Here is a 263,556-nt window from a genome sequence, read left to right on the forward strand (position 1 = left end):
AGTTGACTGGTGGCAGTGTTCTGACTGTCTGTTCATGAAGGCATTACTAACTAAAGTCCAGCTGTGACAGTCCAGAGTCATTGTGCATTTGAAGGAAGGATGAGCACCCAGTTCCTGTGTGGTGAGGTTGAAGGGGGTTACAGGAAGCACAGTCACTGCCTGAGGGGCTGCTGAGGCTGTAAACACACTCCTGACTGCTTGCAACATAGCACCTGATCCTCAAGATCTCGGCCACAGGTAACCCTGAAAGCAGGCCACTAGTTTGAGGGAGGACACAGGTTTATTCAAGCTCTTTGACTGGAAAAGCATTCAAGTCAAAGGATGCACCTGGCAGCAGCAGCAGCACATTGGCTCACATACTGAATGGCAGTGTAGGTTATGTACTGCCTGTGGGCCTGGGCGCTCACCTGTCCTTGATTCACCTATGCCTCGTAATGCTGCCGTCCTCAGCTTTGAGGAATTTGCTTTAGTGATGTCAAGAATTATGTTAAACGATACAATACTGTCTCTAATTTTAAATTTACATCTTATTGTAAATAAGAGGAATCTGACTACTTGATTCAGAGGCGAACCTATCAAAACCACATTTGCTTACAATCGAAACAGAATTTAAAATTTTGTGTGCCCACAGGCATCCACAGAAATTTCAGAGGTGGAAAAGAAATGTGAAAAGAGATGAAGTTATGCAAGATTCTCTGGTGAATGTGGGTGGGGCTGTTTTGAGAGTTTTGTGACCTGAATTATCCTTTTTTTTTTTTTCCCCCTCAGGTAAGGACAACAGAACAGCACACACTCTTATTTTAAAATGGTAATTGGCAGTGTGAATAATTGACTTAAACCGGTAGTGAATGTACATGTGTGCCAAGATTATACTATGTAAGGCGGACCCAGGATGTTCATTTTAGGTGGGCGGTTGTCTGCAGCAAAAGGGCAGTATCAGGTGATTCAATAGCATCAGTGTTTTGAAGTGTCGCAGCCAAATCTGCCAAAGCTTGTCTGTCTGAGACCTAGGTCTCATAAAAATTACCCTTTGCATCCTGAACTGCATTTCTTTATAACAGTGTAAGTCACAAGAAGTCATTTTATACCTTACACTTTTTTTCCCCCGTACTTACAGCTAAAAACAGCTTGTTTTGCATAGCTCTGTACCTCAGAGAATGAGATTAAAATCCTCCCACTAATTCTAATATTAGTGGGTTTAGGCATACAGTATTTTGCTTCATTCTTGTGAATGTGAAAAGATGCACACTGCTGTTCAGCCAGGAGAAAAAGTTATGGTCCGTAGCTTCAGGCGCTTAGAGTCTTTGGGCCTCTTCCCTCCTGAAACAAAGAGGAATTCTACAGTTGTCTGTAAAAGATGCAGGACTAGATTCTAAATCATCCTACAAAGCATTAATGTTCTATTAGAGAAATGCACTTTCACTAAAGGGCTGAAGAAAAAGCTGCCAGTCTAACTTATTCCATATAACCAAGAGGGTGATTAAATGTTCCAAATATGCAGAAGTCAAATGTCCCATTTCTGCTTTAAATCTTTTCCTTTTATAGGCTGTGGGTTATACTCCCTGCTTTGAAAACCTGTGCTGTTTAGGAACAAGAATTTATTTACAGTTTTAAAAACTTGCAACTAATCTTGGATGAATAGTCTAAATTAACCTTTGGCAGAGAAGTTGTCATTTCTAAGCCAACACATAACTGCATTTTGCATTAGTTCAGGAATATTGGGTACTTTGAGGGGTTAAGAATGAAATATTTTCCATGATTCATATCTCTTTTAGCTTGAAAAGTCAACAACTCTATTCCAATGTAGCCAAAAGAGGTTTTCAGTCCAAAATGTCTCGTTGCTTGCAATTAATTTGGGTTCTTGCAGTTAGGGTTTTGTATCACAATGCATTAATGCATGAAAGCAGCTGCACAATGAGTAGTGCCACATGTTCGAGCTAAAAATAATCTGTGTATATTGTTGCTGCGCAAACAGTTGTACGGTTGGTCACTGAAGATAATCTCTTTGTTAGAATAGCAGAGACACATATGGCAGAATCAGATACATGGTGTAGAACTGTGAGGGGACGTTTGTGTGTGCCTGCTTGTGCCACTTAACCACACCCCCATCCTTTTCTGTCTCAGCACGGCTGCTGAGTCCTATTATTTAAACCCATGAAAAAGTCCAACAAAACTTTTAATGATAAATATACTTAGGCAAATGGAAACAACTTTTATTTTCCCCTGAAATTAAGATTTTGGAACTTGGACAACTGAGATGGTGCTCTAGGGAGGAGGAAAAAAAGCTATGTTAGTTTAGAATTAATGCTGTCTTGCCGACATATCTATGGGAGAAGGGAAAAAAAAACCAACTGAAAATGGTGTGCTTTCCAATTTACTGAGCTCAGTCCTTCTTTCACTTACAGGTCAGTGTTTTGTGGCCCCACTGAAGAGCCTGTGCCTTTCATGAAACTCCAGAAAATTAATTCTGATCCCCATCCTGCTAAGGTACGTAGAGTGGCTTGCCAACAGACGACTCCATCCAAATGTAGAGTAACCTTTGGGTCTCAAAAGCACTTGTTTCTACTTCCAGCCTTGCAGCTTAATCTCTGCTCTCCATTCCAAAGTAAATTACGCAGAGGAAGAGTTAAATAATATGTCTAAGCTTTTCTTTTGTTCCTTATGTGAAACCAGTTCTGCGGCCTACATCTCCTGCTACGCCTATCAGTAGTTCTCCAGTGCAGTACTGCACTACGCTAGAGCCTGGGTCTTTATATGTGCTGGAGGCTGCTGAAGTGCAGCAAAATGGAGGAGATAATACCAATTAACGTTAGAAGACAGCAGGACTGTCAACTATCACCGCTCAATAGGTGCTAACTTCTTAGGCAAGTTATATGTCTTCATTTTCCAAGTTTCAGTACTGTGCAAGGTGCTTAGCTGTCAATAGCCACAACTGACAGGCTTTGATTGCTGCCACTTGCTGCCTTTCAGCTGGGATGAGTGTCTCCAGTCAACCAGCTTGGATTATAGATGACCAATGGAAACGATGAGGCTCCATTCCTGCAAGTAAGTCTTGATCTCATCTGACAAGATACAGTTGTTGATTATCAAGTGAAACCTGTACTGTATGTGCCCTGTCTGAACAGAATGGGAATATGGTTGAAAAAATATACTCAGTCATAGTACTAGCAGATAATTTATAATTAGAGCATATTATAATTATGGTTTATAAATGAGGTGCTTATAACTTTTTACCTGTCAATAGGTAAATGTCTAATGTTTTCAATAGTTGCCCTCTCTTATGTCTGTTAAATTGTATATGTTAATGATAATATATTATCATGCTGATATATGTACTTGCTGGTTGTCTGTCTTCCAAAATGAAGCTGCAATTGCATACTGACAGTGGAGAAAGAGGCCGGCATCCTGCAGCTTGAGAGCACACAGAAAAGGCAGGAAAGAGTCAGAGAAGTGTTTAGTTCCACATTAGGAAGAAGCCAAGAGAGGGAGTTTTTATGTCCAAAGTATTAGCTATGCAGAGTTAATTTGATTTGTGATTAAAGAAACTGGCTGCTGTTGCATCTCTTTCTGAGAAAGTGGGAAACAAAAAGGCGTATATTCTCTCCAATTAGAATTACAGCTAAACTTGCTTATTAACTATTTCTAAATGTAAAGAACTTGTCTACTGACTAATTACTTGAGCCAGAAAGAGTGGTGGTAATTTGAGTACTATTTTTTCTTATTCCAAACACGGGTCTCTGCTTTTAACTGCATGCCTTTGTTCCTTTTTTTTTTTTTTTTTTTTTAAGAGAGAGAGAGAGAATAATAATATGTGCCCATGAAAGAACTTGCAATGTACAAGGACTTCCACACTTCCACTCTGTATTGGCAGACAAGTAGATGTAGTTCTGGCATCTCATTTGTGCTCACTAGACCTATACTGACAGTAAACAATCAAAAAAAAAAAAAAGCTGTGTGGTAGCAAATTTTTTATTCCTACTTTTGCCATGATGTGCTTGTTTATGCACTCTCTCTGTGCCCGGTTACAATGGCATTAACATGTACCCTCTTCTCCCTTCTAACTAGTAAGCTTATTTATTTTTCTTTAAATTAGCTGTTTTAGAAATGCTGCTATCATTGTAAACAGCTTCTCTTTTCTAGAATAATAACCTAGTTGTGTACGTAACCCAAAAGTTCAGACTGCAAAAAGCTCTTGTAATATGGAGCTAGAGAAAAAGATATGCTAATTTCATATTATATTACAGATTTCTCTGTTTCTACCTCTCTTTACCATAGTAATTTGTTTGGACTAATTTTAATGTGCTGTTCTGCCCTAGAAATTTCAAGTTTCTGAATTCTGGATTTTTTTTTGGAGAGGCTTAAAGACCCCCTCTAGCCAGCATCCCTGTACCTAAGATTTCATTCTTAAACTTCATTTTATAGCACATGAATAAGGGAATTAAAGTATTCATAAACACAGAAAAAGGATTAGGAATCTTCAAGATATCTAAACCTGCATGGTATGTGCCCTCCAAGAAAATAAGTGGTAACTATTAACTCTTCAGAACTTCTCTTGATTTGGGTAGAAATTTTGACAACTACCCCTAGGCTTCAAAGCCTTCCTTCAAGCACCTGTACACCATGGGGAGTACTGGCACCGTTTGGTGACTAAAATGGAATCCAAATGTTTAGGTTTCAAAACAAGTACCTAAATGCAGTCAGTTAATAAGCTATCATCATTATTTATTTGCATCTAATCTTGCCTTTCTCTTGGGCTTAGGCTTCTCTTTATTTCACTCAGAATCCACAGCCTAGAAACGTCTCTTTGTAGGTTATCCTCAAACTTGTTTTTGAAGGAAGAATGGAAATCTGCTTTTCATTTAAAAGCCCTTTTTGACGAGGCTGCCTGTCCAGCAGGTGGGGGAACTTCATCCTAAATCTGAAGAGAGACTAAACCAGAAGGATGCAGGCTGTCTTGGAAAGTGGGCACTCTGCCCTTTTTTTTTTTTTTTTTTTTGGAAGCTGCACCAGCTTGCAGGGTGGAAAAAAATGCATTGTTCAGTAAACCCAAGTGTGATCGTCAGAAGGTATGTAACAATTTACTAGCTTTTTGGTTGTCATCTGCCTGAAATGGAGAATATCCCAAACTATGTCAGCCTTTCATATTAAATAGTAGCTAATATAATATATTTAGTGTTGGGAGCAAGAACTGAAACCTAGAAGCTCGCACCACTACCATTCCTGGATGGCAATTCATCACTCCGTTTCCATTGCTTACTGTTTCTCAGGCTTATGCATCTACCACTCACTGTTGCAAAGAAACTCCATCTCAGTGGATTAAACAGGGAGTGTCCTCCCGCTCTGCTCATTTTTGCACAACAGTATCCATGGCCTGACCACAGACACCAAATCAAACTTTCAAGATCTTGGATTCAGGGAAAATTTGTGAATACCAAGCCACCCCACGCGTGGAAAAATCAGGAGAGCTTAGTCAGTATATCAATGCTTTTGTCTGTGCTCAATTATGGAATATTTTTAGTCATCCTTTTAGGTTTGCTGGTAAAAAATAGAGGTGGCTGTTGACTTCTGGTTGCTTAAACACATTAGTTATTGGGTTTAAATCTCTACTGTTTTTACTGCCTTGGACTTTGATGTCTATGTGCTATCACCTAATTTGCTCTTGTTCTTCTTCTTTCCCCTATCCTTGGGAAACTCAGCCCTTAGGAAAATGAGATGCATCTGGGAACATCCAAAAGCCAAGATTCAGACAAAAACTTTGAAGGGTAGTGCTAAGGACTGAGGCATTTCAGGTTCCAGGATAAAGCAGAGTAATACAATGCTTGGAAAAATTTCAGTTTTGGATTCAGAAACTTAAATTCTTTTTCATGCTCTCATTACGTACCCAAGTCTTGCTTTTTCCTTTTCTTTTAAACAAACAGAAGAGGTTTTTTTAGCAAGTATTTTTATATATACTCAAGTTCCTACTACTGCAATTATCTGTAAAACTGAACACATTTAATAATACTGTAAAGAAACTTTTAAGAAATGAAAAATCCCTTTTTAGACATAGCATCAGAGTGACACAACCAAGGGTAGATTACAGAAAAATCTTAATATCTATCGTTTCTGGTGCACAAAGAAATTATATCTTGAGAGCTCTCAGTGCTGTCTTTGTAGATGTTTAAGGTCCTACAGAGAAAGTTATCTTGCAGAACGAGAAAATAGATCTTCCCCATTAATTTCAGTATTCAGGACATCAGAGTAGTGGCTTCAGTGGTGGAAATGCCGTATTTCCTCCCTCAGGTTTTCTTTATAAAAGACTGAGCTGACCTTGATTCTTTTCTTCATTGGGGTTGGAGGTGGAACAAAACAGAAAAAGAAAAAAAACCAAACAAACCAACCAACCCAAAAACCTCTTTCCCCATTAGGAAGAGTTCAGTGCATTATTTTCTGAGAGTAAGAATTTAACCGTTGGCTATGTTGGGTATTTTACCTCCTCAACCTGATAATTTTGAAGTTCCCATTTTAACCAGCTTGCTGGCTTGGATGAGCATGATCTCAGTAAGGGATATGAAGTATTTATTAGGTAGCAGAATATAGAAAATACATGTGCTGCAGTGTGGAGCGTGGCTGTCTAAATCCTTTTCTCTTTTTAACCTCAAGTGTTTAGTCCCTGAAAATTGAGGATTACAGGGAACTGGGAGTATCTAATTTGGAACTTCATAAATATGTGATGTGTTGCATATAGTTTTCTAGGTTTTATTGAAAAGAAAGAAAAAGTTGCTTCTCTTGCATGGAGAAAGAAGTGTTTTTTTTTTTTTAATTTTAAATTGGTATTAAATTTCAAAACATAATAGGAAAACAGTTTTTCTTATTGATATCTTAATACTGGACTTCTTTTGAGTCCACACACTGTAATGCTAATGACTTTGTGTGTACTTGAGAATTCTCTAGGGATAGTTATCTTACACAGTTGAGATAAGGCTGAAATGCATTTCCTGCACAACTGGATGTGTTGTCCTTCTGTAGATGCACTCTGTAAAGTAGCATAAGCAAAAAGAATTAAGAAGATAGGAGAGCTGGGGCAGAAAAAGTTGTGAAAAGGGGGCTCTGGGCCTTTAATTTGTTTAAGGTGTCAGAAATAGCATGTGTCATTTATTTATCAAGATTAGGTTTGTTTTTCAGTTTTACAAATATCATCTAGTGCTCCTTGTAAAGAAAACAATCATTCCTTTTGTTACCACTCATGAAAAAATCAGTGACCACTGTGATATGTGGGAGGTAAGTAGTAGCCTATCAAACACAATTAAAAAAAAAAAAAAAAATGGAATCTGAGCTGGTGGTTCCTTTTCACTTTCACAAAGCTGTAGCTTTCTAGTAAAAATTTGCGTACTCTTCATACTAATCTGCACTGAAATGATGTTCCTGTAGCCCAACTGCTGCATAAGGCATTTCTCTCCCGTAAGAAAATGTAGATACCTAAATCCAGAACTGAGTCTGTAGCTTGGCTGCTACAGACTAGCGCTTACTCCCTTGTGAAATGGGGTAATGTGGCTGGGAAAATATTAGCTAATTTAGAGCTTTCTGAAAAAGGAGCTGTGAGAAATCACAAGACAGAAATGGAAGTCGTTGGCCAAAACCCATCAGAAGAGAGGAGACTGGGTGATCAAAGAGGAGCTCCCAGAAAACTGTGAGGAGAGTCCTGCATCCTGTGCTGGACGAGACCACTTCTGCAGTGCAGTGTGAGCTCCTGATGAATCAGAACAAGTAGTACTGGAACAAGAGAGACGAATAATGCAGCTATTAAAGTAAGCAGTTCTGCTGTATACTGGCACTATTAAAATATAATGCAAAGAATTAGAAATGGAAGACTGTTGAAACCAGTCTGTCAGTGCCAGAACTACCTGCTTTTATCCCACTTCAGGAACTTGGGAGAGCAAAGAATGGAAAGCAGCGCATATAAGGGAAGATTAAAAGGGGTGGGCTTGAAAAGCACAGAACTATTAAATATTTTTTATGTTGGAAAAGCTTAATAAACAATGTGATTAACCTATGAATCAGAGCTAAAGCTCCTATCTGCATTTAGATAAGGCATAATGAAAAAATGGACATGCAGTGTCTGAACCATATAGAAATGCTTCTTGGGAATATGAATTTGACCAAGAAGTAGGAAAACTAGGCTTCCAGAACATGAACAAGTCTGGCTAGGTAAAAGAGGGCTTGATTTCAAAATGGCAAGTAACTGTTTATTCAATAGAAGGAAGGCTATTTCTATTTCTTTTGTTTGTGCAAGTGAAAGAAATTATTTGCAAACAACAGGTTTGCAGTAAATGAGTTTGTTTCTATTTGTTTATAAGAGCATTCTTTGCAGCAGCTCTTCACAGAAGACAGTTTTATGGTTTGGTTTTTTTTTTTTCTGTTTTTTTTTTTCTTTTTGTTTTATTAGCTGAGAATCCCAAAGGAATCTAAATATAGATAGTGTAGATCTGAATCAAAAAATGTATTCCTATCAGTTTGTTGAATTGACAAGCTGCAAACAATTAAAAAAAAAAAGCAATTTAAATCTGTTAAATGTAAACTTGTCAATCTAGTGAAACCTGGTCCATGAAAAAGGGATGAAAACAAGCCTGGAGTTGCGTTAGGAACAGTGATGCATCTTTATATGGGGAATAACAGAATACTCTTAGGCTGATTAGAAAAAAGTAACTGCAAATGCATTATAGTAGAACTGGAGTATTAATGGGTTGTTCGCTTTAATGCTTTGTACAAAAAGCAGTAGTGTCTTTCTCCTGAGATACCTTATTGCCTGACCATGATTTCAGTGAGCCTAGACTGTGCAGGCCTGCAATCCCTTCCTGAGGGCTGGCAGCCTGTGCTGCTCTTTTCCTTCCTCATGTTCTCTACAGATTGCACTTCTGAACTCCGGACTGCTCGGTTCAAATGCTGTGTCACAGGGGTAGCAGGATAAAGGATCTGTTTGTTCCTTTTTGTATTTGGAAAGGCAGAACGAAGAAAATAGTTTTATTTAAAAGGCAAAAATAAATGACCCTTTCCCAGACAAGGCAAAGTAATGATAGCAAATTGGAGCCAACAGCAGGAGCTGGAAAAGAATCTTTTCCCTGTTTGGCTAGCCTTCTCACACATGAGTGCTTTCTGTAAAGAAACACTGCTGGATTTCTCCCATTTTTTCCATTCCTAGAGAATCTGATTTAGGGAGAGGGGTTCTACTCTATGCATTATAATTTCAGGACTCAAGTGCGTTTGTAGCTTATTCACACCTAGATTCAGGGTGTTCCAGTGCTATAAGGTACTGATGGAGAAAACCCTACCTAAATCGTCTTCTATACTTGGGAGACTTATTACCAGCTTCCTTATCAAATTCAGCCTCAGTAATGGGCCACACAAGAAAGGTACTCTCTGTGATTGTTTGCAATAGAAACTAGACTAGCCCATTTAAAAAAAAAGCAGCATTATTTTGAGGCAATCATTGCTTGTGCTTGAGCAGTAGTAGGTTGTCACCTATAGACTGTTTCGGCTTTATATTATTTCAGCTTTTTTGTTTGATCTCTGACCAGAAGAATAAGGGATAACCTATTGTCCGCAGAAATTATCTGGATGTGAATAGTGCCATATAGCCTACAGAAACCTGTGGACCATTCAAACGGTAATAAATAGCGTTTTTCAAACTTGTACTGGGGTTTTAGCAGGAGGGGGAGGTGGGGCAGGGAGTGCAGGGGAGAAGTACTTAAACATCAGCTTTCTAAAGAACACTTCTTCAGTGTTGGATTGTCACCACCCCCACCCCCCGATTTGTTAACTTTACTTCTGTCTTACTTTTGTTGCTGCTCTTCACTTACATGTTTCTTTCAGCCATGGACTAGCTGAGAAGTGTGTTAATGTGAATATTTACTTACGGCACTAAATATTCGGTAGTGTGCCAGCATTGTTTACTGTACTAGCTGTAGAGATAAAGAACAAGGTATATGCTAAGTAACTCCTCTCATTTTTGAAAGGTAACTAGGAAGACTTGGGCCTGTGGTTGGTTTTTCAAACAAAATTAATCCTCTTTTCTCTTTCAATAGCATGTAATAAAAAAAATAAAACAGGAAAGTCAAATTTTACCATGCTGCTATAATTACTACTGACCCAATTTCCTGGAAGATCATCACATAATGCAAAAATATCTGGAAAGACTATTTTATGTTTAATAAGGCTTCTGTCATTGTTAGAAGGTAAGTAGCCATATCTGATAAGAAAATTGCACTTAAAATGCAAGTAAGTTTGTCCTGGTTCTGAAGTTCTGTTTCTACCTAGTGTAGTCTGCAAAGCTAGGGAAAAAAAAAATAGGGCCAATTTAACATGAAAAAAAAAAAAATTACTTAGCTGATAGAAATGAAGATCTTGTAGTGGGTCGGGTCACCGTTGCTTTGAGCCATTACAGGAACTGGTGTTTTCAAAGATGATGTAAATTAGTCCTTCTCCGTATTTAGAAGTCAGTATGATGTAGGTCAGGTCCAGATTTCTTCTGCCCATTTCCTCACCACCCTACAAAGAGAAGGGAAGTGGCTTGAATAAGTCTGTAAAGGCAGCGTTCTTTTGGCCGCAACATTTCATACGATAGTATTCATTCCTCCAGATAAATGTACCTGACAAGTCAGTTACTTCTGAATAATAAAGTCAACATCTTCTGTACTTTTTGGGATATGCAGCTATGGTGAAAATGCTGCTACAAGTTTTAAAATTAATTTCCATTTTGATTAGGAAAAAGTATGTGGCTCAGAAATGCAGTTTTGGTGTCAAAAAGCTAGGTGAGCACAGAATAATTATTCTTCATCATACAAATAGCGTTTCTATTACGTATTACTATGTATTAAATTCTTAGTAAAATAAGTGGTAATTATATGTTAATATTCCAAATGCTAGTTGGCTTACAAATTTAGCTCTGGCAAATGGATTTGGAAGTGACAAGACAACACACACTTAAAGATGCCTGGGCACTGAATTTAGTAGTGGAGACTGTTGCAGCCCAGACTTCACTACAGTCCCCTGTGGCATGGTAAGGCTAATCTGTGTAGGTACTCTTTCTATTCTTATTTACTGTCCCCAAGAGAGTACAAAGGAACAGAACTCTATCATGTTATTCAATAGGAAGTACACTTCAACAGCTGGAGCTGTTTTACACAGGATTTGAACAACAGCAAACAAAGACAGTCTAGAGATGCTGTTGAAGCCTTATCTGCAACAGGAACTCAGTTTAGCACCAATTTTATGATCTGGCTGCCACTGTCCAATCTTCCAGAAGACCAGAAGGTGTAGGATTTTTGGATTGAAAAGCTGGATAGCTACAATGCCTGGAGAGTTTGGATATTTCCAAGTCATGGGGAAATATAATCCTTCCAGAAATCCTGTCCCCAAAATCATTTGAATTGAATACAGCTATCCGGTCCCCTAACTTGGGAATAGGGTCTTCTCTCCTTCCCCTTCCAAAAACACCTGAGCTACCTCCTTCTTGTCCGCTTTGGTGAGAGTCTTACATAGAACACCTGCACACAAGTAATTACTGAAGAGTTTAAGTCACAAAGAGCTAAGGTATCCACTAGAAACAAAACAAGACCCACGTACTAGTCTCAGGCTACTGAGGCCATATGGATTTGGCCTGAGAAATACGCACCTTTTTGCTGGTGGGTGGTAGAGGGCAGCTGAACAGGTTGGTGATGGACACAGGCAGGAACCTGGGCCCACTGACACTAGAAAGTAGCCAAGTGTAATTTCAGGCCCTGAATGTTTAGTGATACTTCTACATCCCTTTGTGTATGTAACTTTGTTCTGCAGACACAATAAGTTGCACATCAACATCCACTCAGATTTGTTTGCTGCACTGTGATTGAAGCATCAGCATTCTACTAGTACAATATGAAATCAAGTCTCATTTTCAAGTTTAAACACTGTAAATCCTCTCCTCTTTTTCCTAGTCGGAGAGTTACTGGAGCAATATTTTAGGAAACCACATTCATTCACATGCCCTAGTTCATCTTATTAAGCATTTGAGTATTATGGCTTAGAAACTTTAACAGTAGGAAAAAAATCAGGATAAAGGCATTTACCTTGCTTATTATAATGCATTTTGTTAATGGAGAGTTCCCGTATGCAGCTGAGAAGCTTGAAACATTTTTAATATAAGAAAAGTAGTGGAACTGCAAAATTAAGTAGAAAGTTACTTCAAAAAACAAAAAGAAAATATCTAACTGACCCAGTGTTATGAAACTCTAAGAAAAAAAATCTGCAGAAATACATACTGTAGACTTGGAATAATAATTACTATGCATCAACTAACACTGCATGTAACATTTCCTTCATCATTTAGTTATGGTTATTGTTACATGTACACACACAATTCTGAGCAATGCTACAAAACACAAACCTGATGTTACTTTTTCTTTTTTTTTAAATAAACAAAGCCAACTTAGTCAGCAGAACCTAAAAATAGTATTTTACACATTGATATAAAGGAAAATTATGGGCTTTGGCTCATGTATGCTTCTGTTCAAAAAGGATGTGACAAACAAGGAAAAAAAGAGAGGATGAACAACTTTGAGAGTGAAATACTCATTTGGGAGAATGAGTTTTATGGGAGAATTGATATTTAATCAATATGAATTTAGCAGGACTACTATCCATAATATCTTAGCTCCCACTTAGATCTTTCCTGGGGCTATATATTTGTGCGTATTTACTGTTGAATGCTCTGACTCTATATGGTATAACATCAACTTGGGGTCTACTCCTTTCTTTGGTTTTTCAGTAAAATGAGCTTTGCTTGTCCACTCTCTGTAGGGGGAGTAATGAAAAAGCTCCAGCCTTACTTTATTCATTGAAAGAATAGAACAGGAGCAGTTGCAAGTGATTAATTATTATAACTAACAATAGTTGCCTTTTTTTTTTTAAATACCCATACTTATGTTGAAATACAAAGCCCAGGTTATTCAAACAAGACTAAAGGTAGAGGAAGCTGACCCTTTCAGGGTGGTACTTAAAATGAAGTACCAAAAAAAAAAAAATTTTGCATAAAAAATTGATTTATAAGTCTTGCTACAGACTGATATTTCAATCTTTGGCGAGTCCCATCCTTTCAAACGATATTTGCGTTGGCACTTGGTTGTCCTTTTTGACTCAGCCTCACTAGGGTTGTTGGGAAGTGATGTTATTTTAAGAAACAAACCCTCCCAAATATCTCCCTCTGTAACAAAGCTTGTAACATGAGGGAAAGCCAAACCAAGAAAAGTAATATAGTTAGACTTTCCCTACCCTCCTTTCTTTTCTACAGCCAGTACTTGTGTACACACTGTCTGTAGTAAGTAGGAAACTTTTCCTTTGAGAGGTTTTTGTGGCTTTGAGCAAGTTAAGTGGAACACCTCTCTGTTATGGGACTATGAAAAAAATGTAGAAATCCATTCTGGTGCATTTTTCCTAATGCTAAGTGCTCTGCAGTCAAACAGGAAGTATACACAAGAGTTAGAAGAGATTTTTTTTTTTTTTTTTTGAATATACACATCACACAGGCAGGAGAATATTAACCTAAGCAAAAGCCAACCCATGGAAACCACTAAATTTTTTCCTTCAAGGCAAAATGTATTCTACTTACTGTTCTCCGCACCAGATCTTTTTTCAAATCAAATCACTTTTTCTTTACATCCAGAATAAAAGTGAAAGAATAAATAAATTAATATGGGAACATTTTTCTATCAAAATATTGCTAGTGACATCACTACTCTGTCATTCTCAACAGCATTATTTTCATGATATTCTTTCCAAGCATGGAGAACAAATTCATGAGAAAACCATCTGTTACCATGTAGTACTGCACTTGGTTAGCTGTCTTCTGCTGTACAATATAAAAAAATTAAATGTCATCATTGCTATTGCAACTGACAGTAAAAAGGGCAGAAAGGCACTGGAAGAAAATTTTGTACCAAAGCTTTAATCTACATATAAAACACAAAGTTTTCTTCTGGAAACTGATGGGGAGTGTTTCCCTCAGCTAAAGGCCTCAGACCTTGATCTAAAGACTCCAACCATTCAAGCAACTGTTGCTCTGGTGACCTCTGGCTTCTTTCATTGTAGTACTACAGAATAAATAGTTCAATTTCATTTTTGAAGTTGTGTGTTGTTAAAAATGGCGTTTATATAGAAAAAAACCCCAGCAGTAGTATTATTGAACATCTGCCATACCACAGCATATCATGTAAAAGATGTGGATCTCGGGACAGCTAACTTGCAAAGTGTTCTCATCACCTGTAGCTTCCCTCTACCCCAAAATTTATTTCAAATGGCTGAAAAGAGTCACTGTTCCTTCTAAGTTGAGTCAGAAAGCCACACAATCAGAAGGGGCTGGTCCCTGTCAAGCTAAGAACCACCTACATTGCATAACTACATTTAAACTAGAGTTGCCAGGGGAGGGGAACCTCAATCCTCCTCTCTCCCACCGGGAGATGCCACAAAATAATACTAAGATGTGATATATAAGAGAACAGAATTTCACCACAGGCTTTTTTTTTTCTACTATTGATATATATATGGATAGTGCTTCTCTCATTAGAATGTACCTAGACAGAACTGTTTCACATGCTAGCCAACAGATTAAAAAAATGCACCTATTTACCGATATACTTTTTACAAGTGTTACTCATTTCTGTCTCTCATCTTACATTCTTAGACAGAAAATACCTTCCCCGCTATGTGAACACGTGTCAGATAGGATTATAAATGTTTTGTTATTATTTTCTCATAGTGAATTTTTTCATTCAAATACATCAGCTTTAAAAAAAAAAAAAGTTCTCTTTTTCCTGTTCTTCTTTCTTTAGCTATTTCCTATCTGATTTGTTGGTTTTGGCTACAAATGCAAACTCTAAACTTTTACTTCACAGCGTATAATAGGACAGATTTTGGTGACAGAAGCCTGAGTGCTCAAACTGAAATTACAAACTGCATTTGGTGACAAGTATACAACTGTAAAGTCTTTGTTGTAGAGTTGGCTAAAGCTGCAACGCCCAAGGAAGGATGTCTATTTAGTGTCTTCCTTCCCAGTCCTCCTTGCTGGCAGAAAAGATTGCAGGATTTGCTACCAACAACCTCAGGGGCTTCCTCTTATACAGTGACCACTGGCCAGGCAGGCATGACCAGGCAAGTAACAGTGACTTTCAGGGGTGGAAAGACAGATTGAAGTGCGGCACAGAAAGTATATTCGGTGCCAGACACATCGAGGCAGGGAAGATCAAACGAAGCCTCATACCCCACCCACACAACCAGATTTTGTTCAGATCCTTATGATTTTTCATTACTGGATTGTTACTCAGTCTATGAATTCACGGTTAATTTTCTGAAAGACTGAATTTGTTCCGTGGGAAGTCATACTTTTCTGGAAGGTATAGGCATAGGCTAGAACAGGATAGTTCACTGCTCCCGAGGCATTAAGAATGTACTGGGTTGATAATCCCAAGATCCATTTCCCTCATCACTGAAAAAATAGTGAAAACCAAGGAGATACTAAAAAAAAAAGATCTGAAAAAAAAATACTGAAAAAGGGTTAGTCTCTAACAGCACAATCTGTCATATGAAAGATCTTGGGGAGAAGAGTACGTGAAGCTGCATGTACCACATTTTACAGAAGATCCTAAACATTGTGCACCTTGTTATAAACAGAGGAAGAAGAACAAGCATCCCTTTCAACACACACAAGACCTATTGCCATATACATTTTCTAAAACCTAGAATGGCAAGTTAGAAAATCCATTTGGATTTTATTCTGGTGCTTTTGAAAGTCTTTGTCAGCTCTCAGTTGAACTTCTGCACTCAATTGTGGCTCCAGCCAAAATGAACATCTAATTTTGCAAAAGTTTTGATTTTGGTATAATTTCTTCTTCCCTGTTAAGAAGTCAGTCAAACAACAGACAACTAAGACAATCTACTGCGTGTTGATGAGACACTCACAATATATTTTTGAACCCTGTTAAACTGTAATTTCAGATCCCACAATTAGGTAATTCTGGGAACCCAGTGAAGTGCATTACTGATATACTGATACAGTCTGGGAGTGCTACAGTTTCTTGCTCCATAGCCATGAAGGGCCTTTACACCATGAATGGAAAACAAAGTCATAGAACCCTTTGATATCATTCCAATAAAGCCTCACCACATTCAAAGCCTCATAAATTCTGTTACTTGAAAAGCAACAGAACAGACTCACATTGCTTTCAGTAGAGGAGGTGCTGGAAAGGGCTTTCGTGTTTCAAGAACTTTTGTAGAGGGAGTTATAAAAACAATGGTAAATCTTCCCTTTGCATCCATTAAATATCAGAGTACAAAACACTGTTATCTGATTTCTGTCCGTGCAATGGCATTGCTTTTCCAGCAAAGATGGTGAAAGAAACAAAGTGGTAGGGGGAAAAAAAAAATAAAATTAAAAATCAGCCTCTTGAACAGCTCTGAATGCAGAAACGCGCAAGAATTGAGGTTTCATCTCCTACGTTTAATGAAATGAGAAAAGTATTGCAGAGATTTTATTCTGAACAAAATACAATATGGAAGGCAAGAAGTGGTTGAGTTTAACATTCTGCTCACATCTCATTCCCTACTTTAGCAGGGAATTTAGTTCTAGTTTACTGTCCTTTTTTTCATTTAGTTATCTGAGAAATTGCTCTTTTCCTGCAACTACCTGAAAGTCTGTTGTTACTTGTGGATAACAGGAAGTGTATTACAATTTGGTTTTCCACCATCTTTTATACTTACTGAAAAAAATTGCAGCATCTTGTGGGGTCTAGAAAGCCTGTAAAAAATTGGGACAACTCCCCTAACTACTGAAAATAGCATTTGAAAAACAACAATCAACCAACCAAAAAACTTCACAAACCTAGAATAATTTGAATTTCCTTACAATTCAGAAAATGTCTTTTGCAGCTTCAAATATCAAACACACTACTAGGTAGATGGATTCACCTTCTGAACCAGTAAGCAAAAGAAACAGATATAACACACAACTGATAGCGGAAGGATCTTTAAGAAATCATAAATAGAAATTACTATTTTATCTACATCTTTCGCTGCTTTCTTTCCTGGACAGCCAGACTCCAAGACTTGGGGACTTGCTGGTGTACCATCCCTACAGTTGAGGCAGATCGAAAGCTTTAATTCAAGAAGAAATTAATGCATGGCCATACACATCAGCTTTTGCTAATGAACCCTATAAATCAAAGTTCATTTATATTCAGAAATAAATATCTTTGTAACATTACAGACTTCTATACTTGAAACATTTGTGCACATGCACATAGGCACAAGACAAAATGAAGTCTAGTGCTTTTTGCAATTTTCAGTTTTGGAATAGACACCAAGAGGTCTGTTCCCATAATTTATTTTGTAAAACATGTTACAAAATAGTAGCCACCTAATTCTTTTCAGAAGAAAACCAAAATTTTTCTGAGATTTATCTTACATTCACTCAGGGTAAGTTGGGGAAATATTTAGATTTATCATGTACAGGCAGTCTGTCTTTATACAGAAATATGTAGTAACATATCACACCTACAGCTGAGCATACCACCTACAGCTCAACAGCAGCACTTCCATGTTTAAAACCTACTTCTTATCTAATTTATACCACTGGAAATCTAAGACAAGCCTTTAAAATCCACATTTAAAAAAAAAAATAAAATGAGAAGTGCAAGACTAAAAAAAGGGAAGGGAGCTTAATCTAGGTTTTTTTGCTGTTTAGGGTGACTTGACTTGATTGCAATATTCACAAGTGACAAAGTAATGTCTGTAAGATGACAAAGCCTACATTTGAATTTTCTCAGCTCGACCATCATTTGGGGCTACAGCATACCAGAAACACAGACAGAATCGAAAGCTCCACTTCTGACATGGAATTTCACCCGATTGATGGCACCCTGATGGCTAACTTGATGCTTGTCCGAGGTAAAAATCATTTTTCAAGCCTGTCCTACTCTTTGAATTTGCATAACTTACATGTCCCTGCAGAGCATATTTTAGTCAGTGGGCCTTTATGTAGTTTTGTGTAAAGTTCCAAGGACGTAGTTGTATGGTTTTTTCTTTTCTTTTTAAATTTAGTTTGGTCAGGTTAATCTTTAAAAGTTTACTTGTTTCAAAGAGTCTATAAGGATGAATGATTATGTTTTAAAGCTCTTACCCATTTCCTTATTTGCACAGGGGAAAAAAAAAAGATTAAAAAAAAAAGATGTTTTTAATGAGACATTCCTCGCAATGAGACTATTTGGAAGAATTGTATACACTGCTGTAACAGTGGCATAAGTCAAACCATACACCAAATGTTTCACAATTTGTAGTTTCCATCGCTAAGCATAAGGATCATCTTTGAGCATAATACCTTGTTCTGTTTGGAGCTCAAAACGCTTTTCTAATATGTTAAGCCACTTCCCACAAACTTCACTCTCAGGAAGTTTGAATTGGCTGCATTTCCAAAGAGGTTTGAAGGATGCCAGTGTTCTCAGCTTTGTAAACTCAAAATGAACTTGTATTCATGTTTCAGATCAAATGAAGGGCTCGAGTTTTGTATTTTATTTTAATCACTGCGGTAGCACTTTGGAATCCAAATATCCAGTTCTTATTTTTTTCCTTTGTAAGTGCTCACTCTCGTGTTTTGCCTGGTCTGTCTGCCAGAACCATTAGCTTCAGACTTTTCACAGCAAAAAATAGACAAACCCAGATATTGCATTTCTAAATCAGAAGTTAGGGGGGAACTCAGAAAAGTTCCATAACAACTAATAAAGCAAATACCAATGATCAGCTAAAATAGCTGATATAGCTGAATAGTGGTCTCTCCAAACACCTGAACAGATCCACTGAAACATATATCAAATTTATTTTTCTTTTTAGATGGTGCTTATAAAATATATAAACCTCAACTTATTGATTCAACAATTTGTATTGTTGAATACAAAATGTATGCAACATTTTGTGTTCAACAATTTGTATTGTTGAATACAAAATGTATGCAACATTTTGAGTTGAATAGTGTAGTAGATAGTGGTAATAACAGCACTAGCAGCACCGATGTGTTTTTCTTAGCTCTGGAAGAAGACGAACCAATCCAAACAAACAAAAGAAAGAAACAAAAAAGTCTCCCAACCCACTTGGTATTCCTAGGAATTGTAGAGCAGTATCAGTTCAAAAGTAAATTTTGAAGTACAGCCTCTCACAGGTATAACACAATTTTTGCAAGTACCCTACACAAACAGTGAGCAAAAAGAAGCTAATAATACCAAAGAAAACACATTTGATGAGTAACTAAAAGTCTTAGGCCCAAATTATAGCACATCCCTACAGAGCACTACTCAGGCTGTAGATTTGAGGCGGGGGTGGGGAGAGAGCAGGTCTCAGGCCCATCCAAGGACAGCCTATTATAATCTGCAGGTGTGTTTTTCTTGAAGATATCACTGACATTTGCCTCCAAGCTTTTGGTCATCATCATCATATCAGATGCGTATTGGGCTATTTCCAGGAAGAAATCTTTTCAGTAGTCATTCAGAAAACCATAGGAGTCCACTGCTATCAAATAAGGGTCAGACCCTGTAGCTACATGGGCTTGGCAGCCAAGGAAGCCATCATCTATACAGAAATACTGTGAAGCAGCCAGAGTTCCTATTTTTAGCAATGAACTAACTGAAGACAAGGGTAGCTAACATCTATAACCATTTACTGAGTTGCATTACATCAGTTTTTTTTTCTTCTGCAAGAGGAGGGATTTCTGAATTTCACTCTCCTTTCAGATCTTCTCCTCTCCTACTCATGGGTGTTTTTATCTTCCAAAACAAAAGTCAGTATGACCCAACTGTCAGATGTGCATTTAAGAGAATAGAGGATTTCCGTTCAGTTGCTAGAAAGGCTTCCTTAAATAGGGGGTTGAGAATTATTCAGAATGAAAAAAGCAGACGGAGCCACTGCTGCTGCCTACTGATTGTCAGCTGGTGTACACAGCCTATTGTACCTTTGGAGGCAGCATAACAGTTTCCACTCAGTAACTGGAAGGATGAACAGCTAAACTGAATATATTGCTTTTTGCCTTCTTGCCTCACATGCACCAGACACCACCCTAACATAGTCAAAGACTCTGTTCTTTCTGAAACATATTAAGATTTAGCAAATTAATTACAGTATATAGCAACAAATCTCTGTACCTAGAAATCAAATGGAAATCAACCTTCACTTCAGAAGGTTGAAGTGTCTCCCAAATTACTACATTATTGAAAGAACTGTAGGGGATAATGTTTTACACGTTTTCTGTGTTTATTAATTTGAAGGGTTAGATGTACAGGTGCTTTAAAAAAATGCTTTAGAAGAAATGAAAAGGAAACTTTAGAAGTCTTCAAAGAAACACTGCTACTACCAAACGTAAAACAGCACTATAAAACAGTCACAGTCACATCATTTAAAAGTTGTTTTTCACATAACTGAGCTGCACTACAATAAATATTCTGGACAGTAGATGTCCTAATTGTAATTAGGCTGCACCAACCTAGTTAAATAAAGTGTCATACAGTTATTGAGTGAAATCTGCCTTAGAAGGCAAAGAAAATACTTGTTAGAGATGTGCAGTAAGCAACAAACATATACTATTAGGTTTTGCTTTTGAGACAAAATAAACATAATAAATGTGATTCTGCTAAAAGTTCCACAGTTGGTTTTTTTAAATAATATTTGTGAGGTTTTGCTTGGCTTAATGACATGGACAGTTAAAACAATCCCCAAACTGTGTTAATGCGATGTTCCCCATCAGGGAATTTATCGATAAAACTGGTGAATTCATTCACAAGGTAAAAATAACGATACAGTTAGGGAGATCAAAGATAACCTCCACTGCTGATCAGCGTTTGAAAAGCAAATCCATTATACTATGTAAACACAAAGGTCAGATAAGCATTTTCTATATAAACAATAGGCCAAAAGTGCTCTAAGAAACTGAGAGCCTATAAATTTGAGACAATATATATAAATGGATTTAAATTGTATCCATGTACATCCAGTCAATCAATCCTACTCTCCAGACTCAAGCTTTGTTGGCCAAATAAATGCAAAAAGTGTTTTTATTTACTCTATTGTAAGGGAGAAAAAGGTAAATCAGGAGCAAATGCTACAATTTAAAGTCCAAACTATAAATAGCTTTAGGTTTTAGAAAACAAAAACCAGGCAACTGATCATTTCTGGATAGCAAACAACAAGGACTGGTTTTAGACAGATGCATGCAGTAGGTCTTAAAATAACTGACAGTTTTACTTTGTAGTTTTACTAAGCTATTTTGGAAACTTTTGAAATCAGTCTTCTCTGTAGAGAATAAATTTTAGTCACAAGAAAAAAAACAAACCAAGAACTTATTCCACCACTGCATACGTGTTTTCAATATCAACAGACAAGCCACAGCGTATTCAAAGGATCAGCTCATCATTGTCTGAAATTATCAAACATAGCCAAGAGAATTTAAGTGGGTTAAAAATGTCATGGAAATGAACAATTGCTCAAAGTTTGAGAACTCCTTGCTCCAGGAAAATGCCAGAGATGCCAAAACAGCTTACACGAGTAAGAAGCAAAAATTCAATAAATTTATTCTCAATACAGAAACAATATAACAAAGGAAAAGACAGAGTTCTTGTCTGACAGATCCCAGAAATACAGGGAAACAAAGGTATTTGAATACACACCATCAAATTCTTTTTAAAAAAATCAATTAAAATATATGTCAGGGTTGGTACTAGATTTCAAACAAAGCTCTGGGAGCTCTGGAAGGTAGTGAGAGCAAGACATATCATGTGATTACCTGAACCAACTGTTCAGAACACATTAAATGTCTAAGTAGTTGTCTCCAGCTACTAACAAAACTTCAGCCTAAGGCTCACACCACATGCACAGTAGTCAGAATATGTTAAATGAAAAAGTTTCTGCTCTGTACCATTGAACTGTTTAGCTACATCCATCCACACAAATGTGAGTGTTGTTAACTAAAGCAAAGCATGGTCTGAAAGAGGAATTACTGTTATTAGATCTGAGCGAGGTCACTAGGATCTTTTATTTTGAATCTAGCCTTACTGAAACCTTTTAAGTGGGACATGTTACAATGTCTGTTTTGAATGCCTACAGATTCTGGGTGTTAATTCAGAAGACAACTCAAGAAAACAGCAAAACATCTGCTGCATCTTTTGGACCACACATGCTTTGCTTGTCAGATTATACTCAGTATTTCAGGCTGCTAAACCTGAAAACATCAGCTGAGATGAACAGATTCAGGGGGCCTGAGGGTGGTGGAAGAAAAGAAAAATGCACTACCATGAGCTTTCCCTTACTCTCCCCTCCGGTCGTGTCCTCGCAGCTAAACAGTTCTCTCTTTCAGTAAGTCACATGGCAGATGTTAGCTGTTAACCCAATTTAAACTATTTTTGTTTCTTTTCCAGTATGTTCCGATCAGCAGCATGAACCACAAATAGTGCACAGCAACTGGCAAGTGGCAGATGCCCAAATACCGTGCTTTTCATCTCCTTTCAGTATCCTTGACTCATGTATCCTGTCTGAGCTAACGTTAGTTGCCCGACTGCAGCATGTCTGCACCCTTGGACTTTCCACAATGGCCTGAGCCATCCCAGAAAGCTCACTTTTCCTCTCCAGACTTCAGCTTCACTGTGCTTTTGGTGACTGCCTCTTAAAGCTCCCTTGTTATGCCAATTTACATCTGGAATCTCTAGACTTACGCTGATATAGCAGTCCAGTGCTTTTCCTCTAATTTTAAAATAATTCTAGACTGTCACATTAAAATACCATTCAGTTCTGCCTTTATTTGACCTCTAAGAACAGTTATACTCATCATACTACCATTATTACATTATTGCATTCTCCCACTTGAATGAAATGCTCCCAAAACAGATCTGAACCAGAACAGACACAAGTACCTCACAAACAAGGAATGGGTCTTTATTTCTCCGATACTCTGAAATTCTCCTCTCCACATTACTGTCATGTTCTAGATACTATAGCAGTGATTTCACATTACTTAAGACCATTTACATTTCTACAAGTACGAAGATGAATTATGATGCGCAGTGAGGGCTACATCCAAGGTGCTTAGTTTTGAAAGCAAAAGGATGCCTGTTAGAACAGAAGGAAAAAGTAAAAAAAGGGGAAGTAGATTTATTTTTAGCTCTGATTCAAGAATATCAGCCAGGAACAGAAAGAAAAGAACACAGTTGCCAGGTAGCAAATTTTAATGAGCAAATACCCTAGCTGTGATTAAAGTACAAAGAGTTGCAGTTCTGTTGCAAACTCATTAATACCATTAACTAGGGATGCAAACCAGTCTTTCTTCCTTTTTTCCATACAGTTAATACAAAACTCAAATTAGGGTCATTGCTTTTATTTTTATATGCCCCAGCAACAGGCCAAGTAAAAATACACGACAGAGTTGGACAAATGCTTTACTAAACTGCTAATTTCAAAGTTCGGTTGTGTTCACTTCTGTGTTCAGTTATTTACCTTAGAGCCCTTTTTCCTTACCATTAAACCCACTATTTCCTTACCATCAAAAAATATTTCCCCCAGATCTTGTGACAGGGCAATATTCTTACCTCTGTTTTACAGAAGAGGGAACTAAGACACAAGGTCCATACAGGAAGCCTGTGGACCAGCCAAGACTCCAGGTCTCCTAAGACCCAGTCCAACACTTTCACCATGAAGTCAAGCATTTTCTCCTCTGTAGTCTTTTGATCTTTTCTTTCCATCATGAATGACTAAACTATAAGAAATCTTTGTCTAAAGAGCAGGCTTTAACAACAAATATACACTTAATATTATTTGCAAAAAACTAATCAAACAAGCGTTTTAAGCAAGACTTGAGTCTTACCCAATTCCAACTGGGTATTCAAAGCGGGCAAGCTTATATGAAACTATAGGCACCTAATGTTGTAAACATGTCCAAAAGTTAACAAATATGAACTTGGGGCCAATGAAGTGTGCTCTAACAGCCTACAAAGAAACATACCCCACAGTCATCTTTAGTTTTCAAAAGATCATGTTATGTTATTTGTGCAATGAAACAGAAGGTACAAGGCCAGAAGTCTACAGGGTCCCAATTCAAATTTATTTGCTTAAGTATTGCTTAGATGTATAGTTCATTAATTACCTCAAAAATTAAGTGGGTGGAAGACTGTCTCACCTTAAATCATGACAGCAAGAGAAGAAACAGTGACAGCAGCAGCTGCATACTCTAATACTCATACTCAAATTTCCTACTTCGAGTAGAAAATTTACTTAGCTTGAGGTGACAGGTACAGGTTTGTTTGGTTGGTTGTTTTTTTTAAAATCCTATTTTTAGGATTTAAAATCCTAACATGCTATTATCCCAAGGCGGTGTCTACCCAAAAGAAACAAACTCAAAAGATAAGGAACCTCAAGGGTAAATGTGAAGGCGGGAAGTAGTGAAGCAGGAAAAGGGATTTAAATGTGAAAGATCATGTTTAGCAAGATGCAAATCGTACCTTAGTGCATCATAAACTTCTGTTGTCCTGGTTGGGAAAGAAGGTTATCATATTTTCCTTCTTCCATGGGTGATTTCTGCTAATTACTCACAGTGTTTATTCTATCTACCAATGGGCTGTGAAGGCATTAGCCACTCTAACACCAGGCAGAGTGGTCATGCACAGAGTCCCAGTTGAACAAAACTTTCTCCTTTGCACTACTGTTGAGACATTCAAAACCAGTACTAGCCATCTTCTAGTGATGCTGTGATAACCACGATATGTAGCTCCTGCTCAGTTCTGCTTTTATGTGCTAGGCACTCCTTCATTTGTGAAAAATAAAATCAACTTTCAAGTAATACCATTTGTTTCTTATTTCACTCCTTTTAAAAAATAATACAAAGTTACTGATGAAGCCATTTGGTTTGCAATAATGCAGTTCAGTTTGTGATAATGCAGTTCAACAGCAAAGAAACACTGTCCAAAGTAAGATGATAAATATCCCAGCCCTCTTCACACCAAGAAATTACTTAGGGTGTGCAATGCACAGCTGATTTCTACTGTGATTTTCACACTCTGCTGTTGAAAAGTCACAGTGAAAAAAAAGAGAAATTAGCGTTCTGCATTCTGATTTGAAGTTGTTCAGAGAAAGTCTATACTGGAATCCATGCTACTCGTCTGAATTATTCAGATGGAGTTTAATTTCCCACTTACTTTGTGAAAGGAAAGGATAGCTCATAGCCCCCTTGATAGCTGAAAGGAAGCCATCAAAGATGTAGGAGAAAGAATTCATTATATTCCTCCAAGTATTTTTAAAATTCCCTATTCTTGAATCGAAGCATAGACTTCTTTTGATTGTCCTTTCAGACCATTTATAATGAATGTGTGCAGATTAAAACAAGAAATCTCTCTTCCCGGCTGTACAAGCACTGATCACAATAGCAGTCCCCAAGACTCATAATTTTCAGCTTCATTGTGAAAGTTTTGCAAAGCTGTATTTAACAGATCTCATGGTTCTGCACAGCAGAAGTTGATCCTCTCTTATCTAAAGTAAACACAGCACTAAAAGAAAAAAAAAACAAAACACAAAAACAAAACCAAAAGTCTTCCTGAAAAGAAACCCTTTTTAAAAAAAAAATCTGATTTCTTAGCTTAACTGAGAAGTAACTATAATGTCAAGGTTTTATATAAAACTGGTTTAACGTAGGTGTGACTATCTACATATCTCATTGTATAGGTTCAATGTGATAGGTGTGAAACCAAACTGGATAAGCAGCCCACAGAAATTAAATATCTTGCCTGTGATTTGTTGGTGGTTTGTTTTTTTTTTTCCCCCCTCTATTGACCATAGTCTTTGAAATCCACTGGCACACAACCTTAATAATTATTAGCCAAAGCTTTGCTGAAATATCTGTTAAAAAAATGCCCTTTGAATATAGAAGTGTTTTGAATTAAGCGCTTTGCGATTAAGGACATTTTAATTTTAGTTCTTGGCCATATTATGTATTCAATCATATTACATCTAATTAAGTGTCAATAGTTTCTCCTTGGAAACTATTCCTAGTCCATTGTAGAGTTTTCCAGGAACTGAGTTGCAATGTTTTTATATGGATATTTCTCCATATAAAATATGGTGGAAATATTCAAACTGACTAGGAACCCAATTCAAATCTTCTGCTGTTGCAAATGCAAAATGACAGAAATTGACAGCAGTGTCACATTTTACACCAGCTGAACTCACAAGTGAGCACAGAGCACATCTGAAATTATTCTGAAAGTCTGAATATTAGAACCAAATATAGCTATTTGTTTCACCACTAGCATTTACAGTTATATTTTACATTGCACTTACCAGAGAACACAACTTTTACAAAGATGCAGAATCTCCACAGTCATCCTATTCAAAGAGCTTTCCACATCTATTTCTGTGGGTGGTTATGAAGTATTTATGTATCGCTGCACACAGCTGATCTGATTGTTGTTAGCGAGTCACAGATAAAGTTATTATGGGAGACTGGTAGCTCTAGCCTATATAAGACTGAAAAAAGCTTACTGGTTTATGTGTTCACATGATACTGTATGCAACACCTGTTTAATCAGTAAAATACAAAACAGGCCTGAATACAAACTGCTGTTTTCAACTTAGTCCCAAGAATGTTAAGAATTTAATTTTTAAGATTTATACGTCTGTCTTGTCCACAGGGAGCAGGAGCCCTAGCAGTCTATTGCTCTGAATTCCAAGATTGCTCTCATATCATCTTATTAATAAAACTGTCAGTCACAACACTACAGCAAAAAACTCAAAGACCTACTGTACTAATTGATCACCTACTGTATTAAAAATGAAACAGTATCTAAGTAAAAAGTGTGTTTAAAATCAATATATATTTTAAAATAACGTTGAAGGGATAAAAATTAATGAGCTGTTTGAGACAACGCAAGTTGCTAGCAAACAGCAAGATCTATCAAAGACTAACCTATGGTTGGTATCTGATATACGTTCTCCATTGTTTATCACCAAGTTCAGAGGGACTCCCTGTAAAAACAAAGGTCTACATGTGAATGTCAATAAAGCCATACCAATAATTATCTTGTAGAGGAACAAAATAAAGTGTGTTCACCATTCTATAACAAATGGGACTTCCTTGTCAAATGCAGTAGGCAAATATTAAAAAAAGGAAAAATATTTATTTGCTGTTATATCTACATTTCAAACTAGACAAGGGAGGACTGTAAATTCAAGTGCCTTAGTCACACCACATTTTAGTAAAGCTATATCTGCGTTGATCAAGTATGAACACTTTGCACCAGTACTTAAAAGCCTGAACTGAATATCTCACGACAGCGCCTTGAATTTTATTCGCATAAGCAGAGTTTGGATATTCATTACCTCTCTGCACATTATGCCGCAGGACAATGATGATCTCTTCTGATCTGCTGAAAGGTTTTGTAACTCTGGTGGTGGATTCAGTTCAGGTTTATTTTCATCAGCATCATTCAGGACAGAGTATTTTCTGGTGGAGTCAAGTAGCTTCCCAGTAGTCTCGTTTTGAGCAGTCTTCCCACTAGTCTTGAGCATCTACTCCAGTAGAGCCCCAGTTCTGTACATTTTTTATATTGATATATCTGTATATATATTTATATATACACATCTATATTTATTTATATATCTTCCTTTTTTTATATTCTGCATAGTCTCACTGAATTTGAAGAATCCTAAATTTCTGTAGTTATTGCCATACCCTGTCACCTCAGATGTTTTACAACAAATTCACCTGTGATTTTATTTTCTTCAAAGCAACAGTCATAAACTTTTAATTAAGCTAAATAAAATGAATTGGTATAGACAACAGCAGAGAAAGCCTAAGATCTTTCCGATGGCAGGAAAAGTCTTAGAGAAAGCAGTAGTATGTATCTAATTTTAGGATGGTCCAAGAACCCCAACTAGGCCAAGCCAGCAAGGTATACAAAATTTAATGCAGGAACAAATGTATAGGCAAAAATAGATGAATGTTTGTTACATGCGTCCTCCCTTTTGCATGGCTGGCATATAGACTTAAACATGTAACAGCAGGTTTGAATCTAAATAGGACACCATTTGGTCTAGTTTCAATGCTCTGAGCTGTCTGATCTTTCAAGTCCTCTTCTCCCCACAAGATTTACAAATCTCTCCGTCAGAGCCTCCCTCATTTGGGGCAGAGTGTGGGGAGAAATAGAGGATAAGAAGTTGTCACTGTGCAAATTAGCTGTATTTCACATGATTTGACCATGAATTTGGCTTGTGAAACTGAAGAGACTCCAGCTACCGCTTCCCCACATAGTAACGACAGCCTGCTTTCCTTGGCATGTGTGTATATCTAAAGTTTCACAGCTCAAGCCCCAGCTGTTCTTTGTACACAACCAAGCCAAGGTTCATCACTTCGAGGCTTCAGTAACACCCACTGAATTGCCCAAAAGCCAGAAGTAAGTGCAATTATCATTCAGTTACTATGAGGGAGAGACAGAAAATTCAATTCACCACAGTCTGAGTTTTTCAAGACAGCGTGATGAAGTTACATAGACAACTTGGACTGCTTTTCAGCGGGGATGAATGCAGAACTTCCTTGGAAAGGACTAAACAAAATCTTGGGTTCTGGAAATTACCTGCTATATTAGCCCTATGCCTATTCTTTCAAGGAGAAAAGCATTACTTTTTTTTTTGCACAGGTAGATGAGCACAAAAACCTAAGCACATTTAGAAGCTTACCCGCAATGATCAAAATAATACTGAAGATGTTCTGAGCACTGCTTATCTACTGTTTCTGTATGAGTAGAAATAGCATCATTACACAGGATGGGGAAGGGAAATCTACCTCCCTTAGAAATAGCTCTTAACCAAATATGTATGTGAAAATTCTCTGTAGATGTGATTAGGAAACTTATGCTCTGACATGTTATTTATCATTACTGGAATTAAGGTATGCTTTTTCCTTTCAAGCCTCAAAGACATTGTCAACACCAAAATGTTTTTGTTGCTTAAGAAAGAATTTCACCATTTACTCAAGAATTCATTAGTACTATTTTGAAGAAATTTAATTTAAATTTGAAGCCGAGTGTGGAAGATATTTTTTTTTTTTTCAGTCTAGTGCTGACACAAGCAATTAATCTGTTTCTGTTCTTTCTTATTTCCATTCTCATCAAAGCTCCCTAGCTCCTGGCTGTGGACTCAGAGTAATTACTTATTGAAAGACTGTTCCTTGTGCCGTGCCTGTGACTTCTGTGAGGAAATCACATTAATAGCTTCTGGGCAAGAACTGACCCGAAATACAGTGCCTATTCTCATTCTTAAAGTCACTGCACTGGGCTGCATTATCAGAACCTGTCTAACAACGAGTCTAAACACGCCTTCAAGTGAATAATATAATTATACCAAAAATGTCCACAACATTTTCTGCGGAGTTAGATGAATTACAGTACTAGTATGACATGTCTACACAACTTGCTAAATCTTTGAAATATTATCATATTGGCGATTTTTTGGGGGTGGGTTTTTTTGGTTGGTGGTTTTTTTTTTTTTTGAATCATATGATTTTTATTTGCAAGTGAAACTGTAAAGTCATTTACATATAAAGTGCAGAATATCAGCAAATAGAAACCATGAATTTCAATAAAGAAATATCCATTATTATATATATCCATCCATATCTAGAGACAGAATCCTGTCTCTGTTTAATTCAGCCTGCATACTGTAAATAAACTTGGAGTGGAACACTTTTGAAGCAATGGAAGTTTTATATACTATCATCTCTTATAACACTGCCAGCTTCAAATGATCCTTACAACACATACAACAATTCCTATGCCATTTTCAGAAGCCTTTCTAAGTTTGTCTTTGAGCTCTAAGCACTATTGTTTTCAGCTGCTCTTCGCAAGTTCCTTACTGTTCTATTGCTGCATGCAACAGGCATCTTTAAAGCCTCAAGCCTTCAGCCACAACACATCATCCTACCTGGCAAGACAATTGTTGATCCCACACATCGGGAAACCAAAGCTCCAGAAAAAAAATAAAACAAAAAACCAACCAAAACCAACCTGAAATTCTCACTGCTAATTATTTCATCATACGTTTTATATGTTTAAAAGTAATTTTTTATATAAAAGATTACACTGGTAACTTTGCTGCTCATTCCCATTTTTATATACTATGCATAATACTGATTAAAACTCTCTCTTTTAAACAATCTGAAAAAACCCTCAATTTTCCATCAGAAAGAGAGTGTGTTTTCTGCAAGTAGTACAGACTTTAAATGATAATAATTTTTGTTCCTAGTGATTCTTTATAAAACAGCTTTTCATAAAAATAGCTGAAATTTAAAACGCTGGAAAGTCTTTATTTTCATCTAACTTATAAACAGCAGAGGGGATAGAAATCCAGAAAGTTCCTATATTCTTTTTTGTTACTGTTTCAGAGTATGTTATATTCCTAGACTGCAAGATGAGAATGGAAAGAACATTTTAATTTCCACTAGCAAACACTGTCACTGAGGAGGAGGAACACTGATCAGCCCATAAAAGACTTGCTCGTACTGCTGTAGCATTTTGTACCACAGATCCAGACATCACTCACTGGTCAAATGATATGGTATGGATTAGATTAAGTATGTTTCTGTGGAGCATTTTGATTGCTTCCTCTCACTGTGATGGGAGAGATCCTTCTGAAAGGTCTAACAAGTGCAATGCTTGTTATCTCCCATATGTTATGTAACTGACTAAAAACCCTAATTACTGAGTTCCGATAGGTGCTATACCCTGGTCTTTTCAGAAAATACACATGAGCAAATATTTCCATATTCTACACTGAATAAAGTAGCAGTTGATTAGCTTCTGACACCCTGATGTTTGGTAGAAGTACTTGCAGAAGTAGTATCTGCCACCAAAACCCATATAAAAGTCCATATATCCAAGATATAAGATAACAGATAGATGCATATAGATACATTCCCTGCTGGCTGTCATGCAGGGTTGTTATGTGGTACAGGAGCCAACCTCCAGAGTTGGCCAGCTTCCCTTCACTGTATTTATTCAGTAACATCAGTCTTGTGTTTGAGCTGGGAGCCTCTACTGTGGCAGCAACTGTGTCATTGTTAAATAAGTCAGGCAAGGTTAGTTACCAGTGTGTTAATGTATAAAGATTATCTGTGATGAGAAAGACAACTCAGGAGAAGTATAGTGGGACTAAATACAGGTAAAACACCAGGTTGGTTGTTTAAGCTTTCTATTACTGTAGAAATAATTTTCTATCTCACAAGCACAGCTATCAGAGCATAGCATTTCTTTTAGTTGAGAAACTGATTCATTCAACGTTATTTATTTAATCAAAAGCAGCATCCCTACAGCACATAGCCTATAATGGAAAAGTATCTATGTTGCTAGGTTGGGCAGCAGCTGAATAGCTCTCACATGCAGATGTATTACAGACCTATAAAACATTGCCACAATTTACTGAGCTTGGTAAGGATGCTTTTGTTACAGTTTTTGTTTTAAATCCAGTACTGTGTCTGCCTCCTAAGGCCATGAAATAAGTCTTTTTAAAAAGAGCTACAGATTTATTCTTCCACTTTGAATAAGTGAAAACGTGTTTTGTTGAAATCTCCTGAGAGTAAATGGATTTACTATAGAATCCCCTTTTGTTTATGAGTTTGATGAAAGCATTTGGCACTTAATGATTCCCAGACTATCGCCAGTTTAAAAAAGAAGAAATCAAGTGTGCCGAGTGTTATAATGCTTTCCACTAACCTCAAAGCAAACTTAATATAAAGACTTGTTTCAGGTGTCAACTTAGTATGGAAGTATAATGCTTACTTACTTGCCCCTTCAACATTTAGACTCAATATACTGTCACATTTTGTTCTTAAAACAGAGCTAAGGGCCAAGCCTATCCAGGTGGCCAGCTGGAATCCAAAACTTTTCCTCTCAGTTTTATCATCTACTACTCCTTCCATCTTCAATTTCTTCATAAAGCTTTGCAAAAATTATTGAGAATACAAGGACGTACTAAATCTCCACAACCAGCCCTATGACAGAAAGGATTGTGGACTGAAATTTATTTAAACACAATGAACTTCCATTAGATTATTAAACTCCTCACAAGAGGTTGTTAGACGTTCCTCTACCAAATTGGTTCAACGAATAAAATTTCTAACAGAAAGCTACTGACACTTCAAATACACAGAAGACTCAATAAATTGGCACTGCTAAAAGGCTTTATTTAAGGGTTAGTTAACAGCAGTGACAGCTTCTGGTGAGAAAACACTATTTACACTGAAGCAGAGAAATAGTAAACAAGTCTACATCAACTTTTAGGCCAACACTAATTATTCATAACAAGTTACCAGGAATTAGCAAACTCTTTAACACATAATACATCTCCTACAAATCTCAGAACTACCTATTCCCATTGGAACAGTCACAACTTTTCCAACATAGATATTTTAAAGGTAAAAAACAATTTTTCTCAGAAACTACTAGCCATCAGTGCCATCCCAGGCAATCAGTTTCTTTTTAAGAGAAGCTCAGGCATAACTTGCTCATCTTATCCTGTTCTCCAGCCAATATATTTGCCCTTTTCAGCACTTGCTCCTTCTTGTCAGCCTCTTAGGGTTCTGTTCTTAATATCAGTCAGATTGTTCATATTTGTTGAATTCAAAGCACTTACTTAAAGAAACTGCAAGACACGTCTATGAAGATTACAATATGTGATGTGCTAGTTCTTACTCTATTAGTTAGTCTATAAGGTCATCTACAGGAAAAAAAAAAATTCAACAGCGTATAGGCTTTTTACAAAGGATTTCAAAGTGCCTTCAGTTAGGCCCCTTCTGCATAAGAAAGCTACTTTATATCAGGGTAACAAACTTTGTACTGAAGACATTCATATAATTCTTGTTATTTTTGTACGGATCATTCAGCAGGAGGAAGACAGGCTCCATACAACACAACTGGGCATGCAGAATCACTCTGCCAAAAGAAGCTATTCTGTCTCCAAAAATATGAATAAATAAAACAAAAAGAAAAAGGATAGTCACTGTGTCCTAAGATCCTTTCTATCCTGCATAGCTTTAGCCTGTTCCCTATAATGAATTGTTGGCAGCTGACTATTAATAGAAACAATAAGCAATAAACAGATATACATTTATCTACTCCTATGATTTCATCACAGCTTTCTGCTCTAAAATCCAAGAGCTACTGAATATTGAATTTGCAGTAGATTTGACTATTCAAACACACTTCAGCTTGGCAGAAAGCTCCCCAGCTCTAAGGGGAAAAACTCCTACATTAAACTCTCAGGGTAATCATCCTCCGAAACATAAGATTCTTGCGATCTTGGCCTTTTTGCCTCTGTTTCACACACAAAAGAAGAGTTTATAATGAGAATACCTTTGAAGCACCTCAAGATATTTCCTAATGCAATCCATTAGTTATTTTGAGAAAACCAATCATAATTCTAACATTGAACTTGCCTCTTGCTTCATTGCATTTATTATTATTGTTCTTTTAAAAAGACTTGATGCACCCATGGCAAATCCATCCTAACTATCAGCCAGCCTCCTGATTCAATCACCTGTCACTGACCAGTCAGAGCAGCCTTGCTCGAAGTCACCAGTTTTAGAGCCATTTGCAGACATGCCACAGGGTTACAATCTCTTGCTTGGGAAAGGTTTCTAAACTGCCAGTTACCCAACTCCATATAAAATAACTTTTTCTTTCACGTACTTTGAAACATAGCAGCAAAGCTGAGGTCAGAACCATTTCCAAACTAAAAGAAAGAAGCAAAACAAACATATTTTTTTGGTCTGTTGTAAGATTTCACCCTTGTAACTGTCTCCTTTGATACAGTTTAAACCTGCTTCCTACAGACCACTGACAGTCCCCAACTTACTCCTAAGAGACATCCGAAAGATAATGATGGCTGCAGTTTTATAGGCGTGAGCCATTAGACTGGCCCAGTTTACAATCAAAAAGGACTTGCTCCCTCCCTTCAGACAGCTTTGGTTCCCACCACTCCCATCCATGATATTGCTAAGTCAAATATTGCCAAAAATTACTTCTCTATTTCTTCAGCTTAGTTTCCTATTGTACGAGAGAGTAAGAGCAGCTCACAGGAAGGGTCTAAGCCCACAGGCAAGCGATGCCACTTCTGATTTAGAGTGGCAGTGAAATTAATTCACGGTATAATTCTGTAAGATGCAGTAAGAGAAGAAAGGCAAGCCAGCATCTTAAGGGTACAGTAAATAATCCTATGAAGACGAAGACATCAGCTCAGTATAAAATAAGCCTACATTTTCATTTTGAAATGGGAATACAAGGGAAACACAAGAGTCCAAAGGGAATAATAGAATTAGTAAGAGAGAAAGTGAATGCAACAAGGATTATCAGAATTTATTTCCACACAAGAAACGACTAAAATAATTTTTTCCTGGCAAGGGTAAGATTGAAGGGTAATGCAACAGAGCTTCATATAATCCCCTGCAGTGTGAAAAAGTGGGTAGAAAGACCATTCACTACCTTTTTTAAAATATGAGTTAGAGACATCAGATGAAGCTACCGGGGTCAGACTAGTCAGAACAAACCAAATGGGATTCTTCACACAGTGTGATGGAGTTAAGCTTGATGTCAACAAACACTAACTTCTTACATACTCACATGTGTATTTATTGTTTTGGGGGTTTTTTTTTGGTTGCTTTTTTGTTTTGGCTGTTTTTTATTGTCAGGTTTTGTTGGGTTTGTTTTTTGTTGGTTGTTTTTTTGTGGGTGGTTTGTGGGGTTTTTTGTTTGTTTGGGGTTTTTTGTTTTGGTTTTGGGTTTTGTTTTTTTTTTTTAACATTTAGTTGGACAAACATGTGAAAAAAATAATTAAACACAAAAGCACTGCCTCAGCTTTGGGTAGTTCCTGAACCATGTGCTGTACAAATCTGGGGGAGTATTCAGAGAAATACCACCACCACCAATGTGCTCTGCCCTGACACTTTCCCACAGTGACATTATTGGGGACAGAATAACAAGCTTAACACTTTCACTGGAAGACAGCTGTGAATCTGAAAAATCAACAAGCTGAAAGCTACTGACTGAAGCAAAGCTGTTAAGGAACATTAATTATTTGCATCATCCTAGCAACCATTTATTACTAATGTCTCCTTTTGCCTCATTTGTTCTTACCATTCGCTCTTAACTGTCAAAAAAGATGGCTCATGCTACCGACAGTTGGATAACAGGCAACCACAATCCTTTCCCTTCCCCAGTGAGACAGAAGTATGCCAGCAATGTTTCTTCTTTTCTGTGGGTTTGTGCATCTCTTAACCATTGCACCTTCCAAATTATTAAAACAGTTACAAAATTTAGGATAACACACATCTTGGCAAATTGCATTCCAGGAAGCCTTACCTCGCAGGAGATTTCCTGAAGCTTTATCACAGACTGATGGTGCCTACTGAAGCATAAAAACATCTATGCCACAGACGACATATTTCCTTCCACTTAAAAATTTATCTGGAATATAATTCCTTGTAAGTAGCCGTCTCAGAACCAGTGATGTTTTCCTGAAAGTGACATGGTGTTCATCACTATACCCAAATAAACACAGTCCTTTGCTGGGTCTCCATCTCTGTTCCAGACTTTGAACCTCTCTACGGTCCTCTGGGTTACAAAAGGGTTGCAGGGTTTAAATTAAGATCATGTAAAATAAGACTCTTTTGTTTGGTATGTTAGTCACCATCTGCAGCAAGTGGGAAGAGGTCAATACAAAGTTTTTTTTTAAAAAAAAAAAAAATGCTGCCACCAGCCAACAAGCATTTAACAGATCTCCACGTAAGGCAGGGAAAGAAAAGCCAAGACACCCTATAGGACACTACACAACAGAAGTCAGTTTTCCCCAAAGTAAGGTAAGATATAGGGGAAGTGGCCATTACAGTTCCCCTTTCTTTTCCCACTACCAGATATGTGCTTCTACAACATCCCTGTGCTGGCTGTAGTACTTGCTGAAGTCAATCCAGAAGTTGGTGTAACTCACTAACCATGTGGAAAAAAAATGCTATTTCCAGTAAACATAACCCAGATTATAATTTGCTTCATATTATGAGTTAATTCAGTTAATTGAGGCTAGTAAGAAAAAAGTGCAAACTAGCAGGATGTGAGCAAAACAGTTGGTACTGAAACCCCAACAAGAACGTAATAGAGTTGTCAACATTTTACCTCACATCTACTTCAGTGCAACTCTGGTCCCAGCAATTGACTTCCCACTAACATTTGGACACAAATGAATGTGCCCTTCTAGATAGACTTTCTCACCTTAATTTGACATGATGGGAACATATTTTGTGTGCTTGCAGACCTCTCCATAATCCAGTCCAAAGAAAATGTGGACAATCTAATGATTTGCTTCGAAAAGCATATCCCTGATTCGAGCTGAAATGCTAATACAAAGGCAGTCCAATAGGTGCCACCAGCCCCAGAGCAATTATAAGACAAGACCATGAGAAAATAAGGAAAGGAGTTAGAAGGTGCAAAATCATACTCTTTAAATAACAGTGAACCAGCTCAAATACCCAAGGAACCATGGCCACTGCTGTTATGTTACCTAGTTCTTACATTTTATGTTCAACAAATCATGAAGCAAAAGTAGGAGTGGGAATATTCTGTGGTATGCATCAAAATAGCTCAGCAAACAAAGGCAGACATATAAGCATTGCCTGTTTAGGAATACTCTTATCTCTGGCAGGAAAGGGCTGAGAGGACGTTGCTGGCACTTGCTCACTCACTTGTCCCAATGCCACAGAAGAAAAAGACAAGCGGAAAAAGGGGAACATTTTAGTTAATCCTTTCTTTAATATCTTGCATTAAAGCAAATGTTTTAAAGGAAATTGAACAAGAATTATGTTCCTGCATGTTAAACTGGTATTGAGTAGTGTTTCAATCTCATTACCTGCTTAACCAGATTCTGAAAGTAGCTGGCAGTATAACTTCAGACAACATTTACCAAATATTACCTTCATGCGTCAGGCTAGTAGCCAGTATATTTTATCTACTGATGACTAAAATTGGACATTTCTGAAGAGGGTACAAACTGGATACTTACAGAATAGCATGTTCACAAGAGAATACTTTCTCTGGGCCCTATTAACATTTCAGCACTTAAAACCTAAATCATTTCTGTTCTGTGCCCCTTTGCCAAGTACCTCTGGCACTTTCATACCTGAGTATGAGCTAAAGCAAAGTTACTGGCTACTTTCCAGATGAATGAGTTTCCAGTATCTAATGAGAAGACTAGAGAGAAACCATAAGAAATGCTTGCATAGAACTCAAGTATTTTGTTGCACTAGCAGTGCATCTGCCTGGGGAGTAGCAGCCATCACATCACATTTCTCTTTTTTTGGCTTCCCATCTCTTCTGCCTCCTTTTTTCTATCACTTCTTCCCACCTTAAGAGAGTGCCAATATCAGCCTAACTTAAAAAAATTAACTCCCATAACATCATCTTGCTCTTCATGCCATTCTCATCTCCTCTTTCTCCATTTGGTTCTGGAGATCAACATGACAGCAGCAGCAGCAGCAGCTGCAGCTGCGTACATTAGCTGAAAACATTTCAGCTGTAACTGATCTAACTGAGACATCATAACTACACTAATGTTCTCATTGTTAATTTGTAGTGCTCTCATCAGTGCTTCAGACACAAAAAGGGATTTCTGCAATTTTACAGATGAATTCACTCCAATCTTGGTGTAACTTTCCAAGTGGTTTCCGAGAAGTCAGTCTGCAAATTCACTGAGGTAAATTCTAGTACACAGCATTAGTCATAAGGAGAGAAGAACCATCAAAACAAGTACAGGAGCAAAAGAAACACAAATATCCCATACAGAAGGAATTATTCTCCCTTCCAATACAGTCACAGAAACTTCAAGATCACCACAAGCTTTAACAGTCCTGAGGTATAAATTGCTCCTTGTAATCACCTTCCTGCTCACTGATATAAGCCTTTCCAGGCAGTTCTTGAGTTTTGGCTGTCACCCCAGGCCTGCTGCATGTATAAGACATATTAAAGCAATTTTCTCCTACAATCACTCCAGTGACTTAAATTAATGCATTTTCTATTTTGTTACTCCTACCGTTAAGCACAGATACTGCACATCCTGTATTGGTACCCGTCTTCTTAAAACATTATAACCACAGACCAATTACCAGACTATTTCTGGATCACTGAAGTCTGCAGTCACTACACAGAGTTGTCATGGCAGAACAAGTTCAAGGTATAATACCACAACCAAATATGCCGTGAAGGTAAGAAATTCAGACTGCCTATGAAAAAAAAGAATTTCTGGGAATGCTAGAAGATTATCACCAACATGAAAGCATGATTACTTTAGTCTTTAGAGGGGAAAAAACCCAACAACACTATACAGCACCCAGGAACTGTTCTCAGAATAAGTGGGAAGACAGAATACAATTCTACATAGTACAATTCCTGAACTTTCCTATGCAATTACCAAAAAACAGCAGTTACTTCTTCACATACTTCATAACAGTTCCAGGAGTTCTGGATAAGAACACTGCTACCATGTCTTGCTCACTCAAAATTTCTTAGAGGCAGTGGAGAGAGGGCATTCAGACTCTATGCCTCTACAACTAGCAACTGCAATAACAAAAGCTCCCGAGACTTTCCTTTTACAGGTCTGCATCAATCCCAGTGAACAAGACTTGTTGCATTTTCTCTCTCTATGCCAGCAGGCTCATACATTTGTTTTGAATTACAAGAAATGGTAAGCCAATGCTCATCTCCCTTAAATTGATGTAAAGAAGAAAAAACTCAAATTAAACAGCTTTATTGCCTTTTGCTTGTGGGTGCCTGTCTGCAAGTTTCAATGAATCCTAGGCTGGAATGTGTACGATTTTATCAGAAAGAAAGCACAATGGTATTTATATGCATCTCTACCAGGACACAGAGTCCAGCCAACAGGAATACCTGCAGGTTTTGGAAAACATAGGAAGTGAGTAGGAAAATCTCCCCTCTTGCTGCAGAGTGGCAGCAGAAGACCTATTTTCGCTATTTTAGAGGGCTCCCCTTTCTCCCTCCGCCCATGTCTGTCACTACCCTACCTGCACCCCACAGCCCAGTGGCCAGGGACAGCCCCATTGATGAAGACATCCACTTCAGCGCAACTGAATCAGTTCCACTGTCAGGGAAAATGGACCAGTTTCGCCCTCAGAAAACCTACACCAGTGCTTAGGCCTCCTCATCCAGACATGAAAGAGAAGTGCCACAGCTGGTTAAATAATTCTGCTCAGAAGATTAAGTACATTACACAGGCTTTTGAAGGGAAAAGCAAGAGTGGCTATTATGCTTTCCATTGTCCTGATACCCATGCACTTTACAAAAGATGCCAAGTGCTATTGCAAACACAGTTTGTACTTCCATGACAGTAAGTGCTTCTCTGCTCCTTTTCAGGGCCACAGACCAGAGCTTTTGATCCATCAGCACTGCTTGGCGCATATTCCCAAGGGAAATTCTTTGAAATGTACCTTCATCTCGATCACTGACCTCAAACTGGTCCATAACCGTAAACACTAGTCCAAAGGGCTGCAGTTGCTTTGTGCAGAACTTTATCTGATTACCAGATTTCAAAGCAGCTAAACCCGGGCTAATCTACCACATAAAAAGAGTCAAACTATTTTTAAAGCAGGTTCTTTCTTTTAAAACCTAACAAGGGGCCTAAAATTCAGATCAAAATTTAGCTTCGCTTTTTTCTGTCCCAGAGCCAGCCTGCTACAGTTTATCACGGAAGATTATATTGTATTAAGAATATTATTCTAGAAATAATAGAGCATTAGAAATACTTAGGAAAATCAAACATACATACAGATCCAAGAAAATGTTACAAATACAACACCCCCACCCCAAACAAATGCAGACCTGAAAATGGAACATCTTAATCTATTCATAAGTAATTACCAATTATTACTTTATTCTGACAGTACCAATATATCCTACAAGGACATCAATGTTTTATATTTTGCTCAAAATAATGACTAACAAAGAAGACTGCACATAAAGAGTAATTCATTTATTTACTCTATTTGACACAGAAGTTGCTTCATAGTAAGCTGTGTCAGTTCTCTTTAAAAACAGATAACATCTGCAACACTTAAAGAAAGATATATATAAATGCTTAGGGGACGAAGCTCCAGCTGCTGTGAGAATGAAGGAATCCTCATGACATCAGAAAGCAGGAATTATATTTCATTCACCCTTTTTGCCATGGTGAAAAAAAAGTCAACATGATCCAGATGTTTGTTCTGGATGTTAGAGAGTGTCTACTTGGTAATTATTGTCCGAGACACAAGATTTTTCTTTATAGTGCTGAAATAATTGATTTAATCCAGAGGTAAAGCGCTCTAAAGTATAGCAGCCTTCTTCCATTACTCTTTCAGGGTGGAGGACATGGTTTAACATTTTTTCACATTTTGGTACTTAACATGAAGTCACAGGTAGTTATCCAATGGCCAAACAAATCAGAAGAACATTATAATTCAATGAGTATGTAAGTATAATAATGATATAAGTAAATAGCAAAGTATTAGAATGGCAAGCTATGTTTCCTTCAAAATTGCATGAAATTCTGTTTTTTATAATATGTCATTTGTTTAAAAAGTTACAACAATTTGTTTGTAATTATTTTCAGTTCTATATGAGAATGATTCTGCTTTTCTTTCTAATGGGGAGAGAAACTGAAGTTTTGAGTGCAAGACATATAGCAACTAACCAAAATATATATTTTTTTAAAACCCTGTGCACTTACTTGCATCAAAGCCACTATCTCTGAGCTCATAACATTCCTGATTCCGCTCCCAGGAACATTTATGAATCCAGAGGAGCTGAGCATCCAGGGAGAAGAGAGCTGTTTCACCACAGGCCCAGCAGAACTCCACTGAGGTGACAAGCTGTGAAAGTGCTTGCTCCTTTAGACCAGCTCAGGCTTTTGGAAATGCACCGAGCAGTCAGAGGTTTAAATCAGTCATCAGCATAGACACTTAGGCCAACATCACAACAGAGCATTTACACCACTACTCTCAGAAGCATCAGATGAAATTACAAGTATTCCTGTGTAACAGAAACTTGCATACAAGTATCCATTATTAAATTATATGAGAATGATACTATGTATATTTAGAGCACATCCCCTTTCTTAATCTATTTTACAATACCAGCTGTAAGAAAACAAAAATAAATCAAATACCAGTTTTCCTCAACTTCCCTAACTGATGATCAGTGCTTCTCTGACACAGACAACTGTCATGCTGCACAATCCATGTAAATTCAACAGCAGCATAAAACCACTTATACTTGCAATCTTATTAGAGCTCTTAAAGCAAGAGAAAATAAAGTATTTTTGCAAGAGGGCTGCTTCCTCTTGAGCAGGATTAGAATAAAATGGAATTTATTCAACTGCAGAACCCAGACAGATCTTCTAAACAGAAGCACAGGGGGAATGCTCTGGCCTTGACTCTTTTTGCTTTAGGCTCCTTGCCATTACTTTAACAACACAGGCATCACAGTTATAAATTAAAAGTCTCACTAGTAACAATAACTGAACAATGCTCATCCCTATAGTGGACAATCCACTGTGACGTCTGTAAAGTCTTCTAAACTCCAGCATACTGATAGTACAGTGCAAATAATTAATGCAACCCATCAGGCTGATGCCAATGTGTAACACCTGACTTCAGAGACTCCATCAGTTGGAAAAAAATAATGCGAGCCATACAATGAAGAAACTTACATCTCCAGTTAACTGAGTCTTTATAGACAAATGGTATATGTTCCTTGTGTGCCTGCATTATGCACCAAATAGAAATTAGTCAGAAATGCTGGTCTTCAGATTCTGCTTAAGGGAACATGCTTGCGGTGGGCATTTATTTTACAAAGGATAATTTATTGCCAAATGATCCATACAAGCTGTGACAGTGTTTACCCACATCCGACTTGTAGTATTGGGATTAATCACGTGTTGCTGCAAACCCTGAAATATATCTGGATTCCTCTGTAAAGAGGTAGCATACATGGCACAAAACTTAAAAGCCTCTGGAACAGGTCCTACTGAAACTTCCCTGAGGTGATCAGGAAACTATAAACTACAGAAAGGCTTTAATCTGTATCACCCACCAGGCTCATGAATTAGCAATAAGAGGAGCTCCTCTAGGAAGACAGACAATGAGTGACATCTATTTTGGTACAGAATGTCTGTAACAGCATGCTGAAGTTTTGGGGAAGGGTAGGAATGAGTCCAAAATACTGGCAGCAGTTTTAGGAAGCTGGCTGGAGGTTCATAACTCAGCCAAGATACAGGACATTTTAGGAAAACGAACTAAATCATAGATGAAATTCAAATCATAATGTTCATGAAGACATTGCAACAAAGACACACTCTGCAAAAAAGTTAGGATTTTGAGCAAGTTCCTTAATAAACTTCCAAAAAGAAAAGACAAACAAACAAAACACCTTTATGTGAAATCCTATTAATTTTTAAGGGTTTCAAGAATGTCTTGAACTGTTTTGTTGATTAATGATTTCTCTCAGAGCTTTGTAGATGAGGAAAACTTTGGATTAAATCTCTTGTTATTCCCATTTACAAACAATAAAAAAGAGACCGAAATAAATTAAAATCCAGTCTACAGCAGCCTGTTCATATGTATAAAATAAAGAATGATGGGGAAAAAAACAACCAAACAAAACCCAATATCTAGAATGATTAAACAAAGTATTTAATTTCCCACCCAGATCATTCTAACCATTTCTAACATTTTTATGGAGAGTGGAGTGAGTAAATAACAAAAATACTCTAACTGGTTAGAAGACTGAAACTTCCAATTAAACTATTTATGTAAGCACCCTACTTCCAGTGGTAGCAGCTAACGTATCAAGATAAACTTTATTTTTAACCTGACTGGCTGTGTAAGGAACTTACTAGATAAACATTACCAAAGTTCCCCATTACCAATGATATGCATGTTTAGAAATCATTTGAAAAAAACCCACCCCATGTCTTTCCGTAGTCCTTCAAAATTTGTAGCTCTATTTGATGACATCTTCAGACACTGAAACAACTTGACTGAAAGTCAAGAAAGGTTTTGGTCTTAATTTTTCTGCATCTTAGATCTCCACTTGCAGCTAAGAGACCATAATGATACTTTGACTACTACCGTAATGTATTAACATGGAGTTAGCCTGCAACAGGTGTTTAATCAATTTATTATTTTTTTTAAGAATGAAGGGTTAAAATGACAGTGAAGAATGCTGGGTGGCTACCATTATGTCACTAAATGTACCTGTCTAGATTTTAAATAATCTCCTTTTACAGAAAATTGGAAGAAATATTTCTATGGAATAATTTTTTTTACCATGAAGAAGGCATGTGAAACAGGTCAGAAGAATCACACCCTAAAGTTTTCTCTTTCTCTCCAAAGATTTTAAAAGGAATTTGATGAGAAGCTAATAGGCAGGCACCTATACCAGGAAAGTCCCATGCCCAGTTCCTGGCAAAGCCTGTAGGGTTGGTGTCATCTTAGCACTTAGGTGCAAGAATCACACCATTATCATGTCAGTATTTATTTTTTTTTAAATATGCATACAAGCCATTTTAGTGCCACTACAAACACTTCATATCCTGTTTTTCTGCCCAGAAGTGAAAAAAAAAAACCAAAAAAAAAACCAACCTTCACAAATAGAGCATGAGAAGCATGTTCTATGCAGTGTTCTGAGCACGTTGCAACAGCATAAAAACTTCCCAGAAATATTGGACTCCCTCCTCTCTTTTCCTCCCATGTTAACAGGTCAATAGTAACCTCTGATTATTCTGTCACTAAAGTTATCCGGCAGTTTAGAGGACTGTATATGGTGCAAAATAGAGATTCTATTCCAACATACAAAATCTCCTCTGGAATGAAAGAGGTTAAAACATATTCATTTTGTGAATTTCATTAACATAAGCATATTTACACAAGTGAAGATAAGTCTTCATACATGTTTAGCTTTGCAGCAGCCTGGGGAGACAAAGAATAATATTTTGTGCCAAACTAAAGATACCTCATTGTGTTTTTGTGGAAATCATCACCCATATTCCCCATCCTGACTGCTAATATAAGGCCTACATATCTTAGCAGGAAGAAAGAGAAATCAAGGAAGGAAAACAAGTGGCATTTAGGCGCTATAAAAACAACAAGGTGCAGCAAGTTCCCTTTTCACTTCAATGGGACTGAAATTCATCAGGGTCATTATTCTTCTATCTCATGTAATTTAAGGTACCAACAGACTAACCACATTTTCCTTGTTTAGCCTAAACGTTCAACGTCTCCTATAGACCAGCAGGCATGTGAGCAAGCCAGGGAAACCACACGGTCATGCCAAGCTCAGTGCTTGTGAATCCATAACTGCAACTTTGTTTGTCATATCTGTGAAGGCCATGTACCACAGCCTCACAGTCCAGAGCATCAAAACCACCATCCTGGCCCTTCATTATAAATACCACAGTTATCAAATATAGCCAGCGTTAAAGTTCACAATAGACCACAAAATTATACTTGCTGCAAAAACCAGAGTGATCCTCCGTTTCCACTCACACCTGGTTTTGATCAGTATATTTGCATGAAGTTTTGGCTACTTGGAGCCACATACTGGAGATGATACTACACATGGGACACAGTCCTGGAACAGGGGACCACAGAAGCAGCAGCTCAATGTGCCAGCGCTGCACCCTCCACCTAGTTTACCACTCTGGTAGCTTTGTACCCAAACACAGGGGATTTTTTTCCCCTCCCATCATTCACACAGGTAAAGAACTGCAATTCTGTATTCAAAAGTCCAAGGAAAACACATGATAACTAGTCAACTATCAAAGACAGTATCATGCAGTTTATTATGAAAAAGCCAGCATCCAAACAAAAGAAACATTGTAGGCAGGGAAGAAATAACTGAACAATAAGAAAGTGAAGTAAGCCAGGGACAAATAACTCAATCTAATCACATTTGCTGCAAGATCATTTCAACATCACTTTTGCACCTTTATAATGTTATCCTGCAGAGACAGATTCTTCAGGGAGTTTCATTCAAACAAGGGGCATCTTAGTTCTTACAAAATGTAGATGTAAGACACACGGCAGCAGAAGTGGTGTGAGAAAAGGAGGAGGAGGAAGGAGGGAGGGAAATCTCCCAATTGTTTCTGTAGTCAGGAGAAGATGTTACAGTGTCTGCTGCCAGCATAACTTTGGGGTTAAACAGCAAGAGGTTCATCAGTTGCTGACATAGGAGGAGCCTGAGACCAAGGTGATAGAAACATCCAAGTTGCCCCAGTCCTGCAAGCACCTTATCTTGGCTGTGGACTATTTTGGGACCTTTAGCCTCTATCTTGCCAGGGCACACTTCTTTTCCCACCTAAAATCCCAGCAAGCCTAGAACTTTATGGGTGACCTTAGGTCTTGTTGCGACTTGCTCACAAAACCAAAAAAAAAAAAAAAAAAAAAATCTTATTTGTATTTTCAGCCAAGTTCATCCACTGTTTATTTGTTCTTTGAGTTTCTCAGGCCTATGGCACTGCCAAACACTTGCATTCGGGAAAGGACAGCATTAGACATATCAGTTGACCCCAACACTATTTTAAAAGTTAGAATATTAATAGTGCTTGCTCTCTTACGCATTTTGACACTTTCTAATCAAAGCAAGGTAAAATAAGTAAAAACTACTTCTGGTGGTTTTCAAACTCCATGTTTTTCTACTGTTGCAAAAGCATCTGAAGTTTGGTTATAAATAACATACATCACTGAACAGATACACTTTATTCACAGATTTTATGAAAGGCGGCAATAAATTACTCTTTTCCACCATAATAAAAATTGTAACAGCATCACATAAGATTGCAGACAACTTTTCATACATATTATTGTAATGTTGATGTTGGCTCTAAACAATATATAGCCATATTATTATGGTTTACTAGAGCATGGGGGTGGAGGGCAAATCACACCCCACTTCATCACCCTGCTGTTTCAAGGACTTAAACATTTATTTTTCAAACCCCTTTGCTTGGAAAAAAAAATAGAAGGCAAATATAAAAGCACCTATATAACAGAGGAGAGATGGTTGCTTAGGAAGCAGATTCAACAAGCACAGTCCTTATCTTTTTTTTAGTAAAATACAGATTTATGCACCTACTTTGCAGCTGATGTTGACAACAGGAACAAAAAAAACCAAACTATAGTATTGCACCTAATTTGACCATATTAAAAGGGAATAACATCCCAGGCAATTACAATCATACTAATGTACAGTTCAGTTGAAATGACTGCAAGTACTAATTCAGCAAAACTCATTTTTCTTTCCATTTACTTGGAAATAGGTCTTATCTTAATTATCCACCCAAATGTATCAATTGTATTTAGTAATTTGATTCTCAGATTTGAAGTGCTGCCTTTAAATATTTAAAATTAAATATTTTTCCAGATTTTGATATTAGAGAATCAATACATTTTCCTCTTTAGAGAAACAATTTTTGTGAAGTTATTTTTTCTCACTTAAATAGTATTAAAGTAATGCTTGTAAATAATTTTTCTTGGCACCCTTGTAATATTGCTATGATGTTCAAAACATAATAACATTTTGCACGTTTAAAAAATGGGGGTTTATTACGCCCCCCTTATTATTATGCCTAACATAACATATGAATCTGTAGATAAATCTGAAATGACTAAACTTGCAAGCACCCATTTGCAATTTCAGCTGGTGATTGATTACTTTATTCTGAAATACTGTCAGACAAATCGTGCCAAATATTCCATGCTGTATATAACATGGCACATCAAATCTGTTGAGGTAGAAGTACTTTACTTGCAGAATAGGAGCAGCTTAGAAATAACTATGCATTTATAGCCTCCAAACCACCACACTTGTTCTTATACTTCACCAGTAACTGACATGAAAAATCCCTATTGAGCTGTAAAAGGCTCCTGACAATACTGAAGGAGAAAATGTTTGCAGAAACAGTGTTTTGTTCATCCACTCTCACGTATTTATCCCATTTTAGAAAACCACAACTAGTGATGACAGTTTAGAGTTAGCATAAAGGTATTCAGGCAACTTGAACACATCAGTCTGAAAGTTTCAATCTCAGAAATCTTGTTTAGCTCCCACCTACCCTCTGCCATACTTATGTTTCTTGAAGGGGTTAAGCAGGTAGCTGAGATTCTTTCTACACAGAGGGAAAGATTTGCCTGTGGGCTTGCCCATAACTGCCCAAACCTTGGCAGAGCTAAACAAAGAACATAGACCCAAGCCATGCCAGGATCTGTGAAGGAGGTGATCCCCTTCCTTGCCAGGCTTTCTCAGCCTATGAAGTGTTCTTTTTCTCTTAGCATTCTTATCTGTGTTCTTCAAAAAAAAAAAAAAAAAAAAAAAAAAATCCACCAATCCCCACCCGAAATCCCACCTATCTGGGACAGAAGGGAGGGGTTTCTTCTACCCCAGTGGCACCATTACTGGAGCACCTGGCCAAGGAACAAAACATGGCTTTAAATTCCCATCTCTGCTGAAGACGATAGGACACAAAAAATAAACTTCTACAGGTTTACAGTGCTCTTTAGCATCTTTCTCCATAGAAATAACTGCCTGTGTAGAAAAATTACTTCTTAGGTCAATGACAACAAGAAAGAAAGAGATCATAAGCCATCTTATAGTTAGTGTTAGAAAATTGAGTCTGGAGAGTGCAAATGTAACTGCATAACTTAGAGTATTTATTCAGAATAGGGACTACTGACCACCCACGCTTTGTATTTTACATTAAACGTGCTGTCGTTTAAATGGCTAATTGAACAATTCCACAAGCAAAACAGAGCGCTCTATCATGGAACACTTTTCCGCTCCATGGCTTAAAGCATTCCCACTGGAGAAGGGACTTCAGCCTTAGTTTTCCAAAACCTGAGCAGATATTCTAACCTCTAACTAGATTTTTATTTTCCTTCTAATGTTTTCTTTCTGAGAAGCTTATGAGGGATACAAGCTACGGATAGGATGAATATATTGCAGCCACATTTTGTGCGAACAATTAGTTTGTTCTTTTAAAAGAAGCATCTGTAGTTTGTGTCTTGGGAACAGAATGGAATTTAAACACAGCTCAGGATCCCATTAAGTATCTGATTAGCTGTACTTGCCCGATTATCATATTCACCAACACTGGATTTATTAAATTTGATGAAACCAAATAAAGGAGGTTGGAAAAGGAGTGCCAGGAAACAGTACCTTTCTGTATCTTACAGTGCTTCTTCCTTAAGGGCAACCGGAGGCTGATACAGTTTCAAAATTGCCATTTCAAAACTTTCTGGATCTTGGCCACAGAACATTCTTTTCAAAATTGCCACAGACACAGATCACTCAGATATGGGACACACAGAGACAAAACAAAAAGCTAGAGAGATACATAGCTGTGCACAAGCGGTTGCTGACTTTTGATACAAGTTGTAAGTGTACTGTCTGAAGGCGGCACAATAATATCCTTTGTCCCTCAGCCCCCGTTAGACATAAAAATTACAAAAACATTAAATCATCTCTTAATTTTCTCAGAGGTTACATAAATACTTTAAAACATTGGTAGCCTACTGTGTTTTTTCCCTAGCCTTCTACACACTGCAGATTTTCTTACTTTAAAGTATACTCTTACCCTTTGTGACAATGAAGATCGCAGTTCAGCAGCTGACTTCTTTAAACAAGAACACCTTATTGCCACAGGAACACAAAAGAGAAGAGGAATGCAAAGTTCATAGCTCTGTACATGCTAGAAGACCTCTGTGTTACTGCAAGCACACCACGCTACACACTGAGGGCTCAGCTTGCAGAAATTGCACGAGCAGAAAGCACTACAGGTGTTTGCAATAGCTATCAGCTGAAGAGCAGCAGCAAAATATAATTGCACCCAACTGCTGAATAACTGCTGCAGAACTCCCACCTGCCCCTGTCTGCCTCCCTTCAAAAGAGCAGGCCTCTGAAAATATACTCCTGCAAAGAAGTGGGGGAGAGGATAGCATAGGGAGTGAGTATCAATACCTTTTTTTCTAGATTAGTATATTAACTACTATTATATCAGGTGGGCATCAGTTCTGGCACCATCTTTGTTTTAAAAAAATCCCAGACCAACCAAAATCGACACACACATCTCCCCTACAGTGATATGAATAATTTCATCAGAAACTTAGTCCTTTTGAGATTTTTTCAGTGCCTGCAGGCACACCCCATGTGTGTGCAACCAGTCAGTAGGACTGCCAGGAGCTGTGTGGTCAATGACCAGATTCCCAAGTTGCTGAAGAGGCCAGCTGCTCGCATCCCCCAGACAAGGACAGCCCAGCCCAGGTCAGCACAGAAGCAGACCTGCAGGGCCCGAAGAAACACCTGGGGGCAGCAGGCAGGTGTTGCAAATTCCAGTTTAGGTGTCACAGAAAGAGGATCTTTTACTTATTGATAAGTAGTTTGAACATCTTAAAGCATTCTAAGGCCTCCTCTGGAGTGAGTCACAGTTAGAAAACTTGATGTTACTTTGTTCTCCGATTAGTATGGGTAAAGGGAAATATGAACTGCGTAAAATAGACTGCTCTTACCTATCAGAGATGTGGTAAGATTTATCCGTGATGTATTTTTACTACACAGACAATGACGAGGTTTACATACTAGCTGCACTTTTTCATATCTTGCAAATCATGAAAATATGTAACAAGGAAGTCTTAAAATAAGAATTGTGGAAGGGGGATTTCTGTTTCACAAAAAATTATTAACAAATATTTCATATAATGCTGTTAACTTACATTAACTCTCTTAGCAAACAGTATTACTATATCCTTTCCCCATTTGCAGTTCACTTACGTGTTCCTTATGTCCTTGTGAATGGCTACTAGGAATGCCTGTTTTAAGAGTTTAATGCAATCTTGAGCCATTTACATGTCAGAAAATCCCAATACCAATCTGCCAACTTTTCATGAAATTGTAATGCAAATAGGTGGACTTTCAGCTTAGAAGTGGTGGAATTCATAACTATTAGTTTCATAGGTGTTAAGAAGTGCAGAAAATGCATATTTTTGTGACAAATTTTTGGCATTGATTGGCGGTTCAATTTTCTGTTCGAAATATATAGTTGTTTAAATATAGTTAAAATGACATTATTCTGTATATTCCAACTTTGGTAAATTAACCAGTTTTGGTATTCTTATGAGAGCTGTAAGGTCATACAATTTTACACAGTGAAACATCTGATACAGGAAAATTTCTGCTTCAGCGGGGTAAAACAGTAAAACAAAACAGTAAAACTGATTTTCAAGAAAAAAGAATCAGTTTGTATAAACATCAGTTGTAATAACTTAAAAAAGAACTGATATAAGAAACAAAATTAAAAACCAGAACTGATATTGCAAATTGTAACTGTATTTCACATTGTTACTGTTACTGCCAGAAAGAACAAGCAGATAGATTTGGATTTTTTCTTACAATCATTGCTATGATTTTAAGGACATGGGAATCTTTTAACTTTTACTTCAGGTTTTCAATGATTTTTTTTAAGCTTATTAGCAACAAATTTCTGTTTAGCACAAATAAGCAGCAGGATTTCATTTTGATCACAGGCTCTTGATCTTTTCTCAACTTTTAGTCAATAAGCCAAACTGGACATACAGAAAACCACGCACGAAACACAGTTATGCATTTCTGAAACCCTTCCCCTATAATCAAGTGGAATAAACCCATCCAGCAGAGTACCTATTTTCAAAGATGATGGGAAGAAATCTGGGGTCACTGAGCCAGTGGAAATTCCTTCGCATTTTCAATAGGCCAGTAACCAAATCAAAAAAGCCTTCTGAAAACAACACAAAATCTTGCAGAACCAAATAGAAGATCTGAGCAGTCTGTAAGGCACGGCGACAGCAGTGTCAAGCTTTATCAAGAAAAAATGCTGAGGTCAATATGTGATCCACAGCTTAGGGAGTGCTATATCTTGAGGAAAACATTGTTTAAAAAATCTCTATTGCCATCACACCTCTCTGAGCCACTCAATTAAAAATTGCATGCAGCATATGACCACAGGTGGCTTTGTATTGCATTCTCTGCTGCAAGAACAAGATACTAGTATTATTTTGAGTGTACACCTTGCCAACCTGTATCCTTTGCAAAAAGAATGCAAATTTATTCTAAATGCAATCTTAAAATCATACTACTATCTCTCAGATGAATAATTAGTTTGCTGAAAAACAGTATAAAAAAATCAAGTATATTCTTAGCTTTGTATTTTTTAATTTTTAAGTTTGTGTGATGTTCTGTTTTAATTTCAATCTTCCAATCTTCCAAAGTCAGATAAAAAGTTTAATTGTCGTTGCTCTTGGTGATAAATTGTTTATCTGGGTTTTTTTGAATTGCATTTTATTTATCCTGGAAGAGAAAGCTTACACTTCTAAAACATGCACAGAAAGCTACACACCATCCTTGAAAGCCAAGTGTAAAGTTTAGAGGTCTCTGAAAATGATTAACTGGTTTCCTGGAGAATTAAAAATACTATTCATTGAAATATTAGTTCACCACATCTCTTGTAGGAGAAAAAAGCATGAAGCAGCAGAAAAATCTAAATTACAATTTATGTGTTAATTCAAGAAAAAAAGAAAAATTCAATGACTATTTACATATAAACGAGAGGAGTATCTTAGTCCCAGAGACAGTGAGTGGCAGTGACTGGTACTTCTCCAGAGACTAAAATTGCTGGTGAAGCAAATAAAGACTGTTTTGAGTGACAGACAGACAGACAAATCCTGCAGATTAGGGTAGCAGAGGTAGAAACATGACCTGCCATGGTGGCACAGTGTGCCACACGGTCCTTTACACGTTTGCTCCCTTCTATCCTCCAGCTCCCTGTTGTGGTCAGTGAGTGACATAAAGGGACTAGTAAACTCACTCTTGCTGGCTCCTGTCTCAGTACACACACAGCACTGCTATTAGTGCACAGCACTGTTGTTTGTGCAATGGCACAAGCAGCATGCAAGGAGAAACCTCTTTCTCTGCAGGGATCAAATCATAGCCTGAAGCATGAAGTTCAGTTTCCCTTATCCAGTCACATCTTTTCTCTGCAAGATATTCTGTATTAATGAGGACAAAGAACTGAACAGTGAAATATCCTTCTGTGCCTCCACAAAAAATTTGAACAAGCTTTCCTCACAGGAAATCTGTTACCTGTACTGCAACTGATAAAAATCAAGCAATTTGGGGGCAGATTCTTAGTTGTGATATGGCTGCTTTTTGCCACCCTGTACTGCTGTACTTCTGGCCAATGACTGCAGTCAAAGAAAATTTTAAACAAGGCCTAAATTAGGGCATTCCTCAAGATGTTTTATGGCTTGTGGGAGGCAGCCCAGTCTGCAGGGGACCACACAGCTGCAGGGATACAGAAAGTGAAAAAAAATAGGTCACTTAAAAACTTGGTGATTCTGAGCATGCATGAGAGTAACTGCGAACTGGCTTAACCTGGAACCTTCTATCTTCACTTACCCGTTTGAAGAATCAAGGAATTTAAAGTGTCTTTGGAAGTAAGAATGAACTTGACTCTTTTCTCCCAGGAGCTTCATAGTGAGTAGCTCTGATGATGGGAGTAGTATTATTTCAAATTTACAGTGGTGCAAGTAAGAAAGCCATGGAGGCTGGCTTTCTGACCCTTTTTATTTGCATTCCAGAGCTCCCTGGGGACCTATTCCCAGATGTGACTGGGTCTCCTCCTTGCACAAGTAACCAGCTGACCAGCTGCTGTAAGGGCAGCTCCCCCAGTTCCTGGTCCCCACAGAACTGGAGGCAGCAGGGATGCAGTCATTCTCCCTACTGAGAGAGGAGCTGAAAGGGAGATTTTTATGGTCAGCCTTCTGTAATACATGAATATCCTTCCACACTCCCAGAAGAGAGATAAACTGGCTGTACAGCCACTTTGCACCAGACCAGAACAGCACCATAAATCAGCAATGCTTTGTCAGGGCTGGGGATGTGAACTGTGGTGCCTGGTTCAGGTGTTTTTCAGCGGCTTTTGATATAATATGTAAAGAAAATGCCTGCCTGAAGATGCATCTACAAATGGGCAGCAGACATCTCTCCTATCACCCTTCTTCCCCTCACAGTGCTTTGATTTTAGTAGTATGCCAAAACATCAGACCTTTATATATTCAGGCACAGCTTTTGCATGGAAATCTCTGTATAGTGGGCAGGTTTCTGGCTTGTTTTTCATCACAAACCTTACAGGGGAAGAGCAGCAGTTTCAAAGACTTTTACAAGGAAGCCTCAGGGCTTGTTTGCCAGACTTCAATTGATATGTTTGGAGCATGGTATACGGAGGTTGAACTGCCTGACTCCCATTAACATTAATAGAGTCAGGAGGCTAAATGCCTGCACACCATTCTGATGACGTACCCACAGCATCTGGCAAGTAGACTGATGCCATTTCTAAGTCCTTTTGCATACGATGCTTCCTTCACCTAAATCAGGGTGACAAAAATAAAAGAGACAGCCTAGTTTCCTCCAGCTAAGACATTCTGCAAAGTACAATAACTGTGGGGGTTTTGCCTCAATTTTAATAAAGAACCTTCCACTTGCATATAAACTTCCTGACATATAAGATATCTAACAGCATTACAAAACTGATTTAACAAAACCCATAGCAACCACAGACAACAAACTGCTAGCTACCTATTGGTTTAATATGAAAGAGCAGGCTAGCAGTTACACAGGATTCATGGTCCCACCAAAATTCTAGGATATTTGGATTATATGTGCTCCTTCAAATTTATAAATAAAGGAGATACTTGCACAGCTGAAGCAAGTAGCTAATTTAAAATTTAACCTGTATTTAAAAAAAAAAAAGTTTTGATCCTTCATTCTCTATGAACACCTGGAGTTTATATCACACACATTTTCATTGGAAACAATCTGTTAAATCTGTAAAATTATTATAGTGTAGTCCCACAGTATGTCACACTGTGGCAGTACCTTTGATCTCAGCCCCTGGGAAACATTTTTTCATGTGGGCAGCAGCAGCAGCTGTAAATACAATGTTAATACTTTTGGGGTATTAAATTTCCCTTTTATTTTGCTGGCTGAAGTCTGAGGGCTTATGCAGTACTACACTTCCCATATAACACACTTTCAAGTTTCTGAAGTTTCAAGATAATCTAGTAAATGGACTATCTTAGATACTTTTACAGTGATGTTACAAGGGAAAAAAAGGACCTCTCCGTTTCTTTTAAATCTGGGAAAATATACTTCATTGATAAATCTTAATCTTTCAACATCTTGATCCTCCCCTCAGTAGCCTCACAATTGACAGCTTTTCTGCTTTAACCTGATTAGAAACAACCTGCTAGCTAAATTACTCGGTTACAACCTACAGATATCCTATATGTTTGAGTTTTTTCACAGGTGTAGTCCTTATTTAATGTAAAAGGTCTCCTTCTAAAATGTTATCTCTGTCCCTGATGGTTCTCTCATCACAATACTAAAATTCTAGATCATCTACTGACTTTGCCATGCACAAACTCAACGAAAATCTGCCCTTAGCTTACCACCACGCTATGCAGCCTATCAGCCAACACACACCCATCACAGCTATACCTGAAGTCAATGGTACAAAGATTGGACAATGCTCTGAGTAGCGTAAGGAATAACTTGAGATAGTCCTTATTCAGAGACCTACATTAATGCTACTCTAAATCCTATATTTTTATTCGAAATTTTATTCTAAGTTGCTCTGCAGTAATATCTTACATGTTCAAGTTTTTATACTGGGAAAATTATACAGATTAGGCACTTCTTTTGTCTTCCATGTACAGATTGTACATCTTGACTAAGAATATGTATTAAAAAACATTTTAAAAAACCTAAAAAATACACATTCTGTTAAGCAAAAATTTACATTTATACACATATCAGTAATTTAAGTGTCTTTTGCCTCTCAAGAACACTGACGTTAAAAAGTCTTAAGAAAAGTGATTCTACCTAATGGTATGCAAACACTCTGAAGTGTCCAAATTATCTTGATTTAGCCTCTCCTATTCACTGCTTTGCATTCTGAAGGAGACAGACAAGCCACAAGACCTTTTCTTCTTTGCATTCTCTGTACACACTGCTGTCAAATGTGCATAATGACATCCATTTTTGCTTATTTTCAAATACCACTGTAATAGCCAGTTTTGTGCACACAAAGCTTTTTAAATGCATATGCTGGGTTCTGTGCCTTAGGGCAAATCTCATCCTGTGCTCTTTGGTATCAGCATAGTTTGGGAATGCAAGGACTGAAGCTTAAATTCAGGGTTTAAATCCAGAAAAAGACAAAAAAGACCTGTTAGAGGGAGGGTGGGGGAGAGGGAGGCAAGTAGGCAAGTACACTTCCTACCAAGTCAGGTACATCCCTTTCCTCTTCAACCTGAGTAGCATTAGGCATCCAGTTGAGATTTACAACAGCCAGAAGGCTAACGTTCATGAATTTTTTTGTTAATCAGTCATCAAGTAAAGTTTTTAAATAATAACTAGCAAGGACTAGAAGTCAGTCCTCTCCTTTTCCCGGGCAAGAGCTCTAACTGCCCCAGGACACCAAAATAACATGACTATTCTGGCACAAATTCTGTGCATGCTAGTCCCCACCTCTTCCCATTTACTTATGGAAATAAGTACATATTCCTTTAAAATGCAGAGCTGTTTCACAAAGGAAAGCCATATTAGAATAGGCTTAAGTGTAAGTTTGGGGTGAAAGGTGGGCATTAAGCTCCTTCTACCAGGCAAAGATTGAACTCAGGCTGCCCACATCACCTATTCATACTCCCATTGGAGGAATGAATGAGGACTCCCATCACCTCCTTCTGCTGCTGTACTTCATGCACAGCCTGCACCATTAGTCATGCTAAGAGCATGCCAGCTGGATAGAGCCCCTCAGGTGAAACAGACTGAGGAATGCCTTGCTTATGAATCCAAATTAGGCTTAAATGTAAATTGTGGCTGGGCCACTCCACACTAAGCTAGTTCTGAGATGCCCAGGAAAAAAGAATGTAAAGCCTTCAGGAAATACTGGGGTTTTACACGGACGGGTGGCTAAAGACAGCTGCAGGTTCAGTCTGCACTCCATCCAACCCAATTCCACCTAAGTCTGCTCCACTGGAGAAGCCAGACAGCCATGCCAGCATGGCAACATGCCGAGGGCTCAGAAAAATGCACAAAAACTAAAGAATTCAGGTGGCTCCAAAGCTACACAGCCACTTAGGAGAGTTATAAAGGCTGCGGTTTGGGACACAGAGCAAGTGTTAGGTACCTTTGTTCTTTACAGATTTGTCTTCTCTTGGCTTTCTTCAAATTATTTATATGTTGGAAATCCTGGTAAAATAAATTCAAAATTTTAGGGATGAAAATATCACATGACTTCAAATGACTCAGAAGAACGAATCACACAATCACACTGATCAAAAGATGATGGTGCAAAAGAGAATAACCTGTCAGAACTGAGCAAAACATGGAAAAGAAGGAGAAATATATGCTTCTGCAATGAAGAGACAATCCAAAGTCTATACAGACTCTGCCTAAAAATTTAAAGGAGGTGGCCTGAAACATTACAGAAGGCTCAGTGAAAATATTTATGTGGACGTTACTGTGAAAACGGTCAGTCCCAACATTTGGAAAGCTTTTTAAGAAAGTAAATATAAGATTAGTAGCGGTGTTAAAGAAGAATAATGAAGTGATTCTCTACATTAGAAAAGAAACACACACATAAATATTTGTGTGGTATGTAAATAGTAAATTGAAATTTTTCTTTTGATACAATTCTTAGGCTGCAAGTGAGAAATATTGTTTAGGGCTTTTCATATAAAGAAATTTTTACCTCAAACTGAGGATTTCTAAAATTGATATACCTATATTTCTCATGACATTTTGCATTCCTTCATTTGGACATAATCTGTTCCAGGTTCGATATGCTCTGCTCCCACAGTTGAAGTGTTTGGTTCTAAATGAAAAGCCATTTCAGGTAGCAACATATATCACGTGAAAGGAAAGAAAAGCTTTAAGGGGGAAACAGTGGTGCAAGCATAGAAAATATTCCTGAAACAAAGGACAATAAGAGACATATTAAAGCTTTTGACACTGTCTCCCATACCATCCTCATAGGTAAGCTTAGGAAGTGTGGGTTACTCATATCCGAGTTGGAACATTATGGGTGGTGGGTCCAGATGGGTGGTCTACTAGATGGGTGAAAACCTGTCTGGGCCCTGAGGCCCAACGGGTGGGTGGTTAATGGTGCCTGCTCTACCTGGAGGCCAGTTATGATTTTTTCAGGGGCTTACCCTGGCACCTCCCTTGTCTAATATCTTTTTCAGTGACATGGAGATCAGAGTTTACCTTCATTGAACTTGCAGATGACAACTAATCGGTGTGTGCAGTCAATCTGATTGAAGGCATGGCTGCCACCCAGAAGCACCTAGGCAGGCTGGAGGGATGGGCTGCAGGAATGATAAGAAACAAAGTAAGGACAAATGCAAAGTTGTGCATCTTGAATGGATGAAATCCTTGCACTGGTACAAGCTGGGGACTGACTGGCTGTGAAGCAGCTCTGTAGAGAAGACCCTAGAGGACCATAAGCTAAAGATGAACACATTCTGGCAGTAGTGAAGGGTAGCACTGTTTGGGGCTGTGTCATCAGGAAAATACATGCTGGCAAGGGAGTTGTCTATTCCCTTTACTGAGCACTTGTTAGACCATATCTAGGATGTGTGTCCAGTTTTGGTCCTCTTGAACAGGAAGGGAAGACATTGATAAACTGGACCAAGTTCAGTGGAGGGCTGCCAAGATGTTTGAGAGCTGGAGCAGGTGTGCAGCCTTCTCCCGTGAGGAGAAGCTGAGACTTGTGCAGCTGAGAGAAGGGGTGGCTTCAGGGGGACGCAACATCAGCCTTCCCAGTGCCCGTGGGAAGTTTAGCAAGAAGACACAATCACAACAGTCCATGAGAGGAGGGTGAGAGACAACAGACATAAACTGAAACAGGGGAGGCCCCATTGGAAATAGGAAAATACTCTTTTACTATGATGGGAGACGAGCAGTGGAACTGTCTGCCCAAAGAGGCAGTGCAGTGTCAGCCTTGGAGGCTTTCAAGACCTAACTGGATCAAGCCCTGAGCAGCCTGGGCTGACCTCAGGACTGACTCTGAGCAGTAGGTTGGACTAGAGATCTCCTGGGGCCATTTCCAACCTGAATTAATCTATGATTCATTATATGTTTTCAGATCTTTCCTGGAGCTCTCTAATCACTACCTTCTTTAACTTTCTTTTGCTTTAGCATGAAGATCTTTAAAATTATTTCTAAAAGTGCATCCCTCAAAATAACTCTTCTATTCTAGGTAAGTACTTTCATTATATATATATATTTAAATTCTGAATACTACAGCTTATTTTGAAGGCCTCTTCATAAAATAATGAAAGCAAATGCAAGCCTTTTAAAATGAAATCTAGATGAGCTATGTAGGAATTAATTAAAGCCTAAGGATATTCTGTCATATTTAAATGTAGGAAAGTATAATTACAAGTGCTACAAGTAGAAAACAGAGCTTCTTAGATAGAGAAATTAAGACTTATTTAAGCAATATGAAAGGAACTGCAAATGCCTGGGTGACTTAAGTTTCCTTCTTTTGTTACTATGGCTACAATAAAGAATTACCAAAGGAGAGAATTGGATTGGTACGGTATTAAAGATTTGGCATGCTAATTAGTATTCTCCTTTTATTACTCTGATAGCCACATAATCCAGAGCCATTTCTTCTAAATCACTTAACTTAGAATACTTTTTAGCATTGTTTTGCAAGTAAATGCCAACTCTATTTCTTACATGTTTGTCTGTATTTAAAAGAAAAAAAGACCTGTTTCAATTAACATATTTTTGAAGTCTAGACTTCAACTTTTTTTTAAATACTGCAGACAGCCATTTATTATCAGCTCTCTAGTGATAGTATTTTCTTTAGCATGAATATATTATATAGCATGTTTCCTTTGATACATAACCGTTTATGTGGTACCCCTACACTTTCGGCCACACAAAACTGTGTATATTTGAACATGTGTTTTCTCTATCCAAAAAATAGCCCTTTTAAACTGAAATACAATCAGTTTTTATACCATTTTAATTACATACTATTATCGTATTTTTCTAACATTATGAAAATATCTTTAAAGCCAAGCTGTCTATTGTGTGCTTGAAAACTTACACTGTATTTTTCATCTGAACACCTATATTCTTATCTTACTTTGTAATCTAAGTTTGCAAGATATACATACACAAACAAAAACAAAAGCATGCAAAGCTGTTTACAAATAAAAACAAAAGAGAGAAAGAAATAAGGTTCTTTTCTTGGGCACAGTTATATACTCAAATGTCAAACCAGTTAATGAAAAAGAACACTAAATGGATAAATCAAGAGGTGAGTTATTTCTATGTGTTATGCACTGGGCTTGGACTCAGATTTCGATTCATTCTTGGCTCTGTCACAGACCTGATAAGGGACAAGCTATCTAATCTCCTTTCTGCCTGAGGTGGTAGTTCCTAAAGCTGATCTGCCTGCTGGCTGCCTCAGTCCTGCCATCCTCCCTGTCTCAGCTCTCACTCTGGCTGAGCCATTTCAGTATGAAAAGCTATATGAAAGGGTTTTATTCTCTCCTCACTGCTTTTCAGGTTAGTTTTCTATAGCTTTAGGGCACTGAAACAGCCTAAAGCAAGGCTGGACAAACATTGGAGAGTGTAAAGAGAGGATTGCTGGTTTGCCAGCAAAGACAAACATGAACAGCAACAGTCCTAAGTGAGATTTAGTAACACTGCGTGGGACAGCAGCTTCAGTTTTTCAGCCTGTAACATTGGCCTAGTGTTGGTTTCCTCTTTCTTTCCTCCTTACATACCCTAACCTGTTACCTGTAGCTTTTATTTTCTTTAACATCTTAGGTTACGACTGAAAATATTTGTGGACACTTATTAGCTATACATAAAGAAAAAATGCGTAATAGCACTAAAGGAATGATATTAGAGGCAGCAAAAGGAGGCAACAAATGGATTCCTGCCAATAATGTGTTAAAATTAAAGGCTTCTGGGAATGTGTTTCAGCAGATGTGTAGGAGCATGATAAATATTTGAAAGCACTGGAGGACAGTTATACTCTCGCTCTTCATCGTTACTATTAATAGGTATTTCTATAGATGCATTAACAGCACAATCTGCAGTAATAGGACCAAGCAAACCACAGGGGCTCCCTTGAAAACCTTACTGACCCAAAGACAGAACTAGGGCTCACCAATCATTGGCCATATTTTTGTCACAAAGTGATTTGTTTGCTGTTATGTCTGGTCTGGAAAGAATACTCTGCTCCAGAAATGGTAAATTGGACAAGTTTATCCAATCCATTCTGCTTACTTTTTGAGCAGACAATAATTGAATTTGGCTGTGGCTAGGTGACATTAACATTTACTTCAAAAGCAAAAGGAACAATTGTGGATTTGACTGGAAGATGGGCCAAACTATCTTTAATAAGTTAAGGGTTACAAAAGTTTTGTAGGGGAAAGAATTGGAAAAGAATTAAATCTTAACAAAATCTCTCTTGTTCCTAAGAAATAATGGGACAGAAGATACTTATATTTCTCATTTTGCAAACCAGGAATGAGGTAGGATGGTGCAGCTGATTATGTGTGTTAGTAGAATGCTAGCTTTTTAACACCGGGTGAATAGGTGGAATTGCCTAGAAATCTTGCAAACCAGTAAGCATGGAGGTTCATAGTATGTGTGACCTGACAACAGTTCTTAACAGCGCTCATCCACCTTGCAGAACTCACTGAAATGTCTGAACAGCAAGGAGGCACACCTCACTTATCTGCATGGGTGGACAAGACAAAAATCTGTGTGAAAGAGCAAGCAGATAATGCGGGGGTCTGGGTATCTTCCATTAAGCAACATGAGCCAGATAAACTCCCTCCCAGCAGCAGTCCTTGCAAAGACAAGTGTTATGTATATTCATGTATATTCAGATTATTTCTTAAGTAACCTTCTTCAAATGCTTACACAGGCACTTCAGGTACATAAGAGGTCTCATTGACTATAGTAGGACTACTCATGTATGTTAAACTGAGCCCATTTGTAGGCCTTTGTGGAAGAAAGTTCTTGGCACATATGTGAAATGTGCCAGTGACAATGAGCTGCTGACAGTGAAGTTCCTTGAGAAACTCAGATCAGAGCTGAGCTTTAGGAGAGACTCACTGGGAAAAGGACTGGTGATCAAATGCTGTGCTACCCAGCCACTACCAACAGATGGGTACCAGTCCTCGCACATCGAGCAGTTTTTACAATGCTACAGTGAGAACTGAAGGCAGAAAAGGGGACACAGGTAGCAAAAACATGGAAGCAAAGTGGTAGGGGAAGTTTCTATGAACTTTTGCATAAACAGCAATGACCTCATACAAGAGGTTTTTTTCAGTCCTTCACAACTTGCTGGTAACTGACAAACACAGAAAAAGCCAACACTTGATACAAAAGACAGGTATTTGGCAGCTACTGCTGTAGCATCAATCACTTGGCACGCAGTCTGAAATATCAGAAGAGAAGGACACAGAGTAGACAACCTTGAAAATATATTCTTCCATTAATAATGGCTTTATAGAGCCAACAGAGCTGCAAGAATTCTGCAATATAAAGAGGTTCGCCAAAACCCATACATAATCCTCACAAGGAACTTAAAACAGACCTGGGAAGTTTGGTGTCAGTGGCCACCTTGAATCTCTTCCACCTCAGGATAAGCAGCTACAGAATCTTTGAAGAAAACAAATATATTAGTAAAGCACTAGAACTGTGATCCTTAGGGACACTATATGACAAATCTAGATGGATTCATTGTTGTTAGCACCATTATCAATACTCTTGTATGCAGGGAACAAAGTACAGCCTCTGTCAGAGACCAGACAGACCTGACCATCTTTAGAAAACATTGTACAGCCTTCTTTGACAAAGCCTTGCCGACATCAGTGATACTCACAATTTAAGTTCTACATTTATTACCACCATGTGACAACCCTGCCTCCCTATGAAAAAAAAGTGAAAACAGGTAAGTAGAGTTCTGGAACTGTGAAGAGCATTTGAATTATTTTAAGGTCCACGTAAGATTTTCCCATTAATTGTGTACTCAAGAGGCTCAAGTGCTACAGGGATGAGTTATAATAAAAAATTCAACAAACAGTTGCAGATAAACTTCATTTCAGTGACTTACAAAATAACAATACCACCACCCTGACACAAATAATTCTAATAATTTTCAATGTAGAAAGTAGATGTAAAAACACAAGTATTTTATGACTTACCAGATGACACTTCACATCTTAAAGGGATGTGAATAATCAAACATTCAGTCTTAAATTGATGCTATTTTGGGGCATGAAATGGCACACAAGCACAAACACGATAATTGTTATGTGGCACTAATTACTTATATTGTATATTGACATTCAGTAGAACATAAATTCAAGAAACTGCAGTACAGATCCTGTGCTTTTCATCCAATTTCCTCAAACCCATGTAAATCTGTAAATAGAACTGTGGAGGAAGTCTTCGCATTTAATGCCTGCTGTTCGTGGTTATGAATGAGTCAGGTATTCTATTAAGTCTTTGGTGTAGGTGGGATTTTCAGTGTCTGGGTTGCAGTTAGAAGAAATCAGTTGCCTTTGGTATAATCATTTGGATAGGAAAATGGCATTGCCATGGCACTCATGTATCATGTAGGCACAGCAGAATCTAATCATAACTCAGAACGGTTAAAGCATTTTTCACTACTGAAGCTAGAAGCTCTTATAATTAGATTTTTCTCTTCTCTAAATGTAATTTATCCTAAGGACTGACAAAAATAAGTGTGAGAAAAAGGGAAAAAATGCTTCATAAGTTCTTATCAAGTTCTTGTTTGCAAATAGAGTTTTCAGATCAAAGTCCATAATAATTCCAATCTCTTCACAACATAATTGAATGTGTATTGACTCATTTTAGAAAAAAAACATCTCCTCCATTTCTCTTAAGGCTTGTCCCTTATCTTATTTCTGACTAACTTTTCCATTTTAAATAGAGAAAAATATATTAGTTATATTAATAGGTAAATACATTTTAAATATAAATATACCAAATATAAATACTAAAACCTTTATTTCATTATCAAAATTACAACATAAATTATGTGTATGATTTTCAGTACTGGCCTATTCTGATTCCTTACAAATGGAATTTCACTTCTTTGGACATACGTTTATGAATGATAAAATCTTCTGCAAATCACATTCACGTGCATGCTTACCTAAATAATCTATTCAGCTATTAACATACTGAATGTCTCTTAAAAATTTCTAAGCATTCACTGGTGTTCACTAATCGTAACAATTATTAAAATACAATATACATGCGTAAAATATTTGTCCTATATATTTTACTGTCATTTAAGCTTTCTCTCAGTTGCATTAAGGTATCAATCAACCTACCCCATCCCCCTAAACTCATTATTTTCTCTTCAAAAAAGGCAAGCAAGTAAACAGAAAGAAAATCCTACATATGCATTATTCAGTCAGCTTCCTGTGTTATTTTTTCCTTGAAGTGGTTCGCTGAAATATTCACCACAGTGCATATCAAGGTTATAGGACCTAGTCAAAGAAAAGATGTTTCTTAACACCTATTTATTTCCCAAAATTTCCACTGAGGCCTTTCTTCACCTGAAATAGTTTGCATTTCTAGATTTTATCTTTTTAGTCTGATTACCTAGAAATTTCCTAAAATATAGGCAGATGAGAAATCAGTCTTAAGACATCTGTTTTACGTATAACATTCAGATGCAGCAATGACACAATACATCAATGACTCAGTCTCTGAAGAGACCTGCTTTTAAGTAGGCCTTGAAGGTTACAGTTAAAATATCCCTGTATTTATTAATAAACTGAATACATTGACTGAAAATACTGTGTGACATTCAAGCTTTAGCACATGTTAAACCAACAATCTACATATTTAACTTCTGTTCAGAAATTTCAGGACTATAATATTAGCAGTTGATAAAAAAACATTCTGAACATGCAGAAATGTCCATGGAAATATATTTGCTGGATGCTCTGTTGGTTATTATTTCTTTACAGTGCAATCACATCATGCATATTACTTATGGTGTACTTTCCTTGTTCAGTTAATGTGTCTGCACACGTAAATGGGCAAGGGATGTGTATTATGGAATGGTGAAAGGAATACTGAATTTGCCAAGATGAACAAATACAAGTGCTATTCAGTGAGCTAAAGATGGCCTGCATGTGCAGCTCACAAATTGTCAGCTGTCTGTCCCTAATTAAATTCAGCCAACTCTCACAACTTGGAAATGAAGGCTTGAACAACTCCAGTATTAGGCTAATCATCTAAACATCTAGTCCCTCTTCTCGTATCCTAAGTACAAAAGAACATTATTTATAGCCCAGTACTCCCTGAGTCATTTCTTGGAATAACTGCTAAAAAGGGAACTCTGGGAATTAAAAGCAGCAGGAAGGGACACTTCACCCATCTCCCCTTGTTGTACGTATTTAACCCTCCCACTTGTTTAACAGCCATAAAAAGCAGAATTCTCACTGAAGAGAGAAGCTTGACGTGGACTTCCTTAGGACAACAACTTGTTGCACTGTCACCCAATGCTGCATTTAGCATCAGTACCCTCCCCTTGTCTTCCGATAGGGTTGTCACCATGGCCACGCAGTACTTTTACGTCAATTAAAGAGCATCCAAACAGTTCCTTTGTTCTCATATCTTGTGTTCATCTGATTCCAGGTGGATGCTTGAGTTACTTCACAGAGTTACCCAATACTTACAGAAGAGTTGGAGTTACAGTTTTTGTAAAGCAAACATCTTAAATGTAGAGATTCTTACCAGAAATTTCATACATAACTATATACTCATACAAGAACAATAAAACCTGTCCACCTTGATCTTCCTGCTACTATTTGTGAGACACCTGAAGTTTTTTCTCATTTTCTGTGAGGATTCAGGCTTTCTATTCCTTACAATAAAGCTTCTCCTCTAGTCTGCTCTGGTCAGGCAATGAAAAAAAACCTACAAAAAATTATGGGACAATGAAATTATTCCGTTCAGCCTGTTTCCTGTAATGCCAAATAAAACACTTATTAATGAATGTCTTCTATGATTTTCCGCAACTGCTTTTAGACAAGATAAGAGACAGTTACTTCTAGCAGTGACTGATTCAAAACACACAGGGTTAAAGCTGTACACAGGGCTAATATATGGGAGTTGCTTTTACACATAGTGATATTCTTTGTGGATGAAAATGCATATAACCTCTTTGAGAATGTGGAACACCATGATTTACACAAGAAAGGGCTGACAGATTGCACTTACTGGAAACAGAAAATAATAAAATATCAGAAACATGGTTCAGGTCTGACACATTTGTGAAGTAGATCAAAAGCTACCACTCAGAGAAGCCTTTTGTATCTTCTTCCCCAAAAAACCTAAAAACAGAATTATATGAAATTTATATTCTTTTCCAAAAAAAAATCAAGTTATACTGAAGTCCCACCGTTAATTTCATTTAAAGTCAATGAACTTTAGGACATGCTTAAGATTTCAAAGCTTCCAAGAAACTTACAACAACAAACCTGCAGAGCACCATACAGATATACTCACTGAGGCTTGGATGCCATATGGGCATCACCATCTTGTTTCTGAGCCAAACAATTGAGAGATGGCACTCATTACTGCTCATGCAGCACTATGCAAATGTGCTCAAACTACATCTCCCATCAGCTGCAGTGTCTTCTGACAGCTTTCCCTAGCACTTTCATTTCCAGGTTTTAAGTGGCTTGATGGATCAGCTCAAAACTTTCTACCTCTACTGAGGTAGGCATGTCCTTAGACTTTGACACACTGAAGTCTCAGATATACAAAAGCATTTGGGTTCCTAAGTGCGTGGGCTGGGCAGAATGTCAGTACCTAATTACAAGTGAGAAATCCACACGAAAGAAATTTCCCTCCTACTTGGGCAGGGCAGACCCTGGAGAACCTGAATTTTGCAGCATCCCCACTGGGTACAAAAGCCCTAGGCTCAGCCTTCACAGCAGTCTGTGGGACATGCACAGTGGCAGTGCCTCAGGTGCCTCTCTCCCACAGACCGCACCAAAGTCACAAACAGGGGTTCTGGCTCCTCTGCTCTTTGGGAGACTTGGCCTAGCAGGGCTGATAGGTCCACAGCCTGCTTTGAGGTGAGAGTGATTTCACAAAAAACTAAAGAGAAAGGTCCCACCTTCCTAGCTAAATGTCACCAGCATTGCTCTTGTGTTTAGTTTTACCATGTAGCACATGAGCTTTTTTGTTAGTTGAATGGGAATATAGATTCAGCTAAAATAGCAGAGTGCAACTTCACCCTGCTTTTGACATGAGCCTGCGGGTTTAGGGCAGCACCAGAGAAGCAGGAAGGTAAGGAAGCTGAAACCATTCATGTTTAGGAAGATGTGGGATTTGGATGTGGGAAGATGTGGGCTCTTAAGATTTTGGTTGAATGACCTGTCTTTAGTCAAAAACAATACGACCATATCAGCATGGTCCTGTTCCTAGTTAATAAGCTCTATCTCTGGCCATATAAGATCAGATGTAGTGTCACATGAATGCAGTTACACTGTTTCAAGATCCAAACTGGTGACTGCACTGACATCACATGGCCAGTTAGGAGCTACATCAGACCTAACAAGCCTTTTTCCACCATGCTCCATCACAAAATGAATGGATAACGTCAAGTAACTAACAGTGGGGCCCTGATTCTGAATCCTTTTGTGGATGTGGCCTTATACAACTTATGAAAGTAGTCTGGTTCACTTCAGTCTTTAGAATTTACCGTTCATCAGCTTCCTGGTACAAGTGTGAGCCTCATCAGTCAAACAAGGGATAAAAAATATATGACTGGTACCATATTAACTTAGCAGACTCACTTGAATGTTCTTGAAATTTCTCCTTTTCTTGCAATGTAGTGAAATCACCTAGACAACTTCTTTATATATTTCTGTTTGACAATTAGTTCAAGTCAAAACAAGGAAGGGAAAAAAAAAATGTCTCCTGAGAAAAGGAGAAGATTCCTGGAAACAAAAATAACACACTCAAAACCAATGCCACTTTTAAGAAGTAATCACTGTGAAGAGTTTGTGTGATAGTCTAGTTCTTCTTTATTTCATTTGCTTTCCAGAGACTCCATAGTCTATAAAAGGACTGGAAATTCCTATAATGAATACTATAATGGAATTTATTAAGCCAGCAGAATTAAGCTTGTGTCAACACTTCCATTATAAAATCTTGGTTTTAAGAGTTCATAACGTCGCTATAAATACTCATGTCCCACTTTATTTCTGAATAAGTCAAAATATTATTGTCTCACAGCATAACATTGTCAGAGTGATATTACTAATTTTAAATGAACAGAGGTCTTGATTAACAAAGATGAGAGAGGGAGAATAACTTTACTGCTTTATCACTAATTTTTTTTATTTTTGCAACACTGCATTTGAATATTAAATCATACAACATTGGTTTGGGGTTTGTTTTGTTTCCTTTTATAATTTAATGGAGCACCACTCAGATTCGTTCTGTGAAAGAAAACTAGGTTGTTTTTTTGTTGGGGTTTAGGGGTTGTTTTTTTTCCCCAAATATATGTCTGTTACAAAATTATGGTTTGGTCCCATTTTGAAAAATGGGACTCTACATTTAGTGTGGGGGATGAAGGAGAAAACAGTCCTCATATGTCTGCAGTAACATATTAAAGGGCATAAATGGTACAAGAGCGGATGTACCATCCTTTCTTTGTTCTACCTTACGTGACTTCTATTCACTGTGACAACAGCAAATCTGATGTTGCACAGGAACAAAACAATGTTCAAAGCTTTTGAGTTAATACTTGCTGGATTTATGGATTTACTTCAGAAATATTAACTTTGAAAGAAGAGAAGAAACCAGGTGCTGTAAGAGCTATAAAGCCCATGGTAATTAGACTGGGGGCAGGGAGCAGCTTTCCTGTTGTCGCTGAGTGTAAGTGTAAAATACACAGCACTGAAGGCTTCTGTGTTGGAGATATTATGTTCCATGTAATTTGCACTCTACCACTCATTCTTTTGTTAATATTTATGTGCTTTTTGTTTTAATGAGACTAACAACATGATAGTAATGACAGAATAGCAAATTAATAAAACTACTGACTGCACAATGTACATTACACGCAAGAATATATGGTAGGAAGACAGACCTAATTTTGTGCAAAAGGTAACACATTCAACCAGGGATGTTTTCACATTAAATGAACACATTTTAGCCTATTAATGTACAAATAAGGAATGCACATATAAATAAAGAGGTATAAATTTTCATTTTCAAACATCAATACATCAAAAAACATCAAAACCCAAGAGGTTTTCAATAAGCCAGCGTCAACCTGGAGTTACATCAATAAGCCAGCGTCAACCTGGAGTTACATTACTAATTTCTTGTTACAATTAAACTCAGTAGGCCTTTTTTGAATTACACCAATTTAGATAATCAGCCTCAAATTTTATATTCTTATCGATAAGTTCTTACACTTGTAGCTGCCAAAGGGAGTATAAATTGGGATTTCTTGCAATATGATCAGTGAGGAAGAAGAAAAATACATTCTGAAAAACATTTGGTTAAGAAGTTTTAGGATAGAAAGAAACATTTTTCATGTCTATAAAGAGGAATAGGAAGTATAAAATTCTCCTAGTTACTTCAGAAGCAGTCCTTAAAACCAGAAATAAATACCATTAGCAAATTCAGGCAAAAATTAAAATGGCTTTAGTAAAATATTGAACATGGATATCTAATATATCAAAGACGTGATAAAGTGGAGGAAAGACATCTGACCTGGCTTCTTTCAGGATTGTGAGCAATGACCAGAAGCGATTAACAACTCGTTTCAATGCCATTAGCCCTCACATGTCTAAATAATCCGTAGTCAGTAAAATTATTTCCTTATTACACTTTCAGTTATAGGTGGCAAGAAACAACTACAAGGAAGACACAGCCACTGAAACAACAATTCTTTCTTAAGTCCTTGCTTCTTAGGAAATTAATGCTGTAAACCCCAATCTTTGCTGGGCTATATCATCTCTGAAGCAATGGAGACACAGTCAAAACCACAAATTGTGGAATCTATTGTAGTTTTTAAATGGCACAACACTAGTCCTGCTGATTGAGAAGGAAGTTGCATTAATGAAGATGTGTTAAAAAAAACCCAACTAAAACAACAAAATATTACATTTCTAGTTGAATGCATGCCTGGCTTACTATGAGAAAGCAGAAGCTTCACCATTATGAATGCTGTATGTATTATCCCAGCACTTTGTGGAATAATTACCTGGGTGAACCGCAGTCCTCCCCTTATGTGGCAGTGCAATTACATGCCAAAAACTTCTGCAATTCCATTTGTTTTTCACTCTGTATACCCTGGGTTCTTCTACATGGTATTATTCCAAACCATCTCATAACAAATAAAGTCATACTTAAAATTGCATTTTGTGTTTCATATTCAGAATTCAAAGTGCCTTGTAAAAAGAAAGTACCATCATCTACATCCAATAGGGTAAATTAAAAAAGGGAGAGTAACTTGCTCAGCATTACAACAGACATCAGTGGCAGCGCCAGGGGTATAATGGTGACTTCCAGTCCAATAGATTACCAGCTTGAAGGAAGGGGAGGAGATGATGTTGTTATGTTAAATCTAGAAGCATAGTCTCTGCTTATAAGAACAGACTCTGCAGTTCAGAATCACAGCCACAATTTCTCTGTTTTCTTGTAATGGGTGAAAACCTTAGGGCTCTGGTCTAAAAAAGGAAGAGACGATTTCCCATGCAAACTGAAAGGGAAATTTATTGCTATGCATTCTATTTATCTGTCAGTTCATTAAAGAGTTTCTGGAATATCACAAGATAAAAAATATGCACACATTTAAGTTCAGAATATGCCTCTATCATCAAAGAAAATTTGATTTTAAAATCACTTGGAGCTCATAATAATCTAACTGCAACCTTGACAGAGAGTACATTAAGCAAAGATCAGTATTAATTTGGACAATTCTTTCTAGTAAGAAAAGATTACCATTAAAAGAAGAGCTTTGTAACATATTCATACTGGTAGTCTTCCATCTTTTGTGCACATACATTTGTGAAGAAGCTATACAGGTGCAGCATGATGTGAACAGCATGATCTGTTGTACACAATCTCTTTATTTAAGTATTTACATACGTTCCTGCTTCAAAAGCACACTCCTGCTCTAGACTCTGTGCAGACACATCCATAGAAGACCCTGTGGGAAACCGAGCAGCTGACAGACTGTCTGAAGGGTCCCCATCCACTTCTTAAAAATAGAAGAAAATAAGATGATCTGGATATCTGCACTTTAGGGAAAATGTCGATATAAAGGGACAACAAAAGCATTAAAAATGGAGATAAGAGGTCTCCTGCCCAGCTCTCCCAGACTGAAAGAACGCATAGTAATAGCACTAAAATTTCTCTTTGCTTCATTGGTGTCGTGCACCAGAGGTGAAGAGTAGCATGGGTCAGGCGTCAATGCACAACACAACTAAACTGACGGCCAACATACTCGGAAATTGTCTTAAGTTCTCTAGTTCTCAGTGTCTCCTAAAAATACAAAGGCATTAGGAAACAGAAAAAAACAAACAAACAAACAAAAAAAAAACAAACACAAACCCCAAATGTCAAAAAGTTTTCCAACTTTAGGTAAAAGCTGAATATTCCAAAATAAATAAAAAAAAAAAATTTAAAGATCTCTTGCAGAATTAATGCACCACATTACTTTCCTTTTCTTCCCACATGAAGCAATTTATTTCACCCATGGAAAGCTCAGGAAAATGTACTTCACAGTGTGTACCTCTGGGAAACAACTTTGCTGGAGCTCCAATAAAAAGAAAAAAAAGTAGAAAATTAAATATAATGCCTCCAATTACCAAAAATGCTACACCCACAGTAAAAATGAAATCAAGCACAATAAAGAACTTAACACAGCAAACAGAAGACTAAACTTTCAAACTAAAGATATTCTTGATTGCATAGTGGGAGAAGATTGCTATAAGATGTACCCAAGCTCGTTTTCCTATTTTAAAAAATAATTTCCTGCTTACTAGACTTGAGTCTCAAAGTACTCATGTCACATAAATGGCAATTGCAGCACCTCACTCCAGCTGCAGAGGTTTAGGATTTTCTGAATTAAATAGAAAAACACTGGAGCTGAAGAAGACGTGGTACAAGAATTAAGAAATAACCAATATATTCAAACATTTTTTTATTTATAGCTGAATATTAACCAGTTTCTCGACTCACAGTAAACTTATATCACAGGCCTGATCCAAAGTTTTTATGCATATTGTGTCTTTTAAGCAAATACTCAGTCTCCTGAAGTCTTCCTCAGCCACGTGCAACTACAAACAGCTCTTGTCATTACACTCTTGAATGGCTTTTTGGAAAACAGCAGACAGCCTCTCCAAGTCCCTGCTCCACCTTGCAATATTTTTCTCTATGCTTTGCAGATAATAGACAAAATACAACACAAAATGGTAGCAGTTGGAGTATTTGGTTCACTGAATTTAACCACAACGCATGTCTCCTTTTAATCTCTTAAACACACATTCCACAGTCAGCTTCAATTTGCTACAAGGGCTGTTCACTTTTTCCTTGCTGCAGCTCAGGTACCCAGTATACAGCTTTTCAAGCCAAGGAAACAATATGTTGGCCAGGCCTTCAAGAATTACAGCTTACCCTCCCCAAAGTAAATCTCACACAGGACAAAAGGTTTCTGCTCAAAGGCTGTGAAAGCTTTATGCCTATAGACATCATGAACGCTCTCTACCTCCTCCTCTGTAACAGTATCAGTGATAAAACCCATGGATCAAACAACATTGCTGTAACTATAGAAAAGTTCACTTTTCAATTTACTTGGTCAAAAGCCAGGTGCAGCAACCAAAAATCAAACAATAAATTTTGTCTAAATCCCACTGTAGTCTAATGCATGCCCAGAGTCAGAAGTTTGCTTAACATGACAAAATTAAATATTTTCAATATCCAGGTAACTCCCACTACTGCATTTCATTAAGATGGAAGTAACCATCCACTGCTTCACGGGTGGGGTGGCACTGCCAGGCTGCAGCCTTCCCCTCCACACCATTTGTCCACAGTCTAAACTCACTGACTGATGTCTCCGAGCTATGAACTTTGCCATTCAACTCCAAAAGCAGTTGTATTCGTGACAGGTCTTTCAAGATTTCCCCCCAGCCCCTAGCAAGAAACACACCACAGCTTAGTCCCCACCAAAGCCACTCTTCATTTCACTTTCTTAAGATCTCGGTCCCTCCATATTCAAGCTTGCAGTTGCCAATGGTGGGTAGTGGTTGACAGGCACTCTCTGCACTGCTCACTCTGCATCCTGCACTCAGTACACTGCCTGTGAAGACAAGCAGGTTTTGGAAACTGAACAAATTACCAATGGAAAAGTTAATATCCATCAGCTGAGTTATAATGGACCCTGGATGCTCCTGTAGCTGGCACTTACGCAAAATGAAATGCATTAGTAACTGCAGCTCAGATCAATGATGTACTCTTTCTAATGGTGGGATGGCAAAGACAGTAAAACATACAACAAAAGCAAGGAAAGGACAGGAAAATATTCTGATGAAACCTTCTACTTCTTTTATGACTTGACAAAGTAATGACAATCAGAGAGAACTGTGGGAGCCGAGTTTCCTTCTACAGCCTGCAAGAAGCCACACCTCACCAGACATCCAAAGAACCAACGCACAAGACAGCACATTTGGTACCCAGGTGGGAAGGCACGGCAGATCTCTCACAGTACAGCGTATCCTCTGCCAAGATCCTCTCTGTCCCTGAGGACATACTCTCACAGAGCCAGTCAGGAGTGCTCCTGCTTTAGTGGCCTTTGTGAAGACTTACATAGGGGCAGGTGAGTCCCCTTCAGCCTTGCCAGAGTTAAGGTGCCTATTAGCAGGCAGGACTCTGCCATGCTTGTTTTTAGCATCTTACACTGCCAGGAAGACCCAGAACAGCGTAAAACTCAGCTCATCTGACCGCAACGGAGAGACACAGCCTGGCCCTTCAGAGCTCCTCAAACAATGAATGCCGTCCGTTCCCAAACACGGCTCTCTTCCTTTGTAAACACCACCTTTCATCTTGCACTTAGTTTCTTCTGTCTTCCCACACCCCGGTACCTTTGAAAAGGTATGTTTCTGTCCTCATTTTCCTTTTGCTCAAAGGGAAGATTTTCAAAGACAATAATAAAGTCAGACCCTACAGCCCACTGGCTCCCAAGAGGTGCTAGGTGCTTACCTTAAATCTATGCCTGCAAAAAAAAAGTTCCTCTGGCTCATGGATTTTTCATCTGTAGAGATTCTGAGCTTTTCTATTTGCATGGACTAACTGCTCTTCTCTGCTTACTAATTCTATTGCTTAACTACACTGACACTGATCTGAAACATTCAAAACAACTGAGTGTTTCTACTTTCTGGGGCCCATTAGCACACCTTGAAAGCAGGGAGAAAATGCATAGGCTCAGGCAGTCCAGATTCACTGCTTGTATTGCAGAAGGACATCTATGAAAAGAATATATGAAAATGAATAAAGCTAAATATTAGATTATAAGATCCTTATTTTAATCTTCTTACATTTTCCTATGAGAGGGAAGGAAATTTAAGTTTTAAGAGACAAAATAATCCTAGCTGAGGAATGGGAGTCCCCTTTCTGCCAATTGGGAATGATTTCTCTAGCCATTTTCCTGAAACTTAAAAATAAATCTGTGCCTGGCCTCTTCTCTTGCATTTAAATAAGAGTGCTTTCATGACCTCACTGCTTAAAACTGTCCCACAGGTCACAGAGAAGAAATTTTTCATTGCAGCCATCACTCAGAGCGACCTTCAAGGAGACTACGAGGTCAGCCAAAATTCTAAAATCCTTTAAGACTGCTTAAAATAATTGAAAAGTAAGCTACCATATTTAAGGCAACAATTTTACTCCAACGCACAAAGCGATTTGACATGTTTGAGTGTTGTTAGTATAGCAGTGATATGTTAATGCAGGTACTTTATAGGGTAAATTACTTATATAGAGGATCTGGTTCACTGGTTTCACACTGGAAAGAATGTCGTCCTTACTGATTTAAATGCCACCATGGAGCATAAGTAAGGGGTACTGCAGCATTGCTTACATAAATACTCTATTTGTTGTTTCACATACCCATGGGACGAAAAGAAGTATTGGGATAGTTTAACTAGCTCTTCATTATTATTTTTTTATTTTATTTTTTTCCCCAGAAAGAGACTAGGATGATGTCATTTGCCTTTACATATTCTCCCAAACCTGACAACAAGGACAAGTCAGTCCTTGAAGAAGTGGATCCTTTCCATAGTTGACTCCCAGGGGTACTGGTCTGCAACCCTGCATCCTGTGGGTATTTACATACTGGCCTATCTATGAGCTGGTGGTTATCATCATCCTGTGTGGCACCACTCTGTCATTCCTGCCACTGGACAACATGCCATAAAATTGCTCTGATGTCATTCCTGAATGACTAGCAACTCTCCATCTCTATTTGCACTTACGAGGTACCTTTTCTCAGGGCAAAGTACCGTTAACAAGTTTGAAAGGAAAATGGCTACGTACTTATGTGGTATGTAAAACAAAACTGAAATGAAGAAGGACTATTAAATAAGCTATTTGGTAAGAGTTCAAAGGCCATCACTTATACAAGAAACCCGATCTGACTTGAAAAATAAACGTGTTATTTCACACAGGATATTGGCCTAGATATAAGCCTTTTCCTATCACATAACATGATTATTTCACATCCTTATCTTCAGTTTTTAACTTGAAAGTAATGATTAACAAAGCAGATATGAACGCTTAGAAACCTATTCTGTGAGTGTCGTGGTTTTGGCTGAATTTACCAAAACCGGACCGGCAGATGGCCCTTCCCCCCCCCTTCCCCCCCCCTAAAAGAGGAGAGAGGAGGAGAAAGAGATAAGGAGATTCAGAAGTTTAGAATGAACTAAACTACTTTAATGAAAAATTAATATTAAAATAAAAATAAAGAAGAAAATAATGAAATAGATACAATATATACAAAGCCGTATCAAGCTCCCAGGATGTCAGTTACATCACCGGCAGGCACTGGGGAAGTCCCAGACTGGACTCAGTGACGAATGGGAACTGGATTCCAGCTCTGGAGTCAGGAACACACGGATCGGGATCAAAGGCAGATGAACAGACAGAGTCCTCTCTGGACGTCGGCCATCGCAGGAAAGGGGCTGACCCTTTGATCCCTCAGCCTTTATACTGAGCATGGGGCAGATGGGATGGAATACCCTAGTTGGTCAGGTTTGGGTCACCTGTCCTGTCCACTCCTCCCCACCGACGTGACCCCTCTACGTTTTTTCCGTTTCCGACCCTCTAAGGGGGCAAATAACGAAATTGGCTGACCTTGGTTGTTATAGCAATAAGTATAAGCAAGGGCCTCCCTGCATACCATCCCTTGGCATGGAGCACAAACATTGGTCTTATCACTCTGAGAACGAGCAGTTTTCTCCACAATATGCTGTTAATTTCAGAGAGTTAGAGGAGGCCTAGCTAGGATGTAAAGTTACAGAACAGAAAATTGGTTCGGTTTCACTTCAAACCGGGACAGTGAGAAAATGAAGTAAAAGAATTTTTCATCTATCAGATCGTAAACATTACGAGGCAATTTGACGCTTAGGTATATCCTTTATAGCGTAAGGAAATACTTGATTTTGTGCTTGTTAATTCTTAGCTCTATGACAATTTGAATAACTCAAAGTTAATATGTAGATTTAGCGTTGGTGGAAATTGTATGTGTGCTAATCACAGAATGGCTGAGGTTGAAATGGATCTCTGGAAATCACCTGGCCCGACCACTCTGCTCAAGATGGACCACCAGTTGCCCAGGGTGATGTCCGGACAGTTTTTGAATATCTCAAAGGAGGGAGATTCTACTATCTCTCTGGAAAACCTGTTCCAGTGCTTGGTCACCCTTACATTAAGGCAGTGTATCCTGATGTTCAGAGGGAACCTCCTACTTTTCAGTTTGTGCCCATTGACTCTGGTTCTCTCACTGGGCACTACTGAAAAGAGTCTGGTTCTTTTCATCTTCACTTCAGGTATTTATACACAGGAATAAGATACCCCCCCAAGCTTTGTCTTCTCCAGGCTAAACAGTCCCATCTCTCTCAGCCTTTCCTCATACAAGAGATTCTCCAGTCCCTTAATGAACTTAGCAGCCTTTTGCTGCACTTTCTCTGGTACGTCCATGAGGAGCCCAGAACTGGACACAGCAATTCAAATGTGGCCTCACTGGTGCTCTGTAGAGAGAAAGGTTCACCTTCTTCAACCTGCTGACAACACTCCTCCTAATTCAGCCCAGGACACCATAAGCTTTCTTTGCCACAGGGGCACATTGCTGGCCCATGTTAAACTTGGTGTCCACCAGGACTTCCAGGTCCTTTTCTTCAAAGCTGCTTTCCAGCTGGGTAGCCCACAACATGGTGCATGAGATTGTTCCTCCATCAGATGCAGAACTTCACCTTGTTGAACTTCATGAGATTCCTATAAGACCATTTCTCCAGCCTGTCAAGGTCCCTCTGGATGGCAGCGCAACCCTCTAGTGTATCAGCCACTTCTCCCATTTTTGTATTATCTGCAAACTTGCTGAGGTTGCACTCACTCTGCCCCTACAACCAGATCATTAATGAAGATGTTGAACAGGATGAGATCCACTATTGACCCTTGGGGTTCACTGCTAGTTACTGGTTTCCAATTAGATTTTGTTCCTCTGACCACTATCCTCTAGGCCTGACCATTCACCCAGTTTTCAATCCACCTCGCTGTCTGCTCATCCGGGCCACTCTTCATCAGCTTCTTTAATCATAGAATCATTTTGGTTGAAAAGAATAATGTAGCTGTCTGGCTTAGTTTTGAAAACTGCATGGAATAAATCATGGAATAAAACGAGTAGAAAAAGAGCTACATTACTTTGGCACTAACGTGCCACACTGCTAAAATCTGGAAATGTAAAATTGCCAAGGTCACTGAAAGGAATTCCTCACAGCCATAGGTTTCCATTGTGGTTTAGGCCATAATTTTGTCTCTTTTATTTGAGGTGTAAATAACTCATCTCTGTTTAGAGATGGCTACACTTTAAAAAGTTTGCCTTTAATACTTCTTGAATTATTGTTAACAATACTAACTACACAATACTAAAAACAGAATCAGCTTCAAAAAACTGCTATAATTTTATTTATCTGAAACTGATGAAAGGAGATTATGCCAAATGTATCAGAAAAGATTGTCCAACTTGACTAATGCCTTAGGGATAACGAAACATATAGGAAAGCATATACAGCACATTAACAATGCTTTGTAAAAGAACAATTAGTAACCTATTTTTTATCCTTCCAGCAAGTAAATAGTCTGTATGACACTACTGCTTTTATTGAACACTTCATAGTGCATGCAAGTGTGTTGCTTTCCTGTGTAAATCATCTGTACTTCGTTATCCCCCTGCCTTTTTGGTAGTGAAACAGCTAATCTGCCCCTTTTGAACACATTAAGCTCAGGTGTGGCAAAGGAAACCAACCTTATGAAACTATAATCATCTCTCTGCTAGGCAGGGCCTGTGCTGAATTTCAACTCTCTCTGATCACATCATATGGAAGACACATTCATTTATTTAAATGTGCTGTGTTTTACAGCTGCTGCTGCTGATGTTAAGGCCTGCAATTCAAACTCTGGCTAAAGGAATCCCAACCACTGATTTATGGAATTTGGAAAGCATAGTGTACTAGTACCTTCTCATAAACATCAACTACCGCCATGAATAGACAAGAACACTGAACTAGATGAGCATCTGGGCTAAAGCAACACAGACCTTTCACTTTTTTTCTTATTTACAAACAGATTTCTAATTCTTCATAATCAGTAACCAGTTTTCTAAGTGGAAGCCAGCCTGTGGCCAAGGACCACATGCAGATCGTATCTCCCAGACTGCTCCCCAAAGAGCCAGATGCCATAAAACAGTCAAGCAAGGATGTCCTCTCACCCTACCCCCACAACCAAGAGGTGATTGTTTCTGCCTATATCAGAAATTTGTGCTTAAGCTCTGAGATTTAACTACACAACATAACATGGAATGAGTCTTGTTATGGATTACTGAATGAATCAGAGCTCCAGTTGCTTAAGCCTCTAGATGAAAAAGCTTTCTTATAGCTCAGATACACGTTGTCTTTCAACACATCTTCAACATGAGACATGAAAAATAGCTAAGTAGGTCACAGGTAAACAGACTTCTATTTGAGGCTTTGCACATAGGGCATATCCTTTCTAGAGAGCAGTGGTGGAATTTGTGCATTTAAATACCATACGCCCTTCAACAATATAAAGACTGCTCTGACTTCATGATAACAAGAAGGCCCCAAAAGCACCTAGCACCTTCTCACTGTAGCTATACCCAAAGTCTGCTTAGCATCTTTAAGGAGCCACGAAAGCATAAAGATGCTATATGGTAGACAGGTCACCTACTTTTCCTCGCTGAAGAGTATATTAGTCACAACAAAAGAGATGTCACATTGAAGGCAGAAAGAATTTAGGCATCCAGCCTTTTAACACCTGAGGACATAGAGAGTTATGTGTTTATTTTACTGTTTTTGAGGGAAATTACTCAACTTATGACAAAAAGGATACACAATAAAAAGCAATTACTGAGGTTGAAAAGCAGACTCTCTTCTGAAATTGTGGAAAAACTTGAAAGGAATGAAATCAAACCTTGAACATTATTTTCTTCTCGTCATTCTCTAAATGAAGCCTTATGAAAAAAGTGATGCAGTTAGTCTTACTATCTTTTGATTCACTAAACTGCTAATTGTATGGATCACTGCGTGATGCTGTTCATTAAAAAAGAGCTCTAAACATCATGGCCTTCACTGGCCTTATCTCTTAAGTGAGATTCATGTAGGTGCTGTCTGAGATCCCAAGGCACAGACCACAGATATAACTGAAGCAGGACAAAGTGAGACAGATAAACAAGTTTTCTTGCCACCCTTGTTAATTTATCAGGATTTTGCACAATGGAAGAAAAGCAAGTTTACTAAGAGAGATGTGTTTTGTCACTCAGTCTGGACAGAAAAGACACCAGAACCAAGTTGCCTTCAGTGCTGCAGAATATGAGGAACGCAGCATGGGCTTGACTCAAACTGACACTTCTGTCTTTACTTCACTAGGCAAAATAAAAGTTTGCCAAATTTGCTATATGGAAAACCATTCCAAGCTGCAGATCTTCTTGAGACACTGCTTTGAGAAAGAGACATTTTGTTCAGAAAGCAGGCCTGTAAATGGGGTATTCCCATTGATTAGCCTCATACACCTCACAGAGCTGCCTCAACTAGGAGGGCCAGACTGACTCTATACTTGATGAAGACAGATGAAGTCAGTGAAGACTGACACAGAGCATGATTCAGAGCAGGAATCTAGCTTACGTGCTCTGAATCACACTTACAGAAAAGCTGTCATCTTTCTCCTATGACTGAGCTGTAAACTTATTTTTTCTCTCAACAATCTAGGGAAGTTCCAGGGAGGCAATAGGCAAACTGTCTTCTCTGAAAAGCTTTGTCCAATTTATGCTGAAAAAAGTAGTTATATTTTTACTCTGTGATTTTGGCAGACAAACAAATAAAAACACTGTCCCTGAGTTTAAAAGGTGCATGAAAGGAGTCTGAAAGGAAAGTTGTTTGATGAAGTATCCCATGCAAAAAACAATATGAAGAACAAACTTACTCAAACTAATTTACATATCATATCATAAGCAGCATCAGAAAAGTAAGTTGGTCTACTTAGAATCAGACATTGCTTTGAATGAGAATCTTGCAATCATCATTCTTTTAACATCTCTGCATGAGGTTTTATGAGAGAGCTTTTAACAGTAGCACTACTATTATATCTTCAGAAGTCAAATGGAAAGTAAATGTTTCTAATTTTTATTTCCAGAGTTTGGTGCAATCAAAATATGACTACTTAAGCAGCTAGTATCTGAATTGCAAATTTATAAGAGTTTCAACATAGTCCTCTGTTAGAAAGGAAATTTGGTAACAGCTTACATTAACTGATGCCGTAGCCACTAAATAAGGTAGCTTTGTGCTTCTGTCCATCTTTTGCCTCCACACACTCTGTTGTATCATCCACATACTTTTTTTCTCCTGCTGAAAAGGAGCTGTGAGTCTGTGCAACTGGGCAGACAAGGAGCAACGAAACTTAAAAGAGTTTAAGAGCCAGCAGATCTGCAGTTAACGCCCTTGGTGACTAAAGTTTTTGGTGCTGCTCCACAGCACTCCCATCCTGGCCATGGCTGACAGGAGGGTTCCAGGAATGTGAATATCTACAGAATCTGTAAAAACGAGTCTCACCATCAGTCTGCAGCTCCCCACCTATTCCTCTGAGGGGAATAATTACTTTTAGCCAAAGCCATTTATTGGTAATATGGTAATACATACAAAATGCAGCCTGCACTATTTGGATTTTGTGTTTACAGGAGCTACTTTATTCCACTTAGCTGTTTCCACTACTTAGGCTCATTGGAAACAGTCACAGAATCACAGAACGATACGGGGCCGGAAGCGACCTCTGGAGATCATCCAGGCCAACCCCCCTGCCAAAGCAGGTCCTCCTAGAGCAGGTTGCACAGGAACTTGTCCAGGCGGGTTTTGAACGTCTCCAGAGACGGAGACTCCACCAACTCCCTGGGCAGCCTGTTCCAGTGCTCTGCCACCCTCAAAGTGAAGAAATTTCTCCTCATGTTTAGATGGAACTTCTTATGTTCAATTTTGTGGCCATTTCCTCTTGTCCTGTCAAATTTCCCTCTTTATTCCCAAACACTGATGCTTACATTAATGCAGTTCAGCAATTCATGGCTTAAAAATGACAGCAATGATTTAAAATAACTCCACAAAAATGCAAGATCCAAAGCTTGCAACTTCTATTCCATATTAAAAATCACACTTTTGTCAATCTTTCTCTACACACACAGCAACCTTGGCATTCAGCTGTGATGACTTGTAACTGTGAAAGGCATCATTGTTTCACTGTTAGTAATTCATGATTAATATCTCTAGTTAGTTTTTACCACACTTTTTTCTTCGAAACAACAGAACATAAATAATAATAATGAAACAAAACCCTCAGAGGAGCGTTTCCTGCATGCTATGTGTAACTGTAGGTATAACAAGCCTTGTCTCACCTTGAGGCCGCAAGATGTTAATGCTCCTCAGAAACAACCGACTGAAAAATTTCATCTTTGGGTAAGAAAATCTTCAGAGGAAGAAATTAAAACTTCTCAGTGGAGGAATTTTAAGAAAATCAGGAGAGGTGGAGTTAGGCAATTGGTTCTATAAGTATAGTGTGAAATAATCTCTTTATGCTCTAACTGTACCTACTGTAATTAGTACATTTCTTACGTACAATTCTGAAGTTTTATATCAAGTTAATTTATCAAATACCTGCAACGGTCAAGGCATTCCCAATTAAACCCAGAGCTGTACCTGTACCTGTCCCTGTCTCATCCCTCCCTCCCTGCACGGCCTGTGGAGGATGGCCTGCACCTGGGGCAGAGGGAGGGGTCTGGAGCTACAGGCCTCACCCCTGCGGAGCTGTCAGCAAATTAGCAGCTGTCAGCAAATTATGATACCATGGTCATCAGCACCATTTCCCTCTTGCCCTTTTCTGCTGTATTTTCCCCCAGCACCCCTGGCCTGGCCCAGCCCGCCAGACCCCTCCTCTCCCTCCTTTGCCTCATCTCGCATGTTTTACCTCACTTTACTACCCTTTCCCACCGAGGGTAGGCCACCAATGTGATTTCTTCTTCTGATACCAGCTCCCCTGGGCTGTCAGGACATCTTCAAAACATTTTAAGACTCTTCTGGATGCAAAAACCACAGAAAACTCAGCAGAATCTCCAGACAAAGCCTATGCACCTGGGCAGGATGCACTATGGGTGCGACCCATCACACTGCCAGCTTTTCCAGAAGGAAATGGTGCTTGGAAAGAGGATAGCAAACAGGAGGGATGGTGATTTTGGATCAGATGAGAGGGACAGCACTGTGAAGGGGGATGTAAAAAGCACAAGGATAAGTAGTTCAGATGCAAGTCTATAGCAAGCCATTCGGAAGGAAACTGGTGCAAGAAATTGGGAAGGAAGAAAGTGAGCCAAAGCCAGAGCAGAATAGAAGAAATACCTGTGACTTTTGGAAAAAACTGTCTACCCTCCATACCCTGTATGGTTCCAGAAACTTCCCATTCCTCTGCTGCCACCAAATACCTACCCCAAAATTCACGTTGTGCCTTCTTCCACTAGCAAGTTTACAGAAAGGATGAGCCCTCTCGCATTCCCTACAGCAGAAATTTCTGTAATAGAATTATATTTTTCAATTCTTCTGATGAAATATGATGGCTATGCTTTTATCTCAACTTGTGTTTCAAAAGTTCTTTAAATCACAAAAAAAAGGACATTAATGCAAAAAAACCATTTCCATCATCCCTGCAAAACTCTTTTTTTCCAGTCAAAGACTAAAAATTCAAGTAAATCAGGTTTCTTGTGTGACCGTAGTTCTGCATTCTGATACAGGGTTAATTTTCAGACTGGATAATTATATGCCACATTTACACCACACGTTTTTCTTATTCAGTAGGAGGTTAGGGGTGGGGCAAAATAGACCAGCTAAGACAGTATCAGAAACCACCTGAGAATTTTCCAGAACTGATACCAGAAAGCCATACCAACTTGCAAAACCCTCCACATTTTCATCAGAACTCAATTTCATGATGGAAATAGTAACAGAATATGTTATTTCTATTTGATAGCTTCACATACACACAATTTTGAACAATTTGAATGTTTATACAAATACCATCATATTTCTTCTTTCTCCTTTTTTTTGTCGTGGATTTACAGTAAAGCAGAATTAATAAAGCAAGTGGAAGTCTTGGTAGCAGAAGACTTTTGTTTTCATAACTGACTTTCAAAATGGTAAGTAGAAAATCACCCTCTTTAACTCTTCCTGTTATTGTGTATTGAACAGATACAAATATGCAACCACACAGAAACATTTATTCTCCCAAAATTAGCATTATTACTTTATTTGGTGATTCATTACAATCTGCAAATCCAATAGTCAAAAAAATAAACTAGGCATAATGTTAAAGCATTTTACAAGCAAAATACTTTACTGTTTCCTTTTCAATTTGCATAGGGTGGGATAAGTGTATTGGTTAAAGAATATAACGTACAGAAGAACAAAACCATAGTTCATCAACCTGTACTGAAGTGTTATAATCCTGTGAGTGAACAGTATTTAAACAGCTATAACCGCCAATGGAAAACCATACACTTCAACATTAACAAGGCTGCCTTCCCATGACCACGATGCATCATGAAAGCTGCAAGCCAATGGGCTTCTTTTCTTATGTTGTAGATCATCCTACTTTAAAGAAATTAAAGAGTTAAACAAGCCAGTATGCATCTATCTATGCTTATTTCTTTTCTACCAGAACAAAGGCCAGAATGGAGAGAAGGAATTTTTAAAGTCAGCTTCTGAAACCACTCATAGTAACGTCTGTTTCTCATATTTTCAGTGTCATGGAACTAGCAAGCTTAGAGCTTCATCCACACACCTCTTTTTATTATTACTGTGCATCCAGGTAAAAAACCTGTATTTTTTCACTGTGTAGCAACAAACTGCAAAGAGGTCTTGCTCCTTTCCCATTGTAACCACGTCTGTTCCTCCAACTGTATAAATCTGGCTTTAAAGTCTTACAAAACTAAAAAATAGTTGATCTAGGTTGTAATAAAAAAAGAACATTAAATACCTTTGGTAAAAATAGATATATTTAACAAGTTTAGAAAAGCAAATAGTTATATTGTCAAAAGGAGAGTATAAAAATGTACACGATAAAAAATAATAAACAAACAAACAATAAATCATCAGCCATAGTAGTAAGAATAAAGGCGCTGTTCTTTTCAATGTTTGCTTCCTTAGCTCACATTATTGTCCAGTCTTCTTTCTAAAAGGCAGGAGCTTTCCTAGAGCATATGGAAAAATCCAGTCCTTCCTACCAGCCTTAGACAAATTAAGTTTAATTCGGAACAAGACAGTCTGTCTTAACCCAAGTTTATACAACAGAGAACCTTCGATTTAGAGTACATAGGAGTAGTTGAACACAGAAAGAAAGATTTCAGGTGTTTTCAACCAGAGGCCAGATGTACTGGAGCTGTAGAAATGAGACAGCCAGCAGGATCAAGTCTCCATGATGTGAGCCTTCTAACTTATTTTTACTCCTAAATTGGAAATCCGTGTATTGTCAAGAAAATTCTGGGGAACAAAACCAATACATATATTTTAAATCCCTTATTGATGCCTTTCTCCCATCCTTTCACTGGGCCTCCAGAGCTGTCACACAACGTATAATCCCAGTTTGGCTTCTCCTCTTTTTAGAGCTCACTGTAAATCTTCAAGATGGAAGATCCCCAAAGCAAACAACTGAGATTACAGAAGGAGATAATGCACAAGCCCCATAATAGAATCAGCCATTGATTGAATGTGCTTTGAAAGAAAACAGCACAATTAAATCATGTTTATCCTTCAGTATTCCCTTTGCACACACAGTCACACTCCTCATGGTGTTCCAAGGGTACATCTGTCAATGATTTATGCAATCCTCGGACACCAATCCTTGGCTTCAGCTGAAGAACCTGAAGGAGAAGAATCCAAGCATCAAGAAAACAGCAAGTGCTTCATCACACACCTAGTCTATGAGCTAGATTGCACTGGAAACACACTGGCTGACAGGAAGCCCGTTAAAAGAAATAGGCTTTCCTCAGCTGAATTTCTTCATTTATTCCACCTACTAATTATTATTTTTGCATTTACCTCAAGTCCTTCACAAAATTGATTAAAGCATGTTGAATAGATACTTGCTTTTATCAAAGAAGAGTGTCTTGCAGTTTCCTATTTCTACTTAATTTTGTTTAAGGGCTAATTGTATAGTTAACCCAATAGAATTATTAGATAATTCTATAATAAATTATTTTAGCCATAGACTTATAACAATGGAAATGGACAGATTTGTGTTCCTTCATAAAGTTCACATCTACTACTAGAGAAAGCTGAACAAGGAGGTGTGGTTATGATGTATCTGAACTGCACCAGTAAACAAATACCTCAGAAATGACTTAATAGTTCCACAGAAAAATATTTTAACAAGAAAGATATTACTTTTTTATGTAACACCTCATTAAAATGGTAAAAAAATATTCACTATAAATGCAATACATAAAATTTTAAAATATTAATATGGGTGCATTCCTATAGTAAAATAAATTCCTCAATTGGCTTTCAGTATTTCCAAACATGCAAATGTAAAAAAAAGCCCGTACCTCATGGTATTTTTTGGTGACTTTTGTTGGTACACATTGGCACTCATTGCAGCTCTGATGACAACAGGCACAGTTTCCACCACAACGTTTAACCAGAAGACACAATGGCCAGAAGATGGTGTCAGTTCGCTTCAGCTCCTCCCTCAGTGACACTGAGAAGTTGCGAGGAGTACAACTATACAGCCGCACCTCCTCCTTTAGGAGGTTGAGATCAACCACTGCAAAAAGACAAACAAACTGGTGATTTTCTGATTCATAATCTATCTTCATTGGTGCTAAACCAACTTCAGCAGTGCAGAACCCTTGAGATAAGTTTGGTTTTGTGCAGGCAGTACAGGTTCAACACACAAGTATAATACTGCAGTTATATGACTACCATAAAACTGAAATGGAATGATCGTTGTATAGGAATATTCCCCAATTATTTCATAACTCTGGCAGAGTTGGTTCAAATTAAACAAAATAAGCTTTACTACTATATTACAATAAATGTCTTATCAAATCAACCCTAATGGAGTTCCCTTTCTTCACGTTCATACTCTGAGCTCTAGTGTTGCTATGCTATATTAATTTTGGATTAGAGAAACACACACGGCAATTAAGAGTTCTGCAAACCTCCAAACATATTTTAATTCATTTGCATAGAGCATTCAAACTTCTTCCCTACTAAAATTTCAATTACTGTTTTTTTGCAAGGGTGATGTAAGTATAAGAAAGAATCAAGCCATATATAGCTAAGAGGAACTCACTTCTATGGACTAAGAACTTCAAGAAGTTATGTCATTTGTGAATACTGTACAGACAACAAATAAGTGTATCTGTATAACTATTAGTAGACTCTATTTTCCCCCTCCTCCTTTAAAGTAGTATACATACGAATTTCTGTTGCTACTCTAGGTTTCATTTTCACTTGGTGTGTCTTCAATAAAATACAGCTCCTCCTTGTAAGTCCTAATTTAAAGTGCAAACTGAAGATATTAATATTTGGCACCAGTTTCCATATAAGCTTGTTCCACTGTATCACACTAAAGTTTCACCATGCCAATGATTGAACAGCAAGCTCATGAAAAGATCTGAAACAGGGCAAGCTCCTTTAGGTTCACCTTAGCTGCATAGCCAAGAAATAACAGGCCTTGAAAGAGGCAGCTAAGACTGAAAAAAATGGGTCTGGCTTAGTGAAAAAATTAAGAATCTTTTATTTTTGTGAAAAGCAATGTAATTTCATTTATTTCAGAAAAGCCAGACTTGTAATGGTAATGATCATGATCTGGAATCTTTTGTCTGAACTGTTTCTTGCCAAATCTACCACCATTAAGGAACAGAAGTAATACCTAACTCACAGAGGTAGTCTATTTGGTAAAAAAAGAAAAAAACAAAAAGAAAATAAAAATAAAAATAAAAATAAAAATAAAAATAAAAATAGGAAAAAGGAAAAAGGAAAAGGAAAAGGAAAAAAGGAAAAGGAAAAAAGGAAAAGGAAAAAAGGAAAAGGAAAAAAGGAAAAGGAAAAAAGGAAAAGGAAAAAAGGAAAAGGAAAAAAGGAAAGGAAAAAAGGAAGAGGAAGAGGAAGAGGAAGAGGAAGAGGAAGAGGAAGAGGAAGAGGGAAAAAGAAAAACCCTATGATAATATGGCTACTGAGATGACTAAAAGGTCTCGAACAAAGCAGCAAAGAGCTTTAAAACAACTGTTTTTGAACTAAATCAAGACGAAACTAGGGAAAAAAATCTCAGTGCATTGATATACTTAACAAATACTTTATAGTTATTGCTAGCAGTTCATAAATGAAAGCTATAAAATGAAGCTAAAATATGTTCTTGATCTGAACAGAGAAGAATTTCTCTCTAAAGAAATACCTTTTTTTCACTCTGCTGACTATATAAAGAGCCTCTAGAGGTCACAAAGGAGAACTTAAGACTACCAAGGCAAGATAATACCTCTCAATTCTACTTAAACACATAAGAAATAAAGAGAATTTAGAAGCTGTATCTCTCTAGTAGAAATGCTCACTAGTACTGTCCCAGAAGCAGATCTTTGGGCAGCAATTTCATTCCATGTTTCTTCAAACATTTATTTCGCGAACGAATCCATATACTGGCATCCATAAGTAAGGGTTTATTGTTGCGAAGGGTCAGTTAAACACACTGAAGCCTTTTCTCTGCTTCCACTTACAGTGAATACCAAGCTGGGACACTTCATTCCACCACTATCAGGTTAACATAGGCTCCTAAATAAACAATCTGATTTTTAAAAGCGAGGAGTGTGCAATAACTCCAATGAAGTTACTGATAGGACACCAGCCTGCCTCCCACACTGCAAGAGCATTCCTTGGAGAAAGCTGAGAAGGGAGCAGGGGAAAAGAAAGACAAAACTTCCGGGGGAGAGATTCACTGTGAGAAATTAGAAATGATTTAAGCTCTTCTGATCAGCTAATAGCTCTAGGCTGAGTCACTTAGAGGGTGGACATGTCTTCCTCCATTAATCAAGGACTGGGGATAGGAATGGAGTACTTCTTTCTCCTTTTATGTTTTCAAACATATAATAAGTAAACTGTCTGAATGAGGATAAAATGCCTAAAACACAACGAGATAAAGGCTAGTTCTGCTAATACTTTCTACTGGTAGATTTCTGCAGAGACTGGTCTGGAGAATAAGTCTTACTAGGAGAGGCTGAGGGAGCTGGGATTATTCAGCCTAGAGAAAAGGAGGCTGAGGGGAGCCCTTATCACTGTCTACAGCTACCTGAAAGTAGGTTGTAGAGAGGCGCGGGTCCGTCTCTTCTCCCAAGTCACAGGCGATAGGACAAGAGCAAATGGCCACAAGTTGCACTAGGGGAGGTTCAGATTGGATATTAGGAAAATTTTTTACACTGAAAGAGTTATTAAGCACTGGAATGGGCTGCCCAGGGAAGTGGTTGAGGCACCATCCCTGGAGGTATTTAAAAGACAGGTAGACATAGTGCTTAGTGACATGGTTAGAGATGGTTTTTATCAGTTAGGTTGATGGTTGGACTAGATGAACTTAAAGGTCCCTTCCACCTAGACAATTCTGTGGTTCTATACTTGGCATAGTGAATTTCAAGAAGTTAAACTTATGTGTTAACACAATTGCTGGAGTGGATTTATTTCCCAGTACTAGCTGTAGTTATAACATAGAGAAAGGGGCAATGCACTTAAAGGAGCAGCAAGCATATTACAGATTTTGTCACAAAATTGGAATGAATTTGAACTGAACCCCTCAAGATCTGCAGACTCAAATTTTAAAAAGGTTCTGTAGAAGACGACACAATCAGCTCTTAGCAGATATATTTTAGTGTGCCTTACTCTTACAACAGGCTTCAGGAGAGATGAAAAATGTCACGTTTGGTTTCCATGTTTTACAATCTACTAAGGTATATTGCTATTATACCTCACAATGAACCCTTGCCCTACCTTATGTAATTCAGTTTCATTAAAAGGTCTGAGGCAAATTTATCTAGTGCTTATATAATCACTTCTTTGAAGTGTGTGAATGAAGCTGTTATTTTTTCAAAGAGTATCTGTCTGTCCAGAATTTATTTTAACACACTGTGGGCATGAAGCTAGATGAGTGAATGTATATATTCCCTTAAAAGTGTTTACTTAACCACAATAAAAGGTTGTGTGGATTTCCCAAGTGCACTGAGTTACAGTACCTGTTATAATGTGAACATTTAAACACTCATTCAACTTGGCTTCCACTCATGTATCACGTTTGACAAAACAGTCAAAGTTCTTTTGTCTAGCACTAGCTCAGGAGGAATGGAAGGCTCTGCGGTAGCATATGAATGGGAAACACTAAAATAAAAATAAGGGGAGAAGGAAAAAAAAACAGGAGAAAAAAATGTAGATGCAGGTCGGTCTACAGTAAAATCTGTTTCAAAAGTGTGACTTCACCGGCACATACAACTGAAGTAATCCATGTTCACACCAACCTGAAAGTAACTGTATTCTGCAATTGGCAATGCAACTGTCTGGCATCTTCTTGGACATGTATCGAGTACCATGGGAAACCCTCTTTCCCAAAATGTTTTTCCAGCTGGATGCTGCTCTCAAAGTCAATGAAACAAATTAATTTCTGGGTGAGGCACTTGTGTGTGGGCACAGGCAGCAGCAGGATCGTTTTCATTCCTAAGCACCTTGGAGATGTTCCTGGGAGTGTAAGTTTCTTACTGGCTCCTACAATAATTCAGGGCTATTACAAAACACCAAACAATGAGGGGGGAAAAAGAAAAAACCCACATAACTATGAGAAAAGAAAAGTATCTACTAAGGACTATGGCTGGATTGTGACTCTCCTTCTTAAGCAGACTCCAGAATACGGTCTAATGATTATGCAAAGATTTCTGTGGGAAGTGATGGGATCATTTTTTTTTGCATAGCAAAATATATTTTATTTTTAAGTATGTTTAATATTATAAGAGAATTTAGGGCTATATTTAGACATCAAAGCCTCTGAACTTGGTGTTTCGTCTTTCCTGGCTAGAAGTTTTTGGAAGCATTTTATCCAGAGAAAACATCAGACACAGAAGTTCTGTGGAATTTCGGTTGTCTAAATATAGTCTTTTTCATATAAATTATTAAGTAGGAGTAGAGGACAATACTCTCCTCTACATAAAGTAACATACACTTTTAATTACATTTTCATTTAATCTAGATGTAAACTGATGTTTGTCTATGAAAGCAGGACAGTAATTTAGCTTTTACACTGAAATATTGCAAAAAAACCCGGATCTAATTATAGAATCAAAGAGTTTGAAAAAAACAAACATTTTAGGGCATGTACTTCTCCCAAACTTTTCTTTAAAAGGTTTTTAAATACAGCAAACATGTTATGGGAGGAAATAACATTAAAAAAAGAAAAAAAAGAAAGGTGAGAAAGAATTTCTTCACGGTGAGGGTGACAGAGCCCTGGAACAGGCTGCCCAGGGAGGTTGTGGAGTCCCCTTCTTTGGAGATTTTCAAGACCCGCCTGGATGCAGTCCTGAGTAGCATTCTGTAAGCAATCCTGCTTCAGCAGGGGAGTTGGACTAGATGATCTATACGGTCCCTTCCAACTCTAAAAAAATTCAGTGAAATTCAGTGAAATTCAGTTTACTTTCCCTATGTATTGAATTGACCTAACAGTTAATACTATGTCATCTCAACTGGACATATTTTCTGCCTCAGGCTATTACATTACACACTTGGTAAGGCAGTCTGAGGGTGGTCTCTTAAAGATAAATGTGGCAATACCATGATATGTTTATTCAGTAGAAAAATCTATTTCAGCATCTAATTAGAAGTCTTTAAAAGATTTACTCTGATAGTTTCTTTCTAAGATATGTCTTGCAGGGAGTTGCTTTTGTCTATATAAATGTTATCCAACACCTGCATTTTAGTTTATGTAAGGTTTCACAAATTACACTCTGTTTTTCTCCCACTTACTGTATGCTTACGGCATACATTTGGCAAATACTGAATCTCTTTAATTAGGAAAGTGTTAAATGACTACCTGAAAGGCATAGTCCATTGACGAAAGTTTTTAAAGAGATTTCCTCCTCTTTGACTTTTGATTCAGTTGCCTTGTGCATACCTGTAGCAGTACAGGTAGAAGGGTTGATTTTTAGGCTCTGAAGAATTAGCTGTCAAAAACTTAAATTTGAGTTATGAAAGGTTGTACTTCCTCCCTTATCTCTCTGATCAGATGATAATCTAGTTTACGTTTGTCAACAGAGGAGTCTATTCAGTTAGGCTCATCTGTTTTCATTTTCATGCTGTATGGTGGGCAAGGAAGGAGGTATTGCTTGCATGCTATCCATCCACATGGAATCCATAAACATGAAATAGTGGGCAGCATCTGGATGATATGCGGTAGCAAATTCTTGAATGTCAAATGTAGATAGAAGAAAATGACTTGTTGAACAAGAAATAGCTCCACAAGTCTTGAAATACATAAGCTATTTTATATCTGATTAAGTTGACAACTGCATGATCAAACTGGACACGACACAGGGATTTTGTGAGGTATCATGGAAGAGAAACATTTAGCTAATTGCTCTCAATTCATATGGTGTAGAGACTGGAACAATTCTAAGGAAATAAACCAGTCATTCACATGATACAGTAAGTATTAGAAATTACCTACCCCAAACAAAAATAAAGTTTTTGCCCTCCGTAAAAAAAAAAACAAAACCAAAACACAACAAAACCCCACAAAGTTAGGTTATGTCACCCAGCCAAGGTTCCCCCTTTGAGGAAATAAAGATCTCCCAAGTTCCTTACTGCTTCTATTTTTTCCCCCTTTCTTACTATATCCTGCTAAATTCCTTTAAATGTTGAGCTTAGTAATTGTCCTTTTTCAGAAAATATAATGGTGAGAATAGCTAAGAACAATGATCTTTGCTGTATTTCTAACATATTCCTTTCCGGGAACCAAAATTCAAGGTGATGAATATTTTTCATTACTGTTTCTTTGTTAAGAAAACACACCATAGAAAGCTGCAAGGCCAGGAAGAAGAGTAATTTACCTCTTGATTTCCTCCCATGAATATATGCCTTTCCAAGAAGTTGCCACGTTGGCCTGTACAAATCTTCCAAATCCAGTTGCCACCGATCTGGTTCAAGGTACCGGATAAGTTCTTCCACAGTACTAAATCCAGCAACGGCATTGTTTAATACGTCTAATGGTAAAGTTGACGGGGGTAGCAATGATGGGCTAGGTGCTTCTGTGTGGTGCTGCAATCAAAGCCAAGAGAAGAGTACCAGTCAGAGGGTTAATGGATCTGCTTTGATGAAGTGCTGTACTTTATGAAGTTACATAGCTGGGAAAGTTTATAAGTGGCTAGCTCATTTCCAATGTACAGTTTACCTAATAAGACAAATGACAAGAGTCAGAAAGTACCTAATTATTCTTCAGCGATAATTCTAAACAAACTTCCACTAGACAGCTTTCCCACTTCTTACATTCCTAGCCTTGAAGATAGCATTCCACTATACCTGTTCTTTGAAGAAGTTCACTGAGTGACGGGAAGGATTTTAGAAATAGAACAAAGAGTGATTTGAAAATATGGCCCCATTACAGGCAATTACTGTAACCCTCTAGAAAACTGAGGAAACACACATTTCACATGCTGCCTTTCTTCTGAAACTTAGCCACAATCTTTGTCTTCTTGTCTTTCAATGTAAAATATGAACATACCCTAGTACAAAGAGCAAATATTCCTGCTATTATCTATAGATGAAAAAAAGCACCAGTTGTGTTTCATACAGTACTAAGAATTATATTTCTGGTTAAATAATAATGAACAGAGTGATAATAGCAACTGGCATTACTATAATTATTTCTCCCCTAACAAGAAAAAAAAACATGTTCCCAAGGATACCAAAAGTACTTAAATGTTGAAATTGAGTACTGAAAAAGTCTATGTACTTTCCCACAGCACAAATCTCACCGATAAACTCACTGAATCATGGGTACTCAGTCACAGGCAATTCAAGCAAAGTCAGACTTCTGGTTTTGCTCACTCTACAATCTGTTTAAAAATTATGCATTGATTTGTATTTTCAAAAGAATAGAAAAAGGCAGGAAGAGAAGCCTAAGCAGGAAGCTGTTGCTGCATCACCATAAGTTTCTTTAGGCTTTTATACAGGCAGACACCACTACAGACATTATGTCCATAGGACTACACTACAGCAATTTATCTGGACCATGGAAGAAGGATGAAGAAAGATTTGAACATACTGCTGATTTAGGGGATGGAAAGGACAAGAAATCTCAAATTTAAATGTGTAGTGCTACATACATCATGGCTCTCAAGTGTAGTCCATAAAAGGTTTAGGGACAATTTATTCACTGTCAGTACATTCAGGTTTTGGAAAAGGTTGCTTAGAGAGGCCGCACAGCATCCATCATTGGAGGCTTTCAGTACCTGACTGGATACAGCCCTGAGGAACGGTCTGATCCCAGAACTGACCCTACCCTGAGCAGGAGGTTAAACTAGAGTCCTCCTGAGGTACCTTGCTGGATTTTCCTACAACAATCCTACAATATAATATTAAGAATGAAGGACTGAATGTTCCTCCAATAAGCGAACTAACATGCTGCTTAACAAAATAAACCTTATAACACTACATACTAAACAGCAGTTTTCTGAAATATGTATGCCTGTGATAGCTGTATTTCATACCAATAATTATATTTTCCTTTCAGTGCTCTCAATTCTATTAAATATGCATTTTTTGGTTTCCGCTAAATGTGTGGTTGAAAGGGCAGCAAATGGAAGTAAACATTCCCTTCCTATTTTTTGCTTCAACGTTTTTTCTCTTTCCATCTTCAAGAAATGAAGTCACTAGAATGAATTGTGCTGCTTTTTAACTGAGTCTTGCAAAGATAATACAAAGCATAGGCCTAGTGTGCTGCTACTATTAACTTTACCATATTTTCATCTAGCTAATCTAGAATAATTTCCAATACAGTGAGTGAAGGAGTTGCTTCCCATTCTGGATGAATGTGGATTTCAAAAAGTTAAAATATTTCTTTTCCTCTTCTCTCCACTGCCCACATTAAAAATAATAACATGTTGATCCATCTATTAGGTTATGATAATAAAGCAACAGATTCTGGTCTATAATTTAAATATTTTCTCTTAGCAAAACATGCTACTCAGCAAGTTTCAAAATAGTGCTGTGACACTGTAATTCAGATGGTCAAAAAATAAATATTAAAAAAATTTTCTTCCTGTTTTTCTCCACAATGATGTATTTGTTACAGTCACATTTCCTGGTTTGAAGGTGTAGGTTTTTGCTAAGGTGAAAAACAAAATAAAGATAAAATTGTAGAAACAGTACCTGAAGAAAAAAAAATCTTCTATTTTGTTTCCAGCTGAAGAATTTATTTTGGTGTTTCACTTCTACTGGTTTGTTTTTTTGTTGCCAATGACATAGATGGATTCCAGATGAAAATCCATTGGTCTAGAATCTATTTCCACGTTTACAACTTAGAGCATGCACACTTAGCAATACATAGATAGGAATAACCCATCGATTTATGTTATTCTGGATTCAGTAGGCATTTGCCCAAGTTAAAATGTTATGAGAATATGGTGAGTCATCGTACTTAATGGTAACACAATTAAAGTTGTCATCACTTTCTAATCATTCTCACAGCAAACCAAAACATAAAGTAATTGAAAGAGTAAAATTGCACAACTTCGAAAATGAGCATTTTAGAATAAAGTAGTTAAAATCTCAAGATTAAGAATGTTTTTCCCAATAATCTCTTAATTTAGTCAATTTAAATGAGTTAAAACATACCAAAGATTAAAAGTAATTAATATCATAAAGCTATAAATGCTGTAATTTATATTTATAACATAATAACCTTTATGAAATCTCAGTTCAATAAATTGTTTAATATAAATGGTAATTCAATAGTCTACACTGCTTTTACCTGCTAACAGGTACTACTTATTTTATAATTTAAACCTTTTGAACACAATGTCCAGAGCAGCATAAATAGTACTCCTTCCTTCAACTGAAATGATATCTTGGAATTTTATACAATTTATAATTTCCCTTGGTTTTCTCAAAGTATTTTTGTGTTCTATAGAGAATGTTTACACCTGCTGTAAGGTTTTACTCTCAGAGAAGATAACAGAAGAAATTATTTAATGCAAGAAATTAAAACTCAGCTTCGTTGATGGGACATACTTTTTAGAACAAGCGTAACTCTGAAACGCAGCATTGTAAATGCAACTTCAAAATGCTAAAGTGCTCTACTTCTTACATGCAGCTTTCCCTCACTTTATAGGAAGTCCCTCACTTCTATTATAATTCCTTCCAATTAAACAATCTCAGATAAAAATCCATCTGCCTAGAATTTAATCTACATCTCTCTTGACATTCCTACTCTGACCTTTGCCTCCCCCTAAATGCTTGACACAAACTGATGTTGTCAAGCCACTCTGTGCAGTGCTACCAGCATCAGCGCTCAGTAGGCCTGAGAGACGCAATTTCACTGCAGAATGGTGGTGTGAAAGCCTCATAGGAGGACCACCTTTAGCTCTAGCTGTTCTGCTGCGCAACGCTGAGGGAGGCAACGAAGATGATCTTACAATGAAGTAGCTATCTATCAACTGTACATCTATTCTATAGCTGGCATCATCTAACTTACTCCACAGAACTATATCATGTCTCCCCTAACAGGTCAGCTAGCACATAATCAACCTTTGATATAACAAAGTTTAGGTATAGCAGCTATCCAAAATAGCTTTCTTGATGGAGACCACTTACTGGGAAGTGAAGTTCTCCAAGCTTTTCTACAATAAATACTAACTGACAGTAAACACTTTTTCTGTCATAGCAGCACATCCTTGATTAATACCATGTTTTAGGCTTAAGACCACCTTTTTTATTTTTTTGCCTGAGCATGAGTAATTTCTGTCAAGAAAAATCTGAAAAATACATCAAGAAGTTCTGTATTTTAATGTGATTCCTCTAGTAAACAAAACACTATGTTTTTTCTTTTGTGCCCAGGAAACAATTTCAATTTACTTTAAAAAGAATAAACACGTTTAATACTAAGATAGAGCCAAACAGTTGCATCTTTACTGTTTGCTAACGTGATTTAGGATGAAAACCAGAGCAGAAAACATTGGGCTTCCACAGAACAGCCAAGAATGACAATTAGTGTTGGATCAAACAGAAATTTCATTAGGTCTGTTTATATTGTATTTCTGTATGTGTAATTCACTCTATCAAAACAAATACCTTATAAAAATCCCCCAAGGTATTTACAAGCATAAGAGACAGGTAAATAGACCAAATGTAGGCAACAGTTTAAGATAGGGACTTGGAAAAACAGAAGGAAATAATTTAAAGACTAACTTGACAAAACTATCCACCCCTGAAGATTATACATAACAACAGTGCCCCAGAAGAAACTCAGGGAATGAAATGCATTTTAGGGTGTTCACAAGGTTTTACGTCCCCTACTAAAGGAATCAAAGCTACTCCATCCTTCTTAAAGGGTAAGGGGTAGGACACTCTTATATATGCAATAAGAAGGCAACCATCAGTGAAGCACAAAACTGCAATAAATGAATTTGAAACTACCAAGTTGAAGCTCAAACCTAAAGGATGATTTAGTATGTAGCCTAGTTTGAAGACTTGTGATTAATTTCTTGTTCTGACATACACTTCCTGAGCATAGTATTTAGGCCACAGCTTCATGATGTGAAGCACTGGGCAGTAGTATCTCCTTGCTACACCAGCATGACTATGTATGTGGCTGCATCATAAACAAGAAGTAATCTTTCTGAAAAAGAATATTTATTGTTTCCTTTCTAATTTAACCACTATCTTATTCATAGTCCAGACCTCCAACAGCTAAACCATCATAACTAAAAGCACAGTGGCTGGTAACACAAACATTTTTACATTCACTGTGGCACCAGGAATTTCATAGCACGCAGGTTGGTAAGGCAGCCTTATCAAATCTGTAAAACGAGCATAAAGGCAATTCCTTGATCTCACACATGAATACAATAAACTTTTATTAGAAGCTCATTATTGGTTTATCTGAAGAATCCAGAAGTATTTTAGATAGATAAAGGGTAAAGCTTTGGATATGAGACTGTGTGTTATCACCTTTCTGGGTCTGCCAGTATCCATCTGTTCTTCCCTTGCACTGAACTTGCTCCAAGTGTAAATAATTCAGAACAAAACAGCACTCACCTACAATCTACACAAGATCAGCTCTTAGGCACCATCGTGATCTAAGCAAAGCCTTCCTTTTGCTTCTGTCTCATAGGATAGGACTGTCAAGGTATTGACACTACTCTCTTCCAGTTAAATGAGAAGCAAGAAGTAATTTTGTAATTGCAAGAAGTAGTTTGCTGCAGCCAGGAGTGAGGAATTTCATGTTTAATAAAGCAATCACTGAGTTAAGACTGGAACAACAAAAACAAGTGAGTCAAATACTTGGCATGACAGGACACAAAGTAGTGAGTAATACGTCTAAAATAATTCCCTCCCCACAAAAGAAATACCCATTTTTTCATTTCTTGCCTTGAAAAAAACATTGTCAAGCAGTTTCTGAGTGAAAACCCATTCATTAGTTGGCACAGTTCGGAGAAACTATTAGACATCAGTATGGTTTAATCAGACTAGAAGGGACTCTACAACAAAGAGAACCTCAAAGGAACCTCCTCTCCTCTGAAAACCAGCTAGGATCAGTAACTTTGAAAGAAGTAACATATTTCTTCTAATGAGATATCCTTACAACTTTTTATTTATTTATTTATTATTATAGAAGAACAATCCAAGTCCTGCTTAGATTTAAAGATATGCTCTTGAAACTAATAGTACATGTACATTCTTGTAACACTCACGTTAAAGAAAGCCTGTTTTCTTCCTTCATAATGACAAGTAACCCTCCTATTAGCATCATTAGAAGCTGTGAGGGAGAGCAGATATCCAACTCTTTCCGAGTTTGCCCTGAGGATATAGAAGCTTCTCGACATAACAATAGCTCTCTCTTTTCTCCCATTAGTACATGCAGTAATAACCGTGAAAAGCCTCTAGAAATCCTGACCTACCTGAAAAAGCACAAACTTTTACTTGCTCGCATGTATGCAGTACAAAAAAAAGCTAATCCATTTGTGAAAGTCTGTAACTTGTAGAGACTCATCTTCTCTGTGCAACATTAACCCGTGCCGCTGTTATGCAAAATGTTAGTCCTGTCCAAGCAGACCTAGAAGGAAGTGGAGATGATCTCTAGTAGGGCCTGTGCGCAACCACCTCAGCAGAGAAATCAAGCTCCATGATCTGCTTCTTGTGCCTTCAGCAAAGGAACGAGAAAAAGAAGCAGCAGAGGCAGATAATCAATTTAGACTGCCAAAGCCAGGGAATAAGGCAAAGATGTTTACTTTCATGTGACAGAGATGGAAGCCAGGAAGGCCGGCAGAGTTCCCATCCACTGCAGCACTTCTTACTTCTTTAGCTGAAGTTACTGCCACAGCAGTGAGGACGGTTGCATGAGAGAGACAGCAGCTCCAGGGCTGCTAAGCAGGTAGTCTGGTAAATTAAGCTCCAGTGGTGCTGAAGTAAACATGCAGCTTATTCAGCTATCCTCATTTCAGGGATGCAACTTCTGCCAGTCAAATGACAGACAGGTAGGAGCACCAGCCTTCCTCAATTTAATCAGCTACTGCACATAAGATCCAGAACGCAGGGTGACAGCCTCCTCTTTCCTTACTGGGCTTCCAGCTCTCTGCCTTTCACAGGCTGCCTATCTTTTTCTGTTTTTACAATGTGCTACAACCACTTACCAAAGGCTTGTCCAGCCTCTCTTCATATGCATGTAGGGCCTCTTCCCGAGGACCTTATTTGCCAAGTATCCATATCCTTGCACCAGTTTACATCTTACAGCCAGACAGAGATGGCCTTCCAAACTCTACACAGGTGTTTTTGTTATGGCACTTTGAGCATCACTTCCCAAAATGTACATAATACCCTCCCTTCCGCAACTGCCAAGGTCACAAGGTAAAGTGAATGTGTTTGTTCCTTTCTGTCTTTGCCAGTCACAGACATGAATAGAAGAATAAAGAAAAAAGTAGTATTTGGAGCAGCCTAACATTTCCCCAGGTTAAGGTTTTGAGATGAATTCTATTTTTCTAAAAGTTTTAAATATTCCCTTGAACAGAGTTTCTGTGCAGTTCACAGAAAACGCCCGGAATTCTAATTGTGCTGGAAACAACTGGGAGATGCTCTCAAGGAAATTAGCAGAATGGAAATAGCACAGGATGTCACTCATCATGAGCTTTCTCCTGGCAAATTGCAGCTTTTTGCCTGAAGCCTGTGCACCCTGACACCCTTTAAAATACACAGCATAGGTATGAGAGCCACTTCTTGTGAAGACAAAGATGACACATATCTAGAGCAAGCATAAACTCTCCAAATATGCCACCAACAGCATTAATCTTGAGAAGCTATTTTCAACAAAAATTTGTTAGTTCTCTTCATAAATGACCAATAATTACATGTATGTATACAATACATATGTGTGTATGTATGAAAAAACATTTTGCTTTTTCTTACAATCACATCTATCAGCAATAATCCACACTAATTGATTTTAAAGGCAAAAAGAGGAAAATTAATGCTCACATTACTGTATTATATGGAAGACCTTATTGTCAATACGCTTCATCATGGTAGTTGTAGAGTTTTCCATTCTTAGAAAAATATATACACATAGAGAACTATCTTTCTTGGATGCAGTTGCATGGAATTTTTTTTGCAGTGCTTCTGGTAAGTCTCACTGAAGCAGCACATACTACTTCATCAGGATTTCATAAGCACTACAAAATTAGGAAATTTCTCCTATCATCTACTGAACGTATTTGTTAATTCTGTAAGATGATCCAGTGATTCTTGCATTCTCTTGGACAAGAACTTTCATTTACTGATTTATTCTTTCAGTTAATTAAGGCAAGACAAAGTATAAATAATTCTGTTTGAAAACTGTGCCTCCAGCATCTCTGGCAGCTGCAGAGGTCTCAAACCATGAAGGCACAATCACTGCAATCCCTAGAATCCATCAAGCTTGCAGATTCAGCGTGCCAGCTGGAAGAGGAGTCAAGTCTTGATGCCCTTCTACCTTCGCAATGGGTTTTTACTATATTTTCTTATTTTAGAATTTGTGGCTACAGTACTGAATGATAAGATTCCAGCTAGAAGACTCAGAGAAACATATGCTTGAACACATTTCGACTCAGTGGCCAAACAGCTTTATTCTGGAAGTATGACCTGATGCACTGAGTTGAACAGGGAGCATTTAAAGCAAACACCTAGTCTGTAATGAATTAGGTCTAATAGTATAGAACAAGCTATGGCATATACTATCGCCATGGCATATACTATCGCCATGGCATAAAAAGTTTCAAAGTGAAATCAGTATTTCAGTTTTCATTTGGAGTTCTTTCCTCAAATAATTTGTCTGGGGTTTTTTTTTTTTGTTGTTTGATTTTTTTTGCATTTTTTTGTTTGCTTGTTTGGGTTTTTTTCAGATTAATGTAGATACACAAACTAATTTTAGGTATATAATCCCTGGGTTTGGGTTCCTATGAAGTATACTTGTGGCAGAGCAATATCTAAACCATAACTACTTCCAAAACCTAAACTTTCAGTGAGCACTATCTTCTTGCTTATAAATCTCTCTCTTCTAAATGAGACTTTAAACAAAATTTACAGTGAGTTCTCCTCGTAGTATATATATATGCCACAAGAAAAAGCACATCTACATTTTGTATCCTAGTAACAACTGCAAAATATTTTGATTTCTAAACCTGCATTTTAACATTCTCAAATCAAACATATGTAATACATTTAAAACTAACTAGATGCTTATTTACATCATGCATGTGCAAATAGGAATAAAACTGCAAATTAAAAAAGTTATAACCCAGTAAATAATTTTCTTTCTTGCATTACTTGAATGTTCAATAAAAATATTTAGTCTAATTCAGACTATGGGCAATACTAGAATCTATATCCGTATTTTAAAAAGTATGAAGTGTGTGACCTTATACAGACAAAGTACCTGCTGAAAACAACTGAAAATAGACTGTATATTGGTAAAATGAAGTTCCAAAAGAATTTATTGAAATATAGCTTCTCTCACCCCAGTCTCATAAAATCTTTGGCGAAAATCCTGCTATGTTACTTTTCTTGCAGTATGGTGCTAAACAAGCAAAAAACCTGATGTCTAAGAAATTACCATCTCCAAGTCTGATAACATTTTTTTTTATATTCACAGAACTGTCCTAAACAAATGCAATGGATCGTTTCAATGTGTTGAACGTGTGAGGGAATGTGTGTTGTTTATAAGCATTTGCTAAAAGTTTGGTTGAATCACTTGCAGCAGACCTCAGCAGCAGTCTTCTGCCTTGACAAACCTCTGTTCAGGACAGTAGGTGAACACACACAGGGTACTGCTTCTGATTCCTGGATGTTTTGAAAACACAAAGTATTTTCCTGAATATTTCCCTATCCTCCCTATCTTAGCACCTTCCTATCAACTCTTCCTTGCTATGCAAACTACTCATTATACTATTTAAGGACATTTGAAGTTTATCTTCTGCTCATCTATCATCTCTCATTGTTAAAGGCCATCTGCAGACTCACACCTATTTCCAGGGCAGAACTCTGCTTACTTGCTGTTTTCTACTGTTTTACTAAAGTGCAACTCTACAGAGACCCTTCTAAAACTACTTCTTCATTATTTCATTGCTTCATGGCTTTCTGTATATAACCACTATCACCTTTTTATATTTCAACTATAAGCTCTCGAGGTGACTTGGTTTTTGGTTTGTACTTGAATTGTGCTTGTGGTTAAGGTAGTAGGGTACTTCACGACTGTTTATAACAGTAATAATAACACTTTGCGCTAAAATACTCTTTCATGGACGTCCAAAGATAGTTGAATGCATTTACAAGTAGACAGCTGAATAAGAATTGTTTTTCAAATGCTGGTATAAATAAATCCTTTACCTTCATTTTGTGAATATAAACTTAAATGCAAAAAATTTGTAGGGTCAATAATAGAGATGCACCAGTGTCATTTTATACCCAACACTTAATTCTATTGGACGAATCTGGTTATTTCTTCTTTATAGACAGTACAGTAGCATTGCAATTGATATATTTTTGTCCATTAAATTGTATTTTCTAGAACATTCTATTATGATGAATGTTGTGTTACACCTGCAATTCCTTTCTAGAAGGGAAACCTTATAAAGAATTATATATCAAATACTGCAAGACAGCAAGAAAGAGAATCCCTCTTCTCAGTATCTATAATGAGATCCTAAAAAATTCTTTTTTACAGTTCAGATCAATAGTAATTTAGTATACAGAGACCCCTGCCTCCAAGATATAGCTGAACTTTAACAGAAGGGGAGAACCAAAAGAATCCCATCACAGATTAACTTCTTTCACTGAAACTTTGATACTACGCAAGTCACGTACACACCCTGTTGTAGGTCAAAATGTGGAACAGCTTTTACTTCGGTTAGGAGAAGGATTTGCAACAGAACAATCCAAATTATGCTTAAAATATGAAATTATCATCTCAAAGAAGGAATATCATTGTAATTGGACAAGCAGTAATGTAAGAGCCTCAGAGCACCAATCAGACAATGCAAAAAGAGACTCCCACAATCAAACTGCAGTGAGCACATAGATATAGTACAAGGACAGTTTCCTCAAGTCTTATTGAAAATGGGATTATCATGATTATTAATCACTTCATTTACAAACACACCCAAAATTCATACAGGAAACACACATGCATCTGTTACATTTATGATTTACAGAAGGATTTTTTTGTTGTTGTTGTTCTGTACCGAAAGCTCTAGCTCTTATTTAACAGACAGTATTTTATAAGGAATAAACAGTCAACATAAGTGCAGCTGCTCTGAATATAAAAAAGTTTTTGTACATTCTTTTATGATGGGGGATGTGGTCAGCCATAATTAAAGGACATCATGTTTGCAGACCTTTTTTTAAATTACTCATTTTACTCAAAATACGTGAATACTTATAAAAAGCTTAACCAAATGGAACAACAGCAAGGGTTCGGTGTCAGGGAATGAACTGCCTTTTAAGTTCCCTCTAGGTATTAGAAATGGGTAGCTGTTGTTCAAAAAATGTTTACTTATACCAGCAGGTTCACAGGAGGTTCATCAAACATTACACTTAGGAATGACTGTTTATTACAATAGGAAAGTGTATTTGGCAAGGACGATGAAAATTACTTCTACAGTACACGCAATTTTAATTTAATCTTTCAGTATACATGTTAAATTACATTCCACAACAGGTTTCTGTTGATTTCATATCACAGTAAAAGGAACACACCCAACATTCCTGTACAGTTGACACTGCAAATCAGAGCTTGTCCTGCCTCAAAGGTAGAAAGTCCTTGAACAAAACATTACTTTGCAAGGAAGGAACCTCAGCTCTGTCCTCATGTAGCAGTTCTAAGTGTCATCAAACATGTAAGAGACTGACCATATTTTAAGACTTGTGAAGAAAAATAACTTGTGTTGTTTTCCATATTTAAATTTGCTTTGTATGTAACATACTTTTCATAACCCAAAAAAGCATAGTAGACACTATGGTTACATTGCCCACATAAAGATTCTTGCACTGTTCAAACAAGACAGATTTCTAATTTATGAGCTACCTTTTATAGCCCTATACTGCTAGCCATAACATTGTCCTGACATACTCTTAATGTTTGGGTGTATCACTTCTACCTACACATTTTCCACTATCTATATCTCTAAATTCCCATCTCATGTTACCTCATATATACTATGCACACAAGCATAGCATATGTCATTACACAACAACTGAAAGGCAAAATGAATTGGGAAAGTATGCTTAATAAGAGAAATTTAAGAAAAACATTCAAAAAAACCTCACATTGAGGATTAGAACATTAAAAGCATAAATGCAAAATCCTAAGTACAGATGTCCTGAAAGAGAATAAACAGTGTTATAGAGGGCCAAAATCTGAATAGGGGATAATGTGATTTGCCTGAAAAAAGGCAAATCTGATTCAGATATATGCAGAGCAGCACCATAAAGCTGAGCTGCTAGAGAGGTGTCAGCCGAAATACAGTGTTCAGATTTATCTCCAGTATTTGTAAGATATAGGCAGAGAGAAAGAGAATATTCAGAAGAAAAAGAAAGAAGGAAAGGAAAACATGAACTATGATAAAAGATCGAGCGATACAGGTTTCTTTAATGTAGACAAGACTAGACTGACAGAAGATGTGATAACAAACATGTAAGAGAGCATCAGATGATCAGCTGTTCCCTAGTCCATCAATGACAGAAAAGATTTATGTTACGTATTAGAAAAAAATTTCATACTATGTAAAGCAGTGCAACAGATGATTGGGGAAAACTCTGAAATATTCATCCCTAAACATCAGGAATAGTACAAACATCTAGCAAGAATGAACTTGGTCTACCTACTCCCTGCTTAGAGCAGGACAACGGCTCAGGAAAGGTCCTTCTGAGTTCCCTTCCAACCTTGCATTTCTGTGATTGTATTACACGTAATTTACCCGGTAAACTCACTGTTTCTAGAAAACATGCAGAATTATGCTGAGGGAAATGCTGAATTCTAGAAACAAATTAATTCTAAATCATTCTGAAATCTGCACTATTGACTAGCTATGCCCCAAACTCTCCTGTATACATAACCAAACTCTAATACACTTTTTCCTCAATGATCTGTATGTTTTTACATACCTCCATTGGTATGTTTTAACCCTTTAGGTTTATTCTATTAATTCTGTAATAAAAAGCAACAACTACATGCCTGTGTACCTAAATATAGATTATTTGGTACAAATATATGTATTTTTTCGTTGTTGCATGTCAACCCACAAGCCCTTAACTCACATAAGAATATGAAAAATTGATGAAACTACTCCAATTTTGGACTTCAATTTAACTACTTTCTCTTGAAGAAAAGTAGGGAGTCACGGGTTTTTAATAAAAGTTGGTTCCTTAGAAGCAGCAGTAGTTCCTTTGGCAGTATCATTTACAATTTCTTTTAAGTCTCAAAATAGTATGTAATATAACCCACTTAAGAAGATGGTTTTAGCATCAGCTATGAAATAAAAGTAGACGCATTTTTGCTATGCTCTACTTTTTCAATCTCTATGGCCACTATTTAAAATGGATCATTCAAAGATGGTTTGAAAGCAGGGTACTTCACTCTATGTCTAGTAGGCCCCCATGAAATTTTGTGCTACTTACAGCATGAACAAAGCTATTAAAACAGAATAGGTTGAATTTTAAGGCACAACTATAAGCCTCATCCTGATTTCTTGGTGTAATTAAAAGAAAGAATCATTGAAACAGTCTAATTATTTTTATTATAATGCATAAATATATAATGTTTCCCTTTATACATGCAATTCCTTCTCAGCCCTTTCCTTGACACATAAGGAAAAAAAAAAAAAAAAGAAGAAAAGAAGGAAAGATGCAATCTGCCAAGTAATAAACCCATAGTACTAACAAATCCAGTATGTTGTGGAGCAAATCCCACTCTCTTTGAGACTGCTAGTAAATCAGTTGACTTCCATTCAACCTTAAGGAGCTTCAGTTATAACCCTGTCACTGTCCACACATGTGGTCAAATTATCTCTAACTGATCTGGTCAACTAGGTCAAGTCTTTTGATATGTATATTTTTAAAATTACATTATTTTTTTGATTGCTAACCTAATACGAGTAAGGGTGGCACTCTTTGTTACAGAAATGATGGAAAAATCATGGTAACGTTCTCAACCAGGCCATTAATCTTCCTACTAATATTTTAAATGAGTCTACTCAGGTATTGATTATGGCCCCAATCCTGCAACCAGAATGCTAGCACTATCACACTGACTTAAAGGGATGGCCCTCTGTGTGCACACAGCTGGATCTCCTTTCATGTTACATCTCTATTCTTGTCATTAACCATCAAAACACTTATCTGCAAAAGAAAGAAAGCGCCACACACAAATGCTGCACTAATCTTAATCCATTTACAAACTGCTTTTCTACCTTGCTATTACATTGAAAAACCCCAAACCCTCGCCTTCTTTATTTCAAAAGTATAATTTTAAAAGAGTTGTAAAGCCTTCTACAGAATCATTGCTCATTCTATTTCTCACATGTACCCTGTTTATAAAAGGCTTTTTAATAACCATTTGAAAATGAGTATTTACAATATTTACACACTGAAACATACAGAAGGTTCATTCAGATTAGATATTAGGAAGAAATTGTTTACTGTGAGGGTGGTGAGACACTGGAACAGGTTGTCCAGTGAAGTTGTGGGTGCCCCATCCCTGGAGGTGTTCAAGGCCAGTCTGGATGGGGCTTTGAGCAACCTGCTCTAGGGGGAGGTGTCCCTGCCCACGGCAGGTGGGTTGGAACTTGATGATCTTTAAGGTCCCTTCCAACCCAAACCATTCTATGATTCTATGATACTTTTCTGATTGTATTTATACTCAAAATATTTTCTCCCTCAGTCTCTTACTTTCCTGTTCACTTATTCAGGGATACTGGGTGTTTCTGATGATTTCGTGTAGAATATATAGAACTAATTACAGAATACAGACATCAAAACCCGTGGTTTTCTAAGCTTTAATTAGTTGTGGTTTCACAGGTTGCTATTCATTGCAATCTAGGAAGTGGTTAGTTGTGGGGTTTTTTATCAGTTTAAATAAAGAGCCAAAGTGGCTCTTTGAGGCATTGGTTCCACCTGAATTTTCCAGCCCATGAAAAATATGATTTTCTGTGAACTGCAGACATTGTTTTCATTTTGTTGAACCCAACATTACACAAGATTATTTGCTGCATTAGCCTACTAGACTGAAAGATACTGGCTAACCACAAGCTTATCCTTTAATCAAGACAGAAAGTGTGCTTCAAAACAGTATGATTGAAAATGTTCATTTGAATGCTTGACAAAGCACTGTTTCACAAATAAGCCAAATAAGAAGATAAATTAAGGAGATATTTAAAAGACAATATTTACAAACATTTATCTTAGGTGGTTTTTTTCCTGAGCATTAAGGACAGACATTACAATCTGCTGCAGAAGAAGGGAGTAAAGAAGAGGGGAGGAATAAGCAACTTTGCAAGGAACCACTGGGCAAGAACATTCACTGACAAGATCTGCCTGGCTACTTCTGGTGAGACTTCTTCCACCTGCCCTGCACAGTTAAGCCCCATGAGACGATCTGTTTAAATAAAAATAGAAACCAACTGGAAGTTGTACTGCATAAATTACACTAACAAAGCAATGCCAAACAAGTTAGATAAATTGACTGTGATGACTGCCATGCTTTGCTGAAGAAAGAGTCAGTCTAGTATTAGGAGAAAATCTGTTCTGTTTTTGTACACGATTATACACTTAAGAAATGTAATTACCAAGAAGATAGTATTATCAAGTTCTTAGCCTTCTTCCACTATTTACTATTTCATTTGAAGCTGTGTTGTGTCTTTCAGATGTGTGCATTCTCACAGGACAAACATGAGGACTTGAATGAACAAATTTGGATGTGCAAGCACAAACCACTTGTGGAACGGGGAGGGGAGACAAATTGTCATTTCAAGTACAACACCATAAATTGAACATAATTTGACTGAATTTATATGAATAAAAATGCCCTTTGTAAGTTTATATTCCAGTTAAAAATTCAGAAGAGGACATTTTGTTATCTTACAATTAAGGTTATATTCTCTCCTCAAACAATATATTAGTATTAGATATGGGTTACCTTAGCAACTACTATGTGTTGTAAAAGAGGCTTCTGAGAAACGAAGACGTTTCATTAAGCAACTAAAATAATGACATCTCTTTTTTTTTTTTCTCCCACTGTTCCACTACTACAGAAAATTAAACCAATTTTTTGAGATAAACACTGATTGCAATCTCAGAATGATAACAACAATACTGTTTTAAACCCAATTACTGAAGTTAAATTATTCTAGGCAATCTTTACTTCACTGCTGAAACTGGTCCATGGTGTATAATTCACTCAATTGGGAAATTAGAGAAATAGGTAGCAAGTGTGAAATAAGACCTCATTGGGCAGAACATTATTCTCATATAGAGAGAAACAATAATTTTCTATATAGAGAAACAAATATTTTCCAATTAATTTATCAAAATGTTTATAAAAACAAATAATCTATTTAAACTTGGATAATGTGGCCATTATTTTGACGATGTGGTCATTGTTTTTCAGACTATCAAATATTTCCTGCCGAGGGCAATGGGAACTGCTTGTTCAAAAATCTGTCTGTCACCAGTCACACTGTCTGTACGACAAAGAACTAGAATCAAAACATCCAAAGATTTCAAAAGCCTATAAGTTGGAAAGTATAATTGATCCATTATTGCAATTTCAATAGTGTGTTTATCACTATATGAACAGAAATAATGAACATTAAAATTGCATGCAATAATAAATCAATTTAATGCATTGTTAGAATAACATTAAAATTGTTCTCCTGAAAAAAACCACAGGAATACCATTTGTAAACAGAATGACCCCATCATGAAAATTTGCCACTATGACTACTGCGACTACTGACTACATAGTCATACTACTATGACTACTACCCCCTCAGGTAACCTATTATTTCCTCTTTCTCCTCTAAACTTCAATACACGGCAGAAAACAGAAAACAGCTGCCATCCTTCTCCTGCAGCACAAAATATCAGTGGAAGACACAAGTGCCTTACTGCAAGGAAGCTGTGGCCTATGACAGACCATTATTGGAGACAGAACCCTGTATGTGACAGAGTCAGAGCAGGGTATAAGATATCCATACTGAAAAGTTCACATGCTGCACATGTACAAGATGGGTTTCTTCCTGGTTCTCTTTGGAGATTCTCTAATTGCTTGATTAGGAGATTACTTTTCGTAAGTATTTAATTAAACAAACAACACTGTGGAGTCTTTCATAAGTAAGTATACTCTCATACTTTATTAGGGAATTAGATTTAAAGAAAAATTAAGAATACAAAGTAATGTTTTTTTCTTAAAAGTGTGTTGTTAAAATGATTTTCCTCTGGTTTCAGATTTTTGTGATGACATCACCTGAGTATTTTGCCACTGTTCCAAGTATTAACCATGAAATTTAGGCCAGGTCCTGTCTATAAATTATCCACTGGCGTTTTTGTATAGCACTGGCTTTGTAAATTATAGCTTGCATGGCTTGCTTAATCATGCTCCTTAGGTTCACATAATTGTTTTTTAAATTACCATTAACTTTTTTTTAAGCAGCCTGCAAAGAAAAGTTGGTTCTCTTCACACATGGGCAGCTTTTAATTTATTGATTTTCCAAATTCTCCTATAATTTGTAAGCAGTTTCAGGTAATGAAATATCAAACCTTATGGATATTTTATTACTTTTTTTTCTTCTTTAAGAGCACGGCAAGTCTCTTTTCCAATTTAAAGAAGCACCTCCCCCAAATAGTTTTTAAAAATACCAGATGCACTGGTAAGAGATAAGAGATAGATAGTTCATAGAAAAGGAGGCAATAAATGACAAAAAAATAAAGGATGCCTGCTTAAAACAATGGACAGCAACCACAGTCTCAGAAAATAATCACATAAGGCCCAAAAAGTGTACCTATTATCTAAATGTAAATCCGCTGTTAGATACAGAGTAGGTGTTACTTTCTGCTATTCCCTTTAGTCTATTTCCAAGAAAATGTATAAATAAATCCCTAACTCCACAGACATGTGTTAGTGGCTTGCCAAAGTAACAGCTGCTTTTCCTTTGCTCTTCTCTCATGACATCATCTCAAAGGTGTTCTTAGGCTTTAAATAAAGTAGCAATATAGTGCTGCTCTGCAGTACAGAACCAGACTGTGGGGTTGACAGTTGCCCAAAGACCTGCACTTGTGCTTCACCTCCTTACAGGGGGCTTTGCACAAGGTTCAGGTTCAACTGTCTCTCACATTTGTCAAATATCGGGCACTCAATCCGATCACCTCTATCACATCAAAGATATGCAGGTTTGTTCCTTAAGTTCTAATATTTTTAGATGTGTTTTCTTAGCAAAGTAGTAAATCACTTCCAAATTTTATATTGTCTTTCATCTATGTAAATACCTAGCTGTAAAAGTAACTTCATTTTTTTTCTTAATGACAATTGGCAAGATACCTGAAAAACCCTCCAACAATTTTTACATTTGTCTTTGTATTGTTGAATTGATCATCTATCTTTGGTTTTTGGTGAAACACTGGGCTGTGCTCTGAAGCGTTTTATACCCGCAAACAGTTTCAAAATGCTCTTATGAACCTTAATTCTACAGTTATATTGCATCAAAAGATGTACTGCTATTTTTGGCACCTAATTGCAATGTTTTTTCCTACATGAAAGGTGCCTATGACTTTCTTAAGCAGAAAGGCAATTTAAAAAAGTAAATACAGTATTTAAAGTTACATATATTGACAGAGCGCAAACAAGAGATCAATGACAGAATTTACTTTGACTAAAAGACAAGAAGTCCAAGCCAAAAAGGCATAACACAGATGACTCGAGAACAAGAAGTATTTTATTATTAACTTTTGATTACCCAGAACACCTCGCATTCAAAAGCCCAAAGACAAATATGCACACACAAGTCAGAAGAGTTCAGAAGATCAGAGTGATTTTCAGAAGATAAGCAAGGGCAACCCTATTAACAGCTTACGTATTAAAAGCCTACATATATGTGGCTAACTGTCCTGCCAGATAGCAAGTTTAAAATGATTTGGCATTTAGCCCTTTCCCCCAAGAAGTACAGATGATGACTGAGTGACTTTAATCATTTGGCTCAACTCAGTTATCTTACTCTCCTTGGCTACCTAGTCATTTTTGTTATGTCAGCCAGCAGGCAAGTTCAGGGTCAGTTGCACAGAGTTAGCAAAATTTGTCTATGTTGTGGTTTAACCCCAGCTGGTAACTAAGCACTTTGAGATTTTTAGGTTTGAAGTTTCAAAAATAGTGACATTTTTACATTCATATGCAGGCACAATAAGTAAAAGAAAAATTCTGAAAATAAAACATCTGAAAATTCAAATTTAAGAAACTGTATTTACTATGCCAACTCTTCACAAAACTAGGAGGATACCGATTTCTAACAAAATTACTTTAGCACAGCATCTGTCTTGTTAAAGACAGTCATGCTGTTTAAAGAGTATTTGTCACACTGTTAGAAGAACATTTAGAATGAGTTATCTATGGAGAAACTCTTAAATTAACTAAGTGCTACCAAAAGACACCAGGGCTACATACTGGACAATAAAGCGTCAGATTGATTTTATTATCTACAATACTCCACTGAAATTCACCTAAACACTTAAGAGACTTACTCAGATTAGACTCAAGAACTGTTGTATGTGGTGTCAGGGGACAGTTATTAGGAAGTTCCCCCAAGGAATCCTTTTGCAGCTGAAAGGGGAGGGCTATTAGAAACCACCAACTTCACTATGTCCGTAGGATTACATGCAAAATTTCTTCCAAAGGCTGTGCCATCTGCTTTCACGTCTCCACTTTTCAAGTGCCTTTAAACCTGGCCTTTCATGCACTAGATCACTCCCTTCAATTTGAAGCCCAGCATTTTATTTCTCCTCATAAATGATTCTTAATATTTTTCTTCTTACGATTTATGGCCTAGCTCAAAAGCAGAGTGAAATGAATACTCAAGCAGCCTGAGTATTCTGCCTCTAGAAATGTCTTTTGCCAAACAAACTGCCCTCCATTTTCACATGTAAGATTTTTTTTTACTTCATTTTTCTTTTTAAACATTTACAGCGCTTCAACAACATACACCAGCTATCAGGAGCGAACATGGAAGCAATCCTCCTGAATTACTTCTCCACCACCCTAGCCAGAGATAATTGAAAGAACAGATGCAACAGCTTTGTGATTATCTAGAGTTTCCCATGAAAACAAAACCAAAACCTTTTCAACAAAAGTTCTGGCTTCTTCAGCAAAACCTTTCATCATCATCATTAAAAAAGTTTTGAGTACTTATGAGAAGCTAACAAATGACAGCTCATAATCCCCATCTGTAACACCAGAGGCCAGGTACTGCAAAGACAAGACAGGTGCAAATTTTGGTATTCCCATAGTACTTATTATCTATCCCTTTTTAGAAATAAAGGGATTTCTCTTAACACCACTACCAATACCCCACATTAATCTTTTCACAAGCAAACTCTTACCCTGAAGCTACTATATGGTGTTATTACTCTGTCAAAAATATTTCTCCTGAATTTAAAGAGGTGCTTCCACCAGTCTGTGGAGTTGTGGATTGTGCAGTCAGTCCTCTACAGAAGCTGCTTCACAGCTGATTTAATCTCAAATGTCTAGAGCTGCACCCATAATTCCACTTTTCCCATGTAATTCTGCTGTTCCTAAGAGCCTTTCAGATGGGGACCATATGTAAAAAAAACAGAGAAATTGCACTGAGTAACTCTGTTCTGTCCCAAATTCTTTCCTTTCATCCCTGTTTTCATCTTTTCCTACCAGAATGATGGTAAGAAAAATTACCACAGTACACACCACTCCAGTTAGTTACTGCCTGTTTTGTTGGAGTGAAGCGATGAATAGGACTGGGGCATGCCTATGATATTAATAATGGATAGGGATACAACATCAATGCAGCTAAAATAGCATAACTGAAAATGACGGTGCTGCCTGAAACCTAGTATCAAATGTACATTTGCTTACCTTTTTTTCCACTAGCAAGCATGTCAGACACAACGTCTCAGTATTTGAAAGCACAAAAAATCTAGGACTGTGCCAGTTACACAGGGAATTACTTTGAGAATGGGACAGAGTCACTTTGCTTTGGAATTTGTAGAGAAGCCATCAGCGTGCTTTCTCAAAAAGCTGTGAATGACATGTTGATCCTGGAAATTGGAAAAGGGATAGTCAACTAGACAATTATGTAATACTTAAAACATAAAAAATAAAGAAAAAGGTAGCCAAAACCCCCAAACAACAAAACAAAACAACCCAGTGGAGCTAAAGGGACCTGGGAGAATAGGAAGGTGGTGTTGGTTTTTTCTTGCTTTTTGGGGAGGGTTGGGGGAGTGGTTTTTGTTGTTTTTTTTTAACCAAACATATCAGGTGAAAAGTAGTGTAGATAACATTTAGTAGAAGATTAAATAAAAAAAGAAATCACACACAAGTAGCTGAGACACTGCACTCTTTAGAATAGATATGACCAATAAGATTGAACAAATAAATTGGGACCATGACTTCAGAATAATTTTAAAAGACTAAAGAAACATTTGGACATCATTGTGGAATATTTCTGTTGAGGTAGCATCCAACTGCTCCAATTACATAGATCAGTGAGTTTAGAGTTAGAGAGTGACACGTTTTTATATACATATGTATCCCTCTCAAGTAAAAGAGTTATTTGAAGTTTCTTTTCTACAAAGTGTCTATACAATTGGATTTTAGCAAAGGAAGTTGTGAAGGCATGAAGTTTACCTGGGTTCAAGGGGTACATGGACAACTATTTGCGAGGAACTTCTGTTACAGATTGCTAAATAAACAAAGGACACAGGCTCAGGGAATCCCCCTCTTCTGCAGAAGACAGCTAGTAAGTGGGGTAGTACAGGAGGGGTGAAGAATCACATCGGCTTGACCTCCTGTTAGTGCTCCCTGCCATCCATTTATGACCATCACTGGTTGCAGGCTCCTGGGATAGACAACCTTTGGTTTTATTCAAGGCAACCTAACATTTGGCAAACTGGGAAGGCAAATGGAAAGGCTTAGAAACTTGACAGTACTGCTAACTGTTGAATAATAAATTTTCAAAATCACATGCCAATTTCCGTAACACATATTAAATGCTTTAATGATAAATGATAAAACCAGCTTGATCTGATTCTCATTCATTTGTAAAGAACAGTTTTAGAAGTGAGATTTTGAGAAGGAAGAGAGAATCTCTTTGAAGAGCAGTTAAAGGGAAGTTGGTACAAGTAGAGAATGACACAGTTTAAGCTAATATTTATAGTTGCTACAGAGTGGCGGTATTATTCTTTTGTTAATTTCTTCTGTGTAATTGCTCTCATTAGGTCTAATTTAGTCGTTTATGAATGAACTTATTGAAAAAAGAAAACCAACCAAAAGACTCAAATACTACTTGAAAAAAAAGTTTATCAGTTAGTATAATGGTAGCCATCTTTCCTGGATTTGTACACAGTTTTGTGGGGGTGGGTTTGGTATTTTGTTTTTTGTTGTTGGTGGTGGGTTTTTTTCTATCTTCTCATCATTTGGCAAAATATATTTCTTTCAGATTGTTCCCAAACATAAATAATGTTACTAAAGATCCCACATCCATCAGCCAGACCACTCCCAGAGTCATAACACTCCAGGATAATTTTGAAGTTGTTCAAAACAAGACAAAAACACTACTCTTTCTATCTTCAGATTCTCTTGTAGACTTTTTGAAAGCAACAGAGCAAACAACATTAAAGCTTATATATGCAAGATTTGTTGCAGAATACTATTGTAGTAAATAGTGTTATAGTAAATGATAGACTATGTAAAAGTAACGCATATGTTCAAATTAAATAAACTTCTGGTGAAAGTGCTATGAGACACACTAATGAAGTTTCCAAATAATAACAGTCCCTGACGATATACATGTTTATTACTAAATGGAAACCGAGTAAAAGCCTTTATTCACTTTTTAGGGCATTTAAAGAGCTTGAACATTGTTTGCACTACTGAATCATCCCACTATCTGCTTTCATGTGGAATGAGAAGGTTAATAAGTGATCAAAGACATAATTTGGGTAAAGGAGTAAAAAGAGCTGCTGCTTTTTCTTGACAAGTTACAGTACCCCATCGCTTGTTTATGGCAATAATTTCTGCTTGAAACAGGTTGCCAGAGTGATCTAGCTGGTACATAATGCTATTAATGACTAAACGGAAAGCAGTTTTCACAAGCTCTTCTCCCTCTCATTTGTTTTGATTTCCCCTCAATAGTGTCTTTCAAAAATACAATTTTAAGACTCATGTAAATGCTCCATAACCAGAATCAATTATGTTACTTGTTGAACACTCATGAAATTTTCAGGAAGTAATTCTGCTGAAGTTGTTGAATAGAAAAAAAACAAAGCATGACATTTGAGGTGTGGTAACATAATGGCACTTAATTTGAAATTATTGTTACTTGTTTAGAAATAAGAAAAACAGCTGATATTTTATATCTTTTGCCACAGTGAAACTGGATGGGATATGCAATAAACTTCCAAAATTAATGAATTTAAATCTTAGTCAAACATAAAATGAATTTTTAAAATAAATAAAAAAAAAAAATCCAAGAAAACAAAATTACTTTGTCCTACAAATAGTCAATGAAACTTTTTCTGATTCTTTTCAGCCTGAGCCACTGTAAAACTATCACAGAAAAATACAAAAGAGAAAAATTATATACTACATATATTACAAAGAAACTACATTCAAATTTTGGCCAGAGGGAAAGGAACCTGGTCCTTCAGAGTACAAAACTTGCTATCATATAAGTATATTCAATCCTTTTAAGAACTAAATGACAACCAATTTGGCTCAAAATGTCTCTATTCTTTAAAGAGTCTCAAAAAATTCACACTAACATCTCAGATTGGGCAGGTCAAGGACACACTTCATGGACTTCTGTGCAGGCCCACAATTTTGCTAGAATGATTTTGCTAGATTCATTTCTAACCCTGTCTCTCCGAGATTCTGCTTCACATACACAGATTTTAAAATATTTTTACGATGTCCATAAGACAGAGTGAGTAAGTCACAGGAAAACAAGATGTTATGATTTGATTAGGAAATATCCTTCAGAGGTTCTTTCTACTTCAAAGGAGTTTGTTTCCCCCATTCATTGTAGTCCCATGGATAACAGACATCCTTGGTTTTATACTTTTTGTCATTCTTTGATTAACCTGAAGCATGTCACTCCTATCTATGTATTTTAGGGTGATCTTTAATGTCTCATTTAAGAAAATTAAAAGGAATTTCTCTTTAGACCTCAAGCACAAATTTAACGCAAAATGAAAACTCCACTAAAAGAATTAGTCCAAAAACTTCTGTAATGTAAAATGAACACACCAAAAAAAAATAAAAATTGAATGAGTGAATTTGCATACTGGAATATCTTTAGGAGTTTGTTGATTTATCTGGGCTTAGGTTTCACTACACCTAATCAGTGGAAACAGAGGTTTTGTTTAAGAGTCCTTCCCATCATATGAAGGATTTTCACAGTCCTTTTTCACTTCATGGAGCATTTCAAAGACTAAATAACACTCGTACACTCTCCTGCTGCTTCACACCCCCTCAGCTTAAACAACCCTGAAATCATGTTATTTCCAAAATCTTTTGATTACTTCTTAAGAGAGTGTAGAGAAACCTTTGTTTAGGAGATCAATAATGTCCTTTAGGATGTTTCTGGATGGATTTTCAGTTATTGCAGCCAAAGTTAAGCCTCTCTTGAGCTTTGGTACTGAAATGCGAGATACACACCTGATATCTGTGAAATTTGCGGACTTTTGAAATTCAGGAAGGGAATGTCAAGTAAGAGCTTTCCTTTCTCTGTTCTATTACTATGCACTTTTAGTATTTAATTTTTTTTTGCTTTTTCATTAAACAAGCTTAATTAAAAAGGTTCCACAAATGAAATTAACCTGCTCAACTCTAAAAGAGTAAAACTTAGTCAAATTGGACGAAATAAAGGAACAATTATTAGACAGCTCTAAACATATCGTCTACACAGTGTTAAATTTGATCTTCATTGCAGTTAATAGCAAGAGCACTAAGAGCATCTCTGCATCAAAATCCAGGTAGCCATACAGGTACTGCACCAAAAATCACAGAACACCTGACAAGTCACTTTTAAACCAGGTCAGTCTTTGAGTAGCTTCTTGGATTTTCCTTTTCATGTTCACTTGCATAGAAGAGGGTTAAGTCTGTTCTTTGCAAAGATCTTTGGCATGATCTTTGATGACAAATGACATGCTACCATATGCCAAAAAATAAGGGGAATACAGTCACCCTCGGCTTCAACTTTAACTGGAGGTGCTTTGTTCTGAGTGCCCTGAATAATTAATAACTGCTTTGGCAATCAGTCATGCATTCCTTAATGGCACCTCAGGCATCAAGTATCCCATTCACCCTCTCCCCAAGTAACAATGGACTTTATTACATCAAGTTTTCTTTGCCAAACTTGTAACTGACATAATTTAAACTAAACAAGTCACTAGAAAGACTGAAGCCCAAACATATATTATAAGAGTTTATAAGGTTTCCCGCAATTGCTTGTGGCTACTATATGGATTAGAGCTGTAACTGGGGGCAAGTGCAAAGAAGGGGAAAAGAAATGAAATATGGATTGTTTTTGCAATAAAGTTCTAGGAGGGTTTAGGTGGTATAGTGCTGCCAAAAACATGACTTTTAATAAATGCATAGCTGAACAGTCAAAATGCAGAACAACCGCTAAGCAGCCCTTAGTGAATAAAGCAGCTCACCAGTAAGCACAGACTAAGTGGCAGGGCAGAGCATGAAAAGAGTGGCTCCGAATAACAGCTGTGCTGAAAGTAGCAGAATAATTTTGAAATAACACAAACTACACTTTCTTAGTAAGAGTAAGCTTTTTCAACACTTCCTTCCACTTTACGGTATTCCAGACAAAATTAACTTCCAACTACAGAACAGAGGAAAAAAAAGTAGAGTTAGACCAGAATTATAGAAAGTTCTAGAGGTAGCCAGAGCACACAATTTAAAAATCTAAGAAATTCAAATAATTAAACTGTAATTAGCTAGAATCCGAAGAAAAGCTTCATGTTTTTCTTGGGGAGCTTTCTACTTGTATACAGTACATGCACTGCTTTTATGCTGCCACAGCAAACCTTTCCAAAAAATGTTGTATCTATTGACATAGGAACTGCTGCGAGTCCTTTTGAGTGACAAAATCTTAGAAGTAATCAGATCAATAGCCATTCTCCCCCTACTTATTCATCATGTGAAAAGTTGGTTTGAAATATAATATACAAAGTCAAAATACATATATACGATAAATTACAGCAGATTTAAACAAAGCCATTTCTCTTGCTCTTTAAAAGACCTGAAAATGTGTCCGGTGCCCCTCTCTGTGTGTGGCCTCCAAATACAGAAACAAGCTTGCACTGTTTTATTTCAGTTTTGCTTCATTTCTCCCCAAACAATCTCTCATTGCTAGTCTACCAGGCATCTCCCCCTCCCCCTCTTGTCAAAAAATGAGGAAAAAAAAAAATTAACTGTTTAGGACCAATACACTGAAGTGAATCACTAAGTGAATTGGTTTCGGCTTTACAAGAACTATTTAAAATTTACATTTGTTCCTAGAGCTGACATCTTTTTTTGCGGGGAGGTAAGAGGGAAGGGGTGTGTGTGTAAATTTTAGTTTCTTTTGAGATGTTGGATGAGATAGCTTTATAGTTTTAAAGGAAAACACATCTTTTTTTTTGCATCGGTTTTCAGTCACTTTAGGTACAAGAAGCAGGTCTAACCCTGAAACTCAGCAGTATAGATTTCATTTACAATCTGCAGTCTGAAATGTGAAATTATATTTTGCATGGCTTACTAAGAATTTTTGATGAAAAAGATCACAGCCTTTTCAAAGAGAGATTTGGAAATTAATTCTTACAAACTAATAAGGATTTGTTATACTGCACATTTTGGGCTAGTTCTGAATTCCCACGCCATGAAGCGGGCTGCTCTGGCTTGGTACATATGTAAGAGATAACATGCTTGGTTTCTAAAACAGTTTGTATGTATACTTCTTATGCTATAGGAGCTTTGTTAATGGAGAAAAATGGGAACTCAAAATGCATCCTATGATGTCAGCTTTGTCTTTGTCTATTGAATAAGCGTAGTAAATATTTTGAAGATTTAAGACTTGTTTTGCAAGTGTTGCTAATTTAAATATCTTAACCAGTTTTCCACATCAAATGTCACGGAATAAACTCAGTCCATTTGTACAGCATGGCATAAAGATAATTATACATATACTCTGGTATTTTTAGGTGCCTTTGTTTGATCCATTCCACAGAAATCGGATCATACATAAGTCAGATAGATATGTAGCAGGTAAGATGTAATACTAGAGCAGCAACAATGAAATTTGGCATCAGCCCACAGATACATCTCTTTTTGGATTTTCTTTTACCATTTTCTAATAGTAAACATACTTGTTCTACCCTCAGGTGTACGAAAGTTTAAACCTGGCCATATTTCAAGTTAGTTTGGAGGCTGATTGACATTTTATTTAATTTCAAAATTTATCATTATCAGGTCATACTATTCTACTAACAAAAGGGTTTAACTCACAAAAAAATCAAAATGCAGATAAAACCTTTAATTGCTTTAGGAATAGTTCTTAGTTAGGCCTATTTATATACTTTACATTATATATTTTATATACTTTATATATTTACATATACTTTCCTATAAGTATTTAGAAATACTTATAGGAAAACAACAGAAAATTACATACATATGTATATGTACACACACACACACATTCACCACTACACTGACATCATCAGTGTGCTAAATATATTGCACAGAAGATTATTTATTGTTCAAAAGATACGCAGAATTGTTCTTTGCTGCTTCTGAAGTTTTGCAAACGGGGAGAAGAGGCAAAAATGGCAAAAGCAATAAGCAAGCCAAATGCATTTTGAGTGAAGCGCATGTCAGTGCGGTTACAACATGGATTCTTTTGATCAATTTTTTTTATTGAGCTTGCAGATATTTTCCACCAACCAAATACCACAGACCACAAGACTATTTAGGAGATTCACAAAGTGAATTATGAGGACCTTAACAAAAATACTCCTTACTCTCTTTAAATATGGAATACCTATTCCAAAACAAGTCAACTGCTGTTCTGCTCCACTCTAATGTTTCAGAAGATTATCTCATCCTTTAAAATTTATAAACTTTTTTTTTTCTATCAGAGATCCTTCATTTGGTGAAAAAAGGTAACAGAAATCTGTTGACAGTGAAAATAGTCACATTTTAGACAATGACTATTCTTTAATACTTGTGATTTACAAGTGGTAAGCAACATTCAAGAGAAATCTGAAGTATAGTTTCCAGGGAAAATGCAGTGGAAAATGAGTATTATGCGTTTGCTTTGTCACTGCTTTGTCACTATAATAAAAGCTGTGACACTGCTTTGTCACTATAATAAAACAGTTCAGAAGCACTTTTTGAACTTTAAGAACTTTTTAGTTTTTGAACTAAGTATAACCATTTGGCTGTGTATGTCTACTAGCAGCTGACGAACAAAAACATTAATTTCTTCAATCTTCTTTTGTAACTTCCCAATACTCTTTAAATGTCACACAGCTGATTCTTATGCTGATTTTTCTTCTTCTCAAAGCTAGAAAATTTCTTTTTTCACAGTACTCTATGAGGAATGCAAACATTTTGCTGAAGTTTCCACACAAACAACTGAGCCCACAACTTCCCAGTCCAACGCCATCCAAGAAGAACCACAAGAACACTCAGTTAGTTAAAAAACAGAAACAAAATGTACAGTTCTGGAAGACAGATTGTTCATTATTATTATTATTATTAAGAAAAAACCAGTAATTAATCCTAATCTATTAAAAGATTCTTTTGAGCTACCACTTCAAAGATTTTGTTTTCCTGAAATGCTTCAATCTGAAACATGTTACTTACTGGCATAAGAAGTGTATAATGGATGCAGAATCCAGGTTCAGAAGGAAAATATTCATCAGACACAAATCTTATTCTGATCTGGTTTCCTTTGGAGATTTGTCTGCTTGGCACACTACTGGAACCACACCAGCGCCCTAAAACAGTGCCATCACTAGGCTCTTCAACTTCTACAAAGTCATACCTGAACAGAAAAGAAAATCAAATGTTTATTGACTGATAAAATTTCTATAAACTTCCTGCTTTAATCAATAAACTGATTCGGCAGTTTGCAATTTCTTTTTTCCTTTTTAATGTTAAAAGTATGCTACCAAAGCCAGCTATTTTAAACTTAGCTTCCAAGTTACTGCTGGCTTAAATACATAATAAAATCATGCAGTGAGGTTAAAAAAATAAAAGCAGAGTTAGCATTTTGAAGAGACCCATGAGTATGGTTTTGTTTGTTCCTTTTACGGAAAGCAATTACAACATGTGGGATACGGCAGAATAAAGTCAGAGAAAATAGACTGAAATCGGTTAAGTGTGGCACAGTAACTCCTAGTGCAATACCACTAGCAGTATTCTGCACGTCACCAGTCAAAATTCAGGGGCTTTTTGGTACGGAAAACTTGTAATACCAGTGGTGAACAAGCTCCTGAAGGTTAAGGTGGCTTAGGGAAATTCAGAAACACATTTTGATTTTATGCATATCCCAAAGAGACATTTGTTGAGCAAAGACCTAGACGCACTGCATGTCAGAAAGAATCTGATATTCTGGTAATATTGACAAGAGAGATATGGATTGGGAGCTTGAGAGAATGAAACTTATTAAGTTTGATTTCTTTTCATTGGTTTTTAACATGTGGCCTGGGTATCTGTGAACAACTTCAAATAGGTTCATGAAAGGTAACTACGTAACGCCAGTCAACTGTCATCAATAAGCTTCGATAAGCCACACAAAGTCCTTGCTTCCACTGGAAAATATTTAGAGAGTTCCCAAGTCATAAAACCATTGAAAGCCACTGCTCTAGAAGGTAGGTCTGTTTTCAGTGCTTTAACCTGTTTCATGTCAGCTCCCCAGCTGCCCACTGACAGAGTAAACAGTGAGCATTTCAGCTGGGTTTCCCCAGCTGCAGCCTGAAACCCTCCGAGCCCCAGCAGCAGCACGGTCCGGTGGTTCAGGAAAGCAAGAGTGCATCGGTTAAAGCCCGGCAAACATTTGGAAGTTCGCAGCTGTAACTTTCCGAGTCACTGTTTTACTTTTAAACCGCAACTTGTATTCTAAGCACAAGCATAACACGCCTCTGAGAAAGTTTCAAGATTTCTGATATTTTTATGTTTTCTTACACGTGCAGTCCTATACTAAATCAGTCTCACATAAATCTAAATTGGTAAATAGCAATGAAACCTTTCCAAGATGATAGCAAATACTCGTATTTTAAAAAAAACATGCACACAACACTCTACCAAATATGCCAAGCAATATTTAATGTGAAAATTATTACCTCATAAACATTTTCTACTAAAGCTTTTTCTGGATTTTTTTTTTTTTTCAGTAAAGCTAATCTTTATAATGATTCCCAGTTCCCTAGTTAGACAGCAGGCAATAAATTCTTGTGTTGCATGTTTGTGCAAGACTGACTTGCACATTTATTATCTCCATTTAAAGGACCAGTATTTTTTCCACTTAATTAAAAATGAATGCAATGATTATGCTCATTAACTGTGTCCAAAATCCATTACTGCCATGTAGCACAGTTTTAAATCTTTATTGAACTTATAACACTAATTACTTTATCACCATCTTTTTTTACCTCTCAAACACTAATTCCTTTAACTGATCCACCAGTGTTTTATGATCAGGTATATAATGCATTATTAAGGCAATGTGTACATTAACTGTACTAAGAGTTTAGGGCTCAACACATTTATCAAATTGATTTTTTTAGTTAAGAATATGAAATAAATATCTACTTTTCTGATTTGTAAAGAGTGAATAAGTTAATCATTTGTACTGACTTAAGCTTAGGATGTCTGGGTGGTCAGGTAGGATATAGGTGTTCATGCTTCTATGTAACTTACAGAGTACTTTCTATTGCACTCTTTGGTCTCCTGGTACCCCTGAAGAAAAACAGAAATTCAAATTTCACAGTTTAAACTCTAGACCCTTAAAATAAATGCTTATTATTTCCATTAGTTGAGAAGTAAAATAGAGGGGAAAAAAGTGTTCTGAAAAACCCAAATAAAATTCAACTTTTGATATACATGACAGATCTAGATAATTTTTTTTGTCAGGGAGTTTCTTCTACATTCAATTATTTTCTCCTTGATCTTTGTAAGTCATATTTCTAAACAAGTTGTCATTTCTAATAAAAAAAATTCTGATTTTTCTGTGTGTTAGCAGTGTTACCTTGATTAAGAGGTTTCTCAATCACCCTCCCCCAACCCGAACACCAGTCTTATCATCAGAAATCCACTTGTTTCCAAGTGATCAACCTGGAAACACTCTAATCATTATATAGCACTCGCTAGTACTGAACTGTTGTGTGCACAATTACCAATATCACTGTTTAGGGTATTTACTAAAACCTATTTTATAAGCCAATTCAACATAACTTTCTCATGGCAACATGGTACAATACATACAGCACAGTTTATAATGATTACTCCCTTTCTGTAATACCTCCCTCAGGACCTACAGAGGATTTCTGTTCTTTTATGTTCAACAAACAAGCCTGCTGCTATAGACAAAAATTTCTGTTTTCAAAAGCAAATATATGGGATATGAGTATTGGCTTCTTACTGCTGAACACAGATGTAGGTGTAGCTACCTGCACAATATAGATATTTCATCAGCAGCAAGGGGAATCTTTAGATTTTCTGTCTACATCAGTAGAAAAAAGTGCCTCATGTTTCCTGGATGTAATGACATTTTTAGCCAATAACTTTATTTCTGTCAGTTATCTAGGCTGAATGTGCAGAGACAATCTTCTGTGCAACTAAAATTACTCACGTTGCACATCTGGACTGAAGTATGAACTTGCTGTGAAAAGTAACAAAACAAAGTGATTCAGATGCTTTAGCATTTACAAGACTGTGCTACATAATTCTGCAGCTTCACGTCACAGGGCTAAAGAGTAGCAGGGACAACAGCATAGCCATCCAGAATTATTTCTCCATCTAGAGAAGCTTGTACTTGAAATGCAAGAAAACTAGGATAAACAACCAAAACCTGAGAAGCTATTTTCCATCTACAGCAGAGTAAAACATGCTAAAAGGCACATTGAACCAAACAAAGAATCCTTCCTTTTTGTGTAGCGTTCAAAGGAGAAAACACAACCCTCCTTGACAACGACTAAAGAAATGCTCTGGTGCTGTATCTATGTTCAATACGTTATTCAAACATTACTAAGTAAAATTTATGACAAAGAGGTAGTCCAGTCTCCTCCTCCTGGGATGAGAGAAGCTTTTGCCTTTAGTCATGATGCCCACAATGCCTTCCCGTATACTTGTTGCAGAACACGTATTCCTCTTCCCTATGGCCTAGGTGCCTCAGGCCGTGTATTGAATTAACAACCTGAATAAAGACAATTTATTGGAAAAGAGCAAGGAAGCAATGTAACTGACACTAAACTTCAATGTCTTTCCAACCAGGAAATGTACTTTCCAATGGAATAGGTTTTCCTCTCCTTTCTATATTTTTTCTGTGGTTTACACTGTCATTTGCTAAACATATTTTGACAGGCTGTTTACCTTGGCTTGCAGTTTTGTGACCTTTTTGTGGCTTCCCTCTGCCTTTGGAATTCCACAAACAGATCAATGAATGTAAGAAGCAGAAACCCAAGAGGTAAAACACTTTGTCATATCAGCAATGTTGGACCTTTCCATCTCTGTACAGACCTGTACTAGGCAAAAATCTAGCACACCCATTAAAACAGCTTGTGAGAGATGAAATATATTTTTCCTTCCCCCTTTGACAAGAACCCATTTCAATTTTATTTTTTTTTAATGAAGAAATAGGAAGTTGATAACAATCCCTGTCTTTTTTTTTTGACAGTGTCCTGTGGGACTCTGTTATATTTCTATTCCAACTTGTTTTAAAGCACATAGAATTCCAAGGTCTTTTTGGTGCTGGCACAGCATCCCAAAATATCTACTTCAGCTGCAGACCAAAAGCATCCAAGGTCCCCTGGCAGTTCACCAGACAAACTGTTACTGAATAGAACTTAGATGGTTTATATTTGGACAGCTTCAATTTTGGAAACATTGGAAATTATTAAAAACTGTCATCATGAAAATATCATTTTGATCTTTTTCCTAAAGGAAAAGGGAATAAGGCCAAATGTTTAGCTTGAAGATATTTTCTTCAAAACTTGTCTACCTGACTTGCAATAAATTCAGGAGACCTCCTCCAGTCAACACAGCTCTCCAGTAATACTCTGATGGGCAGATTCTCATTTACCTGGGTAGAAAAGGGAACACTGGAGCACAACAGAAGTACTCAAATCCAGGGTATCTAATGGCAGACCCAATCTGTTTAACCAGCCTTGTTATTCCCCATAGGTCAACACGCTGTACAGAGTCCAGCAAAAACGCATGGCAGGACAAGGGGAATGCAAAACTTATGACAAAGGGCTTGGGGAAAATGGGAGGAATCCAAGAAGGAAGAAAGCAGAAGACAAGAGAGTGGCATGCCGGCTTAGAGAAATAAAAGTGGATTTCAGGCAAATTACAAAACCTATAGATGTATCAACAGTTGTAAAAAGAAGAGTGTAAGTGCACCATTCATTCAATAGGTGGAGAACTTTCTTCTTTTCCATTACCAATACTTCCCCTCTCACTGAGACTAAAGTAAGTTTTCCTCAAGGCACACAGTTACAAGGTGTGATGAAAATCAAAATGACACAAAAATTTAACAATTGGTAATAATGAAACTGCAGGTACTTGTGCACTAATTAATTTATTTGCTTTTCAAATGCATCTACTTACTTCACACTGGTTTGTATTTGTTGCCAGACAACAAAATCTGCATGAACCTCAGACTGGAAAATATTGACCTGTTCAGTCCAGTAGATACAAAGCTCCTGAAATCTCAAACCAGTAGCAGCGCATATCAGTAAAAGTTAGCTATTAATAACTCCACTTGCCAGCTGATGGCAGAGCCAAAACTTGCATGATACAGAAAATAAATTTCCTGGAAGAAGGGAAGGGAAAAGGGAGAAGACACCTTGGCTGCAATGGTAACCCTGTGGCAGCCCCAAAAAATGCAGGGTAGTAGTTCAGTAAAACCGATTTTGCTCAACATTATCAGAAAAATTTAACTGGGGCTACTTTGAGTGACAATAAAGACAGATCTCTGGAAGAAAACTGTTTTTAGAAGACTACCTGATATAAAGTTTTAAAATATTCTCTCTGGATTTTTTCTTTCCAAAAGGAAGTTCTGAAAAAAGTTACCCAGAATCATTTGACTTCAGTTCCTGAGGCTCACAGTATTGGGCAATGCATCCCTACTATTCATCCTCTTTAGCAGGACTTGGCAGTGCCTTCCACTGTAAGAGGAAACTCCTTTGGATATCATTACAGATTGTTCAACAATTGAAAAAGAGTTATGTTCTACAATGTCTGTCATGTTTGATGTTTTAACCTTAAAAGAAGGGAAGGGAAGGGAAGGGAAGGGAAGGGAAGGGAAGGGAAGGGAAGGGAAGGGAAGGGAAGGGAAGGGAAGGGAAGGGAAGGGAAGGGAAGGGAAGGGAAGGGAAGGGAAGGGAAGGGAAGGGAAGGGAAGGGAAGGGAAGGGAAGGGAAGGGAAGGGAAGGGAAGGGAAGGGAAGGGAAGGGAAGGGAAGGGAAGGGAAGGGAAGGGAAGGGAAGGGAAGGGAAGGGAAGGGAAGGGAAGGGAAGGGAAGGGAAGGGAAGGGAAGGGAAGGGAAGGGAAGGGAAGGGAAGGGAAGGGAAGGGAAGGGAAGGGAAGGGAAGGGAAGGGAAGGGAAGGGAAGGGAAGGGAAGGGAAGGGAAGGGAAGGGAAGGGAAGGGAAGGGAAGGGAAGGGAAGGGAAGGGAAGGGAAGGGAAGGGAAGGGAAGGGAAGGGAAGGGAAGGGAAGGGAAGGGAAGGGAAGGGAAGGGAAGGGAAGGGAAGGGAAGGGAAGGGAAGGGAAGGGAAGGGAAGGGAAGGGAAGGGAAGGGAAGGGAAGGGAAGGGAAGGGAAGGGAAGGGAAGGGTGGAACAGCAATGATTTGAAATGACATAAACTTCCATAGTAGTACCTGTATCTGCTGATCCTACAGATAACTGTGTTTTAACAGTCACTGGAAAGAAACAGTATACTCAGATATAATCCAAATAAATAACTGATGAGGTCAGGTTTTTGTACTCAGAAAATGATGTTTAATTATACACAAATATCACTTTCAGCAATAGACATCACTTCCAGCCAATACTGCAAATGAGCACAAAAAACCCAAGTATCCTGCCATGTCTACATTTTCCATGAAATAAAGATACTCAAGGTATAAACAGAGAACATTTCTAACTACCATTCACCAAATATGGGTGGTAGTTTCTGCGCCAACCCACTTTGGATACATCTATTTCAGAATATGCAGTGCTGTACATTAAGAACTGCCTTACGGAAACACAGATTCATTCACAAATGTTAGATGGTTGCCATGGTTCTCTCTATTTAATCTTTCCTCATAGTGATTAGTAGCAGCCTGAGGCTTCTAACATAACCGCACAACTTTCCCTGTATTCCTACCTTGTTATTTAGGATACATTAAAAAAAAGTTTAATCCTTAGATTTCAATTTTCTCCCCCTTCATTCACTGTCAGCCACTTTGATCATAAATACACATTTATAATACTGCAAGTGAAAAGGAAAAAGAAGACAGAGTTCAAACCCCCAAATTCTAGTTTTCAAACACTGGAACACTTTTCATGAAACGAAAAGGATGTTCTGGTTGTTTGGTTTGAAGAAATTAACTTCTGTATTACCACTCTCTAGTCTATCAGAAAACATATTTCCATTTTCTGTGCATCTGCTGAATATTTGAGGCATCATGTGAAACTGAGACGTGCATTTTGTGTAGTAGCTTTTGTTGCCTAGTGAATTAGAGTCAAAGCACTTAATGCAAAAACAACTCCAAAGAAATGCATCTCCTCCCTCTCCTTTGTATCAAAAGCTTTTTTCTGTGCCAAATGATAAACTGAGTATTGCTGAAAACATCTTTTCCCTGATGACTTGTAAACTGGCACACAAACACCTCTAGGAAATAAATCATCATGACTGGTATCTAGGCACGCGGGTACATACTTAAGGTTCTCCATCTTTAACACATGAATATACTGTAGTCTCTGAAGGTAACTTCTTCCTTGTGGGGAGAAAGGGACATTAACTTTTCCAAAAGAATGAGAAATTGTAAACTAGATACATTGGTAAATGTACTTCAGGCTCTAAACCAAAACAATTCTATATTCAGACAGCAATACTATAATTCTTTAAGCATATGTTAAAATACTGATAAGGATAAAGCATGTAAGTAAGCATTTTCACAGGAATAGAGCAACCACAGAATTCAGTCCTAGATAACCTGTGCTGTGAATTAATTTATACTAGTATAAATTCTACTGAGACATTATTTCAAGCACTCTTATCGAAAGAGACCCTATAATCCTGCCGACCAAAAGTGGAGGTAAGAAGGAAAGAAGATGGTTTCCCAAACTCCTCCTTTTAAAAGGCTGATTGCCAAATTTCTTAGAAGCTGCCTATGCTTATCTTCTTTGTATCGAAGAATGGTAGGTATTCCCAGTGGCAGTCGGGTTAAGAAACACGCTTAGCTCTCTTTAAATAAGGATTAAGTTTGTTCTAAAAATGGCATGTTATGAGTAGAACAGAGATGCAAAACAAAAAAGTACATGAAATTTCATATCAACAGTACCATTACTATACATCAAAGACAAAGATGAATTTGGGAAAAGTGGAGAGCCTGGAAAAAAGCATACTAACACACGTGAATCGGCTTGCAAATAATGCCTCAGTCCATTTACTTACCTGGGCCTTCATCTCAAAATCCAAAGGAAGAAGATCCCTGGGAAGTAAGTCTCCATGAGTTTCCATCGCTCAGGGTTACTATGCTACGTTTACCTTTTTCCTATTTGACTACAAATTCTCCTGTAGCCATATGAAATGCAGTGAACAAAAAAGATTTTCCAAAAAACTAAGAAGTCATTTGGAAAGGTTATTTTTCAAGGGCTAGAAAATGGATAACCTCTACATGAAATATTTTCTTGTACTCTTTCACCTATAAACTGTCTGCTTTCTGCTACTGACTTCATGTGTGGACTAAAGATTTCTTCAGTATCCTGCACAAGTTATCAATTGAAATAATAATTCATGTAACAAAACTGGTAATAGGACAGAGTATTGTTATTGTGCTGCACACTAGTACTTCTATTCTTCATCCCCCATCCTCCCAAAAGAACATCTGTACAATTTATTATTATTACTATGTACTTATGGTACAAAACCACATGGAAATGACCATGAGAATTCAGGGTCTTACTGCACTGGGCACTATACTCTCCAAAGCACATTTTTTTTTCACAAAGAGGCAGCCTATTGCCCCTAGATAGCGTACCAGCTCAATGCCCCACAGTAGTACACTCTCCAGTCTTTGGAGAATTAAATGCCTTACCAACTTTTTCCCAGTCCTTCTCTGTAAACTCTGGTATATTTTATCTTGGGAATTACAGCAATCATAATAAATCACGTTCCTACTCTACAGATCAATATTTTGTACAAAACCAAAAATGTTATGGGAGCTCAGCGTTCATACCAACAGCCAAGGTTGTAAAGCTTACTTTAAACTACTATAAAATTTCTATTTCTACTCACACTGCTCACAGTGGTCAGTGTATCTGTTTCAGCTTCTGCTAATCCATAATTATGCTTTCACCATTGGTTTTCAAGCAACATTTTAAATATTTATTCTAGTAGCTCAAATGGTAATTTTTTCTTTATGCGCAGTCCTTATATCCTGGAATGTAGCTATGGCTCCGGTCAGCAACATGAAAAGTACCGGCTAAACAATTTCCTAACAATATTCAAAAGAATATTTAGAAAATAACAAAAAAATAATCCTGAAGGGCATTCTTAGCACATGAAGATTCCCCCAGGGCAGTGCAGGCAGCACCCCTTCCCCTCAAGCACCCTCTGACGATACAGCAGCATTACACAACTGGTCAGGTTTCCTCCCTTCCTTTTCCTTCCCCTCCTGCCTACCTCAGTGGAGATTGGGGCTCTATCTATGTTTATTTAAATGAAAACACTTTTATTTCTTCAGTTCAGTGATACAATAACAAATGGTCTCTTGGCTGCTACACTACCACAGAGGATTTACCAATCCAGGACAGACCATTTGTCATGAAGTCCAATATCCTGCTTCAGGACAGGCTAGTAATTTCTGCTTGAACAGAAAGTGAAAAATCCCTATAATGTAACTGAGCAGTCGCTTAACACTGCATGAGGGAGAAAAAAAAATGCATTCCCAGCCCTAGCAGATCAGTTTTCACCTAAAGAGTGTAAGGAGTTTCCTCTCACTTCAGTTTACCAAGTTATAAGTTAATGGTCATAAAACCATGCAGACCCATTTTTATCCCAGCCACAGCATATGAATCAAAGGCTGGCCTGAAACAGTACTTCTTCATAATTGCTGCTAGTTTACTGGTCTCCTTGTTCTCATGTTGCTGTCAGAAGAGGAAAAAATCTATTTATTTTACCTTATAAAACCCCTAGGAAACTCCCACATGACCATCTGACCTTTTTTTATAATAAGTAATCTTCCCTTTTGCAATTTCTCATGCACATGCGTCTTCTCAGATATCCTGATGATCAGATGAGAACAAATTAACATAAATTGCATTACATTTCACTTCTACTTTATCCTAATGGAGCAGCATCAAGTGCTACTGATTTGTCTGACTGACAATATTCGCTGGTAATGCTATCTAACTACAATCTCATGTGAGCAACATACCCTGTTAAAATGTTGATGACACACATGAAGAAGCAACCACAGCATCTGGTGAGAGGGAGAGGGGAAAGGAAGGAGACAAGGGGAGGAAGAGAAAAAAAAAAAGCTGCCTAACAGGTGAAGAAACACAACTGTCCGTCTAGGAATAGGACAGTTGGTATGTCTGCTATTCCTGATGATTAAACAGGAGAAAGCTGCTGCTTATAAGCCTGACGGTGAGCCTATGGGCTTAACTGTACTTAGACTTTCAGTAACCAGAAAACATCATGGAGGGGGTGCATGCTATGTATAAACTGGAACATATAGACACTACACAGGGTAACTTTGGATTATACTGCCGGGCCTGCCTTTGCAGCTCGCATTTCTCTTGACATCAGGACTTAATAGAGACACACCAGAAGCCACAAGTCTGTCTACATCCCTGAGCTCAGGTGGTGACAGCTCACAGCGTGTTTTTGTGCCCACTTACAATACAGGTTTACTTTTATCTTTTAGTAAGCGGTGGGGCAGGAGCAGGGGAACTCCATCAGTATCAACTGTTCCCAGATTACCCTAGACAGAAGCAAGACCCAGTAGCACCACACTCACTTTCAAAAAAAAAAAAAAAAAAACAACCTCAGTCTACACTATTAGAAACACAGCCAACTATGGTAACATGAAACAATTTTAGAAGCAATAAATTAGGATTAGGACCGTTTACAAAAATATTTTGATACTGTGAACATAGTTTACTTTATTAAAACAGCTTGCTTGAGATTGGGAGGACCAGGAAGGGATTTTAAGGAGCCTAATATGTTTTTTAAGTCAATAAGTGTAGTCTCTGGTGTGAAAAAGGAGTAAGGGATTATGTCAACTGCCCACTCATCAGCAATCACTCTCCCAACATTCATCTGGACTGTGAAAATAGATTTTAAATTACTTGTGAAATAATATCCATTATAGTGTCCCCTTGTAACAGTGTATACTAAAAACGAATGCTGGATTTACTGCAAAGGCAGGAAAAGTGGTTGGGCAAGAATGCAGTGATAGCCCCTAAGTTTGTACATGCATGTCATGTTTGTATAAGCATGTCCTTCTGATCACATCATGTAGGCTATGCTGTCCTTCCACTCCACACAGAGAAGCATCTCCTTCTCCTTCCCTTTCTCATGTTGTACTCTGATTCGCTTAGAGAGTACAATTTTGCAGCTATAAACCCTTTCTGCAGAACTGAATTTACTCTTTTTGAAGCTTAAGAAATGTGTGTTAGAGAGTAGTCTCGATTATAGTTGTATTGCATATTGGTCTTCTAATTTTTTATCTTCCGTTTTGTCACATTTACAAAACTGTTATCATGAGAATAGAATTGAGCAACTTATAGTAAGCAGCAGAGAACCCAAAGGAATGTGTATACTTGCGGATACCATACACACCTCTGCCACAGTGCGAACTATGGACAGTAGCTAAACCAGCAGAATGGGGCCAGCTGAAAGATGAGCTAGAGTTTGAACCATTTGGTAATCAAAGATTTGTTTTTTTCTGGAATCATGGGAAATCCAGAAGAAAGAGCTTTCTTAAAAATAAATAAATAAATAAATACAACGAACAAGACTTTTGTTCAATAAGATCAGAATAGAAAGGAAACAGATCCAGTTAATTCTTTGGTGTGAAAAACCACTTTTTTTCTTCAAAATACAGGTAAGCAGGTTACATGAGTCTATTGGACTCTTCTGCATTCATTATATTGAAATAATATTGTTACAAAGGAGATCACATGAAAGAAATAACCTTTGTAGTATAAACCTTTTTTCTTTCTATGTAAAAGAATAACTTTTAGGATTCTGGACCTAAACTAATCTAAAAATTCTTAAAAATTTGATCCCCATTCCCCACTATTATCCTCCATTTAAATCCATTCAGCACTTAAATCTCTCTTGAAATGGTATCACTTTCAGTTTTCTTGCAAATAGATTGTGCAACTAAAAAGCAAAACAAAAACCCCAACCCCACAAACACCAGAAGAAACTACTCCATCAGCTGCCTTAACACAAGTTTTATGGCATTTTCTACACACTGCTCCTAAAATGCCACCTTCCTGCCACCAGTGAAACAGTCCCCAACAGTAACTTCAGCTTAAATTAGCTATTTCATAATAATTCTTTCCTACCAGTATTTCAATTAATCTAAGGCACTTGAATGCTAGAACTCATCCCAGCCATTTAAATTATATGACTCCCTTTCAGACTTTGAATATAAATGATTAACAAGTAATTTATGTGTTGGGGAGAAACATCAAAAAGAAATTATGTTTGAGCAATGAGCGTTCATATGCTTTTTAGAATTCCATATATTAATGGAATCTATCCTATCCAAATGGATCTGAGTCGCAGAACTGAGATATAATAAATTTTAATTTTAATATGACTTCACTTTTGCCAAAGAAGTTGTAGTCCATGACAACAGAGACATTTAAGTATCACTGATATGCAGAGTCACCTAAACAAAGCCCAGCCCAGCTATATGTGTAGCATCTCATAAAAAACAGCTGGCTAAAACTGAACACCCTGAAATTCTAAGGCAACAGCTATAAGAAAAGCTCTTTAAGGACTGGTCTTCACTGTAACATTCATCTCTGTTCTCAGAGTCTGTGGCTTTTGGTGCTGTTTAGGGTTTTTTTCAATTTGAAGCCTTAGAAATTGTGGTGACTCATCACTGTTTTCTGAATTTTCAAATACAGGTGGCAGCAGCAACCCCTGCATCTTCAGAAGGGGGAGATGGGGGGAGGGAATAAGAAAAAAGCAGCAAAAATCCCAGCAGCCCAGCTGCTTAGCGACATGAGTTGCCATGAACATTGTCTGCACCAGTTCCTCTTTAAATACAGAGTTCATTTAAAGGTCTTTGTCCAGTTATTCAAAGCCAACTTGAACTTTGTACTTACCCAAGAGATAACTTCACCCTCTGTAATCACAGTCCACAAGAAGCATTTAAGACTGTCTGACATCAGTTGTCCAGAAAACAATTTTCTGGGGACTAGACCTCGATAAGGAACTCGCTGCCCTCAAAAGCCTAGAATCAATACTTTATGTGAGGAGTTATATTTATTTTCTCAATCTATGCTTGATATTAGGGTATTCTCTGCATGCTTCTACAATGCACTCAAGGCAAAACGAACAATATATATATTTTTTCCCAGGTGGGGGGCAAGGGGGATGGAATTTACTCTTTCTAGAAGACAAGGATGCTGAAATTCTTCTTTCATGTGTGCAGTCTATTGATACCATAAGGTGCTCCCATGACAAGGAGCCAAACAAAAGTGAAATACCTTTCCTCTTTTTTTACTCAAGCACTTAGGAGTTGCAGTTATGTATCCATATTTTACTCCAGATGCTAGATGTACATGCTTGTAGCAATTACAAGAAAGGAAGCTGCATGTAGTGTAAGTTACTCACTGTACCTTATATTACACTGAAAGGTCTCTTCAGAAAATTACATAACAAAATGTTTAGCCTTTTCATTTTGTTTACCATAACCTATCACTGCATAGTATGTGTTTAACACAATTTTTGTTAAAAAAAAAAGACAGCTAAGCAAATATTTTCCTCTTCATAGCCACTAACTAAAGACAGTGTCTGTATGTTTCATCTTAATACACTTGTTCCAGTCTTGTCAGATTGAGCCAAATCTTCTAACTTTTTAACCCTTGCCAACCATTTCCTAGCGATACATTCATTAGGAACACATATGACTGTGGAAGCCAGCTGGATTATGGTTTCTACCACAGAACCTTGACATTCCCTGAATGGAAGGAAATAGCTTGGGCACATTTCAGTCACAACAGATCTGAAGTGAAGGCAAGTAGTTTACAGAAACATTAGGGAAAAGGGAGGTAGTGAATTTAATGCCTGTGGCTCTGTATCTTAAAGCATCACCCTAAGAACCCTTAGAGGAAGATCATTCCTGGTATTAAGAGTTGAGTATTTAATTTGATGTGAAGAAGGAAGAAAAGTCACAGTACTATTCACATAGATTTTTCCCTCATGTTAGCACTGACAGCTGCCTTCAGCTTAACTAATTTTCTTCAGGCAAAAGTTCTACATATTGCACACATTAACTAGACAAGCTTTGAGAATTCGTTCAAAATATTATAGGTAAATGCTTCAATTATATAACTATATGAACATATTCACATATGCAGCCACTAAAAGCTCCCCCACTCCCCTCCCCCCCAAAAAACAACAACCCACAAAACAAGCTATAGTTCATAGTTTAAATTATTGGAGAACTGAAGAGAGTTGAAAATGAGAATAGCTATTCTAAAATGAAGGTGATGGTCAAATGGCTTCTATTAGTCAATGATTAGTTGGTTCCACGTTCTTTTACTCCTGTATTTTATCCTTATCATCTTATCTATGGTAATTGCACTTTGGATTTGTGACACATTTCTGTGTTTTATTATATATAATAAAAGCCAAACAGACTGTAATCATCTGATGATTAGAAAGAATAGCTGCAACCACCACTAAGATGAACAACTAGAGCCATTCTGTGCACAGAGAGAGCAAGAGCTTGGCACAGGTTACTAACTTAAGAAAAAAAATTTTTTTTTTCTTTCCTACTTCAGTCTTGTGTTGTAATGATCCAGAGTACAACCTACTCACAATATCAGACTGCCCATTAAAAGTAACCGTAGCATCCATGCTCTTCCTGAATTAAATCTGTGTCTTCCTGCCACAGAGTTTATCCCAAAGCTTTTATCACTGCACGTTCTCAGGAACAGAAAGCAACAATTTTGGACAACAAGCAACAATTGAGCAATAATCAGTCCCTCTTGGACAAGGAAAGTTATGACTTCTCCCTGATGATAGGAACTGTCAGGCACAGAACTCTAATAGCCTCATGATTAAAACAGCGTTGAGCGGCTAGCATCATGAAAATGATGACCTGTCATATCAGCTATCGTATCAGCAGAAGTTGCTTTTCTTCATCAGAAAGGGTGGACATACAGAATGTAAATTCACTATGCCACTGTTAGCTAGAAATCCCCTTATGTAAGGAAAATTCATTGCCAGTTCTATCATCTGAATAGTACTGCACAAAACAGCTAGGAGACTGCAACCTTCTTTTTGGTTTGTTTGGTTTGCTGGGTTTTTTTTGGTTCATAAGCTTTTTCTTTTGCAAGTCATAACAGAAATCAAACAGAACGTGCAAGGCTAAAATTCCTGCAATATTGCAGAGAATTAAATATCCATATTATCAACCAAATAACCTAAAGTTCTTCTGAGATACATGCATGGATTTCCACATAAATTGCAGATTGTGTTCACTTTGGAAAGGACACAGTGGGATTCTTTACATTTTTCCCAGAGAAAGGATGCAGTACAGATGAAGTAGAACTATTGCTAAAAAAAAAATAATCAGTAGCTATATTTTAAGCAATGCAGAGATAAACTCCAGAAATTTCAAGAACTTCACAATTGTAAAACCAGGACAAAAATCACCTGGAGAAATACAGGCAAAATAACAGCAGTTTATTCTAAAAAACTTGTAATTTAAACTTTGTTTCCAAAACATACAAAACATAGCAATCATGCTTAAGACTGGTGAGAATCAGCACAACAATTAGGACTATGCATGTTAAGGCTGTTCCAGGAGAGGCTAGGTCAGGATGGCTGGTCACAAACACAGAATTTGATGTAATGTAAATGCTCTATCTTAGTAAATACTGTAAGTTGAGTTGCAAGTAAAAACAGAGTGGGGAAAAAAAGCCATGCAGGATCCCTCCGATTCAGATTCAGGAAAGCCTTTAAAGTGGAGACTAGTCTGATACCTTCAATGTATCTGTAGAATGTGATATTCATTCTAGATCAAAAGACCTCACAGAATAGCTTGAAATGTCAGAACTGACTTTGGAGAAATCCGAGTGTGGAGGTCAGGTCAGCCAGATACATGCAAAAACTTGCCATAGCTTCAGTATACATCTTGGATATTTCTTATTCACCACTAACATTGTTTTCCTATTATAGAACTATGTTAAGCAAAAAAACTCTTATATAGCTGGATATGGTTTTATTTTCTTTTTTCCTATGTGTGAGCAATATTTGAATTACTATGAGATTTAAAAGCTGCTAATTATCTTAAACTAATGTACTCCAGCATATTCTCTCCTTGGCCCAGTGAGCTGACACTACAGAGCATTACAGCCTACAGGGATGATGGAGAAAGCGCTGGCATTCCAAAGAACATGCAGCTTAAGCAGCAGGTAGAGGAACTGAAAACTGACAACGACCACTGCAGGTAACTCATGAGGTCCTCTCATACACTACAGGAGGGGGAGAAAGATATCCTGGTAAAAACTGTACACTATTGCATAGAAAGTCTAACAGGCTGCAGTTTTTACAAAGTTTCAGTCATAGGACAGAACTGAAGGATCAGGTCACTGTAAGATATAGAATTATAATACATTAAATTTCACGTCTTATTTTATTCTATCCTTTGTCACATAAGCTTTGTCATATAAACTCAACAACAGTTGAGCACTCTACAGCAAAAATACTGATTTGTGTGTTTCAAGATGGCAGAAACACAGTGGAGTAATAAATAGTATGGCATGAAGTCAATAAGAACTCTTAGCTTTTCTACAGAAGGCACTGGAAAAAAGATTAAACAATTTTATTAGTAACTATAAGAGATAAGAAACATAAGACATTACTTATAAAGAGATATTACTCTGATAACTGGTACCTTACTTGGCCTGTGTAGAATTGTTGTTCATAGTTAAACTCTCTGTGCTTTAGTTATTTCCTCAACTGGTCAATTATTTATACTCCCTTTACATCAAACAAGGTACACTTTCTTTTTCTTTACTGAGTTTGTTACTGAATTTAAATTTCATACGAACCCTAGCTATGCTATTTATTTTGGTTAAAAACAACAATATAACTCTTTTTCAGAGGGTCATATCTTCCAAACCAAAAAGCCCAATGTGTCCTCAAAAGTGCACATATCAGGACTTGCATTCATACAACTTCCTGGTATCCCTGCACAAATATGAGCACGATAAGATTACAACCGAGTGAAGGTTATGAGTGACTTATTACTGTTTCTTAATTTGACCAATACCTTGGTATTCAGCTCATGTTTACTTAAAAGAAATGTACTCCCATTAAAATACTGTTCTAGTTATAATATTAAAAATATTTTAACTTATCTTACTTTTTTCTTTGCAAGTGGATGAATGAGTCACCCTACCTGGATTTTCTTTCACTTGCCACTTCACTCTGCCATATGCAAAGAAAAGAAAAAGCAAGCTAAGTTTTCATTTAAAGAAAAGAATTATTGTGCAAAGGGAGTGCACTCATCTGAGCAAACATATGTTTATAGTACTTAGTATTTTAATTATATTTGACATGGCCTTGACAATTACTCCCTTCAGAATTATGAAGGGAAGATATCTGTTCATCTGTTACGAACCTCAGCTCCTAAATTAAGGATAAGTGCAAAAATAACTTCTAAGAGATTCCAATTTGTTATCAAAAGTTGATTCAAGATATAAAAACAACTGAACATCAGTCAATTAGAAAAAATGAAAGCAAGAATCAAATCAAATGTGTATACAAGGCACTCAAAAATAAAACCCCAAACAGAAAAACAAAACAAAAAATACTTTGAAAGAAAATATCTTGTGTGAAGCACCTCTCCAGGACCACAACAAAGGAGGATATGCCATTCAAATGACATATATTATCTGTTACTTAATTTACTGAAAAGAGTTCAGAGAACGTACATTTCACATTGTCCGAAATTCAACAATTCACACATTGGGTTTTTTTACTATGTGTTGCGATCGTGGCAGACAGATACAGGATACAAGAGTTTAGAAACTCTCCCCTTTTATCCACCCAGAGGAAGCATATGTAACGTCAGCCCCTACTGCCTTGCAAAATATCCAAAACACGATTTGGTTCAGAACGACATCCAACCTGACGCCTCCTATGTCACAGCTGTATCTCTCCCAAGCTACAAAGCTTTCAACTGCGAGTCACAGGAAGGAAATACAGACTCCATAGGTCCTAAAGAAACCTGTGCCAGTGATTGAGCAGGCAGAAGTTGGGAAAATGACAATACCATTAAGGAATGTCAATTAATGTAATACTGTAAGTGCTGTTTTTCATAGAAACCTGAGAACTTGACAATTAGAGCCATTAGAATATCGTGCAGTAGGGTGGGTTTTTTTTGAACAGGGATGTTGTACTTTGTATCTTGACCCGAATTCCACTTCAGGCAACTTGCTTACCCAAATTTTCTCTGTAAAAATTAGACACTCATTCCTCTAACATTCTGTCAATAATATCTTCGCAGTTGTCAAAACTTTTATTTGAGAGAGATATTAAATATTTCACATTTTTGTATCACAACAAATCTGTGGCCTAGACACTGAATGCAGAAGGACAATGGGGGTACCTCAAAGCTTTCAAGCGTGAAATCCTTCTCTAGCAGTGCAAAATAAAATCACAAACTAATCATTAAAAAGATGCATTTTATAAATAAATGTATTGACATGCAGGTGTCACATTTTTGCAAAACTTGAGCAACACTTTTGTTCCATCCCCCACACATCCTTTCAGATTTTTCTAAGTTAAAGTAACTTACTTGCAAATGTCATCTTCTGGGTCCTCAAGCCCAAATCTTTCATCAAAAGTAAGCTGTATCCATACATTTTCATCTACTGCTACTAATCTCCACACTAGTACAGTATTACGCGGGTATGTGTGGGGAAACTTGGGGCTGTGAATACTTCCATTAGTAGTCACAGTAATTATCTTCTCATGCTGAGGATCCTGCACGCCTAGAGTAAAGAGAGAAAACAGAGGCATGAATACTCATTTCTTCTCCTTTTCCTATAGTCTTTGTGTAGTATGCACAGATAAAGACACTCTTGTTTTGTTTGCTTTTCCTCATCTTGCAAGAAATTTCTGCTTGAAAAAAATCTAACAATAACCCAAAAGTGGTATTCCTTTGCTGGCAAAAAGTTATTCAAACCCAGGCCTCAACTCCTGTTCAGAAGGCAAAACAGAAGTTCAAGCCGAGGTAAGAGAAACATGAATGCAAAAACTTGAAAGCAAGCCTGGACTCCTCAGAGAAGCCCAGCAGCCCAAGCGACCCCATGCTGCAGCCTGCTGATGGTTTCAGTCCTTTATCACGGGAGAGTGCACAGAAGTCGCAGGAGGGCACAAGGAGAGGTCTGCTCACACCTACCGCAGAAGGGATGGTTTAGATTTGTTTCCTGTTAAAGGAGACTGTCCTACATTTACGGAGTCCAGTGATAAGGATTTTGATGGCTGCCTCCTTCCTGAGGGCTGTATCAGAACAAAGATATCCCAATACAGAAATGAAACTGGGACATGCTTGGGAAAGTCACCAAGTGTAAGAAATTAGGCATTTACTGACAAGCGTCAATTGAGGGCTTTCCTCAAAATTCTTCACAGCATTGTTAGGTTAAGCACATGTAAAACTTAATGAGTGTTTTACAATGTGGCAGCAAAAGAATTCAAAAGAAATAAGCCAACTGCATTTGAAAGCACACAGTAACACTGAAACTACTGAAAAGATCTCTTCAGGTTATGAATTCGTAACTGTGAGGAGTTACCAAAAGGAAAGGATTCCTTTAGAGAGCAGCAGCTGTGCTTTTCAGAGCACCAACATCTCTCTTCACAGTAACCCAAGAAATCTCATTCTCAGGTGCCCAATATTCACAGGAATTCACATTCAGGGGCTGGAATCAGCTCATATGGGGTATTTAGCTGCAAAAAACAGGCACTGACCTAATCTGCATACGTTTTAGCATTGTGCTGTACTATGATGAGATCTCTAAACTACAAAATTTAATTCTATCAAATGAAAAATCCCTCCTTATACTATAGCACATGACTTTTACTATCTTTAGCTTTTTCTAAAAAACTGTATATAGTCAGGTTTGACTTTTCAGTGAGTAAATCACAGGAATTCTGAGTTACCTATTAATAACTCCAGTAACAAAAGAATCTTATAGTTTTGTACTGGAGAGTTATTAGTATTATTTTGTTTTCAGCTATTCATTGTCTTCTGCAGTTAGGTACTTTATCTTATTTTTCTGATTGTTTTATAACCAGAATTATGATGGACATTCATTTGAAGCTATGTAAGACACATGATTCAGTCTACAATGAAAATATACACTGCAATAATTGCACCTTATTATAGCTATATATAAAGGCTGACAGCTAAATAAATGTACTTCCAGAAAAGAAGGGCATAGAAATAGCATTGCTATTTTAAAAGAATTAATCTATACTTAAATGTAATTTAAAGTCAGACAGAATTTGCCTTCTATTCTGATAGACTAGTGCCTTCTACGTGTGGTACGAAAATGGTAGATTTTCTTTCAAGTGGAATTGCTTCTTATATAAAACTGACAAAGTGTGGTCTTGACTTGCAGAGGACTGTCTTGTGCACAAATAAGACAGAAGAGCATGCAATAATAAGTAAAAACACACACAAAAAGGCACAAGAAACAGATTCCTAATTTAGACACTTCATTGGGCTTTTGTTAGCTGAGTCACAAGCATTTTTCTATAATGTATAGTGTGCAGCTCTCAGCTGACATACTAAACACAGGAGCCAACAATAATAAAAATTACTTTCCCAGAGATTAGTACACCAGAGTGCTATTTCCAAAGTATGCCAAGGACCACCATTTCAGACAAACAACGTGTGGTGTCTGATGACACCATAACCAGTAGTTTTGTCTTTAAAAGCACACACAGGATTACAAACCATGTTATATTTCACAGCACATTAAGAGTTTTCTTTTGTATCATCAGGACAACGACAACAACAGCAAGTAAGGGCTGTAAATAGTCCAGGCATATGAAATGAGAAGTCAGTATAAAAGAGCAAAGGAAAGAAAAGGCATATGGCAATTTAGTGAACAGAAGTTGCAGCATCTCCAGTGTCTTCAGCTCCTCCTTTTACAAAGGAAAAATACCTATTTACTTTAGCACACAACAGTGTTCCATGAACATATCAAATTCCCACACACAACTCTTGCTCCATTTCAAATATTTGCTCTCACACAGTGGAATTTCTTCTCTTACAAAAGAATTATTTTGTATGACTACAAAGGCAAGTAATTGCTGTCACTGGAGAATGGAGCTTGTTATTTGTCTTCAGATAAGCCGCAATATTCCTTTTTATACATTCTACATAAATCATACCATTGTACCACAAAAAGCTAGCCTTTTCCTACTGAGTGCATGCATGTTCTGAACATTTCTCTTGAGGAAATTGCATGAAGAGCACAGCTAGCTGAACACGGCTAAGATGAGACTATAGCCTCTATTCTTTGCAGAATGACTTTGCAATTCCTGGGTTTATTTTAGGGATAAATCAGTCTAAGCAACACTTAGAAAGGAGTAACAGTTCAGTCAGATTTACAACGGTCAGCTGTATAACTCCAAAGCTACATACATGGCTGCCATGATCTGTCTACCTTTCTATTAACAACCATCCTCCCCCCCTCCTCCCCCCCTAAAAAAAAGAAAAAAAAAAAAAGATTATTACTGTACAGACAGCATTATTGAACAACCCTGAAGAATCAGTTTAGGCAAGGACTGAGGTAGGCAAGGAACCATCTCAGCCAGGGGACAACAATTCCAAGCAAGGGAAATAGGGACAGACAAGAACCAAAACAATGTATTTGAAACTTCATCAGAAGATGGGCAACTGAGATCACCTGCAGGAGAAAGTCCTGGAAACAGGGCACACTAGACAGGAAAAATCCTTAAGCTGACCCAGGGATATGAGACGGTTACGCTTATTAGGAAAGGACAGCATACACTTAACAAAGCCTGAAGTTGAAGAATGAGTCGCTGCAGTTGTCTTTGATGTGGTACAAGATGCTATCACCAGATTTATATATCTATCAATGTAGAAAGTCTGCCCCTGAAAATTACAAGATTCCAGGCATTCTGAAAGCACAGCAGTGCCTAACCCTTCCACCGACATGGTAATGCAGATGAAAAACCACAGTATCACCAAACAGATCAGCAGATGCCACTGTAAACTGAAATTAAACCCACCGACTAGACAAGCTCATTCCTGCCTACTTCAAAGTAGGTCTCTTCCCCCATGGGCACAACACATTTCACAAAGATCAGCGCTGACACTTTTTAAATATAGCAAATACCTCTTTCTTAGTACATTGTAATCACTACATTTTAGCAAGGGTCATGGGTAAAACCCAGACAAATCACATGCAGTTCAGGAGAGAGACAAGGAGCTGCAGAAGAAGAGAGGAGCACCAAAAGCAGAGTAACGGCCTCAGCACAGATTCACTTAAGGGCTGATTCACTTAAAAGATCACATAGTACTGGTAAAATTGTTTTTTAAAACTTTTTGCTAAACCTACATTAATTTCACAACAGGACAAGACTGCTAATCATGCACTGTTAATATATTACTTGGTGTATTTCATTTTATAGCCCTTAATTATAAAAATCAACTTTTAGGCCTTCAGAAACAGCATTAGCTCACTTGTGGCTATCGCTGCTTAAAAAAAAAAAAAAGATGAATTCAAACATTAGAAAAGTTTAAACTCCAAATATTTACCAATTATTATCAGAGCTTTTTTAGATATACAGTAATGTTGCAATATGCGAGTCCTCTGCTTTAAAACTCAGAAACAAAAGATGACAGTAGCTACTCGTTCATTACCACAGAACTTCAAAGGGAAGCAGGTTTTTTTAATTAAAGTAATCAAAAGGATTTCCTGACAACATTCCCATATAATTTTTACAACGCTCCACATATGTACAGAAAACGAGACTTTGTAGACGAAATTCTTTGAAATGTAACATAACATGCTATTTCTTCCTCTTCCACCAGACTTTCAAAAAGCAGCAAGCCTATTTTCAATAACAGCTCAAAGCAGAGAGGTACCTCTTTCTGTCCTGCCTCCACGCGCTTCATAGCTGTTATCTGAATGTAACAGTCAAAATGAAATTTAACTCTTTTGCGGGGTACAGCGGCAAAGCTGGAAAATGGTCTGTAACTGGCAGAAAATTGAAGACAAATAGATTGGTTTGGTATCATTCGCATGTAAAGTGCATATCAGGGTAAAACCACTCAAAATCATGGAAACACTGCGTTGAAGGGACCTCTGGAGATCTCCAGTCCCAGCTCCTGCTTCCTGCTCACACCACAGCAGGTGACCTCTTTGAGGGCTGGCATTTTCTAGTTGATACTCAAAAACCCCTGTGGATGGAAACTACGCAAGGCCTTGGGACAACCTGTTCCAGTGCTGTACTATCTCCCTAGGTAAGATGTTTTTCCTAATGTCCAATCTGAATGTCTCAAGCTGCAATTTTTAGGCATGGGGATTTCAGGGTTTGTTTTGTTTTTACACTCTCTGCTGCTATCAGGAAGAGTTTAACATGGTCACCCATGCAACTGCTCTTCAGGCAAGTGGGGCACTGCTATTAGACTGCCCCATAGCCTTCTGTTCCCCAGACTAAAAAAGCCCTGCTTCCTCGTCCTCCACTCCCTGCCTGCCACCAACTAGATGCCGAGCCTTTGAGCCTGGCAGTCCAGCCAATTTTCAACATACCTAGCAAGCAAGTCTGTTCTTCCAAACCATTATGCCTCAAGTACCACAAGAAATGCTTTTGAAGCACACAGGGTTTGTTTTCATCACTACCTTTTCAAGTACTGAGCAAAGAAAATTTCATACAGGCTTGCTGCATCTATCTCCTGCGATAGCTTTCCTAAGTGGTATGGTCTGTGGTTTTTCTGGGTTAAATCTCAGAGACACATCTAGCCTTCTGTGGATTTTCCATTTTGAGTAGCTTGTACGCTTGCATACAGCTACCTGTTTGAAATCTTGACATGATTCTTTGGTATTAGTAAGAAATAAATAGAGAGAGAAGTGCACATACCTGTAATACACACGCATGTTCATATAATGTACACACATGACCTGTCAACTAACACAATATGATAAATTCAACTTTTAACTAGAAATCTGCTAATTTAAACAGGTACTTATTACATAAATTAGAAAATGTAACAGTATAAACAGATAAAGTATTACATGGATGTAAAGTAACAAATTAGAAACATGTAGGAGAAATATTACATCTTGTTTAGATTACTGCTCCCTCTGACACATACTTACCTCACACACTTGAAAAGGCATGCAAAAAAATTCCAGTTCACACAACTCAAGATGAATGTATAGAGGACTGCATTTGTTTTTTCAAATCCTACAGTTTAACCTATTACTTTTTTCTTCAGTTACTATTTTGAGTTCAAACTTGTACTGTTACCTTAGGCACTGAATATCATACACTATTTAACTGCTGGCTAAAGGTCTTTCTGCTGAAGCTATGTAAAGAACATTATGTGAAGGACTGCACACAGATGAAGTGAGCAGAGAAGCAAAAGCTTTCTAATAGATCTTCAGGAACCCTGAGTTTTGGCAGTCAGCCCAACAAGGAAGGACAAAAGGAAGAAAAAGAATGGGGGTGGGGTGGGGAGGGTGGAAGGGAGACATCATTGGAGAACAGGGCACGGAACAGTATTAACAGATTTAATATAGTTTCCAAACAGCTGCATGACTTAACATCTTGCAGAAGATAATCATGACTAATCGTACACTAACAAACCTTCTTTGATTGCAAATTGCATCAAGAAACAAAAATGAGTTTATACTTTTACTTTACAAGTTTATGCTTTATAACCTTCAAGTATTCCGCCAGCCCTTTGCCTAGTGCTCTGGCTTCTGCTCAAAGAGGATGGCAATTAAACGGGGGGTTTTGTGCATGGTAAATCTTCTTGCAATAAAAGGAACCTCTATTGAGATCTGTTTTCAGACCAAACTCTTTTGGAAGCCGGTCTTGGTCCTGAACTCCTCAATATCTTTTAAAACTAGATAAATACTACATTTTAGCCAAGGTAAAGAATTCCTTTTGCTAAATGTTAGATGAGGTAAGTTTTTGGTGTTATCACATGCTCTAAGATCTAATTATTCTGGAGTGTTTCAATAAGCATTTATTCCAACATCCACAGGTAAAGTCTTGGCAGCACTAGAATCAATATTAAAGCTCCTGCTGACTTGAATGTGAAAGAAATTCCATCTATATTAAATACATAAAGCTGTTGGAATAATCATTTTATAATGGACTGATAATAATATAATCTGCTTTTTTCAATCCTGGGCCAATAATTATCCTGAAAAAAATAGGAAGTTGCATGTTGCAAAAACAGTATGTTGCATATTCATATAATAAATATACATTTCTGTTATTCAAAAATTAACAAAAAGCCCTGCAATATCACAACTAGCAGTTAAACTTACTATAGCAATATCCTTCTTCTCTCTTATGGATAAAACAAATGTCAAGCTGGTCCTTCTGATAACATTTTTTCACATTTGTTTTGCCTCAGTTTCTTCAACAAAATTATATGGTAAGCAGCCATCACATAACATAGGTTCTAGTAAGGATTGTTCCCAATCTCTGTCGTCTTCCACTAAACTGCTAGCTTGAGTGACCTGAGTCATCTCAGACAGATAAGGCATCAATTAAGGAAAGAAAATTCTGGCCTCTTCCCCCAATCCAAAACTATTTAGATATTTAATGAATTAATCCAGAACCGTGAGTTGTGTTGGAGATGCAAATGAAGAGGCATGGTTATAACCATTTGAGCAGAAAGTGCTGCACAAGTTTCATAGGCACTATATTATAGTTCATTCCAGTAAGAACAGAATTACTTGTAGGTACACTGCTATACAGAAATGCAAGAGTATTAAAAACTACAAAAGCATACATATTTGAAATATTACAGACTGGATATAAAAGAGTCTCCTTGCCAAACACAAGCAGAATAAAACACTGAGAAGCTAATCTGAGTCCACATCTGCACTTTGTAAGCAAGAAGAAAGCACATCAGGCTATCACTGATGCACAAACTTTTAATGTTATTTTCTGAAGAAACATTCTTCAAGCGAAGAATATTTCTTCTTCTCTATTTTTCATTAGTCATACGTGGTTTGGATAACAGCTAGGTGTTTGACTCTCATCTATATGTCATTACTGTATTAGATACAGTAGAAGAATCATTCAAAGTTCACTGGCCAGAATGAATGAGAGAGAACTGAAAGTACCTGTTGTATGCACAGCAAAAGAACAGCTGTTTATAACCCTGTTCTTCTTCCCTTTGAATGATTTACAATTCATTTACATTTACAATATGGTCTCTAAATGCCCAAGTAGTATCTGAAACTGATGACAAGAAGAAGCCATAACAAAATGTGTAACTACTCCAACTATTTTTTTAATTCCTAAGGGGGGAGGGATGGAGGGAGAAAGTGTGGAAAGAAGAAGAGAGAAAGAGAGAAAGGACGGGAGAGGAAACAAAAAAAAGGAAAGAAACACCCTTCTGAATGAATCTCTCCCCCTGCCTTTTCAAGGATTGGCAGATAGGATCAAGGGCAGACAACAGATATAATCAACCTAAATACCTGACCTGCACCCATCAACAGCACGAGGTCATTACAATTTCCTCATCTTCCTACAAAAATCCTCTCTTTCTACTTCCTCATCTTCCTACAACAAGACCTCTCTTAGCATTTTTATTTTCTGCTATATTCCAGAGCATCAATCTGCTACATAATATTTTTGTTGTTTTCTGTATCCTATTTTCTCTTCCCCTGTGGAAGGGGGAGTCTTTTACATATTCTGCACTCACAAGTCCCTCTATACAAAACAATGTGAATAGATATTGAAAACTGTCAAAGTTGAAACAAAGCCTAACAGTATACAGCAATGGATCCATTTTCCAGGTGTACCTTGTAGAAGATCAGAACAGCCGGGGGTTCAATCTTATTTAATAATGAACAGATAAAATGAGTAGTCCTTGATAATGAAGTTCAGAAGGGGACAGGCTTTTGAAAGCTACTTATCCAGATTTTAACAAACATGATTAAAACGGTCTGGGATAGGAAAAACTGCAAGTATCCTTGGAAATGTACGACTTACTATACATGAAAAATGCTGTCAATGGAAAAGACATGCTCTAAGATTTAATGCTGAGAAAGACCAGGAAGCAAGAACAAATTGTAAACCAGGAAAAGGGTTACCCAGCTGGAGATATTTATACCTACTAAGAGATAACAAAGTTATTTATTTACTTTATAAAGAAAAAAATGTATTTTTAAAATCTTTTGTGTTTGGGAGGTTTGGGTAGAAAAAGTTAGTAAATATTTTCAGATATGTAGTTTTCCAATTCTTCTGCTACTCAAAATAGTTGGGTTTTTTTTTTAATTATTTTCTTAAAGAAAACTGATTTAGCAAAGCTTTGGAAAAAAGTTAACTAGATTCTTAGAGGTAAACAAACATCAACAGAAGTTATAACTAAAAATAGTATCTATGGCAACAAAAGAAACTCAAGTGAATGTGAAAAACGTCACATATAAATGCTCAAACCCAGCACTTCCAATTTGTTTTCAATTTTATTACGACAGCACTTACAAGCTACATCCAAAATTAGCTTTGTTAGTACTAGAGGCCACACACGTGCCCACACAGTATCAGTCCGTCTGTCTTGAAAGACTGTACATACCGAGCGAGGTAGGAAGGGACTAGGCAACAGAGCAGTATTACCCTGATTTTCCAGACTGTGCATGGCACAGAGTGGTTACAAGTGCAAGAAGATAAATTTAACAAAACCATGAAATGAACCTAGATCCCTTTTCATCTCAGTTAAGTGTCACTTTCAATGCCATCTCTTAAGACCTGTTTGTATCTCATTTTCTAATACTAGCTACATACACTTGTGATTCATGCCCTTTATAGAAAAATTCTTTAAAATCTGACCTATTTGAAAATTTCACTTCTTGATCTTATGTCAGACTTTGTTGAAAACTAAGGCTTAATTTTATTATCCCCTTTTCTTTATGGTTCCTTCAGTTTATATTGTACAGCACTTAAGAGCAGATACTAGCAAACATTTAAGAAAAAGATTATCCATGGTCCATGTGGAATTCTGTCTGAATAAATAGACTCTATGGATACGGTATGTGTTAAACAGCTACATCTCATTTAAGGTATTATTCAGAATGAAAAATATAATCCTGCCCTGACCACATTTCAACTGGGGGAAAGAGAAAAAAAAAAAAAAAGAAGATGAAAACACTACCTTAATCTTTCAAAATACCAGTTCTGAAATGGTTTGGTTTGTTTTTTCCATTGTTTTGCTATTTATGTGAATTTTATTTTTTTAATTTTGTATACAGTAGAGCCCTACAATGATAACAACTCAAACTTTTATGAAGATTGCCAATCATATTTCAAGTTCTGAAAAGAAAGTGTTGTTCAAGACAATTTTGAAAAGCGTTACTGCTTAACTACATGAAAATATAACTCTAACCTTTTTAGTCACAAAATTACAGTGGAGGAGATGCATAAGAAGAGACATAAAAGAAAACCAAAGATTTAAGGGTTTTGTACACTACAATTGAAGGTGTGACTGCAGCATATGTCAGGCTAGTTTTAACTATAGAGCAAGAGTAATTATAACAATGAACCCAATGTAGCATTCAGGTCACAGTCAAAAATGCAGAAGGTCCTAAGCAAACTGCAAAGTTTGTGCCACACTCTTGGTACAGAAATAACACTGCTACTGGAAACTCCAAAAGCCAGCTTAAACCTGCCTCAGGCTTGCATTAAATATACAGAAAATGTATGTCCAGCATACCCTTATGTTAAAAAGACAAGAGAAACAAAAAAAGTATATAAAGAAATTATTTGGCATCTTTATGTATTGTTTATGTATTTTCTGAACTGGACTACACTATACTTCCAAATTCAGAGACAAAAAAAAAAACAGATTACATCTTTACATCTTTAATATCCATTAAAGCAAAAAAGAAAAAAAAAAAAAAAAGATTTAAGCTGGTGTTAGCCTGCTAAAACAAAGCTTTTGGAACAATATAATACTATCGCCTCATTAAAATTTTATTCCTAGAAGATGACTTGGCAGAAAGTGGTCATGCAACATCAATACTGGTCTGCAGAGATGAATGCAATGCAACTGTTATTGAACTGGAAGTACTTCAAGCAGACAGAACGCAGCACAAAACCAAACTTGAAACACTCATTTCTAGTATTGTTGCATGGAAGATTAAATTGTGCAACACTCTAGAAAAGTACTCCTCTAGAAGACAATTTGTATGTCTAGAAGCAATTCAGAAAGGAAACACAAGTCCAGCTACAAAAGACAGGCTGTCTTTCTGCAAGGAGAAAATCATCACAGTCACAACTTATGCCACGTAAAAGATTATACACAACGTTGTGGTCTTCGGAAACCTACTGGTATACTGATTTAGGCTTCATTCCCCAGTGCTGTCATTGTTCACCTTATTTCACGTGTTAACTTATGATTTTATTTTTTATTCGCATGTAATTCATTACTATTTCACACATGAAGCTCAAGCTTTTGTCACTAGAACTTCTGACATCTTTTTTTGCCTACCTTTAATATCAAAATTTTCTTATACCCTTATCCCAGGATCAAGAAGCCTTATATGGGATCATCTGAAAAAGCTCCACAGTTGTAAAATGAGAAGTGAGGTTTGAAACTCTTAAGTCAGTCCAATATCCCTATTTTCAGATAAGTTTCTGATTTGTCAACCTCTTTAAAACTACTCAAGGGAACAAGCTGTGGTTTTCCCAAGGGTCTTGGCAATGCTGTTACAGGGATGTATTCCGTTAACATAATTTGCTCAATCACAGCATCACATTGCTGTGACGATTTTTGCTCAATCACACATCACAAAAAGCTACTATTCAGTGTGAAATCCAGCTTACCAGATACGCTGCTTTCCACAACAGTCTTATCCTCAGTGTTATTCAGGATCATGTTTAAGTAAAAAATCAGTATTCAGCCAGATCTGTTCACTTTACCTTATTTTAAACTTTATAACCCTTGCCAAACCATCCATAGCATTCTTCAAAGTCTTCGGAAATCACATATAAGCATATTGGAGGGTTGGGAGAAATCAATATTTAAAATGTATTTTGCACAATTTCCCTGCACTTCTGGAAAGCAAGTAAACAGTATAAAATGAAATCAGACCCTAATCTTAGTAGCACAGCTTGATGACTGCCCCACGGGGACTGTCTTCAGTTCAAACAACATGGCTTTGGTTTAAGATTCAGTGGTAGAACAAATGGTGACACACCTTAGTAGTGCTCTCTTGTCCAGTACAGATATTGGAAGCCCTTCTGTCCACCAACAAGGAAGAGCTGCTTCGCTGATCCTAGGCCAAGATATTTGATGAAAACCACTTTCCAGTCTCTTCACACCTTTTCAGAATGTGTTTTGGGTGCCTGTTATGGTTAAGTCTATATCCTCACTTGAACTCCTTGAGGTAGAAGGTGGAACTATTAATTTCACAGGCCTAGAACTGCGTTTGTTAACTGTAGTTTGGACAAGCTGAATTCAAAGTTCAAATCACATCGCATGAGTCTCAAGGTAAGGAAGAAATTAAATCCCAGGACTCTATGTACTAAAACAAGTAAAATAAAAAGGATTTTGCCCTTGTTATACTTGGAATCACTACAGAATGTCTTGCATGTTAATCACTATGCTGTAAGAGAGAATTATATACTCTAAAATAGAAGAAAACTGTAGCAATTTCAATGAATTGAGATTGTGCCTTATGTTAAGGTACTGCTTTTTTCCAGGGCATAACAGCAGGTTACTATACAGAACAGCTTTTATAAATAACCACATCTTGATGCAGATTTAATTTATAATTTTATGCCTAAGAATTCCAATATGTTCCCAACACAAGGCATTTATCAATGGTTTCAACACTAGTAGGTGAAGCCGGTAATTCAGTTGCAAAATGAACAAGAGAGGAACATCAAGCCCTCAAGCTTATGCTATGATGTAAATTAAAATGAACAAAACAATTAATATACACATAATCTAATCCAGCACCGCAATTAATGGGGCATTTGAATCACTTGGTGATAAACGGTCTACAATAGCTAAACATGCATATCTCAAGCTCACGATGGCTGAAGAAGAAAGTAAATATTTTTCATATCTAATCAGTTCCCCTCTGCAGAATTTCAGTAATATCAGTATCTACAAACTTTGATGGTTCATAATTTTGTTTACTTAGTCCACCATAGCATTGCATGAAGAAGTCTATGTACTCAGAATGTTTGAGACAAATCTGGCTTTTGTTAATTCAGTGCCTATTGAAATTTCTAGCCTAGTTAATCTTATCTTCTTATTTCTAGGCACCTTAGCTGAAGTCTATTTCATTAAAATCTTGTGCAATTAAAAAAAAAAAAAAGGTCCAAAGTGCTATAGCAGCTGTTTGAAACTGAAGGCTTGAAGTTAAGATTTTAATATGCCGCAGGTAAAGTATTATCTGCACATCAAAGTCTCACTGCTGTAAAGAAATATGAAGTGCTGGATGCCAAATGTTGACTGCCTCCACTCTGAAGCTGAATGAGAGAGCAAAGATTCTTGAGCAAAAATCAACTAAGAACATAGTTGTGGCGTTTTTGGGGGGAATGGGAAGGATTCTTGTTGGTTTTATTCTTTTTTTTTTTTTAATGCAGCATATTAAGATTTTAAAAATATTTCAGGAATTAAGTGCAGCTAATAGTCTTGGTCTTCTGCAAAAGGCGAGAAGTTAAATAATGTCCTTGGTAAACCTATCTTGACAACTTGAGATTTTACTGTTTGAGGACTCCTTCCTCACTGACCGGATTTGATAGAAGTAATTTATTTGACTCTTGCTGGTTGCAATTTAAATTAACACAATTTGTTTGTGTAGTGACAGAATGATGAAGTTAGCTTCTGACAACTTTATTCTCTCAGATTATTTCAAAACCTGGGCGTTACACGCAATTTTCCTGAGGATGCTAAAAAATAAAAATAAAATTCAAGTAATGTTCAGCATCAATTTTTAAATCCAGAGATGTCTTAAGTTCACCTCACTTAGGTGTAGGTCTTCAGGAAGCCTTAGGGCATGAGAGAGTGAAGAGCAAAAAGAGGAGGATTGGTATTTCACAGTATTACCTATTTACATAGAACTAAATGTTACTGAAATGGTTGATTTCAATGGCTCCCTGTGTAATGAGAAAAGTTGAGGTGTCACTGTTAAAAAAAGAAAGGTTGCACCACAAGGAATGAAAAAAATGTATTTCACTTTAAAACAGGACTTTATCTTTTAAAGCTAGTAAATACAGGCTTGCTAACAGATATACTTTCCTTCATACGGTACTAACTTTACTCAGACTCTGCTTTCAAATCCCATTTCCATCAAAATATTATTTTAGAGAGAACCGGAGTTAGATGTCTATTAAAAGTAATTAGACTAACTCTTTATGGACTATGCTGCAGTAGGCTACACATGCCAATACACAAAGAATTGATATTTTTCATTATTATTAGAATCTACAAAGTGGAAAAAAATCCCTGTATACAGAACTTTCACCTAAACTATTTAAACAGTCTTGGAAGAACAGGAGGCGGTATGAGTTGCGTTGCTGCAAAGACAAACCACATATATCAATATACAGGCATTTATTGAAGAACTGATGGAAAAAAAATCTTTAAGCTTTTCCATCAATTAAGAATATTTGTTACTTCACAGCTCAGCAGAAGTAGCTCTGTGGTCTGTAAAGTCTTTTCAGATCTCACACTGTGGTTTACAAAAAAAAAAAAAAAAGTATTGTTGGAATAGGATCTCAACCTAATCTTTTCAATTTTTATGGCATATCTAATTACTACAAAGTGCTCTTCTGGAAGTAACATCAAATCTACTTGTAAGATCCAAGGAGTTCACAGCAGAAGTGAAAGTGAGAAAATAATTAAAAAGAACAACAAAATAAGTCATCATCTCATTTTGAAATTGGCCAGATCTGATGAAGGCTAAAGTGATCACACACTCTCAGCTCACGGGAATGCAGATTTGCCTCTGGAAGATTCTTGTTTTCCCAAATTGGAAGAGGAGAGCAGAAACTGTTTCTGATATCTTTGAAGACCAGCTGCAGGCCTAAAACTAATAAAGATGAAAGTCTTTGTGCCCACTTCAGAAGAGATAGATGTGAAATATATCAAAAGTCAAGAGGTATACATGAAATCAACAATGCTAACAGCCATGTTAAAATGAGTCCATACCATTAGAATTCCTTAGTAGCAGAAAAACAAGGGTAGAAACTGAAAATGTGGCCAGATTCAGACTGGCACACTCCCCAGGATTTTTCAAGTTACAATCCATGGTTATCCTCAGATCAGCATTAACCTGTTTAATCATTCCACTGCCTTGGTGTCGGAACAAAAAAACATGCTCCAGTTCAGCAGGGACTTTGAGAGACTTTAGATGGAAGAATGACAAAAAGAACAGACAAAGATCTCACTGCCAGGAGCCCAAGCAATTCCATTACGCGGGAGCACAGAAAGTGTCCCCCTTGCCTCTCACAAGTGTAATTTCCCACTTGCTCCATCATTTTACCAGTTTAGTGCAGTTCTGGCAATCCCAGTGGTGGGGTCCTTCCCCAGGGGAGGGAGGTGAGTCCGCCCCGGCACAGTGGTGCCGAGGTTGCTTTCTCCTGTCATCATCATTAGAGTCAAGCCTGGCACCAGTTGCAGTAGGGGACTTCTGCCTTTAAAGCAGTTCCCATCTCCTCACAACACCATATGTGCACACCATCAGAAAACCACTACTATTCTGGTCAGTTTCTTCCTTTCCATAGGCTGGTAAAAAGCAATTTCTTTAAGTTTGCTGGTTGAAATAGAATAATCAGAACATCCCATTTATATGGACATTCATTCAAGCACAGAGAGAATCAGCTCCTCTGGGTGCAGTTTTCCTCAAGCACATTTTAACCATCTAATGTATTAAAAGAATGGTACCTAACTGTGGGATAACAGACACAAAAATTAATGTATATTTGGGCATTGCAGACGATTGCTGTACTGATACAGGATTTCCTTTGGGAGACTTCCCACAAGGACTGGAAGTTTCCACGAGGGTCTGCATTTGCACTTTGTCCAGTGTTGCTTATTATCCTTACAACTTCTAGAGACTGGTCTAGGAAAATGTTAGGCAAAAGCCCAATTGAAACAAAGTAACCTTTGCAAAGTAAAAATAGTACAGATTAATAAAGGGGCTGGAAGCACAGTTTCTTTCTTTATCTTGGCAGTTTTTCACATACAAGTCCCTCCAACCCCCAACAGTTGGAAAATTGGGTTTTTTTACCATTTTCTGGTACATCCTGCAGATGACAGTAAACCTGCTTTATCCATTTGCAAAATCACTTGCTTTCCTTGTGATTGCTGTTAAAATTCAAGCTGATAACAAAAACACTCCTTTATTTACAGACACGTGCACTGTTACCCCAGCACATACCCCTCTCAACCTCTAGCACCCAGCGCAGGACAGGATCACCAGGGATAAGAAGTTGGCAAAACCAGACAACTACTCACTGTGCAGCACAAAGTCATTCATTAAGACAATATTCTCAGACCAACGGCATTTAGCTCTATCCATTCAGGTTTCCTATTCTAATAACTCCCTTCCCAGAACAACTTTTTTTTTTTTTCCTGTTAGTTCTACTGGAAAGTAATGCCACATAAATATCGACCAGCATTGATACTTATCAGCAATTCCCAATTCAATAGCCCAAGCACTTCTTTAATTTGTCTTCTAAAGTTACTGTAAGAAGAGGAGAGAAAAAGCCACTTATTTATTTGTGATATAAATTTCATTTTAATAGTATTTATTCAAATTCTGGTTACAAGCCAAAATAATCGTGTCTTGATGTGAAAAGACAGGAGTTAAAATAACAAGTTTAAAGGTATTTTGTGTAAATATAAATGAAAAAAAAGCAACTTATGATAAGTATTTGCTGTGTCTATCTACTCCTGGAGATAAATCCTGAAAGATGATGAGAACCATCCCCTTTTTCAACAGAGCATGCAATTATCTTTTCACCAGGCTCATATTACCAACCAGTCTGGGCTAGACGACCAGTCTTAGATTGCTAACATAACAAAATCTTGCACCTTTACTACAAAGAAATTTATCTTACGTCAAAGCACAAAATTAACCTTAAACATTTAATGACTTCCAAAGCTAAACAAAACCTATTAAACAGCTTTTTTTTTAAAGTGTGCTAAACAGTTCACTAGTCTAGATTTACTATTATCTTAACATCAGAACACCAGAAATTCATTAAATCTTCCTTTATTATTATTATTATTATTGGAAGGTGAGAGTAGGTACTCATTTGCTTTTTTTTTTTCCCTTTAAAATTCAGAGTACTGTACCACTATTAATACCTGAATGTTTAAATTAGCCACAGTCATTTGATGACACAATCTACTGGAATCCTTCTCATCTGCTCTTTCCCTCCTTTATTCCATGTACATTACAGCTGGTAACATGGATGAAATCCAGATGTTATGTAAAACAGCTGCAAGCATGTGCTTCTATCTAAAGCCTCCAGTCCTTTTACTCACACACAGAAAATGCTTATACTGTCAATGTCTGTGAGATCAGTTCATTGAAAAAAAAAAAAAACCATCAGCTGCTATGCCTTGTTAATAAAAGTAAGAAAGAACCCCCAGCCAAATTCAGTTCTTGACTTCAATTTATCAAGTTATTCATTCAATGACAAAATATACTATTTTGTGTATCAGTTTCATGGCTTTTTTTTTTCCCCTATAAATTCATTATTCATTGCATTTTACTTTTTCATTTTGATCCACACATACATAATAGTACTATACCAGATCTGGTTATCTGTTCTCTTCCAAGGTTCATCAAAGTCTTATCTAAATCTGCAGTCCTAGCAGTCCTAGTTCATTAATGAAAGTGAAAGCCCTAATTTTTCTCCCATTCTGCTGCTTTAACACAGAATCATGTTATTTCTAGCCATAACACACTTTTTAGGTAAACTAAGTGGAAATATTGACTGATCACAGTAGAAAAAACAAATAAAAATAAATTAAACTCAAGCACTAATATGTGCATAGAATACCACCATATTAAGAAAAGTTTATAGAAAAAAAAAAAAGAAAAAGGAAAAAAAATAAGGCATAGATGGGTTTTATTTAAGTATCATGCAAATATCAGATTTATGAAGTAGAATGTGAAGTATCCAATATCAGTCATGATAACTGACATATTATATAATGAAAAATTATATTTCTCCAGCACTGAATTAGAAGATAAACTGATGACAAATTATGAAATGATCCCGTTAAACCTGGTATATTAGACAGCTTATATCCAGATAGCAAAAAACTATTCCAATTTTTTCCTACACACACACACAAAATGTTACTGTGATAATTCTATTGCCATCAAATAAGATGGAAGAAAACGAAACAATTCCACTTTTGATTAAGTAATTTCATGTTGAAAGACACTATGGAATCCTTTTTTTAACTACGTACAAGGTGGCCAAATTTTAATCATTAGTCATCATACAGGCATTTTGCCAAGACTGTTGTCTTTGCAAGGAACGGAGGGGAAGCAACCAGTAGACATTTTCCTGCCAATTATGATGCAGAACCCATTAAATTTCTTTGGCCAAATTAAAAAAAACTCTTTATTTTTATATCTATCCATATCCATATCCATATGCAAATATACACACATATATATACACACGCACACATAAAACCATCCTAGACATAATTCTAAATAATCATGCTTGTGAGGGTGCCTGCAGGGATGTAATGTGTCCTGGGAAAAGCACCCAATTCTGTCCAAATTCTAGCTCAGGAAGGATCACCTGCCTGCCTACAGCACACTTGACAGCCAGGAGCAGTTCTGGGCTAGACATCATGCAGGGACTCTCCATAAGACAGCAACAGCCAGCTGCCCTACTCTGCATCACCCGTTCCCATTTTTTACTGTCTTTTAGAATTTTAGCATAAATAAGCAGCTGAGCACAGGCTGACACGGCTGAATAATAAAGGTGTGAGCAAGAACACAAGGAACAGTAACCTAGTTGCTCAGTATGAGGCTGCACAGAAGTTTTGAATGCTCAGAATTGGGCTAAGATGACAGGAAGAAAATACTGAAAGCATTTCTACAAATAGAGTACTGCAGTATCCTGCTACTGTAAGAGTGGCTAAGATCAGACAGAGCATTTAAGAAAACTTTGATAGATATATATCTCTTGATTACTAGGGATGTAAGAAGAAAAAAATGCTTCCAATGAATTAAAAAGAATAATGTGTGTCACAAAGCACAGAGGCTGACAGCGCAGTGCTCAAACAGCCAGGGTAATAACAACCTACATTTTCTCATTTCCATGGGTCCCCACGCAGTACGACTGTGCAAGGAACACAGATGTGATTTGTCTCAAGTTATTTTTTTTTTTTTCCGTCGTCAGATCATCATTTTACTGGGTTTGTAGCAACACTCAATAGCAAAGATTTTCTACTGGGAAAACTATTCCACGGATATCGAGAGTACTCCATTTTCCCACCACAGCAGCAAAACTGGGTAGTGCCCTTCCAGGACACTGCTTAACAAGTGCTAACTGACCACTTAACATAATTTATTGTAGACTGGATTATATTCTATACATTAAAGAGGTTATCAAAATGTTTAGTTTGTAGAGTAATGTTTTACTGATGATTGTATTTCAGAAAAAAAAAGACGCATGAAAATATAACTCAGCATTCATAAAATTCTGTATTCATGATTATTTACCATTTTAACTGCCAAAAATAACATCCTTTGCGCTCCATACTATTCTAGGCCTTTTGATTCTTCATTTTTGACAACAAAATGCCATTTTACATGACATAACAATTCAGTATTAACTGTAGTCAGTCACTGACAGAAGTGTTAAGATCTGGTGAAACTTTTCAGTACATACATCCTAAAGAAAAGGCCTTTTTTCTCCCTAAATTATACTCTTTCATATCCCATTACTCATACTTTCCACTTACGTTTCCAAAAGCAGGATTTTAAATTTCTAACATATCAGAGATGATGTTTTAACCTTTCTTCTTATTTCATTGTTTATGTTTTCATCCTCCTTTCCATTTTGAAAAATGTTGACATGAATGAAGAGGAAAAAACTCTGCTTTCTTTTAGGAAAAAAAAAAAAGAAAAAAGAATAATTTAAAAGACATTTTCACCAATCAGTTTTCCTTCTTCCCTCTCTCCCCTAATGAATCAATAAGAAAATAAATGCAAAGCTTTTCATAATTAATTAGAAATTTTTACAAGTTGAAACATTTCTGATGTGTAAGACTGCTTTAAAATTTAGGTATAAATCTCATTACATGTGTTGTTTTCCACTTACATGGACAAATTAAAAGTTTTCTGCAGAAAGCATGGGGAAAACCACAGATATTCTCATTTAAGAGCAGCGGCTAAAGGCCTTTTTTCTTTAACCAACAAATGCAAACAAAGGGAGAGTTCTATTTTCCTGCCTTCTCCAGATTAACTCTATTTTCCAAAATAAAAATCCCTTGTGTTGCTTTACATTCTTTTAGCAGATTCATTTAAGCTACTTTCATCTCTCAAGAAAGATAGAAATCTAGTCAACAGCAGAATATAGGTAAACTGTGCCTGTGTAAAAATAACTTCAAATTATGGCTCATACAACAATAACACTCCACACTGTGTCTTCGTTTCAAAAAGGGTTTTTTTAGACATTTTTGCCACATACTCACTTTCTTTCCTCCTATGTTACTACCTCTATTACTGACAAGTCTAAATATGTAAAGAAACAAAACTATTTTTAAGCATCAGAAATATTAGCATAAATGTCTTACAGTATCAGAATGGAGGATCACTACATGCATGTGTACAGGTGTTTAATATTTCTACATTTAAATTAACTTAATACTATCTAGGTGTTTCTACAGCCATCAAGAAGGTGCTATGGAAGAGATACAAAGATGAAACACTTCGGTACCATGTGGCTCCTTTCCAGAAGGACAGGCTACCGTGTGTGGTTAGGGAACAAGCAAGCTAAATAAACTAATTTTAAAGCTTATTCTTGCAGCTGTCTTCATTCTCTTAGCACAGCTGTGCAAGCTATGAAAAGTCTACGTCATAATTAACTATTTTGTTTTCACTTTTCATCTCCTCTGTAAAAGACATATAATCAGTCACTTTTATGCTGAAGCTTGCAATACACATAATTACCACTACAGTAATTAAACCAAACTTAAGAAGTGGTATTTAGTCAGAATCATAGTGGCACTTACAGTGTTAACTAATGTCTGTTGCTAGTGATAAATTACTCTCAGTAGACACTTCGTACAGCAAATGTCATTTCTCTTTTGGCTGCATTACTACCGGCTAAAGAGATCACTTGTATTTAAAAAAAAAAAAAAAACTAGCAGAAAAAAACCCAAACTTTCAGGTTTAATTGTACAATACTTCTGTCTTGTTCTGTATTGATGCTGTTCCTATGTTCTAACGGGGGTAACCTAGTAGGATTCTAGTATCTTGCTGTTACCTCCTTTTTTCTGTCATACTATATGTAAATATACATAATTTTTGATAGCTGTATTATGTAAATATACTTTTAAAAAAGTCTGTATAAAATATCTGAGAGCTTTTCCAGTCTAAATACTACCCCAGTATTTATTCTCACTACTATTTGTGAGGTCTCTGATTTATGTAATCACTCTTGAAACTTAGGACTCTCACCAAGATCTAAATGACGCACGAAGAGACAGCTTCTGCCATCTCCCTGGGGACTGCTCTCAGAAAGACACATTATTCATAATGATTAAATCTAGTGGGGTGCGCTCCTCAGGAATATCAGAGAGGCAGAATTAGCAGCATCTTCAAAGAAAGAAGTCTTCAGAGTAAAACTATTTTTTCAGACTACATCTGCCTGAAGCCCAGCATAAGTCTAACCAATTAAAACAATTCTGCGTTTGCATGGCTCACAAACAGTAAGAGTCAACTTTTGTCTTGCAGAATCCAAGTTACAGTCAGGAACATTATTATGAGCACATTTGCCATCTGTACTCAAACACTAATGGCGCAACTGGATTGACTGTATATGGACAGAAATGGTCTCAGAAAGATTTGGATTACAAAAGAGATAAAATATAACAGATGTGCCCATCAGCAGGCAGGCTGGCATTCGCTCCGCAGCAGCTGAAGCTTCCAAGAGTAAGCTTCATACTGGAGTAATTCATCTGTTTTGAGCTTTCAAGTCACAAAAAAAGCACCAGTTCAAAAGTACCCTAAATGTGAGGGGGAGGAAAAAAAAGAAAAATTTTCTTTCTAGGACCATGGATGATAAACAAGTTCTAGCTCTAAACCCTCTAGTATTGTTCTACTCTGGATCCATCCTCAGGCAACTCATTCTGCAATTCCCGCGCGTGGCCCAGCCCTGTGGTGAGCTGGGCAGAGCAGGTCCCTGTCTGCAGGGACTCCGGGCGCATGAGAAACAGGGTAAAACAAGAGCAAACACCACCATGCAAACCTGCAATGAGCAATCTTGCATTACCCACCTGACTCACATAGGTGTAAGCACTGCAATGGCCACAGGCTCCCAGAGTGCCCACACTACGCACAAGGCTGTGGAGAAAAGCCAATTGCTTTGAAGAGTGGTCCTTCCCCACAGGGGAGGGCACTGCTTAAAGTTTGCCAAGTGAGGCACTGAGCGCACCATTGTACAGCCAAACTTAGGCTCCTGCTTGAAGTAGAGCTAAGTATTACTCACATTTAGCAGAGTCAAAGGGCTACCTTCCTCATGGGAAAATGGAGATGTTTGAAAATCCTGGGAAAATCTCGGACAAGGAATTGACCAGTCTCCCAAACCCCGTACAAGTCTGTTAAGACAAAAGGAAGGGAGCCACCACCATCTCTTCTTGTAATCTTGTTTCTGAGTGAAAGTTATCAAAGCCAGTAACAGATTTACTCTACAACCTTTTTTCACAGTATGTTCAGACAGTGTTCTACTTGCAAAGACCATAATTTATTTTCTATGTCACCATGTTCAAGGGGGGAAATTTTTTTTAAAAATCCGTCTTTATATATTTTCCAAGCTTCTACCAGAATGGCAGGCACATCTGACAAAGTTTTACCCTACTTTACTAGTTCTGGAAAAAAAATGCAACAGATAGAAATACTGAAAGACAGAATTTTGGAGGAAGACCAATTTTCTTCCACTCTACTGATCTGAGAATGACATAATGACCTGATGAAGTTAACTGCCAAATACTTCTGAGGCAGACTTCAGGAGCACCAGATGGCATTATTCAGAAGTTCTTATAGTCCTGGTCCTACCGGCTGGCTCAATGGCATTAAAAAAAAAATATGTTATTTTTCCATATGAAATCCTACTTCTGACCAAAGTAATATTTCCACTACAAAAGCGTTACGTGCTTAGAGGTGACACAAGGCAGACTGGGTTTTGTCTAATAAGTCTCCAGCCTTCATATAAAATTAGTATGTAGTTAGATGGCAGAATAAGTTTAAATCAATACTGTATCTATATTAAAATTCTAAAAAAATATGCAGTTGAAAATTAGATCTTGCAGTTTATATGCAACCCAACCTTGTCTTGCCAATTCCTACTCTGAAAAATTCAAGTTCTGTGATCATAGAAGTTAATGCCAAAGGAGCTTCTAGTTTTATGTAAGAACACTTTATTCTACCTAATTTTTTTTGTCTTACTCATAAGCACAATCTTAAGGAAAAACTTCCAATTCTCTACAAATGATACTGTCTAGAGAGGACTTGAATGTCAGAGCCTAATGCCAGAATTTATGCACCGCAGGAATTTGCATTAAAAGCAGCACAGATCTCAGTTTTCAACACACCAGGACATAACTGAATGGATGTTAATATCCTATGTAAAGGAGGCACTTTCATAGTCGTTTTTCTCTCTTCTCAATACAAAAGGAAATAACAGTGTAATCCACTTTGTTGTAACTGGAACTGGGCTGGCAGAATGAATGCCAGGTGTAAGAGCTGCAGCACTTGATTTTACATTGTTTTCTTTTGAGGTCTGGTCAACTGCTTAAAAAAAAAAATATTTTTCTTTTATATAACTATATAAATAACTTTATCTTTTTCTATATATATAACTATATATTAGTTATATATATAACTAATAATGGTGCTGGCTACTACTACTCCATCCTAAGGAGTGATATCGTGCTGGATATCTTTAAAAATCAGTACATAAATATAGAGAATAAGAATTTGAGTGCACCTGATTTACAAAAGTCATTAATTAGCAATTATTTTTTAATGAGCCTGTTATACAAAGAGAGGGCAACAAAAAGAAAGGTTAATGACAACACTCTGGCTATTAAAGACTTCTCCTCCTACTCCTCCTCCTCTTTCCCCTTCAACTCAAGTGAAGTTTAGTTTGACCTTCCAGCAATTATGCTTTAATTGCTACAAAATCTGCTGATCTTATTTCAACAATCCTAACCCTATTTTGCTCAGATTTCTGGTGGTCATTTATAAAACAGCACAGATTAACAGTCAAGACCAGAATTAGCAAGCTAGCTGGACAACATGAATATCTTCTAACATACGGTCTCCAGGACGCTGCACGAGAGCACAACTCCCATTTCCCAAAACGGCCAGTGGTCCACGAAGCAGATTGTGCTTCCACCAGCATCCCAACATCAGACTCATTAGAGGCAAACCAGTAACGTAACGACTTCAGTACAAGATAACGATTAAGAGGAGACCAAAACACAGACAAAGAACAGTTAGACCAAAAATATCAAACATTTATGGAAATGTTTTACTTATTTATATAAAACACCCAACAATGTCTTTGAAAGGCACTGAAATAAATTAATATTGAGGCATGTGGCAGCTGGGGGAAAGTCTGGTATTTAGCAGGGGATCCTCATTTGCAGGTCTTATTTCTCTAAAGTTGGCATGAGCAAAAGGCAGTGCAGGTTTTTGTTCTTTGAAGATTATTCTGTGCTCTTAATTTTGATCATTCTGAAATAAGAAAACAGTGTTGCAATGCCTTGGTATGTTAATGGCGACTTTAATAAGTTATTTATGTGAACTGTAAATTTACAAAATCCCTCAAAACAAACAAACAAAAAACCACATCAATGAGACACATTTCTCCCTGTGAAACACCTTATTATTTACAACCTCAATTTTGAAAACACTTATTCATGTGCTTAATGTTAAAGACTGCAGTTAGTACCACAAAGGTCAATGAAATCATACAAGTAAATTTATATCTACACTAAAAGCATGCACATAAATGAGTAAAGTGTTTTTAATGGAAATTCTTGTTTTAATAGAATTTATATAGAAACCTTTATTTTTTATTATTTTTAGATGAGATTTATAAGGGTGCCTTAGGCCAGAAGTGGTTTCCTCAAAGATTAATAACTAGTAAAATACAGAAAATGAAGTGCAGGTATGTATTCCGGGGTTGTTTTGTTTGGGGTTTTTTGCTGTTTTGTTTTGTTTTTTAATTAAGAGACAATAAATGTAATCCCTCAAGAAGCAGTGCTGGGACTACTGTTGCTGGTGTATTAGTGTTCTTGAAAAGTAGCAGAAAAGTGAAACAAAAAAAATGTTAATTAGAACGGTCAGCTCTCAAAAAATCCCATGAGAGGGTGAGCAAAGAATTTACAATAGCAACTGATAAAACTGCATCTGCAACAAGCACCAAGGCACTCTCGGGAACAAAGCATTGGTATCACTATGGAGACCCTTTGAAACTCTCAGGTCAAACTTCAGCTGTCATCAGAAACAGAACACTAAGATTGTTCTGCCAAAAAAACAGGCAAGGAGGGAGGATCCAGGGAATAGCAGGCAGTCTCAGTTCAGTTCCCAGGCAGCAAAAAGAGCAAGTCCCAACAGAAACTGCCTCCAGGCACAAGAAGAGCAAGGAGATGACAGACAGAAGCCACCACTTATTTGCTCTTGAGCAACCCATCTTCTCTGATGAGATGGCTGGCTCTGTGGATGAGCAGAAAGCAGCCCATTTCATGACTTCAGCAAGGCTTTCAACCCTCACCAACGTCAAATACCCCATCACTTCTCCTCATAGCCGAGCTGAGGACAATACGGGCTGATGGGTGGAGTACAAGGTAGGTGAAAAATTGGCTGCACCATCGGGGTCAAAAGGTAGTGGTCAATGGTTTGAAGGAGTTCCTATCGGGGCTGATACTATCTAATATTTTTACCAGTAACGTAGGCAAAAGGAAGCAGTGCAAACTCAACGTGTCTGAAAGTGAGAAGAAAAAGGGAGACACTGTGGACAGGTTGGAGGGCAAGGCTGCTTCTCAGAGGGACCTCCACAGGCTACAGGAGCAGCCCCTCAGGAGCCTGCTGAGGGTCAGCCCAGGGAAATTCAGCAGGGACTGGGACAGGTGGGGACAGCCACTGATAAGGGGGCAGCTCTGTGGGGAAGGTCCTGGGGGTCCTGGTGGGCAGCAAAATGAACGAGTCACCAGTGCACCCTTGCGGCAACAAGGGCTAAAACACACACCCTTCTGCACAAGCCACCAGATGATGGAACTGATCACTCCTGAGGCTGCATCAAAAGACCTGCGCCCAGCATGACAGACATGGACAAACTGGAGGCAGTTCAGTGGAGGACCACCCAAAGTGCACAAGTGTTTGTAGCAAATGGTGCAAGAGGAAAGACTGAAGGACTTAGGTTGTTTAGTCTGGAGAAAGCTAAGGATGCATCTCATAGTCTTCCAACACCTAAAGGGAGGGCACAGAGGAGACAGTTTGACTCAACGGCACAACAGGACAAAAGCCAGAGGTTGCAAGCTGCAGCAGGACAAGGCCTGATGAACACAGGGACGATGAGTCTTCACACAGAGCGGTCAAACTCTGGGACAGGCTCCCAGACAGGCTGCGAATCTCCATCCTTAGAGATTTTCAAAATTCAGCTGCATAATGCTGAGCAGCCTCTCCTAACTTAGCCTTGCTGAGAGAAGGAGACCAGATGAGGTCACCTACAGCATTCCCCTCCAGACTGAGTTACTGTTTGACTCCAGGATAAGTGGCATGCAACAGCTTCTTTATGATTCAGTGAAGCCGATAAGCGGTTGGATTGCAAGTTGGACTTGTCATACTCGTAAATAAAACATAGCTGATTTCCTCAGGCTCCAAATACTCCAAACACAGAACCTTAAGCGTGGTTGCCCTTGAAATCTGTTCTTGATCTGCGTTCTGCAGCGCATCTTACCATTACCTCCAGGCAGATGCAGGCTGGCTCCTAAAAAGCTCAGTGCTCCAGGCACAAGGACAAAGATCTGCGGTGGTTAAGTAGGCGATGGTATGTAAGACCAGATCTTTTGTTGTGTGCTTTTCCTGTGTACTCTTTTACAATAACTACCTGGAGCGCTGAGGGTAATCCAGAATAGGTTTGTGTGTGCTGAATGACTGAGAAAAATATGTCTAAGATTAATATAGAGCTAGATTATTTTTGACATTAATCCTGTAAAGTTTAAAATGGTTTCAACTTCAAATTATATGTGCTTCATGCAAAACAACACAACAAACAATAAAAGTCATTGATAACTTACGTGTTATCCAAAAACTTTAGAATAACTTTAATACAAGAAGAATGAGACACATTTTCTAAGAGGTGAATTTAAAACCACATATAAGGAATTCAAGTACTGAATTCCAGAAGTCAGGGTACTGAAAATGCCAGGTATCATGGGTATTGATTCTTTTATCCTGATATTGATTCTTTTATCCTATTTTAGCAATAAAAAGTTGTAATTGCTGTAAATGGACGGAAAATGTATGCCAATGTAGTAATGATATGCACTAGCAACAATCAAATGCAGTTTCTTTTCAGGAATGGGATGGAGGGTTCCCATTTCTCATTCCACAGGCAGACTGAGCAGAATGGAAAGCAAAGCATTTTCTGATGCATGAAACAGTATTGTTTACATTAAAAAAAGATAAATAATATCTTACTTTTGCCCATACTAAGGACAATCTGATGGAACATGTTCATGAAAGAAATCTAAAGTGTTTAGCAAAACTATACTTCTTGAAAAACTTCAAGTACAGTTTTCTCAAAATAAAGGTGGGGTTTTTTCCAAAAAATAATAAAAAAAAATGCTTTAAGCGAAAAATTTAGGGCCACCTTCTTTTAAAAGTTGCAACCAAACTCTCACTCCTGGTTTATAACTCTGCGCAACAATATTGATTCAGCTTTTGCAAATAAATTAAGGACATGAAAGTTGCTTTTAATTAAGCATGCACACAGGTACCATACACAAAATGTTAACATCCACATGGGTATTACAACTAGCCTCCAGTTTAAACCCTTCTAAGAACATTGAGTACTTAACATCTAAAAAAATGTATAAAACTTACAGTCTTAAAGTGTAAAGACTCCTTAAGTCTTTACAGTCTTTACTCCTTAAGTCACTTACAGTCTTAAAGTGTAAAGACTCCTTAAGGAAGAAAAAAAAAAAAACCAAACCAAAGAAATATATCAGTAGTTTTTAAAAATCTCACTAATGATGACATTTTGAAAAATTTTCTATAGTTATTTACCAAAAATTGAAGTTTTTGTCCTTCCCAGCAAAGATTAGGGCTTATTTTTTTCCCTTCCTCAGATTTTGTGAGAGGGAAAGACTTGACTTTCATATTTTATGTGGATACTGTATAATCCTGTATAAGAAGGAATTAGTAAATATACCTGTCCCTCTGATAAGAAAGGCAGGTGTTGCTTATGATATGTGAATGACAGTGGAATGGTATTTCCCGTATTAACAGCATTCTGTTTAATTTTGCACAAACAGGATTTACAATAGGCCAAATGCTGAGAAAATCAGAAAAAGGTGTTTCATAGAAAACCAATGTTTCAAACCGCAATTACAAGACAATCATTCCCATTTAAGATGATGCTATCTCATTCAGCAACGTGCATGCACATCCTGCAGGATATTCTGTGAAGTTCTCCTAAACAGTAAAGAAACTGCTAAAAAATAATTAATGAAATGCAACAGCAAGTCTGCATCACAAATTTAACTAGGTAGAAGAGAATTTATATACAGTGACGAAAGAGAAGTGTAAGAAAATGTGTACCCACAGAATTTCTCCTTTATAAACTCTGGAATACATTTCTGGAATTTTAAACACAGATTTTGCTACGTACATTCAATGTAAAAGTGAACAGAAGCCTCAAGTTTAGACCTCTCAGAATTTTTAAGTAAACAACATTCGTCTACTCGCAATTGTGACCAGTTCTGCAAGCCGACACACCCATCAGCATTATAAAGTTATTCTGAAAGTGTGCCAAAAAGATACCCTCTAAGAATAGAACTCTTTCTCTGGAAACGATACTGCAAGTCGCAAGCAAGGAAATGTTCTTGCACTGAGAGTGTCCCAGAGCATGCTGCTTAAAACTGATTCAGACACATTCATCAAACATTTGCAGCTAAGACAAAGAGGACAAGTCCCACATTGTATGGAATTCATACATGTATGTGCTATAGAAATGCTTGAATGAAACAAGAGGAAGATTGTATCGGTCCCACCAGCCAAAAGACTCCTACGTACGTAACAATACTAAGACATTCCCTAAAGGCTGGTTGGATAAATGGGTGTTCAGTAAGACTGCAGAAGAAATGAATATACCTAACTTGGCCTTTCCTGTCACCACTCCAATTCCACCCAAAAGAACACATATATTAGTGAATTTTCTTTAAAGTGATGTGATCTTATTATGCTTTTCCTTTTTTTTTTTTTTAAAGTTATTATATTTTTCTGCTCTTTCTCTACATGGCTTTTGCATTAAACTGGGCCTGAGTACAAAAAGAGAACATTAGGTTACATTTTAAAGCATATGAAAGGAGACAAAAGAGCTCTGTTTCTCTCTGTCGTCTCATTAGGTGTGCAGCTTCTTGATCTGAAATTGGGGTGGGAGGGGAAGAGAGAAATAATAAAACTCTTAGTTTGCATAAGCTGTCATCTTTTTATGCTCAAATTTTTGTTGAGAAACTGGAAAGTGACTTTAAAGGCAGATATTAACTTATTATTTCATATAGCCTCTAGGAATGACCAGAATGTCTGTGCAAATCCAGTAGACTCTAAGTGAAAGATCCACAAAACTCGACAGCTCAATCAGTTTTTTGAACTTCTCTAATTCCATTTATCTTATTTCTCCAATCACTTGTATCATATCTAAATTTACAACTATCACCACAAACATTTACTGCCAGCAATTGTTACAACATTATTCTCACAGGTTATTTTCTACAAGAATGCATCCTTAGATAATAATGATAAAATGTAAAATAATTGTACGGTGCCACAAACTTTATGATTCTGTAAGCAATGTTAGGAGTAATCAATAAACCAGTAATCATGCAACTTCTCAAAGGCACTGAAAATACAGAAAACTGGGCTGAAGAAAAATTAAAACAGCAATAAAAGTATAAAATAACAAAGATTTTCTTTGCTAATTTGGATGACGTGGTGGTAGTGGTTGTGGAACCACACTCTAGACTGACCATACTAAATTAACTCCTGTGTGCTGCCAACCAGAAATAGTATTGGTCTTTGGACTCCTCTCTTTTCCAATGCTGTGCCCAGCTCGCTGGCAGTAAAGCAGATTTATAGAATAAAAACAAATCGGTATTATTTCTTCCTGACTCTTGTTTTCTTCTGATTATCTTCTGAAAGCTTTGTAATAGAGCCAAAGGTAATTTATAGCCAAAGTTAAATGAAATGAATAACAGGAAACTGCAAAGTGTTAGATTTCTTTACAGTGTAGCACTCCAAAGGGTAGACAAAACAAACTGGCTTAGGGAGGCAGCTATAGTAAACTACGCTTCATTAAACACATGAAGAGTTTAATTCTATTCAATAAGCTTTTGTTAAATTTCTGCTTCCTTGAAATCAAATTGGTCATAAAAAAGAAAAAGTGAGGTAACTTTAAAGGATTATAGCAGGAAGGCATCTGTCGTCCCACAGACATTCAATGCATTCATACTGTATTAGTGAAAGGGCTGAGAAAAGTGACGGAAACTCCAATTTTGCAGCACTACAAAGTATAGTGCTATTCAAGCTGTCCTTCAGTGGGATGGCCAAATGAGGTCAATGATTCTAACTTTGAACATGCTTCCCCAAAACCCATGCTGTGATCATTGCTCCTGGGACCAGCACTGCAAGAAAAGCATTTCCACTGAATTTTCTGCTATGAATGACTGAAGAAACGGACCAGCCAACACATCCACACAACAGTCCACACAAACCATTCATAAATCCACTTTTTAATACATGTGTCTTGTGAACACAATAATTTACTTCTGCAAAAATTACCACTACAGTGCCATTCTCACCCAAGTGAGCAGGAAGCTTTCAAGGACCTTTACACCTACATTCACTCTTCACAGCATCTGTATTTGCTGTTCCACAATTAAACCCTCTTAAATTAACACATACTTTCACTAACCTCACAATCCTTCCCAACGACCCACAAAAAAAACCCCAAAACATTCTCTTATATCTCTACATTCAACCAGATTAACAAATAAGTCTGTAGAAAAAAAAAAAATGCTAGGAATGCTTTTTTTTTTTCTCCTTCCTCTCAAGGGCCACACTAGGTCAGACACTTCCAAGGTTAAGCTGGAAGTGAATAAAAATTCTGCAGAGCAGGTCTAGACACAGGAACACCACATTGGCAGCTAAGAGGATTGTGGGGTTTTTGGCCTTCAAGTACTCCCGTTTCTACAGCCACAGTTCTTACCAACTGCATTGGGTTTGCATGGCAAGGTTTTACTAGCAGAGGGGGCTACAGGGGTGGCTTCTGTGAGAAGCTGCTAGAAGCTTCCCCCATGTCCGATAGAGTCAATGCCAGCTGGCTTCAAGACAGACCTGCACTGGCCAAGGCCAAGCCCATCAGTGACAGTGGTAGCACCTCTGTGAAAACATATTTAAGAAGGGAGAAGAAAAAAAAAAAAAGAAAACTGTGCAAGAGCAGCCAAAGAGAGGAGTAAGAATATGTGAGAGAAACAACGCAGACACCAAGGTCAGTGAAGAAGGAGGGGGAGGATGTGCTCCAAGCACCAGAGCAGAGATACCGCTTGCAACCCGTGATGAAGACCATGGTGAGGCAGGCTGCACCCCTGCAGCCCATGGAGGGTAATGCTGGAGCAGATAGCCACCTGTAGCCTGTGGAGGACCCCACGCTGGAGCAGGTGGATGTCTGAAGGAGGCTGTGACCCCATGGGAAATCCATGCTGGAACAAGCTCCTGGCAAGACCTGTGGCCCTGTGGAGAGAGGAGCCCATGCTGGAGCAGGTTTGCTGGCAGGACTTGTGACCCCATGGGGGACCCACGCTGGAGCAGTTCACGAAGAACTGCAGCCCATGGGAAGGACTCATGTTGGAGAAGTTTGTGGAGGACTGTCTCTTGTGGGATGGATCCCACACTGGAGCAGGGGAAGAGTGTGAAGAGTTCTCACCCTGAGAAGGAAGAAATGGCAGAGACAACATGTGAAGAACTGACCACAACCCTCATTCCCCATTCCCTGGTGTCGCTCGGGGGGAGGAGGTGGAGAAATGGGGAGTGAAATTCAGCTCAGGAAGAAGGGAGGGGTGGGGGCGAAGGTGTTCTTAAGATTTAGTTTTTATTTCTCATTACCCTACTCTGATTTTGGTTGGCAATAAATTAAATTAATTTCCTCAAGTTGAGTCTGTGTTGCCCGTGATGGCAACAGGTGAGTGATCTCCCTGTCCTCATCTCAACCCACAATCCTTTCATTATATTTTTCTCTCCCCTGTCCAGCTGAGGAGGAGGAGTGATAGAGCAGCTTGGTGGACACCTGATGTCCAGCCAAGGACAACCCAGAACACCAGTATAATGGCTACATTCAGCCCACATGAGAGGCATACATGGTGGCCTGTCCCGAGGCTCTCAACCCCCAGCTGGTTCCTGTCTTACCATGGTGCTTCAACGTCACAAAAAGTTTTATAAAAGGCAAGAAAAACGACAAAGCCAGGGAATAGCTTCTATTCAAGGAACAATTTAAAAAATCTACAATTCTTCAGCCTGGAAAAGGCAAGACAAAGGGGTAGTTTCACAGACCTCTGTCATAGCAAAGCTTCACAGAGAAAGGGAGCGGGGAAAGGTCCAATTGCTGAGGACCCACAAGTGCAACCAGCGGGCTGAAAACAAACGAAAGCAATTCTTTACAAAAATACACAGGTAACCTGTAAACATTTTTACAACAGAGTACTTTGAATGCTGAAAATATACACAGATTGAAGGGGAAGCCGTACATGTTACCAGAATAGAAGTTCACTGTGCAGAGAAACTGCCTCTGACTCATGAAGTCTCTGAATAACAGACGACTGCAGCCTGGGGGAGAATCCATTGATAATATATGCTTACGTTCTTAGATATTTACCAATCTGTTTACCTTTGGCCAGGGCTCAGACAGGGAACACACTGGCCTATACAGACCTCTGAACATGCCTATGCTCATATTTTACAGAAAAAGAAGTTACATGCGTATTTGCAGATTTTTCTTTTAATTTCTTCCAATATTCCACATTTCCATCATCAAAAACATTATCCTAAATGACAGACTAATGTAATGGATAGATATTATATTGATATTTAAATTAGTAATTACTTCAGATCAAATTGTAATTAAAGAGTACCTCTTCCTTATTCAGTATAATTTGGCACACTAACAGAGGAAAATTCAGAAAAAGGATAAACATCGAATTAGTAAATAACATCTTCTAAACTGTATCACAGTTAGAGACATAGCTGTCAAGTCACGTTGCTGTTCCTCCAAGGCACACAAATCAATCTAGTCTTGAATTATCAAAAATCTCTAATTAACCCAATCTGCACACTACGAATTTTTTTAAAAAACAATAAATGTAGTGAAGTAATTTAAATATTTAAAACATGACAAAATACTATGTTGCTAGCAGTAATGAATCATGAATTTGCATTTTGATACTAACACAGGCTACAGCTTAGTTTAGCCAACCTGTACGACCAGACACTCTCCAAGACTTCAAAAGAATATTTTGAAAGAAATATCTTGCAATCTAAGCTTTCTAACACAAACACAGGGTGTTTAAACACAAAAGTTAGAAGTCTACTAAGTTTTTAATACAAACTCCCTAAACGCTCCCTTCAAAGAGTGTTTTCTTCACCCTTGCTCAGGACCACCTTCCATACTTGCCCACAGCAAAGCTCATTCTTCTCTGCTCTCCCTCCAGTTGCTGTAAAGTCGCACTCTTTATTGCCTGTAGCACATTCTCAGGAAGAGAGATGAGGAGTGCTCCTATTCCCATTTGTATACAGTCTGGCATCTTCTGGGATGCAAAAGCAACTGAAGGCGGCTCAATAGTACCTTCCTCCTTCCTGGATGAATACCCTGATTAGTAGGCTACCACGGCAAAAAATGAGAGGCAGAAGCCACCACTTCTTCCAGCCTTCTCCCTTTCAGGATAAAATAAGGTAATTTGAATGTAAGACTGCCTCACATGGCAAAGCAAGCATCCAACCATTGCTAAGTTTTATACTTAGGATAAGGATATCATTCTTGCAAGGTCAAGGCACTAAGTTGTTTTCTCCGGTGAGAGAGAAGATCAGGAACAGTAAAGAAATAACTGATTGGTCTTATTTTTACCCAGGCAGGGCCGACACGGTGCCTGTTCTTTTTCAGTTTGATGCAGATAACTAACTACATATTTCCTGCTATCTAAGATAAAAAAACACATTACTTAACCACAAAAATACATCCAGTGTTGACAAGAAATTTAGATACAATTTACAAACAAAATGCGATACACATGACTTCGGCTTCCTTCACTGACATTTAGCTGCCACTACACGAAAAAGTCCTCAAAACTACCCAGAGAGACTGTAGGCTAAGAAACATCTGTTTAAAAAAACCACTTTATTTATAGCCTATTAATTTCAGGCAGATGGTCCTGGATCAATATTTACAGAATTTTTAACCAAGAGTTGTTTAAAATAAATTATTTAATGCAAAACCTATTCAAAATAAATCCCACAGGCTTGCAACCTCTGCAGTGTTACTACCGCAGCACCAAGTGATTGGTAGCAGCATGAGGAATGCAGGTGTTGAAGAATAGTGCAGATGGAAATACAGCCCTTCAGAGAGTTTGCCTCAAATCTATTCCAAGCTTTGAAGATAAGGTTATTTCAAACCTCCTTTGAATGGGGGAAGGGAGACAACAAACAATCTTAACTCCTCTCTTTCAAGAAGTGTTTGACTAATAGGGGTGGTGGTCTCCTGTGCAAACTTAATATTTGAGCCCAGGTTCAAAGTATTCTCAGGAATACACGAGCTCCTTTTATACAGAACAGACTAGGTCTGCTCTGGTAGTTGAGCATACAGAGCCCTGTATTAACTTCTCAGAAAGACAAACTAGCAATGCAGAAAATCCTGGTCCAAAGACTCCCACGTACCACTCCACAGGGTGGAAATAAAGTCCTTGTAACCCTGCTGAAGCACTCCATAGATTCACATTGCTTTAAAAAAAACCAAAATAACCCAAACACCCCAAAACCCCTCCTGCCATCCAACTACACTGAAGAGACTTAACTTTGCCAACATGAACGTGAAATAGTGGTCTCTCATTTTTCTTGTCTCCTTAAAAGGAGATTTTTCCTCTTAAAGAACTTTATCTTCATGTCCCTAAGAAGTCACAGAAACCAGATTCTGAAGAAAGCAAATGTTATTTTGGATGTTAATGTATTATTTTACTTTCTAATTTAAACAGTTACAAGAAGCACCAAGTTCAGATTTGGTTTAAACACATCCAATGCCATTGAATATAAACATCTTCCTTACAGCCAGTAAGGACCAGCATGCCATTTTCAAATGTATCAAGCCTGTGCACCCTGACCACAAACATTCATTCTTAGCCTAAACTACTGAAGTCCTTCTTTCCACCATAAGCAATGACTACATTACCCCATGCTCTTCAAGCAGTAAACTCGCCCATCTCAGATACTAATTAGAGGATGAACCTAAGCTGCTGTCTAAATTTAACAGGGAAGGCCAGAGCTGGGGATTGTAAATCTGGCCTCAAGGGCATTCCAGTCACGTCCACCGCCTCCAGCCGGAGCCCACAACTCTCACATCCTCCAGCTAAGTCAGTAACACAGCTTAAGAAAGCTCTACCTCCTCTGTCTGCAAGGCACCACTCTGCAGAAAAATTGTTCTCATTAGCTCTTCCAAAGATATGCAATGGAAAGCCAAGTCACTAGACCACATATTTGCAATTTTCCTCATCATCCCCAAGTAACTGTAAATTCCTAAAAGAATCCCTGAAGAAAGAAGTCTCAAGAAGTGTGCCTTGTTCTAGCCACCACATATGTATACGTAATCCGGAAAATGTCAAATGCTGAGTATTGTGTTTTCCCTTCCCCCCTCCCCTTTACCCTCAGTTATAGTGAAAAATTGGTGGAACTTGAGAGAGAAAGAAAAAAAAAAAAAGAAAAAAGTTCTGTCACAAAAAAAATGCAATTATTGGCAATCACTGCATCTTATTTTAGGTGGTTTGTAACCTACCTGAAAAGAGTTTTCAAATTTCTCAGGAAGAGCTGTTTGTGGGCGTGTGTTGAAACATGTGTTCAATCCCCTAATATAACCTCTCAGCATGATTTGTGATATACAACTTTTAATTTAAGAGCTGTGGCCTCACCACTGCTGTATCGCTTACCACATATCAGACAAAGAAAGCATTATGCAAAAGACTGAATTTATATCACAGAACTTTCCAAAATAAGAACTAAAGAGCATATCTGCAAAACATTGAAAGGAAAACAAATACGCTGGAAAAAGTTTCAGACTGACGTCTTCGGTCAGGCACAATAGCTGAAACATGCTTATTACAGACAAATCAAAGAACAGAAATACAGCACCACTAGAAGGTTTAGAGTTAAGTTTTGAACGATATACCATCACATAAAGTCCTTAATACAATGACTTTCAAACAGCTTGTTTCTGTGTTGAGTTCTTGACCTGTTTGTCTATAGCCCAGACTCATATTGTTATCAGCCACATTGTTTATTCATTTTATTTCATCTACATTTGAAGAAGTACTCCTCCTTAAATGATGCAGTTTCTCAAGGGGGAGAGGTGTGTTTCACACACCCTCATCCTGGCAATGTGCCTCAAGTTCCCCGAGGCCACTGATCTTGCAGTCGTACTCACCAGTCAAACTGATGTAACTTCCAGTGTTAGGAAGTACAGTATCTGAAGCTGTATCTGAAGCCTGTTACATCTTGTGCTTAGCTTAGCTTCTATAAATACATTTAGGAATTAGTTGTAAAACCTATAGTAAAATCATGAAGTACGAAAATCTACAGGAAATAATTTATAAAACCAAATAGTCTTTTGGGAAGCTGAAAACACTTCCTCCCCACCCCCCAAACCAACTTGAGACACAGTTTAAAATGACTGGCAGCCTCATGCACAGAAAGAAAAATATAGTTGTTCTACAGATGTATCAATGATGAGGATTACAGAATTACCAGGAGAATTACATCTCACGAAGACTGAGTGCTTCTGTTTTTACATAGAAGTATCAGCTCATCCCTCTAACACATTTGTATTAAAAAAATCTGGAAGACTACAAATTTTTCCTTAGAATCACAAATACACTTAGAGAGAGACTAAAAATTGTCTTTTTAAGTGTTAAATTTATATTTCAAAATATTTTCTCAAATTCTATATATTCTAAAACGGATGGAGCCATTCAAAACATTCCAGGTTTTACCCAAACTGCACACAACCGTCACACATCTCTAAATGGAAAAGGTAAAAAGCAAGATAAATTACTTAAACTCGGCTGCATGATAATTAAACATGGTGAGCAGTTGTGAGAAAAGTACAGGAAAGATGGGTTGATTTACAGTTATTAAATCTTGAGAGGAGGACAAAGGTTTTTCTTTGAAGTTTGAGGAAGGCAGATGTCACTTCAGTGTTGACTTCAATAACTCCTGCTTTGCTATAAGCAGTCATATTTGTCTTACAAGTCAGTCTTAGCCTTTTACTGATAAAAGGTAGGTTAACCTGAAATTGTTCAAACTAAATTTGAATGGTCCACTGAACTCTTAATGATGTCTAATCCCTTCCTTTTTGAGACTGTGGATGTATTTTCCAAAAGGCTGTTGAAAGCACTATCTTCAAATAAGCTTGAGAAGATTCTTAAGTCTCAAGGAGATTCAGAACAAGAGAGTAACCAGATTCAACTTAAAAACAGGAAAAAACTGTAGTGAATAATTCCACTTAAAGTTAGTATAAAACACACAAAAACTGTTTCATTCGAAAATGAAACAGTATGGTAAAAGTATTAAAAAAGCTTTCTGATCGAGAACCTTCTGAATACTTTCGCTGACTGCAACGTCAAAATAGTCACCAAAACCTCCTAGTTTTAGTCACAAACTATCTTAGCATTAATGATTAGCCACCTTGTTTAGAAAACTTCACATTTCAAAAATAGAGAACTGTTAATTTTTAGATAGATTTGAATCCATGTATATGCTTGTACACGTAGCATAAACAATAATGTAAATTACACACAGCTTTAAAGCCAAAATTAAATGTCTTTGCTCCACCAGTTAACAGCTTATAAGACTGAAAAGCACACAACTAAATTAATCCAACGCATGCATTTTACTACTAACTTAGTAATATTACTTGATAGTATCTAAGAAACTCTTATTTTAATGAAATAATAAAACAATGACATCAGAATTTATTCCAAGTGACCATGAACTCAACTACTCTTGAAAAAGAGAAAAAAGAAAAAAAAAATCTGAATATCAACAGTTGCTATTATAGGCATAGGCTTTGCAATGACATTTCCTACACAGGGAATCTTCATGAGGATACTGACACAAATTCCTCTATTGAAAATTACAGCTTACTTAGCAGACAGTAAAGGAATCATATTATACTACAGATAATGCACTCTAAATATTAATGCACAGCTACGTTAGCTTTTTTATGCTAACTATATTATTTAATTCCCTTTTTTTGAAAGATTGTGCTTTTATAAGCTGTATATAATGTTTTATATATAAAATAATTCATATATTTATAACTTTAAAATATTTTTGCAGTAGGAAAAGGGGGTAAACACTTCTTAACCAGATTTTAAATGTGCAGCAACTTATACTATCACTTTTGAAAAATGCATTTGTACACATCAGTTCAGCTACTGCTGAGCTTTCACAAAGCAAGTATATGAATTGAGATTTCAAACATTCCTGAAATCATCTTACAGGTCAGAAAGTGGGATTGGCGTTAGCAAGTTTCTCTAAGGCAAGATTTCTCGTGATGTGAATTTTAATGTAACTACATTCAACAAGTGGCTCAAACGCACCTAACGCTCGGTTCAGTGCACACTGAGAGAGGTTGAACATAATTAAGTTCTCTCTGCTGCTGTTTCCCTATGAAAAAGACAACGTCCTGCTTCCTCAGGTCATGCGTAGTCCCAGCACTATCAGCTGATGACTACCGAAATTGCAGTGACCACTATAATGGCTCAATTTTATGTTATTTTAATGAAAATTTGACGAGCCTTATCATGAAACAAGAACGAATACCAAGAGCAGCAGCACAGTATTTTGCATTTTTCTAACTGTATCTTAACATTGAGTGACATAAGCTTAAAGTAAATAAAGTTGTAATTCTTTCATAGTGCCATAGTGCCCTAGGCACCAAGGCCTCAACAGATGTGACTTTTACTGCAAGGCAAGCTGTTGGTTCTTCAGATACTGTGCCTTGTTGCTAATCATTTTCTTTTCCTAATATTTGGGCATCTTATATTCTACAGCATCCTTTACCGAATCTGAAAGGGATAGGTTGACAGATGCTCAGCTGCCTGTATTGCCTAAACTGTATGTGCAAGTACCATTCTGAACTGCGCTGAATAAATGTGGTATATTTTAGACTTTCCACTCTGCTTCCTTTAGGAAGATAACGGTTAAAACATTGGTATTCGAATAAATGCTGTAATATGGTATTCAAAGAACACGGCATAATTGTGTATGGGTTTGCTTTCATGAAGGCTGTCTCACACTCTGCATTTCTAAAATTTATACCAATGTAGAAAGCTAGGTAATGCTGACTATTAACAGGAATCTCAAGGGAAGCACATAAACCAGTAATCTCTCAGATTACATATCCTTGTCCTACTATGAGATCCTTAAATGTTTATCAGCAGCTTCACTGAAAGCAACAGCTGATAAAGAGAAAGCTGACTTATATCCCACTGCTTTACAAGGGGAATAAATTCTCTTTAAGGTTACACTACTTTATTCATTTCAAATCACTAAAAAAAAAAAAAAAGGCATTCACAACTTTCACCATCTGCTTAACATTCATTAAAATTATATTTAAAAAAAATTAATAGTGCAGAACTTTCTTAACCTCCAAAGAGCAAGAGGCAACCCTGAGGAAAAAAAGGTGATTTTCCCCCATTTAAAAATACATGTGTTAGCTTTTCTGCTTGTTTGTGACTCCCTTAATTATCATTCTACTGCAGCTCCCCAGGAACTTTCAACAGACAAACCTCGCAATGCTAAGCAAAACAGTTAAAATAAACCTACATTAGAAAACTAAACTAAGAGTGGTGTGTTGGTCTGCTAGCTGACTTGGGACCAATTCTGAGCAGCACACGCAGCAGGAGAAAGCAGGTTTGTGGGAACAAACGTGCAAGGGAAGCTTAAAGCTTTCATGGAGCTACTGCACCATTAAAACTGCCCACAGTCACCAGTGCAATTTTTCCCTAAACTGAGAGAGCTTTGAAGTGCACTCATGTATATTAGCTTGAATTTTAGTGAATAAAAGCTGTCTAGGGATCAATGGGAGCGGGAGAGGAAATCAATCCCGTTTCGAGGTCGGGGGAGGCCACTGAACCCAGATAGCCCAATACATGACATGCATCTTCAGCCTGCCACTCGCCAGTGTCCGTACTGCCCGGGTGGAGTCAGCAGATGAAGCAGGTAAGCTGTCCCTTTTCAAGCTGCTGAACACTGATAGCGTGAACTACATTTATTTAAGATCTCTTAAGTTCTCTGGGTGTTTTTAAACAGCTATAATTTATTCTGTAGGCTTAGAAAGTGAAGTGCCAAGTATTAATATGCCATTACATTTTGAGATAAAGACAACCGAACTTGCCCCTCTGCAAGTTCAGAGGGTGGAATAACAGAGTTGTCCTCTTTTTTTTTTTTTTTCCAGGCAAAATGGAAGCAAGGAGAAAAAGTAGACGAAAAGCATGTGCAGCTTCAAATTCCTGCAGTAAATAGCTTTTCCACTCCACTCAGAAAACTACCATGTAATTTCACGTATTTTTTCAAATTGCATTTTATTCCTTATAATCAGATTTTTCTTTTTTTTTTTTTCCCCTCTTTGAACGCCTGCCTGTCTAGCTACCATTTCTTCTTACACCCACCTAAATAAATTTTCTTTTTCCATAGAACTTAAGCAGTTTTGATTGTTTTAAGGTTTATTACATTTGCCTTAGGTATTGCTTAGCTAAAATACATATATTCAGCTCATAATTCCCTATAAATAACTCTGCAACTTTCCTTTGAGCTTTATCCAACTCATAACAGTATCTAGCTCCAAAACCAAGGTCATTGCAGTCCTATACTTTCAAGGAGCAAAGTTACAACTGCCCAGCATCTCTGGTTTTCATACAGCAAGTTGAAAGAGTTTCTTTGCTACCACATGGCCTCACAGGTTTTCACTTCACTACTCACAGTCCTCTCTGACACCACTATATTCACTAGTTCTTCCTTGCATTGAATTTCCATGTTCCAGTGCTATCAAAGTAATGATGTTATCTTCTACCCATATTTTTTGGTTCCTGGCTTTTTAGTATTCTTTTCTTTTTTTTTTTTTTTTTTAATCTGCCTATGAAGAAATATTCAAAGAAATTCTTCACTTTTAATTCTAGTATAAGTTTTGTTTTCATGGTCTTCATAATTTGCAGCACATATTTTCCACCTCTTTTTCTGATAAAGATAACGGTATCAAGAAACCATAATACAATATTACCTCTGCGCTTCAGCCTCGCCATTCTCAGATTCAAGTGAACCAAAAATCAGACTTCTGAATTTGAATTGCCTCCTAATTCAAATATTGCATGAAATAAACTCAGCATCAAACTTTTACTGTACTTCCTTATGCCCTACTCAGCTCCTTTATACTTTCAGAGACAAAAAACCCAAAACAAACAAAAACCTCTGATGCCTTTAAAGATGGAGGTTGATGGATTTATGAAACAGATTGTGCAGTTTAGGAGGAACAATCTGGGGCATCAAATTCCTTGCTTCTATATAAATAAGCTACTTTTTAACCACTACAGTTTACAACTGTAGAGCATTCAATATTGAGATACAAAATGCCCCACCACAGAAAGAGTGATGAGCTGCCTGACTAGAAATACTTTATGTGCTGCTCTGTGCCACAATGAAAATGAGGATCCATTCTGAAAGGCATCATGGACAATCCCTGCCCCAAACACAATAATTTAAGGTAAAGGCTCTAAGTATACATGTGGAGACTGCACTTTTAAAAGCCAAGAATCCACAGTACAAAGAAAAATCACTTATTTTATTCCCTTTCACCCTACTGGCATTCTTCCTATTCCAGTCAACTTACCTAAAATTAATTAAAACTTTTAAGGGGTACAGATTTGTGGGACTGTTTGAGTTATCCTTCCATGAGAGGCTCACTGCAAAGCAGAGGGAACATGCACAGAGTTCTGTTCTGGATACAAGTTGTATATAGTTCACATCCTACACTGGACAACAGGAATTCCCCGGACAGTACTCAAAAAAAAAAAAAAAAAAACCAACACAAAAATCAACACAGAAACAAACCCCAAACTACAGCCAAAGATACTTGTTCTGACTCCTGGCTTAGCAATAGAGATCTTTTGAATCTTTCCACATAGCCATGCTACACGCACAGTTGCTAACAAAGAGTTGAGAATTTGACCTAGAAAGCGGCAAATATCCAGAGGATACACCAGATTTCTTGCTGTCGAAGCTCCTCTTTCTCCACTTCTCCAGCCAGACAGGTGTACATTTATTTGTACACACACATACATGTGCATGCACTTTCACTTAACCTCCCAGTCCTTGAATTTGCTTCTGTTATCTTCAGCAACAAGAGGGAAAACTGTCACTTTATAGGGGAAAGTTGCGTTAGTTCTTACAAAGTGGACCATCATTTTAATATGACCGTGAGAAGCACACGCCACCCTCCTATTTAGATGAGGAATGGGTATAAATATCTCAAATAGGACATTACACAAGGAATTATTAAATAATCTTGGTCACATGAACATGAGTCATGTTGGGATAAAATCCTGAAATATTTTTAAAATATATTTCCACTTAAAAGGATAAATTATCTACCAGACCCAGACATTAAAAGATAAATAATGTAAGATTACTCTACAAAAAAAAACAAACAACTGAGTTGATCAACCACAGTGTTATACTTCAGTTAAAGTAAACACAGCCTTGCAGATGCATAACCTATCAGTGTTTTGCTCAAAGAAAAAGGACCTACTTAATGAAAATCAATTAACAGTGTTACTGTTCTCAACAGCATCTAATAGGACCAAGTTTTACATGAACTTTTGTTGCCACCATCCCAAAATCTAATCCCACAATGAATTCAGTCACTGTTTTGAACTTGCTTTTAAAGCAACTATCAGTTGACTTCACATGGAACTGTACGGAATTAGGACTGAGCAATACTCCAGTGGTATTTAAAATTCTTCTGTGATTGACAATGTTCCCCCAGAAAAGATGGCAGAAGGCATCAAAATTGCCTGTATTTGCAGGTTATCAAATTTCTTCTCAAAGATACTGTGGGCTCGATAGGAAAAAGCCCAGAAGTATAAATATATAGCAACAACATGGCATCCTCAATAGCAACTAGTGCCTAGAAAGAAAAGTCATCCTATGGAAACGTAACTTTTTAAGGAAAATTTTTATGATATATATGTGTGTATATATATCTTCCAAATCCTTCTTTTGCATATAAATGCTTCAGCCAGAAGCTTTGCCCTAGTACAGTTAAATAGTTTACATTAGTTGAATTTTGGAGCCTTTCAAGACTGAAAATATGCATGAGTCCACTGTGAGGTAACATTTTACCATAATACAAGATTAGGATTTGCAACAATCTTGAATACCCCAGAAATGTGCTCAAGTCTCCACATTCTTACTTTACAGGAGTGTTCATTATTCTTGTCCTACAGTAGTTACTTTTGTGATCTCTGGACTGTAGACCTAACCCATGGAAAGAAAAATAATTGTCAATATGGTAAAGAAAAACTAAGTCACCCAAATCCCTCCCCCCTCAATGTAGTCATATTTATAGGCTTTCCCAAAAGAAAAAAGAAATTGTTATTAACATAACATAAACACTGGACAAGAGCTGCTAATCTCACAAGAAATATCACTGCTACTTTAGGTGTGTTTCCCAGTATCCCGTGTTCCTGGAGATGTCAGAAAAATACAGATTCATTCAAATGTTGCCATGAAACAACTGCATCTCAAAATGCAGTTTTGAAAGAAAGGAAGCTCAATGTCACACAACACTACACAAGCACGATTCCTCCACATACCAGGTGCATCTAGCAAAAATACAGATATATTGCAATAGCAGGTGGTTTGCCTTAGAGAAAGTTTAACAGACATGTTCCAGTGCCAAAAAAACATTTTCTTACAGCTGGGTATAACTTGTTTATATTTGACATTCTGAGGAAATAATAAATGGTATTCCATTTTAAAATCTGTGCTATTCAGGACATTTCTATGTATGTACCACAATACAGAGAAAATTACATATTTTTTAAAAATGCTGAATAACACAATAATAATAATAATACAATAACTGAAGTACGTCAAACCGCTCATTGTCCTTGGCTGGTCTTTTTTCTGCAAAAAGGTCTAAAGAGAAAAAGCAGGCTTAATAGTATTTGCAAGAAGACGACATTGAAGTATTAAGCAATACGTAAAATGCTTTTTTAGTACAGCACAGTCTATTTTATCTTCTCAAAATGGGCCCTGACAAAAGGCTGCTTTGCAGTCTAGCAGCATACCTGCTTTTTCCAGACTAAATGTTTTGGCTTACATTGACCACAGGCTTAGACTGAATGATACCAAATTATTTCAATCAGTTGCAGTCTTAACCTAACCATCCAAGTTGATCTAGTATTTTGCCTTTCCCAAGCGGATGTATTTATCATCTTCTGCACTTGCCATTCTGTGTCTACCATTTTTTTCATTTTTCTATTCCTCCACAGGAGAGGAACTGATAAACTTCTTTCCTCTTATTTTCTCATCCTTTCTGATCAGTTCTTACATTCCTTTCCATCTCAGTTTCTCACTTACTCCTTATCTGTCTATATCCCTCTATAAATGAAGGCATAGGAACCACACTCAGCCACCACAGTACCACTTGCTAATACACTTTTCTTTAGAAATTTTTCCTGCTGTGAAATCAGCTTAGTCTTAAGCACTTTGGGATTCAGAACCAAATCTCTAGTAAGCAACCTCACAAAATTCTTCAATCAACTAACCTCACAAAATTCTTCAATCAACTACCTTATTGCACACCAAAACTTCCCAATATATTATTTAGGAAAGTAACTTTTTTTATTATTTTTTATAAACCTTCACCTAGTGTAACAGAAAGAAAAGATGTCCTTCAAATCCTGTGCTATTGGCTGTTGGAAACAAGTAATGAGCAGCAGGAGCAAGGATTGATGAGAATACAGTGTTATGAAGAAACAAAACAAATTAAATTATTTAGCAGCGTAACATCAGACCTGTGGCTACCCTATCGAGGAACACCACAAACACACACCTCATGAAGCAGAGTGAGAGAATCCTATTTGCACAAGGAGACTACAGAGTTGGAGCTTAACACACTCTTTAGCTGAAATGTTTATCTACGGAACTTCAGATTTATGCAGAGATTAAATCCATTACTTAAGAACACTCAACCACTGCTTCTCCACAGGAGGCCTGTTAGTAACATGTATGTGGTGGGTCTCTGCTGTGGAAACAGCTGATTACAATAGCCAGGTCAAAGAAGTCAACACTAACATACTACCAAGAGGAGCTGAGCACCACTATCTATCTAACGCTAGCCAACGCGTGTGGAGATTAATTGCCAACCTCTATCCTTCCAGCTTTCTTTAATTAAAAAGATCCCTTGGGATCTTTTAGGGGAAAATGTTTTCAAAAAAATGTTTTCTGTGTCTCTGCTTCCCACACAATACCCTAGCAAGGACTCCTCAGTCAGAGCCATGTTCTGAGAAAAGGTCCAAAATAGTATAAGCGGGATCACTCGTTCAAGGGGTCAAGGAAGAGATTCCCCCTATGACTTCAGCAGGCACCGAGTTCTCTGTACCCACAATCATTGGACACAGCTGACAGCCTGATCACAGTATTCTCTTTTTTATTTCTTTGTTGTTTTTCTTTAAACTACTTGTCTGAGGTTATTTATAGCTTTTTAAAAAAATGTGGTCTTTCTGACATACAGCTAAGGAAGCAAAGAAGAGACACACAGCCCAGTGAAGTGAAATACAGTTTTCCAGGCCAACTAAGAACACGATCCTGTGTTACCACATCATCCAAAGAGAGAATTAACACCAGTTTCGCATGCACGTGTGAACTACTAGGTGAACTACAGCCTAAAATCAAGAGAGATATATGTTTCAAAAGTCAGAAGTTTGTCGTTAATACAATTGTCAAGCATAGACAATTCAGAGCATTTTATCATTAGCAGGAGACAGTACAGGCACCGTTGCAATGGGTGAGATTAACAGGCATGATAATTTCTCTTTCAGAAGAAAGTCAAATCACTAATTTTTTTCAAAAAATAAAACAAAAACACTGCAACAAGCCTGAAATTACACTGAAACACAAGGTTTGTTGGCACCAAACCAAGACAGTCCTTCCATGTTTTATTCTGCAAAGGTGACAAAGCTGCTGTTTGTTCACTGTGAGTTGCTGAGACAGCAAGGTTAAGCCAGGTGTCCTTGACACTGCTTCTGGCCTTTGTTATTTAAACCCTTCAGGGAAGGGCTGCTTAGGAGGTAGAGCAGGGTACTACAATAGTATCAGCTCAAAAAAGACAAATACCCATTATTGTAACTGTTGTGTTTTGCAGATTTATGTCACAGACATTATTTATGAGTTCTATACCTTCCAGGGCACCTCATTAAGCCTGAAACTTAACATAGTCCACCGTGATGATAATCTGATGACAGAGTGGGTGTTCTGAAGTCATTAGAATGATTTTGATGCTATAAAGACATCCTCGCACAGAACGTGTGTGTGGAATGCAACCACAGCCACTAAACAGAGCGAAAGAACTAATCTTTGCAGCAGTTGGCAAGAGAATTGGCTTTATGAATACGTGGCACAGACCTGCACCTCTTCTTGCTTACCACGGCTCATGAGACTACATGTGTCAGACCAGACGCAGGATTTGGCTAGGTAAGTGGTGAAACTGCTGCTTTGTGGGTTTGTAAGATTGTAAGAACAATCTTACACAAGCAGAGCAGCAGATGAGAACAAAAAAAAACAACCTACCCTTTTATTTCCTGGGAAAAAGTTATCTCTACATTTTCCACATCAAATCAGTATCGGATCTAAATCCCAAGTAATGGGGTAGATAATGCAACAACAGCACTTTACTGAAAGCTGAGATTAATGCAGACATATAAAAATTTAAAACCAGTTCAAAATATTCTTAAAAAACCTTTCACTGTTTTGCTGGCTTTTGTGGTTTTGTTCTTTTTTTTTTCCTTTTTCCCTTTAAAAAAAAAGCCAAAGCAGTAAGGCTTCTCATATTAGCTTTTGGGAAAAGCGTTTATGGGATTCAATATTTGCAGTCCAGTGTGAAGTTCTGAATAGAGTAACATTAAGCTGATAAATGTATGACTAATTCACGGATTATTTAAATAGCATGCACAATATTACACGGACACTGCTCAGATTTCTAGTGCTAAAGATTTGTCCATGTTCTTTCAGTAAATTCCTGCTTTTACAGGGATAGAGATTAATATTTTGTAACCAATCTGGAATGGAATGGTTTACAATGTTTCATTTCAAAAGCATTACTAGTTTTGCATGTGTTTACATATTTACATAAATTTATATTTATGTGACTTATAGTAAATTACACGTCACCTGTCATTTCACTGCATTTGTTATTTCTGGAAACTTTGCTTGGTTCCAGCAGCGTTTAAAGGTTTTTCTTCAAAGCCATCAGCTAAACCCCAAGTTTTGCCGTTACAGCTTTTTCCATAAAAATATTTTATATACATACACATGTAAGCTTTATTTTTTTTTATATACACACACATACTACTCTCAAAGAAAAAATAATCCAGGCCTCGTTTATTATCTTTATGTCTAAAACCAAAATACTGTTTCCTAAAAGTAAACTAAAAATAGATTTTTTTTTTTTTTTCAGGATAGTTAAGCTTCAGAACATCTCTTGCTTTATTTTCTGTTGGGTGTCAGCTTCAAAACCAATCTACATCTCTCAACCTCCACCATAGTCAGGCAACTGCAAGAGTGCATCTTAATGTATCTACAGTCAAGACAAAACACTGTGCATAAAAGCAAAGTAGCGAGGTCTGCTAATGTTACCAGTTTCATGGACTTTAAGTATCTGCAGACTGCTATCCTTGCTTTTTAAGTCATCCAAGCTATTTTCCATTGCAAGACCACTCCATCAGCACAATTTCTTAATTTCTCATTTTTTTCAAAGTTTATGAAGAAAAGTTTCCAGAACACATGCAATAGCTTCTTCCACAATGCATCAATTCTTAAAAATACAAACTTCACTGACAGCAGAAATGTAGGAATGCAAAAATAGATCTTGAACACAAACTCATGTGCCACAGAATATACATGTTATAATTTAAGGATGTTATTAATTAATGCAACAGCTTAAAGTGAATGCGTGGGACATAAATTTCTATCTCCAAAAGTTTCAAATTTTACTTTTAAGCCAGGAAAGCTGGTACGGCTGGAAGTGGAACTCCATCAGCCACTGGTTACATGATCCTGGGGACCGTTCAACAAGCTTTACCCAAAGAAATAATATGTAAAGTAAACTATCACCATTATTAAAGGGTAAACAGCAAAGATTGATGAAGCAATTTGCCAGATACCTTAGAAACATACCCCTCATGGGAAAATTTGTGCTGCTAACTGATCTCGTATCCCATGCGTATCCCAGAATGTTTTACAAGTTACGTGTAATTTATTGCTCTCTTGCATACATGTTATCTGAGGGTTTCTAAGCAAGATCAGCCCCTAAATGTAAAAAACAGCATTATTCAGGCAGTCTCCTCATATTGCTTGAACAACCACTTTTATAGCCTGACAGGACCACCTGTGTGAGCTTAACTTTTAGTAATAAAACTAACATTAAAAAAAATACAGGGAAAGAAAGATAGGAAAAAGGTGGGAGGGGAGGAGGAGGAGAGGGGGGAACAACAGACACAGGAGGGAAGAAGACAGCCCTACGATTAATTTTTTAGATGTGAAACATTTTAGGTGCAAAACATTGTCCAATTTGGAATCAGGTTTAATTATTCAATGGTTTCTCACCAGCAAAAGATAGGGTTTCAGGCCTCCAGTCATACTATAAAGCCTACTGACTTAGAAAAGCTAATAATAATGTCAAGAAGAAGCACTAAACATAACAGTTCAGTGTATTCACCTTCCTGTAGGGAAAAAAACTCATACATAACAGCAAACCTTTTAAGATCTGCAGGCATCTGAACTGTTTCTTCACTTACTGCCTAAACTTGTAGCGTAGACATGGTCTTACAAAGCACAGCACACATGAGGTATCTGATAATGACACGATGCACAGATATAGAACAAGATCACAATTTACCAGTTTAGCAATTAAATGTTAAGACTGATCCTATAAGCTCTTAGCCAGACATTTCATTGGGATCCAACTCCGTAGGCTGTCAATGATCCCTCTGATCTGTGTAAAGCTGTATGCCAAAGATCAGAGGCTGGTTCTGCCTAAATATGCGTGCCCAACAGGGTCTCATTCCTGTTTTATTATAGAGGAGAACAAAGGTTGTATGGAGCAGTGCTTCACTGCTTCACATGCAGGGAACAACATTCACCCTTCTCTCATGTCAACGCAATATTTTAGCGCCGACAGCACGTCTTTGATGATAAACTAAAAGGCTTTTCAATTTTACATCTCTCTCTTTTTATCTCTCTGGTTTAACATCTCCTCAATTTAAAGCAAGAAAACTCTCCTTTTATGGTATCATACAATGGGTTTATGTAATAGATGGCTTCCATGAGAACTTGGCTATAATGGCCTTCAACAAGTTGCTTACATGAAAAACCAATTTTTCATATACTTGTCATGTAATTAGAGTTTTGTGGTCACTGAAGATCTACATGTTTATCTGTACTCCAGTTCTTAATAGGACCATCATACTAACAGTACACTTTTCTGCTTACAAAACAGACCAAACAAGACAACAATATTGGTACAGACTTTTATGTGGAAAAAAAGAGGAAAAAAAACCCACATAGAAGTATCTTAGAAATCAGCGATACTTACATCAAGACAAACTGGACAACTGGAGAGCAACAACTAGAAATTGGAGTTAGACATCACGTTTACCAGAGGTTGACACTCTCTTATTTCTATATACAATGAGTTTTCAAAATTTCTGGCAACTGATTTCAGCTTTAAATTGGGATAACACTATGATAGCCAACCTCAGCCCTGAGGTCAACTGAAGTGGGTGTGTTTCTAACTCCACATTGATTACAAAACCAAAATCTCAAAAGCCTGATCAGAACTGTCTCAGTTTACTTTCTTTCCACTTAGGTAAGGCCAAAAATGCTTTTTCGCAGAATGAAAACAGATCACCAGAAAACCCATCAAATCACAGCTTCCAGAACACCCTTTTTATAGGTCTGTCCTCCAGCTGGTATGCACACTGAAGCTGTTAAGATATAATGTTCTTTATCCACATTTAAATTTGTGAGTTTACAAGACCCACATTATATTACAATATGTTCATACAACAGAAAAACAAGACTACATTTGCTGCTTTGTCTCCACTAGATGTCTAAACAAGAGGGGGGGGCTTCATTATTTTACATTTTAATACCTCTCTAAAAGGTATCATATGCATCCTAATACTAAGTATGGAATTATGATTTCATACTCTCATAGTAGTATCCGAACTTACAAATACACTTACTGTACTTCATAGATTTATTTTGCTTGCATGTTTCTAGAAACCAAAGCTTTATCAAACTCTCTTGCAAATTTGATGAATTCTTGAGACAAATACTGAGTCTTTTAAGATAGTAAAAACCATAAGCGTTAACCAAAACTTAACCATAAGCGTTAAGTAGTGTTTATATTTATTAGTGTTTATTATTTATTATTACCACAGGTAAAAATTCTCTAAGCTTTGTACTTTAGGTTTGTTCTTAATAAAGCACAAAGGATCAGCTGTAAAATCAACTTCTGGAAACATCCCAATCAATGGGCCTCAGGTTACAATTCACTGTAGGTTTTATTCAAACAGGGGAGAAAAAAGGGGGCTAGGGGGAAGAGAAATGATGGTGAAATGAGGAATTCAAAAAGATGAATTCAATTACCATCTCTGACTAGAGTATAGCTATTTTCTTAAATTTGAATTTATCAGGTGGAATACGATGATCAAAAATGTAGCCCCATCAACAGCAATACTTACTATCTAGCTATTGATACTGAGATGTGAATTATCAAAGTCTAAAATTTTAAATACAATAAACTCTACTCTATATTTTCATAAGCTCCTTGAAAAACAAGATCTTAAAGCCACGTTCCATAGATACGCACTTTTTCGTTCCTCAATATGAACTGTTCTTTCAATAAGTTAGCATTCACTTACAGAGCAATATAAATGTGTAGATTTTCATTTTGCCCAAAATAATGCCAGACAGTGTGTGTGTTCTGCGTGGTTTGCATCTGGGTTTTTTTGTTGGTTTTGTTTGTTTGTTGTTTTTTTCTTTTAAAGAGATATTTATCAATTTTTAGAAGAACCATACAAAAATCAGAATTTCACAGAATGAAAATATAAAAGGAAAGTTAAAAAGAAAAAAAAAATAATCCCATGGCCAATGCCATACCTAAATACTGGAATCTGGAAACCTGTATTAGGATCCTAGAAATAAAAATGGGATTTAAAAAACAAAAAAGAAACACAATCTCACCAGTTCAAATCAGCGTGTGTACCATGGAAAGACTTAAAGCAGACTTGAGAAAATAAAACAAGGAAGATATGCTTTTTTGGTGGGTTTTTTTTTTGTTGGTTTGGGGTTGGTTTTTTTTGAAAGAAGTCCCTCTTATTTCAAAGCCCTCAGTGCCCCACTCCAAGCTGAGCCACTCAGATCCCTAACTCAGTCTCCTTTTGAAGGTCCTAAGGTGCACATTTCTTTTAAAAACAAACAGGAGGGAAAAGAAACAGGCAATTCTGCTACTCCACTTTTTAACTACCTTGTATCTTAACAAATACCAGGACTATTTAAGCCTTGGTTCAGTTCCACTCAGTCAGTTATATTCAGATTCATCTAATGACACACTCCTGGAGGGATCCTTAAATGCCACACGACTGCTGTTCTCCAGGAATGTCAGACACAAGGTTTGAAATCCCTCAGAAAAAGGAGAAATCCTGTGCATCACTCATGAGCTAAGCTTGAGGAAAGAGCAGCAGATTTCTTTACTGTCAGCAACAGGCACTGCCACTGTGTTTTGTGGGGAATGTATTTATGTAAATGTGCCTGAAGTACAAGTCTGATTCCCAATTAAAGCCCAGCTCTGAAGTTTGGCAGAACGTTATCTGCATTTGGAGACAGCTCACGTGATGACAAAGCATCACCTCAGCTTGCCAGGGGCAGAGTATTTCTGGATATACACAGAAGTAGATCTTTTTAGGTAGTCAGGAACTGCTAACAGGAAGAGTATCAAGTGATGTTGGCTATTTCCATGGTTAGATTATATCTCAACAAACAAACATAGGACCATAATTTTATAATGGTGAAGGTGGTACTCAAAAATGACCGTAAGTACCTAGCCCAGAATCACAGAAGAAAACCCCTGGGAAACCTAGAGAGTGAAGCAGACTTCCAAACCAAGGTCAAATGCCTTAAATACAACAAACCGTCACCTTTTCTTCATGCTCATTCTGTGCACTGTATACACTTTAACAAAGACAGACAAAGAAAATGCCTCCATCAATTACTTCAACTTTGACTTATGTCAGTTCAAAAATATTCTTGTTTCATTGCAATTTTAATAAATTTATAACGTTATCCCTGAACTTGACAAGTAACTGAGAATACTATTACAAATATAAAATTGGCAATAAAATCTGTTAGTTGAGTCTAACTTACTAATACCCAAACTCAGTGTCACGTTCCCCACCTCATCAGTTTAACAATAGTACTTCAATCTTCTTGTCCAAAAGCTTCAAAATCCTATTTTAATACAATTTTTCTGTATCCTATTAAAAAAATGAAATATGCCAAAAAAAGGCCACCCACACCACAAAACCCAAACCCAATCACTATCTGCTAGGAATGCAAGAAAGGTTGATTCTAAACAAAGACAAACTGAACTAGACAAAACTGAAAGGAATTGTGAAAGCAAAGGATGCAACAGCTCCACAGTTCTGACCTTTAGAAGGACTCAGCTTTTCAGCAAACATGAATTCTTTTGTATTGGAGGTGAAATGGCAAATATTTCCTGTTATTAAGGAAGGTTTTGGATTACCTTCTCCACACTCAAATGCAAGGCTTCTGATAACTAAGCACAATGACAATAAAAAGACTGTTAAGATTATCCTGAAGCTGTACTAAAAAGCCTATCACATTGCTGTTGGAAAGAACAATAAAATCACACACGTGGTCATCACAAAAATTGCATTAAGCTTTTTTGATGGTGAAAACTATTTAGGGCTCTGACAGCTAAGAACTTTTCCTCTCCTAATTTCAGGAAAAAAACAACAACCATAGAACATAAAAACTAATGACCTGCTGCTTTAAAGGTGAAGAGATCTGAAAATAAAGACTGAACTTTAACCCTTTGGTGCTACCACAACCAGAGATCTCAGAAATATCCCAGGCCTATGAATATAACCTTCCTATCAGCTTAGGCTGGAAAGAGCCATTGGAATTTTTAACAAGGCTTTGAGTCACAGAAAGGTTTTGTCTTTGGAGCTTTTCATTGATAATTCCACAACTGCAATGTGTTGTTCCTCTATTCTCTATATACCACGTTTTCAGCTTCAGTGGTAATAGAGGATGCCATCTGCTTCATTATCATTCAAAGCAAGAGGTGGCCTTTAAGCAACCAAACACACTTTTTTGTGGTTCAGTGCAACAACTGATGTTACATGCAGACAGACCATAAAAAAGCACAGATAAGGTACAAAACCAACAGGGCTTTCCAGTTTACTAAGCAATCTGATACTTTGCACAGGTATTCAGGTTCAAATTACTACTTTTTAGCCTCAATTTGTGATGTATTTGACTATGTGGGCATAATACATGTTTCTGTTTCAAAACACCTTATTGTAACAAACTTTACATTTTGAACATCGCTACTCACTGGGTCAGAAGAAATAGATCTGAACCTACAAGATACTTTGACCCTGATCTAGCACAGCACCTGAGCAGCAGATGAAATTTTAGCACAGAGTTCCTCTGAAGAGCTTCCTGGTCAGGATCAAAGTGCTCACTACATCTAACACAAGAGAATCACCTCCTATCTAGTAAGTCATGGACGTGATTCTTATTTAAAACATTAATTAGCTCCATGATACTGTGTATGGCTAACTGGGGAGCAAGTTTAATAGGCAATCCCAGGAAAGAGTGATCAATAAGACCTCTGAGAAGTCACCTGGGTCATCTGCCTGCCCTCAGCAATGACATAATTAACCAACATCAACTACAAAATCCCACAGAAGAGAAAATAACTCATATAATGAGCTACCTAATAACAATTGTAAAAGGTTAGAAATGGAAAAACAGTGCAAAAGGTATCTGATATGAGGCGGCAAGAAAAACAAAAACTAAAGAAAAAAGGAAAATAGCAAAACGGTGTCCTGGTTTGTAGAGCGAGACTTCACAAAAGACATATTTTAGTATAACATCAATAAAAAGGCAGCTTTAACTCAAAAATTTGTGGATTAGTTATTTGTATCTCCAGATAATTACACATGGCATACCCTGTGAATCAAGAAATAATTAAACACATTAAGTGACAACAACTGAGTTCTAAGAATACACTTGAGGCCCTTGAGGCCCAATTTTCTCTGTTTTAATCCTGCTCACTTATTTCCACTTAAGTAATAGCTTTGCTTGCCTCTGGCTGAGCAAAGTTCAGGATTATGCCACTAATTAACTAGTGGCACTGGGATTTCTAAACCTACACAGAGTAACGAAGAGCTAAATTGACAAAGTGCCCTAGAAAGTCTATTATGCTCCTGATTTTTACTTCTTTGGAACAGGAATTCCTTTCTTGGCTCATCTTAAGGCAAGAGATGATCACATAACTTTTTTCTCACTAATAAAAATTTCCTGGCTTCCACACATGTAAGTTAGGCAAGAATATGAATTACTAACTCCATCAGAAACAAGATATGGCATGTGGCAGGTGAAAGCTCACCTGCAAGTAAAACAGCATAGATTTGGAAAATTCATTCTTCTTGTGCGTCATACCATCACTTCTCTGTCCCCAATTTTTTTTCTCCTGTTCAATAAACCTCTAGTGACATGCTACCCCAAAAAGTTAATTTTACAGCCAATTCTTTATTCCTTATTAAGGAAAACACCTACAGTATCACAAAACTTGAGTTTTGCCTGTGCAAGAACTAATGAATACAAATACTGCCTAACTCTTGAGAATTGTTTTACTACATGTTTTCAAAGTTTACATATATACTGGTTAATGCAAGAACATGACCCTGGAGAGAAAGTTCCCTATATTATGAAAGCATCTGCAAGGTCATCTTAATTCTTGTCTGAATTCCTACTTGTATAGACAGATTCAGAGAATTTACACACATCCTCCCCCAAAATTTTAAGCCAAATCCTTTATGGACACCTCCACTGACTGCAAATTTAGACTTCTGTGATTTAAACTGAAGAATGCACCAATTCTGCATTTGCAGAATGATACAACCAAAGGCAGTCTAAGTGAAAGTGAACTATCTATCACATAAAATTCGTGCTTTCTGAGTAGAACAAAGCAAGCTTTCAAAACACTTAAAGCTTATCTTGAATTGTAACTGAATATGTAAAATGCATAAAAGCACTATAATTCAAAATATATTTTTCTCACTTATAATGATACCTATTGTTATTAAAATCACAGCAAGCTGAACATTATATTTTGACCTAATTAAACAGTCCAGAAATTGAAAAACACTTCAGTGTTTCTCACTCATCTTTCACTGTAATGCATGTTTGGGAAACTAAGTGAAAATATTGAAACCTAGCCCTTTTAGTAAACAATAAGTGATTATTCTTCTTTCCATAGGCATTATTTATGCTTTTTCAGCAAGTATTACAGAGTTTTTTTTCTGCTTAATCTGAAGACAGCAAGCAACCGGTTTAAAAGAAAAAGCTATTAAAGACCTTTTAAAAGCCAGAGTAGAGTACTGCGTGCATCATGGCATAAGTACTGAAAACATTTTTTAATGCATTTTTAGTGTATTTCATGTGTTTCAAATTGTCCAGCTTCAGATTATTTGCAGTCTTCAAAGCTCTGATGATCAGAAGTGATACAGTCGGTGGAAAATTAAACCCCACCTAGACACATATTTTGTACTGCACACTACAGTTTCCCTAAAACAGTTTATCATTTCACATAAAAGAAAAATACGTATTTATTATGCTCACTGCAGCTAAATTGCTTCATAAGTAAACTATTGCATTTGTGCCTTCTATATTACTCAATACAACAGTATTTTTTAATAGCAGTGACATCTGAGTCTTCTGCATCTGTCTTAGAGAGTTTTTCTTCTTTGGTAAGTGAAATAATAGACCTGACAGTAGCTAGTATTTTTAAAATATTTTCACATGTCACCTAGGTAGGTTTTTAAAAAAAATAATAATCAATTATTCTAAGAATATTATTGCTACAGTATGTTGATCCATTATGATCAACTGACACTGAATATCCAGAAAGAGTTCTGGATGTCCTAATAAGCCATTATCAACTGAATCTCTCTTGATAAAAAGACATTTTGAAAAGAAGAAACATAGTCATTAGAGCTTGTTATTTTTAGAAGTAAAGCTGAATGAGCCAATTCAGCTTAGCAAGTACACAGACTTAAAAACCTGTTTGTTTACCCTAAAGTATATTTCTACTGGAAAAAGAGAAAAAATACTTTTTTGCCTTTAATCCCTCAAATTGCTCTATTTAAACTCAAGTTTACAAAGTATTATCTGTAAATTTCTGAACTGCATACTTGGAAATGTGTAGTTCTCTGGGTAGCTCACAGACAGAAGGAAACACCCCTTCCTGACCATAAAAGGTCTGAGTACATGTTCTCAAGCGGAAAATGTGTGGGATCTTATTTACAAATGTATAAATACATGCCATTCCTTTGCGCTCACAGGCACAGTTGAAAGCAAGCCAGAAAAGGAAGTACTAGCAACTTGATCTGAGATTTCTATTACATTTCACCTAGCATGCTATCACTTAGCCTATATTTTCATTAAAGTCTAATTATTTTAGTGAATAAAGCCACATAATATTCTCCAAATAAAGAAATGTATTTAGAAGGATTTTTCAGTTTGTGCACCAAATACCCATTTCTCTTCTTTCCTCCCCCAATACCTTTAGCCCCTCCTAAGGCAGATACAGGAGACTGAGAAAAAAGGCCCAGGTGAGCAGTCTTGGATCCAGCAGCAACCAAGAAAGAGATCTCGCAGCAAGCACCTTTTCCCTCAGAAAGGGTTTCCCGCAGACAAGAATGGCTGGCAAGCAGCAGGCCACTGACACCATCCTCAGGGACACTAGTCCCTGCTGTTCACGTGATCCATGAAGAATGAGTCTTGGACCACTGCAAGCTTCAAACAGGGTCATCCAATACTACTAAAGACAAAGAAAAAATTTCAGCAGAGCACTTATTAGACTGTTCGTGACTTCAGAGTTTATTCCTCCTTTAGGAATCCATTAAAAGACCAAAAAAAAACCAAACCAACAAAATACTACAAGTAATAGTTCAATTGCTAGGCTACCTTTAAACATAGAAGTCAATCTTGAAAATTATTTCATGTAAGCCATCTCTAACACAAAAATGCCTATCAAATAACTTCCCAGGGTAAATATAAAGCTGACTTTCAATTCTACAATTTAAACATAATAGTGCCATTTCATCAACGTTAACTCTAGAACTGCAGAATTTAAAAATACTACCAGAAAACAAGTAACTGTTTATACCTAGCGCTTATATTGTCACCTCTACCTGATGAGGTTAATGAGGACTATATGTAGACTAAGTAAGTGTTATTTATTCTGTGTATAACAACTAGAACTTCAGAGCAGAAAAGCCAGAGTTCTCTCTTTAATATACTTTTCTAAGAAAAAATATTTTTTATTTTGGTTGTAGTCAAAAAACACATTCCTAAGTGCAAAATGGTATCCAAATGCTGACTCAACAGAAACTAGAAAGATACATTGAGGTGAAGCATCTGGAACTCTGAAGGATATGTTTTTCTTCTATTAAAAAATACCAAAAAAACCCTAGAAAATATTTTGTTTAAAAAGAGTGGGGAGGGGAAATTAATCACCATTATACACAAGGTAGGCAAAGATATGGCGTTACCCGTGAATCTCACTGGTAAACTTTCTTACAAATAAAATTCAGATTGGAAAGAGGGTAGGGAAAAGGATGGGAGACTAGCAGCTCTTTTGCAAGTTCTAAATATCATTGGCTACACTGAAGAACTTGCTTTCTTCTAGGGCAGGTTCCCCTTCAACCGGGGAGCTGAAATAATTGTCAAAGACAATTTGCTGTCATTATGAAGCCCAAAAGTCTCTAGAACTAATGCAAAACAAACTTTCATACATGTACATGTCCTTCCCTCACATGAATGGCAAATGGATCACAGTTTTCACAGCCTCCACGCTGCCTTTAGAAAGCTGCGAATTGCCGATGACAGTACTGAAAAGGGCTCTTCATATAAATCGGTAACTAGATCTGTTCCTTTTGCAGCCTGGTAAGATAGAAATAGTCTCTGCTCCGCTTAGGCAGAGGCCTAATGGAGGAGTAAATTCTGGTCCTCAAGGTTTACAAACAAAAAAAAAATTCTATGGGAAAAAAACCAAGGCCAAAACAAACAGAACACCACTTGACACCATAACTTAATGCTCAGGAAAGAACACTTAAGAAAGTTTACTTCCCATTTTTACAGTCACCACCTGAATGACGACATCTTTTATTCATATTAACAATGATATACTTGAAGTGAAACATGGAAACAGCTTGCTCATGTGAAATTTACGGCTTCGTCTCACTGCGGGTCCCATAACTCCCAAATATGAGAACACAAAGCAATTTCTCAGTGTCTTTCCCATGTGCAGAGCTGCTGTCTGTCCTACTGGGACAGGATTACACTGCTAAGAGGAAAACTTGAATATTAAGAACCTGCAGCAAAAGCACAGAGAAAACATTATCACTGTATAAACCCATGGTGTACTCATACCTCTAATACTGCTTGCCAATACTTTTTGATACTTGGAATACCAGCAGATACATACTTAATATGCATTTTTATTCGTATCTCCTATACCCACACACATACAATTGTACATATTTATTATAGACATACACACACACTATAAAGGAGAACAACCTGGAAGATCCAAAGCCTGGAGAAGGTCTCGGGTGAGGCTCCACAATAGCAGGTCAAATCTAAAAATCATAGGCAAAACCAAAGAACTAGATGATATTGAATAAAATGATCCAAAAGTACATGTGAAGCAACCAAAAGAAGATATTTATTTGTTACATGGCTGAATTTTCTTACCAGTAGAAGCTGTAGATAGCAAAAGTTTACAAGATATTGGGTACCAAACCGCAAAATTCTGTCTGCATTTTTAAAAAAAATTCTGACTACTGAAATGTTAGAAGGCAAAAGAATAGATCAGGGAATCATTGTTATGTTCCTTAATGGATACTGTCAGATACACCACCTTGAGCTAACTAGACCTTTCATTTGGCCTGGAATGGCTGCTCTTACCTTCTAGATATTTCTCAGGGAGTTGTCTTGGCACTCAGGCTACATTACTAGGGCTTTCTTTTAATCTACAGTATTGTAGATCACAGCATTACACTTAACCTTATCTCTTCCTTTTGGCCTCATTACCATTGATGATATTCAAAATGCACATATTATTCCATATCTTTAATTACTTCTTCTTGCCTACCTTTAATAAAATTGTTTCATCTCAAATACAAAGCACTTCTTTTTGAGTTGAATTCTCATCAGCCTAATATTTAATAAGCTAATTAACCCTTAAAGATGTAAAGTTTTACATCTTTAAAAATTTCCAGATTTAAAAGGTAATTTGGCAATTCTTAATGAAATTTTCTCGGTAAACAGGAGTCAGTCTGAGTGAGCTTTGTAATTGTTCTGCCCATAACTATGCTCTGTTTCTCTTCTCCTTCTTAAAGATTTCAAACCCCAGTGCCACAATTGCTACAGTTTCTCTTCCTATAGTTTCCACAACTTAAAAATGAAACAGACATTTAGTCACATTTTTCATGTAAAGATCCCAAAAAATACTAATATATATCCAAAGTTGTGTAAGACTGGGCAATAGAATGACAACTATATTCTTACAGATCAAAATTGGGGATAATCAACTCAAAAAGTAGTTCTTTTGGCTGCTCTAAACCAAAGGCATTACTGTAGAGCAAGAAAATTAAGTGTTTAGGAAGTAATTTTTGGGGACCAAGAGCAATTCTCTGATTTGAATTTGGCCAAAGCCTGAATTTGTCTTTCAAATTTGATTTGAATTTGTCCTGCAGCACCATCTCAAACCTCCAGTATGAGTAGGGGTAAAAGAAGAAAAAATAGAACAAAACAAACAGCAAAAACCCCACTAATGATAACTGGAGTGCCATCATATCATATTCAATACCAATAAAGGTGGAAGACTACCACACTGTCTCCAAACCCCTTCATCTAACATTTTATATTTCTTTGGAAACTTATTCAAGTAGTAGTAATTAGGTTAAACCTAATTTCAGGCCAATTACAAAACAGGATAAATAGCTAGACCTTGTGCTTTCAATTGCTTATGCATTGTTATTACCTGAATGATGCCATGATATTAAGAAATATAACTGAAGTGTTACACTGATAGACTGTCATTAAGTGAAGTCTCTGGCAATATTTGTGCATCAAGGAAACAATAAAAAGGTCTTCTAGCTTCATGATCCTGGAAGGTTTCTTCAGGGACTTCAAGAAAGTTGTTAACACTGTCTAAAGCCTGAGATATGGCTCCAGCTTGAAGAGTTATAAAACATTGTTAGAGGTGGCATTATCATCATTAAGTAACCCTCTCCAGTTAGATTAAGATGTTAAAAATTTTAAAGGAGATCTTTAAGTAATTCATGTGTATATGAGAAAGCCATGCAAAGAAAAAAGCATCATACTAAGCCTAAGAAATTAACAACATAGAAACATTTTTTCACTGTAAGAAAGATGATGAGGTATCTGAAGCTATTTAGAGAGTTATTTTCTGGATGCAATCTCTTTGAATGTAATATTGCGTATTTGAACTGGTATTTGTAAATAGAAATTTGAAGTAGTAATAAAAAAAGGTGCCTAGAACCAATTAATCGTGTACTCTTTTTACAAAAGAAAGAAAATTCAGGAAAGTCGAACTACATACAGAAGACTTCAGTTCTGGAAGGGAAGGAAATTACAGAGCAGCAAGAATTTTAAGACCAGGGCACCCATCTTAAAAGAAAAAACACAAACGTAATTGTCAGAGAATGAAAGCATATTCTTTGAGTTGGATCTCATTTGCTTAAAGACATTCTTAAATTTTGTATAATATTATTACTTTTGCCTTGCTTCTGTCACTTCCATTCCAGGAGAGTATTTATGGAACCGCAGAAGGCAGTATCTCAGTAGCATCTCTTCCTATGCTGCAGAGAAAGTACCTATTTACATTACCTAGGTGAAAACCATCAATAGCTTTCATCTTTTTGTGGAAATGATCTGGAGAAAAATTATTTGCCAAATATGCAAACGTTTGATTGTCAGCCTTTTTTTTTTTTTTTTTAGACTATGTTCTAGTTTTGATCTGATCATTGTAATTATTTTCTAACAAGTTTTCCTACGGAATTTCTCTAGTGTTTGCTACAAAAGGTAGCAGCTTGGTCCTTTGAGCAAATGATCCCGCTAAGTTTACGTTGTGTTCTTTGTAATCAAGGGATCTTGAAGAGAAAGGCTGATTTGGTTTTGGTTGGATTTTTTTTGGTTCAGTTTTCAGGAGCTGCATCACAGACCACTCCAGCTACATGCAAGATCCTTCCCTCTAGCCCTTCTCTAACTGTGACAGAAATCAGATGCTAGCTGATGCTGAAAGCCTCATGTTGACCATTATAACTTTTATTTCTGCAAAAGATGATTCCAGGGGCTCCAGGGCTGTTCACAGACAGAGAAATTACCAAAGGTCCTCTTCCTCCTGCTTTCCCCATCCATCCATAAATCCACATCCAACCATTTCTGACCGAAATCTTTTTGGCAGGTGCAAGCTGCTGACCTTTCTACTCAAAAATCAATACTGTAACCACTGTCTGGATCACACCCTTTTCCCTTAGGGCTCAGTTTATTTAAAAAAACCCCAAACCTCACATGCACACGAAAACCCAAAAACGCAGAATTCATTAAGGCTAAAGCCACTGTTTTTCCAGCAGCCTCAAAATGGTTCCCCTTGCATTTCTTTTACTTCATTTTCCTTCTCCCATCATCATACCACAGGAATGCACTTGTTTTCCACTATTCCCTCTTTAACCAAACCACCCACTGACTTTATAGTCATTTGGTACATCACAACCAGGACACAGCTGTCAATCACAAATGAAGCCAGGGTCAAATTTGCCCTTCTTTTGAGAGATCATAAATTAAAAAAAAAAAAAAAAAAAAAAAGAGAGAGAGAAGAAGAAAAAAAGAAAAAAAAAAAGAGACCCTTCTATTAGATACTCTTGTTCCTTCCAAAAAAAAGCCACTTTCAAGATATAATACAGGGACTTAGACCAACTGGCTGTCTATGTGTCTAGAAACTCCAGTGTACTGTGCCTGTCAGGATACCAATGAAATAGACACTCAATGCTCACTTTGACAAAACAGATACTGTTAAAATTTTCAGTAAGTAATTAGTTTGGTTTACCTTCTCATGAGCTCCTCTTCACCCTACAAATAGCTACTATTTATTTCCATGAAGACTGCCTCCCCATGGTTTATAAACATACACAGTCTTAACTGTAAACAAAACTCTTGAAAGAGGGCATAACATTTTGTTCCTCCTATTTGCGGTGCTTTTAAGTACACACAGGAAAAAAAATAATACTGCTTACCAGTATGATGAGCTCCTCAACCCATATGAATACTTAAAAGTTAAGGGAGAGAGAAACAGAAAGAGAGAGAAAGAGGTCTTGGTGGCAATCTTGTTTCTCCTCAGAAGCATTTCAGGCATTATGAAATCATTCTTTCCAAAAGTGCCAGGAATAACAAAAACAAAATACGGTTGCACTGAATCTCTCTTGGCACCAAGGTGATGTTGCGCAGTTTGTTACGTTCTCTCCTCTTGCTTTAAGGATCAAGTTCCTCGTAGCAACATAAGCATGTACCAGGAAAGAATGTATATTGAGAATTTTCACAGAGACATACATATGATTTTTCCATTGCCATTAAGTTTGATTTTTTAAATACTTTGGTCTTGATTTTTTTAAAGTATTATCATTTGGTCCCATTTAAAGTAATGAACATTATTGGTACTAAGCTGTCTCTTAAAACCACACTTACTAGCCACACAAAAGAGAAGCAATTTGAAAGGCCATGTCTGAGATTTTGATTTTGGCGTGCAAGGAGAAAACAGAGAAAACCAGAAATTGCTTATGTTGAGAATCCAGTACTGATAAAAAGCCTAAGAATCTGCTTCTTTTATCTGTGCTTCATCAGACACATAAATACTTATATGACATTGAAGAATGTTTTAGCATGAAAAACTATCACAGCTGAAAGTATTGGTTTCTCTCTTCACTCCCTGGGTATGAACTCTGATTAATGTGAAGTGAGACAGAAAATGGCACAGTCTTTCTCTGAAAAAGCAAACCTCCACTCATGTTGATCATTATGGGTTAGCAACATAAATACAAAGCCAATGACTTACCAATATTGCTTAATATTGCTTGTAATAAGCAGCCTCAGGACACAGTTAATGATGTACTAGAAGCTTGCCTACCAGAAGTTCAGCTGAATGACAATTAAGACCTACGTGTCTGAACCACCACCAACGCCACACACATCCTATATTTTAAGGAACTGCACCTCAAAAAGAGCTCTCAGTCATGCTGTAAAAGGACAAACCAAGCCAGTATATTGCAGTGTTCATGAAAACAAGATTGCAGTCTTTCCTGTCTACAGCTTCACGTCCTGATTTTTATAGTGAAAATTATTCCAAAACCTCCCTTTTCAATACCTTTACATGATGCAAAAATCAGGTGATATCTATCTAGCATACTTATAAAATAAGATGCTTATGCACAACAGTATGAAAAAAAAAAAAAAAATTAACCAGATTTGGTAATCATCAAAGAAGAGTTATTGTGCTGGAGCACTTTTATTCAGCCATCTACTACAGAAAGAAATAAAGATACACAGAAAGTTTCTCTGTAGTGCGCTTTACTGCTAATGTCATCCTTTTTCCCCTATAGATGGCTTTCAACACTGATTTCCACTGATTTTCAACACTTCTGTCTTTACCTCTCAATGTACACCTCTATGTTATAATACATCCAACTTTGTTCAACTATTCTGTGAACTGTGGGAAAGAGCATTTCTCCCTTAGCATAAAGACAGAAGCATTTTTTTGGTTACAGATATTATAAAATTTTTTTTGAATTCTTATCAACAGCACAGATTCCCATATCTGTCCATCAATATTTCACTGTAAATGGGGTAGAAGTCCTGTTGTTCTACATACAGCTTGGATTCCTTAGCTTAGGAAAGGCACTGACTGAAAGAGAACTATAAAAGAAAATACTCAGAATATGAAAGTATGATTAGCTTTTATCTTTCAAATATACTATCCATAAATAAGCTTTATTACACTTCAACCATTATGAATTTCCTTTTTTTTTTTTCAGATAAGAAAACAATTCACATGCAGTAAATGATTTTTATAGTTAGACAGGCACAACCACCATAGCACACAGGAATACAATTGCTGACCTTAATTTCACATTTTCTGGACAATCAAAAGTCTGAAGAAGTCATCTTGCTAGATGCTTCCTTTTTCCAAGTTTTGAATTAATGACAATTGCTTGGTCTTGCAAATGTGCATCATGTAATTTTTTCCTAGAAACTAGATCCAATCACTTCCCAACTTCAGTGGAATCCCTCTTTTCAGGTACCTCAGTGAACAACTCCTCAATATAACTTTGCATGTTTTACACCTCTCCAAAGTACCATCAGTGGGGAAGTTTAGGGATTAGAGCTAGTCAGCTAGTAACATGCTATTTATAAGTATTTATACTTAAGGGAACAGTAAATGCAATAAGTCACTAGTACATAGAATACCATGAATTACAACAAGAGGCAAGTTTAGAACTGCCTTTATATTAAGGATTTGACTAAAGCAAGGGTAGGAGTTCAGTAAATGCAATCTATTACCACAAATATTAAGTACTTTACAAAATGTCTTTTTAGGGTAGACTTCGAGCTTCAAAGCAATGAATATCCTACAAAATGATGACGGAAAGTAGCAAATATAACTGAAAAAATAACTATTTGTGACTAAAAACTAACATCATTACATTGTAGCTGTCCCTGCAGTCCTAAGACAGCCAAGGGAATGTAGTAGAGATAATGATTAAAAAAAAAAAAAAAAAAAAAAAAAAAAGAGAGAGAGAGAAAAAGAAAAAGAACCACCACCCCCCTCATATTCCAGAACTGTCTTCTAAGATCCTGAAGAAAGCCTGGGGTGACAGGATGCAGAAATCAATAGCTACTCTATTCTGTATTCAGGAGCAACATCTGGGTGCACATGCACATTCCAAAGCCAGATGGCATGAACCAGCTGCAGCCACACAGATGAGACATTATCCCTCTGTGGAGTGTATCGGCCACATCCAAGCTCCATGTTGGGCTATGATCCACATGTTCAACAGCCCCTGTTGCCTGGAATTAAATGAACATAAGAACAGCTGACATGTAGAAGAGCAGGGAACAATCCTTTCTTCCCAAACCCAAGAAAATGAAAGTGAAATGTAAATATTATTTGTTATGTTACCTAGCATTAGTTGATCTTCATATATACATACAAGATTACTATTTAAACTATACACTATTTCATTTATTGAATGTATGGGGACCTGTTTAACACACCGCTAATGTGCTTTTAACACAGTCAAAATAGTTTTAGTGCTTCCCAAGTTAACTCAAAACAAGAGATACTTGCTTTTTAGAAAACTACACAGAACATATTCTCATCTGAAATGCAAACAATGAACATAAAGTTTGCCAAGTCCTTTCTGAAAATAAAAAAATCTGAACAACTCAATCTAGCCCAAGAATATACCTCAATAAACAGAATTAGAACAAACATACATTAAGCATCCACGTACATAAAAGTGTCAAAATAAACCACATACAAGTGCATGTAACTATAAATTTGAGTAATTAAAGGCCATCTATTAAGCAACTGCTGCTAGAAGTAAATGTTGTGCTGTTAAAAGTTTTCCATAAGAAAACTAAGCCTCTATTCTACGGCAAGATATTTTAAACTGTTTCAGATGAATCAGAACCATGAACAAGATTAGGGTTTTTTTTCAATAATGAGCAAAAGAAATCAGCTTTATGCAAGGGCATTGATCTAGCCCTGAAACAGAATTCTTAATGGTAATGTTATAAATTCCCAAACTTCATCTCAAAGAGAAGTTACAGATCCTGTAAAACTAACAAACAGTGTTAGATATACTAAAGGCACATCATGGGGTTTCTTTCCCTAATGCAAAGAACTAACCAGGTCCAAATTTTGATAATTACGTTAAAAACAATAACAATACGGAAACATATCACAAATGTTTCATTAGATATTATCACTGCGCAGTACCTCCACGTGCATCTTGACTAATGAGGCCAGAGTTTTGTAAGATTCTCACTGATAAAACAAGCACATGCTTTAGAAACATGTCTATATTTCTACTTGACAACTATACAAAACCATCTTTTCCCCCACAAGCGGTAAGATAATTTTGCAAATCAGGTAGATATTTAAGTAACGGAGCTCTCTTTACTGGTACATTCACTTTACCCAGGTGTGGCACTGTTAGGGTGTTAGGCAAGATGGAAGATGATCTCAATAGTCTCTCTTGCAGTGTTTGTGAGCTTCAAAAACTCTCTGCCAGCCCTGTTTGGACTCAGCCTAGGACACCCACTTCCCCACACACATACTTCTTCTTGCAGGTACTGAGAACAGATACAAAATAAAGATCCCCAATGAAGAAACCAAAAAGATGGCTGTTATCAACATCTTATGACAATCTTTATAAAGGATCTCATGAGAGTAGGTAAGGATCACTGAAAGATTACTGGCAAAGACATTTAGTGGTAATGACACTGTTTATTCAATCTCCAGAAAAAAATAACCACAGGGCTGCACTAGCACTAAAGGTAAGTACTTTGTGAACTCCTATACGAAAAAGTGCTATGAGAAATACAGTGACTGCTTAGCAGAAATTTTTAGAGTATTTCAAGTTTTAGACTCTAGTCTGACTAAAGATATGCAGTGCTCCCAGGGGCTGGGTATTTTTAAATGACACAAAGAATAGAAAGCAAGCCCAACAAGAATCCTTAGCCATATACATTAAAGTCATATACAAGAGTTTTGTCTCCTTGTCTAGAAATTGTGTTTGTTTTGGAGCCATTACTTGTTAGCTCTCAGTTATGAGGCTTTAATTCACTTTCAGGTCCACTATAGTTACACAAGCAACTGAAATGTTTGCAGGTATGGGTCTCCCTGTGTAACAACAGACACACTAAGTAGTAAGACACTGAAGCCTTGAGATATTAAGATAGACCACTTCCCAAAACTGTATTTTTTAAACCACAAATTGCTAATAATATAAATGCAAACCTTTTACAATCGACGCTGTGCAATGCAACATTAGTTTGAATCGCTTTCTGAAGGACTTTTGTAAATACTGTATAATCACGCATATACGATTCCCAAGTAGCAACTGTTACTTTCACAGGCACAGTTTCAAACATCTAAAACATGAGTCAACAGCTCATTATTTAGCACTGTATATACAAATGGGTAGCTTCACCCATGTACAGTTAATTACAACTAACTCCAAACCTGCACTGAGTAAAGTTATTTTCATTCTGAAGTGATCTGCAGATCATAGTGCATGAAGTTATGAAAGGTAGTTGAAATTACACTGGTAATAGCAGAGCTGAGCAACCACATCTCATAGAAAGACAAGCACCCCACAGTCGCTAACATCAGTGCCCCTTCCCCAAACTTGAGAAAATTGCCCATACATTTACAGTGAAGCATATAAATAACCCTGCAGAATGTATTTTAACATGCAAAAGTATTAGCTGTCCCATTTTATATTCCACTCTTTCGGTACTCTCCAACAAAAGATGAAATGAGTCACAAGGGTCTAGTGAGTTGACGCACCATAGATATAATATTCAGTGCTTCAATTTGGTCTGACAGAAGTTTCTGTGACTAGCGCAGTTTGACTTGGATCACAGTCACTGCTGTTCTGTGCAAACCTATTTATAGGAACGGTGCGGAGAGCCAAAACGGTTGCTTTGTAATTAGTTCAGGCATGTTTGAATCCAGAAGGGAAACTCTTTTTAGTTTATTTGCCCCGGGAATGCTACAAAGTTCCACTACGGCTTACAGCCTAACCATACAGACTACCAAAGGCCCCTCATTCACCTAGAGAAAGATCAAATTATACTATGGAATTGTTCTGTTTCTCGGCTTTGCTCTGAATGCACTGATATGTTTGAAAACACTGTTTCTGAGAATTTGTCATCTTAAGTGTCAAAGGCATTCCTGGCAGAAAAAGAAAGTCTTGTTGAGGGCAAAATTCAGTCAAGATGACTGTAAAACCTAATCCACACCTTTGAATTTGGACTGAATATCCATCACTTAAACATCTTGTAAATGACCCAATTTGTTTACATGGCCCTGTAGCTTTTTATGACTTTTCCATAAAGAAGTTATTACATCCATTCCTTTTACTTTGTTTTAGAGCATTTGAATGAGCCCCAGAACCACAAGCAAGTGAAACAGACTCTCTGCAGATGGAAGTGGCCTCATATAACTCACCACTACCGGTTAAATAGTCAGAACAACACTTTCAGTTTGGAAATGCCATACCTTCACACGCAGCAAAAGAATTTCCTGCACCATATGTCTTTTTTAATGTTTAACTATTGTATAGAATGAGTGCTGGTTTCCTGTCAATCAGAGGAGGAACCTGGAACTCCTAGGACTTGTGCCTCTGATTGTTTTGAGCAAGTGGGAAGGCAGTCAGATGGTTACACAGTGAGGTAGAGCAAGGGAAAAAAAAATTAAAAAATAAAAAACTAGTTGCTACCATGCAATGGATCATCCAATGAAGCTCCCCAAATATCAGTTTAATGAAAGACTGGACAACTGAATTTTCTGGAACAGACTATAGCTAAAAATAATTAAAATAAGCAATATTATCCACTACTTTACAAATCTCTTTTGGCAAGGTAATTTTCCCACTTCATGTGCTTGTAAACAAATGATGCTTTAAAAGTGGCATAGAGCGATTAACAGCTAGGGATTGACATGGAAGGCGTGGCAAAAGTGTCACCAAGATCATTTTCCCAGTGTAAGTTACTCTTCAAATATAACATTCCCTTGTATTTTACACCTGGACTTTTCCTTCACGGAAAATTACAACTTTGCTGATAGGTGCCAAACTGAGTAATGATTTAAAGACGTAGAATATCAAAACTACAAAAAGGGCACCAATCCTTTACCTTTAACTGCCTGAACCTAGTTTGAAGCTCATTTATCAGATTACAAGACCAATTCCCTAATTAACTGCAACATCTAACCTCCCACCTCCCCATCTTCTTACATTATTTATTGCCAATTGATAATAAGAATATGACACCAAAAGCAATGCAAAAAAGGAATTAAACATACAGGAAGCACAAGCAGTATTGTTTCCTTTTCCCAAGACATTCTTTGTTTTTTCTGAGACAGATTTAATATTTCAAGAAAAGCCACATAAGGGCAATAAGGGAGTTTAAATCCAGCACTCAAAGTTATCACCAGCTATGCCAGGCATTTGCTGAAAGCTTGGAAGGCCTCCCTTGCTTTCCTTCAGGAGAACTGTAGTATCATAGGGAACGTAAAAAGATAACTCCCCAACTAACACCACTGTTCATCTACAAAACAGAGTATTAAAAAATTAAAACCAAGGATTTCTACCTCCAACCACAGTGCCGGCAAGGTGTGTGACTAGATGAAAGCATCTGCCTCCCTGTCACCGGCTGGTCCTTCACCTGGCTTATTCAGAAACAGTGCATACCTTGCACTTCCATGCCTACGTACTATTTTAATAGAGTTAATAATCAGTTTTAACAAACCGAAGGAGAAATTTCAGTGTTTAGGCCTTTCAGGGAGTAGAGTAATAGTGTTGCTCTTCGCCCTAGAAGAATCTACTTAAAACATCTGTGTTTATAATGATACCTTGAATTAATTTACCATAAAGCACAAGATAAATGAATAATTTATGAGGATTAATTCACAAAAAAGGCACGTTGCCACTAAAAAAAAAAACACTGATAAGGTCTTACTGGTTACTCCCTTGCAACTATCCCATTCTCACTACCATAAAATTATGCCACTACATGGTAAACAACCTTTGAACATTTTCTTATTTCATGTGGAAATGCTTTTTCTGCCTGGATTGTGTTGAACTGCAGTCCATGGGAGGTTAATTCATATTCTCTTTCCCCAGCCCCAAACACCTGCATATGAAAACAGCAGTAAGAAAAAAAAAAAAAAAAAAAAAAAAGGCAGCAACTAGCACTGTGAGCATCTTCACTGCGGAGTCTTGAATTAGAACATCCACACAGGCAAATAATAATCCAGCAGCTCAGAGAGACTGAACTAAACAACTGATGAGTTATTTTCACTCGAGTTGCAGCCGGCTTACCTGATGGTCCAGTCAGCGAAGGTAAAAGCGCATTGACACGAGAGGTGACACACACTCACAGGACTTCAGAGGAACCCACAGCGACAAGAAGCCAAGCAGCCTACGAGTCCAGTGCAAACGTTCGGTCATGCCTATGCAAGGTGAATGTCGAAGTCCAAAATTGTGGGCATGCTTAACAAAGATGGAGTACTTGAAACAGAACTAATTGAACTCTGAAGAATGACAGGCCTTGCTAACCCTAATGCAGAAGGCCTACAGGAGATCAAGGAATTAATTGGGCTTTCTCCTCTCATTTACTTTAATTTTCTAATGGTTCTCATACTCTCTGCACATAAGACTTTCTCCATAAGTGTCTAGAGTCCTGCCTTGTCTCACCCGGCAGACCAACTTCTGTAGAAACTGATTAGGTTATGAAAACATGTAGAAGTGTTATTGTACACATGCGTTGTAAGATGGGGTAGCTTCACATAAAAGAAAACTGCTTGGCGTGCTGTAGAGTCATGAAAGTAAATACAAATAACCCAATGTAACACTGGGTATATGTTTATAAAATCTCAGTAGAAGGATGTCAAGAAGAGAAGATCAGAAGATCAGAACCCTAAGGCTAAGATGTCTAAGCCTGTAGGCATGAATAAGTTTTCCTGTTATTGCCACCTTAAAATAACATCTTACAATTTAACGAAGCCTCTAGAAAATGCAAACTCATATTTTAGCTTCACAGTAGCACATTATGAATTGTCACTCACATACTTGGAAAAAAAGCATTTCACATTCAGACACAAACTGAAAAAGTTTTCCTCAAAAGGGAATGACAGGAATGAGTAAATTTTAACGTACAATTAATTTCTCAGAAACTCCGAAAAAACTAAGCACTCATAGAGATACCTAAGTGCTACTAAAATAACCACATTTCTAAGTTAGCTCTATTCATTTTCTGTTGTGTAACTTTTTCTAGGTTCCACAGGTTTCTACTGAAAGACTACTTACATACAGGCCAATTCCTAAGACACTTACTCTCTGGGAAGTGTATTTTCCACGGCACCCACTTTGTAACTAAAAAGCAAAGGCACGGCTCTCTGGTAAAGCCAAGAGTTATCTATAAAGTAATCGAAGAGGCTCACTTCCACTAAGGGAAGTGGGCTTGCACAGTGCATCCCCTTTCCAGTAACTGAGAACTGCCAGACATATCAAAAACCAGAAGTAGAAACTACCCAACAGCAACAAAAAACCCCCAAACCACTCTGCTGTAATACACAACCACTGCTGTAGGATGCAAACCAGTACTTTGCTATTACATGTTGACTATGTAATAATTAGATTCAAAGGGTTTGGATAAAGTTATAAGATATAAAAGACATTACGTTTATGCTAAGACAAAGTTTAACATAAGCCCTTTGGTAGTGTAGCTGTCAGTGTCTCAGGTATGCCCTGTTTCTTCTCCATTATAAAACTCTGTATCTAACTGAAAAACAAACTAAAAACCCCCAGTCAACATAACATACAGCTTTTAAGTCTGGTCTGCAAACCTAATAAGAACTAGTGACTGCAAAAATAAGATTTTACCTGTTTCTCCCTTAAATTCCATTCAGGATATTTTTAAAAAGATATGGGAAGGCTAGAGTGCCTACACGTTTGGGACAGGTAGCAAACTGTCTGTGCTTTTAAACCCCTTACTTTTACCTAACAGAAGAAACAGAGAAGCAGCAGGACTAAGGAGGAATTCCAAGCAGCACTCGCTGAATAGCAGACAATACACCAGAAATCAACTGCAAAGGCAAACCCCATTTTTAAGACTTTCTTCCACTGTCATTTATTGTAGCGTCGAAGAACTTCTCTAGTTTGTCACAACCTTTTGCCTAAATTCAGAAGAGGCCATGGTGCTATTCTTCACTCTTCAGGAAAAGGACTTTAAAACGTTTCAAAACAAGTCTTGGACTAAACAGAAATAGATTAAACTTGAGAAAAATTGTATTACTATCAAGTTTCCCTTTAGATGACACGTGCTCATATTTTATACTTCCTTGTCTTCTCAAAATGAAGAAAAATTCTGCTACCCAGCAGTAGTCAGCAGACCGTACTGGCACTCATCGATTCAACAACAGTCAGCAGAGGTGCCATCGATTCCCACTGCTCTGAAGTATGTTGGTTTATAACAGATAGCTTTGTAGTCAAATGACTGCACTCAAGCAAAAGCACTGATATTCCCATCTGCAAGGATTTGATGCACTGCATCACTTGGACATCCACACCTTCTTTCAGGTGTTCACCCCCAGTTAAATGAACTTACTCAGAAACCCTATGTTGTGATGCTGTCCCTGTCCCCAAATTAGCTGGAAGCTCCCTTCGGAGATACACAAACCCGGGAATCCTCTAGGTGGTTGTGAGGAGGTGTGTGAGGCCACGCACATGCTGAGGTGACGAGAGAAGCTCCCTCTGGCACTTCAGCTTACTTGCTCAGCTCCAGCTGCATCCACCACCTTTTCCCAAGGATGGCCTGAGATACACAAGGCTCAAACTCTAGCTGAAGGCCTCCTGTTTTGTTTTGGGTTTTTTTTAAAGTGACATAAATCTTGCCCATTTCAGAAGTTTTAAGAAATACATTACGAAGTGATCAATTGTGAAACTTATTATTAAGAGTTTCTAATCATGCGGGGGAAGAAAAAAAAAAAAACCACAAACAAAAAAACCCAACCCAACAACTTAAAAGAAATTAAGATCTACCAAAAGAGAGATCATCACTAGTACATTACCTGTGCTGCAGGATTGACAGAAATCAAATAAGTGCTTTGGTTTTATAAGATTTACTTCAGCAACTCTATTTACTGCTCTTCATTCACACTTGAATATGACTGCAGGAAAATTAATATTTCTAACTAGTTGGTCCTGGTGAGTTGCTAGATGACTTCAGTTTCTTGGTCTTCTGAAGTCATTCATTACCACATTTTAAATGTACATGCCACATAAGGTACGTACTTCATTGCTTATAGCACCTGAAAATAGTTTTTTTAAAAATTTTCTATAAAGACATCCTCATATGTCTCATAGAAATCGTAACAGCTGATAGCTTAGCAAAATAGCTTTAAACATTTACACTTCTTGTCCTAAGACAGCCAAGAAAACAGAATTTAGATTCTCCTGCCATCTAATGTTGTAATCTAATCTAGATTAAACTAATAATATCACATAAGCAGGTGCACTTAGACCACCAAAGTCATTAGAATTAAGTCATTCACATTACTCAATCCATCAATAGCTCCCTCAGACGTTGCTGAAGTTACAGAAACAGGATGAAGATACTACATAAAAATAGCATTCAAAAGTAGATGGAAAAGTAACAAAAGCTACAACAGAAAGAAGACATGAATAAACCATCCAAGTAATCAAATTCAACATGCAAGAGATTGAGTTTTGTTCCTCAAAAGAAACTGAGTGATCAATTTTTCCTGTCTCTTTACTTCAATATGGAAAAAAGGTAACAAATATATCAGACAGTCATCAGAGAAGTGATAAAGCCACCTAAGTATGAAAAACCCATCAAAGCATAATCTGTTTTTCAACATGACAAAGAATTGTGGAAATGAAATCCATCCAGATAAGTGGGAGCCATCACTACACGCACCATTGACTACTCTTTCAGTTTCCAGAAAATGACTGCATAAACCTCTTTGATCCTCCAGATGAATATTTACTCAGTTGAATTACAAATAAAAACATTAAAGATAAATATGATTTTTTCAAGGAAATCACATAAAACCCCTTACTGTCAAGCAAAGTTTACAAATAAAACCTGTTCTTAAAGAAAATCTGACTATAACAGAGGGCCAATACAAACAAGGAGGTAGTTTTAAGTGGTTTCAAACGGAGCTATGCTGGCCCCACAACAACCATCACACTGAAATTCCTAGGAGGTAGCAGCAAAATAATGTGTTCTAAGAATATCTGATTTACAATTACAAAGAAATATTTACACTAGGAAATCGCCACCTAAAATGGCACTCACTATGCAGCAGAAACAAGAGAAGTCCTTATGTCTGCATTTAGTAAATACAGTCAAACTATAATTCTGAAGTTAAAAATAATTTAGCTAATAAATAAATAAAAACCAATTATGAAAAAATAAATCCTGAAGCACATGCTTACCCTTTGTAACACAAGTAGTCCCACTGATTTCATAACTGGTCATAGACAACTTCAGTATCACCTTGAAGCAATAGCTACAGCACCCACGTGTGCAGCTGAGTAACACTGTAATCCACTCTACTGCAAAACTTCTTGGCCATTTAGCAGTTTCACAAGTAGAGGACAGAATTTTTATTTGTAGACTGCTCTAGTGAAAAATCTCCCTCTCTCCTGACCAAAGATTATTTGGCATGCGAACAGCAATATCTCATTCTCATACTCCAGGGAGTTTTAACCTGCCTCTAGCTAAAAGCCATACAATCTTCAGATTGCAGCAGTGTGTAAAAATCACTCTAATTAAATCAAGTAAGAACTGGTTTGACCAGTGTTACTGATCCCCCAAATAATTAAAATCAGTTAAGAAAAGTCAGGGGTTGGTACTTAGTTGTACCTAAACTTGTGCTAATTTTTTAAATAAGTTTTGCAATGGAACCACTAGAAAGCAAACATTAAGTAAGCTACAAGAAGAACCGGGACTGTGGTAAGTATAAACTACCACAGAACACAGTTTCAGGGCACCTTAAAAAAAAAAAACATTAATTCTCCTGGCTTTGCCTTTTCTCTAAGATGTAGTGACGGTATCGTAGAGCATGCCAAATTGCATTGCAAACCAGTTGAAGCCTGACCTAAGGCAGCTGCATTTCTGATATATGTGAATAGAATCTAGTTTGTGTTGTCACATATACCTATTTACATCAGTTTTGCTTCTATGCTGTATGATCTACTGTTCACACTTTCGTGTTGCACTCCCATTGTTGGGCCCTGGTGGCCCTTCGGGGCCCAGCTGCGTTATCCTGTAACAAACCTCTCAGGGCAGAGTGACAGCGTAGCAGGTTTCTTTCCAGTCCTGCCAAAGTTAGAGCAAAGCAATGGTAATTCTCTGTGTGTTGATATGCTTCATATGCACACCGTGCAAATTTAAAAGAAGGCGGCACAACAGCACGAGACTTTAGTATATTAGTGCCAAGTCCATTTTGTCACAAACTGGTGCCCTAGAGCCTCTAAATGCTGGATAAGCTGAGAAGGGGTAGAAAGTGAGTGATTTCTTTTCTCACACAGAGCAGATAATTTCCTGTACCGTGCACAAAGTCTGATTGGTTTCCTGTCAGAATAGCTGGGTCTTTGAGTCTTTTGATCACTTTCCTCTGGCCCTTCACAGTTGCTCTGATTAGAGATTGATCCCCGTGCTGCTCTTTGATCAGCAGCTCCGGCAGTCTGCAGGTGCCATACATCATCACATTAGCAGGCCACAGCAGTATTAATCTCCCCCTGCTAGTAGGGAGCTAGTGGACTGCGCATTCTACTCATACACAGAGCACTTGCAGAGGTCTCTGAAACTTTACTTTCTATTAAAAGGTATGATGTAGAATACTTTTATCTGGGGAGTCCCAAGTTCAAAGTTGAGAGAATTGAATTAGCCTTGAATCTGCGTTTCTGCTTTATTTCATTACAGTTCAGAGAGTTTTGAGAGATCCCAGCTTAGCCTTTTGTGTTGGTTTGTGCCCAGGGAGAAAGCTTGTTCTAGCTGACAGGAAAAGTACTAAATTTTTCAACTCAAACACACACACACCCCGCCCCCCCACCCCCCCGTACATTAAGCACCAGGGTTTCCACAAAGGTATGCTAACAGCCTTGAGTTTAGGGAGGCTACACGAAGTGTGGTTTCATGCGGTATATAGTGTTTCAGTTTGTTAAATATTCTTTAAAGTGACTTCATAATAGCAGATCAAGAGGAAAGGCGCTTAAAAATCTGAATAATGTAAATCATATGGAGTTCAGAGGCTAAGCAAATTACACACCCCGAAGCTGCCCTTGCTGTATGAAAGAAGTCTTTCTCCAGCTCTGCGGAGCCCCAGCCCAAGGGAACTTGCATTTGAGAGTTTTCTAAACATTTCAGGTACACTTGAAAGTTGAAAGTAATTTTCATTTCCTATGCAGGATTAGCTCGTTTCCAGCCTGGACAAAATACCACTCATTCACGGACAGACACAACCCTCCCCCCCCCGCCCCGCGAAAGCTAAGCACTGAGGGTACAAAGGTGCGCGAGTCGTTGCTTGCTTTTTCTGGAGTAGGGGGGAACATTTTGCCCCTCCGCCCGCAGAGGAGGGAGCCTCCGAGCCGCCCAGCCGCTGCCCTTTTACCCGCAGCGCTCCCCTGACGGCGGCGGGCAAACACCCAGCTCCCGCGCCCCGCTCATCCCGCCCCGGCCACGGAGCTTTCCCCACCTCCGCCGCCACCACCCCCCGCGGCCGCGCTCCCCTCCGCCGCGCCGGGCAGCCCCGCGGGCTGGCGACCTCCGCTCCGCTCCCCTCCGCGCCGGCCGGTCGCCCGCCCCCGCCCCGGGCTGCGCGGTGGCGGCGGCGGGAGCCGCCGCTCCTCCTTACCGTTCTGCTCCTTGGCGCCGGAGAAGGCGAACTTGCTGCTGAGGTCGGACTCGGCGGCGGCCCCCTGCCTCCGGCCGGCCAGGGCAGATGTCAGCAGGAGCAGCCCGAGGAGGAGCATTGGGCCGGCGGGGCGAGGGGCTGCGGCGGGGCAGGCGGGGGCGGCGCGGCACCGAGGCCCGGGCGTCTCTCAGCAGCGCCCGGCGCGGGCTGCGCCGCTGGGGAGAAGGCAGCACTGAGCCTGCTCTGGCAGCGGAGAATTGCAGGGTAGTTTCCACATAATCCCATCCAAAACTTTTTCCTACAGCCCTTTTCTGTGTGTCTCCAGGTTTTGTTTTTCTTTGGCTTTTTTTTTTCTCTCTCTTTTTTTTTTTTTTTTAAAAAAAAAAAAAAAAAAAAAGAGGATCAAAGCAAAATCTCAAAATCTGGACCCAGACCAGCTTCCCAAGGACTAAACAATCCGGGGCCGGGAGAGGCGGGGGCCAGCGGGGCCGCTGCTGTGGCGGAGGAGCGCGCACCTGTCAGCCGGCAACCGGCGAGGGTGGGCGGGCAAGGGGCGGGCGAGGAGGCTCCCGCAAGAAATAACCTTCCCTCGGCTCCTGCCCGGCGTCCTGCCCGGCTCCCCCGCCCCGCCGTCTCTCCTCCTCGACGGCGAGGGCGGCACCTGGCGCGGCCGTTGACGCCCCGGGAAGTTGTGGGATGGGGGGAAGAAGGAGGAGGCGAGCGGGGCCGCCTCCGCCGCTGCCCCCCCCCGCCCCCCGTCTCTCACGGCCAAATGGCGGCGCAACAGGTGCTGGGGCGGCGGGACGAGGGTCGCCTTTGCCCCCGGCGGGGAGGGAACCTCCCCGCCGGGGGCAAAGGCGACCCTCGTCCCGCCGCCCCAGCCTTAGGCTGCCTCACGAAGGGGGCTCCCCCTTCTCTCCACCCCCCCACCCCCCCCATTATGGTCATTTGCTTGAAAATTTGATGCTTACTCAAACACTTCATCCAAAGCATGCCCTTGGAACTCCAACAGGGATAGGGGGTTTTAAAAAGGCTCTGGATGCCGGTTATTTTTATTCTTGACGGAACTTGCTGTTTCGGCTACCCTGAAGTGAGACCTCTAGCATTCTCACAAACAGATGGAAAGTGGATTGACTTTTTGCAGTTAATCTCTCTCTTGCTGAAATGCTGTGTGGTACGCGGTGAGGTGCTACCTGTGAAGCCGACAGGGTTAGATTTCTACCTGGTCTAGTGGGAGGTGTCCCTGCCGTGGCAGGGGCATTGGAACTAGATCATCTTTAAGGTCCCTGCCAACCCAAACCATTCTATGATTCTTCTTGCGGTTTCCCCAGAAATCAGAACTGAATTTATGGCAAGGAATGTTCCCCCCTCTCCCCCCATTAATGCTGATGAGGACTAAAAGGACTGATTTTACTTACTGCTCATTAAGATGATGCGGTGTTCAAGCTTCTCTGCTAGAGCTGGCATTTCTAGTTTGCTTGGAAGGGGGTGGCTCTGTGCTGGGTCTGGGTAACAAGTCTGAACACTAACTAGATACCAGAAGGGCAAAAGAAGCAGTAGGAAGGACAATTTTTTTCTCTTGACTGAGAAGTTTTGGGAGAGTTTTTTTAACAGTGATTTCAGCCCCCGTGGCTCTGAGGTGGTTTGGGGGACGGATGGGAAGACCTGTATAGCCATAGCACTGTCTGTGCAAGATACACCAGAGAGAAACTGAGTCTGCATGACAGGAGCCTTTAGCACACGCTATATAAATTTCCTATCCTTTGACCCAGCTCATTCCACTGTATAACTAAGCTGTTTCTTCGCCTCAGCCAAAGTAACCCTTGAGACAGTGATAAACATCCCCTCTGTTCCTAATAAGTGACATATTTCTAGTAGCAACTGAAAGCTGTCCAGCCAAGCTGGGCTGACTTCTGAAAGGCAGACTTGGAGCATACCGTAAATAGCAACCTTTCCCTTAGAGACTGTGAAGAAAGAAATGTACTGCACAAAGCAGACTATGTAGTTGCTTTTATTATTGTTGCCATTCTTAATTATTATTTTGCAGTTTTCACTGTTTTTATTTTAAAAAAGGAAATAAAAATAACATGTACTGCTTTCTAGGTCTTCTACCTTGATGATTACAAGTAGTGGGTTTTTTTAATCAAATAAATGAATTGTTGTGCTGTAACTTAACCTTCATTGCCTGAGGATTTTGTGGGTTTCTTTCTGTTTTGGGGAACTGATGACACGTTCCCTCCGGAAAACATGGACCTAATGTCTTACACTGTATACATGAAAAGTAAAGCTTCCAACGTCTCCCATAGCTTTCAAAATTTAGGCTGCATCAGACCAGTGTTTCATCTGGCATCCTGGCTCTGACTTTTCAAAGGAAAATGCAAGAACCCGCATAGTGGATGAATATGGAATAACACTGCCTGGGGAGGAAGCTTTCATTCTAAACCTCCTGTAATTAAAGATCAGGGTACATTTTTGATCATTAAGGCTCCACTTCTTTCCAAAAATGCTTTTGGTGTTAATCCCATCCAAAATATTGTGTGTGGTAATCCTTATTCTTAAAAATGTCCAATCTTCTCTGAAATTCATGCTAAGCATTTATCACCAGCTATCTCAGTTTATTTGTCATGTTATTGCTCTCCAGTTTCATCAGGTATATGTATGTGTTTGAATTGTGAAAATAAGTAAATAAAAATTATTTAACTCCTCTACCCTGATCATTTCTGTGTTATAGCCCTATGGTATGCTTTCCCAGCTAGGCAATTTTACTTCTTTTTTCATCTGAAAATCTCTATATCTCTAAGCTTTTCAGAGTCACATCTATTTTTGTTATGTTTTATTTGGGGTGGGACAACCAGAACGTGACATTCCAAGTGAAGGCCTAATCTTAACATATACAGTGAAGATAAAACTTTTTATTATATATAGTATTTCTTATGCATACCTTTATCTTTTTGTTGGATCTACTCATGCAGTGATCCACAGAAGTATTGACATTAAAAAAATACTCTGAATGGTTAGACAATTGCAACAAGCTAATGTATGTGTAGTTTAGATCATTCTTGCCAGCACACTTTGTATTGCCAATACTGAATTTCACTTGGGACAGCAGTGTCGGTGCATCTACAATTCTGGTGACTCCAGTGCTTGGTACAGATTCCTTTAGACATTGTTAAGACTCATCTGTATTTTGCTACCACAATGTTCAAATTCTTTTCTACATCCATAATAAATATTTTAAACTACACAAAACTTTGTATTCCTAACTTCTCTCCATGCTGTGAATTGCACTTTAGTCTTTGTCTTTTGTATCAGTCACCCGTATCTCATAACTACTTAGTTTACACTATGTAGTCTTTTTGATAGTGTATCAAATACAGTTTTTTTCCCACGGGTTTTGTAATATAGTCTATAAAACTGTGTATGAAGTATTTTTTAATTTAAGTATCGCAACAGACATTTCTCCATTAATTGCCATCTTCAAATAGTTTGAGATGCAGACTTTGCTCTGCAGAATAGCCTCACTGATTTGACACGTTTTCAGATTATTTTATGACTGTTTTTTTTCATAATCCTCATTTTGAACTTTTTGAGGCAGTTTTTCTTGTACTTGAATAAAATTTGAATTATCTGGATTATCCCACAGGAATTCATTTTGCACCAGTTCCAGAAATAATGTTAGTGAGACCTACCCACTAGGGAAGGCAGTGGAAATTTGGCCTGTTAGGACTCCAGAGACTTACTGTGGTGGTGTATAGCCTTTGTATTCCTGTATTGAATAAATATCCTTGAAATGAAAAGGCTTTCTCTGTGATTCTTATTAACTTAAAGAGTTATCATTAAAATACACAATCTTCACAAACTTCACTTACATTAACGTAAAGAATTCCCCTCATCAAAGTCAAAATAACATCATCAGAGCACCAACAGAGGTGGACAGTTTGCACACGCTCCACCCCTTGTCCCTTCACCACTTTGCAACAGCAAAGATTCCCAAGTAACTGCTACTTGTGGAAATGGGCTGGAATTGGCGAGATGTAGAGGTGCTCACAGACTGCCCTTTATGATTTGAGTTGATAACAGGAAATCTCGACTGACTTCAGGAGGCTCTAGATATCCCAAGCAGATTCTGCAAGGAAACATACTATTTCCTTTTCCTATGTGCTGTCTTCAGAAAGACTTTCTTGCCCTCTCATAAGGTATGCTACAAGATAAGCATTTCTCTCCTGGGGAGAAATAGGGTGAGGAATATGATATTTTGGGGGAAAATAGGAAATGGCTGAAATATAAACCCATTTTTAGACATGATATACAGCCAAAGGGAAATGTGTCGGGAAATGTGTAGCTCCACAAACGCAGTTACTTCTATCAAATAATTCATGTCTCACAAGAGTTAGAGTGAGGCATCTGCATAACTTTGCAAGATTAGGACCCGCTGTTAGGCAGAGAAGATTGGTTCTCTTGTTTCACTATGGCTTGTTTCACTTCCTAATATGAAGTGGGAGGGTGTTAATACAGATGCACTTGTATATTCCTGTGTATTCTGACTGTACCTGTATAATCCTTGTGAGATCATATTAAAGAAAACAAAGTATTTTGCAAAGCTTAGCATGTAATTTAAAACTAATAAATATCTGCTCATACAGACACATAAGCAAATGTCTGCTTTTGTGCAAGGTTATCTTGATTTCAGTGTAGTTACATATGAATTGGTTGCTGGTATAATGGGATTGAGGTTTAAATGTTTATGTTCACATCATGGAGTTATTTTTAATTGTGCAAAGAAGTCTCAAACAGTTATTAAATCTTATGTTTGTACAAAATGATTTCTGGGTGAGTGATAAATATGAAAACAGAAATTGCTGTAGAAACACGAATTGTCTTTTAGAAAAGCAGCAATATGACATTCTGCTCTCATGATCACTGAGCAACAGAAAAAGAGACATTTGTACAAATAAACATGACTCTTGTAATCTGACTAATGTGAGGTGAAAAGGCTGCATATGGAATTGCATGGAAAATTATTTCTGCATTAGAAAGTACTCCTGTAAATGAGGTATGCTAAATTTTAGTATTTCAGCAGTGTTGTCCTTTCCTACTGAATTTGTAAAGAAGTTGAAGATTTGTGGTCTTGTTTCTAGGCTACATTCAAAAAACATAATGAAGAAGAGGAGTGAAGTCCAAAGAGGCTTCAAGTGTGTTGGTGCTTATACAGTGTGGACTGCTCAGACACAGACAACACAACTCTAAATGGGTCAACTCTAACTCTAGGTCACAATTCTAAATGAAGTCCCATTTCTATTTCGCAAATCCTAAAATGAGACTTGGGACTTATAAATACACCTGAAGATAAGGTGCATAGCATTGCATAGCTTAAACAATAATTTTTCAAATTGACTCAAACATTTGAGAACTAAAGTCCTTATTGTACTTTTGTGTGATTTTGACTTCTAAGTATTGCTTTAGATCAGTCACATTTAATAATTCAAATTATTTTATCAACTACATACATGTACATAGTCCAAGCTACGTGCCAATGCAACATTGCTTTAGGTAGGCTGTGGGAGCTACAATAGGAGACAAGGAAGGAGGCCCACTAGGGGTCTCCCAAACTGTTTGAAAGAATGCTGCCCACTTCTGGCACCTGGTAGCTCATTTGGGTCTTGATGTGCTTCCAAAGTCAACATGTAAAAAGTAGAATGTAGCTAAGTCACTTAGACCTTGTAACAAGTTTGCTGAACTTAAGTGTGGACTACACTGAGGCCTGAGAGGGCAGCAGTAACCACTCTTGAAGCTGGTGTTTTCCCACCGGGTGCGCACGAGTGTTCTGGTATGTGGATGTGTATGTGAATGTCTCAAGGCATTCACTTTCTTCTCCTGTATGCTTTCAGAGTAGAACACTCCTATGATCTTGCACCCTAGTTCAGATGCCCCTCTGTATTCGAACACCATATGCTCTTAAGAACATACTTGAGTAGGTGCATGAAGGACTGTGCCCAGATGACAGGCTTGCTCAGGTACACTTGAAAGTTTGCTTATTTATGACTATGTGTGCAATGACTTTGCTTGTGTCAGAAGCCAGATAAGCTTTCTGGATGCTTTTTAATTGGATCGCAGCAACTATTGATCAATACTGTCTTAGATTCTATCAGCATGCATGAAATCCTGTCAAGATCACAACTGAAGATGGCATAAGACAGTTCTATGTCAGCTCTAAATAACCATTAAATCCTGAATAACTTTTAAATTTGGTTTTCCTGCCTGTCTCCCTTTCTCTGAGCAGTGCAAAATACAGGTTTGCAATCAGAATAGAAATTTTGGTTCGTATTTCCAAGCATTACTAACCACTGCTATTCCAAAAAACAGTATGTATCATATAAAGTTGGATAGTTGTATCCAGATTCACTAAAATTCGGTGTAAACTGTATTATTCAAAACACATAGATATAAACGGATTATTTTGAACGCTGGTAGAAAAACACTTATAGCATTACAAGATATTTTTTTCATTTTCATACTGAAATATTTCTAAGCTATTAGTATATGAATATTCTGATGGCTTTGAAACTGCTCTTCAGAGAAATGAAGCTCAGCTGAAGGTATTTATGGGATGGCAGTGTAATTTCACTACCAATATTTGCAACGTACCTAGCAGTTAACAGTCTGAATGCAGACTGTCTATCAAATAGAGATATTAAGATCAGTCACATTAGCTACCTGAGTGGAATATTTACATTTATTGAGTTTGGAGTAGAAAAATAACATTTATTGATTTCCTTGGATGTCATAGGTATATTACATTTACAAAAGGATACTATTGATACTAAGAACTTTGGCTCATGAGTATGTTTAATTGAACTAGATTTCTTTATGTACCTGTGGCACTTCAGCTTTAGTCTTCTGCTACTCCAGTCCACACAGAGCAGGAGTAATGCTGAGACAATTACATAGCTGTGAGCCTTCGTTTAAGTTCAAATTCAGTAAAAGAGAAGAGGAATCATAATAACAGCACCGGTGTTCAAAGAGCACTGTCTTCAGGCTAAAGAAAATTACAGTTTAATTGGTTAACAAAATCCATCTAAGAAGATATTGCAAGCAAGTCCAAAGGTTAGAGGAATGTCAGAAATCTAACAGGAGTAGAGGAGCAATCGGGAACTGAAGAGCAAACACAACCACCAAGGAACCATGAGGCTCTGGAGCAAATGTGCTTCTACTATGTGTAGAAGCATGGAGTACCTGTTCCACCTAAACTTCAGTCACCACATTACGTTTCTTTCATTTGTCCCTGTCCTGTCTTTTCCCTAGTCTTCATTTCTTTCACCTCTTCCCTTTCACCCTTCTCAATTAATTAGTTACCACTTCTACTGCACTAATTATTTAATTAAAATCTTGGCCTCCTAATCTTATCCCTTCACACATGATTTAAGTACTAGCTTTCCTAATCTACTTCCTTGCCTATATAACCGATCCTCCAATACTCCCTAAACTCAGATTTATCTCTTTGTACTTTGCCCTGTCTTATTTCCCACCAGTCTCCAGTCCAGATTTGTTTACCATGGCAAACATTTTTTCCCATTAGCATCTCACAGAATGAAACTTCCCCACAATGCTACTCAGGCTCTCATTTCACTGGTTAGTTTGACATAGACTAGAGAAGTGAATCAGTAGAGTAAAACAGTTGATGCTACGGACTCAGCATCCACACTACGGATGTGTTGCAGGACATCTTTCTGCATAATTCTATAAGAAAGTTCATATTCTCCAAGACAACTGTAAGATAAATATCAATGGTAACAGATGCGCTTCAAACGTGTCTTTGTTATCCAAACTAAAACCCTAATGTAAACATACCCGCTTTCTTGCCTGCCCCATCAATTATATCATCAATTTTTCTTATTTTAATCTACAGTATGTACATCTCCTTATTGACAAAATCTCTCTACCTCTGAATCAGGCAGCTTCCCTGTTCCACATTGCGTGGACTCAACTGGAGAGAATGTATGCTAATGATTCAACCCAATCTAGGCTTGGCATCATCTACAGAAGCACACCAAAGTTTTATTCAGGTCATCTGGAGCTTTCTCAGAGAAGAGATGAAGAGCTTCCAAAGAAATGATCTGTAAGACTTTACTGATCACATGCAAACTGTAATTTTCCAAGTTTCTTAAATTTGAGCAGCAGACACGTTTGACAAAATAGTTAATATGATTTTTTAAAACCTAGACTCAGTAAAAACTTGAAAAAAAAGCTTTAACTTGGGGGGCACAGAAAGTCATAAACACTGAGTTTCTCATGTTTCATCATTCACAGAACTATCTGCATTATTTTGGCAGAAATAAGGTTCAAGATGGAACATGGAGGCTTTCATCCCATGTGTATTTCCAAACTCAGAAATAGGAAAAGTCTTTTAAAAATTCTGGTCATTTTAGTGGATTGTAATATTTTTATAATTCTTAAACAGACCTCATTTAATCCCTTCATTCATTAATTCATTTCAAAAGCAGATATAGATTTACAGGGATTTTTTAATGACAAAAAATGTTATTGGCAAGGGCTTAGGAGCTCAATTCTACCAAATTCCTTCTACCCTTTCCTACATAAATATAGGTAGAATTTCTGCAGATTATAAATATATTGGAATAATTTGAGATACTGAAGAGCAGTCAAATTTTTACTTACATATTCACTAGCTACACTGCATAAAAACATAGAAAAAAGTCTACTTTAGTATTAATATTTCAAATCGTACATTAGTTTTTATATCTGGAAATCCAGGTAATGCTGTAGAAAACTTAAGGGAATCGAGGACTGCCAGTTGGACAAGAGTATAAAGAATGTACGAATGATACATTATTCATACTAGTAAATTCTCATTGTTATTTCCTTGCCAATCCACTGAATGGAAATATACTACAAAGGAAAATAATTTTAAAGCTTTTTCCAGTAATTCTTCAAAGCTATCCCACTGTTAATCACTGGAGTTCACGTCATCCAGTTAAGAATGCACAATATTCCAAAGTATTGCCAACATTTTTCTTTATTGATCAAACACTGGCATCGAATCACAGTATCTCATTCCCACAGCACTGAAAAAATAAGAACTTCAGCTTCACTACCATCTGGATCACAGATCATCCCATAAAATGTGTTCAGGTTGACAGTAGGATTTTTGAAGTATTTATTTCATATTATGTTTCTGGTACTGTTATATGTTGTGCCCTGTCACAACCCATTTTGAAGAGAATACCACTCCATTAATGTTCAAGTTTATAAAAAATAATATTTTCTCTTTAGACAATAATCTATGTCTAATTAGGTATTTAGAGTGATTTTGAAGACATAAACAGTGATACTGCCATTCCCTAGTGCTCCCTCAGCACGCTGGTTACTGTCAATAGCCTGAAATTTAACCAGGAGCTGAAGGTGCTGAAGCTGTCAGCATCTTCTTGGGTAGAACACAGTACCTCATAGAATTAGGCTCCCATTCAGAAAGCATATCAGCAATGCCCAGAATGAATTGTGCGAATAGGGGTGGACCTGAAGAAGCCCTTAACCAATGCAAAGTATGAATGTTATTACAAGGGCATATTCTGAAAGTGTAAATTAGTTTTGAGATGATAGTTCTTAATCTACACAAAGGGTGCTAATCTAAATGGATTTGTATGATCAGACACCTAATCCTGCCCACTACACAATTGCATGAGAGCCTAAAAACTCTTCTGCACGAGGAGTCCTATCACACACATTGGATGAGTAAGCCTGTTCATGCCTAAATAAAGCAAATATGACTTGATCCTCTGTAGCTCAGCACATTTCTGCTCGATCCTGTGAACCACTGAACTGAGTGATGCTAATTCCATTATATTCATTAAAAAATCAAAAACAAAGCTAAGAAAGAGTGCTCAGTCCTTCATGTAATTGGAAATTAATGAGAAAAACAGTTCAACAGTGGGTTCTCTGCATTCAATTCAACTGTCCTGTTTACAGCTTGATGGATGGATTTTGATCTTCTTTGATGAAGGAAATAATGAAAGCTCTATTTTCCGTGCCACACCTGGTCATGACCCACTAAGTCGTTCTAAAGCAAAATGATCATTCTGAGAGCTGGGTAAAGCTACAGAAGCTGAGTTATTGCCCTTTTTTGTTTTTCAGTTTGTATCTCCCTCCTCAGTGTTCAGGACTCACACATTTCTATTGTTTTTCACCCAGCTTCTTATTAACTGCATGCTTGTGTATTTATTGCTACCTACAAAAATATTTTGTCATAATAACTTACTTGTTATGTTTCGTATGTTTCGAGAAGAAAAGTTTTGCGTGTGCTAAGTTTTAACAAGTAATTATAGTAATAGCTTTTCCATGCATGTCTTATGAAAGCAGTAGAAATTTTACTTTGGTAAAGACAGCAGAGGACAGCCAGTAGACAATCCTTTTTATCCTGTTTAAAATGCTGTAGTGCAGCAGAATTCTGCTGATGGAAGGAGAAATCAGTGCTGGTTTTGTAGTGGAGATTAATTATTATTTTAAGGTCATTCTCAGTCTCAATCTCTACTAGTTTTATAGGCATGAACCACTTTTATTCTTTCAGCACTATTAGATCTTCATATTTATGGGAGAACTGTTTGTGAGGGCAATTCAATCAGATGAGGACTACTGTAGCCACTGAAAGTCATTCAGTCATCACGCTCTTTCTTCCTGCAAACCATGGGCGGTGAAACATCCTTGTAATACAAGTACCCAGTTATTGTAAATGTACTCTTAACATCTGCAATCTAAGTTGAGACTAATATATGGCTTTAAGTAACTTAGAGAGATTAATGCTAATTGAATAAATGAGAAAAAATATTATTCATTGCACAGACTGCTAATGCAGTTATCAGACAAGTTAGATTTGTTGTATCGGTTAATTCTGTTGTGAATATTATGGTATTAAGAATAGCTGCTTCATGTTGAAACAGTGGAAAACTCTAAATGCTTTTTGCAAACCTGTTCCATTTCTTTTTCCAAGGTTGTTAGCTTTGATTTGTAGTTTTTTATCTAATACTGAGTGAATTATTTTTTTTGCAGGACAAAGTGCATTAAAAGCTTAGGGCATTATTATGAGTTATTTTAGGTAAATCTGCTTGTAGAACAATGTTTACAGCTGCTAAATAATATCAATTTTGTTTTCAAGGTTATTAAATCAGGTTCTAACTTGTAATGACACCATACAAAGAAATAAAGAAATAAAATAAACTATATAGTATTTTGGAAATTAATAAGCTTGAGAATCTGTCAAGTATTGAGTGTATAAAATAAACATTCATGCCTCCCTTTGCAGATATGAACTTGTTCTTTTTAATGTATAGCAGGTTGCAACATCCAGAAGGAAAAAATATAAACAAAACTAAACAAAACAAAAAACCTCCCAGCAACACATTCCCTTTTCTGTAGTCACTCATCACTCATCTCTGGTATATCAGGGACAGAAAGTGAAGTGAGTGAAGTGTAAGAACCACCAAGTGACATCTGACATATATTCAGTAAGAACTGCTGAAACAGCTGCAAAAATGAAAGCAGAATGGAAAATTTCTCTCCAGAGAAATCACTATGGGGATTAACCAAGGGCTAACCAATTTGCATGCAAAGTCGTGCTAGCATGGCCATGCTACTTTTAGGATGTCAGTTTGTGTATCTTTGCAGTGCTGCATTCTGCCTTCAGGAGGTATCAGTCCTCTCAGACAGCTTGAGTTTTTTCATCTAGTCCAGCCAAACTCAAATGCAGCCTAATCATGCAGCCTCCCCGCAATGGGTTCCTCTGGATGCAAAGTTTGAACATTACCATGACTGTGGGGCAGTCCACAGTCCCACATGGTACACAGCAGCCCTGTGTGGGGAAGTAGCAGCTTATTTGGAACAAATTTCATCAACACGGGATTTTGAAGCGCTATGCTAAGATATTACCTAAAATTCTGGGAACAATAGAATTGGTTCAACACAGCACTTCGCTTGAGATGGAAACCGTTCATCCACTGAGATATTTCACCAGGGAAGAGTGTTGTGTTTTTAGGGCTGTACCTGTTAGTCTGTGTAGCTGACTTGTTTGGCTCTAGTTTAGGCTTTCCTACATGGTGCTCTATTAATACAATTTTAGAATCATACATTTTGTCCATTCAATGTAATTTTAGTTTACCTTCACCTAAACTACTCTGCAAAATGCTTATATTCCAGCTTACTAAATTCTCCGGATATTCACATCGGCTGAAAAATAAATGCTTCAGCAGTTATGGAAAAGTCTGTGTTAATACAGTATCTCCTATGAAGATTATATACTTTCTATTTCAAAAGTAACCAAGGATGCTGGTAAGCAGCAGCTACTAAAAATAACCATCTAAGGAAGCAGGTTTCTCTGACTTGCACACTTGCACCCAATGCAAGAAACTTATCTCAGGGGAATTTTAATATTTGTGTTAATTTTTTGTAAAGCTTGGACTAATGGAGGAATTTTTTAAAACTGGGAAAAGCAAGTGGTTATAGCTCCACCTTAATGTGAAAGGGATACAACATAGCTGTTGCCACATCATGTCCTGTGGCAAATTAAATTTGAAGTTCTTATCAGTAAATCCCCAGTTACTTAAAAAGGGGGACTAGAATGATCCAAGTCAGAAGAGATGTGTTAGCTTGACTTTGATAATAAACAGAGAACTAAAGGTGATTGTATTTCTATCCATTATCTGACATCATTCAGCACTGTTTATGGCAGATAGAATTTGACAAGCTAATTGGACCTTTTTTTTTAATAAGATTACACACTTAGTTGCTGAAAGTAATAGTGTTGATGTAAAATGCCTCACAGAAATTTGAGTGTATGATGTGGTACAACACAGCACGTTGATTAAAAGTCTGGAATGTAAAATCAACAAGGAACGGAAGGTAGAGCTGTTTGGCGCCTTAGGGGCTGAAGGCAAGAACAGTATCTTCGAATAAGTGCTCAGCTTCATGATTCAGCATATGTGTACAGAACTCAGATGAGCCAACTACATGATGCCATTTAATCTGACCTTTGAAAGAGCAGGTGAGGAACCTTCCTTTCACTGACACGACCAAAAAGCTAGCATTGGTTTATTTGCAGCTGTGAAATGAGGACAGGATGTGTCCCGGTGCACATTTTAAAACAGAATATAATATGAGCGTTCAGTAAGAAGGGCTCATATCCAACCAGCTGGCAAATTTTAATTAACTAGAATCACATTGACCCTCCAAATCAGGATAATATTAAAATGCATTGGTTCTCTGCAAATCAGAAGAGCGAGGCTTCCTAATAAAGTTCTAATCATCAAAGCAGTTCCCAAAGGTATAGCTGCCTCACCAGCAAATAGAAGGTTTATTATGATGAACCACCTCTGTTATCCTACATACTCAGTAAAATCCTTCAGACCTGGCTTTGGCTATATGACTGACTGTGGTGCTGTGAATCTTGCTGGTTTGGTCTCAAGGAGTGAGTGGATAATTAAAACAAATGGTGTCCTGGTGCCCCCTTTCTCACAATACCTAGGAAGCCCTTTAGTCCAGCATACGGATTTGAACCCACCTCTCAAGAGTACCTTCACAAGAAAAAACACTCCTTTGCTGAAAAATCCTTGCCTAGTATTTAAAGCTCTGTGGTAGGAGGCATAGATCAAAATACGATCAGGTTGAGAAACGGTGAACCTGGGTCTCTGTGAAGTGTATGGTGGCGTAACCACCGAGTAACTGAGCAGAAGGTAGAAGCAACTGCTCTTCCATCTATCATGTAGAGGTATATACGGTTAAACAAAGAGATTCTAGCCCTATGAAGGGGGCCTTTTTATGAAAATATTTTCAGCTGTAAACACACCTAACTGGCATGCTAAATACAGGCAGAGAGGAAATGTTACGTGACTCTGTGGATTACCTCCAAGTAATGGCAATTTATTTCTCAGATCATGCACTCTTGAGAATCCAAATTTGATGTAGCAGTTTTTCTTATGTATCATGCAGGGGAGCCTTTGCACTTAATTCAGGGCTGCAAAGACCACCAGATGACAGAACATTTAAATAAGGTGCTACAATACTCAATTCCATTATGAATCTTCTCCTAAAAATAATTCTCTATCTGATTAGCAGGTCATTTTAAGTTACATCACAATGTGACCATGGAGATCAGGCATGTACTTATTAAAGCTGACATCTGAAGGTTTTTTCTAAAAATAAGCTCCCACTTTGCAGAGAGGATTTCTCAATCACCTTAATCTTTTGTGGTATTTGCGGATAAAAAGACACTCCAGTGACTGGAAAATGTCCAAAAGGATGTCTGGAAAATTGCAAAAAAGTCATATGATTCATGAATCATCCATTCATTCAGGAGATTATCCTATCATACTTTCTAGCCGAGGGCTGAACGAAATAGGCACTGCGTCATTCAACTTTCAGGCTCTTTGTCTCCTTATATTAGATCCCTCCCTGGTACATCAGGAAGTGTCCTCCTACCACGTGAATCACCCACAGGACAAGCACAAAGGATGTGCCTGCCCTGCCTGCCTTGTAGGGAGGCCCCTCCACTGCTTGCTTGGTGGTTTGAGTACTTAGTAAACAGAAAATCTGGGATTAATTATCTTCTTAAACTGATGGAGGCCTAATCATGTCTCCTCCTCCAGGAGGCTATGAAGATGAGATGTTCTCTACATGACTTATTAAAGCGATATCAGCATTTAGCAGCAAATCCCACTTTCACTGAATGAGAGGAAGGAAGCATTGGCTCTCTCAGGCTAGTTAACATTGCTCAGTGTGGACAAAGGAATACTAAACCCCTACTTCCATATTTCTTGCTAGAATTTAGTGGAAACTACAAACATCAAACTAGGATTTCACAACTCCATTTTCTTTCTTCAGTGCCCTAGCAAGCAGACAGTAGATCATGTTCCTGCTTTTTTCTCTGATATAATCTTGCATCCTTTGCACAGTGACAAGCATTTAACAGGAAAGACTCTGGATACTTCTGTAGTTTCTGTAGTTTCATATCACAAAGGATTTGTATTGTAGGTGTACGCTGGGAATTCCCTGAAACATCCTGTGTACTGGATACCTTCTAGTTTTGCTGGAGAAACGCTTCGTCTCCTGACTGTTCTCCTGGGAGCTCGGCAATCTGCCCAGTCCAGAGCATCTGAAACACTTCAAGGGCTCATAAAAGGAGACAATAGTAAGTTTAGGTGCTGCCAGTGCCTAGATTAAAGCTGGATGTTTTTGTTTTTTTCAGTTGTAGTATCAGGCAGTCATGAGTCATGACATCAGACAGAGGTAGAGCGAAGTGTGCTTAATTCATCATTCAGACTGATGAGCGTTTAATTGGCTTAATTATGTTTACAAAACTGAGAAAATAACTTTATTGTTTCTCAGATGGGGAAACTGATGCATAAGGAAAATAAGGAGTTATTTTAATATCAGTGTTCCCTGCTCCCTAACGCAAGTCAGAAAGCCAAATGTATTTTTCCCTGCTTTTCTGGACAGGCTTTTAATGAAGATTAAATAATGAAATTATACAGTGATGTTTGCCAAGAGGCATAGAAATGCGTACCTAGAAGAGAATTCCTGCATCATAGAGACCTATCTTACCTGAAGGCTGTATTTTAGAATTATTTTTCTGCAACATTGTCCACAGTATTCCAGATGAGATTTTCACTTGCTTTAATACTTCTCCGTCACTGCTTGAAATACTAAATCTATTTGGAAACCTTATAAACTGCTAGTTCTCAATGCCACTAATGTATTCAGATCTCTTCTGTGTTGCAAATCCTAATAGGCCTAATCTTAGTAGGCTCATGGCAGAAATTCTTATTAATATATTTTTTCTGAGTTTAAGTCTCATACTATTTTCCGTTTCATTATTATTTTTCTAAACCTCACAATCATTCTTCATGTATAATAAGCTATTCTCTCCTTTCTTCATAATTCCCCCTAGCTCCACCATCAGAAAGTTTTGCTAACATGTAGCCAAAGTCATTAAGGAAATAGAGATCACTTAAAGGAAATATTAATTAAAAATCTCATTGAAGCGCATCTCCGAAGTTAGTTTAAGACAGTGTAGGATAAACAATTCTCTCTTTAACATCTTGCCACTCACTAGATTATGTTCTACTTGTGGGATGGATTTAATCAGGATGGTTACAACCATATCTTGGAATCTTGAAATGAGCTGCACATAATTAATATTCCAGGAGCTCCATATTGCTGTTCAGGAGGGTATATTTGGATGCTTTTTGTTTGGGAAAAAAAAATCCAAAGCCAAACACAACAGTATATACCAGATTACTATTATGTTAAAAAACACATATAACTACAAACTCAGAAGAAGGAAAAAATGTTGGTCCTAAAGTGCTGGCAATTTAATAAGAAGCAAAACTGGGTTAGATGAAAGTCTGGAAAAGCAGTGTCATAACTGCCGCATGACAGAGTCATTCTTAAAAAACCAAGCCAATAATGAATTCATCTGCCTAAATATCAACTCACTGCTTATGCTACTGAAGAGGCGTTTCAAGGAGAACTGGAAGAAGCTGAGGGAATGCTTCTGAGAGACCAAATTTTCTTTTATCCAGTATTTTGAGGAGAGGTGCAAACATGATTTAGGTATTTAACTTTCATTTAAGATGGATTGATATTTTCTCACCAAAACCAAGCAATTTTCCTAACTTCTTGTTGATGAAACTATATGCACTTTACTGAACTTTAATCAAGTAGGTAGAATTAATTGAGTTCATACAGGGCCCACCAAGCAGGCAGATTGGTAATAGCAATATGTATCCCTATTTTTTTCACAGGAGTTTGGATTTCGATGGCCCAGAGGTCTGAAGCAGATCTGGCCAGCCTGTGCTCAAGTGCTGGAGAGACATAAAACCTGACCACATCTGCTAACGTCTCAGCTTCAAAGAGGGAATTGGAAAGCTGTGTCTCACCAATGCAGGCAGGTTGCACTGCGAACTGATGCCAGCTTGGGTTCATCTTCAGTTGTAACTTGCAGCAGGTCAGAAGTAGCTCTGCATTAAGGTTCAGCCTCTCTGCTTGTTGTGGAAATGAAGAGTAAGTGGACACATGGAGGAGGAGGACACTCTGTCACCTCTGCCTGTGAGCAACCATTCTGAAAGCCCAAACCCACACGTGACCTCAGTCAGGGAACAAAAAATTGAGGGAGTTCAGCTGGCTCGCCATGCACGGTGTTGTCAAACACCACAAACACAGTTTCCAATAGGGAACCTTCCTGGAATTTCTGGTTGCAGGTCACTGGAATGAAATTACAGTTACAAAATATTGGAATTTCCCATTCTTACTCACATTGAGTCAAAAAGAGATCCCAAAAGTAATTTGCAGTTAGAAAGAAATTTTGCAATATTTGTTAGTAAAAGATGACTTTTCTCACTCCCCGCCAAGAATGCCGATAAATAAAAATGCAGAGACCTGGAGCTGAAAGATTAATGAGAGTTGGGCCTCATATGGTGTCTTTTGACTAAGCTCAGCTTGGAAATGGTGTTGCTTCATGGCCAGATACTAGATCACTGATAGACCACCTACTTCTCAGCAGTCCTGGCTCTCTTATTCTCTAGTTCTGTAGTCACATAACATTAGTCTCGCTGCCATTTTGTTCTTTTTTAATATGTTCAATTTAATAACATCAACCTTCAGGTTCAGTCACCCTTATATATGATCAATCTCCCTTCCTTCTTTCCTGGACTCCTCTCTCTTGACATTTTTGATGTTTCTTATTTCTCTAAACCGAAAGTGTAGGGGTTTTTGTTGTTAGGATAACATGAAAAACATCTCATAACATGACAGAATATGCAATTTAATGTTAATGTTGGGGAATATTATAAAAGTAAAATAAACTATGTTGGTAGACAATGTTGTGATGTAAACTGTTGGAGGATATTACCAGGGTATGTGTGTACCAGCCTGAACACCATTCAAAACAGGGAGAATGGATTGAATGGCTGTATGGTAGGATTCAGCACTAAGCCTCTTGAGGCCATAAAAGCAGACAACTCTTGGATATGTTTATAGAGGATTTTCTTTTTGGCTCATACGGGCTAAAAATTAGGTAGGATCTCAAAATCCTGTCTATTGTGTAATACAATTTAAAAATAAATCAGAATAATTTTTTATTATTTTTAAATTTTGTTTAAACAACCTTGTAAGCATTTTCTGGTATTTTTCTAATATCTTCTCAACCGCTTGAGAATCCTCAAGATTCAGAATTGTGAGATGATCTACTTTGCATAAAATGCATCCTGCAATGCATGTCTCTAGTGAGGAAGGCTGGTTGGGGGAACACTGGCACTAGGGACTGCTGCAAATAACCTTGTTACACCTATAGGTCATCAGGAGTCTTCTGACAGAGTAGCTTTTGCTTAAAAACCAAAATTCTCTAAAACTGAGCTATTTTGTGCAAATACTAACTATCTGTTTCTGACAGAGTACAGGCTTCTTTGCCTGGTTACTGTCTGTCTATTATTATCACTCAAGCATCCATGTGAATAACCCTAGGAATAGAAACGAGCAGAAAGTGACCAGTTGGACTTGTCCTTCTTGGAGTGCCTGTTTTTATTTGTCTTTGTTCATGTTTCACAAATCTTCAGGTGTCCTGTCCTAAGCCTGGGTTTTCTGGAGACTGTCTTTTGAAACACCAGGTTTTGCAGGAATCTATAACCTAAGGATCTGGACACTTCTCTGTGATCTGAGATGTGGGTACAGGTTCCCTGCTCTCAGGTTCAACAGACCTGAACTTGCATGTCTTCCTTCCCAGAAGAGTGGCCTGGACTTGGAGTTTCTCATGACAAAAATGCACGTTCTTTTCTGAGATTCCCTTCTTCATAAATTTTCCTAAAACTGGTGCTCTCCTGATAACATTTGATGACAGAATATCCTAAACTGGCTTTACTTGTGATTGCTGATTTGATATGAAGGTGTGATGACTCCTACAGTTTGGGAGAAGAAGCGCTGACATTGTTCCCATTCCATTTTGAAAAGTAAATGTGAGTCATTTAGGAAGTCTCTGGTTTGAAATTCAGTGGCCCTAAAAAGAAAACTAGTAAGAAAATACCTGAGTGGTAAGTCCTTCTTAATCGACAAATCACAGACAGTAACCCCACTGAACAGTGGATCGTGTGTGGCCAGCTAGTTACGTACACACATAAATAGTCTAATCGCTAGAGTCATGGCTGTGGGTAGTTTATGGGAACTAACTTGCATGCTTGCATTTGATTCATATTGCATCTTCTCATCACAAAGTCTAAGTTAAAATTATAGAATCATTCTATCTGTATGATAACTTGTTTTCCCCAGCACAGAATGCTTTACCAAAGCACCTTCAGATGTTTAATAAATATCAGTTGGAGAGATTTACTTATGCAGTGAATTTTCCTTCATTTGCTCTTCCTGCATTTTCTGTGCACAGCATAATTCTTTGAATTTATTTGTTTAGTGACCTTTCTCCAGGTTGAAACGGCTACTGCAAATACTCTATCTTTAAAATGTGCCTATTTGTTTAGACTGAGCAAGCACCTCAATCTTGATAGTTTTCCCTGCTGTGATTTGAAACTGGCCTTCCATAACCATTTAAAAAACCTGCATTTCTACACCTGTTCTTGCCACACACCTTCACTCTCAATTTAGAAAGAATAAAAGCAAAACTAATTTTCTGAAATAATGTAGATCTCTCCCTGTTCTTAGCAACTTTTTTTTTCTTTTTTTTGTCCTCTTGGTAAACATAGCTGTTTCTATTGCCTTTTGCACTGAGATACAAGTCAGTATCAGAGCTGCAAACAGAATGCAAAAAACCTATACATTTTTCCCTGGTGGTGTAGCCAGAAAAAAAAAAAAAAATCAGTAATTGACTTAACAGTCATAACACATAGTGCATTTATGTTGGGAATCACATCGCTTAAACTCTGAACTCTGAACAGTAAGGATACAAGCATAAACTTTAAATATAAAACTTTTAAAATACGTTTTCTTAGTCTCTCTCTCTCATTGAGACTTTTTCCAAGTTCTTTAAAAGTTTTCAGACAAGAGACGGTAATTGAATTTCCAGACCTGTCTTTATTACTTGAGCTAGAAAGAAATGTCCAAAGTGAAATGGTCCAACTTTGTGCCAGAATGGATTCATAGCTAATATGGACTGGCTCTGTTTTTTGCTTCCCTAGGGAAAAGGGCCCTCTCACATTTATGCATTTAAAAGGAGTCTGATACTTGGTCTTCAGAGATGTAACAAGAAAAGTATTAGCATTAATTGCATTTGATCTGCAACAATTACATACATGCCTATTCAGAATTTAAAAAATAAAAATAAAAATGAGGACCGAGACTAAAGTAAAATGAGTATCAATGGCCTTTAAAAATGTGTAATTTTTTGTTGTTGTTGTTGTTGTTGTTGTTTTTAACATGACCTCTTTCTAAGTTAGTAATGTCCTTTCCAAACACATACTCAGTCTAACATTCTGGTACTTTATTTTTTAGCAAACCTGCTGCTATCCCAAAGTAGCAGAAATCTGTCTCCTTTTTCCATCAGAAGTTTCCTAAGAACTAGGAATTCATTTTGGACAGAAAAGACACCATTACTACCATTACAAAAAAAAAAAAAAAAGAAATAATATCTTGGTTTAGATGCATCTATGCATCTATCTTTGAAGGCCTGAAATTGAAAAATCCTGGAAAATTTTAAATGCATGTATAAACATGCTTTTCTATGTATACAAAATAAATTACTCCCTTTTTTTTTTTTTTCCAGTAGACTAGATTGATACATGTAGGATATATGAGGGATTCATTATAATGCTCTATTGAATGTCTATAGGTTCCTTCCTATAATGAGAAAAAAACATTGTTTCAGACTGAGCTTATATTTCTAGCTCAGGAAGTTTCTAGTACAACCACTATAGGGCAATACCCTGAAGGGGAATGGCTCTGATATTTTGGGTACTCTGTAGAACTGGACACCTGAATGGATTCCAAAATATGGCAGTGGAGTCCTATGTCGGCGGCTTCACATTCAAACTGTTTGCTAATATGGGAATTTCCTCATTCAGCCTCTCACCAAATCCTACAAGTACTGGAGTCAGGTGGTATTTTTGGCTCAGACACCATCATTAGAGCATGAAACAGAAACACCTCCAAGTTTAAAGCGTTGGTAAGCATGGTTATACTGTTAAACTAATTCTGTGGATGGAATAGAAGACAGAGGAAAATATAATTTAGTCTCTCAAATTGGTTTGTTGCACTAACCAGATTAACATGCAGACAGAATAGTAAATGCATGTTTTCATTCTGATTACACCTAGGGATACATCTTTATACTAGATGATGCCAATTTTATATGAATTTAAATACCCTTTGAGATTATGGATGGGCATAATTTGGGTTTCAAATCTATTTTTTTTATCATATTCTTTACACCTTGTTTCATTTCCACCCTTAGATTAAGAATATAATTTGTTACCCTGTAAAACCTTAAGAAAGACATACTGCAATTGTGGTAGAGAAATGTGGCATAAATTCTGGGGAGATAATGAAAGGCTATTCCTACAAGTTTCTAGCCCACATCAATTTGCATGACCTTTGCCCAATTCGAGTAAACTTCAAATAAGCCCACTCCTTCAAGTTAAATGTAAACTTTGAACCTCCTTAGAATTGCCTAGAAAAAATATTCTGGAAACTAATACTACATGATCCTCTATTTGAGGGGATTAATTGCACTGACCAATATCCAGGGATATGACTTTTAATCTGCTCTGTTCCAAGTCAAACAAAACTACAGCAAGAGTGTTGCACTCACAACAGCTTGAAGTTAGCACAATACGTTAAAAATATCTTCAAACTTCCTTCCTTTCTACCCACAGCTATGGACCTGATTATAGTATCCTTAAATCCTGCCTGAATCTCTGTTAATTTTGCCAAAAGAACTGATTATGAAGCAATATTGAGTCACACTGTATATATCTAGGGAAGCTGTAAAATATAATTGCATTTATGTGTTGACCCCTTGGTGAAAGAATGACGTCATACGTAACATGTTAATGGTATCAAAACTTATAAACAAAGCACTAACAGAAACAGAGGTGACGGTCAGATATTTTTTTTCCCTTCTTGGATCAAGTTGTTCAAATGACTAGAAAATGCATTTGCTTCGCTTTGGGACATGCCTAAATTGTGCCTGAAAACCAGTTGCACTCTAGTGGTATTTGTAATCTGTTTATTATTTTCTAACTTTGCCTGGTGAAAACTCCCTTTACATTATGAGGTAATTTAACCTATGGAGAATGAATGCTTCTGGGGACAGTTGCATCCAGGTGCCACATACAGACACAAACTGCTTGCTGACCTTAAGGGGTTTGGTATCAGATCTCAGCTTCAGTGCCCTGTTTCTAGTTGCCCAAAAGGAAATTCCATTCCAAAAGGCAAGTAAAGGGAAAACGAGGATGCTCGTGACTCAGCAGATAATAGTGTATGTTGTAGGAATTCCTGGCTGAGGAAACCAAACCCATTCAGTCTTTGTGATGCCCTTGAACTGGAAGAAAAAAGAAGGATGTGTATCAGTACAAAGCCTTGCATTTCTAACACTGGGCCTATGACCTGAAATCCTTTAAGCAGGAACAGGTCTGTTTATATAAGTGAGAGAAGGACTATGACTCCTCAGCTTCCATACCAGCGTTTGCTCTTCCATATTTGAAGGCATTTTATTCCAGTTGCAGTGCTTTATTGTGCTCTGCCAGGTTTTGTAATTCAAATCCGCAAAAATTTTGGGGTCTGTAATGGAGAATTGTAAAATGACAGAAAATTAATTTTCTGGCTAAACAAGGGGTTTGCAGGGAATCTTTTACCTAGTTATAGAACAAGGATTGCCATTGCATCCATCACTGTTAAAAGAAGGTCCTGGTCCTCCCCCAGTTCACGGTTTGCTATTCAAAACAGGACTGTATTTTTTGGGATCCAGTGAACTTTCTGTCCTATTTTGCTTCTTGTGCTTTCAGAAATCATCCTTAAACAAATCTCCCCAAGGAAGAGGCCCGTGTGAGAGCAACCTGAAACTGAACCCTGGAATGAAATGACATTTAAAATTAAATTACATATTTGTTTATAGAAAGGTTGACTGATTAAATGCCTTAGTACTGCCAAAGATCCCCTGTGTCACTAAAATTATTTTAGAAAAATTGGGGTTGTGTAACATCTGTTTGCTCCCATTTGTTCGTGTCCAGCCTGGTCTGCCAGGAGAGCCCTCCCCGACCTCCTGCAGCCGCTGCTGCCCCTCTGACTTCATCTGTTGCTGCACTGATTGAGAAGCCCCCTGTTCCAAATAAAAGCACGAGGCGGTGAGCGCGGCGTCAGAAGGAGCGTGACTGCTGGTGACAGATGTGGCACCAGAGGAATCTGTGTTAGTTTTGGCTGCAGCCACTTCCAGGCAGGAAAACAAGAGCTTGTTTTCTTCCTTCATCTCACAACCCCCGGCTTTCAGGGCAGGAATTTCATTATACTTTGGATGGGTGAAAAAGCTATAATCAAATGCCCGTGGCAGGTAGACAGGAAGTTTGCAATAGGCTATCAAGGCAGAAGCAGAGGAAAAAGACCCTAAGGTTTAAAGAGAAATAAAATGTGTTTTAAAGAGCAGCACCTATTGTAGCTCAATCAGCACTCCCCGGGGTTGATGGTTCTGCAGCCATCCCCACTGTCGGGAGAGGAATGAGAAGTCAGAAAGAGAGATTAGCTATGTCTCTCGTGAAATACCAGGAAGAAATTGCTTTGTGTTCTCAAACCACAACGTCGAATACTTGTTAAAATGAAAATCCTAGAAAAACTGAGTACAGGACTTGACTCTCTTAAGTGATCTCCTTTAAAGTCTTGTAAACATACCTAACAGTTTGTAACTGTTAAACCCAGAATGAGTCAGAATAGGACATGCACTTTTAATGGAAATGCACAAATTTAACTTTAGTTCTGTTTGAAAGTTGCTGGGAGGTTTTTGCTTTATGTTTATTTTAATTACTATTTTCTTCCCTTAGAAAGATCCTAACTTTTCTCTCAAGCAAAATAAGAGTTATTAAACTCCAGTATGGAAACAAAAAAGAAAAGAAAAATGGAAAAGCAATCGGGAGAACTTGGTTGAAGGTGAATGTTTCTGCATGTGCTTGTATCTGACTTTGAGTGGGGATCCAAGGCCTGGCTTGATGCTGTTTTACGTCAGCATCCACACAGATAACCCTGTGGAGGAGAAGGAAGTTCTGCATCATCTGTTCTCTCAGCTCTTCATGAAGCACACTAGTGAGTTATTTGCTCTTCTGTGATCCCTCCAATAGCCTACTAAAATAGAAAAAGACCAAAAAAGAAACTTAGTCTTCATTTGACTTCAAGTACCATAGGATGACGCATTTTTTATCACGTGCCTACGCATCACGGTGGAGGCCTCTTCCATGACTGAAGGTCTGTAAGCCTCTGCTGAAAGAAAATAATGCTGTCATAGACGTTTGGGGATACAACCATTTCTAATGGAAAATTTTAGGTGATAAACTTTTTTTCCTTAGAAGTCAGGTTTCAGTTGTTTGAATTAGCAGTCTTGAGACCTGGAAAGAGCCTGTGAGTTATTTAAATGTGAGCTGCCAGTTTTCACTAAAGAACGGGAAAACTTCTAAAAGTAACTTAAACTTTTTAAATAGAAGGTAACCTCTGTGTCCTGTACCATATAGACTGGATCATCATACCCTCATAAGGCTAATCTCACAAGACCAAAGTCTGAAATTATGGATATGTTTTGTATTGTGTGCCTGACAGCTCTGAAATAGATTGCAGCCAGACCAGCTGCCCATGTTTCTATGTGAACAAAAATATAACAGCATCCTTACTTAAATGGGAGCCAAATTTTCTCATCTTAATAATCTTCTGGATGTAAATTTGTTAATTTCTGTCTCTCCTCGAAATATTAATCACTAACTATAACTAGGAGTGAGATGGGTCTCTGTTAAAGACACATAGTCCAATAGTGCTAATACTCACAGATATTGTTCACGTAAGTAATGCAAGTAATCACTCCAAGGTCATCACCGAGGACGGGAATATGCTAACAGCATTAAATGCAGAGCCAACGTATTCTCACAAAATATCTTCCCTCTCTGATTTGAATACACTTTTTTTAAATGTACTTTATGCTTTTACATCAAGAATCACTTTTACAAGTTTAGATACTCATAACTGTAAATATAGTACTCAATTAGGAAAGGAATAATCATTACCCAAACTTTCATGGAGAATTAACCCTCTCAGCCTGAAATCTTTCACCTGCTTTCTTTATATTTTATACTGGGTGGGTCTGAAATCTTTACTTAAAATAAAAAATAATTTAAAAAAAAGTAAAAACTTTGCAATACCTTTTCTTCCAACACAGAAAACCAGATATTCCATAAATATCTGAATCTTCCTTCAATTTGATAGTCTAAAGAGGTTATTTCCAACTAGCTTTCCTGTCTGCTTCTTTGCCTTTATTGCTCTACAGGGATAAACTGGTTTACTTTTAGTAACTTTTACAATTGTTTAGTCTGAGTTCTTATGAAGTGATTCAGTCTTAGGGAAACTGATTAAAACCAATGCTTTTTTTACATTTTTTTTTTTTTCACAAAGCTTCCGAAAAGTCTTGTTGTCCAGGAAATTTCTGAAGGGTTGGGTAAGGTTATGAAGTCAATAGCCTAAAGAGGAAACTGCTGCTGGCAGTTCTGGGTATATTGAGCAATTACATATTCGAGTAATCCTTGTTTGTTTTTAGCTTTTATGGTAACCTTTCATGAGGCTTCATGTGGCCAGTGTTTCTTGTGTAGGGCCAAAACCTGGCTGAGAGATTTATTTTTGTTTTTAAAATCCTTCTTCCTTTTGGGAACGGAAAGTAAATAATAATTACCTGTGTAAGCACAATGATGCAGGATTTCAATAGTAAAAGTAGGGAAGTTCAGAGTACTCATGTGCGTGGATATCAGGAACATATACAAGTTTAATCAGTAGTGATGGGAATTTGGAAAACACTTTTCATTTTTCTCACATCCGTTTCCTTTCCTGATGTTCCTTTGGAACTTGTTCATAATGAACTCCATGCAAAATTTCCCTGAAGTCTCACACCATTTCAGTTCGGATTAAAGTTTGTGCTTGGCACCAGGTCCAAGACCAATAATGAATACTAGGATGGACTGCTCAGTACACATCGCTATTTATGAAGGTTACAAAGTCAGCCAGCCTCCACATAAGAGAGATCTTAGATTATACTTTTATCTACCAGTTTCAAATAATTTAAATTGTTTAAAAAGAACTAATTCTAATAGATTAAGCATTGAGTAATTATTTTATTATTTGTGGATGTGATCTCAACTAAAGATAATCAGGAAGATATAGACAAAAAGATACTTTGAATTCCCATATCAGTAGAAGCTGTTCTCCAGAATTTGTAAGCTTTTGAATAAAGAAAGTCAAGTAATGTTAAATGAAAAATTAGACTTCATAAGGGGTATGTCCATCACTATGATCTTTCAAAAACTCGTTTAGCTTATGAAATATAGGAAATGCATGGCTAAATTCTCTGTGTGGCTTTGAAAATGTTGCCTTGTAGCTTAGAAAGCACTGGAATGTGATGGCATTTCCATATGGAAAAGTTCTGTCACTGGTGAGGCCTTGCATCATTCATCACTTTCTTTCTTTCTGTGGAAAACAAGAAGAGGTAAGGAGGGTTGGTTGGTCTGAATAGGAGGAAAGAACAAGTGTAACGCCCCAAATAAGAAAGAGGTGTGACATATACTGGTATCATATGTACTGTTTCTTATGTACTGTCTATTAAATATATGCAGCCAAACTCAGTCCTAGCAGCAAGCAAGATGTTTTTAACTTTAAGCAAAAGAAATAGGTTAGAAATCAAGGAGAAACAGTCAGTGACTCAAAAGAAAATATAACACTATTAAAAAGTGAGAAATCACTGGAAGAATTAAACTAACTAATGAAACACAGCTCTTGCAAGTGAGAAAATCCATCAGCCAGGATGACAGCCCAAACAATAGTGCTTTCTGCCTGAGTAGGATTTATCTCTAATTGGGGTCTAGTTTCTGTTGAATTCCATTCAAGACAGAATTCAGAAAATTTGGTAACTTGAACTCCCATTTTGGAGGTCAATGACATATCTTATCACCATCATGACAACTGCCTGAAAATGTCTTTCTCAGCCTGAAGTCCTGTAGGTAGGTATTCTGAAAAGTATTTCTAAACTGTGTTTCTGTCAAAACTTCTTCTCATTCTCTTCCTGGGAAAGGTATGTATCCTTTATTCCTTAGGGTTTATCTAACTAGTGGTTAATACCCAGGGGAAAAAAAAAATCCCACAACTGATATTTCATACTGATGTTTCTGTCACTTATTTAATTATTAAAATAAGTTGAAACAAAACTTAAAAAAAAATTCAGGAGCCTTGTCAAACATTCTCTGACCCCAATAAGTCACTAGTAAACTTTCCAGCAGAACCTCTTGTGCAGTCCCATTTTCAAAATTATTAAAATGTGGCTCTGTTTGTCTCCAAAATGTCATAACTGGATCTGCTGAAGCCTGGAAGGTTTGAACTGAACCAGTCCAGTACAGGAGCTGCACGCTGGCCATACAGCAGTGCCAGGCATCGCTGCTGGAGTTGGCTGAATGGCATTGTGAGCAGGCATGGCTTTCTTTAAAAAAGTCCATTCTTGTTGTCCACACAAAAGGACTGGTGAGGTCATGAAAGGTGGTCAAGAAAAGGTCATTTCCTCTGCATACAGTCTTTCCAGTTGCTCTACCAAAGCTTGCAACTCCCATGGAAACCAACAGGAGTTGTCTGTTACCTCAAGGAGCAGTGAGGGACTATTTAGGGGCTTATTTTTATCCTATTTCATTCATGCCTGCTTGAAAACAGGCCCTTATCACATCGTGTTTTGAGAACACTTTAACAGATAAATGTAGAACAATACAGGGAGAGTCTGTTGGTGGAGATATGTTCTTAAGGACGGCAGAAAGTATTTGCTTGAGCCTCTTTGCTGAGTGAAAGGATTACAGGATTAATCAGTGCCTGCCTGCCTCAGAGGCCTGCTCTTCTCTGCTCATCTCCGATGCTGGTTTCTCTTTTACATGTGATTTCTATCACATCCTCTTTCTTGTAAGTGGATATTTCTTTAAACTCTTTACCATTTCTCATTGTATAAGCTGCACGTTATGCACAAGACAGTCAAAACTGATCTCTGTATCTTCATGTGTGGGAGAGACTTACCAATACAGAGTGCGTAACTGCCATTATTTCTCAGTGAGACATTAGATTTTTTATGACAATCATCATTTTTCAAAGAGGAACTCAGACAATGAAGGAGAGGGAATGAAACTACAGTTTATCAATATGCTGCTAATGATTTAATCTCATAAAATTTATAAAGTGGGGAAACTTAATTATCAAGATTTCTTGATGCAAAACATGAGAACCAAACATTTGCTAAAGATGAGAGGTAATTTTGGGAGAGGCTAGAGGAGAAATGAAATTTTACCAGGCACTGGAGTATCTTTTCCCGTTTTTTGAGGTAGCTGGAATGAGGTCGTTGGCAATGTTCACCATGTTCTCAACCACAGGAGTTTTCCTGTCATTTTTATGTGTAGAAAACTGCCATTATCTGAAAACTAAACGGATTGTCATTCTTGCTTTTAGAGCTGTCTGCTGTGTAAGCCATTACCATAATCCACCTGTATGTCAAATTCAGGGATTGTGTTATAATTTCTTTAGATATATGGAGATGCCAGACACTGTGCAAAAATCTCCTTACTTTGCCAAAGCAAATAAATTAAGAGAAATCCCTGAGGGTAAGGGGTGAATGGAACAGATGTGGTGGCTTTACTTCACATTCTCTCTGCCTCATACATAGGTGCCACCTAAGAGGTGTAGTTTGAGTTTTGTTATACTTCACCAATTGTCAGCAATAGAAAAGTCTCTTTTAGTAGGTGGGCAGCTGAATTTAAGTCATATCGACCCTAGGGCTGCTACAAATTACAAGATGTTGAACTCAGCATAATTTATAAGACTCCTTTTGAGTTGAGGCATACAGATCAAGAGTAACATCACTTGAAAAGAGAATTGCACTTTCATCCTTGTAATCTTGCTCTTCTACTCTTTCCACCCTAGTAAAGTGGGGTTTTTTTCTGCTGCAAAACACAAAAGAGGAGGAGAGAAAAAAGAAGTTGCCAACTGGCTGATTTCCAATATACATGGCTATAACTGAATACAGAATCAGCCCAGTATTTGGCTTTATTTAGAAACACAGGCCTGTGTCCAGATCCCATTAAGACTGATGAAAAATGCACTTCATTGATTTCACTGACAGTGGATTGAACCCATTAAGAAAAATGAGTTTTTTGTCAGGGTAGCGACAGTTTCTGTGTAAACTGGAAAGGATATAAACATTTGTAGACTAAAAGAATGCATTTTCCCAACTTTAATATGAATTCAAAACAAACAAATTTGTTGAAAACTAATTCAAAATGCCTGTTCACAGTAATGTTTTACTGAGTAACACTGCTAGAGGTGCATAATGTGTCTTTTGGTTATCCATCAAGAGGCAAAGAAAAGTATTTGCAAAGGCTGGGATTATATTCTCAACATATGGTCACTGTGGCTGCACTAACTTAAAAGAGAAAAACCATTAGCTGTGGTAGACTTCTAATAGATTACTCCTATCCCACAGTCTCGGGAGAAACAGATAAAGAACTGTTAGTTTCTTTTACTGACACTAAGTGGCTAACGTGAAGTTAACTCAAAATGACTCTTTTGCTCTGGGGGAAGACTGGCTGCACATTTCTGATCTAGTGTACCAGAGGGGTGGAATTTGCCTTAGACTTACAGTTGGAGTCTTGCAGGATGTACCAGGATGTGTGACTGCTGTGCTGGGAAATGGTTTCCCTCCTGGTGGAATCAAGGTTGAGGTCACTCATCGGAGCACTCCTGACTCATCCCACTTGCAACATTACCTCTTCATGCATGTGTAGTACGTGCCTATGGTTAGACATTTTCACAAATACAATTTTTGGTAAAGACACCACGTGCATATATAATGTGCACCACCTAAGACCATACAGAATTCCAACACATCAAAAACTTGTTCCTTCTGTTTGCTCTGCACCACTTAGCAATGTCAATGCAATCCTACTTCCCCTCAAAATAGGGTTGGATCTTCAGCCACCAGAGACGAACAACATATCTAAAGAATGTTTCCAGTTTACATCAGCTTAACAGGGAAGACCAAATCCCGGTGTAGTCCATGCCCATGAATGGAGATCTATACTTGGCCAGATTTAAGGAAATGCCTCAGTTCCTTAAAGAGAGCAAAAGTCTATGGGCAGATACATTAGGGGAAAGGTAAGATTTTAACTTTTTTCTCCAGCAACACAATGTTCTTGTGACACACTGAGTATAACAGCTTCTAAAGAATTTATGCTTACTGAGGTAGTGAAAACAAGGTGAGTCTCATGGAAGAGCTGGGGAGATATTAGTAGAAAAAAATGCTAACAGTAACTTCACTGCTAGCTCATCTCAGGAAAAACCAAAAAAACAAAGAAACACAAACAGACTTGGCAGGGGCCTGATCGTCTCTCCCCATTGACATGGATAGCCACAGCTGTCAAGTGAAGGGGAAAAAGGGCAAGTATAGGGGGTCCATTTGTATTCCAGGGTCCTTTCTGCGAAGGCTGTTTTTTTTTTTTTCCTTTTTTTTTTTTTTCTATTTTTCCCTTTATTTTCCTTTTTTTCTCCTTTCTTTTTCTTTCCTTTTTCTTTTTTTTGTTAATGTGCTTTTTTTCCCCCTGTACTTTCTTTGTTCTTGGTGGTCTTTTTTCCCCTCTTCTTTACTGTCTAAACTAGATCCCATCCAGGTTCAAGTTCATTCAGAAGATTACAAAACCTGACCTCACTTCTGAGCTAAATTCACTGCTGGGATATATTAGCGTCGCAACTCTGTCCCACGGCAAAGTCAAACAGCTTAGCTTTGTGTGGCTTTCCCTTGGGACAGAGGAAGGAAGCAGGGCTTTCAGAGGTAGGAATCATTTCTTGCTAAAAATCAGTGGCCAGCAGCACTGTGATCCAGCAGATGTGGATGGCAGATGCCTGAGTGGAAAGAGATGGAGCTGCTTTGGGTGGCTGGATCTCATGCCATGCAATTGTCATGTGGTTAGAGCAGGCTAAGGTTTGGGCCAGATTTGGGTGTTTTGTCAATCAAAGTTCAAATGTAACTCATATTTGGAGTGAATCATCTGTAAACATCACGGGCTAGTTTTATGGAAAAAAATACATTTTAAAAATAAAGATCTTTTATGTGACCTATTTTCTGGTTAAACTAATAAAAGATTTGACTACACTTCTTTGCACCTCTGTGTTTGCATTTGTTTATTTTCTACCACTCTAATAACAAAACTGCTGCTCTGAGCTTGTGTTGTAAATAGCTGACTGGCGACAAAGTTGTTTTGAAAGACAAGAAAAACAACAATAAAAAAATCCTTTAAGCAACACTACCAATGATATTCCATAAATAGAGCTCAAAATCCTGGTTCACATGAACTAAAAAGTAATTTTTGTTGTTAACTGTGACTGAGCAAGGACTGTCCATGCTTTTTGAACCAGTCAGCAGGTCTCTTTTTTTGTTTGGTTTGTTAGGAAAGTTCACTGGAGCATTTCAGAGATAAAGGTAATGTCACATAGAGAAATATCAGTTATATGTGGATTTTTCATTCTAAGTAAATCACAATGAGCATCTCAAGATTTCTCTGTTTTGCTGTGATTTGTATCTGTAAAGTTCTAAGCCAAGGTACTTATTAAAGGGAAACGTTCAGTTAATTTTAATATCTTTTATAAAATAAACAGCAGAGTTAAACAGGTTACAGTAGTCTTAAGTCCATTTTATGCAAAAAGCCAAGTACCTGAAGTGGATTTAAAAAGACCATAAAAAAAGAAAGTCACTCCATCAGGAAGTCACTGATGTGAAGATTCCGAGAATCTCCCGATTATTAATATTTGTGGTAGTTAGCCACAAATGTGGAGAAAGGAGAGGAGAGAAGACACCTAAATACAATGCTGAAACTGTGAACCTGATGTCAGTTCAATTTCTTAAACTATCATGAAAAGAGAGAAAAGGAGGACTGTGAAATTCTAGAAAGGGAAAGGGCAAAACATATTTGTTTCATCAAACTGTATACACCTAAAAGATGAAGTGCTTAGAAGCATACAATATGTGCTTGTCAGAACACACCAAGTCAACCATTCTTTGACAGTGCAGCCAGCCTACCCTATAAGTGAATAAAGTAGGTGTGAAATAATTTGACTTTAGTTAGGCTGGAGTTTGTTATCTATCTCAGCATAAGCAAACAAGGAAATGTGGTCTAGTTTGAACCTTATTAGTGCTAATTTAACCTCTTTATCATCAGCTCTTAGCTCAACATAACACCACAATTTGTTCCCTCTTCCTTCGGCAGCATTCCTGATGCCCCTTGCACTTCAATCACCATTCAACTGGGAAACTCTAGCTTGAGACTGCCAGCCTAAACATCTAACCTGAGTGGTATTTCTCATCTCCTTTATGCCAGTTGTCTAAAACTGTTTTATCTAGAGGTCCTTAATTCCAACCGAGAGCCCACCCAGGCAGTTTGGAACCGAGTCCCCTGTGCTCGGCAATGGGTGAGAGAGCCCTGATATCTCCCACATGCTCTACATTAGTGTCCAGGCCCTTGTGCAAGAATTGGAGAGTGGGATTGGACTGGCTGACAGTAGTTGTTACGGTTAGATTAGAGAGGGTGCTGAGAGTCTGGACTGGGAAACTCCATAATAGGAATTGAGTGAGGAATATAGTGAGACCATAGTGACTAAAGCAGAGACTAAAGTAAGGACAGTTTATGTGGTAGACAAGGTGCAGGCAATCTGTGGTCAAACAGACCAAAAAGTCTAGCTGAGAGTGGGGAGGAACAAGTTATGCCTGAGATGTGGAGATGTAGAAGCAGCTGCAAAGGCTGGAAACAACTCTGGGCAGTCAGCGGCTGTGTTTGCATCTCACCATACTAGGGCATGCTGCTGCAGAGAACTATGGCAAGACATTTGAGGAGGGGCTGAATGATGGCAAAATGTCGCCCATGATCTGTCTTCTTGAGTTTCATGGCTGACATATAAATTGAGGAGTGTAATTGCAGCACTGACACTATGTGTTCCTTGTGTGATTTTGAGACCAATGTGTCTCCAATGCATTTTATTTATGCTACCACTTCTAGAGCAGGAAACATCACCCTCAGCACCCAGCCCATTAAGCAGCTAGTAAATGGTGTCAGTATTTCAGAACCCACAGATTGTCACAGAACATAAGGAGCTAGATCAGATGAGTCAACAGAAAAGGGGCCTCCCAGGATATTAGGGAAAGTTGATGTGACTTATAAATGCTATAATGCCCATTAGAGATCAACAAATAGAATTCTCCATCATTGCTGCCAGCAGACTTATATAAAGAATATAAAGGCTGTCCCTAGTGTCACTGTACAGTGTGCTGGCATCTTCACCCAGTTCCTTATGTTGGTATACGCTACCATGACTTGGTCTCAACTTCTGGTTCACACACCAGCCGCACAGAGATTGGCCAGGTCATTTTTAAGTGTAGTCTCAGTCTCTGTGGCCTTTTGCTGGTCATCTGCTCTTCCAGCAGTGAGGGACTCTGATGAGACAGAAAACAGTTTCTGGAGGCTGGTCTCTGAGAGGTAATCGAGGCATCTTCACAGTCACGTTCTTCTAGACATTGGACTGGAAACCAAAAATAATTGCTGTCTGGTTTGTCTTCGGGCAGATCTTCTTCACTGGAAGACTGTATGTTTGGATCCAGACACTGGCATGCTAACCTAAGACCTTTCTTCACAGACTGTTATTGGGCAGAATAGGCATTAAGTGGGGAAGGATTTGGATAAAGATTGGAAAACCGCTTCTTGCAAGCCTGAGTGATTTTTGGAATTTATGAAATGAGGAAAACCGGGAAAACCAGGAAAAACTGTTTTCCTATGCACACTGGGGAAATGCCTATGCACGTATACGTCTAGCCAAAGGAAAACAATGATGTAAAGATCCTGGGATTTCTGGTTCTTATTTACCCAGTTCTGCCCTACAGCAGCAGGACTTTAGTCCTTGGAGCTGAGCCATCATGATAGACTTGACAGCTGTCACAGTCAGTCTCAGACTATTTCTCTGCAGTCTGACAGTTCCTCTGTCCACACAGGCTGCCCCATATTCCTTTTTTTCTAATCTTGGAGGGGCAGGGCAGCAGTGCCCTTGATATGAGCCTTATTCTAATATCGTAAAGTCTATGTACTTTCACAACAGTATTAAGAAATCCCATGAGTTGAAAATGCTTGGAGTTTGGAAAGGTAGTCAGATAAAGTGTAACATCTGTTCATACTCTTCCCTAGGCATCTGCCGGTGGCCACTGCTGCAAACAGAATGTTGTGCTATGAGGTCCTGTGCTCTGAAGTAGCATGGCTGCTTTTATGCAGTCATTTGACAAATTTTATCAAATATTTAATGACTGCATGGTCTTCATATAAACAGTACTGTAGTCATATTGCATACAGAATAACAGGGTGGTACTTTGACACAATATATCTGTCTGGGGAGGCAAACCCCAGTCCTAGTCCTTTAGATGTTCAAAATGGAAAATTTCCAATGAGTTGTGCATTCAGAGTGACTGCAGGATCTAGGATTTTATTCAAGAAAAGAACTAACATAAAATACAGATCTTTAATCAAACAAAGCATTTCAAATCACACTTAAGGACATGAATAGTTCTACTAAAGGTGATGGCTCTGCTGACTGACCTAAGTTGATATCATAGGTAACCTATGTAAAGGCAAAAATATAACAATAATCAGATATAATCTGAAAAGGAGAAAGTAATTTTTTCAACAACCAGGTTGTTTCCAGCATAAACATAGCTCTCTCTAGCAGCACTAACATCAGATCCATTAGCATGTATGAGTCTCTTCTAGTTCAAGACAGGAACTAGACTCTTAGAGGAGAGAAAATTATGCTAAGGATGCAGCAAAAGGTCAGTACATTCTTTAACACCGAATGATCACAAATGCTAAAACCTCTGGCATCTCTGTTTACTGTTAGACATAAAAAAAAGAATTAGCAGCACAAGAGCTTTCATCACAGCTTCTTGAACTTTCAGTGCTAAATTTATTTTTAATGTTGATGTAAGGTAAGTTATTTACCCTGTACATTTTGGGCATAGTGAGTGAAATACTTCCTTCCATAACAAGCTGTCATTGTACGATGAGTAGGATTCCTACAGGGATTTCTGAGTAATATATTTTTGGAAATTTCTATTTTGGAAATTATTAATCGCTATTAAAATTTCTGAGGAACTATATTGTGCAATAGCAAGGCACCAAGTGTATAATTATGAGTACTCTGAAGTGTGTTTTTCAAACTAAGAGGACAAGGCCTTTCTTGCATGCTTAATTGTATTCAAACCTCTCAGAAGTATGTTCAGTCAAGAGGGTTCATATAACAGTGATTGCTCCAACCCCTAATTTTCTCCAACATTCCCCATTTTTGAAAAATATCTCCTTAAATAGTGTGTCACATACCTGCGTTTGTGCCTCAGGCACCTGCTCTTGCTGAGTGAGCTTTCATTCTCCAGGACTTCCACTGCTGTATAGTTAATCGTTCTTTGACACTTTACAGTCTTCCTTTCACTCCTTACCCAAAGAATCAGCAGTCAGCCATCACCAGTTCTTCAGGTTTTCTGAAAGAAAAACAGCAGAACTTTAATTTCAGGATAAATGTAATAGTGCCTTTTAGGATCTTCTGAGCAGATCCTTTAGCCTGCATGAATCCTTCACACTGGTGTTAAGTGTGAAAATGCAGGCATTCTCCTGGAAACTGCACTTACTATGGTGATGTCCCTTTTTTGTTACATCTGTATGAGAAAAGAGATCCTAAAGTTATGACTTACTACAGCACAAACGTAGAGAATATAATTTTTTTTAGACTAAGAACCAAACTAAACCCTTATACTGAAATTCTGCTGAAAAAGCTGTCTGAAAGGCAAAAAGGATCTGTTTTCTTTAGGCAGCAGGCACACAATGAATTTGGGGGATCACGTCCAATTTGGGGTTGAAGCCTGGGATAGGTACAATTCATTATAACACCATGACAGTGTGCTAGAAGTGTTCCAAAGACTGCAACTGAGCATCTTGTGGGTTGTAAGAAATTTGCCCTGCAGGCCTTTGGCACCATATGTCTAGCAGGTAGACGACAGCTGTTCAGACTGAGTGCAAATCAAGAAGAATTTAAGTAAAGAGCAGCTACTACAGTAAAGCACATCAGCAATGGGATTTAGACAGAATGCATGCATCATAGTGGGCAAAAAGGAAATTTAAATGTGACATTGCAAGGTGTCCTCACTTCTGTCCTCAGGAACATCTAGGTATCTTTCCAACACAGTCAGCCAGGAGGAATCCTGAATCATACTTAAAACTCTTATTAGCTGGAATTGCCTTGACTTGCACCACAAGACATCTGTCTCTTCCTTTCTTTTTATTACGTAAATAGAGCAAATAAAGACAGGTACTTAATCCTGCGTAGCATTTTGCATGCAAGAAGTGCCTTTAGAAAGTGTTTATGTTGCAGAAAGTATAGAATGTGTTGTTGAATGACATTTCAATACTAACTGTCCTCCTGGTTCTTTTCAATGTACACCTATACTCTTTATTGATTGGGATAGACAACTATAGCTGCAGTATAGTTATTCATGAGGCATGCAGTTCATGCCTGTGGCATGTTGATAACAATTACTAATCATGCATTAACTCTTCCCAAGTCATTTACGTCTACTATTTATGCATGAACAAACACTGCCTCTAAGAACTTTAAAGCTGACACACTAATCCTTTTCACCACTGACTTGTATCTCAATTCTTAAATGACAGTATAATCCACAAAAGAAATTAGGCTGGCACTAAATGTGTTCAGCCAATTATTTACACAGTCATATAGCTTTATTGAAACATAGGAGTTAAATGTAAGCATACGGTTAAATGTGGATGCACAGAAACAGACATCTTTTGACTTTATTATTATTTTTCCCCAAAACGGGTATGACAATCTTTCTGAACTTTCCAAAAGATTATCTTACAGGTAGAAAACGAGCCTGAGTAATTTTAAAGAGAGGTCTAGTTGGTCTTTTAACATTATAAGTATATGATTGTGTGCAAAACTTTTTTTTAAGGTACTATGCTAACTATAAGGTGCAAAAAGAGTTTAAAGTTACTTCAGTGCCACTGCTAAAATACTCCAACACAAGAAGAGGTGTTTCAGATGAGAGAACACTTTTTTGGACAGTTAATACATTTCCCAGGCTGATTAAGCTGTCTTTTAGGAACACGCAGAATTTCACATAGCAGGATTATTAATACTAGGTCCTAGACTTATTTGCATAACAACAAGCACTATGAATTTAATCACTTTGGAGACTGTTTTTCAGGTTGAAACCTCTATAAGAACTTTTCACCCACTGATATCAGCAATGCAAATCTTACTGGTTTCAATGACCTGGGGTTAAACTTTAATCTCTTTGGCAACGATATTAGAGAACAGCAAAATCAACTACTATTCGTGTATACCTCCCTCCTTGGTCTTCCCATATGACATGTGGATATCTGTATTCTAATTCAGTTCTGCTTTCCATATTGATCAATCCTTTCAAGGATTACAGAATATGTAGTCTATTCTGTTATTCTTTTTCTCAGCCTTGCGGTCATTGCTACAGTACATTCATTTTAGTAATAAAAAAGCAGGGGGAAAAGTCTTAAAGTCATATACACAGCTCAAGAGTGCTTTGCATGGGGAGATCTGTCAGCAAAGGCATAACTACATAGGAAATGCAAGTAATTGTTATGGATTGAGAGAACCCATAACAATCTATTGTCGTCAGACAATTATTCTATCACCTGATGACCCCTCCCCACGCGGAAAGGGGAATCGGGGAACACAAAGAAACACAAGGGTTGAAATATAAATAGATTTAATAGACTAAGGCTAAATAATTAACAATAATACTAAAGAACCAATATTAATCCCGATACTGATATAAGATATACAGGAATTACACTCAGCCAATTATATCAGTAGGAAGCTGTGCACTCCCAGTAGGGACAGCAAATGTCGGACACTGCGAGCGCAATGGCTTCAGGAGGAAGGGAAGGCCTCAGGGCTCCGGCACCGGGGCAAGGAGTTGTCTGGACCACCGCCATCAGGGAGAGAGCGAGCTGCGCAGCAAACTTTTCTAATTTATATTGAACGTGACGTTCATGGTATGAAATACTCCTGTTGGCCAGCCTGGGTCAAATGCCCAGGCCTTGCTCCTCCTTGTCCCTGCACCTGGCAAGGCTCGAAAACACTAACCTTGAATCCCACAGAGCCTGGCTGGCTATAAAGTAAATATTTTCACAAACTCAGACACTAGAGTCTTCTAAAAGTGCAATTTTCCCCAGCATTAGAAGAAAAGTTAGTCCTGTGTCTCTCAACCCAGAACAGTAATAAAATGCTGAAGTGTGCTGGTTTGGGCTGCGATAGGGTTAATTTTCTTCATAGTAGCTAGTATGGGGCTGTGTTTTGGATTTGTGCTGAAAACAGTGTTGATAATACAGGAAGGTTTTTGTAATTGCTGAGCAGTGCTTACACAGAGTCAAGGCCTTTTCTGCTCCTCGCATCACCCCACCAGTGAGTAGGCTGGGGGTGCGCAAGGTGTTGGGAGGAGACACAGCTGGGACAGCTGACCCCAGCTGACCAAAAGAATATTCATAGAATCATAGAATCATAGAAACGTTTGGGTTGGAAGCGACCTTAAAGATCATCAAGTTCCAACCCCCCCTGCCATGGGCAGGGACACCTCCCACTAGACCAGGTTGCTCAAAGCCCCATCCAGCCCCAGGCTGGATGGAGCATATGATGTCATACTCAGCATATAAAGCTGGGGGAAGAAGAAGGAAGGGGGGAGTGTTCAGAGTGATGGCATTTGTCTTCCAAGTAAGCATTACACGTGATGGAGCCCTGCTTTCGTGGATATGGCTGAACACCTGCCTGCCAGGAAGTAGTGAATGAATTCCTTGTTTTCTTTTGCTTGCATGCATGGCTTTTGCTTTATCTATTAAATTTTCTTTATCTCAACCCACAGTTTTTCTCACTTTCACTCTTCCAGTTTTCTACCCTGTCCCACCTGGTGGAGTGAGCAAGCATCTGTGTGGTACTTATTTGCTGGCTAGGTTTAAACCATGACAAGAAGCCTGAAAGGAACATATGTTTTGGACATCTATGATTCCAATTTTGTGTATATCCATCACAGCAATAAGACATGTGGCTGCTTCCCATGAAGTACAGGCATTATTAATATGATTATGTCTGTTATGATCAATACATGCTATTGCTGTTTTGACAAGCTATTTATCTATCAGATACATAAAGCCTAGTATAGCCCAGGGTTATTATACTTACCAGCAATAACGTGTTTACAGGGGGACACATTTCTAATTGCTTTCTTGTTTAATTTTAATAAATGAGGCACTTCACTGACCTCGATACCAGGGAAGGTCATGGAGCAGGTCATCTTGAGTGCCATCACAAACCATATAATGGGCAACCAGGGGATCAGGCCTAGTCAGCATGGGTTTATGAAAGGCAGGTCCTGCCAGATGAACCTGATCTCCTTCTATGACAAGATGACCCGATTATTGGATGAAGGAAAGGCTGTGGATATTATCTACCTGGACTTTCAAAAAGCATTCGACACTGTTCCCCATAGAATTCTAGTGGAAAAACTAGCTGCACATGGCCTGGGAGAGCATACTATCTGCTGGATCAAGCACTGGCTATCTGGACGGTCCCAAAGAGTGGTGCTCAATGGAGTTAAATCCAGCTGGCGGCCGGTCACAAGTGGTGTTCCCTAGGGCTCAGTGTTGGGACCATTTCTGTTTAACATCTTCATTGATGATCTTGATAAGGACATAGAGTGCATCATCTGCAAGTTCGCAGATGACACCAAGTTAAGCAGGAACGTTGATCTGCACGTGGACAGGGAGGCTCTACAGAGAGACCTAGATAGGTTGGATCGATGGGCGAACCTTAATGGTATGAACTTCAACAAGACCAAGTGCCAGGTCATGCACTTGGGCCACAACAACCCCATGCATCGGTACAGGCTTGGGGAAGTGTGGCTGGAAAGCTGCCTGGCGGAAAAGGACTTGGGGGTTCTGATTGACAAGTGGCTGAATATGAGCCAGCAATGTGCCCAGGTGGCCAAGAAAGCCAATGGCATCCTGGCTTGTATTAGAAATAGTGTGACCAGCAGAAGTAGGGAGGTGATTGTCCCCCTGTACTCAGCACTGGTGAGGCCACACCTGGAGTACTGTGTTCAGTTTTGGACACCTCAATACAAGAGAGATATTGAGGTGCTGGAGCGGGTACAGAGGAGGGCAACGAAGCTGGTGAAGGGCCTGGAGCATAAGTCGTATGAAGACCAATTGAGGGAGCTGGGACTGTTTAGTTTGAGGAAGAGGAGACTGAGGAGAGACCTCATCACTCTCTATAACTACTTGAAAGGACACTGTAGAGAGGTTGGTGCTGGTCTCTTCTCACAAGCAAACAGCGATAGAACAAGAGGGAATGGCTTCAAGTTGCAACAGGGTAGGTTTAGACTAGACATTAGGAAGAAGTTCTTCACAGTAAGAGTGATCAGACACTGGAACAGGCTGCCCAGGGAGGTGGTTGAGTCACCATCCTTGGATGAGTTTAAGAGTCATTTAGATGTGGTGCTGGGGGATATGGTGTAGGGAAGAACTTTGTAGAATACGGAAGATGGTTGGACTCGATGATCCCAAGGGTCTTTTCCAACCTGAATGATTCTATGATTCTATGATTGTGCACGCAGCTCTCTTAAAAGTCTTCATTTGAGAGCCTCCACCAAAGCATAATAGTCTGAATTTGCCAGCACTCAGATCAACCCTGTAAGGATCATCTGTCTCACTCAGTATCTGTAAAGGAGAGAGAGATGAGGGAACTGGAACATTGAGGAGGACAGACTATAATTTTCTTCGTCTGATGGTTCATCTGCTTGTTATTTTGTTTGCTGCTGGGTTTGTTAGCTTAAGTTTCTGTATTTCAAAATGAAATGAAAATCACTAGTCTTTTTTGAAGAAAGGAAATCGGGTACCTTCCACAGTTCTGGTCATTGCTACCAAAAGGGAAGAAACCTTTTCTACCAAAACCCTATTTTGTCCCTATTTCCTACCTCAGACAATGACCTAAGGACATATACCTCTATACAACAGTAGGAAAGGAAAGACAAATGAAGAGCTTTCAGCATCCTTTAGAAATTGGTCTTTCTTAGGAGCCCTGTAAACCTCTACACCTTCTGGATGATCACCAAAGCAATCAAGGTGTGACAGGTGATTGAAATCAAACCCATCTGTAATTACAAAGGTTGCAGGACATGAAATCCTTTCTAAAATGGTGTTTTAATTGTGTGAATTAATTCAACTCAGTTTATAAGAAAAACTAGTTTGCTGAGCATTGAAACCAATGAAATCTGATTTCCAATCAATGGGGATCTTGTGGCTGCCTGCCTTTTAAACTGAACTAATCTGAAAGCTAAGGCATGGGTTCTTCTGTTACTAGAAATTTAAAAATACGTATTTGCTTTCCTGAAAAAAAGCTTGGTAAAGGCTTTAATAAAATTTTGTCAGCTATTTGACATTTGAAGTTTTGTTCTTCAGTCACAATTCCTCCTCTAGTAAAGCAGATACTTTATGGATTAAATATGTTGGTGTTTAAAGAACTTGTAATAGCTTTCTCCTAGGTGGATTTTCTGATGTCTAGTAATCACTCATGCCAGTCTGCTTTCTTTCTCGTTTTTTTTCCTTCTGCAGGAACACTAGGTCAATCTGTCTTCCCGGCCAGCTGTCTTTACAAAACACACAGGAGTTAATGTCTCTGAGCTCTTTGCTTTTTTTTTTTTATTATTATTTTATTTAAATGTGGTTTCAATCAGTCGGAAAAATCAGAAGTTTGCAACAAGCTGTCTGAAACATGAGCACATACAGAACGTTATTACACAAAACTCGTTACCTTAAGAAAGAAGACTAAAAAGAGCAATAAACCCAAAGAAATTCTATCTTATAGAGCTATGAAGTATTTTTTGTTTGATTAAACAGCAGTGCTGGACTGCTGGATCTTTAGATCTCCATGTTCCCCTACTGCAAACTAAAGAAAGGACTAATGTCCCTGAGCTATCATTAGGAAAGATCATGTCATATTTTGCCTATGGTTTACACAGTTATTTTCTAATGATCAGGATAATGTCTAAGATCAAGAATTCCTGGGAATTATTCCTGAATTGGAGAAATGAACGTGGTTAGATATTCCCAACAGCGGACACAGCAGCAGCTGCAAGCAGAGAAGAGATAGATAAGTTCACCCCTGCACTCTGAAATATAATGTCTGCTGAGACAGAGGTGGGTCTGCCCTTGTATGTTCATTTAGTAGTAAAAGGATCTCTGAAATTCAAAACACCACCAAAACCTATCAGGAGAACCTTACCCATTACTCATGATCAACCAGCTTGCTGGTACAAGGTATTTATAGGAGACTTTTTTCCCCAGTACCTCCCATTTGGGCATTGCTAGGTCGACTGGCACTGCAATAGGACATCTGAATGGCATGTGGGCTGTCCTACAAAGTCCTACACATGTGACAGCTCTGGCTTCTTCTGGCAAGTGCCAAGCGAGGGAGTGGCATGAGCAGCATGATTATTGTCTCTCTGCTGGCCTGCCAGGAAGGTGCTGCCAGGTAAGAAAGCAGCTGTCTGTGACCTTAGCCAGCTTTTATATGGAAGAGGCAGGAGAAGAGGACTTTTCCCACAGACCCTTCACTGCCAGCACTTGCTTGAGAGCCAATACCCATTCTATTTAAGTACATTAAAAAAGAATTAGGGGTCAGTGAAATATTTCTTGTAATATTTGGTATTGTTTGTGAAGTGTAAAACACCTAAAGATACTATATAGATACTTTACTGAAGGAGCTGCCTTCTCTTGTCTTTGTCATATATATCTCACTTTCATTATAGAAAGATATTAGCTATATGTTTTTATTTAATATGAACCAGAGGGATGGATGGTATTCATTTCTGTTGTATGCTTTGTCCTGTTGAGCTACCACAAATATTCACCCATCCTTAGGTGTCTACAGCCATAGCTGCATTAGGAAGCACTTGCAAATACCAGTTGATTTGCTGACAGCCCCAAAGGAGGCAACTGGGGGCTCCATGTACAAGAGGAGGTAACAAGCAGCAGGGCTCGGGGGCTGCAGGAAGAACACACAGAATGTGGAGCCTGCTGCTGCTGCAGTAGCTCAGGCTGCTGGTGCTGACAGTGATTTGTCCCTCTGCTGCTGCTGCTACACACATTGTAGATGCTTGTTCTACTCTACTCTCTTCACACAAACAGAAGACACTTCTGTCTTCATGTCTTAAGCATATTGCTGTCTTATTTTTCATGCCCCTATCCTCAGCAACACAACAAAAATGCAGAAAAATGGAAATGGCAATCAGTGGGTACCTGATCTCAAATACGTTTATGCCATTCCTTCTAGAACAATCGCAGCAACCTGGTTTCTATTCCAGAAATAAAGTTCAGAAGGGTTTTAAGAATATAAACTTACTGGGTTTTTCCGCACATAGACAGTATTATGGGAAGCCTCTGGGCTTTGCATTTTGTTTCAGAAAACAACTTCATTTTGACGAATTTTGCAAGTTCCTGTGTTTGAACTGGAAAATTGTGCCTTGAGAGACCTGTGGCCTTAAACTGACCCATGGCAGTAGATCTTTGCACCCACACACATATATGCGTACACACATATGTATGTATACAGCAGTACATGTACACCATACAGCAGCAAATTCTGAAGGGTATGGAATTATTTTCAGAGTGTGTCAATAATTCAGTTAGGGCAGGAATATTGCTCAGAAGGTGGAGGAGAGCGTACCCAACATTCAGGTATTACAGACTCTACACACGGCTTCCTACCTGCCGTGACATGGTCACCGGGTCATGTCACTACCTACTTCTCATTTGCCAAACAGGTGACTTCCTTCACTTTTTATCTGTCATTGTATTATAGTCCAAACCCCAACAGAGCTTCACAGAGAAGCATGATGACAATTACAGGACTTTGTGGAAAGTGTCCATGGATGTATTGCACTTAATCATTGGATCCATTCTGAAGAATAAAAAGCATTCTTCAGGTGCTGCTGCTCTTTTATCATACCGCAGACTGAAGCTCTGGCAGTGTATACTACAAGTGATAAGAAATAAGGCTGGAAGATGAAGAAGACTTGGGAAGGGTCATGATTTTAGTGACTTGGTTGCTAAAAAGAATGTGAGACAAATGGGAGACGAGGCCTTTGAACTACAATGCGAGGGCGAGCATTTGCTAACCTAAGACTACTCATCTGTGTAATGATGTCTCTCCATTTCCAAAATTTAGGCCAAATAGCTGATGTAAGCAAGAAGTTCAGCATAAACCTGTATTTCTCTAAGTGTGAGGTACAAGGAGATACAGAAATAGTTTTATGTATGAAATTTCCATCCCTTTATTTATAATGCAGCTACGTCTATAGCAATTGGAAAAATAATATGCTTTGTAACAAGGACACATGTCTATCCATAAAAACAAACCTTCTCACTTTTTCACAGGGAAAGTCTGCTATTTTAAATGAAACGATGGTAACCATTGACTATATATGTGTACATATCTCCAAAATCTATGCACCTCATCTTCCTCCCATCCTACTCAGCTCCTCTCTGTGAATATTCCCTGCTTCCTGCTGTTATGGTTTGAAGAACCCACAATAATTTATTGTCATTTAGGCAATCATTCTATCACCTGATGACCCCTCCCCACCCTGAAAAGGGAATTGGAAAAAACCAAGTGAACCCGAGGTTTGAAATATCACCAGATTTCACAGAATAAGACTAAATAATTAACGTCAATAATAAGAAATAACCAATATTTATCCCGATACCAATATAAAATATCCAAGGATTATCCTCAGCCAATTCTATCAGTAGGAAGCTGTGCACTCCCAGCAGTGGACAGCAAATGTCGGACACTGTGAGCGCTATGGCTTCGGGAGGAAGGGAAAGCCTCAGAGGCAAGAAGTTCTCAGGATGGCAGCTATCAAGGAAAAGAGAGAACTTCTCAGCAAACTTCCTGATTTATGTTGCATGCGACGTTCATGGTATGAAATAATCCTGTTGGCCAGCTTGAGTCAAGTGGCCAGGTCTTGCTCCTCCTTGTCCCCGCACCTGACAAGCTCGAAAACTTTGAGACCTTGAACCCCGCACACCAGAGCTGGCTAGAAGGTATATATTTCCACCAATTTGGACACAAGAGTCTTCTAAAAATGCAGTTTCTCTTCTGACAACGGGGACGGGGCATTGACGGGGGCTGGAGGGCTGGGGGGGGGGGAACGGTAGGACCCCTCCCCCGTTCCCCGTTCCCCTCAACCCTCCCTCCCCGGTCCTCCCGCCGCCGGCGACGCCGTTCGCCCAGTGCCCATGTGCGGGCGAGCGGCCGGGACATGCTCACTGGGCGTTCGCCGCGCCGCGCCGCGGCTACCGCACATGCTCACTGAGGGCGGAGGGCACCGTCGGAGGTAGGGGGCTGGCTCCGCCGCCGAGGGGGAACAGCCGCTTTCTCCCAGACCCGGGTCGCGATATGGCCCGCCGGCCCTAATCGCGAGGGGAGAAGGGGAGGGGGAAGGCCGCGGCGGAGGGACTGGCGGTGAGCGCGGTGAGGGACATGGCGGTGGCGGGGCTGCGTGTGCGGGGGTCGCCGAGGAGGAAGAGTCCGGCCGCCGAGACCCCGTCCCCGCCCGGTGGGCGACATCCTGGTCCCCGTCAGCACCTCGGCCAGCGGCGGTGGCGGCGGGGCCGGGGCCGCGGCGGCGGGGGCTGCCCTGAGGGGAGCGGCCCGTTGCGGCGGGGCCGGTGGCGGCGGGGAGCTCCCCTCATCCCCTCCTCCCGCTCTTCCCTTCCCCGGTGCGCTCCGTAGCGCGGAGGCCGCTCTCTCCCCGGTGCTGGGGCCGGCGGGAGGCCGCGGGCCGGGCCGGGGGTAGGTAGGGGGCGGCGGGGGCAGCTCTGCCAGCGTTACCGGCTCGGGTGGGTTGCGGGGGGAGTCAGCTCCCGAGATGGACTGAAGCATCCCGGTGCCTCCCGGAGGTGGGGGGGGTGGTGGTGGTGGTGGTGTCGTGGTGTAGGAAGGGGAGAGAGGCAGCCACTCCTCCTTAAAAAGAATTAAAAAAAAA

The 263,556-nt window shown here is 37.8% G+C and overlaps 1 protein-coding gene across 1 annotated transcript; it reads right to left on the bottom strand.

Moving 5' to 3' along the window:
- Positions 1 to 83,332: 83,332 nt before the first annotated feature.
- Positions 83,333 to 217,248, bottom strand: PDGFC (platelet derived growth factor C). The gene is made up of 6 exons (XM_074147884.1): positions 217,131 to 217,248; positions 139,594 to 139,789; positions 120,963 to 121,143; positions 92,176 to 92,383; positions 85,654 to 85,871; positions 83,333 to 84,969 (listed from the first exon to the last, which is right to left on the bottom strand). The coding sequence occupies exons 1-6, from the start codon at positions 217,246 to 217,248 to the stop codon at positions 84,853 to 84,855; spliced, it is 1,038 nt and encodes a 345-aa protein (XP_074003985.1). The 3' UTR covers positions 83,333 to 84,852.
- Between the last annotated feature and the right edge of the window lie 46,308 nt (positions 217,249 to 263,556).

Source organism: Numenius arquata, chromosome 5 (genome assembly GCF_964106895.1).
Source record: "Numenius arquata chromosome 5, bNumArq3.hap1.1, whole genome shotgun sequence".
NCBI lineage: Eukaryota > Metazoa > Chordata > Aves > Charadriiformes > Scolopacidae > Numenius > Numenius arquata.

What these genes read in the sequence shown, in the direction of transcription:
- PDGFC (XM_074147884.1), bottom strand. Translation starts at nt 217,248, where the DNA reads ATGCTCCTCCTCGGGCTGCTCCTGCTGACATCTGCCCTGGCCGGCCGG. An exon ending in CGGCGCCAAGGAGCAGAACG is followed by an intron (nt 139,790 to 217,130) that starts GTAAGGAGGAGC and finishes TCTTTACTCTAG; the next exon opens with GCGTGCAGGATCCTCAGCAT. An exon ending in TCATGGGAGGAAATCAAGAG is followed by an intron (nt 85,872 to 92,175) that starts GTAAATTACTCT and finishes GTCTTTTTGCAG; the next exon opens with TGGTTGATCTCAACCTCCTA.